Below are 214,749 nucleotides of genomic sequence, written 5' to 3'. Positions count from 1 at the left end.
TGAGACAGTCTCACTCTGTCACCCTGGCTAGAGTGCGGTGGCGTCATCGTAGCTCACAGCAACCTCAGACTCCTGGGCTAAAGCCGCCCGAGTAGCAGGCACTACAGGTGTGCGCCAGCACACCCTGCTAATTTTTTCTATTTTTGGCAGAGGCGGGGTTTCGCTCTTACTCAGGCTGTTCTGGAACTCCTGACTTCAAACGATCCTCCCGCCTCAGCTTCCCGGAGTGCTAGGATTACAGGTGTGAGCCACCGCGCCTGGCTAGGAGGCTATTTAATATACCTACATAATGAGTGCGATGCGCACTGTCTGGGGAATGGACACGCTTGAAGCTGTGACTCGGGGGGTGGGTGGGGGGGCATGGGCAATATACATAACCTAAACTTTTGTACCCCCATAATAAGCTGAAATAAAAAAAATGCAGATTCCAGGTCTCACCTCCACAGATTGTACAAGTATGTGTACGCGGGAGCCCAGGAATCTGCATTTTAATTAACAATTGTGATTCTGAGGTGGGACTCAGGAACCACTTTCCTACAGTGGACAACATGCGTGGTTCTCTCAGCTACTCCCAGCATATGGAGTTTCTCCTGGAGTTTTTCTGGGGGGAATTTCAGAATACTGAAGGAGAATCTGAGGGCATGGTTTTATTCAAACCTCAGATCCATTCTATTATACCTGGCCTCCTAGTTTTCCTTATCAGTTCACAACCTTCTAGCAGCTTCCCATTATGTGCTTAGAGGAAAATATGAATATCTTCCTGTGGCCTGTCTGGTCCCTGTCTACCTTTCAACTTCATATTCTGCCACTCCCTACTCATGCTGCTCTAGCCACCATGGTCTTCTTTTTGTGCTTTAAATACACCAACCTCATTTCCATCTCAGTAGAGCCTCTACAGTTGCTGTTCTCGCTGCATGAAACACTCTTCCCCCAGATTTACTGGTGGTTGGCTTGGTCTCATCATCTGCGTCTATGCTCAAGAGTTACCTCCTCATGGAAGTCTTTTTCTGAGCATCATTCCTGAAGTAGCTGCCCCTTCCTTCTCTCCTCACCCCCTTCTCTGCTTGGTTTTCTTCATAGTTCTCATTGTTTTCTCAGATATTGTTTGTTTCAGCTCTGTCTCTCCCTATAGAGTGCAAGCTCCATGGGGGTAGAGGCTTTATCTGTACTATCTAGAACAGTGCCTGGTAATATTTGTTGAATTATCGAATGAATACATAGGGGTTTTGTGAGAAGGAAATGAGAAAATGAATTTAGCTGATTATCCTGGACATATAAAGAAGCACTCAATAAATGTTAGCATAACTAACATCACTAGTAAATTGTAATGTGTTCTAAAATATAAGGGGAGATGTATTTTTGCTGAATTGCTTGTGTCTTTTTTTTTTTTTTGCTGTGGGCCCACAGGCCATCTGCTGCAGCCTCTCTCTTGTGTCAGAGTTTAATCATCTTTCCCATATTTTGGCCCAGATGTCCCTGCCTACTCCAGATGGAGAAGGATTTGGAGTGTCCTGTCTCATTGTCAGTAGTAGGTCCCTGGGCTTGGGTGGGAGATTGTGCCTCTGCTCCCCTCCTCCCCACCGACACCCCTGCTGTCTCTTTTTCTGCCTGTCCCACTGCCCGTTCTCCACACAGCAGCTGGCATGACCTTCCTTTATGTGAAATCAAAGTATGCCCAACCAACTCCTCCCCTGACCTTACAACCCTCAGTGGCCTGCAAAGCCCTAAATTGCAGCTTCCCACTGGCAGCCTCTTTTTTCTGGATCGCACCCAAACTTATTCCTGCCCCAAGATCCCCCCGTGCAGTGCCTGGACTGCATGTGCCTTTGTCCTTGTCAAACAGGATTTCTGAGTAGCCTCATCTTGCCCTCACTCACTCTCTTGCCCACTTAGAACTAGCTTGCCATGTGTCTGGTACTATTCCAAGGACTTATATTAAGTTATTTAATTCCCACTTCAGCTCTGTGAGGTAGGGCCTCTTATTCCTCGCATTTTACAGATGAGGATATGGAGGTACAGAGAGATGCTCTGGGTGCAACAGTGTATAGGAAACTGGGGTTCCAAACTCAGGAGGCAGTGTATGTAGTTCCTGAGTCCTCCGTTATTCCATTAGTGTTTTGTTTGGTTCCTAACTTTCATTCCTATTGAGAATTATCTTGTTTATTTATTTACTTATTTCTTGTCTCCTCATGAAAGGCAGGATCTTACATGTCTTGTTCACTCTTGTATCCTCAGCACCTGGAATGGTGACTATCACGCAGTTGGCGCTCAGAAAATGTTTGTTGGTGCATGAATGACCTCTGAGGACAGGCCCCTCCTCCGTGTGTCTGTAACACTTGGCAGAACTTACCACGTGCCTTACCCTGTCACCAGTGTCCCCTACCTCCCCTACCCTGGACCCTGGGTTCCTCCAGCGTGTGGCTACATTATTCCTGGATGAATTATCATGGCCCAGCATGGTGTCTGGCACACAGAGTGTGCCCAAGACATGCTTGGTGCACCCAGGGCCTTCAGACACTGCTTTTAGAACTGTAGAACAAAACAAAACAAACACAAAAAACTTAACATTCTTGCCAAGAAAGTGTAGGTTTGGGGGCAAGTGCCCTTTTCTCTAAAGGAGCTTGTATAGCCTCTTTCTAGTTTGGAGAGGCACGAACACTGTCTTTGGGCAATTGAGTAACATTATTATTGCTAATAATGACTAATGTTAGCATAGCAATTACTAAATGAGAAAGTCCTGAATTTCATTTAAGCCTCATGATGATAATATTTTAATACCAATTTTCAAATGGTAAAATGAGGCTCAGAAAGGTCATTAATCCAAGGTCACACAGCTAGTGAGAGACAGAACTGGAATTTCATTTGTTTACTCATTCAACCAGCATTCATGGAGCACCTTCTATATGCCTTGTAAGAGAGACCGAGATGTGGAGGAGGCAGCAGGGAGCAAAGTGAGTGAGGGTCTTGCCCTCAAGGAGAGTGCGTTTTGGTGGGGGCAGGTAGAAAATGGGCAAGGGCACAGAGATGTGAGAAGTAGGTGAAGACATTATAACAGGGCTGTGCATTAGAGAACGATTTGGGGTACAGTGCTTTTGGGGTGAGAGTTCAAGGAGGCTACTTCATGAGATCAGAGCAAGCATTTGATGGCAAACTTGATGGATGGGAGGTTATTTATAGACTTTATTTAATCCTACTTAGTGTGAATATTTATATATTTGCTGCAGAAGAAATAAAGGCTTTATGGAATACTGCCCCAGAGCTCCCTGGACATATTACCTAATGTGCAGTAGACCCCGTGTAAAACCTTTCTGACATCCAAAGAACTCTAAGTTATGAAGCGTGTTGAGTTGCAAGGGTTTCAGATGAGAATTGTGGACCTGTACTGGACTTTTCTGTCTCGATGGAGCAGATGTTATTACCTTCATTTTACTGATGAGAGAGACTGCGGGTGAGGACACGGTACCTTGTAGCATTTTATCATCCTGTGGGAATGTGTGCTGGTAGGAGGGGAAGCTTTTGAGTCTTGTCATCCCAGTGAAATTTTAAGAGAAAACCTGGAAGGATTGAAGCCCCAAAGAATGCTCCAAGTCCCCCGGAAGAAAGGAAGGCTTGCTATACATTCCAATGGTCAGCATTCAAAATTATTTTTTATTTCAGCTGGATGTACACTCACCCATCACAGGACCAGTTCTCAGAATAGAGAGGTACCTGTTGAATCATCCACCCCACTTCCTGCCTCGTGTGGGCATCTCTCCAAGTGCTGAGCCATCCGCTTCTCTGCTGTAGCCTGAGATATATCAGGATTTGCAGCCCTGGCGACAGGAGACAAAATAGATTCCCATTTCCTTCAGAGCCATTTAGCTAGTTTGGAGAGTGTTTGACTGTTTCGATGGGATGAGCAATAACCATGCCTCTCCTTGGCTTCTTCTCTCTGCCCCATGTTTTCTTCTGTTGGGGTTTGGTGTCCTGGGGCCAAAGGTGAACACTGATTTTGGCTTGATCTGGCTGTACTGTCGTGGGTGAGTGGGTGCCCCTTTCTGAACCTCGGGCCTGCTTTCTGTAGCACAGCCTTTTTCTCATCTCTGTTCATACCACAGGCCCTGGTTCCCACTGTCCTGGCAGATCCAGGTGACTGCAAGGTGACATTTAAGGGGGTCTCACAGGGCAGTGTGACCTCACCGCAATGCAAGCAGACATCTGTGGAGTCAGACTGCCTGAGTTTGAATCCCAGGTTTACCAGTAGCTGTGTGACCTTGGGCAAGTTGCGTGACCATCTGAGCCCTGGCTTCCTCATCTGTAAAACAGATGGAATTATAGTGTATAGTACTGATTAGGGAGGGAGGTAGAATTAGGTCAGATAATGTATGTAATGTGCTTAAGGCAGTGCCTGGCATGCAGTAGACCCTTAATGAATGTCAATTGAATTAATATGGTCACCAGAAACTCAGGAGGTGGGAGGCTTTGAGTGGGGCAAGATCTTGCCACATTTCAAAAGCCATCACTGGTCACTTGTGAGGATCCAGGCCCTGGGTTGGTCACTCAGCATTGAGAGAGAGACCCAGTCGTTCTCAAGTATGACTTTTTCCCCACAGTCTAGCGGGGAAAGCAGATGTGGCTGATCCAGGGTCTGCAATATCTATGAAGTACTTAATTAAATATATTTTGAGTCTATATTTAAAAAGCAAATTTCACATAAAAATCCAGATTTTTGGCTTCTCTTAAGATCTAGCAACACTGAGCTGCTTTCCTGCGTGCTGATAAGAAGCAGGAACTGAATAGGAGCTGCTCCCCTGGCCAGGGGCTCTCCACTTTGCCATAGTCCTCACTACTCCCTATTGCACCACACCCAGCCTTCTTCATGTTCATGTATGTTTGCTGTCTGGCCCTGCGGAAATTTGCAGATAAATCGCAATGCGATGCTGTGGGTGCAGTGAGAAGGAAAAGCTTCCCAAGGGAGGCGAAGTCACAGCTGCTTCTCTGTAAAACCTGCAGATGCTGCTGAACACCCTCATCTTTATGGCTCAAGGACATGAATAAAGGACACGAAGTCAGAGCTGGCAGGGAATCTCTGCCATAAAGCAGCTGAGGCTCAGTGCCTTGTCTGGGGTCACACAGCCAGCTGATGGCAGAAGTAGGGCTCAAACCAGGATTATCAACCTGAAACAGTTCTGGGCCACTCTGCCTCCCCTGTTTCCGGATTCCTCGGGAGTCAGACGGATTTGTATTCTGGAGTCTTGGACTTGAGTCCCGTCTCTGCCACTTACATGCAGTGTAACCTTGGATAAGTCACTTCTCCTCGTTGAACCCCAGTTTCCTTCTGTATAAGGTGGGGCTAAGGATTCTGACCTCAAAGGAGTATTCTGAGGGCCAAAGACTGAGAAAATGGATAGGGGACAACTCATTAGATCAAGAGGACGCTAGACATGTGAGGATCAGTATGATTGTTGGCAAATATCCACCTTCCCCCAACAGATTTTGGCACCATCTGTCCGACAGTGACCTTGAAGGGGACCGGACCCCCATTCTACCCTTGCCAGTCCCTTGTGGCAGCACACGTGGCCTTTTGTCAGGCTTGGACCCCGGAAAGGAGTGTTTCGGGATTCTCTGGCCTTGGCTGTGAGCAGGGCCCTGGGTGCAGAGCCCATGGGCTCCCCTCTTCCAGGAGGCTCCAAGGTCAAAGCCTCCAAAGGCGCTGGGGTGGAAATGGAAGGAGGCAGAATTTCCTGGGCAAAGGGGAGGAATTTCAATAATTCTTTCATTTTTTTCAAGGCACCTACCTGCGTATCAGGGGCTCCCTTCAAATCCCATTTCAGGGGCTGGAACTACCCAGACAGCATAGCACTGTGGGTGACTACCCTGCTTTGGGGACCCCACTGTCCTGAGTACAAATCCTGACTTTGTTCCTTACTGGTTGAGTGTGACTTTGGGTGACATTTCAAATTTCTCTAAACCTCAATGTCCTCATGTACAAAATGGGCTTCTTAACATACCTATTTTATGGGAACGAAATGAGATTATGTGCTGCAGGGTTTAGCACAGTGAGGAGCTTGATAAATGGCAGTTGCTATTGCTGGAAATCGTAACAATAACCGTCCACTGTGTTTGTGTAGCACGTTACCATTTACAAACCAGCTGTTTTATTATCCCACTGATCTTCACAATAACTCCTCGACGTGGCCAGTGCAGGGGTCATTGCACAGATGAGGCAACGGGAGCCCAGAGAGGGCAGCGGTCTGCTCAAGGTCACACAGCTTGTGAGTGGCAGAGCCAGGTTCAAGTCTTCTTAGATGAAGAATGAGCAGCACCTTCCGCAAGGCCTGGCCAGACCAGACCCTGAACACGTGGTTGGGCTGCTCCCTGACTGCTCCGCTTCCCCCAGAGACTCCTTTATAGAAAAATAATCCGGAATGTGGTTTCTAAGCCTTGTTTGTACTTTGAGCCTGTGCTACCTCCAGGAGGGAAGAAAGCCTTGTTCTGTGGTGTCGGACTGGCTTTCCTCGCATTTGTTCTCAAGGGACCTCGGTGGCTCCCTCCCGATGTGGACCCCTGGAGCTGCTTCCCAGAGGGTCGGTATGTTTGGCATCTGGCCACAGGGTGGCGCTGCTCCCCAAGCCATGAGAAGTCACGCCTGGCCCTGGGGCTGCATTTCAAGGCATCAAATATCCGTTAAACACCTACTATGTGCAAGTCACCGTGACTGCTGAGGGGAGGGCTTCAGCCATTCATTTCTGTCATATTAAGGTCTATCAGTAATAGCAACAGTAATAACTTGGACACAGGACTTCATAGTTTATTGAGCAATTTACATAGATTTTCTGGTTCCGTCTGCCAAACAATCTTGATATATTAGATGGGGTGGGCCTTGTCACGCCCATTTGAGGAGGAAATTGAGGCCCAGAGAGCAATGGACTGTTGAACAGGCACAGAGCAGAGAGCGCAGGTCGGCATTCAATGAATTATAGGTGGCGCATGGAACGGGCAGACCCAGGCATCTGTCTCCTCCAAGCTGTTACTCGCCCACGGGGGCAGGGACTGTATCTTATTTGTCTTTCTCTCCTCACTCCTAGCGCAGCTCCTGCTGGAGGGCTTCAGCAGCCCTCTGCAGCAGGGAGAGGGGAGACAGGGGACTCCCTGCAGGCTGTGCAGACGGGAGCTGCAGTGCCGGGAAGGCTCTCGGGTGCACTCAGGCTGAGAGAGGCTCTGGGCTGGAGCTGGCTGAAGAGACTGCAAAGAGAGGAGGTCACTACCTTCACCATGCAGCGTTTGCAGGGCATGAGTGATGCACCATCATTTGGTCCCTGAAGGCTGCTGGGTGGCCGAGTGGTCAGAAATGATTGATACATCCATTCATTCTTTCACTCATTCATTCATTCAACAAACATTTTCTGGGTACCTGCTACATGCTGAGCACTAGGAATACAGATATGCAAACACAGCCCCTGTGCCCTGGAGCTTCCAGAGCACTGGGGACACGGAGGGCAAAGAGCTAGCAATACGGCTTGGTGTGAGTTGCTCAGAAGGCTGTACTAAGTGCCAGGGGGGTGGCTGAATCTACCAGGGATGGGGGAAGGCTACACAGAGGAGAGGACCTTTTGCAGGATCTTGGAAAAGGAGATGACTTTGCAGATTACCAGGCACAGAAAGGCTCGCGAGGGTTGGGGGAAGGAAAGTGTCAGGGGCAGTGGTGTGTGCACAGGCCAGAGCTGGCCAAGGGTGTCGGTCATGCATTTGAGGACAGGTAAGAGGTGCAGCCAGAAAGAGAGTGGGGGGCCAGCCAGGGAGGGGCCTTGAAAGCTATCCTGAGGACTGTGAATTGTGTCCTGAATTGGTCCGGGAACCATCATGCTGGGGGCTGTGCACGGAGCTTGGATTTGCAGGGAGAAGGTGGGCAAAGAAAGGACCGTTATTCATGTTGGCTGAGCCCCGGCTATTTGCCGGTCACGATGCCAAGTGCTTCCGGAGCACTGGCTTATTGTCCGTCTTGCGAGGCAGGTTCTCTTCTTATCCTCATTTTACAGACGAGTAAACTGAGGCTTGGAGTGCTGACGTAAGTTGTCCAAGGTCACAGAACTAGTACTGGTGGAGTCAGGACTTGTCTTTTTGGTTTTTGATGGTCACCTTTACAAAAGCTAAAGTGTATAGATTTTCATGCACATGGTACAAAATTCTAAAGGCCCATTGCTGCTGCCAAGAATGTTTAAAAACAAAAAAAGGCCCAAAATGTGCCCAGAGAGGTTGCTGTCCCTAACATCCCGTCTGTGCACGTGTGTGATGGGTAGGCCTGGACTGGGGGCAGGTGATCTGATAGAGACGGGGAGCAGGGACCTGAGGGGCCTGGCGGGGGACTGAGTGGGGACAAGGTGGAGGAGAGAGGCTGCGGTGGCACTATCTGACAGGCAGGCGTTCGGCAGGGCTGGAGGCACACTAAGAGGGAGAGACCAGCCTGTGGGTTTGGGACCGTACCTGTCTGAGGCCACTCGCTGATTTCAGAGCAGTTCCAGCCTGCAGGGCCACACTGAGCCATTGAGGCTGGGCCAGGAGGGAGGCCATGGGCTCAGGAGCCCGGGAGGTCTGGCCTCAGTGCCCCACGGGAGATTCTGGGTGACTCATTTTTCTTCTTCAGGAGTCAGGGAGTCAGTGCCACACGGAGGCCCATCACCCTGTCATTGTCGTTGTGCTTCACTTTGGAGGCAAGGGCAGGGTGGTGGGGGTGGAAGGGCTGGAATGGGCTGGGGCCTTGGAATCCCTCCCCAGATGCTTCCAGCGCTGCCTCTGGACAAGGGTCCACAGTGTGCAGAGCTCTCCCAGGCAGGATGGGGCGCCCGTGCACACGCACACGCACACACACATATGTATTACACGTTATAACACACGCAATGCAACGTAATATATATATTATTTTACTTGAATCTCACTTCCCCAGGTTTTTTACAACTCGTTTTGAAAATAATGAGTTGACTTCCTGCCCTTCTTTCTGATGTGTGAACAGCCCCTTGGAGTTGGACCCTGAGCCTGTGACCCAGCCCCCATAGTCTTTCTGGAGTAAGCAGATGCTCCAGCCTGGTCTTGGCCTCTCCTGCCCCAGTCCTGGGATCAGCCGTTTCTCCACGGCGCCCCGGTTTTCTTCCCTGAGAAACACTACTTGGGTGGGGGTGGGAGGAAGCAGCAGGCTGTGGGGAAGAGCCCCGATCTGGGCAGCCCCTCAGCGCTGGTGACCTTGAGCAAGTCCCTTTGCCTTCTCTGGGGGTGGGGCATTAGAGGACCAGTTAAGTCCTTTCCGGACTCATCTGAAGTCAAGAAGAAGATGAGGGAAACGTTCGTGCTGTGTGCCTGGGCGCTGAATGGCACAGCGGAAGCCTGGATTCAAGCACCAGCTCTGCCACCGCATGGCTGTGTGACGCTGGGCACAATACTTAACCTCTCTGAGCCTCAGGGTCCTCATCCATGAGATGGGGATAACAGCACCTCCCTCGCAGGACGTCCATGAGGAATATCTCACCTGGGACAGGTGCTCAATGGATGCCGATTCCCTTCCTCCTGCTCCTCCTCCTCCTTCTCCTCCTCCTCACTCGTCTGCCTTCAGCACCCCGGAGGAGAGGATTGGTTACTGGGTGGTTGGGGAAAAGAGAAGAGAGGTGGCCAGGGATGAGGAAGAAATTGGGCAATAGATGGCCATGGGCAAATAAAAGATGAGGGGTTAACTCAAAATAAGGAAGGTGATTTTAGTCACCAGAGCTGTCCAATGAGGAAAAGCTCTCACTGCTTTGGGGAGGTGGAGAGTTTCCCATTGCTGGAGCTATGCAAGTAGAGACTGAGGGTTTGTGTGCCATACAGATGTTTTTGTGGGGACTTCTGCATTGGCCAGGAGGTTGATTCCTTCACTCAGCAAACTTTTGGAGAGGGCTGTCCTTGCCCGGCTCTATGATGGGACAGGAGGTGACAAGGTGAAGGGACACCATCCCTGGCCCCAAGGAGCGCTCAGTCCAGGAAGTAGGCTGAGGACTGAGGTCCCTTCTACCCTGCAGTTCTGTGCTTTGATGCGTCCAAGCCCTGGAGGGAGTTGGCTGAGGGTTTTCAGTGTGTGCCTTTGGTATCGATCCGCTCGGGTTGGAGCTGGCTGGGGAGCGGCAGGAAGAGGACGCCGCAGTGTTATTAGTGCGGAGGACATGCTATAATCTGTCAGTGTCACCCTGGTCGCAGCTGGCTGGTGACCATCCTGCTGTTAACACCTCCCTTCCCAGCAGCCTGCAAGCACGCAGCTTGCACAGCAGCCCCCGGGCCTCCACCTCTCCCCACAGGAGGGAGAATGTGGGTGCTTACTCTTTTCTACTTCTCCCTGACACGAGCCCTCTCCTCCAATCAAACTGGCTTAGTCAGTGTTTTCCAAACACAGCCGGGCAATCCTACCTCTGTGTCTTCAGTTACCAGAATTGCCTACCAGCTATGGTCACCAAATTCATCCATCCATCCATCCATCCACTCATCCATCTAATCATCCATCCATCCATCCATCCACCCATCCATCTATTCATCCATCCATCCATCCACTCATCCATCTAATCATCCATCCATCCATCCATCCATCCACCCACCCATCCATCTAATCATCCATCCATCCATCCATCCATCCACCCACTCATCCGTCTAATCATCCATCCATCCATCCACCCATCCATCTAATCATCCATACATTCATTTGTTTTTCCATACATCTTTCCATCTACTCATCCATTCATCCATCTACCCTCTGTCCATTCAATTTTGCCATTCGGTTCCGTCCAATTTGATTCAACTCGATTTAATTCAGTCCACAAGATTACTAGGCTTTGCCATGTGCCAAGCACACGTGGACAGTGAGGCATGTCTCTGCGCTCAAGGAGCCCATGGTGGAATCCTCCCCGTTCGTCATGGCCGGCTTTGAGTCTGACCTGTTAATCCTTTGCCAGCCCCTTCGGCAGAAGTGATGGACTCTACACAGCTGTCCTGGGGAGGAGGGTTTAGTCTGACTTTTCTGAACTCATGAATGAAAACTCATCCCTGACCCCAAGGAGCACCCACCCTGACCACTGAGGTCCCTTCTACTCTGCAGTTCTGTGCTTTGAAGCATCCAAGCCTTGGAGGCAGTTGTCTGCGCTAAGACAGAGATGAGGCCAGGGCAGAGCTAAGGCAAGGAGCGAGGCAGAGGGTGGGAAGAAGGTGAGGGTGAGATGACCCAGTGGGACAGGGATTTGGCTCCGCAGAGGGAGGCGCGTCCATGCAGCAGTGAGTACCCCAGCAGAGGCTGAGTGTGGGTACTGGGGAGGAAGGAGAAGAGAAGGGGGCAAGGGGACCACTGCTGGAGAAGTGGGTTAGTGTGGCAGTGAAGGTGTGAGCTCTAGAGCAAATGAACTGCCTGGCTCATTGTGCCCACTCCACCATATTCCTGCTGTGTGACCTTGGGCACATATCTTAATCTCTCTGAGCCTCGATCTCCTCATTTGTAAAAATGGGGATAATGAGATCCATCTCGTAATGTTGCCATTAGCATTAACACATGAAGTGCTTCAATCAATGCCTGGCGCCGAGAGAGCTCAGTAGGTTCTTGCTCTGATTAGTTTGAGTCTTTGCTGAGCATCTGTGCTGCATCCCAGCTCTGCGCCAGGAGCTTTCGCTCTCAGTGTCCTCCGAGCATCTCAACTGCTAACGCTGTGCAGGGATTAGTGAACCCATTTTACAGATGAGGAAATGAAGGCCCAGGGAGGCTATCTGTTGCTCACTTCACACGGCTGGTGAAGGGTGGAGCTGGGCTTTAGATGCAGACCTATCTAATTCCACTGCCCCTGCTGTCCTGCCTGCCCTTTCCTGCTGCTTCTCAAGGAGTGAGTGCTCTGGGATGCCAAGATTCTAAAACTTCCATCCCAGCTTCTGTCTGGGGCACTGTTTTGGCCTCCTTTATTTTTAACTCTGAGTTGTTAATTATTGTTTCATATGCGTTTTCTCTGTTTCCCAGAGATCATGAGATCAAGAAAAGAAATTTTCTTCTCCACAGCAACTGAAGTGTTGACTTTGACAATGAAAGCTACAGAATTCATGTTTCCCTTTTTGCCTTGCTTGCCAGGAAGCTTGTACTTTTTGGTCATACTGCTTCCTTTTCCTGTCCATGGTTTTGGTTTTTCACCTTTAACAGCCTTTTTATTTATGTGTCTTTCACTGTAAACTTTTCTACTCATAGAATAAGCTGAATAAATAGAGGGTGAATTGAATGGGAAAGGGCATATTGCAGATTATAAGTAAATAGTTAAAATAAAACTGTACAGTTCTGTGTTAGTTCACCCTCCTCTCCTTGTGGTGGCATTGTCACATTTCTTGGCAAGTCTATGTTTGCCTGTCCACGTTTCTGCCTCTACTGAGGGCTTCCTGCAGGAAAGTCCACGTCCTTGTCCTGTCTGTGTTCCTGGGAGTGAGATCAGGGCTTAGGGAGGGGAGGTGGCCGATAAATGCTGACAGACTGGATGGGTATGTTTGCGTGAGTGGATCTAATTTCAGAAGTGTGTGAGGGTGTGTGTGCGCATATGCGTATACATATATACACACACACGTGCACACGTGCCGTGGGGGGCATGGATGTGTCCCTGAGATGTCCGCGGGTGAACCTACGTGTGCCCCCACCTACAGATTTGTGCAATGGCATGCTGACCATGTTTAACAACTGGCTCTTCATTTAAAAATCATCCCTGATTTGTAACACTTGCCCATTTCTGTGGTGTAAACATTCCCACTGTGGCCAATTTCAAGCCACCAACGTGGCATCACTGCACGCGGAGTTGGGAAGAGGTGCACGTGAGTGGCTCATGCTGAGCTGGTAGGAGCCAGCTCCAGCACTGGCAGGATGTGCGTTTGTGGCAGCCCACGGCGGGGAGGGCAGGCAGGGCAAAGTTCCTCCTGAGACGCTCCTTTCCAGAGCCCGTGAGCTGGGGCACACAGGTGGCTCTCTCAGCCACGGGCTTGGGAGCCAGGCCACACCGACCTTGTTAGGCAGGTCCAGATACTCACCAAGACAGCGCCTTCCCTCACTCCCTGCAGGCGCTCTCAGAGTTCTTAGAGTTTGGGGAGGTCAGCACACTGCGAGGAGGAATGTCTCAGTCTGGAGCATGGATGGAGGAGGAAGAAGGAATCAATGCTTCAAACCTCCATCATCCCCACGGGGGTGGCTGGAGTGGTGCAGGGGCCAAGAGACTGTGGCCTCAAGCCTGCTTGAAGCTAATCCCCTGAGCAAGTCTGGACTCATCATGTGCCCTCTCTAGCCTCCAGTTGTGACTTTCTTCCAGGAGGAGATGGGTCTTCTGAACTCTATGGCCTCTATCTGACCCTCTGAGAGTCAGTCCTTAGGCTGGGCTCTGAACGTCAAACTCTACACTCAAAACCCAGAAAGAGGCTGTGTGACCTTAGCATAGGCAAGAGGGGCCCCTGCCTCGGGCACTGGGCTTTCGGGGGCCCTGCTCTGGCCCTCCTCAGACCACACTGTTTCCCATGGGGGAAGAGTCCACAGGCCGAGGGCCCAGGCCAAGGGGATGCGCTCCCCTCGAGCCCCACCTGCTTCTGCACCTCTCTCTGGTGCCTGCTACCCTAGAATTTGTGCCCCAAGGATCCCCCTGCACCGGCTTCCAAGCCGGGCCACCATCTGTCCTCCTGAGGAGGGGTTGTGTTGGGAGATGGCCAAGGAGTAGCAGTTTTGGGAGACTCTGATGCGAAGGCCGGGATGTGCACCCCCTTTGCAGGAGACGCCCACAAGTGCTGAGAGGAGCTGGGGGTGGGAAGGGAAGGGGGCGGGCTGGGGGTGGAGGGCTGGGGTCCAGGCCTGCCCCGTGCTGCCACTTTCAGGTGCAGAATTCAGAGAAGGTTGAGAATTCTAAATTCAAAGCTAGCATTTAAGGTCGTCACAAAGATATATTTGTCAGGACAGAAGAATAGACCGTATTTTTAAATTTGTTAGTTTCATGTGTAGCTATTAAATCTTTAGACTCATGATTTGTGGGCCTCCCTTTGTACTCTTGCCCTGGGCCCCAAAAATGTTAGGGGTGAGCCTGGAGAGAGAGAGGCTTGAGATTCGTGGGGGACTTGGTAGTGTGGCCCCAGGGGATTGGGGCTGAATTGAGCAGGGAGCTCTGAATGTTGGTCAATTCTGGAGCGACTTTTCCGGGCCTGTGGCATTCTACTTACCTTCTCTTAGGTCTGTGTGTCGTGCAGGTCTCATTTGCATGCCATCTTCTTTCTCTTGAGCCCCAGGAGAGCTGTGCAGTGACTAAGCTCCCTCCCTCCATCTCAGGCAGCATCTTCCCTCCCCAAGACTCCCACCTCCCAGAGCTCACGAAGAAGCCCGGTCTGTGTCGGGACTGAGACCGTGGCGTTTGGTACTCTCCCGGTCCCCGCGCTGCGGCAGCATGGCTGTTTCTTGGATGCTCCCCACAGACGTTCCCTCTGGCCCTCCAAATGAAAATATGAAAATAACCAGGCCAGTGAATCCCAACCATTTGAATTAATGAGACCTCCATGCTTTTCTGTATGTGACAATAGATGTCAGTAGCGGAATGAAGCTTTCCTCCCTTTTCAGAGCCCCGTGTCGTGCGGTTTCCAGTTTAAACAAGCGTTGGTCAGCTTTCCTTCCTCTGGTTTGTCGTGGCATCAGTTTTGAGTTCCTGCCCGACCTTCTGGGTCAAGGATAATAAATTCAGTGTGGTGGCGGGAAGGTGAGCAAAGGGAGACACTGGGGGGAGAGGAAGAAGCGTTTTACAATTTGCCAACAGATGAGTGTTTTTTTGTTCGTTTGTTTGCTCCTTAAGTCTTGATTTGATTTTGAAATACCTTCTATCCTCCCATCCTATTTGTTATGACAGCTTTTTAAAGTTAAAATGAACTAACTTGAATGTATTTCATGTATTTTTAGAGGCATGTACAGCCCTCCATTTTTTTTTTTTTGGAGACAGAGTCCCGCTCTGTCGCCCAGGCTAGAGTGCTGTGGCGTCAGCCCAGCTCACAGCAACCTCCAACTCCTGGGTCAAGCTATTCTCTTGCCTCAGCCTCCCAAGTAGCTGGGACTACTTGCCACCACACCTGGCTAAGCTTTTCTATTTTTAGTAGAGACAGGGTCTTGCCCTTGCTCAGGCTGGTCTGGAACTCCTGAGCTCCTCCTGCCTCAGCCTCCCAGACTGCTAGGATTATAGGCTTCAGCCACCGGGCCCGGCCCAGCCCTCCTTCAAAAAGCCAACCCTGGCAGTTTGACCAGCCCATGCTGGACAGTGGCGGGTTAGTTCTTTAGCTACCTTCAAATGGGGCCTTTCTCCAATGTCAGGAGTCAAATCTTCCTCGTAGCATCCCTTCTTGTCTTTCTCATCTCTTCGAGTTAGGAGAGTTCCAGGGGCCCCGCAAGACCCTCCCCATTCTTCTGCCACTCCAGGGCCCCCTCTGAGGAGCACCCCTTTGCAGGGAGCTCTCAGAGTAAACTGGCAGGGTCATGTCCATTTCAGGCTGCGCACTTCCATGGGGAAAACTGAAGCCCTGCAGTGTGTTTGGGATGCTGAGTGGGACTGGTTTATTCCAAAAGAGAAAACTCAAGGACGTCATGTTCTCTGTCTTCAAATATCTGAGGGGCTGTCATGCTGAAAAGGGAAGTGTTGTTGGAGTGTGAAGGAAGAGGTGGATTGAAATTCAGTATGCAGAGAAGACTTCTGCCAACGAGTCCTGCCTGGCACTGGCCAGGGCTATCTTTGGAGGGGGTGAGCCCCCTGTCACTGGAGGCGTACGAGTAGCAGGAAGGGATATTTAAGAGGAGACTCCTGACTTAGAGAGTGGGACATCCTACTATATGATGTCTAAGCCTCCCATCCCCCAACTCTGAGACTCTGTGGCTTTAGGACTGTTTTAACTGGGATGCCAGGAGTTGGGAAAGCAATTAAAGAAATCCACTGAAGTGAGGACCAAGCTATAAAAAAAAATCTTTATTTCATGTACCAGGATTTTTTTTTTTTAGTTTTCTGCTTTTTAAAATTTTTTCTGTTAACAGTCTGAAAAAAAAAAGGACCCACCAAGAAAATAAAATGGAGGTTAGTTTCTTGAACTGGTCTGAGCTGGACATGAGCAATCGTCACCCTGGGAAGCGATGCCCTTGCAGTCCTGGTCCCGGCTCCCTCCCTCCTGGCCCCCTAGCCCTTTCTTGGCCATGCTGGTGTCATCCCCCCCACCCGCCATGGCTTTCTCCAAGCAGACCTAGGACCCAGGCCTTGCAGCCTGGAGAGGAGCACTGATCACCTTCCCAGGTGCTCGGGCGGAACTCAGAGAGATGGGACCAGTTTTCCTCTTTGGACAGCGCCTGCATGGCTGCAGTTTTTGTGGGGCCTCTCCCTTCTCTCTAGTCCTTGATTGGTTCAGGTGTGGAATCTGGTGGGGTGGTGGGCAAGGTGGGGGCGGGATAGATGGCGCTTTGTGAGACTGAGAACTACCGGGCTGCCACCATACTTTGGATTGCTTCCCTTTGCTGGGCCGCCTTGCCCACCTCTGGGCTGGGATGGCAGATGTTCCGCCTTGTGCCTCAGGCTGAGTTGCAGAGCTCCAGCTGCTGCTGACCTGGGAAAAGAACTTTCCTTTCCCAGAGGAAAGACAGGAAGCGCAGCTGCGAATGTGCAAACTCAAAAAGGCTTGCTAGCCTCTCCCTCGAACTCCCCAGAGAGCTCAACCTCGGGGCAGGCCGGCGTCAAGAAAGATGCAAACCAAGGGAGACTCGAGGATGCTGACAGAGGCAGGGCCTTTCCCCTTCAGTGCACAGACTCACAGCCTGGTCTGAAGTTTCCAGCTCGGGAAGGCTGTTGGATTTCTCTCAGTCTGAACTGGCCCTTGTCGCTCTGGGCAAGAAAGAGGAGGAACCCAGAATGTTCCCAGACTTTAGTCTATAGGCAAGTTTAACTTTTGGGGTTGGTCCTCACACTTGGACCACACTTTGTTAAAATTCTTCTCCCATCCCCTCACCCTTAACCCCTCCCAGCAAACCTTGGTAGATCCTCTTTTTCCCGGACCCCCAAAGACAGTGGGGACCCTGGTGGCTGATATCTTCTCCCAAGAAAGCCTCCTTCATTCTCCATGACCAGGTTATGGCATTAAAGCACGGGGACATGAAATGAAGCGTGGCTTTGGGGACCTCTGTCTTTCCCCTCTTTATCGGAATGGCAGGATACGTTTGCTCATGTGTGTGTATTTTTGCTTTGACATTGGATATGGGGACAGGGGGTTGGGGAGCACAGTGAGGAGGCATATGGGTTGTGTGTGTGTGTGTGTGTGTGTGTGTGTGTGTGTGTGTGTGTGTGCATGTGTCTGAGAGGCTGACTGGCGATTTTGGAATGTTCTCAATGTCTGGGGGCTTGGTGGCAGCTCTTTTGGTCATCCCTGGCACATCCTCTGGGCAGGTGGCAGGTCTTAAAAGTCACAGATACGTAGAATAAGAATGGGCCTTTGGAGCTCATCTAAGTCATACACATGCTTATGCAGAGGGAAACCGAGGCCCAGGGAGGCCGCACAGCAAAAAATTCCAGAATCCAGCCCTGGATTCTAGTCTGGTACCCTTCCCACACATGCAAGCACTGTGTGTGTGTGTGTGTGTGTGTGTGTGTGTGTGTGTGTGTGTGTGTGTGTGTGTGTGTGTGTGTGGTGTTGGGAGGGCTCATGTAAGCATAAGGGCCAATGTGAAGTTGTCCATGGCTTTGGAGGGGCATTAGCCGGTTTTTTGGAGCCAAGCCCCTGGCTGTGTGTGCGATGGAAAGGTTTAGACTGAGTGTGTCCCTGTGAGTGATTGCAGCGCTGGGCTTAGAGGACTGTGTGTGTGTGTGTGTGTGTGTGTGTGTGCACACGAGTGGGGCGTGTGGGCTCCTTCTCTATGGGATTCTGTCTGAGGAAGCCATCTTCCCAACGCAGAGACCCCCTGTGGCTCGCTGGGGCCCTCCTCCTCTTCCTCCACCTTCAAGCCCAGCTCCAATCTCTCACAAAGGTTTTGTTTTCTTGTAAATGGATTTGTATATTTGTTTTCTGTTTTTTTCTTTACAAGTTCCCTGCTAAATTGTAAGACCCCCATCCCACCCCATTTTTTGTTTTCACAGTTTAAAGCTGGAAAAGAATTAAAAGAAAAATACTATCTGATTTTCTTGCAAGTAAATCCACTTATTATATATTTACATTTATTTATAGTCTGTGGTTTTTTTATTTAAAAAAAAAATCACCACTTGTTTTTCTTTTTTCTTTTGTAAAAAGAAACCTTTTTGCAGTGTCATTGTTGGACCCGCTGGGCCCTGAGGGGGCGTCAGTGAGTCCAAGGACCCCCGAAGGGTCAGTGAACCCCCTTCCCAGGGGACTGGGGGCCTATGAGTCTTGGGGTCACCATCGCCCCAGGGTCATCAGGTGGCCCTGAGGTGAGGGGTGAGGAGGGAGAGCTGCTTTATTTCCCCCGGGGGGTGGGCTTCTCCTGACCCCAAGGACAGGAGCTTGGGGATGGTGACCCCAAGAGGCTCACCCTGAGGATTCCGGGGTTTCCCGCATCTTGGTAAGCCACCGGCAGCCATCCCCTCTCCTTTCCTTTCCTCAAGGCCTAGGAAGTCATCACAGTGGGTTAAGGACCATTAAGGACTGGGAACCCGGGGCTGGGCGAGCCCCGGTGCACCCCCCTCCAGGCACCTAACGGACAGGAGGGACCAAGGACTCGGGTCACCTGGAGGCCTACAGTTGCCCCATCAGTGCCAGGCGGAGCCGGCCTTTGAGCCGCTGAGCCCTTCCCAGTGTTGTGGGGACACTCCCCCCGGGGCTCCAGGGACCTGGCAGTGACCACAGGCTCACCTGGCCCTGGGGCCGCTGAGTCTCCACCCCCAACCCTCCCAGGGAGGCAGGGCCCGCTGGGGTCAAAGGGAACAGAAAAGTAACTCTCCCCACATTAAAAAAAAAAAAGAAAGGAAAAGCAAAGAACAAAGTAACATAACCCCTGATAGATACAAAGGACTGTCCCTTTCCTTTCTGTCCCTTCTCATTTTTTGCTTTAATGTTATCTTGGTTCCCTTTTATTTTTTCATTTAAATTGGTTTTTATTAAATGTTAAAATAATGGTACATGGGAAATCATGCATTTTCTTTTAGATTTATTTTCTATTTTTAATTTTTTATCCCTCTCGCTTTTTTTTAAAGTTTGTTTTTCTTCCCTCGTTTATATTTTGTCACATTTCCTGTTGTTTTGCTTCTTTGTTCCTCTTATATTTTGTTCTCTCTCTTTTTTTTAAATTTACTTGTTATGTTTTTCTCTTTTTTTGTTTTCTGTTTTTTTGTTTTTTTGTTTTTTTGCTTTTGGAAGGTCTCCCCGGGGATGGTGTGGGCTCCCTCCCGCGCCCCGCGCCGCCCCTGCCCCTCGGCGGCCGCGCCCTGCTCCCGGCCGTGCCCGGCGCTGGCGAGGCCCCCCGTCTTCATACGGGGGTGGTCCGGCGGTTGGCTGTGTTGGAGTGGAGAGAGTCCTTGTTCTCCTTCTGGATACAGTTGTGAACTTGGAGGAAGCTGTTATCCCTGTCGGAGTTGTAGGTGGCGGTGGGCGTGGTGGCGGCCTTCAGGGGGTCCCTGCTGAGGGTGTACATGGAGATCTCCGTGGACGGCAGGGTGTTGAAGCCCTTGATGCCCACGGGGGAGGCGTCCCTGGAGTGTGGGGGCTCCGTGGAGCGCGAGCTGGAGCGGCTGCGGCGCTGGTAGCGGTAGCGGTAGCTGGGGATGCGGGTGATGGCGGAGGCCTGGAGGTAGTCCGTGGCGCGGGCCGTGGCCCGCAGCTGTTTGTGCCGGTCGATAAACATGTGCACGGCCAGCACCCCGACCATCTCGGCGATGATGAAGGACAGGGCCCCGAAGTAGAAGGACCAGCCGTATGAGTAACTATTCTTTTTGGAGTCGCTCTTGGAGGGGTCTCCGGCATTGGCAGATATGTACACGATGATGCCAATGATGTTACTCAGACCTGCGGGGCACAGCGGGGTGGGGAGTCGGAGAGAAGGATGTTAGTTTCTCAGGGGGATGTCAGCCACTGGACAGGAAGAAAGGATGGGCCTTCCCGGGACCTGCGTTTTCATGGGGGACAGGTGGGCCCATGCAGAGGGACACTGGCAAGCTTCCCCTTAACTCGGTAACATTCCCCTGGGAGAGGGCCACAGGGAAGAGCTGATGGCAACAGACGTGGCAAGGGCAGGGAGGAGAAAGGGGCATTCTACAACATAGTGAGTAAAAGTAATAATGATAGGTACTGTTCATGGAGCATCTACTATCTGCCTGCACTGCTTAGTGCTTCACAAGCCTGTCACAGGTGCGAAACAAGCAGAGAGAGGTTAAGTGAGGGAGGAGAGGGCGGCTGCACAGGGAGCCGAGGCCAGTGTAGCAGGGGCTTGAGACTGGCTCCACGAGCCAGACTGCCCGGGTTCAGAGCCTTGGCAAGTTAACTCAGTCTGAGTTCCCGGATCTGTAAAGTGGGGGTAATGACAGGCCCGCTCCTCTGGGGCCCTGGAGAGGGTTACGTGGGTGAACACCTGTGAGTGCTCCTTAGATGTTGGTCATTCTTATTAAATGGGTCATGCTACTCCCAGGTTCTTTTTCTGACATCTGAAGCAGGTGTGACTCATCTGTCATGAACCGGGCTCAGAACTGTGGTTGTGGGTGCCTGCCTGCTCCCACCTGGGTGGCATGGTGAGGGGAGCATCCTCCCTCGGTTTCCATGGAGATGGGCATCAGGCAGGGGTTCAGGGAATGGGGAGGCAACTTGGTTGTCCTGCCTCCGGCCTCCTTGTCACTATTTGTACCAGGAAGGGAGAGGGTAAGTGGAGAGAGGCCCAGTGCCCTGAGAGGGACCCAGGATTTTGGCCCTTTTCCAAGTGGTGGTAGGAAAATGGGCCATTGGGCTAAGGGTTGGGGTCTGGAGATGCTCCCGGAGGACTTGGTGGGGGGGTTGGGGTTTGCTACAGGGCAGCGGCCCCTGCACAACCTTCCATCCCTGCAACACGACATGTCGCAAGGCCTGGTGATTCCTGTCCTTCCTCCTCTCTCTGCCAGGTCCTCCTGGTCCCCCGGCACCCAAACCTTAGCCTTCTCCCCACTGAGGGCCCGGACTCCAGCCTGCTCGGTGGGGTGACCGTTACCTGCAGACACGAAGAAGATGCCGGCACTCAGGATGATGTTGTGTCGAGTCTTGTAGAACTCGCTGGCGGCGATGCACAGTCCACCCATGAACAGCAGAATCACACTCAGGATCGGGAAAATGCTCGAGGCCCTCACGGCCCCTGCGGAACACGGAGGGGTGGGGAGAAAGAGAGCGGCGTGACTGTGAGACCGAGGGGTGCAGGAGGGAGGCAAGAGAGCAGCCCCTAGAGCCGAGGGTTTATGGACATAGCCCCGGAGTTGAGGTTGCTCGGCACTACCAGGGAGGGAGAGCGAGTGAGCTCTCCACTGCCTCAGGATCAAACTGCAGCACCTCTTCAACACATGGAGCCCTGTGTGACTTGGCCTTCGTCTACCTCCAGCCTCATGCCTCCTGGTCCTCATGTTCTCTCTTGTCCAGCCGCAGCAAACTTCCCAGGGCATGTCATTTTACGCTGCCGACTTTTGATATACTGAGCTTTCTTACCGTAATGTCTTTCCTGGTCTTCACTTTGCAAACTCCTGTTCATCCATCAAAACCCAGCTCAAAGTCCCCTCTTCTATGAAGCCTTCCTTGACTTCCTTAGGCAAAGTTATGAGCTCCCTTTGGGACACTTGGGCACATTGAGAGGCAGCGTTGTATAGTGGTTAGGTGGAACCACATGGCCTCAATTTGAATCTGGCTCTAGCATTTATTAGCTATGTAAGTTTGGGAAAGTTATCTCACCTCTCTGTGCCTCAGTTTGCTCATCTGTAAAACAGGGATGGTAATAGTCCCTGCCTCCCAAGATTGTTGTGAGGATTAAATGAGTTGAATCAGGTAATGCACGTAGGTAAGTTTCTGGGGCATGTAGTAAACATTCAATAAATGACAGCGATTGTTATAACTACTTATTTATACGTATGCCTCCCCCATGAACCACGGGGCATGAGGCAAGGACTGCGGCTTGTTACAAATAGTTTCTCCTCTCTGTTGGAGGACACAGCGGTTGCCAATACAAGCTCACTGAGTGAATAAACGTGGTGAGGTGGTCCAGAAAAAGGAAGAAGCAGGCGCATTGCAATGGAAAGAGAAAGTGAAAATGAAAACCCTTCAGGATGAGGTAAGAAGGAAGGACTGACAAACAGGACAGGAAAGGAGAAGAGCATGTTAATGAAAAGGGAGAAATGGACAGAGGGTGAGCTTCCACGTGTGGTGGGGGCAGGGGGAGAGGGGCACGGGCAGCCGAGGGCATGGGGGGCCGGGGCTGGGGGAGCAGCGGCTGGTGGGGCTGCGTGTTTGTGGGGTGAGTGGCTCCTGGATGAGGACCCAGAGGTGTGGCGTCCTCCACAAAGTGTCTCTGCAAAGTACAAAATTGTTTTCTATCCAAATTCAAATAGGCAGCGTGTGACCACAGGACTTGACTCCCTGTCCTGGGAACGGTGGGTCGGGCAGGAGGCAGAGCCGTCTTGAGGCTGGCGTGAGGGAAAAAGATGTCTAAATGTTTTGGCTACTTAAGTGGCTTCTAAGGAAGTTGAGCCCTGCAGCCACAGGGCCCTTTGGCCAAGCCCAGGGATTGGTCAGGGAGGTGCGTTTGGAAGGGAAGGTGCGAGGAGTAGAGCCTCCCCTAGCCCCTGTCCATGTCCCTTTGGGTGGCAGTGTGGCCCAGAAGGATCTATACAGAAATTCAGGAATATTTTTTAGAGGATTTTAGGCAGTTTGCTGGGACACGTGTGATGTAAAAACCCTTCCTCTGTCCCCCATGGGTCTGCAGTGCAGTCTACACTGCTTACAAATGTGAGTGGGTGAGTGGGTTATTTGGGGGACTTGAAAAAGGGCGGTGCTCTGTACCTAGGCGGGCATGTGTGGGCCAAAGCCGAGCTGCACGTGAGGACACTGGGGCCAGAGGAGGAGGCCAGGCAGCCAGGTCCCTCTTCAGTGTCAGCACCCTCTTCCTCCCCGGGCAGTGGCAGGATCCTCCAGCTACTGAGTGGGATCCACATTTTAAGGAAAGCCCTATATCAAGATTTGCACGCGTGTGCAAGTTTGATTGAGCAGTGCCGTTTTTTTTTTTTTTTTTTTTTTTTTGAGATAGAGTCTCACTCTGTTGCCTGGGCTAGAGTGCCGTGGCGTCAGCCTAGCTCACAGCAACCTCAAACTCCTGGGCTCAGGTGATCCTTCTGCCTCAGCCTCCTGAGTAGTTGGGACCACAGGCATGCACCACCATGCCTGGCTAACTTTTTCTATATATTTTCAGTTGCCCAGATAATTTCTTTCTATTTTTTTAGTAGAGACGGGGTCTCACTGTTGCTCAGGCTGGTCTCAAACTCCTGAGCCCAAATGATCTGCTCGCCTCGGCCTCCCAGAGTGCTAGGATCACAGGCGTGAGCCACCACGCCCGGCCGAGCAGTGCTGTTATAAGGATGAAATTGGGTAATATCTGTACTGTGTCTCACGCTAGAAGGTATACAGTAAAAGGCAGCAATCTTTATTTCTGAGGTCTTTCCTCCTTCAGTCCAGATACAACTTCCCTATAAATTGTCCTGACTTCCCACAAAGCCTGGTACAGTCTTGGTGCCAAAATCTATCACAAGGAACAGAAAGTGTCTGATTTATTCAATGAGTAAACATTTATTTGTCTCCTATGAGTAAGCAGATGGCACTTCACAATACCTGCTAACATTTGTGGAGACCTCCTGGGTGCCAGGCCTGTTCTAAGTGCCTTATGTGCATTAACCCATGCAGGCCTCACACCAGCCCCGTGAAGCAACGGGCCTTGACTTCAGGGAGATTACAGATCCCTAAAGCAGGCATTGGGACACTTTTTTTGTAAAGGGACAGACAGTAAATACTTCTGGCTTCGCTGGCCATATGGTCTCTGTCGCAACATCTCAACTCTGCCGTTGTAGCAAGTAAACAGCCATACATCATGTGTAAACAAATGAGTGTGGTTGTGTTCCAATAAAACTTTATTTACAGAATCAGTTGGTGGGCTGGATCTGGCCTGCTGGTCGTAGCTGGTCACCTCTGGCTGGGAGCATAGGCTGTACTGGGAAAAAGCCGTGTGGTCCAAAGCAGGGAGGTCCTTTGCTCCTGACTAGCTGGAAGTCTGGGAAAAAAACATGGACTGAGCGCCTGCCACTGTGCCAGGTTCTGGGCTGGGCACGGGAGACATACAGGGTGCAAAATCAGCCCTGGCCCATGTCTTTATAGGGCTCACGTTCTCACGAGGGAGATGTGCGTCTTCAGATAATAACACACCGGGGACAAAGTGCTAGGAGAGAAAGGTGCCTATGTGGCACCATGAGGGTGTGTGACAGCTAATGTCCATCGGAAGCTTAGTGTGTGCTGGGGACTGTTTTAAGCACGGTGCAGACGCTAACTCATCAGTTCTCATTACAACTCTATGAAATACGCATTATAGACTAAAACTGAGGGATGGAGAAGTTAGCATTTGTCCAGGTTTGTGAAGGCAGGCAGGCTGACTGTGGGGTCCGTGTGTCTAACCACTGCACTCCCCGCTTTCAGGCTCTATACTCACTGCCTCTAAGAGCGCCCTCTGAGCTCCTGGGGGATCAGGAAGTGCTCCCCAAGGGACTGATGGTGCCGCTGACTCTGACGGGTAAGCAGACGCTCACCCGGAGGAGTGGAGGCAGGGCCGTGGGAGAGGACACAGCACCAGCCAGGGCTGGAAGAGGCATGGCTGGTCCAGGGACCCGGAGCAAGTCCAGGGCAGCCAGTGGAAAGGCTTGGGGAGCACTGAGGCAGAGGAGGCGGGCGGGGCCAGGCCACGCAGGGCCCCGTGGGTTGTGCTAAAGAGCTTACCTTTATCCTAAGCGCGATGGGAAATATTAAAGGGCTTAAGACAGGCAGGGCTGTCATGATCTGATTTGCATCTTAAGCAAATGGATTATGAAGGGGTCAGGGTGGCTGCGGGGAACTAGTGAGAAGGCTACTGCAGTTGACCAGACAGGAGAGACGGTGTTTGGCCCAGGGTGGGTGCCAGGGGTGTGGACAGAGGTGAAGGGTTTGACAGATGGTTCGGAGGTGAAGTGAGGCTGGCTGGATGGATACAGGTAGAGAGGAGGGTGAAATTGAGGATAACTTCTAGGTTTCAGATTTGCAAGCTGGTTGGAAAAAAACATTTATGGAGGTTGGGAGAGGACAAAGCCTAGGAGTGAAGGGAGAGGTGGGGGAGGAGGCGGGAGAAATCAAGGTTTGTTTTGGGACATGCCGAGTTTGAGATGCTTTGGGGACAAGCACGTGCAGTGTGGAAGGGACAGTGGGTGGGCAGGTGTGGGGCACGGCGGTGCGTACGGTGGGAGCCACAGACACACAGGTGAGCACAGGGAAGCTTGCCCACGGACGAGAGGAGGCTCAGGCTGAGGCTTGGAGAGCCCCATTGTTTAGTGACTGGCTCAAGAAGACCCTGGGCAAATCATGTAGCATCCCTTGCCTTTCCTTTTCTGTAAAATGAAGATGAAAATCCTAACTCAGTCTACCTTACAGTATTACAGCAATTAAATAGGAAAAAGAATGTGGAAGCTTTTGAAAATGCAGAATGTTGGTAAGCGATGAACAATTTATTATTTTCTATGCTGACGACTGAAATGAAAAGCCTCCTAATTGCCCAGGAGGGAAGTGACATCTTGCCTTCTGGAGGGGATGGCCTGAGCTATAAATTCTTTGCTAATCCTCTTGCTGGCGCAACTCCCTAGACAAGTCATTTTGCGATCTGGTGCCTCAGTGGGCCCAGCCCCTCTGGCTGTCATGCTGCGAAACGGCTCTTCATGGTGGGCACAGATGGAGGATGGGGCAGAGGCTGCACGCGGGGTCCCTGCTGTTACCTTGCTCCGTCTGGGAGAGGAAGGGGGCTGGTGGCTGGTGTGGATGGGGACGTGGGGGCAGGGGGAGGTCAGGAGACCTGGGTCTGCTGCTGGCTCCTTGCCTGGCTCCCCGTGGGACCTTCCTCTGGCCTCAGATCTGCACTCTGATGGGGCTGGAGGAAAAGATCCCTAAGGTCCTGTCCCTCTTTGACAGTCCTGTGCCCCCCAGACCTCTCCTCAGGGCCCACCCAGCCAGGCCCTGCTGCCATCCCACCTGCTCCCTGTGCTTTAGTCAAGATAGTCACCATAATCAGGTACATGGAGGGCAGCTCCCGGTTTTCTGGGCATGGGGTTAAGCTCTTTATGTATGTTATCCCATCTGGGGTTTGATCCATTCTAATGGGGTCGAATCATGTGCAGGGTTGGGAGGAACTTTCTAGGCTCCTGGGCATCTCTCTCCCTCTTCTCCTTCCACGCTGTGCTGGATGGGATAGCTATGGACCGTGAAAAGGGAAGGGTTGCAAAAAATGCCTGTGTGAATGTGTGTGTGTGTGTGTGTGTGTGTGTGTGAGAGAGAGGGGGGGGGAGAGACACCTGCAAAAAGAAAGAAGAAGAGGAGAAAAAAGATGGTGGGCAAGAGGAAGAAAGAGAAGTCAGAGCAGAGGTCAGGAGCGTGGGCTCCAGGTGCAGACTGTGTGGGGTCTCACCCCGGCCCTCCCACTGGCTATGTGGCCACTGTGCCTCACCTTTCCCATCTGTATAATGGGGACAGTGACCATCTCTACCTCCTAGGGTGGTTGTGAAGATGAATTAGTGTCTGGCCTGGCACCTAGTCAAGTGTTGAACAAACGTTTGCTATATATAATAATGTATGAAAAGCATCTCGGGAGCCCTGTGAGCTAACTTTGGGAGCACCATCTGTGCAGGATGCCGGATGTGTTCCCATTTCCCACTGTCTGTAGAGACTGGTGACCAGTTGCACAAGCACAGGAGAGAGGCTGCCTGAGTTCACCCTTCTAGCTCTGTCACCGGGCCACCCGTGCCTCAGTTGTCCCATCTGCCACATGGACATCGTAAGCACACCTGGCTCGTAGGGTTGCTATGAGGAGTAACTGAGCAAACACATCTGAAGCAACGAGGACAGTGTCCGGTACCTGGGGCGCACAGCACGCGTTAGCTACCGTGACAGCAGAGCGCCCTGTTGCTGCCTCTCCCGGGGCTTCGGGTTGCCGGGCGGGTGTTTATGAAGGTGCAGGTTGTGACTCATTACTAGGTCATGGAACCAGTGTCGTGGCTTTGAGCAGCACGGAAGTCAATGAACTAGGACAGGACAGAAACTGCCGGCGCGTGCGTGCACGAAGGCCGGCCACCGTCTGGGGGCGTTTGCTCTGGTTCTGTGGGTGCGAGTGAGTGCGGGGCGCGGCTCGGGGTGCCGCCTCGCTACGGGACGTGGCAGTTTCAGCCCTGCTGACTGCGGCGGCCTCTGGGGAGAGTGTCTCTCCGAGTCCCCCTCACAACAATTCCTGCTCGCAGGGGCTGCTGGGCTGGGCTGTGGGCAGACGGCCGGGTGACGGGCCTGGACAACGCTCCCAGGGTGCAGGTGCTGCCCCAGAGAGTGTGTCGGCCGTGGGTAGGTCACTCCTCCTCTCAGGCCTCGTGTGCCCCTCATCTGTAAAACGGGAGGGTGGAGCTGGGTGGCCCTAAGGGCGTGTCGAACTCCAGCGTCTCAGGAGCTGGGATGAGGCGTCATTGTACTTCTAAAACTCTGGGGGGGGGTGTCCCTCATGCTGTCTCCCTGGGACAGCTGGGAGAGCCAGCAAAGCACCATTCAGGGAGACTCAGAGAAGGTGTGGAACTTGCCGAAGGCTGCAGAGCGCAGCACACCTTGAATTCAGGCCCTTTTATTCTACATCCCAGATTGGACCTTGACCCCTGGTCTGCCCACACCTCCTGTGCTCGGGTCCCTGGGAATCGCCTAGAAGCCTGGTGGGCCTGCAGAGGTGGGCATGGGGATGGGGGCAGTGGGGAGGAGGGGCATTCTCCGAGGCCGGGAAAGGTGGCTTTGGCCCAGTTTGAGACCCAATATCCACCTCTGTCCTCATTCTGGGAGGAGGGTGAACGTGCCAGGTGCCCTAGGGAGGTGGCACCTCATTATTCACTCAGCAGGCGCCTCCTGGGCCTGACCCCAGGCCGGGCCCTGTGCTGGGTGGGGACGGGGGAGGGGTGGGTGGGAGGCGGGTGCTCTATTTGCAGCGGCTCCACTTGGTGTCCTCAAGCTGTTCACAGTCCGGGGGGAGAAGAATCCTTAACAGACACCAAGACAAAACAGATCGGTAAACAGAGCGGTCGTCTCCGCACACACCAGCCCCGTCCTACATTCCCGGCTGCGGAGGAGGTGGCACTGTTCACCCCGTCTCTCCAGCCGGGACTCCTAGACTTCTGCAAGTCCTCTCTCTCTCTCATCTCCCGCATCCAGGCTGCCAGTAAATTCTTCCGGCTCTGCCTCCAAATACATCTAGAGTCTGACCCCTTCCCAGCCACGTCTCCACTCCTGGGCCAAGCACCTGCTTTTCTAGCGTGGATTACGGCCCTGGTGTCCTACCTGGCCTTCTCCCGCCCAGACTCTACAGTAATGGATATGGGACTGTAGTCGGCTCTCCCGCAGAGGCCTGGACGGCAGACCACATCTGTCCTGTGCTCAGAACCCTCCTGTGGTCCCGTCTCAGAGGAGAGCCGAGGCCCACAAGTCCTGCCTCCCACCTGCCCCCTTATGCCACGTAGCCATATGGCCTCCTGGCTGTGCCCGAGCCTGCCAGCCCCAGACACTTCGCACTGGCTGTTCCCTCTGCCTGAATGCTCCCCGGGATGTCTGCACCACCCCACCGCTCCCTCACCTCCTTCAGGTCTCTGCTCGGACGTCACCTCTGCCCTCAGGACCTTCTGACCACCTTCTTGCAAACTGGAGGCCCCCTCTTGGCCCCCTTCCTGCTACTATCTGTCCCTTGCACTTATCGCTGTGTCACCTACGATGTGAGCACCTAGAATAGCAAATGCTACTGAGTGGGCACCTTGCTCCGGGCTGGAGCAAAGAGCTGTCTGCTTCTAACTCACTCAGTCCTCATCGCAACTCTGGGAAGAGACCAGCGAGTCGTCCACATTGCGAGGAGACTGAGGCCCAGGGAGGCCAGCCGGGAGGCTGCAGAGCTGGGTTTGGGCCCCTCAGTGCGTGGCAAAGCCTGCTGTTAGGTTCTCCGGCCTCCCACCAGTGGCCACATTCTGTAAATGCATCCCCCAAATGCCCCTTGCGCTGGTCCTGCCTGCCTTGCCTGCCTCCTGCCCCCCGGTAGCTTCTGCTCCTGGCTGTGGCTTCCAGGGAACCCCTGGGAGGGTGTCGACTCCAAGTGCGGTCAGGTGCATCTCTCCTGTGGGGCGGGGGGTGAGTGGCGCATAGGCTTTGCCCAGGGACCTGCCTCCCCTGGCCCCGTGTCCACTTCTGGCTCTGGGGAGAGTGTGGCCTGGTGATCGGCATGTTGAGCCCTGATACGGCTGCTCTGCTGTATGAGTGTGTGTGTGTCAGGGCGGCCTGTGGGCAGCAGCCCTCTCCCCTCCCCCTGGAGGGACTATGTCAGGACAGCAGCCAGCCCTGGGCCCCTCACTCCAGCCCGAGGCTCTGAGTGTGGAGTGGGGAGACCCGACCCCACTCTGCAGTCCCAGACTACAAGCGGCAATAATAGAGTGGACTTTGGGGTCCAGCACACAGTCAGTGCTTAATACATGCCTGTGGAATGGAGCCAACTTCCTGTGAATCTTCTTCCCCCACTCCAAATCACAACGGGACAGCAAGGAGACACCAACCCCCCTCTCCTGGGCACAACACACACACACACACACACACACAACACACAGGGACCCACATACACACAGACAGACACGTGCAAACACAGATGCTTCCACGTTCAGACAGACAGACACTCAGATGCACAGATACACAGGCGCCAAAGAGACAGGACATAGCACAGACTCGTGCCATTGTGCGCAAAGACAGACACACTGACGCACGCCGACACTCATGCGAAGTCACACCCGGTCACCACCACCTCCGTTCTTCACCAAGCTCCTCAGATCTGTGGATAACGAGGGAAGAGGATGCGGAGGCCAGGACAGCAGACGCATCCGATGGGCCCAGGCGCTGGTCGGGAAAGACAGTCTGGTCACCATTTGTTACCACGTAAGCCAGGGAGAGGTGGGCATGCTGGCCACACCTTCATGGGGCCCAGATGTCAAGGGGCTGGCGTGGTGACCAGGGGCTCCTACAGCCGTCTCCCCCATCACTAGGGAGCCCCAACTCTGTGATTTGGGAGAGGCTGTGGGACTCCTCTGATACTCCTGGGCACTGAGGAATACGCGTGTCTGTTCCTTCTTTCATTTGTCCCATCAGATATTAATTGGGTACTTTCCTTCTGCCAGGCTCTCCAAGAGGGGCGGGACAGCTCCTGAAGCTTGGCCTGCTGGCTTGGGGATGAGGAAACCCCACCATCTCTGCTGCTCCCAGAGAGGAGCTCTGGCCTCCATCCAGCCAGGCCCTTCTGGCATTCTCTTTCCTCCCTTCTGCTCCACATCCTCAGTCCTGCGGCTGCTGAAACAAGGGTGGCGGCGTTACCCAGCCCACCTCAGCCTCCTTCCTGGGACCCCTCATCTCCTTGGCCTCTAAGCCTTGGTGTCCCGGGGCTCAGTGTCTGGCCCCTCCTCTCCTTTCTCCGTGCCACCCCCTTGGTGAGCTCATATAGTGCCACGGCTTTGAATGTCATCCACACGCTGACACCAGCAAACTCCTACCTCTGCCCAGGGGCTCCCTTATGAACCCCAGACTCCAGGCCCACACCGAGTGTCTGACATGGTCCCAGGAAGTCCCATGGGCATTTCTAGCTTAATGTGACCAACACTGAGCCTGTTCCCTGGCCATGGGCAAAAGCCTTGGAGTCACCCTTGACTTCTTCCTTCCCTCGAAATCACAGGCAGCCTTTGTGTCCTGTACTCGGGGCCCTAGAAGCATGATCAGTGTCTGGTCCTGCTTCAGCCTCTTCACTGCTGCCACCCTGGTTCGAGCTGCCATCACCTCTTGCCTCGATTGTCACAACAGGCTGCTAAGTCTTCTGCTGGCTTCTGCCCTGGTCCTCTTTCAGTCTCTTATGAGCAACCAGAGGATCCTGTTCAGAAGTGAGCTGGTGTCCCTCAATCAGAGAACCAAGTCTTTGCTGCACATCCAGGGTGTCTCTGGGGCCTCCCGGCACTTGCTCTTTCGTTATTCCTCCTTGCTCACTCCATTCTCACCCTGCTGGCCTCAGCCCTGCTCCTCAACATTCCAGCACACTCCCACCCCAGGGCCTTTGCACTTGCTGTCCTCTCTGCCCGGAACATTCTTCCCCCAGATACCCATGTGGCTCACTCTCTTACCTCCTTCGGGTCCTTATGCAAACTTCTCAGGGAGGACTTTCTTGGCCTCAACCCCACTCTGGAATTCCCTATCCCCCTTTCTTGCTTGATTTTTCTCCGTATCACTTATGGCAGTCTAAGATACTATATCATTAACCTGTTAATTTTGTTTATCACAGATTGCAAGTGCCCCCAAGGCCACATTCTTAGCACCTGGAAGAGCACCTGGCTTACAGGGGGCTGTTCTATGAAGATCTGTGGAATGTGTGAATTGCTCACACTTACAAGTGAAGGAAGAAGCTGCACTTGTTTCAGGGATCCCGTAACTTCGTAGGAAGTTTAAGGGGCCCCAGGCATGTGCATTCCTGGCGTGGCTCAGTCTGGCCCAGTTCTTCACTATACAGAGGCCTTGGGTTTAGGAATACTGTGGAGGCCAGAAACAGCAGGGACAAGGTACTGGGTTGTCTCCACCTGGTTCACACCTCTGCTTTTCTGGGAAAAATCAATTTAGGAGCCATTTGGGAATATGGATAATGGGGCCCAACTCCCCGGGCAGATGCTGTGTGTGGACTGGGCCCTGCTTTTGCGGGAGGGAGAGGAATTGCTTGACTGCTCCTTTCCTCTCCTCTCACCTCCGTGCCTACCCTGAAACCCAACCCCAGCCCCACGCTCCCCCATCACTGGCCACCCCTGCTCCTGTCAGCTCTGCACAGCTACACTCCTGTCCAAGGGGCCATTGCCAGTCACGTGGATGACTGCAGCAGTCCTGCATGGCCTCCCTGCCTCTAAATGACACGCCCTCCGTGCCCTCTGCCCCTTCCCCCCCACTGCCCACTCTCCGTCCTCCCAGACCTCTCTGGAACTCTCGGGGGCAGAAGGCAGGGAGGGGTGTTCGTGCACTTGCTTATTGCTGGTTCCCCCACTAGGATGTAACCTTCACCAAGGCTCTGGCTCCCTTGGTTTGGTCCCCTCTTGGATTCCCAGGACTGACAGTGGTGCCCGGTGCACAGTAAGTGCTTAGTAAATATCTCATGAGTAAAAGAATTTATGAATCCTTTCAGAGTCCAAGCCTCAGCTCTGGTGCCACCTTATCTAGGGGACCCTTCTGGAATGACCTCTTCTGGGCTGGGTTAGGGGGCAGTCTCCCTCAGCACAGCACGCTTCCTTCCATCCCTGCATGTGGCACAAGTATTAATATTAGGTCTATGGTCTGTCTCCAGATGGCTAACTCTCAGGACAGAGGCTGCTTCTGCCCTTCTCACAGCCTCCTCTGCAGGTGGGTTTGACAAAGCTGAACTCAGACCTGACTCAGGCCCCGCCCACCCAGGGTGCAGCCACGCCCCTTCCTGGGCCAAAGCCCCGCCCACCTCTGGGAGCCACTCTGCCCACCTCTCTGGCCCCAGCTCTCTTCCTCTGGAAGCCTGTGGCCTGCATGCGTTGTTCTCTGTGGCATTTGGCCATGATTTACTTGAGTGCTCACTTACTCAACCAGTCACTTCCTTGCTCACTCATCAAAGTGCATTATTGGGCAACTGTGCCCTGCCAGGCCCTGTGCTGGGTGCTTGGGGTACAGAAATGAATGGGTCACAGTTCTGCCTTCAAGAAGTTCTCAGTCTCGTGGGGGTGCACCCGTGAAATTGCAGCCAAGTGTGTTAATGGTGGAGATGTAGAAATTGCAGGGTGCTGGGGAGACCTCAGAAGGGCTTCGGAATCAAAAAGTGAGGATGGGGAGTGGGAGGGGGAATCCTAGAAACATGATTCCTGTTTCCGGCTTCTCTCACCAGCCAGATAAGAGCTTCACAGAGGATATAGAAACTCATGCCTTCCACCTTAAAAAATTATATATGTTGTCTAGCCCAAGACTAGCATTTTATAGATCAGGGGCCAGCAAACTATGCCAAATGCAGACTGCTGCTCGTTTTTGTAAATCAAGTTAAGTTTCACTGGGACACAGCCACACTCATTTGCTTCCATATCGTCAGCGGCTGCTTTTGTGCTACACGGGCCGAGTTGAGTAGTTGGGACAGAGACTCTGTGGCCCTCAAGGCCTAACTATTTCTTGTCTGATCCTTTACAAGGAAAGTTTACCAACTCCTGTTTTAGATGCTCCAAAAATATTGTCGGATTTATTCAACTCGAATCAGACCCCCGGAATCCTGCACGGCTAATGGGGTCCAAGTCTTTTGTCCAGTGACATCAAAATGAACCAAACACTCGAAGCTCTTCTCTCTTTAAAAAGAGGGAATTGAGGCATTGAGCTGTTAGGAATTGCCACTGAAGAGTTCTGTATCTTTCCTTTATTTGACCAAAAGCATTTGTTGAGTGCTTATTATGCTGCAGGAGCTGTTATAGGGGAGCAATGAATGAGGCATGTTTCCTGCCCCGGGTGCTCACAGCCCGGCTGACAAAGCATGACCTCATCACTGTGCTGCCAGGGGACCTGTGGCTCCTGGTGTGGGGCCTGGCTTTGCTCACACTTCCTCCTCTGTGGCCAGGCCTATCGCGGCCACTGCCTCTCCCCAGTGAGCTGCCTCTCCGAGGTCCCTCCCCGCCAGGCCAGTGGCTGTGTGTCCCTGATCCGTCCTGGCCTCCCCAGCACTGGGCACAGAAGGTGCTCAAGCCACGCTTACTGCACTGCCAGGCTCCTGTGGCCCTTAGCCCAGACCCAGTAACAGGTAACAGGTAACCACAACCAAACGGCCTTTAAGGAATTCCATTTAAGAGGAACAACTTGAGGGAATTCATAAAAGGAAATGATGAGCACAGTATGATATTTTTTCCTCTTAAAAAAAAAAATCTATAAATTGCATCGTGTTCCCTTCCTTTCTCTTCCCAGCTGCCTGGCCGACTTCATGTTCCATGGGCTCCTCAGCGAAGCCAGATTCCAGGCTGCCCTGAGAGCTGGGTTTGATGTGAGAAGGGATTATTGAAAGAGACAGGGGCAATCCACATAATAAAATGCCTCCTACGTGTTTCATACAAGTGATCTCAGGGTAATGCGAACTCCTCTGCTGTGGGGGGCGGGGCGGAGGAGGGGCACCTGGGGGGGGGAGGTGGGAGGGGGCGCTGCCCTGGGTGGAGAGCAAACCTCCGAAAGAGCCAAAGAGCCGTCCTGAGAGCCGCTGGCTTTGCTGTCCCCGGTGTCAAGGACTCTCAACCCCTCTCTGGGAAATCCTTTCTTGGGGAACAGGTAGCCTTGTTAGTTTTTGCTGATGCTTGAGAAATTTCCTTGGGGCCTCAAAATGCTTTCGCTTGATAATGTCTCAGGTGGATTTAAGATCGCAGCTGTTACAACAGGATTTAACTTTGACTTACTTGACTTGCGGGGGAAGAAAAAAAATCTCATATTTTTTTCATTAGAACTTCCAATATGGCACTGCCTGGTGGGTTTCTTCATTTAATTATTCAAGAAATATTTACTGAGCGCCTATTAAATGCCAAGCGCTGGGCTGGGAATATCACGGTGAGCAGTAGGGAGTCTGCCTGAGCGGAACTGGGAGATGGTCGCTCCGACAGACAGGGCCCCACAGCATAACAAAGTGCTGTGCTCTGGGAACCCCTGCAGGAGGCAGGAGGGACTTTCTGAAGGAGGTGACATTTCAGCTGAGACCTGGACGACAAGTAGGAGTTTGCCAGACAAAGGCAGGAGGGAAGGGTGTTGCAGGCAGAGGGATCAGCATGCGTGAGGGTTTGCACTCCAAAACTTAGGAGGAGAGGAAGGAGGCTCTGTGTTTTCCTTCCCTCTGCCGTGACAGGGCCTCTAGGTAGGCCTGGTGCTTGGCTCTGTGAAGGATGGAAGGGCAGGATCCAGCCCCAGGAAGGAGAATAAAAAATTGTGTGCACTCACGGAGGAAATATTCTGCTGTGTCAGCTTCGTAATCTGCATCCTCTGGGAAGTGATCGATTTGCTTGCACAGACCTTTGAAGTTCCCTGCAAAACAAGGGGAGAAGGAGCACATGACACATCTTAGCTTCTGGGGGTGGCGGGCCCAGGGCCCACCTGCTTCTTCCTCACTTCTCACTTTTCAGAAGCTGCCTGAGCCCTCTCCCTCACCCCTAAAGGAAGGTACGGCTTTGTCTGTTTGGACATCTGCCGGGTGAGTCAAAGCACACACGCCCGCAGTACTGCGGAGAGGATCTAAAGCCTAAGACTTCAAAACCCTGCCTTCCATCCCTGCACCGGGGCTTCTGAGGATTAGCTGAAGCTTGGCGGCGGTAAAGGTTTGATTCCGGGCTGGGGACTGCCACTAAGGAGGCCGATGAATGTTCAGCAGCTGGTCGCTGTGCCCCAGCTTGGCTGGGAGTCGCCCTGCATTTTGCGTGTGAGAAAGCAGCAGATCGCTTTCCAAAGAGGGCAGACCCCAGACCGAGGCCGACAGACTTTCCCACGGCCCTTTAGAGGAGCCTGTGAAACACTTTCCCATCTGCGATGGCGTGGAGTCCGCCATCCCCAGCCCCCAACAGCTCTGCAATAAATGCAGTTTGAGCCCCCTGGGAATGGGCCCTCAGCCAGGTTATTGAACTGCACCCCATTTTGGCTCTTCCACAAGCCTGTGTGATGGGTATTGTCATCCCCATTTTACAGATGAAGAAACTGAGGCTCAGGGAGGCCAAACCATCTGAATAAGTATGTGTGGCTAGGACATGATGGAATCAGGAATCAAATTAGGGCCTTTTAACTGTATATCTTTCCTGCGCGACTGCTGAGATGGTGAGAACTGGCCCAGGGAAAATCCTAGCCCAGTGCCACAGCGGGTCCTCACTGGGGTTCACCGAGTGAGCATATGAACTCTTGAATGCAAACCGATGCATGAGAATGGATGAATAGAATAGAATTTACGGTCACCAGAGTGTCAGCTTCATGACAGCAGAGACTTTTGTCTGTTTCATTCACCATCGTATCCCCAGCGCCAGCGTAGGTGCAACAAATGTCTGGTCACTTTCTCTGAATAGAAAAAGAATGGAACCTATGCCCACCGTGGGTGAGATGCAGGTTCTGTAGCTAGACTGCCTGGGGCCAGCTCGAGCCTCACGGAGTTGACTTGGTTTCCTCCTCTGAGAGTGGAGATAAGAATTCTTCCCTTGCAGACTGTCCTGGAGGTTAACTGAGCTGATCAGAACGTGTAGAGTACTCAGAACAGTGCTTGGCACCTCTAGTAAGTCTTTGGGGTCGTTGATGTGAGAGAGAAATGAACTTTGACTGTATTCAGCCACTGACATAGTAGCTGGTATTACCTAATTAATGCAGTCCTCAATACATGTTAGCAATGTATTTTCTTATAGAGTCCTAAGATTCCATATCTCATAAAGTAGGAGTAAATTCTATTATGTGCTGTAGATATTATTCAGGAATTTTAAGGCATTATTACACATACCTGTATATATAGTATATAGGTATACTATTATATATACTACGTATAAGCATTTTAGATATTTCTAGCTATTATATGCTACATATTACAGAGAAAATATTTAAATCCCCTCCCCTCAACTCATACACAAGCTTTCCCTGGACCAAATTCACCAACTTCCCTGACTTCTGCAAGAAAAACAATTTCCCCAGAGCACACTGGGACTTCTGGTAACTAGACTGAAGCTTTGTACGGCCACTCACAATGGTCCCCTTGGGCAGGTCTCTTCTCTGAGCGTTTTGGGCCCTCTCACCCCACCTCTGGTCACCCCTCTTCCCTCATGTGTCTCCTCTTCCTAGTAACGTATCCCCTGATCCAACCACACACCCTTCTCTGCCTTCCCTAGGAGCAAAGTCTTCATACAGCTGCTAAGAGGATAAAAAATTTCTCCCTATTGTTAAAATTACAAATCAGTGTGTTTGAAAAGCACTTTGCAAAGCACTTTCTTTCAATTCAATCTGACAAATATTTCAGCAGCTCGGCGCCTTTGTAAGGACTCTGTGCAGGAGGCAGGCTTGAGAGCAGTACTGACATGCCCCGAGGCTCCTAACAAATTGGGGACAAGCTCGACCCAGAGGGCCCCACGCTCCCTCCTGGTGGGCCACGCCTGCTCTGGTCCCTACACAGGGCTGTTGGCTCCTAGCACAGTGCCCGGCACAGAAGGCAGGCCCCGGAGATGCTCCTGGAGAGGACGAGGGACACAACCAGCAGCCCAGACCTCCCCTCTGAGGCCAGACCCGGGTACCCAACTGCCCAGTCGACATCTCCTGGTGGACGTTTTAAAGGCAGCGGACCTGAACTCATGACCTTTCCCTCAAGCCTGGTCCTCGAGAGGTACCGACCAGCTCAGGGAACACCCCTCCGCGGCTCCCTCGTGCCAGCCGAGCCCGCTATCGTTGCCAACACCTCTCCCTCCTCACTGCGGGCGCCATCCATCACGGCATCCTGTCCTGTGCTAGTGCCTCGTGTCTCTCAAACTTGCCAATGTCTCCGTTGACAGCCCCACCCACCACCAGCTGCCACCCTGTGCCCCTGGATGACTGCGTAGCCCCCCCACTTGTCATTTTGCACCCATGCTTATCCCTCCCCACAGAGTAATCACAGTGATCCTTTGAAAATCCAGACCTGGTCATGCCACCTCCAGCTGAAAACAGCCCACAGCTTCCCGGTGCTCTCAGGGAAAAGCACAACATCTTTTAACAGGGCCTGATCCCGACTCCAGCCTCACCTCCCACCCACCTCCTCCCTCTCTGGGTCTTCTTTCCTTCCATGCTCCTTCCTACCACAGGACCTTTGCACATGCTGGTCTTTCTGCCTGAGCCCCCACCACATCCTGTGTGGTCTCCTTCTCCCGACCTCCTCCTGCCCTCCCGCCCTGTGCTAGTGGGGCATCTACACCTAGCTGACTCATGCTGGCTGCTCTGTGGTGGGGGAGACGGGTTAAGGCATGTGTGATGCTGGTGGGAATGTTCCAGTAGAAAGGGAAGACGTGATGACCTGCAGCGAGCGGGGAGCAGCGTGAGAGGGATGAGGTCCAGGATCCAGGCGCAGAGGCGGATGATGGTGCACCAGGAGGGAGGGGGCACCTGAGGGTGCAGTGTGGGTGGGGGGGCAGGGTGGGAGCTTGTAACACTTCTCTTCTCCTTGCTTCTATTTTCCTGACGAGATGGGGAGCAGGATCATCAACTGAGAGTGGGGAGGGGAGGAAGGGAGGGTTGGAGATTTAAGGAAGGAAGAAGGGAAGTGAAATCTTTCCCATGAGAGTGGGACGGGGGGTGGACCAGGCTGTGAAGCGTGTGTCGGTGGCTTGAAAATCCCTCTTTCTCCGGCCACATCCGGGGTGCGGGTGCAGCAGAGCTGGGAACTTTCCTGAAGCTGCCGTCAGCCAGGAGGGGCTTGGGGAGGCGAGTGCAAGATGGGGAGAGGGTGGGGGATTAGGAAGGATCGCAGCCTCCAGGCCGCTAAAGAGGAAAACGAGGACCCAGGCAAGCAAGGCTGGCACCGGCGGTGGGGTTGGTGCGTTGGGAGCCTGGGCTGGGGGTGAAGAATTGGAGTCAGGGGTGCATGGGAGTGAGCTGGACGGTGGCACGTAGCTGTCAGAGAGTGGGTGTCCTCCAGATTGAGGAGGGAAGCGAAGGGTGAGACCGTGAACCTGGTGGCTCAGGTCGGGTGCAGGTAGGGATGATATTCAAAGTGTCTAGTAGCTGGGAAGGTCATACAAATCCACATATAAGACAAAAACTAAAACGTTCGCTCTTATTTTCAATATACATCAAGTATATATTAAGAAACTGCCTTAAAAGTTGAAGTGCAAATGACTCATCACATTATTCTAATAAGTCCCGAATCATTGGTTTTTAGAAATTAACGGTGTGATCTTATGATGATGACGAGCTGACTGATGGCCCTATTGGGCCATGCTTTGACCGGGGCACAACACCAGATGCCGCCCAAACTTCCGTTAGAGCGAGAGTCGTCGGGCTCAGCGAGTACAGACTCTTCTCCTAACTCGTCCCTGTGTCTAGCTGGGGGACCTGGCCGGGAAACCGGCCCTCGGTGCTCGGCAGTAGGGAGGGCAGACGCGCTCATGGGGGTGTCAGGGCTGGTAGGAAGATTCTGTTTCTCCCGCCTGCCCCCCTGTAGGGCCAGATGTGCCTGAGCTGGGCTCCGAGCTTGTAGAGCCTGGGGACAGAGCTGTGCCCCCGACCCATCTTTGGGGAGCGGCGGTGGGGGGGGCTCAGTCCCAGCCCCACCTCCTCTCTGCCTGGCCCAGCCTAGGAGCCACCCTCTGCCCCAGCCCTCTCCCCTGCACTTGGTGGGACTGATCTGAACAACAATATTTCAACACTTAACAACCAGAGTGGCAGCACCGGCATGTGCAGGCTGTGGAGGGAGGGCAAGGCCAGGTACAGGAGGGACCGTGTGCCTGACTGCGGTGTCTCTGGGGATGACCGCAGGGGTAGCCTTAGAGATGCAGCCTGCGAGCTGGTGCTGAACTCCTCAGTATCTCACACCAACTGCTGTCTTGTTTCTTTGGATGCAATAAGCTCCTCAAAAGCCTGGTCATTAGAGGCCGAACAGACGCTGTTTTATTTTCCACACGTTCATGAGACGCCCACAAGCCCAGGGGTTGTGACGGTTACAGGTGCAGATGGATCCAGGTGCTCCAAAATCTGGCATCTCTCTCCATCTCTGTTTGACTTTCCTCCCAGTTGGCTTCGTTTTTAGGCAGGCTGTCTCTCCATGGCAGAGACTGAGGGCTGACCAAGTGCCTGGCACTGGGATGGTGGTGGGAAATCTACCCTGACCTCTGCCCTTCGGGGGCTCACATGCTAGGGGGAAGGACAGAAAGTACAGAATCTACTAGAGTGCAATGTCTCACTATATTAGAAGGAAGTCAAGGCCTTATGGGAGCACAGTCATTCAGCTAACATTTATATAGCACCAACTGTATGCCATGCTCTGTGCAACCTGCAGAAGACACAGAGACAAGAATATAGGCTTTCTGTCCCCCAGGAACCTGCAGTCCATGGTGGCAGATGAGCAACAGATGCTGTGGTGCGGCAGGATGTGTGTGGCGACAGAGGAAAGCAGAGTGTGTCTGGGGCACGCAGAGTGGGTGTGTCGAGGCGTGGGAGTGTGAGGGTGATACGGGCCGTTGCGGGGGTGCTGAGTGGGTATGGAAGGTGGAGCGGTGTTAGCCAGGGGCAGCAGGCAGGGGTGTGTGTGTGCGGGTGGAGGTGTGAAGAGGAGGTCGTGGAGGGGTGAGGAGGGCTTCCCAGCAAGAGCAGTCAGGGAAGTGTCCGACACAGGAGGGAACAAAGTGTCCCAGGGTGAAGGTTAAGGTGGTGGTGTGTGGAGGGCAGGAGATGGCTAGAGAGGGGGGCAGGGGCCAGATCCCGCAGAGGCCAGGCTGAGCTGAGGAGGGACATCTCACTGCCTCCCCCTGCACCCACTGCAGGCACTGGCTTGAGCTCTGGAGGACAAGGGTGTAGGGGAGACTCTCCCACCAGGAGCCATGAGGGCCTTACAAGGGGCTCAGCAGCCTTGACTCTCCATCGAACCCGCACCCCGGAAGGGCACAGGGGCCAAAGCAGAGGGACTCTAGGCCAAGCCGAGGCGGAAAGGCCCAAGGCCGCGCCTTAGGCTGCCACAGCTCTGCCTCCGGGAGTTTACCGTTGCAGGCTGGGAATTGCAGCTCGCAGGTATTAAGCAGTTTAAAAAGGAGGTTTCATCAGCTTTGTAGAAAGCACATTAATATCTCATACCAACTGCCGTCTTGTTTCTTTAGATACAATAAGCTCCTCGTAAACCTGGTCATTAGGGGCTGAACAGACGCTGTTTTATTTTCCATATATTCATGAGCCGCCGCAAGAGCAGCCCGGGAGCCGGGAGGGCGCACGGCGGAGCCGGCCGGGGCGCGGGGAGGAGGTTGTCTCAGTAATTTTTTAAGTGAAGCAAATGAAGGGTTTGGTGGGAGCTGCTTTCTCTGCGTTTTGAACCTTTTCTGCTCCTGGCTTTTTGCTTTCCTGGCAGGGCTCTCCCTGACAGCAGGGGTTTGCGGGACCTCGGGAGGGTGGGCCGTGCCTGGCTCGTTTCCCACGGGAACCCCAGCCCCAGCACAGCGCGGCCACCAGCTGGGGACGGAGGGTTTGACACCACAGCGCGTGTGGCAGGCCATGGGTTTGCTCATTCTCTCATTCGATCGTTCATTTGTTCATTCATTCATTCAGTGGACGGTTCTGAGTGCCTACTGTGTGCCGGGTACTGGGTGGGCACTGTCAGGGTTGGAATAGAATAAGAAGTCTGTCCTGGTGACCTGCCTTCCTCGAATTGGCTCTTTCTGTGAGCGCTGAGCTCTCACCTCTCCGAAGTCCTCAGCACTCGGAGGTGACATGGACTCTTGCCCACACAGTCTCCAGTTGTCTCCTGTCCTGATTCCCATCTCTGCAGCTGCTTCTTCAGCTCTGTACTTGGGGTGCTGGGGGAAGAGGCTGGGTTCAGACAGCAAGATTGGGCTTCTGGGCCTGGTGCGGTGAGCTGCGTGGATGGGAACAAGTTATGCGACCTGTGTGTGGCTCAGTTTCCTTTACTGTAAGAAAGTGATGTTAATCCTTGCCTGGGGGGTAAGGGGATTGATTCTGAAGACTCAATGAGATAAAGAAGTGAAGGCCCCATTGTGGTTTCTAACCCAGAGCAGGCAACCAATAAATGTATTCTTCCTTCTCTTTCTTCTTCTTCAACGACACCTCTTTCAGGAGGCCTTTCTTGATTGCTCTCAGTTGGAAAAACTCTTTTCCTCGCCTGTGTTCCCGTGCAGTGCTCCTCAGATTTTAATGGGCATAGGAATCCCCTGGGATCACGAGAAGCCAGATTCTGGGTTGGTGGGTCTCCGCGCCCTGAGACTCTGCATTTCCTACTAACTCCCAGGTGACGTCCGTGCTGAAGGGTCCCTGCGGGACCACGCATTGGGCTGGGCAGTGAGGCTGTCGAGCACCTTTTATCTGTGTTCCTCATATTCTATTCCGGTATTGTTGTTTGGGAACAAATAGCTGCATGTCTGCAAGCTCCTCAAGGGCAGAATTTCTTCTAGAGAGTTCCCTGAATATACCATATTTTCCTTGACTCTAAGATGCTCACATGCACGTTTCAATGTTTCTGAAATTGAGATGTGTCTCATAATTGATGGGTTCATTTACTGCAGCGTGTCTTTTTTCTCCTGAAAAATCATTATTACATTGATGGTGTGCCTTTTAATTAGTGATAATGGCTACCTGACAAAAGTTTATTGAACAAATGAACAAATAAATGAATGAATTAGTGTGTGTATGTGCACGTACACACACGTGTGTGGCCAGGGAGTATGCCACACATTTCCACTCTCCTAAACAGATGAGTATCACGCCAAATATTAGAACCTGGGATATCAGGACCTTTTGTGCTTCTCTTATTAAATGCCTATTTGACAACATCAAAATGTATGTATACCCCACAACTCAGCAATTCCTCTTAGAAATGTGTGCTGGAGAAACCCTTGCATGTATGCACAAGGAGATGTACATGACAGTGTTCATAACTGGCTGCCTGTGACAACAAAAAACTGGGAAAAACCGACATTTCTATTGTCAGAAGAATGATAGTACCTTGTAGTGTATTGATAGAATGCGATATTACACAGCAGTGAAAGTGAATGGATTATAGCTACGCATGTCGACACAGACGAATTCCACAAACAAAAAGAAATCAAGCTGAAAAAATACATGTATGGCATGATCCCATTTTCACAAAGTTAAAGCATGTACAACTAGGTCATAGATAGGAGAGAAACATGTGTGTGCTGTAAAACTGCAAAATCAAGCAACAGAACGATAAACACCAAATGTAAGAGTTTTGCTTGAGGTGTGGGAGGGCACACAATTGCTTCAACGTACAGAGGATGCTCCATTTTAAGCTGGTGGTGACCACATAGGTGCTCATTTTACTGTTACTCTTTATACCTTACTGTGACAGAGCCTACTGTTTCCCAATGTCCTGTTCTCTCCGTCTTTCCAAGTTTTGCCTGGCTTCCCAGAATATAGATTTAGTTCCCAGCCTCCCTTGCAGCTAGAAGTGGCTATGTGACTGAGTTCTGACCAATGAGAGGTTAAGCAGACATGGTGGGAGCAACTTGGGAAGAATGTCCTTCAGGGCATGGGACGTGTCCTTCTTAGCCCTCTCTTCTTGGCATGTGGACTATGGGGCCATCATCTTGGACCATGAGACAACCTTGAGAATGGAGTGCTGCATGATTATAGAATAAGATGGAGGGTACCCGAGCCACACCACCATGGAGTGTTATACCAGCCCTGGCCAACTTATCTCCAGGGCTGTGCAATGAGAGAGAAATAAACTGTCTTTTTAATTTCAGTTAAAAAGACCGTCATAGCCAAATCTAATCCTAATAAATACAGTCATATAAGTTAAAAAAGTTTAAAAAAAATCTTGTTTAAAACATTTTTAAAAATAAGTTTTATTCTGTGCATTAACGGTACACAACATGATGTTGTAAGATATTTATATAGTAAAATGGTTGCTATAGTGGAACAAATTAATATAGCCATCATCTCACGTAGTTACCCATTTTACCCCCTGTGGCAACTGCAGCTGCAATGTACTCATTTAGCAAAAATCCTGAACACAATACACTATTATTAGCTCTAGTCCTCACGTTGTACATTAGATCTCTGGACTTGTTCATCCCACATATTTGCTACTTTGTATCCTTTGACCTTCATCTCTATTTCCTCCCTGCCACCCCTGACCTTGGTAACCACTGTTTTATTCTCTGGCTCTATGTATTTGACTGATTTCATTTCCTTTGGGTATATACCCAGAAGAGGGATTGCTGGGTTGTACAGGAGTTCTATTTTTAGTCTTTTGAGGGCCCTCCATACTGTTTTTCCATAAAAGCTGCACCGATCTACACTCCACCAACTGCGTGCAAGTATCCCTTTTGTCCACATCTCACCAACACTTGTTATCTCTTGTTGCTTTGACAATAGCCTAACAGGTGTGAGGTGGTATCTCACAGTGGTTTTGATTTGCATTTCCTTGATGATTAATGATGTTGAACACCTTTTTCTGTACCTGTTGGCCATTTTTTAAATCATCTTTGGAGAAATACCTATTCAAATCCTTTGCCCATTTTTAAATTGAATTATATGTTTTCTTGCTATGAAGTTGTATGAGTTCCTTATAAATCTTGGATATTAACCCGTCATTTGATATATGCTTTGCAAATATTTTTTCCCAATCCGTAGGTTGCCTTTTCATTTTGCTAATTGTTAGTCTTTTATATGCATTCAATATTAAACACATGTTTAAAAATCACATTTTTACAAAGGCAATCTGTCGAACCCTCCGTGCTTGGCATATATTAATAGTAGGTGCTCATTAAATACCTATTGAATAATGGAATGAATGAATGAATTAAAGGTGTCTCAGTGTTCCTCACACCTCTGTGTTGAGGATAAACTCTACTGCTGCTCAGTGCCAGCTGTTGCCATGCATAGGCAGAAGGGGTAGGTGGGGCATTACGGAGAATGAGTGTGTGCCAGGGAGTCAGTCCGGGACAAAGGGAGCCAGGAAGGGAGTGTCAGATGCTGGGTTGGACCTCAGACACAGGAAGAACCTCATAGATACCAGTGAAGATAAATGAATCAAGATCTGTGGGTGCTTAGAGATTGTGGAAGAGGCCCGTGGGGATGGCAGTTAGGACCATGCACTGGGGGCTGGGCTGGACTGAGGGTTCTGGGGGTGCACGAGGAGCAGGTGTCGGCCTGGCAGGAGTGAACTCAGCTCTTCTATAACTGGTTGGTGGGTTGAGATGGGCCTGTTGTCACCAAGGATGAGAACTTGGAAGGATCTGGGTTCTGAACTTTGTCACAGCTTTGCAGCTCTGCCCCTAGGGGTACTGCTGACACTAGAGTTGGCTCCCAAGGGACAGAAACGAACACACACCTGGCAGCTTCCACAGTGCCCAGGAAAACCTGAGACCCAATTCACACTACAATGTGATTGAAAGCCTGTTCCTGACGAGGTTAAGGCCTCCACACAGGTATAGGGCCACCCTACAGTGTAATCCATGGTTTGGGAGTTGTCATGGGCTATGAAGGGACACTAGGTCAACCTTCTCAAATACAGTTCACTTCAGTTCAACTCCCCCTACAGGCACACCTTGTTTTATCGCACTTCTCCTTATTGGGCTTCTCCGACATTGGATTATTTACAAATTGAAGGTTTGTGGTAACCCTGAGTAAGTCTATTGGCACCATTTTTCCAATGGCATATGCTCACTTTGTGCCACATTTGGGTAATTCTTACAATATTTCAAACTTTTTCATTATCATTATATCTGTTATGCTGATCTGTGATCAGTGGTCTTTGATGTTACCATTGCAATTATTTTGGGGCATCACGAACCATGCCCATGTAAGACGGTGAACTTAATCGGTGAATGTCATGGGTTCTGACTGCTCCACTGACTGGCCATTGCCCTGTCTCTCTCGCTCTCCTCGGGCCTCCCTATTCCTTGAGACCCAACAATGTTGGAATTAGGCCAATGAATAACACTAGAACGGCGCTAAGTGTACAAGTGAAAGGGAGAGTTGCACATCTTTCACTTTAAATCAAAAGCTAGAAATGATTATGCTTAGCGACGAAGGCATGTTGAAAGCTGAGACAGGCTGAAAGCTAGGCCTCTTGTGCCAAAAAGTTAACCAAGTTGTGAATGCAAAGAAAAAGTTCTTGGAGGAATTTAGATGTGCTCCTCCAGTGAACACAGAAATGACAAGTAGCCAAAACAGCCTTGTCGCTGATATGGAGAAAGTTTGAGTGACCTGGATAGACTGAACCAGCCACAACATTTCCTAAAGCCAAAGCCTAATCCGGACAAAGGCCCTACCTGGCTTTAGTTTCAAGAAGGCTGAGAGGGGTGAGGAAGCTGCAGAAGGAAATTTCGACAGTGGCAGAGGTTGGTTCATGAGGTTTAAGGAGAGAAGCCGTCTCCATAACATAAAAGTACAAGGTGTAGCAGCAAGTGCTGATGGAGAAGCTGCAGCAAGTTATCCAGAAGACCTAGCTAAGATCACTGATGAAGGTGGCTACACTAAGCAACAGATTTCTGTTGGAAGAAGATGCCATCTAGGACTTTCTTAGCTAGAGAGGAGAAGTCAATGCCTGGCTGCAAAGCTTCAAAGAATAGGCTGACTCTCTTGTCAGGGCGAGTGCAGCTGGTGACTTTAAGTTGAAGCCAGTGCTCATTCATCATTCTGAAAGCCCCAGAGGCCTTAAGAATTGTGCTACATGTATTCCCCGTGAGCTCTATAAATGGAACAAAAAAACCTGATGACAGAACATCTGTTTACAGCATGGTTTATTGAGTATTTTAAGTCCACTGTTGAGATCTACTGCTCAGAAAAAAGATTTCTTTCAGAATATTATTCATACTGCTCATTGACAGTGCGCCTGGTCACCCAAGAGCTCTGGTGGAGATGTACAGGGACTTGAATGTTGTTTTCATGCCTGCTAACACAACATCCATTCTGCAGCCCGTGGATCAAGAAGGAATTTTGACTTTCAAATCTTGTTAGGAAATACGTTTTCTAAGGTTATTGCTGCCATAGATAGTGATTCCTCTGATGGATCTGGGCAAAGTAAATTGAAAACCTTCTGGAAAGGATTCACCCTTCTAGAAGCCATTAAGAACATTCATGATTCATGAGGAGAGGCCAAGATATCATCATCCACAGGAGTTTAGAAGAAGTTGGTTTAAACGTCATGGATGACTTTGAGGAGTTCAGAACTTCAGTGGAAGAAGCACCTGCAGATGTGGTAGAAATAGCAAGAATTCGACTTAGAAGTGGAGCCTGAAGATGGGACCGAAGTACTGCACTCTCATGATAAAACCTTCCCAGGCGAGAAGTTGCTTCTTATGGGTGAGCAAAGAAAGTAAGTTTTTGGGATAGAATCTACCCCTGGTGCAGATGCTGTGAACGTTGTTGCAATGAAGACAAAGGATTTGGAATATGACGGTAACTTAGTTGATAAAGCAGTGGGAGGGCTTGAGGGGACTCACTCCGACTTTGAAAGAAGTTCTACCGTGGGTCGAATGCTACCAAACAGTGTCACATGCTACAGAGAAATCTTTCATGACAAGAAGTCAACTGATGTGGCAAACTTCATTGCTGACTTATTTTAAGAAATTTCCACAGCCACCCCAACCTTCGGCAACGACCATCCTCATCAGTCAGCAGCCAGCGACACGACGCAAGACCCTCCACCAGCAAAAAGATCACAGCTCGCTGAAGGCTCAGATGATCATTAGCCTTTTTTTGTTATAAAGTATTTCAAAATTAGGGTATGTACATTTTTTAGACATAATGTTATTTCATACTTAATAGGTTACAGTATAGTGTAAACATAACTTTTATATGCACTAGGAACCCAAAAAATCTGTGTCACTTGCTGTATTATGATATTTGCTTTATTGTGATGGCCTAGATGGTCTAGAACCGAACCCGTGACATCTCCGAGGGGCGCCTGCACTGAAGAGGCAGTGAGCTCAGCGGTTGGCCTTGCAGGGCCTGGAGGCTGGCTCTGGGGTTCGTGTCCCTGTCATACTGCTGAACCTCTCTGAGCCCCAGCTCCCCAACTGTAAAATAATGAGACAGAGGGACCTATCTCATAGGGTTGTGAGAATTGCATAAAATACCGTATTGAAAGGGCTTCTCACAATGCCTGTCACCTAGGAGATGCTCAGTAAGTGATCGGTGTCATTGCCCTTTGCTGGCCCTCATAGTTGGGGGGACACAGATAGATGACACACAGCCCCTGCCTTCAAGAAGCTCACAGACCAGTAGGGGAGAGACAGGTGATTACATTCGGATGTGTCAAGAGAGCATGCCCAGGGAGTTATGGGAACCATATATGCTTAGATCCTATGAAACAGGACTGTTCAAGTGACTCTGTCAACCCCAGAGTCCCAGGAGTAGGCAGGTAATGAACAAACCCCATCATGTGTCAGCAGCCCTAAATCCATCTTATGAGGCCCTGTGGCGCGGTGGCTGTGCCTCTCGTGAGAGAGCTTGAGTCTGAGTCCTCTTTCTGCAGCATTTTAGCCATGGCGTCCTGGACAAGTGGTTCATCTTTAATCCAGTATTGCGGATTAAAGCCTGTTGAGGCGGGTACTGTAACTTTTTCTACTTCCGAGCTGTGGAGGGGAGGTCTGGAATGGTGAAGGAATGCTCCTAAGGCTTCATTGCTGGTGCGCGGGAGGGAGCTGGGATGTGACACTGGGCAGGGGGTCCTAGGTGACCACTATGCCACACTGTTACAGCAGAGCCCAGGATGCTGGGTGGGTGGTGGGGGCTTGTCAGGAAGGCTTCCTGGGAGAAGCGCCATCTCAGATGAGCCGTGAGAGATACACAGAAATTGGCAGATGAAAGGGAGGGCAGGGAGGTACTAGCCAGAAAACCAAAGGTCAACCAGAGAGAGAGAGGGCAGGATGCTGAGGCCAGGGCGTCGATCTGCTTGAAAGATGGAAACCAGATGGTTGGGCTCTGTGTGCGTGTGTGCAGGTGTGTCTACCAGTCAGGAGAGACAACAGCAGTGGCTGGATTATTTAGGGCCTAAGACGTCACTCAGTGTATGGATTTAGGAGCAGTGGAGAGCCACTGAGGGGTTTGAAGCAGGAGGTTGACGAGACCAGATTTGTGCTTCAGGACGACAGCCCTGGTGGCCGAGTGGGGAATGGATTGGCGAGGCAGGAGCAGAAGCCACGAGCCCAGGTTCCTCCATGGAGTGAGAAAATGCCAGTGGCCTTCCTTGCTTTGCAAAATCCACCTCGATTTCCTGACCACAGATTCCCCAACTCCCCACTGGTTCATTTTCATTGCTTAGGCACTTCCAGTTTTGTGGCACAGAGCCAGGCCACAGTGGTCAAATGTCACCACTGGCTCACGAGGGCGGAAGCAGCTTGTGCAACAAGGATCCGTGGACCTGGGGACACCCGTCTTACCACACTCTCATTTTCAAGCCAAAGACTCTCTCCTGCTCCAAAATCTTTACGATTCCCATTGCCTGCCGCATGGACCCAGACATTCCCAGCTACCTTCAGGCCCAAAACTTTCACCCTCTCATCTCCGACTCTTCCACCATGCTTTCCCTCCCAGTGAATTAATCTCTCTCCTCTTCTCCACCTAGAGCAACATCCGTTTTACTCTGGAGGGCAGAGCTAGAAGCCACAGGTGGGAATGCACAGGTAGGGCCAGGACCAGGTGAGGTGCCTAGGGTGTGAAGTTTAAGGAGTGCAGTGAGCCCCTCCTATTCTGCACCTTGCTGGCCTCACCCTAGCATGGCCCTGTGTAGCGGAGGGGACATCAGATCAGTACCTGGGTTTTGTGGTTTTCAGAACTGCCTCCCAAGGTAGTGAGCTACCTGTCACTGGAGGAATTCAAGAGGAAGGTTGTTGGCTGCCTCTTAGGGATGCTGAAGAGGGAATTTCTATAGAACCTGGGATTCTGAGGTTCTATCCATCCCTTAGAAGCTGGGATTCTAGGGTGCCTTCTCTGGTCCTCACAGCCCAGAGCTGTCCCTTTCTCCTTTCATCTCTGCATTTACCTCCAAGATCATTCATCTGGCAATTAACCACAGGCTACCTCAAGACAGCTCTTGCATTACTGTCTTGTCTTATTTCAAATTTCACAAGCTTACATGTCATTTTCCTAATAGAATTGCATCGAGGACAGGGATGGAACTGTATGCCTTCTGTTCTCTCTCTCAGTGGGTGTGGGAGACTCTAATATTTATTAAAAATCCTCTCTGTCCCAATTCTTCACATGCCACATGATTTACTTATCATACCAATCCCTTGGTAGGTTCTATGAATGAGCCCATTGTACAGGCGAGGAACTGGAGGCTCACAGAGGTTGAGAGATGTTAGCTACAATTTTTGATAGAGCCTTGGGGTGCAAGCTATGAGACTACCTGGGTGTGCAGCCTTGGGCAACTTGCTTAATTTCTTTGAGGCTCAGTTTCCTCATTGTAAAATAGGATAACATTATTCTACAGCTTCCTGTGGGGGTGAACTAAGGTAATACAGCCCTGTGGATGGTGCATGCGGGGGGCTCTCAGAACGTGTTAGCTACTGTTAATTACCATTGCTGCTACTGCTAGAATGGTGGGTCTTGTCACGTCTAGAAGAAAGAAGGAACAGAATCTGAGTCTTAGCGTTTCCAGATGTTTAAAAGACCTAGACGGGTCATCCAGGGGGAGAAAGAGCACTCGGCTGTGGCGCTGTCCCTCCCCCTCGGACAGAGGGTTCTGCCCCAGAAGCCGCTGGTATAAATGGAAATGTGGGTCTCTTAGGAGTCTAATCAGCAGGAATCAGCCACCCACAACTTGATCCTCTCAGGGGCAAGTGCAAAGAGAGGTCTCGAAACTACAAGGCTGAGGGCAAGACTTGGTCTTTAATTAGTGACTGATTAGTTGATTAGAAACTCCTTGGCAGCCTTCTCTGTGCCAGGCGCTGTGCCGGGGAGGTGGAGGAGGATGAGAAAGTCAGAATCTTTGCTCTGAAGGCTTCACAACCGAGGGGTGGGGGAGAAGAGAGAGGAGAGGACCCCCAAAGCCAGCCTGTACACAGAGAGGAGAGACGGCTGGGCCACCTCCAGCCACAGTCCCTGGGAGGAAGGGGGCTCCTGAGGACAAGAATTACTAAGAGAAGTTGCAGCTGACCCAGACAGCTCAGCGAGGACAAAGATCGGGGGGGCTGAGCTGGTTGCACCAGTCGCTGCGTTTGTGCGGAAGGGGTGGAGGCAAGCTCTGGTGGGGACCACCACAGCCTCTGCCCCCCTTGCTGAGCAAGAGGGGGCTCTGCCCCCCTGCTGTGTCTCTGGCCTGCAGTTGGCTCCTCTGGTTGCTGTTGGGAAGGCAAACACTATTTGCATTTCTGTCATTTAAAACAATGTGGTGTTGTGACACTCTGGAATCTGAAGATAAATGTTTAATAAAAGGATTCAATTTGATATGATGTCGGAACTTAATTAGATCCACAAGGCACAGAGGGCTTTGCAAGCCCTTCAATTAGGAGCTACTTAAGGGTCTTGTGTGTGGGGAGCTGCCGCGCTGTGGAGGGGCTGGGGGCTGGGATGGCGCCTCCTGGCCTTGCGGCCTGCCCTCTACGGATGCTGGCTCAAGGGCACTGCTTTTCGGCAGTTCTGGTGGAGGTGATGGAGGGTCCCGGACCATTCTGTGATTGGAAGTCTGCATTTGCTAGGATTGGGGCTGTGGCAGGTGACCACTGAATGATGCAGATGAACCTGACCTACTTGAGGGTCAATGCTATGACCTCAGGTCAGGTGAAGACTCCTCAGGGCCTAACCGTGGACAGGGGGACCGTCTTTAAGCCCACTTGGCCTAGAGCTCAGGGGTATTGAAGGTCAAGACTGCTAGAAACTGGTAAACTGCGTTTGTGATCCCAGCCAAGACTGACACTATGCAGGTAAGTACTGACATGGCTACACTGATTGTCAAATATGAGTTAATAAAATATGCCCACTCTCCAAGCACCCCCAAATGCCAGCTTTCCCCCACTGCTCTGGCCCCTCCGGCCCCTCCTCTGGTATCTCTTAGATTTCCCCAGCCACTAACCTGTGTCTCCAGGCTGCTGTTCCGGCACCATGGCCAGCGTCTGTTCTGCCTGGGCAGGGCCCAGGCCTCAACAGTTGGGAAGGATGCTGTTTATCCACCGAATTCCAGTTTGCAAAAATGACAGCAGTCTGGGTGGCAAGAGAGTATAGACTGGGGAGCATGAGTTTCAGAGTAAGAGCCCCTTGAATTCAGGAGTCTCAGCGCTGCCTGCTATGAGTTATGTTAATACTCTGAGCCTCCTCTGTAAACAGAGTTAATAACACCCACATCAAAACGTTGTTGTGAAGATTAAATAACATAAATAATGTGGGTGGTTCCAGGGTGTAATAGTTGGCACTTTAGATTTAGACTCCAGCCATCCAAGTTCAAGTATCAGTCTGACATTTTTAATGGGTATAGAATGCAATGTTTAAGAGTATAATATCTGGAGGAACCAGGCCATGTTGGTTCAGTCTGAGCTGTGCCACACGCTAGTCATGACCTCGGGCAAGAAATGTCACCTCTTAATGCCTCGCTTTTATTACTGGAGAATGCAATGGTAAGTATCTACCGGGTTGTTGGAAGGATAAATAAGCTGATATTTGTATATGACTTAGAAGAGTACCTGATGCATAACAGGAATTCAGTAAGTGTTAGCCATTACTATATTATTATTATTATGTAAAGTGCCTGGAACGTAGTAGTTGCTTAATAAATGGTAGCAACTGTAACCGCATCGAGACTGGTCTTCCACTCTGCCTGGGGTAGGAGCCCCCAGTTTCCCGGGTCCCTGGGACCCTTGCCCCTATTTTTCATTGCTTATCACCCAATATTTTCCATAGTGCTCACAGTGCTCCCAAATCTCCTAACCTCTCGGAGGACAGAAGGCGCCCAATGGTGATGTTTCTTCCCGCATCCCTCCCCAGTGGCCGGGATCTGCCTGGTTGTTTGGCTGACCAAGTTCTCCAGCACAAGCACATAGCACATGGCCAGAGAACGCCCTCCCCAGGGCTCCTCAGTCCTCATTCCCCCAAACATCACCTTCGCCACCTTCCAGGCTATGCTACTACTTAGTAGGCACCTGATAAATTTTAAATTAATGAATGAATGATAGAACCCAGACCAAAAATGTCTTTTGTTCTAAGCTTGGGAGAGGATGTATTTACCAGTGGTTTACCAGCCACAGACATTTTGTCCATTAGACACATGCCCTTTCCCACCGATACTGTCATTTCTGAAGTGTGTTCTGCTGGTGGCAGCCCTGGGAGGTGCTAGTAGGAGGTACAACAGAAAGGGGTTCCATTGCCAAATAAGTTTGGGAAATGCTGGCTAAATGAGGTTAAACAGGTTTCCTTACCGCAGGGCTTTTCTGAGCCTTTACTGTGTTAATTGCACTGTCAGACTCTAATGTGGGAATATAGTGCACAATCTTTCCAAAAATTCATTTCACTACAGACTGTGTGTGTGTGTGTGTGTCTTTCATCTCATGGGGCTAGACTTTGGCTCACCCTTTGGGAAACACTGCCCTAAATGAAGCTTGCATTTCACACCTGTACTTCATGTAGAGCAGAGCGTAATGAAAAAGTAGGGTACAAAGCTTTCCAACACCTTTTTCCCCCAGAGTGCTAGCACGGCATTTCTACACATGCCCCTACAACCAGCGTCACCTGCCTTTGCCGTGCCCTGTTGGCATCATTTGAATCTTCTGATCACCTGACTTCTTGATGTGCCCTCTTCCCTTGGCACCTGGGACCCCACGGTCACCAAGTTTTCTTCCTGCTCACTTTTGGACTCCTTTGTAAGCTCCTTTTCCTCTGTACGTTTCGTGTTCTTGGGGCTCTCCCCTCACCTCTCTTCTTTTCACACTATATTTGCTCTTTGGAGAGTCTCATCTCATGGCTTCGATTTTCATCTACATACTGATGTCCAGTTTAGCCCTGTCTTCTTCCTGCTGACTTCTTGGTGCACTGGCTGTCCCCACATGAATATTGCACACGTATCTGAACCTTGGGAAACCTGAAAGGCTGGCGGAGGGAAGGGATTGCACCTGTTGACTCACATGAGGGTTGAGGATTTTCTGTGGTTTGTAATGATCCACTGCCCATTACCGGCTGTGGTCTGGAATTGGCAGCACTGACAGACTGAACTTAGTGTCTCTCTCCCTCGAACCCTCTTCCTGAAGGGTCTCTCTTAATGAATCACATCCTCATCCAGCCTGTTTCCCAAGCTGCACACCTGGGGTCATCGTTTATTTCTACCTCTCCATTCCCACGCCCACCAAATCGCCAATTACTTAACATGTCTGGAATCATCCATGCCTTAGTCCAGACCACTTTCCTGCGTTGTCATAACACCCTCCAACCCACAACCAGCTTTCCTGCTTCCCTCTTGCCCACTGCAGTCATCGTGATTTACAAAAGGTGAAATCTGAGCTGCGCCTCCCCAGACCTGTCCCCATTCCTGCAGGATCGGGTCCAAACTCTTTGACAAGGCCAACCGGACCAGCACATTTTGACAGCTGCTTCATGCTTCGGAAGCTGCACACTGTCCTACGTCCCAGGGCCACCTCGCTTCTCCTATCTCTGGACGTGTCCATGTGCTTCCTGCCTGTCCTTTCCTTCCCACTTCCCTACCACCCTGTCCTCTATGTCCAACCCCGTGGACACCCCTTATTGATGCTTTTGTGCTCAGTTAACACATCATTTCCTCTAGGAAGCCTTCCTTGAAGACAGCTTCTCCCACACTCAGCCGTTTGGTGACACTTGGTGCGCTACACTGAAATGCCTGTTGCCCTGTCAATGCCCCCGCATGCCTCCTTGCCCGTCTCCTCCGCTGCAGCGAAAGCCCCTTGAAGAGCTGTTGTGTTTATCTTTGCTTCCTTTGGCAGAAGGCAGCCTGCCGCCTGCTGTTGTTTCCAGGGTGCCCAGCACCATCCCAGCCCTCAGCCAGCACGTCGGCAGAGGGCAGGTGGGTGGCGCGAGCAACAAGTTCTGGGGACAGAGATCAATTTTGCTGGGCTTAGCACCGCTAGCGAAAGGCTGGTGGAGGGAAGGGATCGCACCTATTGACTCAAGTGCAGGTTGGGAATTTTCTGGGGTGTGCAGTGACCCATTGCCCATTACCAGCTGTGATCTGGAATTGAGAGCACTGGCGTACGGCTTGGACCTACTGCACAGGGAGGAGGAAGCTCCGGAGGCTGGAGGCAGAACCAATCTCTCCTTTTCCAGCTACGCTTGTCCTTGCCTCACCTCTTGAGTGGTGTCAAAAGGACACAAGGGCCTCCACCACCGGGCTCCGTGACTCGGTTCACTTCGTATCTCCCTGTCTAAGGGATGTGCACCCTTGGAGCAGGGACTGTGTGTGTTTGGTTCACAATACACCTCCTCTCCCCCACCGCCCAGCCAGGGCACCTGGGGTCAGTAAATGCCTGGGAAATGAATGAATTGATGAATGTATTCGCAGCCGTATGCCCACCACAGCATATGAGGCTGCCTGTGACTGTGGAGGAGGGCGAGTGTGGGCACAAGGTCTGTGGAAACTGGCTGGAGTCTCACTCAGGGGCGACCGGCGGGCTAATGGTGTGAACTGCTGCCAGTGCACGCACGTGCTTGGGGGCTCATGGGGACCACCCCGCAGGGCCTACCTGGTTTAGTCTGCAATGACCACTATACTCAACTCTGCTCCCCCCAAGCCTCTGCTCGCCACACTGGCTTCCTCGTTCTTCCTCCCGCACACCAACCATGCTGCCCGCAGGGCCTATGCCTGGTGGCCCCCTGCCTGGAACGCTCTTGCCCTGCGGCCATGGCTGTCTTCCTCACTGCATCCAGGTCTCCACTCTGCCCTGACACCCTCTGCCTGCCATCCTCTGTCCCCTCTGCTGGGTTTATCTTCTCATCACTTCTCACTGGCGGATGTCCAATCACACTTTCATTTGCTTCTGTGCTTGCTGTTTGTCGCTCCCTCCCTCCCCCCATCAGAACAACAACCCACAAGGGCAGGGGCTTCACTTTGCTCGCTGCAGCCTGGTGTTTAAAACAGTGCCTGGCACATAGCAGGTGCTCAGGAAATACTTGTGGAAGGTACGAATAAATCTTTGAACACTCTGTCTGATTTTGCCCTCTGTTTCCAAAGAAATAATGTCACAATAGTGTTAGTTAAAAAAAAAAAGGAACTCACTGATGTGCTGCATTTCAAGGTCAGAGCATATGTTTATGTTCGTTCCTTATGTATCCCTCACAAGTACATATGTGAGAGATGGGACCTCCATCTCCCCCGATTTTCAAACCCAAGGCTCAGAAAAATAAAATCATTTGCCCCAAAGACCCCCAACTCAGAAACTTAGGTCATCTGACTCTAAATCTTATGTCCCTTGGTGACAATGTCCTTGAATTATTTAACCTCTTGTTGCCTTGATTCCTACATCTGTGGCATGGAGATAAGAAGAGTATACTCCCCACAGCGTTGTGGTGAAGGTCAAGTGAGTTAATTTGGTGAAATGCTCAGAGAAGTGCCTGGTGCACACTGAGAACTCCGAAAATGTTAGCTATTATTGTTGACTCATTTCAACATTGACTTATTATTGAAATCCCCCCTTAGTAGAATCTCATCTTTGAATTTCTGGTGCATTTTTCATGCCATTGCATTTTAGGTGAGACTCATACTGAATGTCTATCTTCATTGTTGATATTTTTCCTGGTGAGTCTGCACCATACAGTCCAGGGCCTGACGAGTCACTGGCTTTTACTGTGTCCAGTTGCTCATGTGGCTCTGTCTCTCCAGCAAGTGTGTAAGTCCCTGGAGACTAGAGATAGTATTGCTAACAGAGGTCTGGCCAAAGCTTTATTGTTTCCCTCTCTCATTGGGATCTGCAATCCAGCAGGAATTGTTGTTTTTCTGTATGGCGTGAGGCAGGGGTTGAGACACATTTTGCTCCCCATGTGGATACCCGTTGGGGTAACACCACTTTGTCCTGCTCTCTGCCTCAACTGCCAACGCCCTTCTCCTGACCTGGCTGAATGTCCCATGTTCCTCAAGGCACAACTTCCTCCTTTATAAAGTCTTTCCGGACTCATTCCTTATTCACTTATTCGGTCACGATCTATGTATTTTCTGCTCTGTGTCAGGCATTGTGCTAGGCATTGGGATGCTGGGCCCTGAGGAGACAGTGGTGAATGAATCAGAGACCGTCCTTGCCTGCAGGGACCACACAGGCCAGGAGGGGCACGCAGACATCGGCCAAGGTCTGGTGCACGTGCTGGGTCCTGGGAAGGGGAAGTGTGGCTCCTGGAGACACGTAACTAGGATGTAACCTGCTCTGGGTGTTCAGTGATGTCCTCTCTGAGGAATCCATGTTGAAGCTGAGACCTCAAGGACGACTGGCAATTCTCCATCTTCCAGTCTCTTAGAGTGCTGATATATTTAGTATTCTTTCTTGGTGTTTTTGTCACTTATGTACCTATCTGGATGGATGCTCTTTGGGGGCTAGGAGCAGAAGCTATTTTTAAGAAATCCACCACAGAGCCTAGTACAGGGCTGAAAGCAAAGTAGGTGCTCTGTGCGTGAGCGTTGATGGCAGGTGGAAAGATTGCATTGATGCAGACCTGCTGGAAAACTGCAATGCGGCCACCACAGAGGACAGAGCTGGGAGAGGGGACGTGCACCAGCTTTTGGAAGTAGACAGACCCAGCGTGAACTTTGGCACTGTCACTCACCAGCTAGTTCAGGTTGAGCCAATTACCCAATCCATTTCACTCTCTGTTTCCTCATCTGAAAAAGATGCATGATCACATTGTCTAGCTCCTAGGCTTATTATGAAGATAAAAGGAAGAAATCTGGTGAAATCCCTATCCCTGGCACCTAGTAGGTATTCAGTAGAACATTAGTCTCTTTTTCCCATCCTAATTTCAAAGGACAGTGTGGTGCAGTGGGATGGGTATGGGCTTTAGAACCAGACAGCCCAAGGACTGAACTCGGACTCCATCACTCTCTGCTTAACTCCTCTGAGACTGTTTGTTCACCTGTAGCATGGGGTAATAATGCCTGCTTTTGAGGATTTCTGGAAATATTAGTTGAGACAATTTATGCTGAGCACCTGCCACATTCTAGGGGCTGGTAACTGTGCCCATCAATCCCAAACTTAGAAGTCCTACATGTTCTAGCTGCGTGCCAAGAGTGCAAGCATGAGGGCCATGCAGTGTCTACTTGGCTGTAGTAGCTGATCAATAAACATGTGCTGAATGACTATTTGATTTTATGTGGCTCAATGCCATCCTAAGTGGAGGGGGAGGGCAGGGGGCAGGGACAGGTAGTGAATTCTGAGTTGTGTGTTGGTGACACTAGGTGCCTTTTGGAGAGGTTCCAGGATTCTGGGTCCAGGATGCCTCCAGCCTCTCCTCTAAGACTCTGCTCCCTTTGGGCCTTGGTAGGACCAACCTCCCTTTCTTCCCAAAGAGGAGATTGCTGCCATATGGCCGTGTCTTCAGCTGGACTAGAACCTGGGTGAAGCCCAGAGGAAAGCAGCCAAGTGTGCCTGCAGGGCCCCTCAGAGGCAGCTGCTCCTCTGCCACAACCCGGGCTGCAGAGGCTGCCCCGATCTGCTGCCAGGGCTGCTTGCTGCCCTCACACGAGCGGCCGGCTCTCCCTTCCCGGGGAGGCGGGTGGCAGCTGCATGTACCAAGCACCTCCGCTACCTGTCTGCCTTCCTGCCGCCTGTCTGGGCTCGCCTCCCGCTGCTCCTGACAACCAGAAAGAACGAAACGGACACAGGCAAGAGTCGTTGATCCTGGATGTGGCTCCATCCCTGGCCCATCCGCCACTTTTGAAAGGAGGGGGTGAGGAGACAACAGAACAGCCTGCAGATGGGATGAAGCGCAGAGAAAAGGGCAGGAAACGAACCTCCAGGCAGCGCCTGCTATTGCCCGGCTCTTGCCATAAAAGATCTTCATTCCTGCGGCCAACCTGTGCGGCCAGTGCTGCTGTTTCCTTTCAGATGAGGAAACTGACACCCAGAAAGCTAAGGGGTTGCCCAGGATCACATAGTGTCTATGTGGCAGAGGCAGGATTTCAACTCATTTCTGCCACGTCCCCAATGCTGTGCTCATCCCACTGCATTAGGGTTTCTCAAACTCGAGTAGAATTAGGACGTATTAAATGAATAGAATCCTCATGGCACTGCAGCATGACAGATTTTTAAAAACTCTGATACTTAAAATGTAAAAACATATCACTAAGTGCAAATTTCTTACGCTCACGCTTACAGCTCTTATACAATTGTCAAATATAAACAAGATTACCAAGGAAATGCAGAGTTGGGATACTAATAGAATTCAAATGAACAACATTGATTTAACGGAACGGATGTTGTTTCGCAGGAGAGTCTTTTGAGCACGCTATGCTTTGGTCAATACGCTCAGGTGTGGCTCTGTCTACCAAAGTTTTCACTTTGAATGACCTCAAGACGCTTATAAATAAAGACTACTACTATGTCATTTGACCTCAGTTGATGGTAGCCTACCACCCACATTTACTTCTGAGCTTTTCTCATCAGTCTGTGATAATTAAGGCAGTAAATTCCTGCCCAATGATGCTAATGCTGCTTTTCTTTTTTTTTTTTTTTTTGAGATGAGGTCTCATTCTGTTGCCCCAGGCTAGAGTGCAGTGGCCTCATCATAGCTCACTGCAACCTCAAACTCCTGGGCTCAAGCGATCCTCCTGCCTCAGCCTCCTGAGCAGCAGGGACAATAGGCATGCACCACCATGCCTGACTAATTTTTTAAAATTACTTTTTGTAGACACAGGAGTCTATGTTGCCCAGGCTGGTCTCGAACTCCTGTCCTCAAGCGATCCTCCCCGCTTGGCCTCTCAAAGTGCTAGGATGACAGGCATGAACCACCACACTCAGCTCTGATGCTGCTTTTGTGATGTAAAATCAAAGTCTCAATTCATCAAATAATTCCAGGAGTGAAAGTGTTATTCTGTGAGTCTGACTTTCCATTGAGACAGACTGCAAGAGAGAAGTGTAGCCTTTGTAAGGTAAGAGATTTCAATCTGAGGGCCGATTGTTGTCGCTTGAAATTTGGACATACATGCCACTCTAGTGGCAGCTGGACATGTTTATCAATCTGTTAAAAGTTAAATGCTGTCACTTGGGGTCATTGCTCTGTGCAAACACAAAGACAAACTCCGGCAGTGAAATGGCGCAGCTGTGCTGGGTTAGAAGGCGCCTCTCCAGATCCTTATAAGCCAGTTATGCTTAAGTGGATTTTAAAAGATTATCATCAACCAGAAAACACATACAAGTGTGTGCATACACATATGCAGTGCCTGGACCTCTGAGTCCAGGAAGGACTAATAGACTCTGGGAAATCCCACCTCATCTTCTGTGACTTTGCTCAGATTACAACAGAGCAGGCCAGCAAAGACAAGTAATTGGACACCTCACCTTTCAGTACAAATCTTCCAAATCTGTTTGCAGAGGGAAAGTGGCTCAGAGAAGCATTCCTTTCCTGGCATGAGAACTTAAGGCAGGCGGTCCTCTGGGATGCAATTGAATGACTCTCGACTAAGTGATAGCAAAACCATGCCCCAGCGTGATGCTTGCCGGGTGGAGAGAAATGTGTTCAGCTGGATGCATTTGGAGAAAAAGGATGCTCATGTTTTATCTCCCTTTTCCTTCAAATAAATAATCGCCACATGGAAAATCTCTTCTGGCCCCTTCTGTCAGTTTACTTATTCTATGATATGGGGGAGTGTTTAAGAGCACAGAGTTAAGACTCCCTAGATTTGAATCCCAGCAACATCATTTCCTGGCTGTGTGACCTTGGCCAAGTTATTTCACCTCTCTGTGTCTTTTTTTTTTTTTTTTTTAACTTATCTGTAACATAGTAGTGGTGGCAATGTATGGCTGCCTCTTGGGTTTGTTATGGAGCTCACATGAGACATGCGCGTTAAACACTCAGCGTGGGGCTCGCATCAGAGTCCACAGCCCGTGCGCGATCACACTGGCATCATTCACCAGCTTCTTGCTCGCACTTGGCCTGGGGCCAGCACAGGCTCAGGAAGGAATGAAGACTCGCTATTCCAGCCCCATCCTTCAAGGCCGACGTGGGTTGCACCTCTTCTGGAAAGCCTGCCTCACGCCTGGAACTCCAGCGTCAGAGCTGCGTTCATCCAGGCAGCCTGCTCCCGCTGTTGGATTGCCCACCCAGTCCAAACCTGTCCATTCTGGTGACAGATTTTGTCTTTGGGGATCTTACGTCTTATGAGATGGGAGCAATCTGAGGGCAAAATGGTTTGTTTTAGATTAAGCTGGTGCCTGGATGAATAATAGATATCTAATAGGTATGGAGCTCATTCTTAAAACTGATAAGGGACAGGTCAGGAGAACAGAGTGAATTCCATCCCTATGTCCATACATGCTTGTTATTAAAAAAATCAAAGATTAAGGAGAGTATGTGTGTGCATGCTCATGGACACACAGGGTAACACACACAAACACTGCTGGAGCCTTCCCTGTCTGCTCCATGTGCACACAGGTACCGTGATACACACCCTCTGCCCCCACCTGTGCAGTGTGGTAGCACTTGTCTCCTGGGACAGTGTCTTAGCCACTCTGGCCTCACAGAATCGAACAGGTGCTGGCCAACAGTAGATGCTCAGTAAAAATTTCTTGAGTGGAGCTGCATTAAAAAGACCATGGGGGCTTCAGCCACTTTAGACAAACTTGCAGGTATGCAAGGCAAGCTACACCGTTTTCCAGCACGTTGAGTGTGTACGTTGGTTCATGTATTTGTCAACGACAACAACAATTAAACAGCAGGTGACATTTACCGAGTGCTTGCTATCTGCTGCTCACTCTGCTCAATTCTTTCTATTTATGATCTCATTTAACCCTCCAAATACCGTTACAAAGTAGGCACTACTATCGTTCCCTATGTACAGATGAGGAAACTGAAACACAGAGAAGTTAAGCGACTTGCCCAGGGTTGCTTAGCAAGTCAGTGGCAGGTGCAGAATTCAGACCTGGACAGTTGGTTCAACCAGCATTTCCTGGGTCCCCGCTATGTGCTAGGCACATGCCAGGTGTGGCACAGTATACTACATCAGCAGCTCTCAACTGTTTGTGTGCATCAGAATGGAGGGCTTGTCAAAACAGATTATTGGACTTTACCCCCAGAGTTTCTGATTCACTGGGTTTGGGGTGAAGCCAAACAAGCTGCCTTCCTACCGGCTTCCCAAGTGCTAATGATCTGGGGACTGCAGTTGGCGATCCACTGGTTTAAATTTCACTTCTTCACCTTTAGAATAGGAAAGGAGAGTTCAGGAATGTGTATAGACACAAGATATCATCTATGGCCATACCACCCTGAACGTACATGATCTTATCTGATCTTAGAAGCTAAGCAGGGTCGGGCCTGGTTAGTACTTGGATGGGAGACACAAGCCATCGATGGGTGGGAACCAGAGCCAAAAAATGCCCAGTGAAAACATAGATTCAGCTCTGAAACTCCAGGGGGAGGGAGTGAACGATTTTTAGGCCCCTGCTGTATGTCAGCCCTGCTCGGACACTAAATTATTTAAAAGGTAAGGCAAATCATCTTTCTCCTCCAGTCTTCAGATTTGGATTATTACTGGAGGCATAACTTTGGAGAAGATTTTGAAGTGTTACGAGACAGTATAGCATTTGGCCTACAAACACGGGGACAAGACTGCCTGGATAAAAATCACAGCTCTGCCCTTTCCTGGTGGTGTCATCGCGGACATGTGACTTAATTGTCCTGCACTCAGTTTCCCTCTTTGGGAAACGGGACTACAGGAATATCTACCCTATGGCGTTCATTGTGAGGACTGAGCTAGGACAGCAGTGCCTGGCCAGGGTTTGCCCCCAGTGACTTTGTTAGCTGGTAGTTAACACAGAAGGACTAGGCTGGAAGAGTGAGTTTTAAGCCACTGAAAAGGACCAGACTGAGAGTCTCGGAAATTGCTTAAAAACTGATGACAGTGATGATGACGATGATGGTGGTGATAATAACCACTATTAGTATCATTCACAAAGGCGTTGGGGGCCAGTCACTGTGCAAAATGCTCTGCTGCAGAATTTCACTGACTCCTCTTGGTAACCCCAATGATCGTCTTTGCTGTCAGGATGAGACGGAGGCTCCACCCAGGCAACGCCCATAATGCTCTGTGTGACCTTGGGCCAGTTGCCTGACCTCTCTGGCAGCTCCAAGCGGGGGTTGGTCTCAATGTTCTCTAAAGGCCTGTCTGTTTGCAGATTCCGGACTATGCTGCTCCCACAGGAGACCCCTCACTCTGCATGATTAAGACTCAACCATTCTTAAAGCCTTGGGGATCACCAGAGCGGGGAACCTCTTGCTCTTGGGGCTCAGATGTCAAGGGACCAGGCTCCCCGGAATTCGTGATTTGGAATTCTGGACACCTCCAGAATCATTTCCAAACCACGCAGCACCTGCAGACGCAGGGAGTCTGCGGGGGAGGCGGCGGGGATGGCCTGAGGCGAAGCCATGAACCGGGAGGAGGTTTCTTGTACCTTCCCAGCCCACTCCTGGCCATGAGAGCAATGGCTCTCCTCGACACAGCACTGACTGCATGCCGGGCACCCCACGTCTTCCCGAGCCCTGTAGCAAACCTATGAGGTAGGGGGACGAGAAAACAGGCCCAGGGAGGCCAGGCTGCTCCCCCATAGCACCCGGCCTGAGCGTCAGCGCTGGGAGTTGAGCCTAGGTCTGTCTGCCTCCCAAACCTGTGTCGGCAAAGACCACCCTAAACTGTGTCGCTGCAGCTCTTTCCTCCTCTTTCTGAATTCCCGGTTTCCCCTGCTGGCCCCTCTCTGAATCTGCTCCCAGCACCTTGGGAAGGGTCTGATAAACGCCTTCAAGGCGGCTAAGAAGCAGTTAAGAGCGCCCCCCCAGACTGATTCTGTGGCTCTGGGGTGATGTACCCTCTTGATTCAGAACCACAGAGCCAGGTGATCCTTGGGGTCCCTTCCAGATGTAACGTTTTTGAGGCTAGATCTCCGCAGCTCTCCTAGGCTTTGCACAATCCCAGGCAAGGGACTATGGCGCACTTCAAAAATTAAAATTAAGGTTAATTCTTTATACAGAGGAAAGGGCACTGAATATGGAGTCTGAAAACTCAGTGCACATGAACTCGCTGTGTGACCTCGGGCAAGTTCCATCCTCTCTCTGTGCCGCATTTTAAATGATGGTTGGATGAGACAATCTTTCTTGGCTCTATAATTTGGAGATAATGTCCAGCCTTGAGGTTGCTTGTATGCCTTCCTGTCCCCTTGCTGGAGGGTAGGGTCCTTTAGGGCAGGGCACTAGTACCCCTCATTTGCCTTAGTGGTGTCCCCAGGGTCTAGACAGCACCTCCTACCAACTCTGTGTCAGTAAGTACTGTCGAATGAATGGACAATGCTTCCGAGAATGTAATAGGCTGCCGCATTCTGCAAACTGTAATGTATTACATCAGATAATCACCAATGATAGTGGCTAATCTAGGTTTTTAAAAAGAAATTGTATTATGTTTTGTCTGACTTGATAAAATAGCTCAGCTTCGGAGAAATCTTGTTTATCTTTAACTGCAGTTAAAAGAATAATTTTTAGTAAAACCTTCTGAAAGTAATTTGGCTCTATGGGTTTTTCTACCTCTAGTCATTTTCTTGGAAAAAAGAAAAAAAAAAAAAAGAGAATAAGTGCTACTCAGTAACTGGTAATGCTGCTTGGGAATTTAAAGGCACAGGCACGAAAAGTGTGGCACATTGAGCCAGCTACCTTAAAACCTGGTTATAAATTTGCCTTGACACCTTTAAAATTAGTAGCAGCAGTTGCACACTAACTATAACCTCCAAATTCTAATCCTATTTCCGATGCTGACTTGTTTTAGCTTCTGAGAGAGTCACTTAAATGCTTGACCCAAGCTTGCTTCTCTGGCAAAGGATGACAGCATCGACCTACTTCATTCCTGACTATTCTCTCTCTCTCTCTCTCCTTTTGCCTTTTAAAAAAATCATCTGATCCGTACCACTCTTTCTCATCTTTTTCCTCTTCTACTTCCTTCCTCTTCCTCCTTCTTTCCCTCTCCTCCTCTTTCATCTTATGTTTTAATTGGAGGAAATGTAGGATCAGAAAATAGAAATTGTCAGGGTTTCGTTGGTCTGTTCCCTTCTATATCAATGACGACAATGTTTATGGAAGATCTTTGTGAATTTCATTGCAAAGGCAAGCTGAGAATTTTCAACAACCAGGGGAGAGCTTTCTTAAGAGTTAAGTAATATTTTGGCACTTGCCTGTTCAATGGTTTGCTTTTGAAACCAGATTCCCAGCCCTTTGCGAGGGATTCTGGCTCCAATGTTAAAAGGTACCTCTTTATCCAGCAGAAAAGTCCCAGCTGGTTAAGAGTCTGTAGCTATAGCCAAGGAGGTCTTGGCCTTAGTCTTGGCCAGAGGAAAGACTGATGGTTGTAGAGTAAAGCTAAGGCCCCAAAGATGGTCAGTACAGTAGGTGGTGACAGGCACTTATGTGGTGCAAGCTGACGTCATTTAATCATGGTATAATCCTGCAAGCTGGGTATCCATACCTTTATTTTATAGATAAGGAAACTGAGGTTCAGAGAGGTTAAGTGACTTGGCCAGGGCCATACAGATAGGAAGTAACACAGTTTTTCTGACCCCAAACCCTGTTTCTGTCCAAGTTTGTCTCCTTTCTGCTGAGCAATGCTGCCTCCTGGCATCCGGTTTGAGACAGGTGGGCTAGAGCCAGACAGGGAGAGACTGGGGACCAGGTGAAAGCCTCCACCCAGGGCCCGAGGAAGGAGGGAGGTATGTACAGGGGTGGAGGCCGTGTGCCTGGCGCAGTGGGAGGTGGGAATGGGAGATGGACTTGGGGTTGGGGACGTTTCTCAGAGAATGAGAAAATCAGGGCAAATATATAATTAGGTGTTGTTTGCTTCCAAAATGAAAATAGCAGTATGATTTATTTCTGATTTTAAAAGCAGGCATGCTCATGGCAACACATTTAGTCTGTATAGAAGGGAATAATAAAGGAAGTGAAAACTGCCTGTGTTCCCATAATCTAGAGACAACAGTGACCCACAGCTGGGCTTTGGGTTCTGCATTCTCAGGCTTAGTCACCTTAAATTCACCTCAGTCCTGCCTGTTGGGAAGTTACCATGGAGACCACTAGGTTAATATGAGTGACACCGATTTCTGAATTTTGGACTCACTTGACACTTTGGGGTAGCTGGGTTGTTGTCACCTGATAACTTTGATTTTCTTTTATCTAAAATGGATTTTCAGGCTAACAAAATAGGATCATGTTTTCAAAGCCATGTTTCAAAGATTGAGGACATGGAAAAATTTTGATATGATGTCAAAGAAAAAGAGACCATACAATTGTGTATCTAATATGATCTGAGTCTTAAGATATATATCTATATCCAAGGAAAAAGACAAAGAACTTTCAGTATTTCTCCTAAAATGTTACCAATGCTTATTTGGGTGAGAATGAATTATTTTAACTGTCTTCTTTATACTTTTCTGTATTTACTAAAGTTTTTATAATGAACATATTTTCCTTACACAATCAGAGAATAATATATGCTATTTATAAAACAAGGTAGATATTTGGGAACCAGATGTTTTTGAAAGATGCACAGTGACTAGTGTGTGCAGAGACAAAATAAAGCAGGGCATTAAGCAATTTCCCACTGACCTTAATCAATGCTCTAGCTGGGATGGATATTACAGAGGGGGTGGGGCTAACTGGAGGAGGGAATGGTCGTTTGAGTTTCTGAAATATTCATTTCCCAAAAATGCCTCAGCTCTGCACCATCTCTTATGAATGGAAACACCAGTTAAAATGAGCAAGGGAAAGTTTCTCTCAGTAGGAGCCCCAGAAGTCCTCTCTTATTTATATTTAGGGTTCTGCTTTCCCAGTGGAAATTGGTGGTTTTATCCCTGGACATCTGCCAGAAAACAAATGAAAGGGACAGGTAGGAGAAAATGGCCTGTAATTTCAGCCCTGTGGATGTGTGCCATATAATAATGTCCTCAGCTCTGTGTGTGTGTCTCATATGAAACTGTCAGGAACTCCCTGGAAAGCTCCGATTGTTTGGGTCCATTGGCAGGAAAGTGCGAATCCTATGGGTCTTCCAGTGGAGCAAATAAGCCGCTCCTGTCCCCCACTGCTCTGTCCTTTTGAAATGAGGGGTAAAGACAACAATAAAAACCAAGAATCCTTAAATCTCAGGAGAGAGTGGAGAGGTGAAAGGAGATCTGTTTTATAGCATACCTTCAATAAAAAAGATTTACAGGCAAGTCATTTTCTCTTCCTTCTAGGTGTTAGATTGAGAGGATCCAGTAAACTAAACCCCAGGGAGAGCTTGGTATAAATAAAAAATATCTGACAACTGTCAAAACAAATAGCAACCAATCAGAAATACAATGTCGAGGGAGGCTCCAGTTCCGAAATGATTCAGAGGAGTGTCAGCCTGTTACAGCAAGAGCAAAGACTTAAAGGGACATTGGGACAGGATCAGGATGCCCCCAAAATCTCAAACTTGGAAACTGATTAAAGTGGGTAACACAGGTCTAATTTAATCTCTTAAGGAGTAACCAAAGCCTTAAATATCAGTGAAGAATATATTCATTCATTCATTCATTCATTGGGCAGCCAGCCAGTGCCCTCCCTGGGCAGGCTGTGAGCTGGGGATGGAGATGCACAGTGGAAGGACACAGCCCATCCATGGGGGGCTCAGAGCACGGGGCAGGGGCTGTAGCTACAATGCAGAGAGTCACCTACAGTGGTAGAAGCAAATGTTGGGTGTTACTGCGGGAGATGGGGAAGCGGGAACCAATCGCATGTGTGCGCCTGCATGGCAGAGCTGAGTTTGAAGGACACAAAGGAGTTATGCCGGTCAAGGGGGGCAGGTTATGAGAGGTGTTCAAGCCGGACAGGTAGAATAGTCATTTGCTCATTCATTCATTCAACACATGTATTGAGCTCCTGCTGGATTCCAGGCACAAGTTCCAAAGTTCCCAAGGATCTGTGAATAGGATAGAGCATGTCCTGCCTTCAGAGAGCTTGTGTTCTAGGGAACTGACAGGGAGCAAACAAGTCAGCGAACAAGAGGCCCCCAAAGGGTGAGGTGTCATGAAGACGGTAAGAAAGTATAATGTGATCTGAGGGCATGGTGGGCATAAAGGTGGCCAGAGAAGCCATCTAAGAGAGATGACCTTCCATGCTGCACGCTGCGTTGGCGATGCTACGACCTGGGGAAGTACATTCCAGGGGGAGGGAACAGCAAGGGTAAGGGCTTTTGGGGGGAACAAGCTTCGTGTCTGCAAGCATCAGAAGGAGGCAGTGAGGGAGGGGGACGGTGGGAGGGGGCAATGTGGTTAGAGAGGTGGGCAGAGGCCAGATGATGTAGCGCTGTGGGCTCCGGTGAGGACTCTAAGAATTGTTTGCAAGGGGCAGTGTGAGTGGGTAGACCAGTTGATCAGCTGTCATGGCAGACCCCGGGGGAATCTGTGGTGGCCTGGGTGGAGGTGGGGGTGGTGGGTTTGAACAGAGGACAGCAGTTTGGGGTCACCTTCTGGAGGCAGATTCAGTGTCACCCACGGAAGGATTAGCTGTGATGGGAGAAGAAAAGAGGCATCAAGGATAACTCTTAGGATTTTTGCCTGAGCAGCAGGTAGATGGTGGTCATTTATTGACATGAGGGAAAGGAGGTTTGTTTTCTTTTTTTTTTTTTTAGGCAGAGTCTCGCTCTTTTGCCTGGGCTAGAGTGCCGTGGCATCAGCCTAGCTCACAGCAACCTCAAACTCCTGGGCTCAAGCGATCCTCCTGCCTCAGCCTCCCGAGTAGCTGGGACTACAGGCATGTGCCATCACGACTGGCTAATTTTTCTTTTTTTTCTGTTTTTAGTAAAGATGGGGTCTTGCTCTTGCTCAGGCTGGTCTTGAACTCCTGAGCTCAAGCGATCCTCCTGCCTTGGCCTCCCAGAGTGCTAGGATTACAGGTGTGAGCCAGTGGGAAGTGGAGTTTTGTTTGGAGTTGGGGATAGCAAGCTTTTGGGAATCTAGGGTGGTTCAGTATGGCTTAAACCCAGGTTCATGGGAGGGGCAGGAGATGGCTGGAGGGACAGGCAAAGGTCATGAGGAATCCTATTGGTCTGTGAGAGAGCCAGACCCAAACCTTGAAGCCTCAGGTAGCCAGTGAAGGCCTTTACAAAGTGGAACAACACTGTCAGGTGTTTTTTTGTTTTGTTTTGTTTTGAGACATGAGCGTCCAGGGTAGATGCTTGTTTGGAAGGATGTGGTGGGAAGCAGATGTTGTTCTGGCCCAGGCAGAGTTGGTTATAGCCTGAAGTCAGGTGGGAGTGACAGAAGTGGACAGATCCTTGAGCTGTGTAATGGAGGAAGAGGCAGGACACAGAGACTCAGTACGCGTGTGAGATGAGGGAGGTGGTGAGGAGGGAACTCAGGTTTTCTGGGTTCTGTAAGTTCAGGGTGGGGTTTGCATTCGTGGCACTGCAGCGGGAGCAGGGGGAAGGTTAGGGAGGTGAGTGCCATTATGGACTCAGATTAGTAGATATGGTGTGTCGCTTCCCTTGTGTCCATTTGGCCCTTCCTCCCTCCTCACAGCATGCTGCCCCCTCCTCTGTGTGGTCCACATCCTTCAGGGGAAGCTGACCCCACCCTGGCTTTGGATGGTCTCCCGTGTAGGCAGGTAACCTACCCCTGGCTAATGATTAGTAATGACAGCAGTCATGTGACCAACTCGGGCCAATGAGATAGGAGGAGGGGTTTTCTGGGGGCTTCTGGGAAAGCAGCTTCCTTACTTTCATCTGAGAACATCTAGAAGTGGCCCTCTGGTCCTCTGGGTGTTGTCCCAGGGGGACGTGCAGCCCCAAAGCAGCGTATCTGTTTCACTGCCAGCCTGCGGACAATGAGAGAGACAGGCACACTCGCTGGAGCAGCCCGATTCCTTGTTGGGAGGCCAGTCTGGGTTGTGTTTCTCTCACTTGCAGCCCCAAGCATCTCAGCAGATACAAGCGCCAGTGGGACCACGGGCGGGTGTTTCCAGCAGGCACACGGCCTTCTGGCGAGGGCTGGAGCCCACGCTGGGGTCTGAGATGGAAAAGGAACTCTAATGGGCACACTCTTCTGAGAGTTGGTATCAACAGGGTCGTTTTCTTATTCAAATAAAAGTTTTACTTCTAATGAGGAAGGAGTGGAGTCATGGCAGGAAGAACTTCTTGCAGAACACACTATAGTGCGCGGTCATGTACAGGGGCAGATTATGGAACCTCTGGAATTAAAAATCGAAAGGAGAGATGCTAATCATTGGAATGATTCACACACTGTTGAAAGAGAAGCTGAATAACCTATTTTCCGAGATTTTTTGGAAGTGGGAATTCATTTTGTGTTGGTTGCCCCAGGTGACCTCTAAGACGCATAGACTGGCCCAGAGGAAGGAGGGTGGGAGCTGCTTCGGGGTCCGGCCCACGCGAAGGCCGAGTCCAGCCTTCACACCTATGAGCTGCCTGAACCTCACTGGCAAAATGGCGGAAACAACTGCCCCGCACGGTAGTCCCGTGAATGAAATTGGGAAACTCACGTAAGGAGCCTGTACTGTGCCCGGCAAATACTAGGAGATTATATATATATATATATATATATATATATATATATAGAGAGAGAGAGAGAGAGAGAGAGAGAGAGAGAGAGAGAGAGAGAGAGAGAGACAGAGAGAGAGAGAGATCCCTTTTCTCTCCTCCCTTTCTCTCTCGCTCTCTCCTGAGAGCTCTTCCATCAGTCTTTCACCTCCAGCATCCGTTCCTCACGATACGGCTATAACTGACCTCTGCTCGTCAGACCTGTCAGTCAGTTCCTTGTCCTCTTTGTACTTGAGCAATCGGTGGCATTTGATTGGTTGCTCACTCCCTCCTTGAACTCCTTCTTTACTTGCCTTTGGGCCCCCCTTGCTTGGCTGTCTTCCTGCTTCCCTGGCTCCTCCTCATCTTCTAGACGCTGAATGGTGCAGTGCCCAGGACTCAATCATCTCTTCTCTAGCTATACTCACCCCGCAGCCTCCTTCTCTCAGTCCAGAGAAAGCCCAGCACCCTTTTCACGGGCCACAAGACCCTACGCAATCTGCCCCCTTCCCAGTCGGCCACCTCTCCTACCCTCGCCCCCAGATCACCTGGTCCACTTGTTGTTTCTGGAAAACGCCAAGCATATCCTCCCTCCAAGCCTCTTTGCTAGCTGTTCCCTGAACCTGGAGCCTCACTACCTCACTTCCTCAGGTCTTTGCTCAAGCGGCCGAGGGATCTCCCTAGCCACCCCGCATAACCTCACAACTTCCTACCTCCCCACTCTGCATCCTTTCACCTTACTTTATCCGTCTTCAAAGCACTCATCACCACCTGATGCATTATTTATTTATTCGTGCATTCACTCTTTCCCCCATTGGAACGCCAGCTCCGTGAGGTCAGGGACCTTGTTTTGTGCACAGTTATATCTTCAGATTGTATCACAGCGTTTGGCACAAAGTGGGCTCTCCATAAATATTTGTTGAATGAATGCATTCATCGTGGCTACCTGCTACTGTTATTACTAATGTCATTATTATTATTATTATTTTTTTACCAACTTTAAGATTCTATGGTTCATGCTTGCAAAGCAAGAGGTGGAGCCAATGATCTCCCAAGATCTCTTTCGGTTTTCCAAGCCCCAGATCTGTAACACAGTGGATGTAAATTGCTTACATGGATCCAAACAGAATTACTGATTCTCACGGGCCCCACAATCACCACACTCCTGGACATCCTGGACTTCCTAAGAAGCCATTCTGAGCGATACGGTTAGACAGCCATTTAGACATGTCTGCTTTGGAGGCAGTTTGACCTATGGTGAGAATGTCAAATGAAACAAAAACATTCTGACATTTTAAGAGCTTTAATTTACTCACGATAAAAGCCATAGCATCTGAATATGTCAAGTTTATAAGGCATAGACTTTAGAACAGGAATATGTGCCTACCTAATGCAAGGGCACGTCAGTGAGTTGATTGACTTGTTAAAGGAGTACGCCAGTAATATATTTGGAAGAAACAGAGGATGCATCTGCAAAATACATCTGCAATTTGGTTTAGGGTGAATCTGTCACTTTCACTGCAGTTTGAAGTTGAATTATATGTGAAATTAAACAATTGCCAAGGTAATTCAAATAGATGTATATCAGAGACCCCAGAAGGACAGGACTGCGATGATTAGTGCCAATAAGTAGGCTGTAGTGGAAGAAGCACAGACTTTGGAGTTATACAGACTTGGGAGAGAATCCGAGCTCTTCTGTGTATAAGCTGAGCAATGTCAGGTCAGTTACTATACATCTCTGGGCTTTGGTTTCTACCTTCATGTGGCAGAGACTGCTATGAATCACCCAGACCTGTTTCCCCTGGAGTTTGGCACTCAGCCTGACTGCATTTCCCAACCTTTCTTGCAGTTAGGCATGACCACGTGCCTGAGCTCTGGCCAGTGGCTGTGATGAATGGGATATCGGTCACTTCCAAGCCTAGCCAGTAAGAGCCTCTCCTAGGTGATCACTGTGCTCTTTCCCCTTCTGGGTTGAGGCAGAGGATTGTGGTGACTCCAGAAGCTATGTGCAGAGATGGTGGAGCCACACATTGAAAGGCACACATCCCTGAATCGATACTTGGAGGAGAGCTGCCTGTTTCGGACTTGGAGAAAGTGAGAAACAAGTTTCTATGTATCGAGCCACTGGGATTTGGGGATTTAGTTGTTATATCAGATACCATTATCCTGATATCTTTGCGAAATAGAGCTAAATTTTTTCCCCCAAAGGTTTGAAATATACTTTGTGTTTGAAGCTCCCGGAACAGGTTTTGGTATGTAACAGGGGTTTAATAGATATTAGTTCTTAGTATCCTCTTGCCTAGTTAATCTACAATAATCATTACACTTAGATTTTGTGCAAGGTCTTAGTAGGCTATGAGGAAGGTTCAAGAAGTATAAAACATAGTCCCAGCTCTCAAGTTCCACGTCCTTACAGTGGGGAAGGCAATTATCTTTCCGGTGTGCATGCATCCTAAATATCAGGCTTCCAAAGGACATGAATGGAGTGAATGTCTCTGAGATTAGCTATTAGAATTCAGAGGAAGGTCTCTTCGGTCAGGCTCGTTAGGGAAGACTTAATAAATCACCCAGATATTGCAAGAGAGTGGTACATAGGCCACTATGAATAATGGCCAATCGAAAAAGAATTTCTATTTCATTTTAGGGAGAATAAACACAATATATTCATTCTGTTAGCAGATATTTATTGCTAACCATGTTAGCAATGGAAGCTACTTAGAAAACTAACCTAGTATATGGAAAAAGCTATAAGTTGGGACAAGGATGCTTGTTAATGGGCCATTTATAATGTCAAAAGACAAAAACAATCCAAATGTCCAATAGTGGGAGACTGCTTAATTAAATCATGGTACATCCCTTTGATGTAGTCCATCCCTAAGAAATCCCACTGAAGTCCACAACTTCGGTTACCACCCTCATGTCAATGACTCTCACATTTATAACTCTGGCCCTGACATCTCTGAAATCCACACTCATGTCTCCAATTCCCTACAAGATGTCTCTGCTTAGACGTCTCCAAGGCATATCACACGCAGGCTCACCCCGAGCTCATGGTTCACCCTGCTTCCCAAGGCGGTCACCTCCCATCCCTGCAACATGGTCCTCTCCACGCATCTCCTGCTTCGCCTGTGGTTGTAAGAGTCAGGATTCTGGGAGCCATCCTTCATCGTCCCCTTTCCCTCATCCTCATATCCAATCCATTAGGCCCTAAATATCTTTTAAATCCATCCTCTTCACTTCATCTCCGCTGCTACCTCCTTGGTCTAAGGCACCATCTTCCTTCACCTAGACTCCGGCATAGCTTCCCACCGGGGCTTTCCGCATGCATCCTGGCCTCTCTCCAGTCTGTTCAAGGTCACATCCAATTTGTCACCCCTGCTGTTCCTTGCCTCCAAAACTCTTCAATGGCTTCCCACTGCTTTTAGAATAAAGACCAGAATTCTTAACATGGCCCACTGAGTACCTCATTGTCTGAGCCGTGCTTCTCTCTGCCCCCTCATCTCTTTCTACTCGTCTCCCCGTCTTTCTCCACAGTCCAGCCGCAGGGTGCTGCATGAGCTGTGCCCTCTGCTCAGAACGCACCTTCTAGACCCGCTCCTCCCCAACCCAAATGCACCAGTGCGAGCTTTGCATCTACGCACCCTCTGTTTCTCACAGACTCAGACACTGCAAGGAAGCCCTCCACGAGTTTGCACCTAGGTCAGGTTTCTTTGGAACCTGCCTCTGGAGCGTACACACAGCCCGGACAGAGGGAAGGGTGATTCAGGTGTGTTCTAGATGGTGAGGAGACAGGTGTTAAAAAAATCTGTCACTGATAATGCAGAAGGGTGGATATTTTACCTTTAGACAACTGGGTGTCAACTATAGATCACAGATCTGATATTTTTTACTTATTTATTTATTTTTTGAGACAGAGTCTCATTTTGTTGCTTTGGCTAGCGTGAGTGCCGTGGCATCAGCCTAGCTCACAGCAACCTCAAACTCCTGGGCTCAAGTGATCCTCCTACCTCAGTCTCCCAAGTAGCTGGGACTACAGGCACACACCACCACGCCCGGCTAATTTTTCTATGTATTTTTTAGTAGAGATGGTGTCTCACTCTTGCTCAGGCTGGTCTCGAACTCCTGACCACCTCAGCCTCCCAGAGTGCTAGGATTACAGGCGTGAGCCACCGTGCCCGGCCCACAGATCTGATATTGACTTTGAATCAGGACTAGTCACTTGTGTCAAAAATATTTACTCTGTGCCAGACCCTGTGCTGTTTCCCCTACTCTTGTGGGGCTTACCATTCATTTAACCAGTTTCAAAGGCCTGGGTATCAGGAAAGCAAATTTGTATTCAAGGAGCTCCCGTGAATGTGTTTTATTTCCTTGAGTAAGACATTTAATTTTCTGCATCTCAGTTGCAATAACAATCCTTACTGACTGCCCCGTGGTGACATGAGCAGGCGTGCACACTGCTAAAATACTCGGAGATCTCAGGCCTTGAACGTGATGCAGAGAAGTTGCACTTTGAATCTGACCAGATAAAAGGGTGGCATTGCCAAGACCCTTCTTTGATTCCCCCAGAGGACTCGTGTTATTAAACCAGAGAACAGAGCAGGTTCTGGTTGGCAAGGACCCAGGGATTAACGTCCCAGGTGTTAACATCATAATCGGGCCACACGAAAGCAGCAACATCTGCTGTGTGAGGCTCTGGTGCCAGAGCCCAGGTTGCACCTCCCGGGTGGCCAGGACCTCCGTCTTGGGAGGCAGCCTGGGTGGCCTTAAGGCTGCACTTAGCTCAGTAGCTACTGTCAGGTGGTGAAAAGCTCTCATTAGGGCCAAGAAATTGACTTGTGTTCTGGGCTTCTCAGGAAAACAGTGGGGACCCACGGGAGAGGCTTTGTGCCTGAAGGTGCCCAGGGACTGGTAATTGAGTTACAGCCGAAGTGATGAGAGGCTGTGGTCACCGACAGGTGTTAGCGGAACGAGGTTGGCAGGCTGTGGCAAGGCTGCTAGCAAGGCCGTTCTGCATTTTCTCTTTGGCACGGAGAATATGGGAATTCATTTTTTTAAAAATGTTCACTGAGGCAGGAGAGTCCAGCGGTCAGGAGGGCAGCTCAGAAGTCAGGCTGCTCGTATCTGGGGATGGCAAAGAGATACTGGCTTGCTGGGAGAGGGCCACCATACTCCACACTGTCACATGCATTGTCTCATTTCATGACAGTGTTCCCGGGGAGGCCGGTTCTCTTATACTTATTTTCCGGATGAGGAAACCAAGGCTCCAGGAGGTTGGATGACCTGCCTAAACCACACAGCCTTGAAAGATCGATGGTGGATTAGAATCTTGTCTGTTTCCAAAGTCCACACTGCCTCTGCTCCACTGTGAGTCCATCTGAGGGTGTGCACGGGTTATGTCCATATCACCTTCTGTGCCCAGTGTCCTATTTCCAAAAGAGATCTCAACTCCATCCATTTTTGTCACCTCCCATGGTTCAAGTGGCTCCCACCTGGATGACTACACTGGCCAGTCCCTCTGCCTCTGTCTTGCTTCCTTCTCTGCTCCCCGTTGGTGCAGGGCCAGACTGAACCGTGTGCCCTCCCTGCAACACGCCCTGCAGTCACGGCCTTCAGAGGTTTCCCGTGGCCACTTGGCTGGAATCCAGAACATCTAATGAGGCCCACCAGGCTTTGGGTCTTCTGACCCCTGCCTGTGTCTCTAGCTCTGTCTCCTTCCATCTTTCCTGCACTGTTCTGTATCCACGCTGGTCTTCTGGTACTTTCTGGAAGGCTCTAAGCTCTTAGTCTTGCTTTAGGGGCTTTGCATATGCCATTCCCTCTGCCCAGAACACCTTCCCCCAATTATTGCCTGCATGACTTCTGTTCAGCCTCATGTGTTTCTTACCGGAAAACTGTTCTGAACCTCTCTGTTGAACCCCACTCTTCTCTTTAGTATCCTGCACTTTCTCTTCAACATTTTTTAATCATTTGCAAGTATCTTTTCATTTGTGACATACTGACTGTCTCTGTTTTCTTCCCTCCTCTATTTTGTGAGCTCCTCTAGGGTAGGGACCAAGATAGCTCTATTCCCAAGACACCCCTGTGTTGCACGCACACCCAGCACACACTGGATTTCCAATAAACTATTTTTACATTTGTCATATGAATAAACAGTTCTCAAGAACTGTTAGCAGTGTCTCTTACAATGTAAGTGCATGTGAGCATATTTATAGACTCCTGTTCATTATAACTCAGTTTTCGTCCATTTATTCATCCATGAGTCATTTCCATCAATATTTACTAAGCACCCAGTGGCTGCTGAGGATGCAGAAGTGATTGAGAAGATGTGCCAGCCCTCCAGTAACTCGGTGGGGCTGGGGTAGGGATCTAAGGGCACAGCCCGAGCTTCTGAGCCTGGTGTTCCAGGTTTGGATCACAGATCCTCCACATACTCAGCTGTGTGGCCTTGGGCAAGTCACTCCACTTCTCTGAGCTCTAGATGTCTCATCTATAAAATGGAGATAACAACACCCATCTTGCAGGGCCATTTTGATACTAAATTGAATGGAAATGTACATAAAATCAAAGCTCAATAAAAAGAAGATGTTTCTGTTGTTTATTTTCATTACTTGAATGGGGCATAAAGAGATGTTAGGTCATTTCTTTCTAAGGGGAGGAGGGTATTAAGGAAGCTCTTATAACTGAATAAATACCACTGAGGCAAGTGGATGGGAAGGAGAAGGCTTTTTGGGTAGAGGAAGGGGTGAGAGAGCAAAGAGGGACTTTCGGGGGATTTGAGACGATGGTACTTTGAGAGTTTGTGTTCCGCACTTCTCTCTCTCCCCAGATTGGTTCAGTTTGCCTTTGTGAATCCCACCCCTCCATCCACTCCGCCCCCCACCTCTGTTCCATCTTGTCCTCATCATGTAAGCTGTGCCTGTGGCTGTGTAAACCTGTACCCTTAAAACCGGAAAGGATGGAAGTTTGGGAACATCTCTGCCATCCATCAGGTAAGACTGGGAGTTGGCAGCTTTGCTTTTATTGGTAATGACTCAACTTTTCTTTCCTCACATCTGGGGGACTTGTGCCCATGAGATATAGTGAGACACTTATCAGCTTCTTCAAGATGAATGGGGACTCCAAGGCCATCTCATCTGCCTGCCACCCTGGGCAGGAAGCCCCCATCAGGGGCCCCTTCAGCCCCCTCATGGACATTCTCCCACGTCCCCCAGGTTCATGTTGATGGGGGTCTGTTTAAATGTGCACCAGTAGTGTGAGCCTCAGTCTCCAAGACCAAAATTCAGCACAGTATCAACAATAAACAGCTCTTCAAAGAAGAATTAGTATGATGGCCCAGAGTGGGAACTCCGGGAGCCAGACTGCCAGGGTTCACGTCCCAGCCCCTCACCGTGGCCAGTTACAGCTGTGCCTCAGTTTCCTCCTGCAAGGGATGAGAATGAGGATGGCTGCTCCTTCATGGGGACGGTTGTGGGGAATTGTTGCGATGACAATGGGAATGACTCAGAAGACTGCTGGGCCCAGAGACAGCCTGACAACTGGTGACTATTATTATTTACTCCTGGTGGGACATTTTCAATGCAAGGGCTGGAGCGAGGTCACAAGAGCCCAGAACAATCTCTGGCCTCCCCAAATCCCTCTTCTTCCTGCTCTCTGAGGAGTCAGACTCCTTCACCAAGGAGCAGTGTCTTCCAGCACGTGGTAATGGAGAAGCTCGTGCCAGGGTGTGGGCGCCAGGACTCTGCGGCCGGGCAGCCTGCAGGACTCGTCGGGCCACTTATTAACCCACTGGCCTTGAGCAATTGCGTCCCCTTTCCATATCTCGGCTTCCCTGAGGGTCGGGGCTGACCATTCAGCGTCACCTTCCCTGGTTCATTCCACTCAGGTCACCTTCATTTCTGCCCCGGGTCACTGCAGCCATTTCCTGACAGGCCTCTGTGCTTCCACACTTGTTCCCATACAGCCTGTTCCCACCCAGCAGCCAGAGCCAAGGCAAAACAAAGTCAACAAAGGTCGCTCCTTTGCTTAGACCCTCCAATGGCTCCTACGTCCCTTTGTAAATTCGAGTCGTCATCCCAGCCCACAAGCACTGTTGGGTCTGCCCTCCACTTCTCCATTCTCATCTCATGCGTTTCTCTCCTTCATTCACTCTGCTCCCTCCCGCTTGCCTCCTTCTTGGAACACACCAGGCGCTCGCAGGACCTTTGCACATGCCGTCCCCTCCATACACAATGCTTTCGCTGATACCAACATGGCTCCTGTGCTCATTTCCTTCGGGGGCTCTGTTCAGCTACCACTTGTTCTGAGAAGCCCTCCATAGCCACCCTATCTTATATAACATCCTTTTCTGTCACTTTCTGTCCCCTCCCCTTGCTTTATTTTTCTGCAGAGCACTTGTCCCTACCTGATAAACATTTATGTATGTTTGTTTATTGCATCTTACTTCTCACTAGTCTGCAGAGGTCACTTGGGGTGGGTGTTTGCCTTTTTGATCTCTGCTGTGTCTCTGATACCTAGAACAGGGCCTGGCTCGGTGTAGATCGTCAGCAAACATTTTCTGAATGAGTGAACCACTACACGGTATGCAGTGAGGATTAACAGTGCTTGTGAAAATGTGCCGGGCCCATTGTAGGTGTTTGATAAATGGGAGTGTTTAATCCCCTCATCATCTAACTAGGGAGTGCATTTACAGAGCACATGCCCCCGGGAGGGGCAGCACGTTGGCTTTAATTCACAATGGAGTCCCATAAAAGAGGGGACAGGCTGGGAGGTCAAAGGCAAGCAAGCCAGGGCCCTGTGGACAAACTTCACTTGCTAAGCAATTTTGCCTGTGGCCAGCCCTGTGTGTGTCTGTGTGTATGATGATTCTCCAGGCAATTGAATTGCATTACCCTTTTCATTCTAATCATATGAACAGGATTCAGACGTGGTATTTGATGATGTCTTGTCTATTGAACGACTTCGGGACTGCCTGGCAGTACTGCAGCAGATCCCTGTCACCCGAGGGCCACTGTGCCTCTCGCCAAAGTGACAATGTTTCCGTGGAAAATCCCGGTCGTTTACGGTTTGTGTCTCAAAAGTGAATTTTTATTTCATTGGCTTAATCTTTAGAGTTCTCAGAAACGTGTGTTTATTCCCAGGGAGACTTCCAGGGCAAGATTCTCACAGCGAGCCCAGAGCTGGAAGATTTCCTGAAGGGAGAGACAGACAAGTGATCCCGCCTGGGTGGAACTGCTGTTTGTGTGACAGCCACTGGGAGAGAGAAGAGGGGAGACTGGACTCCTTCCAGAAATCAGGCGGGAGGCTGATTCCAGCTTGGGAGGGTATGAAAGTCTGAAGACCAATGCTGACAGGGACTGAGGGGAGGGGGCAAGGAGAGAGGGGCAGGAAGGAATATATTTTTCAGTTCTGCTTTCTTTAAAACCAAATGCCTGGAAATCTGATGTGTCCAGCAATTCTCTGGCCCTGGCACATTGTAAGCACTCAATAAATGGCAGTTGATCCATTTCAACTAAATGGTTAGTTGATTCAGCTGGTGAGGGTTTGGAGGCTGCATTGGCTGCTGTGCTCTGGATGGGGACTCGACCAAGTCTCTCCCCTCCAGCCCCAATGCATTCATATTGCCTAACAATCTGTCACAAATACCCAGCAGTGTCGAAGCCTTAGCTGTGACGAAGAGAAGGATCCAGCCCTTCCCAGGGGAATCTCCACGTTAGACACATGGCACAGCTCCACCCACACACTGGGTCTCTGAGTCAGAAGGGCATGTTTTTGCTGCGACTAATTTTACTACTGTTGTTTCTATTGCATCAGTACAATCCTGTTAGCTTTTAGGGAAGGGGCCTGCACCAGCTGAGATCTCGAGACTGGTTATCTTGACAATGAGCCTCCTACTCTGCTTCCTCATCTTCCGTCCTTAGGCAACAGGGGGAAGACAGACTGCACTGTGGGAGCAGCATCGTGGAAACTTCTGTTGCTCGTCTGCCTGGCACGGCTTGTGTCATCATGGATAATCAGTGAAGTGGTAGCAGCCAGCTAACCCAGCACCAATGCAAAGCTACCAGGTTAGTGACTGTAGTAAATCCAAGTAAAAGGATTATTCTGAGCATCAGCTATAGGCAGATGTGACAAGTGAGAATGGGTGTCCAGTGATCTTTGTAAAGCAAGACATGAGACAGTTTTGAAGTCAGAAGATAGAAAGGAATTAGCAAAAGAGATCCATCCATCCATCCGTCCTTCCTTCCTTCCCTCCCTCCCTCCTTCCTTCCATCTTCTTTTTCTTTCTTTTCTGCCTATCTGTTTTTTGGTCTGTCTACCTATCTATCTTTTAAACTATATAATAAATATTTTCCAAGCCCTTACAATATGCCTTGTACTGTTTTAGTCCTTTGGGGTATAAGCAACGAAGAAAGTAGACAAAGCTCTTTGCTCATTGGGACTTATATTCTAATGATCTACATCCATCTATCATGCAGTGATGTGAAATGACACAGACAATAAAACCACAAAAAGAGCCAGGATCAAAGAATATGTCAATCAGAAGGGAAGATCAGGACCAGAGAAGAAGTAAAGCAACACCAATGGGCAGGCCATAGTGTCCCATAGAGTTGCTAGTGCTGAGTGGGAACTTTGGCCCAAACTCCCTGACAGCGAAAGCAGAGAGGGAATGTATGTCAGTCACATGACTCTTGTTGTTCAGAAAGGGACATCACTACTTTCCCTATTTCTTTCTTCTCATGATAAAATCTGTTTCCTAATCATATTACCTTACTTAAACCTTAGAACCATCTCATCACTCAGTTGCCATTATTATCCCCATTTTACAGATGAAAAAACCGGGGCTTAAAGCCATGGACATCACTGCCTCCCTCACAGGCAAACTAAAAAAGTACATCAGTGGTCCCTGGGTGAAAGCCTAATTGCTCTGGAAGATAGTCTCCTAGCGGGGAGGTGGGGAAAAAATGATAAGAGAGAGGCACATCCATATTCAGTGGGAAAACTAAATATTAAGTAGAAAATTCATTATCTTTGAGGCCCAAGACATCCCAATAGCCCAAGAATGGGAAAACCAGAGCTGTCAGGTCCCAGGCTTGAGCTGAACTGGATTAACCTGGCTTGAAAATCCTACCCCCACTTCTGCTGTCAGAAGGGCTTGGTCTTAGTAAGAGAAGGGAGGCACAATCCTGGCTGGCTTGGCTCTGGCCTGTTCCCAGCCTCACCCCTTCACCGTGGAACCTCATTAGGTCTCCAAGGGCTGCTGCCTTGCCCATGCCTGGAGCCGGAAGATGCTCTCCAAGGTGCTGAATCGAGTGGCGCTTACTTTTCTTTTTTTCAGAGTGGCTTCTCTGACTGACTTACTACTCCTGGTAACCACAGTGGTGTTCTAGCAGGTTGAATTGGAGAAAACCTGCATGACCAAGTTGAGAAAATGTGTCAATCTGTAAGTGTTCAAGTTTATTAACAGGTAATGCTAACACTGAGGTAGCATCACTGAGTGATCTTGGGCAAATTTCTTAAGCTTTCTATGCCTCAGTTTTCTTACCTATAAAATAGAATAAAAATAATAACAACCCTAAAAAGAGTTGCTGTGGGAATCAAAGGGTTTAAAATGGTGCCTGGTGAATAATAAGTCATATATATATATATATATATATATATATATGCTTGTTTTAAAAAAATTGGCTACACTCCTTAAGGCAAAATTGCCTGGTAATGGGGTCATCTCTAGGATTATGAACCTGGCAGAGTCACTTCATACCATGGGATAAATTGAGCCCGAGGGGATGCAGTGATGGCAGATGACATGGAAAACAGTATCTTGTTTTCATCCCTCTATCACATTTACACGACAAGACCAAAGCCTGCACCACATCTAATTCTTTGTTGCATCTCAGAATTCTAAGTCCTCCATTAATGTTCAAAATGTTGAATTCTGTGTGCTACACAGTTTTTAAACAACAGCTGTTCACCAACCCCAGAGGTGACAGCGAGTCAGTGTTGGGGGTTGTTCAATGCATACCTACATCTCTTGGCTTCCTAGCAGGGATGTTAGGGGGTCTAATTAATTACTGTTTGCCAAGCAACTGAGAAATCCTCCAGTGCAAGTTGCTATAGAAATGCAAGTTGTTGTATTATTATTACATGTGTTTGTAACTGTTTTCAAAGTTTACTTATTGGGCAGGGAAAGAGGGAGAATATATTTTCTTCCTTGATGGCAATGGATAATGCTTTGTAAATTGGCATTTATGGATGCTAAATCACTTTATGGAGACATTGTCTCTCTAGAGCTACAGGAATCTCATAATGGGAAATGAACATGAAGGGTTTCTTCCTTCACTCTTTCACTCTCCCCTTCATTCAATTCCTATTTCCAGAAACAAATGTGAAAAGAAACATGGTAAGAAACAACCATGTATATCCAAAATTAAAAGGCCCCAATACATATTTGAATATAAAATTTCCTGCATAGAGTCAGACTTTTTTTGGAAAGAACACACCTCTCATTAATGTATGTTAAATATTTAGCCAACATTAGGTTGACATCAAAGCTTGAAAAGCAGAAATGAAGGCAGAAACAGACTTAAACTCCAACAATTAAAATAATCTGTTAGGGTCTTCCACCTAAAACACTATCAAAAATATTGGCGTGGTTTGATTTTGTAAAAATTTGTGCAAAATGTCTAATAGCTTGCCTACATCTGGGAAATATCTTTCCATGGTTATATATGCATTTCTTTTTTTCCTCACTATTTTCTCCTATTTCATAGAGAAATACCTGTTTTATGGGCATGATGAAACTTACTCCCTTTCCTCTAATGTGTCTGCTGTTTCCTAGCTCAAGTTTGAGATAATGTCTTCATTTCTGGCATGCTGAAAAAGAAGCTCAATGGCATTAAAATTTAGCACCACACAGAGGAAGAGCACCAGGCCTTGTTTGCGAGCTGCTCAAGTGGCGATGAAATCCGAATTAGATAAGAATGCTATCATTGCTTCTATCAGCAGCTCCTCCGCCAAGTTTTATCTATAGCTTCACAAAATTGATTTGCAATCAGTTCTATTTGTTTTTTAAAATCCCATCAAATCCAAGAAGCCTATTTTAGTCTGTAAAATTGAGCAGATAATTGCCTCCTTTATATGAATAAAACGTAAAACCCATACCTGAAATGATGGCGATTTTCTTATTCCCCAACAGGGTCTTTGGGCTCTTTAACACCATGCACCTCCTAGATTTTCTAGTTTCATGCCCTTTTATTCAGCTTGGGATTCTCATCAGCTCCCTCTCCACCCTTTTCTTCCCCCTGCACCCCCCTTCCCAGCTGCAGACACTGATGTTCCCCCTCCAGGCTCCCATGGCATCTTGTACGTTATGAGATTTCTCACATTATGATAAATAAAGGAAAGAAGGAATGAATGATCTGGGTCTTGCTTACTTCATGAGGGTGGGGCCCCTTATTTTATATTTCCTTATAGCCTGTAGGGTGGTGGTCCGATCGCGGGGCAGGCAGTGACACTCTTTATTCAAATCACCCAGTCACTGCCAGCTCACAACAGCTCTGGAGGGCTTTTGTTCCCAGTGGATTAGCCACATTGCAAATGATCAATAAGTCAAATGATTCTATCATAGCTTGATTTTAAATTCTCACGGGTGCTGTCACTTACACAGCTGCGTTCAGTCCTATTGGTCTTCCTCTCAGTGCCTTCTACTGCTCTGTCTCTCTGCTCCCCATCGTCATCCAGGCCACTGTCAACTTTCCAGTTTCTTCTCTAGCCACTCTGCCTTCCTTCCTGATCCTTCATTATCTCAGTTTGCTCTCCTGTCTCAGGACCTTTGCACATGCTATTACCTCTGCCTAGAACACTCTTTCCTGACTCACCTTTTACCTAGTTACCATGTCATCCCTCTTCCTCCAGGCTAGTTAAGCCTCCAATGACCCACTCTTCTAACTCCTTGTGATTTTCCTTCACAACACTTGGTACGGTTTGTAGTGTGTGTGTGTGTGTGTGTGTGTGTGTGTGTGTGTGTGTGTGTGTGTGTGTGTGTCTGAGCTCCATAAAGCAGGAACTGGGTCTGTTGTTTGCTCTTCTCTCTATCCCCAGAGCTTAGGCTTTCCAGGCACAAATAAGGGATTTAAAAGAATATTGTTGGGTGAATGAATGACTCTGGGATAAAAGTTCTTTGTCTAATAAAGCAAGATCCAGAGGAGAAACATCTGTGCTCAAATGTCTATGTTCTGAGCCCTGGGAAGGTGTGCACCAGCAAGTTAGCAGCACTGTCCACTACCAGCAAGCCTTGGTATCAACCTGAGAAATGATGTGATTTTTTTACCCGATATAAGTTTAGCCCTTTATAAACTGATTCCATCAAGTCATGGCAAGTGTCCAAGAGGCCCATAATGAAATGCAAATAAAACATTTAAAAAGAGCGTATGATTTGCAATCAAGCAACAGGAAAAGTAATACCGCACACTGCCAGTTCTTTATCAGCGAAATAAATAACCCAGAATTCGTCAGCGAGGTAGGTCCTGGACACCTATTGCTCTTGGTACCATGAAACAAACGATCCTCCCTCACTAAGTTCCTGCAGGCATTTCTAGCCTGTTCTGCCATCCGGCCATCAGATCTTCTATTCCAGCACAAGCGCACTGAGAGTGCCCCGGACAAATCTGCGTGGGAACACGTGGTTCTCTCCGCCTTGAACTGCTGCCCTCTCCCGCCCGCCCTCCTCACCTTTCTCTCTCCGGGGCCCCTGGTGAACACCCCATTCATCATTTCCCTGCTCAGGGAGCTGTAGCCAGCAATGCTTCTTTATCTGACTGAAAGTTTGATTTTCCCTTTGCCATCTCGGTAAATGACCCTGCCGTACCCTCCGTTTGCCCAAGACAGAAACCTGGGAATCATCTTTGCTTTCTTCGCTCTCCAGTACTTGTCATGTCCCATCCATCAGCACGTCTTGTTCCAGCTCTGGCCCTTGCCCCAGCTCCACCTTCTTAATCTTGACCCCTACCCCTGCAAAGTCTTCTCCGCAGGTCTTCCCGCCTTCAGCCCTCCCGTCCATTCTTCCCTCAGTGGTCTGAGTAACCTTCTGAAAGTAAATTAGTTCATACCTAAAACTCTTCTATGATTCCCCACGTCACCGAGAAAAATATTCAAATTCCCTTCCATGACCCACAAAGCCCTCCATGGGTCGGCTCTTGCCTTTCTCATTTTAATGCTGCCCTCACCTCGGGTCTCTCCAGCTCAGACCTCTTCACATCAGTTGCCTCAAATGTAACATGTCCTCACTTGAACTCCAGTGTCCCCCTACCCCAACGCTCCACCTGTCAGGAAGTGGCAGCTCCATCCTTCTGGTGGCTCAGGAGTCACCCTCAACTCTTCTCTCTAATTCACAGCCTGTTTCCCACCAGCCAGCAAACCCTGACAGCTCCACCCTCAGAATATGCCCCGAGCCCGGCCGGCTCTCATGACTTCTGCCACCACCCTGGTCTGAGCCACCACCAGCTTCTGCTGGGACAATGGCACTAACCTCCTACCTTGTCTTTCATTTTTCCCCTTGTCCTCTCCCCCTTTGCCACCAACCTCTCTTCATTCAGTTCTCAACCCAGCATCTGGAATAGCGATGCTAAAATGTGGGCCAGGCTAAGTCACTCATCTGCTCCCACCTTCATCAGACCTACTGTCCTCACAGTGGCTTGTAAGGCCCTGTCTGATATGTGTCCCTTCACCCTGGGCTCATTGCCCATTCTTTTTTTCTGCTTGCTTTGCTTCACTCCAGCCACGTAGGCCTCTTTGCCACTCTGAAACACAACAGTCATGCTTCTGCCTCAGGACCTTTGCACTAGCCGTTTCCTCTACCTGGGGCTCCTTTCCCAGGTGTTTATCATTTATTTATTACTCCTTAGACATTATTCACTCCTTCATCTTCTTCAGGTATTTATCCAAATGTTACCTTCTCACTAAGGTCTTCCCTGTCCACCCTATAACAAATTGTAAACTTCTCCTCCCCAGAAACACTCCAGCCCACTTTCCTGGTTTGTTGTTCTCCTTGGCACTTGTCTCTATGTAGCGTGCAGAGCCAGTAACCCCCAGGCCTAGAATCGAGCCTGGCAGGTGCTAGGTGCTCAGTGTTTGCGGAGCATATTAGTCCTCCCAATTAAACTATCCAGAAATCTGGGAGTCATCCCTGGCACTTACCAACCTCCCCTGAACCCCAATATTCAAGTTCTATCCATTTTGTTTCTTATACAGATGCTGAATCTGTCCACTTCCCTCTGCTTTCTTTGCACCACCCTCCGCCAAGCTACCAGATGCCTCCTCATAACTCGCTTCCCTGCTGGTCTCTAGGCATCCCCATGTGTTCCCCAGCTATTCCCTATAGTTGCTGCCTTTTACCCGTGAGTCCAGGGTAAGAGAAGGTCAAGGTCCTTAGGATGGCCTTGTCACCTCTGCTGCCACATCTGGCCCTGCCTCTCTGCAGTGCAGTCTCTCTGGCCTTCTTTGGACCCTGCAAGCATGTTTTCTGTTTTTCGCATGCAAACCTGTCTGTCCCGTATTTCCAGACACCCTCACTGCCTCTAGGTCTTGTTCACCCTCAGGCCTCAGCCTATTTCTGGGTCCCTGAAGGAAATCTCCCCATCATTCACTGTCACAGCAGCCCCCACATGCCTCTTTGCTGTGAACCCTATGATAGTAGCGACTGTATGGTTATCAACGCACTGTTTTGACTGAGGTTTCTTTTGCCCATGGCACCCTAAGGTCAGAAAGGCAGGGACCACACTTCTGAGATCCTTGTGTCTCTGCTGCCCAGCAAGCTGCCACCAAGCACATCACAGGTGCTCAGGAAGGCTGCTTGGTCGAGCGAATGTGTGGCAGGGTACCCTGCTGGGCAGTTCATTTAGGTTGGGTCTTGGCTGCTGGAGTTATTTTTTCACACCCCTCCCATGGAGGCAGACAAGCCCCAAGAGCATGTTGATGGCCTTAGGGCTGCAGGGCCAAGATGCAAAATTGCCTGGGAAGACCGTCCCCATGGTGGAGGGCCTGGGCCATATGCACCCACAGGGATGTTTTGTTTGGCAAGCACAGAGTTGGCCCATAGGTTTAAAAAAAAAATTTTTTTTTTGGTTGAGTTGCTAACATTGAAAAATTAGGAGGTTTCACATAAAACTTTGAACATTTGGCTTCTTTTGAAAAATTGAAAGATCTAGCAACCTCGGCCCTGCAGCGTGTCAGCTGGCTGGAGCTGACCCCGGGGCTGCATGGGCTGCCCGCAGTCACACGTGCAACGCTTCCTCCTTGTCATGGAGACGACAGAGCTGGGTGATCTGAAACGACAAGGGCTCTGAGGCTGGGAGGAGGTCAAGGAGAGCCAGGCTGGAGAGGCCAGAGGTGTCTGCAGAGTCTAAAGGCTCTGGGCTCTCTGGGGACCCTAGCACTGGGCTCCCAGCCTGGGCCACCCTCCTGTGCCCGAGCTTGTGGAAGCAGGGAACTCGCAACCTTCAAGAGCAGGGGGCGTGGATGGGAGAGGCAGCCCCTTTCCTGGAGGTTCTTGATGGTGTAAGACCTCCGGGATTCTTACAGCATAATAGGGAGAGAAAGAGGCCTCCCCCAAACACGACAGATGTTAGATTTTTTTTGCCATTCCAATAAGAACGGTGTGTGTGTGTGTTTGGGGGGGTTACTTTCAGAGTTAGATTTAATTGATTTTAGAATAAAGTAACGCATCTCTCTTACATGCAAGCACTATGGACATAGTTCATCCCTGCCTCAAATAAGTAATGTTTCTTATATTCTCAAAAGAGTCAGTGTTTCTCTTTGAAGGACATTTTTCATTCCTTCTTCAACCTGTGTACTGAGTCTGGGGATACTTTATTCCACGTTTCCTTTTCTTCTTGTAGTTTTAAAACCCATACTCATAAGAAGTCCATTATAACACTGCTCATTGTTGTATGCATTTGGAGAGACTGCGGAAAAAGCCATGTGTCTCGAAAATCAATATTCACAAGCCAGACAAACAGCCCATTAAGAAGTGCTGTCCTAGCTTCAGCTTTACAGAAACGTGACAGTTTGATTCCGACTTGTTGTGGTGTCAGAGTGATGTTCATCCACAAGAATCTTGTAAGGCTCTTTTAGAGCTTCAGGTTATTGAGTTTCTTTTCCATGCTGGTCCAGGTGCAGGGTCTTAGGGCTTTTAAGCGAATGTTATGGGACATGCTCCTGCTGTTCCTCATCCTAACTTAGGTTTGCTACTCTGGTGCCTGAATCCTTGTGCAGAATCGGGAAAAGTGAGCAGAAAGGAAGAAAGAAAGGGGGAAGGAGGAGACCAAGCCCTTCTTGACCCAGGGGACTGTGACTGGGGAGGGGGAGAGCAGAATGCTGGAACCTGGCTGGAGAATTTTGGCATTTGGTGGAGGAGGCTCTAGAAGCGAGAAGTGTTTCCATGAGCTATGAATTGGGTCCTTTTAAATTTTCTTAGGGATCATATGTACAGCTGGGATTGGGATTCCTTTTTAATTACTCTTTGACTGGCTTTTTCATATGTGCTGCTTTGCAGAACTGAGCCACTTGGAACTCTATTATTTGTTAGGGTTACACAAGTTTAGCCAACTGGGCTTATGGCAAAATAATTCCTGTAAGGAGAATATCAACTCTTCTTCCTGAGGTCTTGGGTAAGTAACTGAAGCTTAGGTCAAGTGCCACCTCCTTGTACGAAACCGTCCTCTACTCCTCCAGCCATCAGCTGACTTTTTGATGTCCTCACTGCAGTTTGTCTATAGTTCTATTTAGTACTTACCCCTGTGCATGGCAGTTTGTCAGTTCACATGTTTGTCTCCCTTCCTTGGCCACAAGGCTCTGCAGAATAGGGACCAACTACATGTCATTGCTCTGCAGATTTAGCCCGTAACTACAACCATAGTGGCTGCACATATCAGGAACTCAGTTAACGTTTCTTGAGAGAATGAATGAGGCCACCAATTTATTTAAGACTTTCAAATTTCTTTAGCTAGGTTCTTACCAAGGGTTACTGAAGACATTCAGGCATCCTGGAATGGAAAAGCCCAATAGATAGACTCTATTTTATTACTTGTGGGAACTGATTTAAGTTAGAAAATGAATGTGCCCAGGAAATGGTGTTGGGCCCTGTAATTCTCATTCTTACAAATGATGCAGGGAAGGGAATGAGGATGCACTGGCAGGTTTGCAGATGATATCAAGCTGGCCCACAAACCTAGACTCATCTTTGACTCCTGTCTCTCGCTAATGACCCATGTCCAATCCATGAGCAAATCCCGTTGGCTTTACCTTCAACACGTAGCCTGGATCTGGACACTTCTCACCACCTGCTCCTCCCTCATCCAAGCCACAGCCTCTCGCACCTGGACTGTTGCAGTGGCCTCCTCACTGGTCTCCCTGCTCCCACCACAGCCCCTGTGCTGTGCTTTTCACCGGCCAGCCAGACAATGGCCCTCCTTGGCTCAGAGCCCTCCAGTGGCTCCCACCATGCACAGAGCAAAAGCCAAAGTCCCCTCAGTCTGGCCCCTGCTGCCTCCTCCAATGCACCCAGCACACTCCTCTTCCTCTGGCCTCGAGGCTCTGCCTCTTTCCCTCACTTTCTTTGGGTTCTTCCTGGTAAGGCCTTCCCTGGCCTCCCCATTTACAATGGCAACTTTCCTGGCCAGCGTGTCCTGGCCCCCTTCCTGCCCAATCTTTCTCCATAGCGCTTATCTCCGGCTGACCTATATTTTGCTTTATTGATTGATTGTCTGCCTATCTCCAGTGGAATGGGGGCCCTTCATGGGGGCCAGGACTTTTGTTTGCTCTGTCAATTATTATACTGAGTGCCCGGAACAGCAGCTGGCACATGGAAAGTGCTCAACAGCAATTTGGGGAAATAAATGTCAAGAGCTCGCCCAGGCAGTGGGTGGGTTGCTTCCATGTGGCACCTGACTCGGTTTCTGATGTTTGCTGTGACCGTGCTGAGATGATTGTGCATATGTGCTAAATGTCTGCGGCCTAATTGTGGAGGATTAGTGTCGGCTTCTTCAGGAGAGATCAAGTGGCTCTGGGCATAAAAGGACAGCTGAACACAAGAGAAGCCGGGAGTCAAGGCTGCTCTGGAAGCCAGGCTGGGGGGCGCGGGGGCTGGAATCGCCTTTGCCTGGCTGGGTGTGCCCTGGATTGAGGAGTGCATCTTCGGAAGCTTTCATTTACTAAATAGGATGGGGCTGGGCGCTGGACTTACACTCTGTGCCTATAATTTTTTTTAGCCTGTACAGAGTTTTCATTTTTATAAATCTTAAAACTTTTTTCTTTATTGGACACAATAAATTGGCCTGTACATGGACAGTGGTATGGTGAGCAAGAATGTCCTGAGGTTTGTGTGTTTCTCTGCCATGACCCCGGGAGCAGAAGCTTCTGGTGCCAGGATATGGAGAGAATGCAGGGCCCCAGGGAGCCAGGCAGGTGGTGAATCCCGGCGGTTCTGGCGCTGGGCCCAAAGCAAATCCCAAATCCATGTCTGTGTCTAAGCCCCCCTGAGTGTCTGAGGCCCAGAGAGGCTCACTGAGACCATGGGATGTGCGTTGACTTTGTGTTTGGGGACTGAGCCCATGCACTTGTCATTTCTAGGGGGCTGTCCAGTCTGTCTCCCTAGGGTTGTCATAATAAGTGTATTATTATAATAAATAACGTATCACAGCATATGCTGGTCTGCATTAGGGCTGCAGGGCTGTGGGAATCCTTAAGAAACCAAACCAGGAAACAAGTATGAGGAAAGACCTCAGAAGGCCACAGGAATGAACCAAAAAGTGGCCCATGAACTTGAGTGTGGGCAGTATAGAGGGAACTACTCTAACCTTTATTTGGAGGAAGATGGCCCTGAACTGTGATTTCAAACCAGGACAAAAGCCCAAGATCAGGGTAGATTCTACTGTAATATTAAGGGGATGCTTCCTTCGCCAAAAAGGGCAGGGCAGTGACAGGTGCCGACGGACAGACTTGGACGGTTGTGGGATCTGGGAGAGGGAAGAGGAGCAGAGAGGAGCAGGCCATACCCACCAGGCATTCCGCTCAGGAGAGCGCCTTGGAAACAACCCTCAAGTAGATATTAGCATTCCCATTTTCTAGATGAGGAAAATAAAGCCTAGAAACTAGATGGTAATTTACTGACTGCCTCAGGGCTTCTAAGTGCTGGGCTGAGATTCAGCCCTAAGCTTGCCTTCCTCACCCGTCTCTTCTCTAATTCCTTCCTTCTTTCCTGCACCCCATACACCAAAGCCAGGCCCTGCTCAGGCACCGGGTACCAGGAATCTTCCTGCCCTCAGGGAGCTTCCAATCCATGGGGCATGTCATGATCGCAGGTTGCACAGGTGCTCTGGAGGCATAGGCAGGGTGCAGGGATGGGCACAAGAGCGGGACAGGGAGTCCACAGGTGAGCCCCCAGTGGGGGACAGCCACGCTGGGGAGGGCAGGGGCGTGCTGGTTATAGGAGCCGGGGGAGTGCCAGACGGTTCTCCAAAGCACATGCCCTTTCGCTCCAGCACGTGGCTTGGCAAGAGAAGCGCTGGCGTCAGAAGAGGAAATACCACTTTGCACAGTGGGCAGGAAGGCGATGGCCCTTAGAAGTCTAAGATGCTGTGGGCTGAAAATACCAAGCGCTTCCCACGAGGTGTAGGCTGGTCCTGCTGGGAGATTTCTGTTGCTTTGTTAAGGCAAAGCCGAAGGGTGGGGGCTCCGTCCTTTTGTGGGTGAGGCCAGGGCAGCAACCTGCCTTCCCAGGGCACAAGCTCGGACCCTGCCCAGGCAAAAGAGCAGCTGGGATGGAGCCACGTGGGAAGGGGGGTATGTGTGGGGAGGGGCTGGCCCCCAGGTCATTCCTGAAGGAGAAAAGGAGAGAAAGGAGGGAGGTGACCCCCGTCAAAGGCCGTCTCTGTGGCAAGCACTGTGTTGTTCTCATGCCTCCTTACAAATGGGGAAACAGAGGCTCAGAGAGGCAAAGTTACTGCCAAGATCACTCAGCTAGTAAGGGTGTGCCGTGTCTTCCTGACTCCAGCACCCGAGATCCTTCCTGTGACCCTGGCTGAGCAGCAGTGGACCACTGGGACTCAGGAAGGAATGGGGCCACAGAGGCAGGACCTGGGGTGATTCTGGGGGAGGGAGGGGAAGACAGGAGCAGGATGATGGGGCACATAGGTGTGCAGGTGACGTGCAGCTGTCCTAGACGGGCTTTGCTTTGGGGATCAGAAAGACCTGGGTTCAAAGGCCAGCATGTGCCCACTGCTGGAATCTAGCAGCCAGATGGAACACCTTGAATATCCCAACTCCCCACACCACCCTCCCCCCGCCTGCCACCCGAGAGGAGGCCCCACAGCCCTCTTGCCTCTGGCTGCCTGAGTAAGCAGTCCCCCAGAAGGGCCTGACTCATTTGCCTTGGCTCCCTGCCACCGGAGCTGCAGGGAGGACAGTGGCCCAGTGGCCCGGTACCTCCCAGCTCGGTCTGACTGCCCAGCCTCCTCTGGGGAACAGATGGGGACAATCCCATCACCACTCTGCTCCTGGTTCCTCTGCCCGCCGCCCCCTCCCGCCCCCCGAGGTCACTGCTCATTCCTCAGCACCGTCCTGTCCCGCTTTCCTGCGTGTGGTTGTGTGTTTATGTGTCATTGTCCCTCACTAGGCTGTGAGTTCCCACAGGGCAGGGACACCTGAGTCATCTCCCATCCCCAGTGCTCATGACAGGACTTGGCACCATGTAGGGGCAGCTCAGCAAATATTTGTTGAATTCCCTTCCAGATCAAACAGGAAATCCCCCCACCCTTGCCTGGGGATGATCCCCCGTGGAGCGGGGCCCTGGCCATGGCTCCTGTTCGCTGCGCTCACCCTGCTGCTGCGGCCGCAGACGCCAGCACGCACAGGCAGCTGTCACTTTTCAGCATTGTTTTCCTTCCGATGCTTTCGATTGCTGGTTTTATTCCAGCCCATTCTCACTTTCTGTCTTGGAAAATCACAAGGAAACTCCACGCTGCTCCTGGAATTCTTGCCAACGTGATTCAAGCGGAATTGAGCACATGGCACTGAGTCCCCACACAAACAAAGATGCTGCTACTTTCATTGCGGTGGCCTCTTTCCTCCCCTGTCCAGGTGAGGGGGCCGCACGTGTGCCTGGCCGCCCTGCATGGGAGCAGGACCGGCTGCTCGCCCGGTTCTCACCCCCAAGCTGCCCTGTGCTGCATGAGCCTGGGGTTGGGTGGTGCAGTCTGCTAAATAAACAAGGAAGGGAGCTTGCCCAGTGGGAATAACCTGCCCTGTCCCCGTCCCAATCCCAGCTCACTCGCTGCTCATCTGCAGTTTTCTAAATCATGGCTTCTTTCCAGTTTCTCACTAGCTACGTAACTCGGGACAAATGACTTTCTCTGTGCCTCAGTTTCCTCATCTGGCAAATGGAGATGACAGTAGCAGCAGGTCATCACAAGGATTCAATGAGATATAATTAAAGTGTGGTGTGTGATGAGCAAGCAGTAACAGCCCACCGAGGTGCTGGTGACCTGCGTCGTGTTAGCGCATGCTCTCTCAGCGCAGGCCCTCTCCGGGCAGTGTGATCCTCGGTCACAGGCCCCATGACCGTGAAATCAGTGACCTCTGTGCTTGGACCCTTGTGGGTGCGCTGCCTGGGAGCAGGCTTGGATTCAGTCTCCTACCCACCTCCACCACGGTCAGGGAGTGGAACGGGGGCGCAGAGGCTGCTGTGCCCACCAGACACATTCCTGGCCCAGTGTGGGGCTCTGCAGTCCCCCCACGCAGGTTGGTGAGCAAAATTCAAATCCTGGGTTCCTGAGAACACAGTTCAGACCGAAACCTGTTGCCTCCTTAGTTGGAGATTATATGGAGAAGAGGAAAAGTGTGGAGTTGGCCTCCCGTCTCTGCCACTTCTGAGCTGAGTGACATGGGACAAATCACTCGACTTCCCTATGCCTATGTCCTGGTCTGTGATTGGGGTCTCAGGAGGACTCAGTGCCGGCGTGTGTTTGGGCCTGCGTGCAGCTGGGGGTGCAGGTGAAAACACAGGTCTGCTCCTGAGAGCTGCTGTCTGACCCGGTGCTCCCGTCATCCTTGAATCCCTGCGTTTTGGTCAAAGGTCCCCTTTGTGAAGGGCCGCAGTGTTCGAGGTGGAAGGCAGAGTTGTTTTCATAACTAGTGCCACTGTGTGTCACCAAATGAAAGGGACACCAAGACCAACACTCTCCCAGCTGCAGGGGACCTGGTCTGGAACTTGTCACGGAACAAAACCTTTAGGATTGAAGGCAGGGAGGCCTCATGGGCCTGGGACCGACCGGGTTTGAACAGTGTTTCCAGCCTCACTCCTGTGGGACCTCAGGTAAACTTTTTTAAGCCTCAGTTTCTTCACCTGGAAAATGGGGACAACAGTATTCTCTTGCAGGTGTCTTTGTGAAGCTAGAGAATTAGTAACAGGTTCTGCCTCCCGTGGGCCAGGGGCTATTCTAAGTGGTGACAACAGTCACATCCTCACTTGACAGACGGGGAAACTGAGGTGCAGAGAGGTCAGTGACTTGCCCGTTCATTCTCTCACTCAGCCCACTTCGTTCTCTTCTCCCACCTCCTACCCACCTGAGCAGTGGCCGCAGGACATGAACTGAACACGTTTCCCCAAACCCACAGCCGAATTCGAGCCTCTGCCTTTGAGTTTTCTCTGCCCGGGACATCTGTGTCCTCATCTCTGCCTCACTCGGTCCTACGTGTCCTTCAGACCCAGCTCAGGTGTCTCCTGCTCCAGGAACCGTCCCTCCAGCCACCAGCGGTGGGCTCTCCCTTAGCCTGGACAGTGGCCATACAACAAACCGACTCTTCGCCTTCTGTCCCCTGGGCCACCGTGCTACGTCCTTTACACGCTCTCATTCAGGCCACCCCACAACTATTCCACACAGATGTTATTTTATTTTTTTCTATGTCGTGGTTGAGGAGCCAGGATTTGAACTCAGATAAATCCTACCACAGAACTTTCTAGCTTTGTGTGAGGCACCTGGCTGTGTATTTCTTCTTACTTGTCTCTTTTACTGGACCTTGGCATATTTATCTCTGTGTCCCTGGGGCCCTGTGCCACGTAGGGGTCCAAACATAGTTGCTATGTGAATGCTGAGCACTCACGATGTGTTTCTAGAATAATAATAGTTAAAAAAAAAATAACGAAGTATCCCAGGTTCCCAGCCTCCCCCATGGTTTAATCCAAACCCTTTGAGAGAAGACCCTTGCCAGTTGCTCAATGGGCGCCCAGGCCAGCGCCGGGCACGGGGACGCGCTCGGCAAATGTGGAGTTGGCAGGTAGGTGCCTTTCCTCGTGGAGGGTGATAACTTCGTTCTGTTCTTTGTGAACCAAGACTCCTCTGGGCACCCCCCCCGTGAGAGGTCTCTGGTTTACGCCAAGGGGTACTTAGAGGAAAGGGCCACCCTCCCCTCCACACTCAGGGAAACTGGATTTCTGATGACGGCTGCACTCACAAGCAAGAACCGACATGACAAAGCAGAATTAAAGTTAAAGCACTCAGAATACCCATCTTCTCCAAAATCCTGAGTTTTTTCTTTTTAGAGCAAAACCCTAATAATAATAAATGACAGAGAGAAGGACAGAAAAACGACTCTTTCCCTTTGACATGGTGAAGATCACAGGGACTAGAGGGCCCTTTCATCTTTATTAATGCGTCGCGAGGGGGCCTCTCCCACCAGCTGCGGGAAGCAGACATCCAAAGAGGTTGCATCGCTCGCAGTGCTCAGCGTCCCCGGGCGCCTCAGATGACTGCCTGATACTGTTCAGAGTCTGGCAGGACCACGTCATGGGGCCCCGCTGTGTCCTGGGCAAGAACAAGGCAGCCCTAACCCAGCTCCCATCTGTGGGGGGCTGGAAGACAGGGAAATTCAGGACACAGGCCTTGGTCACATGGCCCGTTTCTAACCAAGGGCACCGATGCCCTGAAGAGGCTCAGAAGGAAGCAGGCTGTGGGTTGCGGGGACAAGCGCACATCATGCCTGGGGGGGGTCACACCTGAGTTCATTAAGCAGCATCCAATAACTAGAACCCTCGTGTCTATGCGTCGCAGCTCCTCTCTGTGGCCTGGCTAAATGCTTCTCCCCGCCCCTCCTCCCCTAAGGCTGGGCACGGTTTAAGAATGGCCAGAAAGATCTGTAACTCCATATTATGCAAGACTAATTCCACCGCCTCGGTGAGTCAGGGATCGCCAGGACTGTTCAGGAGAGGGAGACAGAATTGGGAAGTTTTATAGTAAGGATTTAAGAGCCAAGAAAGTTGCAGGGTCAGACACACACACAGACTCAGAGACTGAGAAATGGGGAGGCATACTTTGACATTCATTCATTCATTTAAAAATGCTTATTGGTCACCTACTCCATGCTGAGCACTGAGTTCTAGGCACTGGGGACCCAGCTACGAACAGGACAGCCGAGGTTCTTGTTCCCCGAAAGCTTATACTCATTCCGGTGCAGAGCTGCTCTGGTGCCAGGCCCAGCACAGGGTTAACTCGCTAACACCGTGCTGCAATGCAACGGGGGTGGACACCGCCCACACCCCCACTTTCTGGGCGTGGGATCTAAGGTTCGGGGAGGCCAGCCTGTCCAAGACCTCACACTGGGCTGTGGACCTGGAATCGGAACCTAGATTTGAGGCTGATTCTCTCTCTAGCCACTGCTCAAAGCTGACTAGCAAACCGGAGCCGAGAGGGATGGTGCAACCGGGGCGGAAGAACCCAGCTGAAGTGCGCTCAAATAAGGCGGCGTCTAATTCGATTACGTCTGCTAGACTGCAATGTAATAAAACAGAGTTTTCTTATAAGCATCGTCTCCTAATGCTTACAGAACAAGAAAGCAAAATTAAGATAGGAATTTCCAGGGAGAAATGCATGTGCTTTAGGCTGAAATGTAAAGAGAACAGACCCAGAAGAAATCGATTCCTGATTTTACAACTCAGCCTGGCGCCCTTGGAAGGGTGGGACCCAGCGAAGGTGCCCGGAGGGAGAGGGTGGGAGGGGAGGTCCCACTGGAGGGACACCAGGATAGCGGGCAGAGAGGCTGCTGGGAAGAGGCGTGCCAAAAGGAAGGAGAGGTGCAGGCAGGCCATAGTGAAGGCTCGGGGGCCCGTGGGTTGATTTCCAACATCTTGCTCCTCTCAGAGCCTCTGGCTTCTCCCTGTAGTGTCCACCCTTCACATGCAGCCAGAGTCATTTTTCTAGCAAAGTAGAACCTGGTGATTAGTGTGTGGGCCCTGGAGCCACTCTGTCTGGGTTCAAAGCCTGGTCTGCCCTTTTCTATGCTGTGTGACCCTGGGCAGGTTACTCAACCATTCTGGACTTCCATTTCCTCATCTCTAAGGGAGGACTGAAGTAGTGACAGACTCATAGGGCTGTCATGATCATTGACGAGCCAATGTGCACGAAGCACTTACACAGTGCCTGGCACGTAGTAAACGCTCGAGAAATGCGATCTGCTGTCATGGTTTCATATCTGCTCATACCACTCCTCCTTTTAAAATCCATGAGTAATAAAACAACTCGATTCAAAAATGAGCAAAGGACTTGAACAGACATTCCTCTAAGGAATATACAGATGGCCAAGAAGCAAATGAAGATTTTCAACATCTCTAATCATTAGGAAAATGCAAATCAAAACCGCAGTGAAACACCACCTCACGCCCATGAGGATGGCTGCTATCAAAGAAACAGAAACTAGCGAGTGCTGGTGAGGATGTGGAGAAACTTGTGCGCTGTTGGTGGGAATGTAACATGGTGCAGCTGTTGTGGAAACCAGTATGGTGGCTCCTCAGGAAGTTAAAAATAGAATCGCCATATGATCTGGCAACCCCACTTCTGGGTGTGCACCCAAAGGAACTGAAAGCAGGGTCACAAAGAGTTATTTGTACACCCGCGTTTATAGCAACATTATGCACATTAGCTGAAACCCAGTAGCGACCAAATGTCTGTGGAGGGATGAATGGATAAGCGAAATGTGGATATACATGCAGCGGAGTATGGTTTAGCCTTAAAAAGGAAGGAAATCCTGTTACGTGCTGCATCATGGATGAACCTTGAGGATATTATGCTAAGTGAATAAGCCAGACACAGAAAGAGAAATGCTGCATGATGCCACTTATACGAGGTAGCTAGAGAAGTCAAAATCATACAAACAGAAAGTAGAACAGTGGTTGCCAGAGGCTGGGGACAGCAGGGAATGGGGAGTCATTGTTTAACGGGGACAGAGTTTCCGTTTTACGGGACGGAAAGAATTATGGAGCTGCTGGTGCTGACAGTTGCACACGAATGCCTGTAATACCCCTGACCGTACACTTAACAGTGGTCGCAGTGGTATGTTATGTGTATTTTACCACAATGGAAAAATAGAAAATAATCCCCCCACCAAGAATCCCATGAGTGGGGGCTCTTCATTGCCCTCAGAGGAAACCACTTTTCCTAGCCTGGCATCAAAGCCTCTGTGGGCTCTTCTACGTGCCACATCGCGGCTCCCTCTCTCCATCCCTGCCTTCCCACTGGGCCAAATGACCAGCAGCCCCTGCCAGCACCTTGCTCATTCACACCTCTGGGCCTTGCTGGTCCTTGTTCCTCTGCAAGGACTGCTCCCCTCCACCCAGCTCGACCTCTGTGCAGCAGGAATCAGCTTTCGGACTCAGCTCCCAGCTGTGCGTGGTGGCTCACGCCTGTAATCCCATCGCTTTGGGAGGCCAAGGCAGGAGGAGCCCTTGAAGCCAGGCGTTTGAGACCAGACTGGGCAACATATCGAGACTTGGTCTCATCTCTACAAAAAATGACAAAAGATTAGCTGAGCGCAGTGGCACGTGCCTGTAGTCCCAGCTACTCAGGAGGCTGAGACGGGAAGATCACTTGAGCCCAGGAGTTTGAGGTTGCAGTGAACTATGATCACGCGTCTGCCCTCCAGCCGACAGAGTAAGACCCTGTCTCTAAAACACAAAAAAGACTCAGCTCCCACCTTGAAGAGAACCTTCCACACCTGTTGTCCTCCCCAGAATTCCCCACTCCCTGTTTTGTGGCACCACTGAGCCTCTCTCTGGATGTTGGTCCTACTCCCCTGCTTTTATGCTCCGAGCTGTCTACGTGACAGTTCCACCCACGAAACACCAGGCCCCCTGGGCCAGCCCAGTGCTCGCACCGTGTCTCAGTCAGTGGCTGCTGAATGGATTCGGCCCCTCAGGAAGGGAGGCAGAGCTGGCCTGAAGGGACACTCGTGACCTGTTATTAGTATAAAGCCAGCGGACGCCGAGGCGATGGGGAAATATCGAGTCCACGAGGAACCTTGAAAGGCTGTTCGGTTTATTTCCCTGGTGAAAACCCTTTGAGACAAGAGCCGGGGAGGGAGCACTGCATTCACCTTAACGTTGCCTCCGAACAAGGAGGTATAAAGCAAGGGTTCGCGTTTCTCCTTCGAGAAATTAGGTCACTGGGTGTCGTTAAGTGTGCCTTACAGAGCTATGCTAATCAGTTCTCTTCTGGCCTAAATATCTGGTAATTATCTTGGTTTTTTGCTTTGCCAGACTTGGCTTCCTAAAACAGTTCATCCACGCGGCTACTCCTGGGCTCCAGATCTGCAAGGATGACATTAACCAGCACCACTGCACGGCAAGCACGCCCTGCTCTTGCCCCGTGCCGGCACTGCTCTGCGCATTTTACCTGCATGGACTCTGGATCTTTCCACGGTCTCTGAGGCAGAAGATACTATCAGCCCCAAGGTAGAGGAGAGGGGACTGAGGCCCCCTCTCCCCCCTCACCCTTGCTTCTCACTCCCTGCTCTTAGACCCCAGTCTGCACGGCGTCTGAGCACAAGCCAGGGCTCCTGGGTGGTCCTGGGTCCGTCCTCCTGTGCACCTGCCCGCCTGCATTAGTCCAGGTTCCACAAAGAAACAGAACTAACAGGATGTATGGAGAGATAAGAGGAGATTTGTTATGGGAATTGGCTCATGGAGGGGCTGAGAAGGCCCACAATGTGCCGTCTGCAAGCTGGAGAGCCAGGAAGGCCAAGGGTGCGATTCAGCCTGAGTTCCAGGGCTGAGAACCAGGGAGCCAGTGGTGTGAGTCTTGGTCTGAGTCCAAAGTCCCAAGAACCAGGAGCACCCGTGTCCAAGGGCAGGAGAAGATGTCTGTCTCAGCTCAGAGAGAGCAAGTCTGCCCTTCCTCCACCTTCCGTTCTATCTGGGCCCTCAGTGGATTGGGTGGTGCCTGCCCGCATGGTGCGGGCAGGTCCTCTCTACTCAGTCTGCTGATACCAAGGCCGAGCTCCTCCAGAAATGCCCTCACAGACATACCCAGCTATCTGGGTATCCTTTAGCCCGGTCAAGCTGATGCACAGAATTAACTCTCATACCCCAAATGCCTTCCTGCCTCACACATCCTTGAAGGTGTGGTTTGTGTCTAGACCCTCCTAGAAATTTCTCCATGAACTCCTGTTGCACTTGGAGTCCAAACCACCTGCTTTAATGTTTGGTTTCCCAGTGGTTGTGTTTGTGCATGTGCATGCATGAGTCTCTGTGTGTGTGTGTGCGTGTGCATGTGCATGCATGAGTCTCTGTGCACGTGCATGCATGAGTCTCTGTGCACGTGCATGCATGAGTTTGTGTGTGCATGTGCATGTATGAGTCTCTGTGTGTGTGCATGTGCATGCGTGAGTCTGTGTGTGCATGTGCATGCGTGAGTCTGTGTGTGCATGTGCATGCATGAGTCTCTGTGTGTGTGCATGTGCATGCATGAGTCTGTGTGTACATGTGCATGTGCATGCATGAGTCTGTGTGTGTGTATGTGTGCAAGTGCTCATGAGATTGCTTTTTTCCCATATTTAGATGATAAACTATTAATACTTGAATGCAGGGATCCACTCTTTTTCTTTCTTTGTCCGTCTCTGAGCTTCCGATCTAACTATAAAATTCTCCTCACAAACATTTATTAAACACCTACTGTGTGCCAGATACCGTGACCAGCACTGGGTACTGGTCTAGGTGCTGAGGGACTGTTCTTTGAAGGGCAAATGTGAGAAGAGAATTAAGAAAAAACTGATAGATTAAGGCCAGTTCATCTTCTGAAACCCAAACCTCCACCATCCTAGCTTTTGGCCTAACAATGTATGCTGTTAATTACAAATAAAAAATATAAATATAGAATATAGCCTAGCATCATCTGGCTAGTTGGTTTGTTTGGAGGCATCTACTTTTAAGTTTGTATCTTTATAACCTGACAGTCTCACTGGGCTGTTAAGAAAGTCATGATTATTATGATGGTCAAATAATTGAGCTTTTGTCATAGGCTTTACTTACAACGTGTTTAATGTCCTGCACCCCCCCTCAGGGCAGGCCGCACTGTACCTCGCTGTCTGATGGGCAAACCAAGGCCAGGAGAATTTGTGTCATTTGTCCAAAGGGCACAGTGGCCAGGATTGCAGGCCAGGCCCGAAGTCTATATTCTTTACTCAACTAATTTCTGTCTCTCTATTTCTGAAGTTCTAAAATTATATATGTAGAGAGAAATGCTTTGACCTTGTGGTAATACATTTTCTGTAAGGTCAGAAATAAATAAGTAAAAATTAATCTGACAATTTCCAAGCAGGCTGAAAAATACCACTCTGCGCTCCCCTTGGATTTGACTTCCATAATTGTTCCACTCATTGACAGCTGATCGGTTTAAATAATTCATACCCTTTCGTGAGGCCTATTGCTTCAAATTGGCATTTGCTTGAGGAGGGCTGTGACTGATGGGTGATTACGGGCTGAAATGTTCCACGGCACATTCAGAGAGAGGCTTGAAACTATGACCTCCCCCAGCGTCTTGAGACCAATCTGTGCGTTAGGATCTCATTCTTCCGTAAAGCACTGAATCACGAACAAACAACTTTTTGGATGCTCTGAACACTTGTGCACTCCCAACCTTCCTGCTGACCAGAGAGGGAGAGTTGACTGTTTCCTGGGACTCCCAGAGGCACCTGCATTCCGGGTCTCAGCCTGGTCTGAAGCTGTGTGCTCAAGAATCCGCGTGGAGCCCCTGCCTCCTCCCTCCCTGTGACGGAGCTTCCTTCACCTTCTCAGGCCTCCCGGGGACCCAGACCTTCTGCTGGCAAAGGGGGACTCCAGTTTGTCCCAGCCCCTTGCCCAGGAAAGAAACTTCTGCCGGTGGGCAAAGTGGCCAGCCTTTTTGAAGAGAAGAGGGAAGAGGCCTATTCCCGGGGATAGAAGTTAGGGCTGGGGATAGGACAGAAGGGGATAAGACAGTGGTAACTTCAGCAAGAGGCATAAAGAGGGGAGATAAGAAAGAGCAAAGGGAAGAAACAGATCACATTCTCAGACGGGGAGAAAACATTCCCTCGGACCCATGGCAAGAACGAGAAGGTACACACAGCCCTTGGTGTGCCTGGGTTGCTGCAGCTACGCAGTTGGGGAAGCCGGGAGAGGCTCGGGTGGGGCTGCTTTTTGAACAGAGGTGGGAGGGAAGGCCCGGACCGGGAGGGGACTGAGAGACCACAGGCGCTGAGGTTTCTCGCCCAGGCTGGCTTCAGTGGGCTTCTGCAGAGAGCAGCGTCTCTGATTAGCTGGGTCTTAGGATGTCAGATTTCCTGGCTTGTTGGCATGAACTTGAGCCTGGGAGCACTTTCAGTTCTCTTCCGGTTCTCGGTTTGCAGGGTAAGCCGTCCTCCACCAGGCTCCCTGCAAACCGGTTCTTCCCAGGGTTCACACCACTGTATGTCACGGGAGTCCCTTTCACGTGCAGGTCACAGCAATGCCACACCCAGACTTACTGAATCCCAACCTGAGCTTTAACTAGGCGCCAGCTGATTTGTGCACACCAAAGTCTGAGAAGCAAACTGGAGGACTGAAAGCTTCCTGGGCTAAGGACGGCAACCACCTTGCTAACTGCTTTTGTCCCTAGGCACAGGGCTGGACCCATAGTGGGACCTTCACAGACAAGTGTCGAAGGAGGAAACGGACGAATCTCCGAGCATGCAGAGGCAGCAGGACAGGGAAGGGGGCCAAGGAAAGGAGAGAAAGCAATTGATCAGTCCGAGCAGCAGCAAGGATTAGGAGAAGATGGAAAAGACTGCAAATCAAGTTCTCCGAACCCTAATAATGTCAGAACCATCCGTAAAACTTTTATGTGGATGGTAGCTGCCTATGAAAAAAACATCTTGCAGAACACACACTGATCTCTTTTATGAATTCTTAAATGCCGTGGAAACGGTGTCTTGGTGGGGGGAGCCATTCCAGTGGATGGCACCGTAGCAGGAGAGGCAGGCGCGAGGGAGGCCAGGAGGAGGCTGTGTGTGCCGGAGAGAGCGAGTGAGGCCGGCGCCCTCCCCACACTCCCTGTTGCTGAGAGAGGCAGAGGAAGGTGACCACGGGCCAAGGAGAGGGGCTTTGGCCTCTTTATTCAGAGGTTCCAACCTCCATGCAAGGCCCTGTGCGAGGGCAGAGCACTTTACAGCTTACGGAGCACTTTACAGTTTATGAAGCACAAGCTTTCACATATGTCGTCTCTACTTGTCACTTCCAGGAAGTGAAAATGCCCAGGCTGGAGGGAGAGGCTGCAGTGTGCGCCGGGAGTAGGGAACTGCCTGCTAGGGGGATGGGGCATCTTGGTACGAGGTCCTGTACGGATCTCTCGTGATTGCATGTGATCGTTGGCGGGCCATGGCAGCCATCCTCCTTCGTGATCAAGGAAGACACAGGCCTGGCGGTGCCCATGCTTGGCCAAGTCAGCCCTGGCCACTGAAGGTGTTGCCTGGTTGGCACTCCCCCTGCCCCCGCGGTGATAGCTGCAGGCTGACGTCTGTCCTGGCTGATGGCACCAGTGGTGGGCTCAGACCCAGTGGCCACCTTGGCTCCACCACCTCTGAGCAGGGGGTGGGGGTGACCACGGGCAAGCTACGTGACCTCTCCCAGCTCCCACCTCCTCAGCATGGAGTGGGGGATACACTCATTTCCTTCTCATCGAATTTTTAAACCATGCCCACGGTAGGGACTCTTTTTATCTCCATTTTACAGATGAGGAAACTGAGGCCTAATGCAGACCACTGAAGGGTGGATTCAGCACAGGCAGTTTGAGTCCCAGGACCGCGTTCTTCCCCACTGTGCTGTGCTGTGGGGGAGAGGAAGGCAAGGGCACAAGGTGGGCACTTGAGCCAGACTTAAATCCCAGCTTTCTGCTCATTGGCTGTGTGCCCTTGAGTAAGTAACTTAATCTCCCTGGGCCTCAGTTTCCTCATCTGTAAAACAAGTTTGATTATAATACCTGCCTCAAAGGGTTGTCGTAAGGATTAAAATGAGATAATACACACAAGTCATTTAGGACAGTGCCCGGCATATAGTAAGTGCCCAGTAAATTCTGCCCCTTACTATGCATGGGGTTGGCGAGAGGATTAAATAAGGTAATTTATGAGGTGGGTGATCCATCCAAAAAATGAGTCCCGTCCCCTCCTTGTCTTCCTCGACACAACAGGTAAGCTCTGATCGGTGTCTAAAGCCAAGCGGGCGTCAGTTCCACCCTATGACACACATAGTCCTCCTCTTATACTGACTTTTCTCAAAGGAGTGGGGGTACTTCCGAGATGGCAAGTCTCACCGCATGGATGACAGCCCTGGGAATTGTGTCCTATCACACAACCGCTGGGCTGGGCTGCGTCAAATTTCCAATTTAAACCCAGTCTGGTGAAGGCAGAAGGGCCCAGCCACCCACCGTGCCTCTCTCCTGCCTTCAGACCGTCCCCTTGTCATTGTGGCATCCTGCTCTTGTCCCTTCTCACTTTCTGCAGGGAGATATTTGAGAAAGAGAAAGGAGGAAGAAAAGAGAGCCTGCTTTCCTATGCTACTGCTACGCAACAGTGACTATGAACGGTAGCAAGTGCTGGCAGCAGCCGCTGTCCATCCGGGCTCCGCCCTGAGTGCGCTCTCTGCACCGTGGTACCGAACCCTCACCAAGACCTGTCTACCCTCCTGAGTTTGCAGGAGGCACAGAGTGGGGAAGTGGATTTGTGTCCATGGTGCTGGCGAGTGGTGACGCCTGCCTTGCCATCACACCAGAGCCCTCTGTGCGTCCCACCCCAACAGCAGGGAGTTTGCAGCCCCGACATGAGTTCTCACAGACACTTTTGATCTTGCCCCCCCTGTAGCTGTGACCACACACCAGCAGTTTGCACTTTGACCTTTCTTTAATTACTCCCGTCTTAGAAGTCCCTCCCAACCTGAATCCTGTTGGCAGCAGCAGATCCTTCTCTGGTTGGGACCACGGCCCTCTCTTTAGGACAGTAGTATCTGCCACTGTGACCAGTGCACATGACTCCGATTATGGCAAACCCAGGACGCAGCAAGTGCATATCCCGCTTCGGGAGCTCATTTGAATGACAACATTACTCATTTTGCAAATGACAAATGTGGGGCTCAGAGGGGCTGAACAGCTGGCTTAAGGTCACCAGCTGACGCCTGTTTCAACCCCATTCTCACAGCCACCCTGGGAAGCACAGGCCTTGGAGCATCAAGCCGCCGCTCCGTCCCCCGTGGAGCTGCTATGAGGCTGGACTTGCTATTGAACTGTGAGGTACGGTCTGCTCCCTCTATTCTGCAGAGGAGGAGAAGGAGGCTCAGAGAGGTTAAGAGCCTTGCCAAGGTCGCAATGCTCAGATGTGGAAGACACAGCCCGCAGCCCAGATTCTCTGCCTTCACATCCGGTGCTGTTCCCTCTACCCCACTGCCTGGGAACATCTGCTGGAGCAACCTCAGCGAATGGCCTGGAAAAATGGCAGGGACCTAATTTCCCCGAGCTGCCTGATGGAGCTTGTCTCTCTTTCTATTCCTTCTAATATGAAGCGTGTGTGTGTGTGTGTGTGTGTGTGTGTGTGTGTGTTTTAAAAATCTTTTGTCAGCAGCAAATTCATCTGAAATTGCAGCAAGAATAATACTTCAGTGTCCTCTTTCCTCTGTCTGGTTCTAACAATCTTACAATATCAAACAGCCTCTGCTTCAGAAGAAAAATAATAATGAATGACTTAAAATAACTCCGCCGAAGAAAATGAAGGTTTGATTTGAATTGCAGAGGGAACGACTCCCTTTTAGGTCTCTCACTCTTCATTTCCTGGAGAAGGCTTTCAGGATCTGTGAGATCCTTCTGCATTCAAACATTCTAAGAGTCGAGAAAAACCAGAGCCAAACTCTTTGATCTAAAAGTATATTTATCAGGTATCTATCCCCGTAATTCCAAAATACCACCAGCTATCACCTGAAGGATAGGAAGCATTGATGTTTAGGTCTCTCTTCTCCAAGGAGCCTTAAGCATCCTCCGGTCCATGGAAGATGACATAGTTTCCCTACCACTGTACTGTCTATGTGTGCGTTTCCCTCTGGGGTGGGTCAGACAGGTCCACCTGCTGCAGGAGCCACTACAAGCTTATCTCATTAACCACTGTGATTCACGTCAACAGAAGGGCATTCTTAGAAGAAGCCGAGATGCAGATTTAACCAACGTGGCCTTATCTGATCAGATTCATTATAACTCCATACGTAGGTCCCAAGAGGAGACAGCAGGTCATGAATGTGCGGTTCAACAGAAACCCTTACTTAACCCACATGTGCATAAATGAGGCCTGAAATTACCAGAAAATATATACTGGTATGTTCTGACCCTGCGGTGCTGTTCAGTCCTAATAAAGTTCTGTGGATTTAATACGTTTCTCTGCAGAGTGTCACAGCAGACAGGGTTGTGAATTGCACATTCCATTTTTGCTTTGAGACTAGTTCTATTCAACCAAGTAGCCAATAGGAGTTCAGTTGATTAATAAAAGTACATTCCTTTGAAGTATAATTTTGAGTATTGTTGTGGTTTGACTGCCTCATGATTGCAAGGATTTGAACAAAGCCAGTTTGGAAGCCGCTAAAATGAACTTATTACTCAGCTTTTATTTGCAAAATGTATTTTGAGGCCCCGAGTCATGCAGTGATGCCAATGGTTGGAAAGAAGGGAGAGTTAGTATTGAATTTGTTGATGTGCTGAAACCCAAGGTGTGGGCAGCTGCTCACCGCCTTGCATCCTAGGTAAAATGAGGCCACGTGAAGCGATAGCATTGTTGCCTCCCCACATGCCAATTTGGGTTAGCTTGCAAAGTGCTGAAGAATGAATTACACCTGTCCTGGCTGAGATTTATGTCACACAACCCGGGGTAGGAGGAGGAAAGCGCATTAAGTCTAACGCTACAAGGGAAGACAGCAAGTCAATGGGATTTGGAGGAAACGACCAGAACCTAGTTGCTCAATTTTTAACCCCTGTGTGGATGAAGGCTGTTTCCTCATCCCCCTGCCCTGTGATCTGAGAGCATCAGCCCACTCTCCACATCACCTTCTACTACCCTCTTTCCACACACATGCACATTTGACCCAATTCCCCCTTCTATTCAAAGACTCGACCCAATTCTCAAGCCTTCTCCCCCACAGTTCTGACCCAATTCTCTCATCATTTCCACAAAGACGTGACCCAATTTGCCTCCATCCTTCCCCCTGCACATGCAATGACATTCCCCCCACAGCTCCACACTACAGATATGACCTCATTTCCACCTCCATGCTAGTCATTCACACCTGTTCCCCTCCGTGTCCCTATAGTGGACTGGAGCCAGACCGCTTACCTCCTCCTCCCGCCGCCGCCGCGACGCCACCCACTTCTCTGAAAACACTGACGACGCAGCCTCGCTTCTGCGCAGCAAGCTCTCTCCCCAGGTGCGCTCCCAGGTATCCGACCTGATTCTCCCACTTCTCAACCCTACTCGGAGCATCGATCTCATCGCACCCCCTCTTGCCAAGGACACACGGTTTGAGTCGTTGTTGGAACGTCAAGCCCTCTGACACAGCCAACGCTCCCAATTACAGTTTGCAGCACAACACAGAGCAGGCAATTACTGCGGCACCTGGCATGGCCAGAGGAACCTGCACAGCTGGCCATGCCTTGATCTGGTGTTCAGTTATTAGGTTATTTTTAAAGAAATCATTTTGTTGGCAGCCTATCTGTCAGCATTTTGGATTCTCTTTTTTAAAAGAAGGATGTGTGATGTGTTCAGGCAAAGTGTGGAAGACTGACAGGCAGGGGCTAAAGTCCTTCATAGGAAAATGCGGAAAAGAGCAAATGCACCTGCCACTAACACCCCCCTCACTACGTCAGGGCTCCTTAAGGGGTTCTAGGAGGCGGCTCTCCGTGGACTTTTCATTCTCAGCTGCTACCTAATTAAAACATAAATATGTTTCAATTATCACAAATGATTTTTATTTATCCACTAGGAAGCAGACTACAATCCTTTATGCATCTTATGAAAGCTACTAAATAATTGTCAGGTGGCAGGGGCATTGAGTACTATCAATTTTGGGGGACTGATTTGGGTGAATAACCTTGGGCTGGGGGCAATTGGTTGAGGGAAGTCTGGGGAGGGCTTTTGTCACCTTAGTTTCCATAGCTGTCCTTTCCTCCCTAGATCACTGTCCACTTACGTGGCATGGAGACAGAACCCACTCCAGCTGTCCCTTTTTCTATGAACTTGGCTGAGTTGGGGTGACACTCAGGATGGAACTCAGAAATAGTTGTTGTTTTGAAAAATCCAGAATTTTTCTCCTCAAATGAGGTAATGCAAGTTAAAGGTCTTCCATAGTAGGAAGAATTTTTAGGTGGTAGTTATTATTAGGATAAAAATGCCTGTGATCATCACAATTACCATCTTCATCACCATCACCTTCATCATCATCATTAACTATCCCCACCGTCAGCACCACCTCCAGCACCATCACGTGGGCCACAGTCACAACTACCACCAGCTTTATCACCACCACACCTGAACCACTCTGATCCTGACCTTCACCTCTCAAGTTCTTTTCTTCTCCTGTCAACATTTTTTTTTTTTTTTTGAGACAGAGTCTCACTCTGTTGCCCAGGCTAGAGTGCGGTGGTGTCACCATAGCTCACTGCAACCTCGGACTCCTGGGCTCAAGTGATCCTCCTGCCTCAGCCCCTGAGTAGCTGAGACTACAGGTGCATGCCACAAAGCCCAGCTAATTTTTTCTATTTTTAGTAGAGAGAGGGTTTTGATCTTCCTCAGGCTGGTCTTGAACCTCTGAGCTCAAGCGATCCTCCCACCTCAGCCTCCCAGAGTGCTAGGATTACAGGCATGAGCCACTGTGCCCGGCCCTGTCATCATCTTTGTTTATAAATTTATCCTTTCTAAAGAATAGGAATGGAAAATAGAAAAATTATTCCCTATTTTTTATTATTTTATTTAAGAATTTGTGTCTGTTTTCTTCATGAATAAGTTAGAAGCTAAAGATCTGTCTATTGTTTTCTTTCAATTTTGGGTTACATTTCAGTGGCTCCTCCCTTTTAGTTTTTCTTCATCCCCCTCCCTCTCTCTCAGGTAGTTTAGGTCTCAGGCCCTAAAGGCAACTGATGCGGCACCTTAGAATCCAGAGAACACCCCTGGGTGCCCTAGCAGAGAGACCAGACCTTTCCCACTTGGAAACAGCATAGGAAAGAGCAACTGCTTCATTTAATCCCTTTGTGGCAAACGGAGTACATCTCTTTACTCAGAGTCAAAAGTTTTTAAAAAGGAAGAAAGCAGTAAATCGGAATCTTTGGTCAGCACCTGGTGCTTTGGCACAATGATCTGCACATCGTTGACATCAGGAAATGTTTGCGGAATTAAATTTACGTGTCAGCTCTTGGGCAGGAAAGGAATTAAATCCATAGTCCTCTGGGCAGCCACCTTTATTCTAAATCTCTTTTTGGATCACATCCCTAATCTCTCCCACTCCTTTCTTTTGTCTTTTTTTCAAAATTTATACCACTGATGCTGAAGTTGTTTGGAATCTATTAGCTAGACTTAAATCCAACAGGGTTTAAATACCAACACCATCAATGACTAACCCGAAAAAAATCATTTAACTTCTTTTGGCCTTAGTTCTCTCATTTGTGCAGTGGGAATTATTGCCGTGGGGGTTGCTGTGGGAATTGGATGAACTCAAGTCTCTACAGGAGATCCCAGGGTAGCTGTGCATATGCGGCAGGTGTGCGCACGGCACACGTGTGTTTCCTGTGGGTAATTACTTCCCCCTCTCTCGATGGGGTCCATTTCTGGGGTAGCAAAGGATGCCGAGGCTGCATGCTCTTGGGGACCAACCCTCCCTCTACCATCAGCTCGTCTTTACAATGCTCAGCCATTAGGAGAATCTGATAATTGAATTAGGGAAGTGTAACAGACAGACCAGGAGGCAGAATTCCCGTGTGAGTTTCTGCCCTTGTACGCACTGCAGGAATGCTATGAAACGGCATGTCTCCACAGATGGGGATGGTTCCCACAGCGTGGCTGAGACTTGGGAAGGTGCAGGGCTTGAAGCCCTGTGCAGGAGTGAGAGAGTGGAGAGAGGGAGTCCTGAGCCCGACTGCCACCTCTGCCCCTGTTAGCTGTGTGACTCCGGGCAAACCGCTTGATCTCTCAGCTCCCTGGCTTCCTCCGTTGCAGAACAGGGATCCTGAAACAGCTTGTATGGTTGTTGTGAGGACAAAATATAACCTTTAGCCTACAGGAGGGTGCTCAGTAGACATTGTTTTTCTCCTCTTCCTTCCCTTTCCAGCCTCCCTTCTTTCTGGAGACTTCCTTTCCTTCGTATTTCCCCCTCCGCCCCAGCTTTCTGGATTCAGATTTTCAGACATATTGGCTGCTCAAGGATGGGCTGTGCCCAACCTCAGCTTTTAGGAGATGGACACTAAAGAATCCAGTAAGTGATAAATGTTTCCATAAATGAGATCAACAACAATACAATTATTTGGGATCATTATTAAACTATGAAATCGAACGAAGCCAAAATAATAATAATAATTGCATCGAAAGTCAGTGGACAGTTACACCCTCTCATATGTTTGAAGATCCTGCCCTAGTTTATTACTGATGCTCTATCACGCAGTTATTAAAAAGCAGACGTCTGAGCTGACAATACTAATAATGGTGATGAATCTCTCCAGCACGGACGGCTCTCACTTTGTTTTAATTGAAGGGAAGCTATGGAAGTGTTTTCCCTCATTTTCAAAAAATCTTCCTTTTTTTCTCAGGCCATCTGTCTGGCTATTAAAATCCCATCAGCTTCATTGCGAGAACGCTTACTTCCCCCACGCCTGCCATCCCAAAGGGGGTCCTTACAGCCAACTAACTCACGATCGCTCGGATCCCTCCAAAGGGAAAGCACAGTTGTTTTCAACGCTTCCTTCCGGGCGGCCTGTCTGTCTTTCCGGGCCTGTCCCTGCTGTGCAGACAAGAGACTCTTTCGTTCAGTTCCGGCCCCCACATTAATACCCAGAAATTAGTTTATATCCTTAATCATGTGTTGATTCATTCAACTGTAAGAAACGACTATGTCTCTTCTCAGCAGTCCAGGGTCTAACAAGACAGTGTTGGATCTTCCAAGTAAACACTCTCGGGGTGAAGTTCACCTCCAGGTTCAGCGCCTACTTTATGGAGATGATGGCGGACGAAGCCCACGGAGCTAAGGGCGCGTCAGGACTGAGAGTAGGGAGGGAAACGCCTGTGTTCTTCCTGACTTGTCACCTGGGTTCCTGCCACCCGACACTATGTCTCTTAGGTTTGTGTGTCACGTGATTCCAGACCCTCCCTGTAGTCCCCCAGTCCTTCCGGTCATTATTGTCATGCAAGACAGCCGTTACTGTGATGACAAAGCGGCCTTTCCTCTCCCACCCCGGGGAAAACCGTTCCCGGGAGATCTCGTAGCTTCTCCAGCAAGCACCGTGTGAGAGGTAAATCCTGTGTCTGAAAGATTCGAGGGGGCGAATACTCCCTCTTGCTCTGATGGAGTCTTGGGTGGGGACATCTCCTGAAGACTCTGCTAGGAAAACCCTGCAGCACAGACCAGCGTGTGAACCAGGGAGGCAGGATCTCTCTCTCCCAGGGCTGTTGTCCACCTACCGCCCTTCTAGGTGGAAGAATGGGTCAAATTTAACTAAGAGCCGATTGCTTCGGCGCCTCAGAACGGCTCTTGGAGTCCAGGCGATTTCTGTGGATTGGCCTCTGACCTTCTTTTCACTTTCTACGCCAGCGCCTCTTTTATCACCTAAAGAAAAAGGCTGATGAGTAACGAGGACGAAGGGCCACCAGTCCCGCCACGTCTTCCGGACCCAGCAGATGCGTTATTAGTCAGCACGGCGCTTTCTCGAAGGGGCTGGTGGGCCCACGGTGGCATCTGAGATGGATTCAGGTGGTACAGGGACGAACACTGCAACAGATTCGAGCTGAATATTTTTAATGTGTGTTAAAAATATAACTAGTGTGTTGAATCAGTGATTTCTTGGATACTATTGCTCAGGATGAGGCTCAAACAGGATTAATTTAAAGATAAGTGTTTGGTTGATAACAGCATGGGGGGTGTCTGGATATAGCAAAACAGCGCGCGTGGTACCCAGATGATGGAAGGGCGGGGAGTCCTGGTTTAAAACATCACCATCTTTTGAGCTTCTACTCTGTGTGCGAGGCCTTTATATAGATGATTTTAATTTGTACAGCATGCTGCTTGAGAAGCAGTGTCCCTGTTTTCTGTGGCAGGCAGGAAACGGGGGTTCAGAGAGATTGAGCACCTGCCTGCGGTCGCGGGGCCAGTCGGGATTCAAACCCAGGCCTGTCTGATGCCCAGACCGGGCTCCTTCTGCCGGCTCGTGCTGCCCAATCAATCCGGGAAGAAACTAGGCCAGGAAGTGGTTGGGTTCTAGGGAAAATCTATCGGTCCCGGGCTGCTGTGGCGTGTGGTCCTGCAGTCGGAGGCCTGGCCTGTAACTCGAGCCTGAGTCTCGGCCACGGGCTCTGAGGCTTCCTTGGGTCACTCAGTCCACGATACCCACCCTGGCCTGGTGCTCCTCTGTGCTGTTCTCAGTGGGCTCCCCCGGGCAGTGTTTCTGGGGGCAGCAGGGGGTGTCTCTCCCTGCCTGGGGGGAGGCAGGCCCCTCCCTGCAGTCTGCTGCTGTTCCCCTTTGCTCCGGCCAACTGTCACGGACCTCTGGGCTCGAGCGTCCCATCTGCTCCGAGAGGGCCCGGCCGGTGCCCCGGCATCTTCCGTCTCTCCGGGCGGCCTCTGCCAGCCTTCATGGGCTCTTCCCCGCCCCCGCCGCCTCGCATCATCCTTCATGCCACCTCTGGCCCCTGTTCTCCCGTGGCCTGGAAAGCCACCGGCTTGGACACGGGGTGGGGCCGCCCCACCTGTTCTGCCTCTGGCCACGCTCTTGTAACCCTGGCGGCCAGAGGCCCACTGGGACGCCCCAAAGGCACATGTCCTCATGCCGGAGGGGAGCCTCTTTGAAACAGGCCTTTCGGGCCAGGCTCTCGTGTTCTCCTGTGAACTCGGGCCCGGGCAGGGAGTCTGCTGTTTGCTGTTCGGGGACCGGGGCCGGGAGAGCCCCCCCTTCCCTGAGCTGCTGCTCCCCGGGCAAACCAAGGCGCAGAGCAATTTGTTCCTTCCTTCCCTCCTCCATCTTTCCATCCTTTCTCCCTTTCCTGCCGCTTCTTTCATTAACAGTTTTCGCTGAGAGCCTACTATGTGCCAGACACCACCTTAGCTATTAAACTCCAACGCATCGGCCAACCCCTTTTATTCAGCAAGTGCCACCGTGTGCCAGGCAGAGGGGCACAGGGGCAGATCTGACGCCGTCCCTGTCTCAAGGGCTGTACTGTCTGGCTGGGGAGAGAAAGCCTGGACAACGGAGACTGTAAGAAAATACAAAGATCTTCGCGCACGTCTGACCTGGCGCAGGTGGCAAATGCCTGAGGGTGGCGCTCCTGGGCTTTCCAGCCCCCCGGGAGACAGGTGAGCGCTGCCACCCCCTCTCCTGGCTTCCCTCAGCCCCCTCACCCTGTCAGAACAGGCCACACCGAGGGATGCCAGGACAACAGCGACAGTACCCCCCACAACGTGCCCCAGAAATAAAGCCTCCTCTGTAAGGAGATGTCCCTGTCACAGAGCAACCTGGAAGAGGGAAACTCCATTTCTCAGTGTGACTTCAGGCTTCTTGCTAAATCCTGCCGCTCCATCTTTCAATCTTTCGTGTGGAAGGGCCCTGGATTCAGACTTTGTGGGACAGATAGAGGAGCCCGGAGCTCCCCCAGGGGTACAGAGATGACAGGCGGGAGGAAGGGGGCAAGGAGACTCAGGGGTGCGGTGGGCCAGGCCTCCCCACGCTGGGGGCTTCGTCTACCCTGGGAGAGGCAGCAGCGGAGTGCGTGGCCCAGAGGGACGGTCGGGTGTGCTGCAGTGGCCGGGTCCCTTTCGTCCCACAGCATTACTGAGCAGCTACCATGTGCCAGTCACCATGCTAGGGGCTGGAGGCCCGTGCTACTTGCTGCCTGGGACTGGGACACATGGGTTCTAGCCCCCACACAGCCACTTGCTGGCTCCGTGACAGGGACAAGTCCCTTCTCTCTCTGGGCCTCACGTTCTTCCATGACAAGGTGAGGGTTTGGACTAGGTGAGCCCTGTGGCATCACCGCTAGTCGCCTGCTCTCTTTCCTTTTCCTGTAGCGACAGAACCTCTACTTTTTCACCAGGCATGTGGCCACCTGGAATAAAGGTTATCTTTTCCAGACTTCCTTAGAGTTAATTTATGGTCATATAACATATTTCTGGCCAGTGAGATTAAAGCAAAATTATTGTGTGATATCTTTCAGGAAATCTCCTTAGGATCCAGGTGAAGGTTCCCTTTGCCCTGTCTTTTTGTGCCATCCTTCACCATGCTATGTGGAATGTGAAGGCAGTGGCTGGAGCTCTGGCAGCCCTGCTGGACTGTGAGGTTGAAGGGCACCCTGGAGGGACGGTGGAGCAGGGAGCTGGTAGGAGCCCGTGTTGCTAACCAGTTTGTGCAGCCTCCAGACCAGCCTTGTATTTCATGCCTCCAGATTCATTTATTTGAAAAAGAATAAACTTTTTGTCTTATTTAAGCCACTGTTAATTTTATTTTTCTGTTACTTGTAGTCAGATCTAATCCTTTCTGATTAAACTCTAAAATCCCTTCCAGGTGTTCCATTCTGAGGCTGTGACATTAGGAGAGTTCTTTAAGTATTCACTCCCCGAGGTAGGCAGAATAATGGCCTCCCATAAGGTGCCCAGGTCCCAGTCCCTGTAACCTGTGAATGTGTTACGTTGCCTGGCAAAGGGGATTAAGGTTGCAGGTGGAATTAAACCTGCTAATCAGCTGACCCTGGGATGGGGAGATTATCCCGGATTATGTGGGTGGGCCCACTATAACTACAGGTGCTTAGGTGTGGCAGAAGGAGGCAGGAGAGTTATGACAAGGACTCTGTCCAGCGTTGCTGGTTTTGAAGATGGAGGGAGTGACCACAGGCCAAGGAATGTGGCAGCCTCTAGCAGCTAGAAAAAGCAAGCAGGTTCTCCCAGGAGCCTCCAGAAGGAACCAGCCCTCCTGACACCTTGGCCCAGCGAGACCCGTTTCAGACTTCTGACCTCCAGAACTGTCAGGTAATAAGTGTGTACTGTTTTAAGCCACTGCATTTGTGGCAATTTGTTACAGCAGCAATAGGAAACAATACACTCCCTCTGTTTCCTCCCGGGTAAAATGAGAATCATAACACCCATGTTACAGTGCTGTGTGGCTTAGGGAAGGTGACATACATGAGGTCCTTAGGACAGGGCCCAGCACATAGAAGACGCTCAAACCTTAGCTCTCAGGGAAAATCAGCCCTCTTCTCATACCTCTGGTCACCTGCTTTAACCATAAATTATAATATTGGCTGAAATGGACTTACAGAAAGTGCTGGGACTGAACTAATGGCTTTCCCAGACTCATGCACTCTGAATTCGCTCGGTGCCTGGGAGGAAGGTCATTACCCTCACGGTAGAGGCGGAGAAGCAGGCCCAGCCCACCAGCAGCAGAGGTGGGATTTAGACCCACGTCTGCCAAAACGCCCGGCCGTGCTCCAAAGCGCTGCTTCTCCACGTGTGGTCTGCAGGCCTGTGGCATCAGCCTCACCTGGGAGCTCGAAAGGCAGAGTCTCAGCCCCCACCTGCACCCCAGGATCAGCATTCCCATTTCAACAAGATCCCGGGTGGGATCTCGCCTACAAGTTGAAGACTGAGAGGGGCTGCTCCAGACCAAGTGCTCTGCTCTCTCCTTGACCGCGCTGTTTTGGGCCTCAGGTGATTTCACTTCCTTCAGGTGCTTTGGGCTTACCCTCTCTGTTCCACCAGGCAAATTCCTGTTCATCCTGCAGAGCCCACTGCAGAGGGCACTGCCTTTATGTCCCCTTTCTGACCTCCTCGTAGAGTTGCTCTCTTTTCTAGACTTTGCATGTGCCTGTATCAGTGCCCTGAGCTTGCTGGTAATGGTCCTGGTCTAGGACTTGATCTCCTTCAGAGCAGGGGCAGCCTCACGGCACCCAGCACACATTTACCAGGCACCTACCGTGTGCCAGGTGCTGACCTCAGCCCTGGGGCTACGGCAGTAAATAACACAGGCCAAGGACCCTGGTCTCCCAGAGCTTATGCTCTGGGTGGAGAGAAATAACATGCACTGTAGACAAACAAACAAAGACAGCATACTACATGACGAAGAAAATAAAATAGGCGAGAAAGACGGAGGACAGAGCACCCCCAGCCCCCTGCTGACTTGTTTCTGTGGCCTGTGTGAACTCTCACAGAGCCTGACTTATATTAAACATTCAAAAGTTATCGAATTGGATCAGATCTGACCATTCTCCCAGATCAAACTACGTATCTTTAAGTTCATATCCTTTCTGGGCATTTGCTGGGCAATCTTTCCTACCCAGAAGGATCCTACGATTTCCCTCTTCTCCACGAAGTCTTCCAAGATGAAAATGAGGAGTGTACACTCCCCGGGCCCTGCAGCCAGCCTGCTCCCCTCTCTCTGCAGCCGGCACCGCCAGCGTGGCCTGGCTCCCCGGCACCTGGCATTTAGTTATTGAATAAAGCACGCCACGTGGTTGGTCAGCACAACAGGGTGTGCTTCCCCAACTGGGGTCAAGGTCGGAAAATGTCAGCCTCTGAAAGGAAAGCTGGGAGGGTGGCCTAAAACGGGTGAGAGTCTCTCTCTTTAAAAGCAGCAACTCACCCTAGGGATGCTCTTTAAAAGGGAGTAGATGAGGCTAGCCTTCTACCTGAATCTTATCAGCAAGCACCGCTCAGGGCTGTGGGATATTTATGTGTTTATTTACAGATGCCTGGCTTCGGTCCCTCTGCTTCTGTGAGCTGCTCTACCCTGTCTGCGCTGGTGTCGTTTTAGTTATGTTTTCAGCTGTCAAAAGACAAAGGCTCTGCCTGTAATCCACCATAGGCCTAGAGGAGGATTTGCAAACTTAGATGCCTACAGAGGCCAGGCAAAGGCCACTAAAGGAGCGAAGCAGCCACCTGAGCCACGTAAGCCGCTTGGGAGCAGTGGGGACTTGGGGGAAGTACAGAGCACCTGCCACACTGAAGAGACATCTGCTGCCCAGCTCCTGCGGATGGTTGCCAAGCAGGGATGGGACCCAGGGTTACAAAACTCTTCTGGTTTTTTTCAAGGGAAGCCAAAAATGTGCACTTTTATAAGAAAGTTCTCAATTTGTGGAACATTCGAGGGCCAATCACAAGCACTTGCAGATCACCCTTCGCAACTGCTAGTATAATAGATAGTAGACACGCGACTCACAAGCACCTGGCATTCACCAAGTGCTTACTATGCGCTGGCACCTTGGTGAGCACCTTATGCGGAGCATCTTCCCAAAATTTCACAACCAACTCATGAGGAGATGCAATTATTTCCCCCATTTTGCACATGAAAAATTAACTAAGAAAGGTTAAATTCTGCATCCAAGCTCACACGGCTGGGAAGCGATAAGGTTGGGATTCGAACCCAGGCTGGTAGGTGCCAGAGCTGACATGAACTTCAGGCCTGGCAGGAATAAACACATACTCTGATTATGATGGTGCCTGGAAAACTCTGAGACCAAACGTGCTTTGTAATGTCAGATTCAAAGCTTTGCGCTATGTCTTGTATTCATTCCTTCTTTCCTGCCTCCAACAAACACTGAGCAGCCGCAGTCTAACCATTCCCCTGAGGGGGTCTCTGTCCAATCTCATCCCTCCTTACTAACACCTCCCCTCCCCCACACCCGGCCCTCCAGCAATGGCATTGACCTCACAGGGTCCCCTAAACACCCCGTGCTCTCTCACACCTCTGCGTAGGATGGCACCTGGCACGTGGTAGTACCTTAGTAAATCTTGGTGAAGAAACGGCTGGGGGAACTCACGGTCTAGAGGTGGAGACAGCAATGGAAACAAGCGACACGGCAGACGGCAGGTGCTGTGGCAGAGGTGCGCACGGATGCCGTGGGAGGAAAGAGAGAGGGAACCTAACCCTGGTGGGAGCAGGGCGGGAGGCAGCGGAGATACCGGGGAAAGTGACAACCTCTCCATGTCCTGAAGACAAAGTAGGATGTGGCTGGGAAAGGGTCCTCTAGGAAAAAGGCAGGGGAGAGGCAGTCTTTGCAGTCACCTCTTCCGTCTCCACACACTGCAAGGGAGGGACGTCCTCGCACTCTGAGCCACGCTTCTGTTTTCAAAGCAATGAGCAACTCTGTCCGCACCTCTCCCTTCCCCCCACTCTGCCCTGGGTAAGGAGCTTATCCCAAGTTAAACTTCAAAATGTTGAAGACTTCGTTGTGCAAGGGAGTACAAACAGCAAGTTCCACTCAGCATTGCCTGCAACTTCTCAAAGAAATTTACTTGCAGATTTGGAGGCCAAGGGAAATTTGTCAATATAATTAGCGTAACAGAAAGCTGTACACAGGTTTTTGGGCATCCCAGCTCTGCCACTTTCTGTGCAACCTCGGGCAAGTTACTTAACTTCTCTGAGCCTCTTTAGATGGAGAAAATGGGTATCATGGTACATATCTTCAGAATTGTGAAAATTAAATAAGAGATCACCTCTGGAAAGCACTAACAGTGCTTAGCACAGAGGACGCACTCTGTGAATGACTGGCTATTATTCTTATTACGTTGTGACGGCAGAATAGTTGTTTTGCAAACAACTATTTTGTTCTGCAAGAAATATGCTGGAGGAAAATTGGGGAGGAGAATTGTCAATGTCAGGGAAAATTCAGGAAAGATAAAGGATAAGCCTTGTCCTTTATGGGAGATAAAGACGGAGCTGCAGGTTGGGGGAATGTGACAGAAGAGCGTGACCACCTGTATGCAGAGTGAGAGGAGAGCGGAGAGCAAGGCTGGGGGAAGGAAGATCCAGGGGTCAATACCAGCCGTCTCTGGTGGGTTTTGCCCAGTGCCAGGCCGGAGAGGCTGCACTGGGGCGTTTAAGTCGCACAGTGGACGGTGTGGCAAAGCAAGGGGTGGGCTCTCCGTGCAACGAGGCTACAGCAGCCACACACCTGGGATTGTGTACCTAATCCTTGGCATTCTTGTGAGTGGCTGGAAGACTACCCAAGGTCAACGGAGTCCGGGGAAGACTTATAAATAGAGTGTCAATCAGCAAACAGGGTGGCGGCTCCTCAGGCGCAAACGCAGGGCTGCCGAGTCGGTACCTCTGGGCCGGGCGATACCTAACAAGGATTTCCACAGAGAGCAAAGGCGACCGCCGCCCCGCAGGCAGAGGCTTATCAGCTTCCTGAAGCTTTAAGGCAAAGCCGCGGCCCAGGAGGGCCCCAGAGACGGCTGGGTGCCAGGGAGACACCTGCCTGCTCTCAAGGGTTTGGGAGAGTATGGTTCCAGCCAAGCCTAGGAGAAGAGACTGCCTGGCGATTTTGCTTAAAAGCCAGTCTCCTTCCCTGGGTGGGGAGCTCCTCGAGGCCAGGCACCAAATCTCTGCTCATTCATTCAGCACGCGGCGCCTGAGCCCCTGTGCGCCAGGCAGCAGGCGAGGCTCTGGGGAGATGGCGGTGGACAGGCAGACATGGGCCCTGCTGCCCTCGTGGAGCTCACAGTCGTATGGGGGACCCAGGTCAGAAACAAGTAAATGCTAAAAAAATAAAACTAAAAAGTTAAAGAAGGCAATAAAAGAGGGTAACACGACCGGGGGGCCACGTTGGACAGGGTGGTCAGGAAGACAGCTTGAGAAGCGACACTGGAGTAGACACTCGCTGTAATTGCCCGTTTGTAACGCGGGGCCTGGCACGCAGTGTGCTCAGCAACGCTCGTTATCCCCGGAAGTGGGGCGAGGAGGCCCTGGATGTACTGCCGAGGCACATCCCTCACGGTCTCCCTTCTCGCCTCACTCCCCATTGACCACGACCGACTTAGCGCAAGTCACCTGGTTACTGCAACCACCTTCTCACTGTGCCTCTCACCACTCAGCAACTCTCACCACCACCCGAACCATCCATCCGTCAGGCCCTCAACGGCCGGTGATCTGGAGGGTGGGAGACCCTCCCTGGCTTACCACCTTTTGCCACCCCTCCTTTTTATCGTGCTGACAAACTGCTCGGTGAGCCATTTCTGTCCCATTGGGATCACATGTCCTCGGCCTCCCGGCCTCACCCTTCCCTGCCTTCCACCTTGCAGCCACACGGGACCATTGGCACTCCCGCGTGGGCATCTGCATTTCTGCACATGCCATCCCTCCTGCCTGAAGTGCTCTTCCCTGCTTTAGTTTGCTCACCCGTCCTCGCATCCTTCAGAACGCAGGCTTCCCTGGCATGCCCTCCTCCCCAGTCTCCGTGCCCCCACGATCCCTTGTGCTTGTATTCACTCTGTGCCATCATCATCCTCTGTTTGCTGGCGTGTCTTCTCTACCAGACTGAGCTCCTCGCGGGTGGAGAAGGAGCCTTTCAACTCCACCCTGGAGTCTAGCACATCCCTGGCAGGTGCTCGGGGAACAGTTGTTGAACTAAGAGCAACGATCACCCTTTTCCTCGTCAAGAAAGTTGCTGGTAGCACCACATTCTTCTGCTCTATGCTGATTCCTGAGTCACAGGGCAGGCACGAGCTGCAAGCTGGAAAAATCCCTCCGGCTCTCTCAGCACCCTGCCTGCATTTCTCCCTGCCAGCAAGATAGCGCACCTCTTCCTTCGCTTCTAAGGCACGTATTTTAAGTGTCAAGGTTTCTGAAATTACAGTGCATTTTATAATTAATGTGGAACGTTGAATTTGTTTCCCCCTTCCCTGAAGGCAATTTTTTGGTAGCTAGTTCATTTTGCAATTGGTGGTGTCTTAGAACTGAGAGGAGATGGAACTGGGAGAAGAAAGACTTTTGTGCACCCAGAAGAAATGACCAGGGTGCTGCCCAGGCCATGGTGGCTCACGAACAGCCCCATGGCAGGTGACATGCGTGTCTGGCACTGGGGAGCACAGTTAACATCTCTCTACTCTCATTCCTATTTTCTAAAAAGTCTAGTGGTTATAACTGAGCCTCATTCAAATTCCAGCTCAAATCCTCGATGATCCTAACTGATTGTAAAAGATGCCAGGAATCTCTCTGAATTTGCGGGAGGGTAATAAGGAGAGGCGATGCCAGAGGCTGTCTCAAACATCTAGGATGAAATGAAGCTGTTTTGTGAGATGCCTGTTCCTTAAGGTCCCCTGCTCAGACGCCCCGGAGGGTCTCGGGGGCAGGCCTGGGGGCTTGTTCACCATGGCCTATGTTTCACACAGGGCGGCCCCCATCGTCAACACCTCCACTAGTATTTTTTGAACTGAGTCCATCTGAATTTAGCTGAGTCTATTTCCTCCCTTCTCTGCACTGTCATGGGACATTGTGAGGCCCAAGAGACCCCCGCACTCAGGCTGGGGTGCAAGCGGCAGGAGCAAGGCAAAGACGCGAAGGGAACGGGCTGCTCTAAGCCTCACAACAGCCTTAGGGACAGGCATTATCATCTCCGCTCAGCAGATGGTAACAGTGAGGCACAGAGACAGAACTGACTAGCCCTAGGTCACACAGCTTATAAGCAAGAAGCCTGAAGACCAAAAGGAGCAAAACTCTTGAACAAAACTAACAAGGCCCTTGGGGTCCTGACCACCCTGCTTCCCCTTCCTACACCATCCAGCATCACCTCTCTCGCTACACATCCCCTCCCTCTCGGTTTTCTAGCCTCCCTGGCCTTCACCCCATACTTGTCTCACTTTTATTCTCCTCCATCTCTGCATTTGCTGCCCTCTGACCTACGAGAATGTTCTTTCTTCCTCTCTTTGCCCAGTTAACTCCTATTCATCCTTCAGAGCCCCATTGCCATCTTACCTCCTCAGGGAAGGCTTCCTTGGTTAGATACAATCCCAGTATTATAAGCTCACAGTGTCACGCATCTCTCTGGATGGCGTTTATCAGAGTTGTAATGTATATGTAATATATATGTAATGTATGTGTGAGATTCTTTGAATTTGGATCTGCCTCTTCCATGAAGCTCTCAGCACCCTGAGGGCAGTGACTCTGAAGGATGCTGCTTCCTATTGTGTCCCCAAGCCCTAGCCTAGCTAGCGTTTGGCACCTCGTAGGGGCTCATCAAATATTTAACCAAGAAAATACATGAGCGGAGGAATTGCCTGATCCATGGCTGTAAACTAACCTGGAAACTTGAAATTCATATTTCATCTGAATATGAGGTTTTGGCCAAAATACTTATATTTGAGGCCAAAAGGAGCCATTGAGTTTTGATAAATTAAAAAGTCTCTTGTATTATCAGTCTGGAGGTATATCTTCTCCCCCGACCTGAAAGCAAACACTCATGGGAAGCTGCCTGTGGTCAGATTGCGTGACAGACACTTTGGATGGCACAGAGGGATCCAAATTGTGGCCGGGATCTATTTAAGGGACTTGCATCCCCAGAGCTTCCTTCTCAGGCGTTTATTTCTCTCTAAGCACTACTTCCCATTCTCTTTCTTCACTATCGTCCCTTGTGTGTTGAAACTCTCTCCCTTTCTCCCCATCTCTCTCTCCCTCTCTCCTCTGCGTTGAGTTCATTATTTATTTTTCAGAATATCATAAAAAATGATGCTTTGGCCACCACTGCTCACTGTATATAAAGAATAATCCTTTGGCGATATGAAGGGATCACTATTGCTGAACATCCCCCCCGCCCCATGGCAGGCAGTGGTCATTTGTTTATCATCAAGGGCAGGGTGACATCGTGCACTGTCATGGTTGCTGTGGGTACAGAAGGGAGCAGAACCGACGAAAATCCCTGCCCTCATGGAGCTGGCAGTCTAGTGGCAGGCAGACAAGGAACACAATGAGAAGTAGTGCAGTGTGCTAGAAGGGGGTAGGCACCTGCAAACACAAAAATAAATAAAATGACTTAAGGGGGCCGGGCGTGGTGGCTCAAGCCTGTAATCCTGGCACTCTGGGAGACCAAGGAGGGAGGAAAAGGGAGCAAAAGCGAGACCCATCTCTACTAAAAAAATAGAAAAATATTAGCAGGACAACTGAAAATATATAGAGAGAAAATTGGCCAGGCATGGTGGTGCATGCCTGTAGTCCCAGCTACTCGGGAGGATGAGGCAGGAGGATCGCTTGAGCCCAGGAGTTTGAGGTTGCTGTGAGCTAGGCTGATGCCACGGCACTCTAGCCCAGGCAATGGAGTGAAACTCTGTCTCAAAAAAACAAAAAACAAACAAAAAAAATGACTAAGGAGGTATATGAGGAGTGTGGGATGGAGGATGTTGGTTGCAATTCCAAATGAGGTGGTCAGGGAAAAGCAGGTGACAGACATCCATTCATTTAATCCCTAAACCACCAGCTACCCTTTTAGGAGGATATTATATTTCCTTTTTTACAGAGAAGAGGCTTGGAGAGGTTAAATAACTTGCCCCAAATAACACACAAGGCTGCAGTGCAGGAAGTGAACCCGGGTCTGCGTGGCTGCAAAATTCTTTCAATTACACCACAAAGCTACATCTGAAAACTTAACAAGTTACAGGTGATGTAAATATGCTATTTTTCTGAAAATGCTTGAAATCATAAAGCAATGGATCATTTACATCGAGGACACTTCCAAAATGAAAGGACAAAAATAAAGAGGTGCGTGGTGAGTTTGGTCTGCAGTTTAGGGTTGGAAATTGAACGTTGCACTTCCTCAGCCTTAGCTACTCGGTTCACAGGAGCGAGGGGGTCGGGGAGAGTCACTGCCACTTTGCAAGGTGCAGGGCAGCTCAAGACAGCAGCTAGAAGGGGGTGGTATGTTGGGGGAGTTGGGTGGCTCAGAACTCAGGTTTCTTGGGTGCTCCGTGGGGGACACAGTGGGACAGAGACAGAGTAGAATCCCGTGCACGCAGTGAATGTGAAAGGCGGCCACAGAAGCTCGGGTCCACTGCACAGAGCTCTCGGGAGGCTTTCAGGGTGCACGTGGCAGGGGGAAAATGTAGCTCGATGAGTCGTAAGAGGCCTGGATTCAAGTTCTAGCTCTGCCACTTTCTGCCCACATGACCTTGGTGTGTCGTCTGGCTCCTAGGAGCCTCATTCTGCTCACCTGAACCAGGCAAGCAAGGGCAGGGAGTGCAATGGGAAGGGCTGGGACTCACGGGTGGAGGAGTCAGGTTTGGCTAACAAGCGGGACTGACTGGCTAGCAACACTGGGCCGGCTCTACAGAGACTGCTGATTAGAACCCAAGCCTTGGGGAAAGCTGTCAGGGTACTGTGAATTGGATGGGAGGTTTGCCAAACAGTAGAAGGTTCTGGGGGAAGTAAACAGGTATGGTCCATTCTGATGCCAGCTCTCTGCTCAGAGGTGTCTATGCTGGTGAATACCGAGATGGAACGGGGAGGGGTGGATGCCGGGAGGGTGCTTGGGCGGTACAGTGTGTGTTGGTTCAGTGGCGGCTGCACTTCACCAGTGGTTAAGGCCCTGACTTCACCACGGTGCAGTATGTCAATGCAGCAAAGTTGCACTGATGCCCCATGAATATATACACAGAAAATATAAGTGGGGGGAAAAAAGAAAGGAAAAAAAATAAATCAAACTGAACTTTGGTATACTTTAAAAGAAAAGGGAAGAAAATCAACTGGTTGCTTTTTCCTTCCCTATAGAGGCTGTGTGGACCAATCATTTTTCTTCACCTTTCTTTGAATAATTTGCCTTCACTTTAGCCAATCAGGAGCCGTGCAGCCCCAATGACGGACTCCTTTTGAATTCACTGATTTTATAATAATGGATTCATGATTCATTATTATTCTTTTAAAAAAGAGGTTTCAGGAAGAACAAACAAGTCATTTTAATTTCCTCACCCCATTTCTCTCCCTCCCTTCCTCTTTCTCTCTGTCTCTCTCCCCCTTTCTTCCTCTCTTGATTACTGGATTGTCACGTGTCCTTACGATGTTTGCATTCATTTCTCAGTAATTTTAAGAATTTCTGCATCAATCCATTGGTGAATATTTCTTATGCACCAACTATGTGCAAAGTGCCTAAAGAAAGTCAAATTAACTTGGCAATTACAGAGAAGTCCATTAGTACCTTCCACACTCGGCCTATCCACGCTGAAAGGCGAGAGTGTCTGAAAGGCTGTTGGTTTTCCTAAAATAAACGATGTACCCTTTCTTTCTGCAGAACTAGAGAGCCATGGCTGAACCAAGCATGGGGCACTCCACTACCTCACAGGCCAAGCCAGGGCTGTGCAGTTATGAACCTGGAAAAGACAATTTGGGACAATTGAGACACTGCTTGCTCAAAGATGTAGAATTGCTGGCAGAGCCAACAGCCTGGGGAGGGGACGACAGGAGAAGCCACTGATGGAAGAGGAGCTCAAACATTCAGCAAAAGGAATGTGACAGCCTGATCAGAGAGAGAGAGAGAGAATTCTGCTCTGCCTCCCAGAAAGGCAACAGGGGCGAGAGAGGGAGAGAAGGAGGGACCGTGGAGGGTTTGTTTCTGCCACGGGCCACACTGTACCAGCTGCTGGCTCCTCCTCTGCAGGGCTGGAAATCCTTTGAGGGAGCCGGGAGCTGGGACAGAGGGGAGGAAGGAAGGAGCAGGAGAGAATAAACACAAAGACTGAATTTCTTGCTGTCCCTGGAGACAATGTTTCCTTTAGGTGACAACAGAGGTTAATATCGTGAGCAGCGAGCCAATGAGCCCAGAGACACCTCGCTTGGAACAAGGTGCTGGAGATTTATTGAACTCTTCTCTAAAAGGGCCAATTCATCTCTCCATTCAGAGACCTTGATGCAGCATTCCTGAAACGTTCATTAATTTCTATCATTCTCTACCTACCTGCATCCATGTGCACACTGTCCCCCAAGCCCAGCCCCTGCTCCTCAAATCCCACTAAGAACACCAGCCTGCTGGGGTTTCAAGTTCACACACACAGTTTCCAGGGAATTACGCTGCAGAGGGAAAAAACAAGGGCGGTAGTTTCTTCTCGATCCCTCTCCCCCTCCCGCTGTGTCTGTCCCTAACAGGTGGTCATGTCTCTTCTCATTCTTCAGCAGACTAGTTAATTTCAAAAGCAGCAAGAGAGGCAAGGGCATTTTTTTTTTTTGATTTTGATTTTCATCAAGAGGGGAATGAAAAGAATCATCTCAGGAGACAAAAAAGCCTAATGAAAACCAGAGAGCAAAAGAGATCAGAGGAAGACAGGGCTGTTTTTCATCTGGAGTCATTAGCAGCATCTTAGAGAAATTTGAAATCTGTTCACAACTTCGTGGTTATGGGCGAAAACACATACAAAGTGGTGATGGGGGAGAGCTTTTTTGAAAGTCCAATTTCTCACAAAAAACACAAGTTGGGGGAGCTGAATCCCTGACAACTTGATCTCCACAAAGGCTGACCCTTTTCTGAATGCTCATAAAAGCCAACACATCAACACCCCCCCAGAACTGTCTATGCCAACTTTCAGAAATAAGTGAAACACACACACACACCCATTTAATTAAACCTATCACAACCCTTAGAAATCAGTGCAGTTAAACAAGCAGCTTAAAATCTCCAAACCACTTCCTAAGTAGCTAAGGCTGAACTTCTAAGGTGGCCCCAGGCCTGCAACGCCCTATATTGACAGAGGCTTTGGAAATGAAAGGCCAGGTCAAAATAGGGCCCTCAGTACCAGCCCTTCCTGCCTGGTCCATGGCTACAAGTGGACAGGGAATATCAACCCCGAAGAGAGCCTGGCTCAGCCTTTCCTCGCCGCCCGGAGGCTAATGCAGGGCTGGACCACTGAGGCAGCTCCTAAGCCCATCACACAATCCTTGGGAAGTGGTGCAATCTAACCCTTCACAGATGATTCAGGAAGAGGGAGGGCGTGTAGCTTGGAGAGAAAGTTAAAGGGTGGGCAGCACATTTGGGGATGTGGGCATCAAACAGATGGAATTTTAATGAAAATACTTAAGCCTTTTAATGCACAAGTGATCCAAAGCTACCCCCGGTCTTCTTACCTTCTGGGAATTATGTTTAAAATATCACGGTATTAAGAATGTGCAAATAAAACCCTGATAAAAAAAAGTATATTTATACCAACCCACCGATTGCCGGGTGTATGTACCCTAAAATAATGTGCTGTCTTTCCTCTAATCTCCTGGCTACATATCTCCCTCCATCCATCTAACTAAAATCTGAGGAAGGCAAACTGCCTCTGTGATCATTTCCCTAAAGCAGTCCTCATTCACTTTGCTTTTCTTCTCTTTTGGAACAGAAGTCTGTCATAAATGTTTAATTAAATGGAAGTCTTTCCACCGTTAATGACTAGCTATATGAAAAGCTTTTCATTTTTTTAAGGAGGGGTGTGTGTGTGTGTGTGTGTGTGTGTGTGTGTTTAAAACAGTCCCTGTTAATTTCCTGATATTGATTCCCTGGCTGGGGAAGAGCATATAGTATTCAGCATAGAGCTCCTCTGCAGAATATGTTAAAGGCAGCAGTTTGGATTGAGAAAGGGCACCAAATGCAGTATGCGTCAAATAGACCATCGCTCAATGAAGTCACTTAGCTATTCAAAACATGTTCAGCCATCACTCAACCGTTTGTACCAAGAATGTTTGGAGGGGGGCATGGAATCTGTGCTTTCCCAGACGTAACCGTTTCCCCAAGAGCGGCTTTTGCTCAGTTTGGGTTAGACCCCCGGGGCCACATCCGTTTCTCCCTCACCCATCCGTTTCCCTCTTTTCTCCCCCATATCCTGGTCTCAACTCCCTGCATCACCATCCCATGTTGAGCTTAACAAACAGTCCTGCAGTCCCCGCTTCCCGAGGCTGCCTCAAACGGCCTCCAGTGTTGGTTCATATCAGAAGCAAAGCACATAAGCCTTTCTTTCCACATGGAAACATATGTATCACTCTGTGCATGTCCTTCTATGGGTGGCTGTAGCTTGCACACACAGACGTGTAGCCATTCAAATGCAGTCTCTCGCATTAAAGTCTGTTGCTAAATGCAGGTTGTATGACCTGCAGGAGTTTTTTTTCTGTGCTTATTAATGTGTCCCCAAAGCACACGCCTTCATCCGTACCCTGATCTCACAGCTTTTACACCGTGGGGGCCCCTGTTCTCACAGCACAGGCACACACGCCTCAGCAGCCCTGCAAGACCAAGGCAGACAGCTGACACCCCTGCCCCACTGCTTCCCCAGTTTCCCCCTCAACCTCTCCGTGCCCTCGCCTCCCTCCCTCCCTGGCTGCCTGCACAATGTCTGATTCCCAAACCGGCTGCAGTGCTGACTCTACTCGCTCTGGCTAACAGACATGTCACTCTGTGTGGAAGCGAATCGGTTCTCAGCCTAACCTGCAAGTGAATTGCTGTTTATTAGAACTTGGGCTTGTTTCCTGTGAGAGACGTATGTATTTTTAGACTTTGAAAACGTTAAAACACACACATACACGCAGCCAGCCGCCTTGAATGATACGTGTGGCTCATAGACATTACGAAATGCTCTTGAACTCAGCCTGAGATCCTGGAATAATTAGGATTTACCAAATAAGGATTCTTTGAAAAAACAGATTTTTTTTTTTTTAAAAAAGGAGATTTGCAGATGATGATGCGTCTGGGACTTTTGGGGAGTAAGAGGAAGAGGAGGGAAAAAGGAAGAACATTTTTGAATTCTTCATTGCGAAAAGAGGGGCAGCATTAGAGAAACAATTACTTTCCCTTCCCACTGACAGCAACGCGAAATCCAACGGCAAATCCTAATGGTTCCAAAGCAGGCAGAGAGCACCTTTGACTTTTAAAGACAATCTCTTGTTGTTTTCACCATATCATAGATTATTCCAACGAAGAGGTTTGGGGGAAGAGGGTGGAGGAGGCGAGGGAGTGGAGTATGGGTTTTTGCTTATTGATTTTCTTTCCCCTGGAACTAACCCAACCAACCTTGATCTGTGGTGGAAGAAGTGAAGTAAGAAAATGGTGGAATGTGAAGGGGACTTATTTGGAGGAGGGTGGGGAGGGGGAGCGGGGAGGGGAGGGGTGGGGTGGAGAGGGGGGAGGAGATGGAAAATCAAATACCTTCTAGGCAGCAGGTTCTCCATAATCCAGAATGGGTCATAACTTCCTCGTTCTTTTTGCTGGTTTCATTCTCACTGACACTTTTGGTCTTGCAAACCCCTCTGGAGTAGAGCCAATAGTCGGTTCCCACAGCTATGGTCATCAGGCTGAAGGCAGCGAAAGCACCAACGGTGGTTAAAAGCATTTGAACACCTCGATCAAACAGCCCCATAATTCTTCATTATATAAACACCCAACCGACTTCTGGTTCTCGGGAGAGTGTGTGTGAGGGTGCGAGTACTAAAGCAAAAAAATAAAAATAAAAATAAAAATCATTCCACTACTAATATAATGGATAATATGTGTGAATAGAGAATGTGGAGTTATAAAAAAAAAGGGAGGTAAGAAAGCTCACGGAAAAGAGTGTAAATTATAAAGATCACACGGGAAGAGAGGCTTGCCTTTTGAGATCACAAACTGTTCCAGTTGCAGTGATTTTTTTTTTTAAAAAAAGGAAAAAAAAATAAAAAGACACCCCCCACCCCCCCAAGTGAGATGCCTTAATCTCTTTTTCTAAAATTCTGGTCTCCAGTTTCCATATGTGATAGCTAATTTGGAGATGGCTTCCACAGTGAACCAGGGAACGGCCGAATTCTCAACACCATCTCTCATGGTCGGGACCTAGACAGTTAGAGACCGCAAGAGCCGCGATGCAACCTTCGCTCTTCGTGCTCGGCTCTGCGGCCTGCGCCATGAAAATCCTTGGCTCCGCCAGCTCTCTTGCTTGGGGGGTCTCGGCGCCTTCTTTTCAGACCAGACTTCCCAGTACTCTGCGAGCCCTTGAGCTCAGCTGCACAGGTGCGGGGGTCTCGCCTCCCATGGTCCTGCCCCGGCGGCGGCGGCGGCGGCGGCGGGGCGGGCGCGGCGGGGCGGCAGGACGAGCAGCGGCGGCGGTTATTGTTGTTGGCGGCGGGGGTAGCGCTGGCGAAGTGGGGGAGGGAGGGGGTTTCTCCCGGAGACTCGAGGCGGGTTTCCCTCCCCCTATCCGCAAAGCTCCTGGAAGCAAGGCGGCCGGCGTCCTGCTGCAGGATGGGCCGCCCGCCTGCCCCCCACGCGCCGGCGGCCCGCGCTCCCACCTACTGCATTCCCGGCGGTGCTGAACTGGACAGCTCCCCGCGCCGCCCGCGCCGCGCTCCGGGCCGCCGGCCGCCCGCCAGGAGGGGGGCGCGGGCCACCGTCCGCCCGCTCCCGGGGGCAGCGAGGCCGGCGCAGGGCGGGGGCGCCTTCCCGCTCTTCGCCCCTCGCCCGGATCCTAAAATGAGCGCTCGCCCGGGCTCCCGGAGCTCAGAGGAAGGCGTAGCTAGCGACAGCCCTCTCCCTCTCCCCCCACTCTCCCTGCCCTCCCCCCGGTGTTTCTCCCGGCTCAGCCTCCTTCTCATTCCATCTCTACGTGCCCAGAGCTTCAAATACAACCCTCCCATCACAATCAGACGGGCACAAAACTTCAACCAGCCGTTTCCCTGCCTGGAAGCAGTGAAAGTATAACCTGGATGGGTAATTACAAACACCGTCTCTGTCTGTTTTTTGGATAATCGTGTCACTTTGCTTTTCGGGGGGATTTGTTTTGTTTTACTGGCTCGGGAGCTACATCTCCTTTGGGTTGATCCTCTCTGGTCTCTTTGTCTCTCTCTGGCTACGAAGGGGTGTGCGTTGCACTGTCTGTGTCTCTCTGTAGTTTTCCGTGAAATTCCAAATCTTGCTTCTACAAGCAGACATTTTGGAAAGATTATTCATGAAAAAGGATGCGAAAGGGTGACGAGGAGCCGGGGCTCGGGCAATGATTTTCACCTCAAGGATGAACATGTTTTCAGGGGATGTGGGTGAAACGTGAATCCTTCTAAGTTTCCTATGTCATTCATAATTGGTTTGGAAGAGATAAAAAAATCTCCCAGCTGTGAACACCGAAATGCAGAACCGTTCCCTCTTCCTCAGCAGTCGTTATCATGGGTTAATTACAGCGTCACCTCTTGTTTCTATATGTGCAACTTTTCCTTAATGTGACCTCTGGAGAAAAAACAGCAAGCACATCGGTTCCTGCTGCTACTGATTACATTTTTTTCCTGATCAGTTTTCTAGTTAAGTGAGTGGGAGCACATGAGGCATGACGTGGGTGCATGTTTTTGATTTTTGGGGAGGAGGGGGGAGCCTGAAGAGGGCTGTGAGTCTGATAGGTCAGTTGGAGGGATTAGAGATGCTTCAGTCTCATAACTCAATTATTCCATACTTTCCTCTCTCTCCCCTCTCTTTTTTTCTTGCGATTGTTGGCTTGACAATTTCTCAATGATTTGGTGGTTATCAGAGAGTCCATAAGAGATGACTGGATTAAAAAGTCTTTGTTTGGTGTAAGCCCATTGCCTAACTCCCTTCCCTCAGCTCAGAGCTGGCCCGTAGGTACGGCCAGTACATTCTTTTTCGCATAGGAAAACTACCTGTTTCTCCACCCTGCACTGAACTTCCCTTGACCCACTCTCCTTTCCCTTCTCAGAAGGGCCAGAGTCCTACCAGGGGCAATTGCTGTGCTTCTCCTATCTGGGAGAGGGTCCTGGTGTCTGGAGAATAGAACCAAGATTCCCACAACCTCTGTTAACGTACTTTTAGGGTACAGCAAGAGCTATATGTTTGCAAGCTGGGGATTTCTCCACTTTGGTTTCCTGTCCTGTGAGGATGGGGTGGGAATGGGGGTGGGGAGGGGCTGATCTGCTGATCCCCTGTGGCACGGGCACTCGCAGGTTCAGCCAGTGGCTCAGGTGGGTAATTTTCTTGGCTTTCGTCCTTGAGGAAAAAGTGAGGGGCAGGCACCAAGGCCTCTTAGGCTGGGCCTTTTGGGGGAGTGGAGAGAAGCTGGGGTGTAGTCACATGAACCTGAGGGGCTTGCCCTCACTTATGCTTGTCACCTTGGTTGCCTTTGACCCGTCTAAGAAGTTCATTCAGACTGCAGAAAGAGCCCTTCTTCTCATCCCCCTACCCCTTTCAGACCAAGCCCTGAACATTTGACTCAAAAGAAATAACTCACAGAGGCTCAGAAGCTTCTGTGTCCACAGGACCTGCTAACGTCTCAGCCACCGGCAGCAGCTGCAGCTTTAGCAGCATTTGATTAATCTTCTGGCCAGATGATCATTGAGAAAAAGAAAGGGGGTGGGGGAGGAGAGCAACAGCTTCTAGGCTGCCAGCCCGGAGAGAGCAGAGACTTCTGGAGACTGAGCGGGCCTGGGGCACAGCTTGACTCTGCTGCTTGGGAACTGCCTGGCTCCAAACAAGTTGGCTTCCTAGAACCTCAGTTTTACCCTGTGTGAAATGGACACCTCAGTACCTGCCTATCCCTTTCCGAAGCTGTTCCCATCTACTCATTGCTTTTCACTGCTCACCACCCCGTTCAGACCTCTGTCGTCATATTTACAGCACTTTATTTATTGTGCACGCGTTGTCTCCCTCACTGACTTGCAAGCCCTTTCAGGTCGACAGCCATGGCTTGTTCACTATTATATCTTTGGGACCTCGTGCAAGGCTTGATACATAGTAGATGCTTGATAAACAATGGCTGAGTGATTACAATGAGGATTAAATTGTGTAAGATGAGTGAAGTGCCTGGCACACAGTAGGCACTCAATAAGTGTGGGTTCCCTCTTATTTCTCCTCCCCCTTTGTATATCCAGAGTGGTCTCGAGCTTCTTCTTCTATATGACTCAGTACCACTCTCCTCCCCCTTCCCGATATAGCTCTATTCCTTAGGTCCCTCCCGCAGACCAGGCAAGGCTGCCTGGGAAGAGCTGGCTTGGTGCAAGCCCCATTCGCTGGTCGGGACCCACCAGGCACTCATACTAAGTAGCTGCTAAACGGATGCTCTTAGAGAAGCAGCTCTGTTGCCTGTGGTTGGTTACTTGGGAAGGGCTTAGAGGAAATTAGCTGAAATGCCACCGGCCTATTTTGAGCTGCTTCTTTGATGTAGTGGAAATAATATGGGATTTGGGTGCAGCAGACCTGGCCTTGAAGCACAAGGTTGCCATTTCCTCGTTGTTTGACCTTGGACACTCATTTAATTTCTCTGGAAATTTGTCTCTTCATCTGTCAGGAAGGACCATGGATATGAGCCTTAGGGGGTGGTTGTCAGTGTTACGTGATAATAGCAATGACAATAGCTAATGTTTACTGGGCATTGCTGCATGCCAGACACAGACCTAAGCTGAATCCCACAGTGATCCTGTGAAGGAGATGCCACCATAATTTCCATTTTATGGATAAGGAAACTGAGTCACATAATGGTTTAAGTGTATGGCCTAAGGTTGCCCAGGTAGTGAGTGGCAGAGCCGGGCCTCTAATCCAGCAACCTGGTCTGAGAGCCCATGTCTTAGCCATCTGTGTCTTGACCCAAGGTAGGAACTTTCTGAATGAAGGTATTACACCAAGGCTACGTACTTCATCCACAGAGCTGGTAAGAATTTAGGGAGCAACTTCTAGGTGTCAGGCATTTTCACACAGATTCTCACACGTAACTCTCCAATAATCCCACAAACGCATATTAATAACTTTTCCTATAAGTGAGTAAACAGAGGCTCAGAGAGGTCATATCAAGTCCCAAGGTCATACAGCAAGTAAATGGAACCGCAGAGATTTGAACACTTTGTACTGCTTCAAGTTCTGCTAGCTACAGTTATTTATTCGTGGAAAGAATTGAGCACCTACTATGTGTCAAGTACCATGCTAATTCCTGGGGATGGAAAGCTGGGCAGACATGGTCCCTGCCTCCAAGGACCTGCAGGCGAGCAGGAGAGCAGACAGCTAAGGAACAGCCACACTGAGGTGAGGAGAATGAGTGAGGGATGCTGTGGGGCCATGGGGCAGGGAGACCAAACCCCGCGTGGGGGCTGAGGGGCATCTGCCCCGAGCACACGACATTTAAACTGAGGTGTAGGGAGGGGAAAAGGTACCTAGGCCAAGATGGGGGTGGGTAGGTGGGTGGGAGGTGTGCTAAGAAGAGGAAGAACACTTCAGGCTGGGAGAATAGCTCGTGCAAAGGTTCAGAAGTGTGAGAAAAGATGATTGGTCAGTTGTAGAGAAAAAATACTATATATGGCTGAGCCTAAGAAGATGATAGGAAATGCTTTAGGCCCAGCGCCTGGAGACCACGGAGAGGAGACTGGCACATAAGAAATCACCTGGAGGAGGCTGGTGGGATGTGGAACGTGAGATCCAGATCTAGAGGCAGAGAGACAGGAAGACGGCTGTTGCCTGGCTCCAGGCAAGAGATGGTGGTGGCCTGGGCCAGCACAGTGGCAGTGGGGCTGGGGGAAAGTGGAGGGAATCTGGGGCGCTTGGGAAGAAATTGATGATTATTGGTGTACATTAGTGTGATGGGCACCGTGAGGGGGGAACAGGTGGGAGTGTGTAGGGTGCGGGGAGGCTGGGGAAGCGGAGGATCTGCTTTGGTCACGTGTCCAGCTGGGCTACATCCGACTGGCTCTCCACTCCCGGCTCCCATTCCAGCTCTCCTCAGCTTGTGAATTAATTAACCAGGAATGTGAAGAATTTGTGCAATTACATTCCAGTACCACTTGCATTCCCACTGGAATGTAAGCCCCATGAAGGCAGAGATTTTGATCTTTTGTTCACATTGTATTTCTAACATTTAGAACACAGCCTAGCACAGAGCAATGCTCGATAAAAATGAATTACTGGCCTGGCGCGGTGGCTCACGCCTGTAATCCTAGCACTCTGGGAGGCCGAGGCGGGTGGATCACTCGAGGTCAGAAGTTCGAGATCAGCCTGAGCGAGACCCCGTCTCTACTAAAAATAGAAATAAATTATCTGGACAACTAAAAATATATATAGAAAAAATTAGCCGGGCATGGTGGCGCGTGCCTATAGTCCCAGCTACTCGGGAGGCTGAGGCAGGAGGATCGCTTAAGCCCAGGAGTTTGAGGTTGCTGTGAGCTAGGCTGACGCCACGGCACTCACTCTAGCACGGGCAACAAAGCGACACTCTGTCTCAAAAAAAAAAGAAAAAAAAAAGAATTACTTTATTGATATAAAAATCCAAATGCATGTCTGCTGTGTGCCAGGCATTGTGCTGAAGTACCAGGGGTGCAGATGAGATTAAGATACCAAAGTCAGGGAGATTAACAAGTAGACAGCTAATCCAGGGCACTGTGACCAGTCTGGGAGAGAGCTGTGAGTGGCTGGCATTCCCCACCGTGTGTGCCCACAGGCCCTGTGCTTCTCCTCTCGCTGCCCTTCTTCCTGTGTGTCAGAATTGCTATTTAGTGTCTGAGCTTGGCCGGCACATTGTAGGTCCTCAATACATAGTTAATGAATGAATGAACGAACAAAATGAAGATGTGCTATGGAAGTCCAGGGCAGGAAGTGTTCATTTCTGTCTTAAAGTGTCTCAGAAGGCCTTGTTTGGTGACAAGCTGACCCTCAAAGGCCAGAGGAAAAGGTCACACGTGGTCAAGGAAGAGAGGATGGCATTCCATGCAGAGCCAGAGCTCGTGCAAATGCAAAGAAGCAGTGTGAGGAACCTTGAGGGGGTCAGTGTGGCTGATGGGGGTGCAGAGAGAGACTGCTGTGTCGGGGGCTGGGGAGCATCCACTGGCATTACTGTCCCGTGGCCCTTGCCCGGGCAGGGGTAGTGAAGTGGGAAGACAACAGGCTGAGGTGTCAGATGGACCTGGATTTGAATCTCAGCTCTGCCGCCTACTCTCCGTGTGACCTTAGGCAGTGACTTAACCCTTCTGAGCCACAGCTTCCTCATCTGTACATGGGTTTAGCAGGTGCCTAGTGTTTTCCTTTGCACTTGCTGCTCCTGCTGTTGGAATGATTTCCTCCTAGCTCATCATTCAGGTCTTAGCGTCGCATCACCTCCACAACGGCACTGCCGGTCACGCAACTTAAAACGGCCACTCTGTATGACATCGGCCTGTTTTGTTTTCATCGTAGTGCTTGTGGCAGCCTGACATTCTCTCGTTTATTATCTGAAATCTCTCCCCACCCACTCACCTCCCCCAGGGTGATGTCAGACCTATCTGTCTTGTTCAGTGCAGTATCCCCAATGCCTGGAAAGTGCCTGGAATAGCGTAGGTGCTCAGGATATGCTTTTGGATGTATGAATAAGGTCATCGTTGTTGGGATTAAACAAGGGGAACCAACTTAGCATTCGGAAACAGAAGGAGCATGTCTCTAGAAACAAACTCCTGACCCTCAGTGGGTGGGTAGGTGGGGTTGGGAAATGTGAGGATACCCCAGGATGCTGGTGGGAGGATGTGGTGTGTGCAGGGGTGAGGCAGAGCAGGGGTCAGACTTGGGGAGGCAGCACTGGCCTGGTGCTGCCCTCGCTACTCCCCCAACCCTGCTCTGCTCTCTTGGGCCCACAGTGGATGACCACAGGCTTCTAGCCTCAGAGCTGCTCAGCCCATGCTGGGGCGTCCGCTGCAGAGAGGCCCAGGTGGGGCTGTGGTCTGGGGCTGGGAGGGAAGAGATGCCGGGAGAGGGCAGGTTTTACTCCTGCCAAAGGGGGCTGGGCAGTGGGGCAGGGCTGGCCCAGCTCAGAAACGGGGGTGTGTTGGGGAGTGGTGAGTTCTGAGTCTGACAAGAGCAGGAAGCAGCAACTCCACGTGTAGCGGTGCCCATAACACGAATTCCCACCCAGGACTGCCACCCGCAGCCAGGCACGTGACCCTCCCACCCCTCCGCCTCCCAGTTGGTGTGGGATTTCCTCAGGAACTGAGCTACAGCAAAGAAAATTCTGACATACAACGAATAATAAAGTTGCGGAGTCAAAAAAAAAATAAAATAAAAAAGGTCACGTAAAAGTGCGGAGGACTAGCAAGAAGGAGAATGTGCAAGGGCAGACGGGGCTGGAAGAAAAGGTCATTTCCAGTGACTTTTAGGGGAGACGGAATCCAGCAGCGGATGGAGAACGTGAGATGCGGGCAATATACTGGGGCGAGCAAGGTTGGGAGAGGATAGAGTCCGGTCCCGAATGGCCTGGTGACCAGCTCAGCCCCCTCGCAGCCCCTCCTTACCACACTCTCCTGCCCCTTCCCTTCCGGCCAAACCAGCCTCCTTCTGTCCCTGGATCCTGGTGCCACGCCCACCTCAGGGCCTTTGCCTCACGGCTCCTCTGCCTGGGCGACCGTCAGCAGGCTCATCCCCTCGTTCCTGCAGGTGTCTGCTCAGAGAGGCCCACCTGGCCCCCCAGCCAAAGCCGCCCCACTCCCCATCACTGCACATTCTTTACCTGCTGAACTTTTCTCCTCAGCCCTCAGCAACAGCCCTCACCTCCCACAGGTATTTATTTTCTTACTTATCATGCGAGGGCAGGGGCTTGGCTGTGTTACTACTATAATCCCTGCCTCCCACACAGTGTCTGGCACATAGTAGGTGCTCAAAAATATGTGCAGACTGATTGCTAAAACCCCTGGGTCAGTAGGGAGAGAAGGGAAAGCTCAAGCAGGGAAGAGGAGGAAGGAAATTCCTCTGGTTGGAATATCCCAGAAAGGTTGGCCTGGAGCTCTGCACGGGGAGGGCACCCGTATCTTCAGAAGATGCTGGAGGGCTTCAGAGGGCCCTGGGCAGAGTGGAACCTGAAGAGGGACAGTGAGAAAGAAAAGGAGGGCTCCTTTCCACGCGGATGTCAGCGGGTCAGGTGATTGCTGGGTGCCATGCAGGCTGGGGAGCAGGCCCCGGGATCAGTCCCAGTCCGATGCCTCCCAGCAGTGCAGCTCCAGGCAAGTGACAACAGCCTGAAGTCTCAGCTGCCCTGTCTGGAAAATGGGGGCAGCATCACCTGCTTCAAGATGCTGTTCTGATAATTAAATAAAATAATGTAGAAAAAGTACTTCCAGTGCCTACTCCATAATAAGCCCTAAATAAATATTAGCTACATGTTGAGCTCCTATTGGGTGTTATGTGCTTTGAATAAAATGCAAAAATGAAGAAGATATTGCCCTGCTCAGAAGCAATTCTAGTCGGGTGGAGAGAGACCTGCAAGCAGAGCTCGAGATAATGTGGGAAATAAGGGGGTGGCAGCGAAGGGAGGCACATGGCGTGCACCCTGTAGAGGGCAGGTAATGCCACCCAGGTGTTCTGGAAGGGTTTTGAGGAGCTGGTGACAGCTGATCTGGGTCTTGAAGGATGGGTGGAAGATATATGGCAGGGAAGGGTTTTCTAGGCAGAGGAAATAGGCGATCCAAAGATATGGGGTGTGAAACAGTCATTCAGCGAAAGTTTGTTGAGCACCTGCTATGTGCTCAGGGCACATCAGTGAACAAGACTGGTGTGCTCCCTGCCCCCGGGGGTGTACCTTTTCAGGAGACAGACACTGCATAGTTGACTACACAACTGATTAATTGCAATCATGATGAATGTACGGTGCGTTTGCAGGAGCTACAGGTGGTTCTGTTTCACTGAGGTGCTAGGAGGGCCTGGAAGGGATGAGCTGGAAAGGGAGGTGGGGCCAGGTCAGGGGGTTTGAATTCAGCCCAGTGCCTTCTGTGTGCCAAGCTCTGAGTGCTGGATACAAAGAGGAGCAAAACTAAGTCTGCCATAACAGCATATTCTCTTTAAAGTCAGGAGACCCCATTGACCACCCAGTTACCATGACATCTGCAGAGCATGGGCTGTGTGCCAGGTATGCTTTGCATCATATAAGCTCATTTAATCTTTACAGCAAGCCCTTGAGGGAAATTCTGTCATGTCTCTTATTTTACAGCTGGGCGACCCAAGGCACAGAGAGGTTAAGCAATTTTCCCAAGGTCACACAGCTAATATGTGATAGAATCAAGATTCCAGGCTGAGGCTATTGCACTGTAGAGCCTCATATTAATGGATCACCTACTACATGCTGGGCACTTTCCCCTTTAGTGCTGTAAGAACCTTGGGGAAACTCAGGCCTAAGGGGGTGACCATGCCAAGCCAAACAGCCAGCAAATGGCGGAGCCACAATTTGCACACAGCTCTGCCTGTTTGCAAAGTCCTGCCCAGTACACAGTGGGGGCCCCAGGTGGGGAGAAGCTCTGCAGGTCAGCTGCCTCCTCCCTTCCACTTGGCTCAGAGCGGCAAGTAGGTGTCGACCGAGCCCTCTCCTTCTTCCCACTCCTTGCTGGGCTGTAGGGCTTTATGCCCAGGCCTGCCCTTGATGCTGAGGGGGTTATGTTATATTTACCCCTGGAGGCCAGACTGAGTTGAGTAGTGGACAGAACATGGGGTCTAGAGTCAGAAGACTGGGTTAGAATCCCAGTGGTTAGAGTCCCAGTGACCTTGGGGAAGGTGTTTCCCCATCTCCGATCCTCAATTTCTTCATCTGGCAAGTGGAAAAAATAATAATGACTCCTCAGTATAGAATGGACTAATTTATATCAAGGACCTAGGACTCTGTGGTGGATAGAGAGTGCTCAGGAAAGGTGTGAGATCGTAGCATTTCCCTGCTCAGAACTGCGATGATGTCTACACACAGCTCGTGAGGTCTGGCCCGTCTCCTTCCATCCCCCCCATTGTCCCTCCCCCTCTGTGCAGCTGCCCCCACTTGCCCCTTATGCTGAGTTCCAGCTACAGTCCCCTCGTTCTCTGAACAAGCCGGGCCCCTTCGTGCTGTTCACTCTCTCACACCTCACTGGGTCTTTACACGTAGACACATGTGCAGACAATCTGCAAAAGAGCATAAACAGGATAAAGTCACACTTGTTAGTCCTTTTTCAGTCTTTTTTCCTCTTTTTCTTGTCTCCCTCCTCTCTACATACACATCATTCTTCCATCTCCTTCATACCCGTGTTAACCTGTGTATTTCTATGTGTTCATATCGTCATAAACAAAACAGACATGCAAATCATGGTCACACGCAAACATGCTTGCACATACCCATATGCACGCTCACATGCAGGGGCTTGGGGCGTTCTTTTACAAAACGGGATTATAGGAGGCAACCTTTCTGCATTTGGCTTCACTCATTCAAACACCACCACCCGTGGGAATCTCTCCAAGTCAGCCTCAGTAGCTCTAATTCATTGCTTTAATGGCGGCATCATATTGCATAGTGAGGAGGTACTGTATTTTTTTCATCTGGTCTTCTATTGATGGGCATTCACTTTATTTCTGGTTTTTGTTTTTGTTTGGTTTTGTTTTACCCCCTGCTATAAACATCCTTGTATATACATCCTTCCAACTGGAGCTTTTATTTTGATGGAATAGATTCCCAAGAGTGGCGTTGCTCAATTGAAGGGCATATGTCTTTTTTATTTTATTTGATGTTGCCAGATTGCTCGTCAAAAATGCTGTAATACTTTGCGTATTTTCCGACAACTCACAAGCCTACCATTTCCCTCCATCCACTCTAGCAATAAGTATTAGCATTATTTTAAATTTTTGCCTGTCTGATGGGGGCAAAATCAGATCTCATAGTTTAAGTTAAATTGCCTGTACAACTAGTGAATTTGTGCATCTCGTCGTATGTTTGTTGGGCGATTTGGATTTGTGCTATGTTTTGCCTGTTCTTATCTTTGCCCATCCAATCCTCTTTGTTCATTTCTTACCAGTTTGCAACAGCTCTTTGCATATATAGATATTAACATTTTGCTAGACATCTGTGTTGCAAAGAGTTTTGTGCTCAAATCCTTTGTTTTATATTGACTTTGTGAATATCTGTTGCCATAAAAGTAATTTTTATGTAGTAAAATGTCTTTTTGTATGACTTCCTAATTTTTTTAATGCTCCAATGGACTAATTTATGGACTAATTTATATCAAGGACCTTGTCATCTCTGACATTTTCTTCTAAGATATTTATTATTTTAAATTTTTTTGGCTGTTAACTCTTTCATCCATCTAGGGTTTATTTCAACTCTCTTACAAAAGATAGCAGGTTGTGCTAGCATCATTAATAAAACAGTTTCTCCTTTTCCAACTGAGTCGAAATACCATCTCTGCCACATATTAAATTCTCATGAACACTTTGATCTGTTCTGAGCTCTCTGTTCTGCTCACTGATCTCCGTATCGCTTCCTCACCAGCACCATTTGGATTTGATTATAGGGACCTTAATGTGTTCTGATCTCTAATAAGCCACGTTCTTCCCCCATATTCTTCTCTTTCACAGAATCTGGTTGTTCCTGGGTCTTTGTTCTTCTACAACTTTGAGCTCATTGTATTCAGTGGTGTCACATATCGCCCCTGCCAGGGTTCTCAGCAGGGGAGCAGAGGATGTTTGTCAATGGCATTGCAGGTCTTATCCTTCCCCAAGGCCTTCTGACCCCCTACTCCCAGGACTGTAAGATATTAAATAGGATTTACACCAAAACCAGTAAACATGAAAATGTATATCAAGCAGATGGATCTGGGTGGAGAAAGCTTTAGAGGTGCTGAGTCCCTTGCAGAGTGGTCACATTTGAGGCCCTTGAAGCAAAGAGACAAATCATTCACTTATTCCACACCTATTTATTGAACATCTGCCACATGCTAGACCTTATTCTAGGGTCTGGGGATATAGTGGTGGCCAAGGGAGACAGAGGCTCAGTTTCAAATTGTGACAATGGTATCGTGTTAATTATTTTTTGATGTGATGATGATATTGTGGTTTTGTTTAAAATGAAGAATCCCTATCTTTTAGAGATACTTACTGAAATATTTACAGATAAAATTATATAAAGTCTGTGATTTGTTTCTAAATAACCTGGATGAAAGTCTGGATGAAACAAGATTGGCCATTAATTGGCAATTACGGAAGCTCAGCGATGGGTTAATAGGGATTTATTATACAAGTTGAGTGTCCCTTATCCAAAATGCTGGGGATCAGAAGTGTTTCAAATTTCAGATTTTTTTTTTTGTATTTTGGAATATTTGCATATACATGATGAGATACCTTGGGGATGAAACCCACGTCTAAACATGAAATTCATTTATGTTTCATGTAGACTCTATGCACATAGCCTGAAGGTAATTTTATATAATATTTTAAATAATTTTGTGTATGAAACAAAGTTTGTGTACATGAGGTCAGGTATGGAATTTTCCACCTGTGGCGTCATGTTGATGCTCAAAAAGTTTCGGATTTGGGAGCATTTCAGATTTCAGAATTTTGGATTAGGGATGCTCAAACTATTTTCCCTACTTTTGTTTATATTTGAAATATTCCGTGATAAAAACGTTTTGAAAATGCATGCAGAGCTTATTATGTTCCAGGCATTATTCTAACTGCCTTACATCCCTTTGTCCATCAAATCCTCAGAATAGCTCTCTGAAGTGGGTATTATCGTTCCAGTTTTACGGAGGAGAAAAGTGAGTCCCTGGTCACTTGCCCAGGGCCGGCCACAATAATTGGCAGAGCTCTCTGGCTCCATGATCTTACTCTCAAACACCGCGTCCTACTGTCTTGTACATCTCTGGTTATTCCAGCAGGCCTATACATGCAGAGCTGTGTATGGTAGGATTATTTCCTATGGCAGGGAGGGCTATGAAAGATACAAAACAGGATTATGAGAGAGAGAAAGCCCGGTGGTGGGAGAAGGTGGGACTGTGGGTGAAGGGGTGGGGTGATCAGAGAAGGCCGCTGCGAGGAGCTGAGATGTCCAGGAAGATGTGGAGGCTGCGTGGGAACCTGGGTGTTCATGCAGAGGGCTGGGCCGGCGCAAAGTCTCCGAGACAGAGACAGAAAGAAGCCAGGTGGGGTCTGAGCACAGTGGACAAGGACCAGAGCTCTAGAAGCAAAGTGTCCGGCACCAGATCTCCCTACAGACCGTCGTTAAGGTATGTTTAGGTTCAAAAGAAGTGAACTAAGACATCTTAGTAAGCTCATAATGATTTATTGGATTTATAAGCTCAATGATCATTGAGATACATTCACCTACATTTTGCAGTGCCGAATTCATCTGCGACAGAGGAGTAATTTAATTCTGAAGCCAAATTAACTGCTCTTTGCCTTCTCGCAAAGTCACCCGCTTTTGATTTTTTTTTTTTTTTGCATAACTTAATTCAATTTTTTTGCCCTTGCTACATTTTCTCCAGCTCCTACATATTTTTGGGGGTGGTTATAACATTATTATCTTATTATTAGTCACTAAGCAGAGATAATTCACTTTTCCAATTGATCTATGCTGCTTATAAAATGCCACAGAAGCAGTCATCTGGTTAGTGAATTCTGAGAGCTGGTGTAGACAGGCAACTGCGTGTGTGACAGGGGGACCACTCAGTGGTGACCTCTGATGAGTGGAATTTACCTGTGGTCAAACAGTTGTGATGTGAGAAGAGCATCTACAGGGCAGATTCTCAGGGGCACAGGTTGTGGTAACTGCTTGCATCCAACTCCTGTTGCGTGTGCTTAATATTTTACACGGTTTCTGCTAGTTTGTATTTGTTCTAAGTAAATTTCTGACAGTGTCAAGTTCAAAGGATTCTGTAGATAAAATGTCTCTAAGTGCCATGTCTCCCTTGAAAAAACGGCTGGCTGTACAAACACATTTGTAGCATAGCCTTCCACAAACCACATTCACTTGGGTAAAGTAGAAATGTGTACGTAGGGCCAATAGACCCTCTGCCATTTCGCATAAGCCTGGACAATGTCAACCATGGATGAGAGAGGTTTGGGGCATAAACAGCCTCTTGGTTCATTTTGTGGTAGAATCGCCCACCCTTGAAGCTGCATGTTGGCAGAAGAGAATGAGGACAGAACATTCAACGGACTAAAAGGAGAGGCTATAAAATAAAACTTACTCTTTGGGTAAGAACAAGTCAGTAGAAAGGACAAATTTATTCATAAATGAGTATTCCTGGTCTTTCCTGCTGTCAACTAATCAGGTTTTGCTGATTCTTGGCTAGCTTTTTGGGGGAGCTTTGGGATATATAATCAGGAAGAAAGGGGGAGAAAGAAATGGAGAAGAATCCCTCTATTTAGGCCTCAGGAAGAATTTGTCAGGGTGTTGGAGGAAAGCATTTGGGAAGAACCACAGGGATGGGGGAGGCAGATGGGAATAGAAAGACGAATTTTTAGCAATGTTGCTGCAGACTGTGTGTCCCTGTGAGGTGTTTGAGGAACATAAGTACGGTGCCTGAGTTCTCAGGAATCTTTTGGTTGCAGATTGCGATTCTCGGCCACACCTCTCTGTGGGCTGGACCACATGGATCACAGCTTCCACAGGGTTACAGGGGCCAAGGAGCTGGGTGCCAGAGGAAGCTGCTCCGATGAGCTGGTAGATTGGCCAAAGATTTGGTCAAAGTTCATGCCAAAATATACAATTTCGACGTGAGAATTTGTCGTTTGGTTTTAGGTGTAGGTCAAAAAGCCGGAAGAAATAAACAGCTCCAGATAGATTGTCCAGAGACCTGCGTACTTGTCCTTGGTTCTCTAGATGGTCCCTTCGTTCACCCAATAGACTAAGTGAGCAGCCCTATGTGCAGGCTTGAGCGAGGTGCTGGACATATAAATCGTTCACTTTTCCAGGGCAATGTTGAGCTGTGCATTGAAGGGTGAGTAGGAACTTATAGCCAGACAATGGAAAGAAGGGAATGTTAGACAGAGGGGCCAGTATGTGCAAAGATGTAGAGGCTTAAAATGGCAAAGAGTCTTCCAAAAGCAGAGAGCAATTCAGTGGACCTCAAATCTAGGGTATGTGTGGGGGAAAATGTGACTAATTTCTCTATAATCGGCATTAAGGTGCTGGCCCTGTTGTGCCCTGACCTCCCTCTACAGCAGCCACTCCCCAGAGCCTGCCTGTGTCCTCTGGGAAGAGCCCTGGAGGCTCTGACCAGGGCAAACCCTTCCTTCAGCGCACGTCAGTCTTGGGTCTTCCCAGCACGTCCAGACCCTGCCTTGGAGGCCCGATCCACTGTTGGCTTTGAACACAAACCAAACCGTTATTTGCCTCTCTTGGTTTGTTTTGTTAACAAGCTTTTAGGACTTGTTCTTCAAGATTCCCAGCCCCACTCTATGAATGCAGGTGCTGCAACTAGACTATTGGGTTCACAGTTTTGCTCGGTCACCCACCAGCCATGTGAACACGTGTGAGTCACTAAACCTCCCTGTGTCTCAGTCTTGTACGTAAAATTGGGATTTATAGTATAGTTATACTTTTTTGCCTTAATCAGTTATTGCTGTAAAACAAACCACCCCCAAACTTAGCAACACCAGCAACAAGCCTTGTGTTCTCATGCACGCGGCTAGAGGGAGGTTGGCGAGGAGGGGCTTGGGTTTGGTTTATCTGGACTTTGCCCCGAGTGATGATTAAGCACAGGTCTTTCAGACCATCTAGGCTGGGCTTTGGGACATCTGAGGTTTGAAGAGCCCGTGGGGACTCTCACAAACCACACAGATATCAAAAGCATGGGAATGTGACTATCAAATAATTTTTTAAATGTCCCAGTTGTCCTGAGACCCTCAGTGTCACCCTTGTTCCCAGTTCGGCCCAAATATGGCACGAGGAATGCCTGCCTCTGGACGCAGGTGTCTGGCAGGCGTCTGCCAGCCCAGAATCCAGTGTGGACGGCTCCTTGAGCCCTGGGCCCGGCCCTCTTGGCCACGTGTGGTGGTGGAGGGAAGTGCGGAGAAGCCACAGTCCCTGGGCCCTTCCTCTGGGCTGGACCTGGCACTCCGTGCTTCCCCCCACACCAGCTCCCTTGGGGTCTGAGTCCTGGGGCCACCATGCCCCAGCTGTGTGTGTGACCTCGGGAAAGTCACCTCACTCCCAGGTCTCAGTTTGCTCATCTGTCAAATGGGAGGGACGATGGTATCTCCGTCAGAGTGGTGTTGCAGGGACAGAACAAGATAAAGCATGTGGGGCACTTAGCAGAGCAAATGGAAACCGCAGTCATTTAGTATCTCATTTAATAGCAACCCCTAAAATTGGGGAACCAGGGAAACGCAGGGACACCTCCTGATGTCTTTGACCTCAAACTGGGAATGGCCTGCTACTCCTTTCTCTCAGCCTTGCCGGTCCAACAGCTCGTTCCCTGAGGGCTTTCCCCTGGCATTGACTGGCATTTGCAAAAATACCTGGCATGGGTGTGGCATTTCAGAGTTTACAAAGCCCCTCATTCTATACAATATGTAACTACTCCCACACGCCTCTAGCACTTTACAGTTTGTACATTACACAGCATCTGCTGGGGTTTAGTTTGCTGGCCCTTGGCTTAGAGATGAGAACACAGAGGCAAGGGAGCCCCACGTGGGCCCCTGGCCCCGCCTCTGGGCAGCTCGTGGGGAGTGGCAGTTCCCACCCTGTGCCAATCCTCTTGGGCTCTGCCTCCTGCCCTCTGTGTCCTGCGGAAGATGGAGCCCTCCTGCTCGGGCTTGGGAACGCTGCCACTGCTGGATGAGCTAATGGCGAAATTGGAAACTCGAGGCCTGGAGGCAGAGGGAAAAAAAAAGACAAGCTTTGATTCATGGGCAGGAGGGTGAGTGAATGGGGACGACGCATCCTGCTGTCACCGGAGGAAACGCCTGGGTGGCACGTCCGTCCTTCCAGCAAAGTCTCTCCTGGAGAGGTGAAGGTCGTGAGAGTGGAGAGCTCAGCCTGCCCTTAGCTCGGGGCAACCTTGTTGGGCCACGCTGCCAGCGCCGGTGGCAAGACCTTTGATCTCGGGGCTTCCCTGAGCAGGTGGTGTAAAGCAGCTGGGAGGAGCCGGGCACAAAATAGGTGCTCACAAAACAAAAACACCTGGAAGCTTTTCTATTAGGCAGAGTGGAGACAATTTCTTGTGTCTTTAGAAGAGGAGATAAAATCTCTCAGCTGTCTCCACTGGTCCTGAATGAGCAAAGGAGTCATGTCCACAGCACGAGGTTTGCTTTCTGGGGTAGGGGCTAAGTAGCCAGAGCTGTGACAATGTTTTAAAGGCAATGACTCACATGCTAGTGGTTGCTGTGTGCTTTCTCTCGAGGTCTCTCTCGTGCCTTCATACAGACTCACTGAGCTGGGTGTGATCGCCGTGCAGGTGAGGGTGCAGGGATCTGAGAGGGACAGTGACTGGTCCCAGGTCACACGGTCAGCACACGGCAGAACTGGGCCTCCGATAGGGAGCTCCTGTCCCTACCCCCAGCTCCTTCTCATACTCCATCTTAATTTGGGAGGAAATGGAACCGCCTGGGATGAGGGCAGGAAGGAAATTAGAATGTAAGAAGGAGAGTGTTATTGTGCCTTGAGCAGTTTGAGGTTCTCTCTAGATCCTTCGGACGGTGAACTCACCTGCAGACGTATTTTGTGACATGAAGGCAATAGGCTGCGGCGAGAAAGCCTTCGATGCACCTATTTTTTTGTTTACACTTCAGATTCCCAAATTAATAGAGGCTTCCTCTGTGCCCTGGGAGGGCGCCAGGCAAGCTCCCAGCCTGGAACTGGGAGATAATGGTAATTAATGGAGCCGGTCCGCGTGCCGGGCCTCCGCCGGGCAAACAGAAAAGATTCTCTTCTAGTTTGGTTTTTTTCCCTAATAACTGCTCCAACTATGCTCTGCTGAGTTTGGTTTTCTTGCTGTGGAGCCGGTTTCCTCCAGGACACCTCAAGCTGATTCCATAACTTTCCAGTCACTTTTAGTTATTAAAAAGAACAGTCTTATTTTGGTTACTAAGACTCAATCCTATTCATTTTAAAATGGCAATCTCCTATGAAACTCGGTGTGCGTGTGCATGATTGTGCACATGTGTGTGCCTAGCATGTGCATTACATGTATACATGTGTGGCTAGCATGTACATGTGTGTGCATGTGTGCACACATGTGCATGCATGCCTGTGTGTGCGGTTCTTGGGGGCTTGGAAGATGCAGCTCTGGCTCAAATTCTCCCTCCTCCCAGTTCTCTCGGACAAGCGGGGACCAACCCCACAGCGCTGGCCCCTGAGAGTGGGGTGGATGTTGGCTTCAGTCCTTGCCACCTACCGTGATGTGTGCTCAAGCCACAGGAAACCTACACGTCCTCGCCACACCAGGCCGTGGGCATCCTCCTCTCTGCCCTGGCGTTTCCACGTTTCTTTCTCCTCACAACCCGGGATCGTCCAAACTGGGCAGCACCAGCTGCGCTGGCGTCTCAATGGCCGGGAGCCTGGCCTGGGTGGGCAGGCGGGTGGGCGGGGTTAGGGCACTCCTGGTGTCTCAGAGACACAGCTGGGCACCGACTCTGCATTCATCCCCCAAACCTGCCTCTCGCATCTCTCCCTGGTAAATGCCGCCCTGTCAGTTTGATGCCTCTTGTCCCTGGGGCTATGGGAAGTCCTAGGACTCCAAGAATCAGACCTGGGAGATGGCTCTGGGGAACTGAGTAAGTTTGCTCCCCCCAGTGAAACTGCGGGGCCCCTTTGGAGGGAGGTTGGGGTGGGAAAATCCCCCAGGACGTCCTGACGTCCTGTCGCACGCAGTGCTGTTTACAGAGCCCCTGGGCTGTCCCCGGCGCTGGTGGGCACTCCATACACATCATCTCATTGAAGCATCTCAAGACCCTCACAGCAGGTTTTATCATCCTCATTTTGCAGGTGAGGAAACCAAGGCTCAGAGACATTAAAGGACTTGTCCAAGGTTGCATGGGCGGTGAGCGGCAGAACTAAGATTTGGGTCCAGATCTGCCAGTCTTCAAAGCCCAGGAGTGATGGATGTTTGCTGTTTGCGGCCACCCAGAATCTGTTCCTCATTCTGCTTCCAGAGCCCGGTGTCTCTCGGAGCCATGGCCTCTTTCCCACTGGGTCCAGTCTCGGGGCACTGTCAGTTAAGACTTAGACATTTGACCCAGACTCAGCTGATCAGACCCTCTGTCCCTGACACTGAATCTAGAACAGAGAGACACGGTGACAGACCCCCTCCCCCCCCACACGTACAGGAAGAGAGACACAGCAGTCAGGAGCATCCTGCGCCGGCCTGACGAGCTGTCGGGGGCTCAGCGTCCCCCACTCCAGCACCGCTGCAGCTGCCGCCCTTTCCCGGTCCTGCTTCTCCTGCTCTCCCGTCGACCCAGTGGCGCCAGGATCCTCCCAGCAAATCCCCCACCTCCTATTTTATCGCTTCAGTCGGCCACAGTGTTTCCATTCTTTGCAATCAAATAATCCTGCCTGGGACCCTAAGCATGGTGGCAGGGGCAGGGCAGGGACTCCGTCTCTTCTCTGTGCACGGAGGAGTTGTGACACTTAACACTCAGAACAGGGCCTGGCACAGGCGGGCACTCAACAGATGACCCTTGTCATCGTTATTACCGTTCTCCTCTCGGGCTCTGGTTCACGTTGGGGTCCAGACCTGGGTGTGTGGCCGCGCCCGACCCTCCCAGGCCTCGGGGCTGTTGGGATCTCCACGAAGCCTGAGCTGGCAGGTCTTGGTTTGGTTCCTGCCAGGCAAATGCTCGTGTCACGTCGGATGGACGCTCACCACAGCTGGCACTAACCGTGGGCTGCGTGGCGGCGGCTCGGCTGGTGGGCGGGTGGGTGGTGTTTGTGGGTCCTGCGGCTGCCTGTGTCGTGTCCCCAGGCCCCAGCGTGGGGCTGACCATCGTGTCCAGAGTGCTGCAGACTCTCACCTGCAGGTGGGCGGGGCCCCACCAGCAAGGTCGGGACGGACCATCCTCCTCAACAATGTCATCCTCAGCATTGCTATTAAATGGCAATCATTACTGTTCTGAGAACCTACTATGTGCCCAGCCCTTTAATGATAGCGAGGACAATCCTAATGATAAAAGCAATAGCAACATATATTGTCACAGTTTGCTCTTCCCAGCACTCTCATGGGGAGGCTTGTGCCCATTTTATGGATGAGTAAGTTTAGGCCGAGGACATTGCTAGGAAAACGTAGGAGGTGCCTGGGTTCCACTTGGTGTCTCTCCTCCAGCAGCGGCTCTGGCTGGTTTTTCCTGATTTACCTCAAGGCAAACACAGAAGGATTTGATTCTTTCAGAGACAGCACTGTTTGATCTACATGAGAAACACACACACTCCTATTAATATGGCTTTGATCGGGTCCTTACAAAATAATCCTGGCTCTGTTATACTTCAGGGGCCTTCTCCTCCCCGGGCCATGTCTGGATCCTTGGGGACAAGTGGGGACATCCTTGTGAATGCTAACCATATATAGATGACTCCTAGATTTCTACCTCCAGTCTGACCCGCTCCTGCACTCTAGACTGGCAGCTCCAGCAGCCTTCCTGACAGCTCCACGTGGGTGTGTGACAGATGCCTCCAACTCGGTACATCCACACCCCTGGTCTCTGCCATTCCCTGACCCGCTTCTCCTGCAACTTCCTCCACCTCGATGCTGGCAGCCCCGTCCTCGTGCTCGGTCCAAAGCATGCAGGCGTCCTTGGCTCCCCCATCTCTTACCCACATGCCTAATCCACCAGGAAATCACAAATGGATCAGGAATCCATCACTTCTCTCCCCTTCTACCACTCAAAGCCTGGTTTGAGCCACCATCCTCTCTTGCCTGGATTACCGTGGCATCTTCCTAACTGGTCGCAGTACTGCTACCCTGGCCCCACCTTCGTCCATTCCCAACACAGTGGCTGGAGGATCCTTTGAAGAGTTAAGTCGGACCATGTCACCTCTCTGCTCGAGCCTGGGGCCTGACTCCCCCTTGTACTCCAAGTAAAAGCCAAAGGCTTAAGGGGGGCCCAGGGCCGTCCTGCTCTGGCCTCAGCTCCCACAGTCTCCTCTGCCTGCTCTGCTCAGCCACACCGGTCCCTCGCTGTCCCCACCACACCAGGCTGGCTCCTACCTCAGGGCCTTTGCACAGGCTGCTCCCCTCCCCCAATATGTGCAGGACTCACTTCCTCGCCTCCTGGGCATCTGCTCGAGGGGCTCCTCCTTCCCGACCACCCGCACCCCACGCCCCAAACCCCTCATCGCCCTCGCCCTGTTCTCCTTTCTCTTTATTTCATACCAAGTATCACCTTCTGACATCCTTACTTAAGTATTTACTTTAGGAGAATTTGCCTGCAGATTCACACTTGTTGTCTGTTGTCTGACTCATGCCAGCTCCCGCAGGGCCAAGTCCTTTACTTGTTTTGTTCCCTCACCTGTCACAAGTTTTTGGAGCACTGCCTTGCACACAATGGACACTCTAGGAATGGGGCCTCAGTAGCTCTCCTCTGACCCTCTCATTTCTTCCTGACGATGGGGACAGGAGAACATCAATTCATGCCACTGTACAGAGTATTGTTAACATTTCCAGGGAACAAAGTGATCCTAGGGGCGGGCTGCTGGCTTGGCTGCTGCCCTCTCCTTCCAGGCGCATCTCATTTTACTCTTGATCTCACCTTTAGGCTGACCAGTGCCAAAGCCCTTCTAGGCCCCTGCTCTGTTATACCTCAGGGCCTTTGCATGTGCTACGCATCTTTCTGCCCTGTGGACTCTTGGGTGTCATTCAAAGCCCTGGTTAGATGTCGCCCCTTCCCTGAGGCCCTACCTTATACTCCCACCCTCCTCAGTCCTGGGAAACACTGTCCTGGGAAACACTTAATCCCTCCTTCCCCTTAACGCCTTCTTACGGTGTTTCTCCGTGTGGGGCTCAGTCCCGTCCGTGGCATCGTCAGCCTGCGAGCTCCCCGAGGGCGGAGGCCGGGCTCCCGCTCTGTGTCCTGAGCTGGCAGTTGCCCAGGTGGTGTTGGGAACGACAGAGCAAATCTGACACAGGCCAGCAGAGAGCAGAGACTGTCCTGCAGACCCTTTCAAGGTCGCTGGCTAGTGGGGAATGAACACTGTCTTATTATTTGATCATTTATTTATACTCTATTTTCAAGTAGAATTTGAGTCAGTCAGCGATGAAAGGCACAGGTACGGCAAAAACAAGGCCCTGCGTCTTGAACGCTTCCTCCTCCTCCTGGCTGTGAACGTGCCGGAGTCTCTGTCCTCTAACACAAGTGCGCGACCCCTCCTGCAGCCCTTCGAGCCAGGCCCGCAGCCCCCGTCTATGCTCAGACGCCCTCAAGCTGGGGGCGCCTTATTTCTGCCCCGTCCCTCCACCAAATGGGCCTCCTTGGGGCACAGGCTACTTCTCCGTTATTAATACAACAGGCACATTCAGACCAAAGTCACTGGAGCTCTGGGCAGCCCAGTGCGTTCCCACCCCCGCCTTCCCCCAACCCCTTGCTTCCCTCGGCTTGTGCGACACCACACTCTTGGGGGTCCTGCTACCTCTCTGGTTTCTCCTCAGCCTCCGTCCTCTGCCCGTCCTCTGCCCATCCCGTAAACATCTGTGTGCCTCAGGCCCCTCCTTCCCCCCTCCCTACTCAGCCTACACGCTTTTCTGGAGCAATTCTCTATTCATCCCTGTGGCTACAGTTGCCACCGGGATTAGTTAGGGTGATTCTAGAAATATTTAAACCCCCAACGCTCAGTGGCTTAATATAGGGAAAGGTTCTCACCTACATGAAGTCCATGTAGCAGCGAGGGAGAGAAGGGGACTCAGCTCCCCCTGGTCACCCAGGGCTGCAGGGACGATTCACTTGGCTGTCACTGGCCCTGAGTCTGCGCTCACATAGGTGCCTTTGGACAAGAGCAGGGGGGTGGCAGCCTGTCCACTTACCATTCCTTCACCGGGGACCGTCGCCTGCCTGAGCTTCCTTTTCTTCATCTGTCCGGAGGGGAGGAGTCGCTGGGTGAATGGTGACACTGACGAGCACATTCTAGGTGGGCAGGGATGGGCTTCTTTCCCTCACTTTTCTCGAGCCCGGGAAAGACCCCCCAGTTGACTGAACCAGGAGTTGGGGCCGTGTCTGGAAGAAGATAGAATCAGCACTATCACTGGCCACGTTCTCAGGGTGGCCTTGCTGCCGGGGACCGTGCAGGGACATCCCAGCCGGAGGGCAGCTGTGTGACTGGATCCTCCTCTCTCAATTCGTGGCCAGGGCAGGGGAATCACTCAGAGAACTGGCTCAGCCTCTGGCTGGCTCTCCGGGCCTGGGCCGGGGCTGCAGCGCGGCTGGTTGTCAAATCCATTGTCCATGGTCAACTGAGTGACAGTGGGCATACGTCACCAGCTCCTGGACCCTCGGTCCTCTTCAAAGGAAGGGAGGGCTGACATTGATTGAGCACCTACTGTGTGCCAGGCATTCTCCTAAGTACTTTACATCCGCCATTGTTTAGGTATCACAATAGCCGTGGAAGGAGGGGTGGCCCACCATCCCCCATCCCACAGATTAACAGACCAAGACTTAGGAAACTCAAGATTTAAAAATTTTGATAAAAGCACAATGAAGGAGGATGCTCAAAGATTGCAGGTCTCAGACGCCCAATGGCTTACTTTTGAGCTGTCATGTGACCCACATCTTGTGCCTAAGACCATATGACAGAAAGGACCGAGGTAGAGGCCGGGAACTGGAACATCTGGGCTCGCAGGCTGGAGTCCAGCCCTTACTAGGTGAGTCCTGTCATACAAGCCATTGTAACCTCTTGAAGACTTGGTTTTCTCATCTGTCAAATGGGTGCAATCATGCTGACCTCCCGGGGCAAGTGAGAGGGCTTTGCAAAGTGCAAAGAGGCAAGCACCCTGCTCAGATTCTCCTTCGGGGTCAGCTGCTCACTTGGCTCTTCTGCAGCTTCTTCTCTGCACAGCAGCCAGAGAGATTTTTTGAAACAGAAATCAGATCATGTCACTTCCTTGTGTCAAACCTTTAAATGGGTTCACATACATTCCCGGCACCCTGTGTCACCAGGCTATGCCCCTTCCCATAGCTCTACTCTTCAGCCCCGGCCACCTTTCAGTCCCTTTATCACATTGTGCTCCTTCCTGCCCCAGGGCCTTTGCACATGTTCTCTCCTCTTCCTGGAACGTGCATTTCTCATGCTTTTCACCCGGGCAACACCTGCTCCTCCTTCAAATTGCAACAACAATTTCATTTTCTCAGAGATGATCTTTCTGCTCCTCTATCTAAATTAGGTTCCCTGGGTTTTCTGTCTTGTAGCACTTTGTTTCCTTCACCCTGCACGATTTGTCATTGCATTGTTTTTTAATGTCTGTCTTCTTCTTAGAATGAGAGCTCCATGAGGGCAGGCCTCACGTCTGCTCTGCTCACCATCCTGTCCCCGTCCCCAGTATGGCACCTGGCACAGAAGGGGCACTCGACACTTCCCAGTCCTGTGCTGGGAAGGGTGGTCCCAGGATCCTCCAGGTAGGAGAAGTGCCCTAGGGAAGGCCCCCCGTGCCCCCAGGCCCCCAGGAGGTGCAGGAGAAGGGAGGGCCTCTCACACCAGCCCTCTGGTTCCGGTAGGGCAGCAGCCCATCTCTGTCACCCACCGCTGTCCCCTAGACAGCATCACAGCCACCTCCGCAGAGCTGGGCCCCAGATGATGAGGTTCTCTCACGGGGACCACTGGGACACTGCGCGGCAACTGACCTATATTAATTGCAAGTGCGATTCGCTGTCTTGGTCCCCTCCCACCCAGCGCAAAACCCCACCCTGCACAAGCACCTTGATCCATGCAAGGACGTTGTAAAAATAAAACGATCACAACGCAGCCCTCCGGGAGCCTCGGCCTTACAGCGTGTCCTGCTCTGCGGCGGACGGGCGGCACCCACAACCCAGTTTGAGGAGCAGCAGCGGGGAGAGAGAAGAGAATGAGGGAGGTGTTTGCAGAGGGGAAGAGAGCGAGGCAGACACTCAAGAATTTGCAGGGGTGAGGGTGAGTGACATGAGAAAGACCAGGGACAAGGGCACAAAGAGGAGGACAGGGGCCAACTCAGAGAGGAGGAAAATTAGCAAAACAGCCCCTGGGGAGAGGTCAGGGACAGAGAGGCTAAAATGTTAACAGGAACAAAGGAAGCCTTATAAAAAACAATAGGCAGATGGAAACAGAGAAGAAAAGAGAGTCCTGGAGGGAAATTGGCCAAAAGGGGAAGAATGGGACGAAGGGACAAAACAAATGCAAAGCAAATGAAACAGACTAGCCGCCCCTGAATGGGATCGGGCTGTTTGTTGAAAATAGAAACAGAGAAAGAGAAATAACACAGGAACATGCCAACCCTGAAGGTGGGAGGGTTGGGAAGGAAGGGTTGGTTGGCAAGACAGAAAGAAAGTTGATGCAGGCCCAGGTGGCAGTTGGGGCCCTTAGACAATGGCTGGACGGGACTCTGGGACCTGGTGGTGTCCAGCCATGGGCCAGGAGTGTCCAGCCTGCAGAGCCTGGTCCCAGTGCACAGCCTTTCCCGGCCTGCCCTGTCCTGCCCTGCCCTGCTGGGAGCCATCAGTCCCAGGAGCCGTGGACCACTCGAGAGCAAACTGCCCCCAACAGCCTGCTCAAATCCATTGACTTAGTCGTCTTTCTTCTTCAGCCTTGCACACAGAGGATCTTGGGTAGCTAAGGGTTCTATCTGGAAATTCGTCGTCTCTCCCAGGTGCAGCCTGGATTCTGCCTCCAAATGTGCAATAAAGAGCTCAGTACTCTCAGAATTACCAACTATCCATCTCCTCTTCCTTCATTTATTCACTATTCACCAAGTGTTACTCCAGCACCTGCTATGCAGGACTATTTAGCGAACAGGACAGACACATTCCCTGCCCTGGGGCACGTAACAGTTTCCTCCTTCCTCCCACCTTTGCCTCCTCCCTTCTCTTTTGCTTTTATTCACCCCTCTGGGGTATCAGTTATTTTTGCTGTATTGCAAATCACCCGAAACTTAATGGGTGTAAAACAGCAATAATCACCTATGATTATATCTCTCGTGGTTCTGGGGGTTGGCTGAGCTCAGCTTCGCAGCTCTCCTTGGGGCCTCCAAGCCGCAGTTGGATGGTGGCTGGGGGTGGGACTAGAGCCAGTGGGAGCCTCCTCCCTCGTGTGTCTGCTGGTTGAAACCTCATCTGGACCTGGTAGCTGAAATACCTGCGCATGGCCTCACCGCGTGGTCTGGGCTTCCTTACCGCATGGTGTCTGGGTTCTGAGAAGCTGTGTCACCTTTTATGACCTACCTTCAGAAGTTGCATAGTGTCACTGCTATTGCACTTTATTGGCAATACTGCTATGCTCTAAGGCACCAAGGTCTACCCAGGTTTAAGAGGAGGGGACAGAGACCCCACCTCTTAACAGAAGAGTGGCAAGGTCACCTGTAGGATGAGTATGTGGGAATATCTTTGGAAAATACAATCTGCCACAATTTGCCCTCCGGTCTTAGTCATTCACAATGATTCACAATGATTCACACCTACCCGTGTCCAGGGGCTGAATTGTGTCCCTCCCAAAATTTATATGTTGAAGCCCTAACCCCCAGTACCTCAGAATGGGACTGGTTTTGGAGACAGGTCCATTCACATGGTGATTAAGTTTCAATGAGGTCATTAGGGTGGGCCCTGATCCAATATGGCTGGTGTCCTTGTAAGAAGAGGAGATTAGGACACAGACATGCACAGAGGGGCACCATGTGAAGACAGGGATAACATGGCCATCTAAAGCCAAGGAGAGAGGCCTCAGAAGAAACCAACCCTGCCGACACTGTGATCTTGCACTTCCAGCCTCCAGAACTGTGAGGGAATAAATTCCTGTTGTTTAAGTCCCCCAGTGTGTGGATCTTGTTATGGCAGCCCTAGAAGACTAATACATGTCCCCACATGCAAAATATATTCATTCCCTTCTCCCAGGATCTTTCTTTATGGCATCAGCTCCAAGTCCAGGGTCTTGTCATCTAAAATGTGCAGGTATGGATATGTCTGCTTAGGTGGGGTTCCTTGGGTACAGTTCCTTGAGTACCGTGCCATTCAGTAGGAAGATCTGTGAGCTACAGAAACAAGTTGTCTGCCCTTTCCTTTATATCCAATGGTGGTGGGATGGGCATAGGATAACAACCATAAGCAGCCCCAAACTAAAAGGGTCAGGGGTACAGGAGGCACACAGAAGTCACTGGTCCAGAGCAATTCTGAAATCCACCTGGGCACGTGTCACCAGTTCTGGATTAGTACTCAGTCCCACCACCAGGGAAAGTTCTCCTTGGCTCTTGACCCTTCTCTCTGGGCTCTTGGTTCCTTCCTTTGAACCACTCTTGGATTTCTATAAGAAATGCATAGTGTTTGCAGCTGAGTAGTTTTTCTTAACCTGCTTCCTGCTTATAAAGATTTTATCGTGCAAAGGTCTCTGTTTTCATCTGGTGCTCTCTCTGTCTCATTCATAAAGCCAAAACAGTTCCATTAAAAGTTGTGTGGGTTTCCAGTGAATCAATTTATAATCTGTTCCATTAGACAAAAGCCATACCCACAAATCTCTATTTTACCTTGTGCTCCTGGCAAGGCTGCCTTGTGATTCTTTTTTTTTTTTTTTTTTGAGACAGAGTCTCGCTTTGTTGCCCAGGCTAGAGTGAGTGCCGTGGCGTCAGCCTAGCTCACAGCAACCTCAAACTCCTGGGCTTAAGTGATCCTACTGCCTCAGCCTCCCGAGTAGCTGGGACTACAGGCATGTGCCACCATGCCCGGCTAATTTTTTCTATATAGATTTTTAGCTGTCTAAATCATTTCTTTCTATTTTTGGTAGAGACAGGGTCTCACTCTTGCTCAGGCTGGTCTCGAACTCCTGACCTTGAGCGATCCACCCGTCTCGGCCTCCCAGAGTGCTCGGATTACAGGTGTGAGCCACCGCGCCTGGCCTGCCTTGTGATTCTTAGAGGATCTATTATTTAACAGAAAGGGTCTTCAATATATCTGGTTAAGATCCTTAGAAAGGGTTTGAAAGGGTTTTTGGGAAAGCATCTTAAATCTTTCTGAGGTCTTGATGAAGGACTTTGTGGTTACACCCTTGGATTCATCTTTAAACTGTTTTCCTGATAGTAACCCTGGCTTTGATCTTTGCCTGGAAGTCACTTCTTATTTCAGGAGTTGTCATGTAGAGAGACTGCTAATGAAGAAAGTTTTCAAACAGAGCAAGTCTTGGCTTCTTTATATTTAATAGTTCATTCTTTAGTGTCTCTTACTGACAAAGTCAGGATTTGAACCCAGGACTATCTGGCCTCAAAGTCTGTAATCTTGCTAATAGGCCCTCTTGCCTCTCTGTACAGTAGAGCCAGCAGGGATTTCATTAAGTCCTGAAGGAAGTGTGGGACTTTGGCAGTTGGAAGAAGAGCAGGCATGCCAGGCAGGGGGTGCCACATGGATGAAGGTAGAGGCAGAAATGGAGGGAAATGCAAGGCGTGTTAGGGGAGAGCAAGGCAGCCAAGTGCACGGTACATCTCTATCCCTCTCTGCCTTGCTTTGTTCTTCAGACATTTAGTTTCTACTTTCCATTCCCTTGTGACCACATTTTACATCCCTTTTGCAGCATATGCTCTCCGATATCTTCCATACTACATTCCACTCTTCAATTGGTTGGCTCACGTGGGTTCCATCTTCCCTAAGAATGCCTTCCTCATCTTGCCCACCTGAAGCATGAATGTCAAGGCCCAAGATGAATGTCATTCCCTCTGTGTCATTCTATATTAGCTAGGATATTCTAATTGTTATAAAAACAACCGCCAAACCTCAGTGTCTTAACACAGCAAGAGTTTACTTCTCACTCAGTTGAATGAAAGTTGGCTGGGGTGAAGCAGGTGGGCTCTGCTCCACACAGTTACATGGGGACTCAGGTTCCTTTTGCTCAGTGGCTCCAGGATGGAGGTTTGCAAACTACAACTTGTTTTTGTAAATAAAGTTTCATTGAGACACAGCCATGCTCATTCAGTTACACTGGCAGCTTCAGCCCTGTAAGGGCAGAATTGAATAGCTACAATGGAGATTGCGCGGCCCGGAAAACTTAGAATATTTGCCCTCCGGCAATTACAGAAGTTTGCTGATGCTTGCTCTGGGGCTCTGCAGGCCTAGGAAGAGAATATGGAGGATGGTGGGGGAGGATTCTGTGGGCTGGACCAGGAAGTGCTTCACATCACTTCCTCTTACATTCCACTGGCCACAGCCGGTCACATGAGCCCCCATGCTGCAAGGAGGCTGGGAAATGTTGTCTTCCTGAGTGTTCAGGGGGGAAACGAAGCAGGTCTGGCTGACCCGCAGCCTAGTCTCTCCACACCTCTCCCCCTTCGCTTTACTTCTCTTCTCCCAGGTCCTCTTGGCCGTGCTCCCTGCTCCGGTGCCCTTGTGGGACGGAAAGCTTCATGCAGGCAGAGACTGTGTCTGTCTTGTTTGTCGCTGCCTGCCTGTGCTCTCAGAACAGGTATCCCAAAAATAGTTACCGAAGAAAAGGACTGAATCAGGCTTCCCTGGATGCCCTGAAGCTATCTACTTCCTAGATCGCTTTAATCTGGAATTCTCCTCATTGTGTCACTTTCAGTTTGTGCCTGTCCCCCCACTGACCCTTAGATTCCCTTCTCCGCACGCATGCGGACACTGGGCTCCGCCCTGGGCACGGCTTCCTGGACAAAACAGACCCAGCCTGTGCCCTGGCAGAGCTCACGTCCTGCAGGAGAGGAGGCAGTAAGCAAAGAATCACCATCATGCAAATGCATTTAAAGTGACAACAGCGATTAAATGCTCTGATAGAAAGGGGCAGAGCAAGTGCTCTGAGCACATCTAAGGGAGAGAGCCCTGATCCACTCCAGTGGGGCCAGGATGGCTTCCCTGAGGAGGTGACATCTGCGTTGTGATCTGAAGAATGAACAGACATTAACCAGGTGGAGCAGGGATGGGCAGAGGAGCGCCAGGCAGGGGAACAGCCTGGGCAAAGGCCCTGAGGTGGGAGGGAGCATAATGGCCTTATTATTAATAATGATATGACATTATTGTTATCATTAATAATATAGCTCAGACTCACTGAGTACTTGCCAGGTAGCAGACAATGTGGTGAGCACTTTGCATGCATTATGTCAGTTAATTTGCACCACACTGGGAGAGATACTAGCTGCAGCAGTGGCTGCTGATGTCCTGCCCGTATTCCTTCAGCCCACCCCAGAGGTCACCTGAGGACAGTTCTCATACTTGCTGGCAGCGTCCGGTGTCTCCCTGCAGCCCTGGAAGTTGCAGGCTGAAGTGCCTGGAGTTAATACTTCCCTTCACCCATGACCGATGGGACCTGGGGATCGATGGCCCCAGAGCCCCAGAGCCCCTTTGGATAAAGGGTCGGGGAGCAGCAGACTCAGCTCTGGAATTATCTAGAATGGGGCAATAACAGCAGCGGCAACAACAATACTAATAACATGAACTTGGCTGGCGCCACAGGGCTGAGTGTTCTACGAGTATCGCCATGTTTCGAGTCCTTGGCAAACATCGGAGGTAGGTGATGTTAGGGCCTGGAGAGGCGTCGTGACTTGCCCGAGGTCACCAGTGAGGAAGGGGCTGAGCACATGTTGCACCCAGAAGCTGTCTGACTCCAGAGCCCTGAACGCCGTGTGTGGGCAAAACAGCTCCACGCGCTGCTCCTCGGAGTCATTGCCACCTTCTGCCTGCAGGAAGCTGCTGCGGGGAGGCTGTGGGGGAGGACCCAAGCTCCCTCAGGGGGTTTTCTGAGGCTCACAGGTGCCTGACAGCGGCTGTGGGCATTCCTGGAGGTCTGCTCTCGGGTGCAGGCCACAGGCCCACTGTGTCCTCAGCGTTAACGGAAAAGTTGCCTCATCTTCCCTGGGGTGGTTATGGAGATTGAGTGAGAAGAAAATATTTAATACTTGAGGAGGACTTGGGGGAGATCCTGGCCCCCAAGGGGGCTCACAGGGGTTACCCCACTTACCCACGCCCTCCACGCGCCTCCTGGACCCCAAGGGAAACTGTTGGAATCCACCATGAGACAGAGGGTGGAGACGAAAAGGGCCGAGATGGCGAGGAGTCACTGGGTGGTGGTGGGAGACCTGTGTCAGAGGGAAGCCAGGTGAGTCACATCACCTGTGCTGCGGTGCACTTTCCTCTTTTGTGAAACTGGGTGCAAAACACCCACTTCAAAGAGCTGCCATATAAAATAAAATTGAGATACAATGTGTGAACTGCTGATGTACATTTCTTATAATAGGATACTTGTTCGTGAAACTTTCTTGATCTTTGCTTGAAAACATTCTTTTATACCAGCAAGAATCCTCCATGACCTGGATCCTGCATGCTCTTAATTTTAATATCATCTTGCAAATCACACGGTGCCTAAGGAATTTCTGGGCCTGGCACCGTGAACTCAGCGTAGTCCTTATGTCAGGATATTGGATGCTTACAGTTGCAATGGCTCGGGCCATTGAAGATTGGGTCATTTTTATCTGTGGACTAGTTCTTTTCTGGGCACTCGCACCCAGCGTACGCGCAAGCTGGAGAGGGTGCGTCAAAGGCAAGCAAAGCATCGTTGTGTCTGCCTTAGGAATGAACCTCCGACCTAATCCAGGCTGCCAGGGCCGGGCCAGCCTGTTCTCCATTTTTGTGTGTAGAGCCCAGGCTCAAATGTGTCTTAATTTTACTTACTATTCTCAAACCTGAAATTAATAAATAACTTTTTAAGCTATAGCAAAAACCAAAAAACAGCAGCAGCCGCAGCCGCTGTGGCGGCAAGGCCGGTGCGCCCAGGAGTGGGGCTCCTCCACCTCCCCTTAGCAAGTCCCCAGAGCGGAAGGCGCCGGCCTTGGGTGGTGAGATCCCCGCCCGAGCTGAATCCTCCAGCCCTCAGAACAGCAGCTCCTCCTGGATCGTCAACGCAGTGGACCAGCTTTCCTGGGATTTTAGGAAAACAGACAAGCTCCGAACACAGCTGGGCAGTGGCAGTTTTGTTTTTTTTTTTTTCCTCTTTTGCTTTCAGCCGTGGCAGCCTGCTCTTGATTTCTCTGGAAAGGCAGCTCCTAATTAGAATGGATCGAAGAGTCTTTGCTTCAGCTTTGTTCTCAGTCTCGATTGAATCGTTGCTTTAGGACTTAATCTGGTGCAATTGCTGGTCGGCTGGTACCCTTGGTCCTCCGAGCTCCTCGGGGGCTCAGGCAGGCTGGCGCCTGGGGTGGGGCGCACGGAGAACCCTTGGGGGCCACTTTGCACCCTCTCACTCCAGGCCTCTCTTCCTTTTCTCTGCCCCACCCCCCACCTGCTTTCTCTCCCTCTAATTTCCTTTCATTAATGACCCAGGGCTGTCCGGGGTGCCAGTCCCTGCTGGGGGGAGTGTAAATTGGTACAATTTCTCTGGAGGGCAATTTGTCGAGTGCTATTAAAAGCCTCAAAAAAGTACGTAGGCTTTGACTTGGAAAGTCCCTTCTCGGAATGTAGAAATAATTGGACAGGGGTCCTCTAATATGTGCAAAAGGATGTTGCCCTTGGCGCTCTTCATGAGTGGCCACCTGGAACCCTGGTGTCTGTCAGCAGGAAGTCGTTAGCGTGGTCCTGTAATGCAGCCACTGGAAAAGAGCCTTTGGAGGCAATGGGGAAATCTGAATGTGGACTGAATAGCAGATGCTCCTAAAGAATTACTGTTAATTTTATTAGGGTACGGCAGTGACCTTGTCATTGGTTTAGAGGCACATGACTGGAGGGCTGGTATCTGGTTTCAGCTATTATAACAACAATAACGGCAGCGGGTACAGGATGGAGCGAGTGTGGCAGGATCTTGAAAGTTCTGAATCTGGCCGTCTGGTAAATGAGTGTTCATCGTGCTGTTCTATTTTTGTGTAGGTTTAAAAATTTTCACGATTTCAAAAGAAATAAAATGACCAGATAAACTAGGTCAACAAGATATTGCTAAGTGAAAAGAAATAACTTCCAAATAGTATATATGGAATTATCACATTTTTTTGGTTTCTAACTATGTACCTATTTTTATATGCAGAGGAAAGAGGTGGAAGTACACGCACTCGCATGTTAATGGTGGCCGGCTCCGAGCGGCAGGATTTGAATAATTTCCACGTTCTTCTTTATACTTTCCAGGAGTTTCTGACTTTTTTTTGCTTTTGCAATAAGCATACATCACTTTCACACTCATTCAAAAAAGCAATAGTTAGCTGCAGAAAATTTGGAAATCACCTACTATGAACTGGGCATTTACTGTATCATGCCTTATAAAAGGTTTCACATATCCTAATCCATGCAAAAATTGGTAAGGCTGGTGGTGTTATTCCCATTGGATAAACAGGAAAGCTGAGGATCAGAGAGGGCAAGTGCCTTGCTCAAGGACACACAGCTGCAATTCTAATTTTACTCTTTTGATGTGAAGCCAGGGATCTTCCCACTGAACCCTGGCTGCATCTAGAGGAGCAAGGAGTATGAGAGGTAGTCCCTGGCCTCCAGAAATCCACCCTGTCTTTGCTCTCCTGGCTTCTTGTCCCCATGCTCTGCTCTGTCACTCCCCGAGATTTTAGAACCAGTTACATAATGGCTTTGGCAAAAATGTACTTTTTTCCCTTCACATGACAGGTGAAACTTGAAAACTGCCCGTTCAATATTTTCTCCTAATGAGCCTTCCCAGTCTTCTTGCCTTTTTAGGGTGGAAACGCACTCTCTGCCATCATCCTCTGCATATTATCAGCTCTGTTTACCGGCAGAGGGGAAGAGTGAACGGGCCTCGTATACACAAATATCAGACGATCCACAGAGGCCGGCAAGCCTGAGTTCTTAATCCTGGCTCCATCACCAACAATTTGCAACCAAAGAAGTCACTCTCTCTGTGTTTTCTCAGTCTCAGAAGTAAATAAAGGATAACACACTTTAAAAATCAATTGGTGTTCTGAGGAAAAAGAACAGGTGTGTGTGTGTGTGGGGGGTGAAGACAACTCTAAGTTGGGCTGAAAACGTGTCTTCCCAATTTTTGCTAATGCTGGAGATGGCCAAGACCTTGTCCCACCCTGCTCCCATCAGCTCTGGCTGGACCTGCCCCATCCTCCCACTCCTCCAGGCTGATCTTCCTAAAGCAGGAATCCAGGTGAGTCACTTCTGTGAAAACCCTTTAATGGCTCCCCACTCCCTTCTGGAAAAAGCCCAACTCCTCTGTTCTGAGTAGGAAGAGCTCCATGTTCTTGCTTTGTCCTTGTTTCCAACCTCTCACCTGCTGGGCACCCCTCCATGCCCCAACCCTGCACTGGATGCAGTCCCCCAAGAGGGCCCCCAGCTTCATGCCTCAGGGCCTTTGCACATGCTTTGCTTCTCTTTGTCTGGAATTCTCTTCCCAGGCTAGCACTAGCTATTTCCCTGCAAACCCTCCCGGCCCAGCAGACTTGGAGCTCCTTCAGGGCACCACCTCAGTCATCCTTGATCCCCAGTGTGCAGCAGGATCTGCACAGAGATGAAGGCTGGGATGGGAAGCACAAGTGCAAACCCACATCTCCAGCACGGGCAGGAATCCTGCAACAGAGGTGGCTTAGCGTAGTTTTCAGTTCCCACCCTGGGATAATTGAACCTGTGCTTACTCTCACCCCAGTTTGGGCCGGGAAGTTTTTAGTTTTCAATATTCCATTTTTAAAAACACAACATTTTAGCAAGAAAATGAATGTATTTTATTTATAGACACTGCAGCAGGCTGCCTCCTGCCCCCAAGTTTCCTCGCAGAAGACGGTCTAACCAATGCGCCTTCCCCAGCCATGGAAAACTACAGGGCTACTCTCACGGCAAACACGTCATGGCGAACCACTGGGTCCAGGGAGACCCACCGAGGGGCTGCCTCCCGTACCACCCACATCTGAAGGGGGGACCTTCTGTGGTGGCGGAACCCCAACAAAGGACTCAGCAGGAAAGGCATTGTTTCTGAACACCCACCCCCAAACACAGCCGGTCCCGCTGTGTACCCTCCTCACCTGGGCTTCCCCGCCCTCTCGGCAGGTGAACCACGTGAGGTCGAGAGGCAGCAGAGGACGCTGCAGAAGGGCCGGCTTCATGGAGCCTTGGAGGAGGACAACAGGCCAGGCCCCGGCCCCAGACCACCTGGAGGATAATCAACAGAACCCTCCTCCTCAATCCCGCAGGAGACAGAGGGGCGGCTCTTGCCCTCCCACGGCATTTGGGAGAGGCTGGCTGGGGCAATTTTGGGGTTCCACTGGAGTTTAGAAATCAGTGTTTAGAAAAATCAGAGTTTAGAAAAAAGTGTTTGCTCACCTTTCTCCTGCAATCCATGCGGTTCTCAGGCAGGGACCAAGTCCTGTCCCCTCTGCGACCCCAGTGTGCACACGCAGCCCAGTGCGAGGAAGAGGTCGAGCTCCACCCCTGGGGGCACTGAACCATGCATGCCTAGAGTGCCAGGTGCTCTGACCTCTTCCAAACCCTCGCAGTGAGGTCTTCCCTCACCTCCCCATTTAATACTTCACCCCCACCCCTGCCCTACTGCCACCAGACAGGCTGCAATGTTTACCTGTTCGATGGAACACCTCCCTCATCCCTCTAGAATGCAAGCCCCCTGAGGGTGGGGATTTTTGCGTTACTCACTGACAAATCATCAGCACCTAGAACAGGGATTGGCACACAGCAGGTGCTCAGCAAATGCTTGATTTACGCATTCGCTCAGCAAATACATTCATTTAAGACTGAAGCCTGCAGACACGGCATGCATTTCATAAATGTGTGTTCACTGAGAATGGGGTCTCCAGGCAAGTGAGGTAATTGACAGTCACTTGCTAGGTTCCCAAACAGTGCCAGCACTATGAGGATAAAAAGCTATGATGTCTGTCCCCTACTGGCTTGCTGTTGTCTTTGGAATAAAATCCCGGTTCCTCCCACTGTGGCCCCTGCCCTCCTCGCCTCTCTTTGCTTTTCTGGCACACAACGGATGATGGCTTCACTGGCCTTACGTTCCTTGACGTTCTAAGCTTGCTCGTACCTCAGGGCCTTTGCCCCTGCCGTCCTTGCTGCATGGCTCGTCCCCCAGACACTCATGTGGCCGTCATATCTCAGCTCAAATATCACTTGTTCTCAGGGTCCTTCCTGCCCACCCAACCCAGGTACCTCACAGATCACTCCCTATCACAGCTCCATTGGATTGTCTGCATTGTCTGCAATGATCTGGAACATTTCTTTACTTGTAGAACCAGCATCTCAACTCAGTGGGCTCCAAAGCTGACGCATGGTAACTGTCCCGACTGCTTCACTGAGTCGCACTCTGCTGAGGCCCCTCGGGCTGGGCTTTCACAACAGGTCTGGCCCAACACGCTTTAGGCACTTAGTCATTAAAACACAGACCAGGCCAGTTCAAAACTCCTAGTCTTTATTCAAACCTCTTTTCCAGAAGGGTGGGGAGAGGAGCAAGATCTTTTTCTCTTTCTCTCCTGGAGCAGAGGGCCCGGGGATGAGCCGCAGGTTCCCTCACAGGCCCGCCCCTCGCCTGGTTCCATCTGCCGCCACCTCTGTGGAGACGGTGCCTGGTTGTTCGCGGCTGAGCCTCCTCCTTTGCTGGGGTCTCTTCAGACGCGGGCGGCCACATCCGCCTTCAGGCCCCTGTCCTCTTCCAGGAGGGAGGCAGCTCCCTGCCCAGCGCCTGTGTGGCCGCACGACTCCTCCCACGTGTCCTGCAGGAGCCCCCTTGGGGAGCGTGTGCTTGCCACCCTTCCACATACAGCCCCTGCCTCCCGCTGCTAGTGCAGGCTCCTCCCCAAGCCTCTCCCCGCGGGATCACCCCAGAGGGAGCCAGGCACGACTCCAGGGATGTGTGCTGAGCACCCCAAGGACACCCTCACCACCCTGTGCCTGCAGTTGGCACCAGGTTCCTGCAGCTCAGCAAGCATCCGGCTGGGGTGTGCAGTGCCAGCCTCCTCTCCTTGGCAGCATCCTCGGTCCCAGGATTCTCTTGGGGCCTCCTTCGCTTGGTTCTGGGGGCAGGGGAAAGTGGGGCAGGGAGGGGCGCCCACTCACCAACACTGGCCACCCTCGGTCCTTTCTCTCTGCACCACTCCAGTCTTGCACAGAGGGAGGGGCAGGGAGCCGAGGGGCTGGGGTGGGCTCACGGCAGCCAGGCCAATGCTGCCGCTTCTGCCAGGCCACAGGGAAGGGCCTGGCCTTAACTTTTCGTGACCTCTTTAGGAAGTGGTTGAGTTAGCATCTCCTTGCCCACAGCTGTGGGCCGCAGTAACCAGTTCTGGGGCAACTGGAAATGCATCCCTCCATGTCCCCTTGGTTACGGTGGGCCTCCCTTCTGGAGCACGTGACACGAGGACAGCAGCTTGGTGTTGCCGGCGCATCGCAGGCCCTGTTTCCTGAAGGAGTGACGCAGCAGGAAGACTGCTGTGGCCATGCGGCTTCATGCTGAGTGACAGAAGAGGAAGGGGGACGCAAGGGCCCAACCTTGGCTGATGTCATGTGCCCGGATGCCCGAACACCCATTATTTCACTTTTCACGATGACCTTGAGAGGCAGGCTAGCGTCCACCTGCTCCTGGCCAAGCTCGGAAGGTGGTGGAAGCATCCATGATCCTGGCTCTGCCACCCCTTGGCTGCAGTTCTTAGAAACTCTCTGACTCCAGCTCCTCATTTATAAAAGTGGGATGACAACAGACTCTACATCGTAAGGACTAAATTAACTAATACATGTAATATGCTTAGCTCATGTAGAGACATGGCAGGTCACAAACAGGAACCAGAGTAATTTCCATCATTGTCATTATCATCGGGACAAATCTAGGTCTGTCCACCCTAAAGCCGGTAATCTCTGCACGACGTCCCCCCACCCCAGGGTGGTGAAGCCCTCTGGGCCCGGGGGCTGAAAGAAGCCAAGACCGCCCCCCGCGCCGGAGGTGACAGTCAGAGAAGGCCGTGGATGCCAGACTGCAGCGTAGGCTGATGTAAAAGGCAACGAGGAACCTCTGTGGTCTTTAATCAGGGGAGTGAGACGACGAGACTGGTGTTTTAGGAAGATTAATCTGGCAGCAGAGACAGGATGGAAAACAGTCCAGCTCAGTGCAGAGAAGGATGATGCTGCCCGGCTCCCTGAGAGGCGGCTCATTAAAGGGAAGTGGCCGGGCTCTGGCTCCCTGCACGCTCAGGTTCCCGGCAGCTGGGAGAGGCTGGCCCTCCACTGAGACAGGCGCCAGGGCAGGCCGGCAGAGGGCACTGTTTTGTCGGTGACAATAGCCACCTCAAGGGAGCTCTGGCATCTGGGTGCCCTGGAGCAGGCAGCAAAACTGAATGGTTAGAATAGGCGAGGCCATCCGCCCCATGTCAGCTCGGGGGCAAGTTCCAAGCTGAGCATTTTAACAGGAACTCACAAGCTGGTCCAAGCCCCTTCCAAACCCAGCGTGGGGTTTGCTTTCTCAGCGGAAGGCCCTTCAGGGAGCCCTGCACACTCAGTCGCTGGGGTGGGGGGTGGGCAGGAACACCGGCTCTAGCAAGGCGGGGAACTGAGGCACGAGCGCACCACAGGAGGGAGGACTGCCAGGGTTCCCAGAGGGGCTCCCGGGCTGCTCTGGAGCCCACGGCATCAGCGCAGCCAAAGTGCAAAACGGAACCAGGGCTGCCCTGGCCAAGAACGGAAGGAGCTGCTGCTTCTACATTTTCTCCTAATTTTATTTAAAGCCGTCATGATATATTGGAAGTACAGAGGCAATTCCATCTTCTCTCCCCTTCCAAGGAGACGGAGCCCACTGCCAGGATCGCGGCACTCGCTGCTCCATCGTGCGGAACAATCCACTCACCCCTCACACCAACGCGTGGAAAACCTCCACCTTCTCCCGGTACAGGTGGTGGAACTGCTTGGCCAGGCAGTGGAAAGGGGCTTCATAGTTCTCCATCTCCTTCTGTGGAGACGGTTTAGAAAGGCGGCTGTTATGTTCACGATCACCGGAGACAGCCGGCGCTCGCTCAGGCCTTACCCACGGCAGGCGCTGCCCACTCTCTGCCTCATTCCTCATCGCACCATTTGGGGTAGTACTGTCATTACGCCAATTTTACAAGAAAGGAACGGAGACGCGGACAGATTCAGGTAATTTACGGGAAGCCACACACCTAGTAAATGGTGGAGCCGGGGCCTGGACCTGGGTCTGTTTCTACAGAGCCTGCACCTTCAGCCACTCTCGCTGTATGTGTGACAGATGTTAAAACGAGACCTTTCTCACTCAGTTTTGATGGAGGCTCCAAATGGCAAAACAAAATAACAGATGGTGAGGAGCCCCCCTGCTCCCAAGGAAGAGCCAGACGGGAGGGGTCCCCCTCTACCTCCAGGTCAGGGCTGGAAGCCAGAGGAGAGAACTTCAAGAAAGTGGCGAGCACAGGAGCATTCCCCCTGCGGAGGGGCACCTCTGTCTCACCTCCAGCCAGCGGGAGGGTTTCAAGAGGAAGCTTGAGGTCTGGGGGGCCCAGGCTGCTGCTGGACCCAGGCCTGGAAAGAATCAAGGTGAGGCTGGGGCTGGCCAGGCCAGGAGAGGGCTGCCAGGGGACAGGCCCTCCAGGGTGAGCATGCACAGGCTGCAGAGGGAAGAAAACAGCTACTGCTCTCTCACTCTTTGTGTGTGTGCGTGCGTTTTTAATTTTCTTTTCTTTCTTTCTTTTTTTTTTTTTTTGAGAAATAATTTGGCAGAAGAAAGAACCCACTACTTTTAAGACAGCAGCTCCAGCTATGAATGCACAAGAACCTGTTTTGAAATGATCCCTGGCAGCTGGCAAAAGTACAGCCTTGATAAGAGGCAGTGAAATATCCAAATGAAACGGAAGAAATTCCAAAGTGAAGAATGTTCCAGAAGTCATCAAGCTCAGTGCCTTTGTTTCACAGATGAGTAGTCTGGGGCCCAGGGGGTGAAGTGGCCCAGCTGGTTGGTGCAGAGCCAGCCTAGCATCCAGATTCCCCGATCTGAGAAGAGCTGCCTGTCCACGAGGCCAGCCGGGATGAGAAACGTGCAAAGGAAACCACGTCCCATGGAGAAAGTCACCCGGACTTTCTAGCAAGGGAAATCCTAAGCAAAGGAAACAGCTGGCCAAGAGCAAGGACGGAGGTGGCAACACTAAGAGGGTGCTGAGGAAGGAGTGGGCAGTTTATAGCCAAGACGAGCATCTACACTAAGCTCCCAACTGCCGGGGACCTGAAAGCTGTCGCCCTTCAGTTGGACATAAGAAAGGATTCAGTTGAATCTCCCAGGCAGCTCTGGGTGTGCACAGCGTAAGGTCCTAGGCAACAGCAACGTTGAAGAATAAAACACTGTCTCTGTCAAAAGCAGAGGTAATATCGAACGGAAAGAGAATGAGGCCCACATAGCACACGCACAAGGACTTCTAAATGGATTCAAAAGCTCTCCAAAGCGCAGTCTTGGGAGAACCCAACATAAAAAGGAATCCAATGCAGGCGAGCCTCCGTAGACACCACAGAGTGCTGGGACACATGGAAACTGAACCATCTTCCACGTGCACTAAGAGGCTTGCCTTGACAGGAGCCCTTCTGTCAAATGACTAATCACACCCTCGCTCACACGGTGGGACACCTGTAGAGCCGGTCTGTTAGAGTGAAGCATCCTTAGAGCTGGCTCAGACTAGTGTTGGATCTGGCCTAGAATGCTGTCCCAGAGAGTCCCCAGGCAGGCTCTATGGGAGGCCAGAGTGCCCTTTCTGGAAAGCCCAAGTTTTTAAGCTGGAAAGGCCTGAGTCCTAGTCCTGGTTCTAGCCCTCATTAGCTATGCGGCCCAGGAATGCTGCACAACCTTTCTGAGGCTGTTGGCCACCTCACCACAGGGGCAGGAGTGCTGCCCGGTAGGGCTGTTGTGAAGCCTAAAGAGCTGATGTGTGCAAAACACCTAGCACACAGTAGGCCTTCAGTTGTCCCTATGGACCGTTCTTGCAGCAGTTGTTTGTATTTGATACTATCCAACTCCTTATAGTGACGAACACTTTTTAAAAAATTTTAACTTCTGTTTAAACAAACACTTTTTAATTTTTTTTGGCCTGAAAATTTCAAATATTGAGGGGGGTTAGAAAGTCAAAGAACCACACAGGGACCTCCTGTGGGTCAGCAGGAGGGTCACTGCTGCACTCAGGAAGGAGAGAGAGGAGGCGGGCTTGGCGTCGGGCCTCGGCTGCATCTCAGACTGCATTGGGTTATATTTCCTTTTTAATTACAGCTTTCTTAACCGAGTTGCCAGCGGTGCTTCTGTGAGCGCCAACTCAGGGGGGACTAGTTAACTTGCACGGTTAATACCAAGCGCTTAACTGCAGCCTCCTCCAGCATAATTTATACCTACTCGTTTCAACACCTGAACGGAGTTTAAACACGCAGCCCAGTGCCCTTTGGTGACTCATGTGTCGGGAGTGGGTTTTAATTTTTGAGTCCTATCAAGAGTTCTGGGGAATATGGGATATTGGGGTGAGGGGACAACTCACAAACGTGAACGGAGGAAGAGGGAATACTGAAATACTCCTTTCTATGGGTGTACAGCTTCCTGCCTTGCTCAAAGGCGGGCTGCGTAAAAGATGAGGAACCCTCTATGCAGTGGAAGCTCACTAATTCGAACTTTATTAATTTAGCATTTGTGATAATTGGACCAGAGGCAAGGGTGACATTTTTCTCTGTGTAAGTTATGAATACAAGGATTTAATAAGTAATAATAATATAAACAAGATCATTAGGGGGAACATTTATACTTAAAAAAACTAATATTTATTGAGCGTTTACTGTGCACCAGACTTTGTGCTAAGTGTTTTACATTCATCATCTTACTTCTCGTATTTATTACTCAGTGAGGGATGTGTTTTATTATACCCATTTTACAGGTGAGGAGCCCGAGGCACCAAGAGGTCCATGCTACCTGTACTGCTACTCTCCATCGGGGGTCAGAGCCCCTGTGTTTAACTGCCACACTTTCCTTAAGGAAGCACGCTGTGTGGGGGCTTTTGAAAGTTCCCACCCACACAGCAACTGAACAGCAGCACTGGTCAAGCACAGGCGTGCCTGAGTAGAAGATACCTCCAGGAGAATAACTAGCCCACTGACTCTTTTGGGCCAAAGAATCAGGGCAAAGTGAGGTCCAGGTTACAACCAGGGCTGTGCCAGGCCTAGTGGGTCTCCGCAGCCACTCTGGCGAGGGGCACAGCAGCCAGCACCTTGCCTCTGCTGGCTCTGAGACGGATGTTTCCGGGACACCTGCTCTTGCAGGATGAATCTTCACTTGACACCCATCCCAGTGAAGTCTCACACAAGGTGTCTGGGGCCACCTGGGTCACATGTCCACAGCGTTAGACGGCCAAAATCATGATATATGTGTACTAAAGATGCCAGTAACAAGTCACTCCTGGCTTCCCACTTAATGAGGTCTCCCGCTGATTTTTCTGGAGGACACTTTGTGGCCTGGAGTCACCCTGGGGCTGCAGCAAGGACAAGGAGTACTGGTGGGAATCAGAAACCACGAATCCTAGTCCTGGCTCAAGCCTTCACTAGTCACATGACCTCGGGCAAGTCACTTTACCTCCTCAACTCTGAAATGGGAACCGTGGGGCCAACTCCTGGTACACAGGACCGATGTGAGGGTTGAAGGCAATAATGTTCCAATTTCCCATGCAAACGTCAAGGGTCACGATAATTGGGCACAATACACTTGTATGTCTTACTCATTCGGACACCACTTTCCCGGGGTTGGCTGGCTGACCCGCCGCACCGTAATGCCTGCGTGACTGCTGCTGTACTGAGAAAGGTCTTGGGCTAAGAATGTACACATCGGTTCCAAATGAGACTCCACGTGAGGTGGAATCACAACTCCATGACATGAACATCGGTTCCAAATGAGACTCCACGTAAGGTGGAATCACAACTCCATGACATGAGGTCACGGGAAAACCGCGTCCAGCAGAGAGAGGCCCTGTCCAGACGCGGCCACCAAGCAAGCAGAGATACTCACCACGGAGGTTTCAAAATACTCCAGGCCTTGGCCCAGCGCCCACGCCTGGGCCTCAGCTGAGTCCACCGCTCGCCTGCCGGCCAGGTCTGCTTTGTTCCCCACTAAAACACCTGCTCGAAAGAAACAACCACAGTGTGGCACGTAACCGCGGGGGTCCGGGAGACTAGCAGAGCAAGCACGCTATTTTTGAGAGCCATGGAACTCCCGTGAGAGAGGCTGCCCGACACGAGGAGGTGAACCGCACAGGGCCGGCCAGGGGTCTCTTGCGCTGGCCCTCGAGGGCCACAGAGAGAACAGGTGGGCTTGGCTTTTCATGCACAGCTTTTGGTCGCCTGTTTTCCAGAACTCATGTGTATCTGTCTCCTTTGTCTCCTTAAGGCCGCAAGGTCCTGAAGGCGAGGGCCAAATTTATGTGAGTGTTTGTGATAATTCCTAGGACGTGGAGCAAACTTTAAAATGGTCATTAATACTAATCTGAGGACTCGGCTCACAGTCAGGGATGCAGAGGTAATTTAGTTCGGCTCCCAGCTGCATCAGCTGCAGCTAATTTTTGAGCCTGTCTCTGGAGATCACTTTCCCGGGTCTATAATGAGGAGAATTTGTTGATCTCACATAGGGATGAAAAATAAACTGATTTAAAGCATTCTGAAGTGACAACAGGACTTGAATGTTTACTTGGACCCCACATAAGGAGAAAACGAGGAACCCTTCCCTGGAGTTAGCTTTCTGGAAATAACAACTCAAGGCACGAGTCTCCCCGCGACCCTGCAAGGTGAGCGCCACTGTTCCCATTTGGCAGAGAGCTAACTCACTGAGGCTTACATGGCTGCTGAGAGCAGAGCCAGTGTACAATCTAGGCCATCAAACTCGAAGGCACCCACAGCTACCTCTGCAATGCCCTTGCCCTCTTGCAGTGAACGGCAGAGGTGCTGCTGGGAGTGTCCGCAGCTCCTACCTGGGAGGGAGGTACCTGGAAGCTGTGACCGTGCCTTCTCCAGCCACTTGCCGCAGTTGTTGAAGGACTGCTCACTGGTCACATCATAGACGAGACATAAGACATTGGGACTCTCCCACTGTGCAAGAGGGACAAGACGAGCATGTGTCAGTAACAGGGAAAGTAACTTCAAGGCTGGGGGAAAATTTGTCCTCCCAAGGGTAGGGATACGAGGGCGGAGGGAAGTGGAAAACTACAAAGGGGACATGAGGCAGAACACAGCCACACCCACAGAAGTCAAGCAGTTCCCCCAAAGGAATGACAAGGGGGGGCCACGCTCAGTGGCAGGGCAGGGCCAGGTTCTCTGCCAGGCGCTTCTGTGCATCACTGTGAAGCCTCCCAACTTGGCAGGGTCGGTCTGAATAGTCCCACTTTGGAGCTGGAGCCCAGGTCAGATATGCTTTAGAAACAATGATGGCAGAGACAGGAGGACTGTGCTTTCGCTGCCACTGGTCCCATTAATTATTCCTTCTTCCGCTCATTCTTACGAGGGCCGCTATCGTGTGAGTTGTTACGCTTTTGTGCTGGGCAGCCCTTCCTTTCATTAGCAGCCCCTGGAAGCCTGTTTGCTTGCATCTTCTTAATAAGAGCTGGCTTTTTAAAATGCAAAGGGCAGCTTTTGCTTCTCCTATGGTGTCTGCATCAGCCCTAATCCAAACCACATCAACAACTGGGCAGGGCTCGGCATCCCAATTAAGAGCCAGGGCTGCACTCTCAGGGGCTGTTGCCTTCAGGGGCTGCTCAGAGTCCAGGGATGTCCTAGCCTGCCGCTGGGATGAAGGATGGCCTGCACAGGCTGTGGATGCTCGCCCTGGTGCATGTGACTCTTGGCCATGCCCTGGTTTCTGGGCACTCCCAATCTGCACAATTGAAGGCTGGTTTATTTCTGGGGTGTCAGTAACCTCCAGGGTTTGGGGGGTATCCGTTTCCCTCCAGACTGGATTCCCATTGTTCTCCAATCCTTGGAAGGCCAGCCCAGGATGGGCTCTGGAGGGCTCACTCCCCACCCCACGAGGCTACTCCAGCTCCTGGTGGTGTCCAGGACGGGAGGGGCTTGGACCAACCTGATGATTCCTTCACACCAGACTAACTCTTGAACTCTTGCTGGAAGACACTGACCTCCCCTGTGTGCGTGTGGGAGACGCCCCAGCACGGTTTTAACTCAAGGAGCCTTCCTTCTTCCAGGCTTCAGCGAGGGGGCCCGGATAGGCCTGGGATTAAGCTGAAGCTGGAGCAGGAGAGCCCAGAGTCAGGGCTGGCCATGGTGTGCGTGTGCGTGTAAGAGAGAGAGAGAGAGAGAGAGAGAGAGAGAGAGAGAGAGAGAGAGAGAGAGAGAGAGAGAATGATGTGTGGCATGTAGCCCAGACCTGCCCAAACACATCTTCCCTTCTGCTGGGCAGGGCAGCCCCAGCGCCAGGATGAGCACATAGTAGGCACTTGGTAAACATCATACATCGTGCATGAAGCCAGCCTTGTGTAAAGTTATTGTCATTAGATCACTTCTGTGACACAACAAAAAAGGGGCAGAAAACAGTTTCCATTAAAATGTGGCTGTTCTTGGAAAGGCCAGGGAGGGCTCTGGAGAACTCAAACCCTCTAATTAGCTCGTGGCCCAGATGAGGGAAACTGTCACGCGGGGAGGTACAGCAAGCAGGGTCCTGACAGGATGGCTGGGCGGGGAGTGCAAGGGGCACACGCGCCCTGGGCGGCAGCAGGCGCATGTCTCAGAGCCCGCCCCAGTGGAACATCCCGTGGAAGCTCTGGTGCCGCCCCTCCAAGGGGTCAGCCTCATTACAGGGTCCCTAGGGCACGGCCCACAGGGGAAGGAAACATTCTGTGCCGTCCTGGGAGGCTGAGAAGGAGTGCAGAAAGGATACCACCAGGAGGGGCTGCTCAGGAGATGGCCTCGGGGTGGGGGGGCTGCAAGGGCCGAGCCACAGGCGCTGGCACATTGGAACTGGCCGCCCCAGAGCTGGGGCGCGGGCAACTATGCACACTAGCCACTCCTCCCACGTGGCCTCAAGTCCCTGGCTAGAGGAAGGCCCCATAAAGAATTTTGCCATGGTGGCTTCTCTTGATGGCCACGGTGCAGTGACATTTCCACGTGAACACTGTCAGGGGCAAACCTTTTGGCAGGAGGTAATGGTGGTTAGGAAACAGGCCGCATGCTACTTGCCAGTTTATGCAGCATTTCGGAAAACAGCTCCTTGCCGGCAGAGTCGAAAATGAAGAGCTCCTAAAATCAGAAAAGCATGTCCAGGAAGAAAGTCTCCATATGGGAAAACCACTGGCTACGAGGCACCGGTATCAGTCTCAACTCACTACGGACTTGTCTTAGTGGCAAAATACATGCACCCGCACGCATACACGTTTTCGTGCACGCTCTGGGGACGGGCACGAGAAAGATGCTGCCGAAAGGAATGAACCCCACAGGCTCAGACCGACAGTGCAACGGGTTCCCACACCAACCAGCACTTTCTGTGTGCGTCTCACCTCTTCTAACCCCGAGTGCAAAAATACCGGGAACAAGCTGACTTCCCACCTGGCAGAACAGAATGCTAAACAGGCCGGCAAGTGCTCCGGTTTCCAAAAGGTCATTCTGCACTTTGTTAACCAAATTGATTTTCAAATCTTAAAACAATTCTTCTTAAAGGAGGTCACTGAGTAGGCCTGGGGAAGGCGGTTAAAGTAGGACAGTCTGTCATCACTCTGGGATGGCTAAGGCGTGATTCAGACAGAGGGCAAGGGATGGCCCTTCCTGCCCCTGTCCGAACCTCCCCTGGCCCTCAAGAGGGGTCCCCAGTGCCACTGCTCTAGGAAGTCCCCCTCAGCGCCTCGTCAGGCTCCCCGCCGGCACCGGGTATGCCCTGGCTGGCCTCTGACCCCTGGCACACGGTCTGAGTGTCAGTAGCACCAGCTGCTTTGCACACTGGTTACCTGTGCACCCGTCTTACCCTTCATCACGGGTACTCAGAATTTTTTTTTCTCACGGACCTGTTTAAGAATCTGGTGAAAGCTACAAACCCCTCCAGGGAAGCACAGACAAATATAACATCTTGCCATTCAATTTCAAGAGTCCTAGGTCCCCATAAAGGAACCCAGGTTAGGAACCTTGATACTAGACAACAAGGTCTTTGAGGGCCAGGCCTATGTCCCAGTCTTCCTGCCTTCCTCCTCCTCAGTCCCTCCCTTGTGTGCTTCCCACATGCTCCGATTCTGTTTCTAAACGCTCAGACAAGTCTAGGCCACATTCTCGCACTGCATCTTCCTTAGGGAGGATGGCAGTTACCGTGGAGACCCTGGGCCCAGCTGGGGTAGCCCCGAGTTTCCTTGGAGTAAGGCACCACTCACCACACTGTCGCCCGTGTCAGGAACTGGCACCGTCTTCACCACCAAATCCACCCCTGTTGTCTGCCGAGGAACACCAAGAACGTGAGGGCCCCAAAGGGAGGGGCATGTTACAGGAGGACACAACGAGCACCCAAATCCCTGGGGGGACATCCCCAGCCAAAGGGTTTGTATTCTGGACTCATTCTGGTGACAAGTGGCTCATACTGCAGAAGTCAGAGAGGGCCTACTAGTCCTTCCCCCCGCCCCTGAGTAAGCTGCTACTCATGACAGCCAAGCTGCTCAGGGCGTCTGCTCTGCAGACAGCCCCTCACCCCGGGCCGGTGGAAAAACGATCTCCACGTGGTCACCGGAGCAGCCTCTCATCGGCCTCTGAGGGCTTGTGCAGGGAATTTTGCAAAGTCACTCAGGGTTAACTGCGCCCTTCTCTTTAACCCAGGCCTCGACTCCCACAGCTCACCAGGGTGTAGTTCTTCTGGAAATGGGCCCCGTCGCTGCGGAAGATCTGTGCCAGGGCGGTCTTGCCCACCGTTGGGTCTCCTGTGGGGTCAGAGAAGAAAAACAGCACTGATTTGAGAATCTCCCGCTGCGCAACACTAGTCTGGAAGCCAGAAACTTCAATGAGTTTTCAGGGAAAATGTACGTGGCTCTCACGAGGACGTGTTCTGAAGCCGCAGGCAGGACGCGAGGTCTGAGCCGCATCTGCAAAGCTCACGACGGCCGGAGCACATTTCTGCACGGCTCAGCCTTTCATCCAGAGGAACTGACCCAGAAGGGAACAGCGCTTGCGGAGGGCTCCAGAGCCCTGGAAACAGCACTGACACTCTTCCACTGAAACACACCCTAGGGGGAAAGCCTGCCACTTCCAAACGTGAATTTACTTTGGAGTCTTGAAGGTAAAGAAGTGTGACCAGTCCAGACGTGGAGACTCACCTGACAATGGAACCAGTCTGAGTTTAGAGCTTCTACCTGATACTTTATTTTGGGGGGAGGTGGGTGGGGGGTGTGTGGGAGTTGAGAGTGTTCCTGCATTTATGGGACGGAAGAAGTCAGATGCTACGGTCACCATCCTGAAGCCCATTTCCAGGTGATAGATTCTATCTCCATCTCTGCATGCCCAGTGGTGACCACTGAGGATCCAACTTCCTAGGGCCTCTCCACAGTTCTATTTGCGACAGCAATCACTTCCTCTAAGCTCGTCTTACATCTACTGGGTTTATCTCCTGGACTTCCTTTTTGGTCAATAGTCCCAGAACAGGTACCCTAAAACTAAAGGTTTATGTTAGTTTTCAGTCTTATCTCTGAGCCTTTCACAAGACTCTCGGGGGTAACTGAATTGGAGTCCCTCCTGTGCCCGTTGAGATGCCGGAAGCTCTCTCTGCCCACCTTCAAGTCCCCTTCACCCTCCCCATTTTTCCAATGTGGCTGTGCTCGGCCTCCTTTGATGCCAGTTGTTTTCCTTTGAGAGTCTTACGTTGATGCTCACGCCATCATCCAGCCCCCTCACAGAGCACCATTTTCTGCTTTCTCACCCTCTGGATTCTTAGCAAAGTCACCTCTGCACTCCTTGTCTCCTGGCGAGCATCGTTCAGTACAACCTCTTCACCTGCACTCCCATTCGACAGTTGGCTCCAGCACTTCCTCCCTCCACTTCTCAACAGTCTGCCACTCTGTTCACTGCTCAGCTTTGACTTTTCCCACCTATAATTTTCTCTTGTGAGACAATTGCTTGACTACTTGTGGCATTTCCTTTTCTGTGAACTCCCCCAGGTTTGAGTGAGCTATTCAGGTCTGGCTTTTCTATTTGCTACCCCTTCTCAGAAGGGAGCCAACACGTGTTGAGCCCTCCTTACGAACCTGCTCACACAAGCTCATTCATGCCTTCCCTGCCACGCTGCGTACCATTACCTCACCTGCCAGATGGAGATGGGGCCCAGAGAGGCTGGGTAGCCTGCCCAGGATTCCACCCTCCTGCTCTTTCCACCAGGCCTGCTCCTCTCCTAGAGCTCAAGGGCCACTTCTGACCCATTTTGAATGCTGCCCTACAGGCCCTCATTACTACAGCCTTCCATGACATCTGCAGTGATCACAGCCCGGACTGTCATCGGCACCCATCCATCTCAGGGCAAACAGAGCGCATCATGTTGCCTCTGTGGGCCTCAACAACGTCACCCTCCCAACTCCAATGTGGCTCCTGAGTCCAGTTGGAAATTGGCCCCTCCTGCTTGTGAAAGCCCCCCAGATTTGTTCTGGTTAATTTCGTAAACCTTTCTTCTGACTGTCAGTCAGAGTCACCAACGCTTATAGAAAACTTCCCGTGTTGGCTATGAGGAGGGATCCGAGCACAGGGAGGCGAAATAGCTGATAAACACATTTGCAGAGCAACAAGATGACAAGTGCAGATTCAAATAGCAGAAGCTGAGAACCAAAGTGTCTGAGGGAGCATCGAGGAAAAAGAAATGAACGAGAGGGTTCGTTAGTGTGCGAGGCTTCCCTAGAGGCAAGGGCTGGGCCTCAGGGTGACAGCAGGGAGGGGTCTGCGGGACAGAAGAGGATGGCATCTGCAAAGGCACGATGTGAGGTCACTGTGACATGACTGCCAAGTCCAGCAGTCTCTTCTCAGTTCTCAGCCTCCTTGACAACTCTGAAGGATGTGAGTCAGCCTGAAGCTGCCCCTCCTTCCCGAGCCCTGTCCCTGTGGCCTTGGCGACCCTGCACCGGCCTGGTTCTCCTGCCACTCTGCCCTCGGAGGGCTCTCTGCTCCCAGTCGACTCTGTCTCGTTCAGTCTCACCTTGACTGTCACTTCTCAAGGCAGGATCTCCCTCCCAAACCCTTCTGTATTTCCAACAACCTGTGGACGTTTCACTAGAATGACAGGCCTTCAGCCGGTCTCAGTTCATCACAGCCAGGCTCATGTCATGCCCCAGTCCTGAGTTGTTTGCCCACCTAGCCCATTCTTTCTGTTCATGATGCCACCACGCATTTTCACTGTCCCAGATTCAACCTAGCACCTCTGACTGCTCCTCCTCCTTCTTCCCAATCTCCAGTTGGTCTCCCTTGCACCCCTTACATCCTTTGCTGTGTCTCAAGCCAAAGCTCCTTGCTCTGATTGCTGACACTGCCCTGGGTAGCTCCTACCTGGGTTTGTCTTAGCCCCAAGCCCTCTTCCATCCTCTGCTGGGGTAGAGACTCTGCAGATACATTTCTCCTGTGCCAACAGGAGTTCTAGAGAGAGTGGAAGGCTGGAGTGGGGAGGACGGAATTGTTCCTTCCCTTTGCTTCTCCTTCATCTTGGCATTACCCTGGCAGTGACCTTCAGCCCGGCAGCAGGAACTGCTTCCTGTCTCCGGTCCGGTTTGGTTTTTTGCACTCCCAGACCAGGCTTATTGTGGCCCCTCAGAGGTATGAGCAGTGTGGGCAGTGCCCCCTTCTCAGAGGTCTGCACCTCAGCCCCCAGGGCCCCTGCTCCGAGCTGCTAGGCTCTGCTAACCCACCCTCTTCCCCCAGCTCGCCAAGCCCTGGAGGAAATGCTCCTTTCTGCAGTTACTGCCCCTGCTGCCTTAGTGTCCCCTTTTGTCTCTCCAGTTGTCCAATACCTGTTTAATTAACATCACAGGTGAAATTCACACTGTTGAGATACCCACTTTCTGTTTTTTGCCTGGACTCTGATTTATGGAGTCCTCGGTACCAGAAGTGGTCTCAAAATACAGGCCCTCCAGGATGGTTTGGAACTGGTTTGCTCTTGTCTTGCCCTGAACACAGGGCTGAGCTCCTTCCAGTGGGAAATGAATCCTAGTGATCCCTGGCACGTGGTGGCGTCACGTGCAGGTGACTGAATTCACCAGGTGACTGCCAGCACCAGTAGGGCAGTGCCTCTTCCTCAGAGGTCTGGATCTCAGCTCTCTGGGGCTCTTTTTCAAGCTTGTGACACCCCTAACCTCTGTCCGCCACTCTGTGTTGCCTCAGTGCTGCCTTCTTGCTTTTTCAATTCTCCAACACCTGATGAACCAATTCCATATATTAAAATTCCTCTGTTGAAATGACGAATGCATTTTCTGCTTTCTCGACTGGTCCTTGACTGAAAATACTTCCCAGGCGGCTTTCTCTCCTCTTCTCCCTGCTCTAACCCACCCTGAGCTTGACATCAGCAGACGGACCTTCATGTTAATAAAACAGTGCTTTCATCCTATCAAACGCTCGCACAAAACCTGCCGAGAGTTCTCCTGCTGCCAGCATCTCTTCCCAGTCAGCCCCAACCCACCTCCCAACTCACTCTCCAGCAATCCCTCATACAAAATCTGGGTGCTACATACTCCTGTTTGCTCAGTCCCTAAAAATTCCTCAGGGACACCTCCTTGCAGCTCTCCCCAGTCCCAGGGCAAATCCTGCCCATTCTCTGCCAGGTACAGCTCAAAGAGTGTCCTTCCTGCACAGCCTCTGAAGGTCATCCCTCCCCTTTCATCTTTACCTGAGTGGCTAACATGGACCTTGCTGCTAATGTGAGATTTGATAGCAAAGCCACCCTCCAGCGAGGCACTATCGTCATCCCCATGTATGTCGGGAGGCTGTATATCACAGCACCCAAGGGCACAGACGCTGGAGTGTTTGCGGCTTCATCACTTACTGTGTGACTGTCAGTCAATTACTTAATCTCTCTGTGCCTGAGTTGCTACTCCTGTAAAATAGGATAATAATAGCTCCTACTTCATAGAACTGTTATGAGGATTTAATGAGTTAATACATGCAGTACCTGGCATACAGTACTAACTAAGTGTTTTTTAAGTAAATAAAATATAGATAAATGTCAAGTGTTGTGTTCTGTCTTCATCTCGGTCAGAACAAGTAACAGCTGTCTGTGCCTTGAGGTATTTCTCCCATACCTGGCACACAAAGGGCATTCAATGCGCGTGTGCTGCCCTCTAACTCACTGTGCACATTTTAGTTCTTCCTTGAGTGTAGGGGCTGGGCTGACTCATCTTTGTATTCCCACTGCACCTTGCATGGTGACTCACACATAGTAGGTGCTCAATAAATATCTATTAAATGAATAAACACTTGAGCTGAATATTGGGTTATGACTAGTTATAAGAGAAAAGCCAGTCACAGGAATTCAGCTTAACTAGTAGGGGTATGCATGGCAGGGCTGCTGTGGAGAAAGAATTTGGCAAAGGGGGCTGAGGTCTTTTGGTCCCTGGAAAGTTTCAGAAGGAAATGCCCTTGCAGCCTTGAAAAGAGTCTATAGACTGAGGGGCAGGCTGGAGTTCAGGACCCCTTACTCAGGCAATGGCTGAAATCAGCTGAAACAAGTGCCCAGGGAGTGTGGACAGAGAAGGGCAAAAAGGAGCACAGCTTGAGGACAGTGTAGCCTGGGCTAAGAACAAAGCTCTGGAAATCTGATCCCCTGGGTCAGGACACAGGGTCTGGACCACATAGCTCTGCTGTATCCAGCTGTGTGACCCAGGGCAAGTGTCTTCACCTCTCTGGGCCTAGCTGCCTCATCTGTGGATGAGGATGACAATAACACTGACCCCATAGGGTTGTTGTGAGGATGATTCAGTGAGGTGACCTGCATTAACAGTCTGGCACAATGACACATAGAAAATGCTTAGTGAGTTAGCTCCACTATGGAAGTGGAATCAAAAAAGAATTAAGAGAAAGAACAGTCAGAAAGAGAAGCCCATTTGTAAAGAATCTAACTTTAGAAAATAAAAATGTTCCCACTTTATCTGTGAGGAAACTGAAGCTCAAAAAAGCGCTTTGTTCAAGTGACACAGCCAGTAAGAGGAACAGGCAGAATTACTTTTGTTACACAATACTGCCCCCCCTGGTGCTCTGGAAACTAGACACTCTCTTGAGAACCATTAATTTCTTTTGCTCCAGTATGATTTAGGTACTGTTGTCAGTCATCTTTCTGTGTGACCCTTTTATTTTCAAATTAGAAGTCATTAAAATATTATGATTTATTTTCAGTCTGGAAGAGAGGAATAAAAAAAAGGAATCTCTTTTACTCTATATAATTTCTCACTGCTTCTTTCCTGAGCTGGTCAGGGAAGCCTCGGAAGGTCATAGGTTTCAACAGCACCACAAGTTAAGAGTTTTGGAGTCGGACAGATCTGGAGGTTAAAATCCTGTATACGACCTTCACTATGGGTTGACCTTAGCCAACACCTCTCATTGCCTCAGTAAGATGAGAACAATATAGTTCTTCCGACAGTGTGCTACAGTGAGACGATTAAATATTAATACATGTGCCTGGCATGTAGTAAGGGCTCAGTAAAATACACACATGTTGTGTAGTCATATGTATCTAATCTAAGCTATTGTTTTCCTAAATGTGCAGACTGATACAAGGGGAACACTACAAATGTGTATGCCATATATTCATTCATTCTGCAAATATTTATTGAGTACCTGCTATGTTTCAAGCATTGTTCTGGGTGCGTGGGATGTATCAGTCAACAAAACAAGGATTCCTGCCTTTTGGACTCAACGTTTATATCCTCTTGAGATTGAGTGAGCACAGTAACTTGGGTCTTAAAGACAACACACAGGTGGTGCCTTTTGCAAACTCTGGTCACTATACATTACTCTCTCCTATCCCTGTTATCAGGGGGACGGGGTCAGAAAAAAAAATCCCATAGTAAAGACCACCGAAGTCATTGATGCTTATTCAACTGAAGCACTTATGGTTCGCTTAAGTTGATTTTTTAACGAGTAATTTTTTTACTGAGTCAGCTCAACTGGTAAAGGTGGTCTCAGAGTATGACAGGGAGCAGGGGAAATCAGCTGAAGCTACAAATGTGCTCTGGAAGAGAATTCTTCCTCGCCTAATGTAATTTACTCTATCAGTAACTGCAGCAACTCGCCTTTGGGATAGAGAAAGGGAAAGACGGTAGACAATTTACGCGAACAAAAGCTCTTGATAAATTACGAAGGCTCTGGACTCCGGAGACCACTGTATCGAAGCGCAAGTTTTCGGACTCACCTGCCAGGATGCACTTGGCCGCCAGCTTCACCATGGTAACCAACACTACCACGGACCAGAGGGCAAGCGCGGCTGCCACAGGCGTTGGTGGGTGGGCTTCGGGCCCCAGGGCCGGCCTGGGCCGAGAAAGTGGGGAGGGCTGATCTCAAGGGCCTGTGGCCGCGGTGGGGATGGGGACAGACGGGGGGCCTGGCCCTCCTGGGCTGGGCTGAGGGCGAGTATCGGGCGCTGAGGGTGGAAAGAGCAGGAAGGCTTCAGACTGCCCGGCACAAGGCCCCAGACGGCAGTCCCGCAAGGTGCACGCGAAGAAACGCGGCTCGCGCTCCCTATCCAGCCCCTCAGCCCACCCAGGGTCCGGAGGAAACAACCCGGCGCCCCTAGCATCCCAAGCACGGGGCCAAACGCGCTAGCCAGGCAACCGTGGTCCACCGGCCCCGCCTCCTCTACCTCGGCGGCCCTCGATTGGTTCCCACTAAAAGCTCCCACCCTCGAAGGCTCTCGGAGACCCAGTGGGGGGAGGGGGCGGGGCTAGGAACTCTCTTTGCAATACAATTCGTAAGAAGATCTGCTCTTCAACATTATCCAACTTGACGAATGGTTGCAAATGATGTCAATCACTTCCATCTCCAGACCCCGCCCCCGCTCCGCCGGAGAGTCCCGGGATGAAGAAGCTCTAATATCAAGTAACCAGAGAGATGATAAAAGAAGTTTTCTGATTGGCCAGAGCCTGGCTTGGCCCATCCTCCCGATTCGCCACACCCCCTCCCCTTCTGGAAGTGGGTTTGCCCACAAGGGGCGTGGGCGGGCTTACGGCAGTCTGGCGCCTGCGCAGTGGCCCAGGCCGCAGTTGCGGAGGCCGTCTCCGCCGGTTTGACATCCCGGGCAGGTTCCTGCCGCTTCCCCAGTTCCCGGGTTCCGGGGAGCGCGGCTATGAGGTGCACCCAGAAATCCGGTCCTTGCTCCGCATCCCGTAGGGAAATCTAATTTTAAAGCTCAAGAACGGGATGCGCTTTAAAACCTAAAACATGAAAGTGTTTAAAGTGACGTCTGTGAACAAAAGGGAAAACAAGTAAACTTTTATGAGGCTGAGCAGTTGGACTCAGGAATTTGAGGTTATACTTTACTCTTAGTACATTTGCTCTCCTGCAAAATAGAGAATGCCTCACATGCTACACTGCCCTTCACAAAGGGAAGCTCCATAAATATCGGTTGACTTGGGGCGGGGGTGGGTCCGTCCTGCTTCCTGGTCAGGTGGTCAGAGACTTAAATCCCTGACAACCTTCCCTGCCTGGGCAAGTCACCTCATCCCTGAGCCTCTAAAGATGGGCTTAGTTGAAGCCACCTCCAAAGAGAGAGCATGTGAGTGCTTGGGACAAAGTAGGTGCTCAGCAAGTGATTGTGGAATGAATGAATGAGAGGAAGCTTACTCGAACAGATTCGGTTTATCATCACCCTCCTAGGCTGGCCAAATACACCCCCTGTTCTCACTCTCACTGAGCCCCTGGGATCTTTGATGGCTGATGTTTAAAGGGAAGAGCATCCCCTCAGCAACGATGCCTGCGCTAAGGATTTTCGTGCCCTTCAGACACTGGAACATTCTGCCCTCTTGAGGCTGCTCTGTGTCTTAGGGTGGCCACCAGCCTTGTGCAGGAGAGTGAACACACACACACACACACACACACACACACACACACACACACACACTCTACAAATGACTCTGATGGTTTCAGCCCTGAATCTGGAGTAAAACAATGCAAGTTGTCTGGAATTTTCTTTCCTTGGGATTGATTCCTGGTATTAGGGTAAAGGCCCATCTCTCCTTCATTCCCTTTAACCACTTTTCTTCTTTGGTGATGTCATGTGAGTCTGTCTCAGACACCCCAGGCTGGGTGAGCAGAAAGCCTCTGTCTGTTTCCCTCTTGCCGGCCCTCATCCAGGCCAACCTGTTCACCACGAGTGGCCCCGTTACTCCCTTAAAGGACCCCTCTAGTGACCACCCTCCCAGGGCAGCCCTATGTAGTTGAGATGCTGAGATACACCTGGGGCAGCCTCCAAAGCCTCAGTTCCCTCATCTGCAAGGGGGGTGATAATAGCACCTCCCTCACAGGGCTATTCTTCGTACCACACTCACTCTCTCCCTTCTGTTGCTGCTACTCGGTGTGATTTTAGTCGGCACCATCATAAGAGCATTTTGGAACTTTCCAGAAAGAAGGTAAACACTTGTATGGTGAATTCCATTCCCTGCACTCCACTGCCCCATGGGCCTTCTATACATTCTTGATGACTAGAGGGCAGCTGAATGACTGAGAGTCACCGGGCTAAAGGTGCTCAGAGAATTTCTGAGCCATGAGAGTTCCTGAGAAATTCTAGTCTAATCCCCCTCTGAGCGGCTGTAGCAGCCGTGGCTGGTCTACGGTGAGCACATACTGCATGCTGGCCTTGTTCTAAGTGCTTTTAGGGATGAATTAAGTTAATATTCATGTGCATATTTTATATCCACAATAACCCTTGTGAGGCTTGTATCATCTCCATTAGGGGAAACTAAGGCCCAAATGAGGTTAACTCAAGCGCTTAAGGTTGCAAAGCTAGTGAGTAGCAGAGCTGGGATTTGAACTCCCTCCCACTCTTCCTGTCATCCTAGAGAGCAAATGTTTATTGAGTTCCTTGAAGTAATAGCACACAGATTGAGCTTTATTTACCAGGTATGTGCTAAGCACTTCACATCCTCTCTCTTATTTGATGCCATGACTCTGGGAAGAGGAAACTATTATTATGTTAAGGAAAGGAAACTGAGGTCCAGAAAAAGGCCAAGGTCACACAACGAGACAGCTTGATCCAGAACCAACCCCGGATCTCTTGACTCTTGGAACTGATCTTTTTTTCTAATACCTAGTATGGTCTCTCCAGTTTCATAAATAAGCTTTTCTTCAGTGCCTACCGTGGGCCAGGCACTGTGCTGGGGGTTGGAGCTACAGAAGTGAAGGTGACAGAGTCCCAGTCCTCACTGCTGGCATGTCATGGCCATGTGGGAATGCAGGCCCAATGCTGCAGGTCCCTGACTTTTCTAGAGGAGCCAAGAATCTGGGTTTTTATGTGAAATCCTTTGAACTCTGGCAATGAACTTAAATTTAAAACACTGCAGCTACAGCTGTTAATGGTTCAACCTGGAGCTGCCTATCTGTGACCTCTGGTCAAGACAGGAACCCAAAGGTGTAGACAAATCATTGTGACACAAGTGGGTACACCTTGAGGAGCATTCCTAACCCTGCATAGATGGTTAGAGAGGGAGTGGGGAAGAATATTCTGGAAGGAGGGCCTTGTAGGAATTTGTGAGATGGACGTAGAGGAAAGGCCACGCTGGGCATATGAGACAGCACCTGCAAAGGTGCGGATTTGTGGGGGTGCGTCGAATCAAACACACATCCAGACGGCAAAAGAAAGTGAGGCAAGGCCTGGCATGGGACCCTACTTTGAGAAATTTATTCAACAAATATTTGTTGAGTGCTTACTAAGCACTAGGATGTAGAGGGGGACAGAATGATTCAGCCTAGTGGAGACGCAGATGACCAGGCAATGGTGATCTGTGACTGTGTGTAGTAAGCATGAGTAGGAGAGGACCAGGCACAGGGAGAACAAATGCCCTACACTGCAACCCCAGGACCAAAGCATCATCACCCAGGGGACTTTTTTAGAAATGCAAATTCCCAGGCCCCACTCCAGACCAACTGAACATGGGGGATGAGGCCCACAATCTGTGTTTCCATTGGCCCTCCTGGTGATTGAGATGTATGCTCATGTTGAGAGTGACTCCTCATAGGTAATGCTGGGACCTACCTTGATCTACTATATCTGGTCATTTTACTGTTTCTCAAACTGCTCAAGAACACTCTTACCTCAGGGCCTTTGCACATACTGTCCCCAGCATGGAGACATAGCTCTTTCCCTCATGATCTTCAGATCTCTGCTCAAATGTCATGTCCTTAGGGAACCTTCCCAAGCACCCAATTTAAGAATTGCTCCCAATCTGTCAGTCTCAATTTCCTTGACTTGCTTTACTTTCTTCATAGCATTCACCACTATCCGATATGATACAGTCTGTCCCTCTGTGCCCACGGGGGATTGGTCCCAGGACCCCACAGATACCAAAATCCATGGACGCTCAAGTCCCTGTATAAAATGGTATAGTATTTGCATATAACTTACACACATCCTCATGCATACTTTAAATCATCTCTAGAGTACTTATAATACCTAGTACAATGTAAACGCTACACAAATGTTATACTGTATTTTAAAATTTGTGTATCTTTTATTGTTGTATTGTTATTTTAAAAATTTTCCCCCCAAATATTTTCAGTCTGTGGTTGGTTGGATGCAGGATGTAGAATCCATGATGTGGAATCTGCGGATATGGAGGGCTGAGTGTGTTCCATTTTTATTTGTTTATTTGCATAGTATCTGTCTCCCCACACCAGAAGGTAAACTTCGTACGGACAGGGACTTGGCCTCTTTTGCTAACCCAGCATCTAAGACAGTGCCCAGCATGGTGAGACACTCAGTAAATACTGTGGAGTTAATCAATGAATCTTGTAGGGTTTACCCTTCCGGTCATTCATTCATTCAATAAGGACCAATTCTTGAACACCAGTTCTTGTGCAGGTAATACGCTTGTTATCATATCTGCACAAGAACTAGGAGGGGTGCGATGACCATTCAGATGGGGGCAGCCTCATCATGGGTCCTCTCCTTCCCTCTGCCTGCACCACTAGCTAGACCCAGATGCTCTGTGGAAGAGAAGGGGTTAACAGTGCTGCTTCCCGAAGCCAGGGACTGGGCCTTTTAGGCTGATTACAGGGGCTTTGGGTAAGAGGGGCATGGAGGGGCAGCTGCTGACGAGTTGTTCGTAGGAACTGTTCAGTCGTCCTGGGTTCGAATGCCTCCCAATGTCGCTGATGAGCTGCATGCGCATGAGCTGTGGCTCCTTGCCAGGGGCAGCCACAATATTCCACGCATGGCGCCGGGGCTGATCGTGCCCACTGCAGGGCCCAAGTCCCTTTGCCATCGCACTGTGACAGCCAGGGGGTTCTCCCTCTGCCTGGGCCCCATCACAGCCCCATCAGTTATAGGGTGTAGTAGCAGGATTGTTGGATGCAAAACAATCCCTTTGGGTAAATAAGAGGTTTTATATGAAATTTGTAGGGAAAAGTCTTCTTGAGAGAGATTCTGCACGAATGCTCAAGAAGGATGTCTTTCATACGTTAAAGCAGATTTGCTCGAATGCCCTCATGTCAGAGGGCAATGCCAAAAAGAGAGGGCTAGGAGGTGCATAGAATTTTATGTACTTAGATCAGGGTTTTCCCACCTTGGCACTATTGATATTTTGGGATGGGTAATTCTTTATTGTAGGGGCTGTCCTGAGCACTGCAGGATGTTTGGCAGCATCCCATCCTCTACCCACTAGATGCCAGAATCATCTCCCTCAGGGAACAACCAAAACTGTCTGCAGACATCACCAAATGTCCCCTGGGGGCAAAATCTTCCGTGGGTGAGAACTACTGATGTCGATGCCTGAACTCAATGAGTAAAGGATACTGACTTTAACGCTGAAATCCACAAGGACTTGCCACTCAGGCTGCCTGGGCTTGAGTCCCGGCTTTGCCACCCCCCCTTTGTGTCTCAGTCGCCTCTCACCTGCCCCCGTGGGCGCCGTGAGGCTCAGATGAATGGCCACAGGTAAGGGGTCTAGCTAACGCCTGACAGGTGGTAAGACTGATTAACAGCCACTGGGGTGACGAGGACTCCCCTGCCAGGGGGGTTTATGATGCGGCGATGGAGTTCTGTCTTACAATTTCGTACCATGCACTGTGTCGCATCTGGCACACCGCCTTCCCGCGGGAATGACCTTTGCTGTTCCTTCTCCCACTGTCCACGTGGGCCTGGTTGTTTATGGCTCCGCTGATGCAGGGCTTGGCAGCGCCATCTCGGTAAAGGGCAGAGGAAATGGACTGACTCACCTTCGGTGCGCCCGGAATGCAAAGCGGAGCCCTGAGCGGGGCCCGGGCAACGGCGCGGAGGCCGCGATGTGCCGGATCTGTCAGCAGGGGGCAGCAGCCGCCGGGAAAACGCCTGCTGCAGGAGGGCGCCGGGCCGCCCGCACTTTGCATTTGCTCTGCAGCTGCTTTGGTTTAAAGTTGAGCAAATCATCCATCCAGAGCCACCCGGAGGCCTCCTTTAAGAGCCCGAGATGCTTCATCTGTGGAAGCCAAGAGCTGCTTTTCCAGAATGTTCCACGTATGTGCTGGCCAATGGAGAACGAGAGGCTGGTAACTCACCTGGCACCTCTCTGCCTTGTAGATGCAGAGCTCTGGGCTCGGAGTCCTGCTGCAGGTGTCACCTGCACCTACTGCTGTTCCCTGCTGTTCCCTTTCCACACTCCACGCCTCAAGCTGTGTGGCTGTGTTTAAGGAGGGGACAGATGTTTCCGGATGGCGCAGCCTGCACCTAGGCCGAAGTCAGCTACAGGCGACGTTAGCCGGTCCCTGCCCTTCCTTCCCCTTCTCCAGCCCCCACCCCGCATCATGCCCAGGAGCTGAGTGACACAGAAGCCGTCCCAGACCCGCCCTCCCCAGGCAGCTGCGGAGCTCTGGCCCAGTCTTAGCGGGTCCCCATCCCCCATAGGAACTTGACTGCCAGGGGTGTCATTCTCTCCTGGTGCCCTGGGAGTCACTGTTGACCCTTTCCACTCGGTGGCCAGCATCACCTTGTAAAAATTTTAATTTCAAATCCACAATCTCTTCCCAAGGTTTAAAATTGCAAAGACAGACAAGAATCTACAGAGAACACCCCCTCATGCCCCGGCCCCACCCCCGGGGCTGCACCCTCAAGTTGCCCGGACGCCCTTTCAGAGAGACTGTGCTACGTTCCAGCACAGACGTGCATACATGTTCTTTCTAGCTCTTTCTCTCCTCTCCCCCGCACTCGAGAGCCGACACCACACTGTCTGCACTTGGCTTTTCTGTCCAATGTCCTTAGGAGGGCCCCTGTCGGATCCAACGTGCCCCTCAGTCTTTTTCAGTGGCTGAGAGTGATCTTTCTAAATCTTGTCACGTTTCCACTGAAAGTCCCCCCAGGGGCTTCCTGCTGTCCTCGGGGTGAAGTCCGCCTTCCCTGTAAGGCTGTCAGGCCCGGTGGGCAGCCCAGTGGGCGGGCAGTGCCCCCTCTCTGGCCTCCCTCACCTCGGGGCACCTGGCTCTCCCAATCCTCAGCCTCCACCTGCCTGTCCTGCCCAGGGCCTTTGCCCTGCTGTCCCCTCTTAACCTAGTTAACTCCTGCTGTGTGTCTCTCCGCTCGCTTGCCTGGACACCATGTGCAGTCGTGGGCAGTGCCCATGATCACAGGATCGAGAGCCAGACCCCCGGGGTTCAACCCCAGCCTGGCCGCTTCGGAGCTGTGTGCCCTTGGGCAGCTTGCCACCCCTCTCTGCCCGACTCCTCCCGTGTGGCATGGGAGCGATCATAGGTCCTTCATCGGGGGTTTGGGGTCAGTATTACGTGACTGGCCAGAGCAAGCCTCAGTCCGAGTTATATGAGGGTAGCGACTGGAGCACGTCTCTGCCACCTGCCGGGTGCACACCCTGAGGGCAGGAACACGTTTCCCTTGCAGCCAGCATATCCTAGTGCCTGGTAGAGAGCGGGAATTCTGTGAATGTGGGTCAGAATCACTGCACTTTAGTATAGGTCTCTGGAGGAATCGTTGTCTTAACCCAGTAGTTTTCACACTGGGCCCCTTGTGACACCAGTTAACAATAACAGCCCACAGAAATGGACTCAGGCCAGGCTCTCTCCGCGGATTGTGTCATTTCACTCTCACAACCATCTGGACAGGTAGGTAGCGTCATGCTCTCATGACCCATATTTTACAAGTAAGAAAACTGAGGCACAGAGAGGTTAAGTAACTTGCCAGAGGTCACACAGTAGCCGAGCTAGACGTCAAATCTACGAAGCCTTCTAGAAAACAACATTGTCTTAACCCAAAGACAGTTATCTCTATGAGGGGGAAGGGGGTTCTGCTCAGGGGCACGCTTCCCGTCTGTCCCTGACTGATTCAATTCTGGGCAGGTTCGAGACCCAGCTCTCTCTTCTCCTGCCCTCAGACCCACAGCCCATGTCCTGATCTACCCCTGGACTCTCAGAAGGGGGTCCGCTCTGCCCACACCAGTCCATCCCCTGGATGGCTAGCAGGGCACCCTGCTATCACCTCTGGGCCGTGCTCTGACATTTATCCCCTCTGGGCCTTCCGTGTCCACTGCCCACTTGCCACCTCTGCTGCCCACACGAGCTCAAGCCCTTCCCAGCTCTCTAAGGGAGACCACCCTCGGTCCTGCGTTCCCCATACCCTTCTTCAGAGCGTGGCTCCTCCAAGGACTCTCCCAGCCCTCTTTCAAGCCTTCACTTCTCACTTATTTCATAATCTGCCGCAAACTGTCTTCCCCTGAGCCTGTGTCGAAGGTCACTCCTGGCTGAATGGTCAAGTCCAAACCCAGGCTTCGGGAATAGAGGACATCGTGCACTTACTACATGCCAGGCCTGTGACAAGCACTGCAGCCTCGGGGTAACCCCATGAAGTGGGGACTATTGTTATCCCATTCTACAGAGAGGAAAACTGAGACACAAGAAGGTTTAGCAATGTGCTAGCTACTAACCCAGGCAGGCTGGCTCCTTGGGCCACACTCTTGGCCACACCTCTGCACTGTCCCTGAAGGGGCATCTCTGCAGAGTTGACACGGCCTCTCCTCCCTACACATTCTCTCTGCCTTGCTTGGAGACACCCCTCCCCCTGCCCCCTCCCCGCTGCCTGTCTTTCTCCCATGCTGGAGGCTTCTCTGCTCCCTGCTCCTGAAATGGCTCCCCCAGGGCTCCGTCCTGGCCCCTCCTTCCTTCCAGGGCCTCCCTGGTGTTCACACTCCTGTGGTGACATGATAGACAATGGGCCATTTGACCTGGCTGGGCTCCTGAATGACAATACCCCCAACCTCCCCCCTCTCTCAGAGTTGCCACGAGGGTCAAAACTGACACCACCTATTGCCTGAGATATGCCTTGCAAACTGTAAAGTGCTGGACAGAGGTAAGCGCTGTCACTATTACCGTGATCAGCTGCATTCAGAGGTCACGTCCCTTGTCCTCTCCTCTAAATATTCTTGGAGCAAGTTGTCAGCCCCAAATGTGGCATCTGTGAGTGGGAATTGTTACCGAAAGCTCTGCACTTGTCCAGAGGGTCTCATCAGAAGAACGAGGACAAGCGGATGAGGAGAAGGAAAAAGAAGTTTATTACTTCGCCAGCAAAAGAAGAAAAAAGGCAGACTATTGTCCCCAAATCCAATTTTCCTCCCCCAAGAGAGGAAAATACAGAGCTTTTAAGGGGAGGGCTCTCAGGTTGAGGGTATTGTCGTCAACCACAGCTGATGGTTCTGATCCTACGTCTGCTGCAGGCGCTAATCGCAACGCCTTAACCAAGTAGGGGCCTGTGTTCCTCCTACCACGGTCATCCTTCTAGGCCAGCACAAGGGCTTCAAGGAGCCATTGGGGACCCAGGCTCCTCCTGGCTTTTTGGTGGCACTGTCATTAGCTTTGTCTTTAGTCCCCGTGGTTGTAGGAAGGCCACTCTGTGTCTGGGCCCCAGGCTGTGTCCTAGACATGGAGAAGAAGGAAGGCCACGGCTTCTCCAGAAGCTTCCCTGCAAGCCCCACCTAGAGACGTCTGCTGACATGTCATAGACCAAAACTGTCGGGGGAGTGCTTTTCACAGGCTACCTTGCTGCCGTGTCCCCAACAGGGGTTCTGGTAGAAAGAGGTGAGAATTCGTGCCGATGGTAACAATAGTGAGTAGTAGGCAGTAACGTGCTATGATATATAGTGTGTCACCTATAAAACGTTAAACTTCACATCACTGGTATTTCCCCATGTTATTATGGAATATCCACAGTGACTGCTTTAAAGGACACCCGATAGTTTATTTGTGGATGCCCCATAACTTTTCTCAACCTTGTCCCTTCCTGCATTGCAGCAGCATCGTTTCTGCACACAGCTGCCTGGCCCTGAGGGAGGCTGGGGCCAGGACGTGGGCATTAATGTGTGCCCAGAGGGGGGCACCAGGAGCAGCAGCTAGTGGTGATGCCACCAGCAGGAGTCAGCACTGGAGCCAGAGGTGGTGAACGCACTGCAGGGACAGCTGTCTAGGCAGAGCAAAAGGCAAGAGGGATGTTAACTGCAAACTCATCTCCTCTGAACCCAGTGACGTCAGCACATCACAGCCTTCTCTCAGCTGGAGTTCTGAACGCTGGGTCAGGTGGGAGGGAGAAAATAGAACAGCCTGGAAACTTCTCTGCCTCTTTAGGAAGCAGCACCCTCTTTGGATCCATCCACGTGACACCTGTGCTCAATAAATATCTGATGAATGGTTGATTCAACAGGGTAGCAAGATGCCAGCAGGAGGCTAAGTGGATTTTTAATGGCCTGTGATCACAGCATCTTGGAGTTGGGAGGAACTCTCCCACGGATGCATGAGTTCTTTCAACAAGTTCCCTCATCTCCCTTTGCACACCTCTCATGACAGGGTGCTCACCACCTTGAAGGAAAGCCTGTCTTACTGCTCAGCAGCTCCAAGGGTAGACAAGGCTTCCTCAGGTTTAGTCAAGAGCTGTTGCCCTGTGCATCCCTGCAGTTGGTCCTGATTTTGTGCCTGCAGAATCACACAAAATAAACCCAGTTCCTCTTCACACTAAACTCAATATTCTCCATATGCAGGTGCTTTGTTTTCCTTTTTGCTTGTGAATATTTTTCTTTGTTTTGTGCATTTATTTACCCAACAAACGTGTTAATTTCCTCCTTTGTGGCAGGGACTGTATTCGGTGCTGAGATTATGGTGGTGAACAATTTCAGCTCTCAGGAAACCTGACGACCAATTGGGGAAGACAGGTGGTAGTGATGACAACTGAGCTGAAATTCACATAACATACAATTAACCATTTCAAAGCGTACAATTCTGTGGCGTGCAGTGCATTCCGTCTTGCGTAACCACTACCTCTCTCTAGTTTCAAAACTTTCCATCACCCCCAAATTCCCTGTACCCCTGTACCCATTAAGAACCATCCCCGTTCTCCTCTTCCCTTTCCCCTGGAAACCACCCATCTACTTCCTGTCTCTATGGATTTACCTATTCTCGATATTTCACATAAAAGGAATCATATAATACATCACCTTTTGTGATTGACTTCTTTCATTTACCATAATGTTTTTGAGGTTTGTCCAAGTCGTAACATGTATCAATACTTAATTCTTTTTATGGCTAAATAATATTCCATGATATGGCTATGCCACATTTTGATTATTCATTCATCCATTAATGGACATTTGGGTTGTTTTCACCTTTCGGCTATTTTGAATAATAGCTGCTATAAACATTTGTATGCAACTTTCTGTGTGAACGTATTTTCATTTCTCTTGGATATACATGGGCTGTCTGGAAAGTGCCCAGCCGTTATTCACATAATGAGAAAGGTTTACATGCCTGGATACTTCCCAGACAGCCCTTCTATGCTGGAGAATGAAATTTCTGGAGCATAGGGTAATTCTGTTTAACTTTTTGAGGAGCTACCAAGCTGTTTTTCATATCGACTGCACCTTTTTATGCACCATTTTATGCTCTCAGTAGCAATACGTGAGGGTACCAAATTCTCCACATCCCTCAGGACTTCTTATTTTCCTTTTTCTGATTATAGCTATTCTAGTAGGTATGAAGTGGCATCTCATTGTGGTTTTGATTCGTATCTCCTTAATGACAAATGATGTTGAGCATCTTTTCATATACTTTTTGGCCATTTATATATTTTCTTTGGAAAAATGTCTGTTCAAGTCCTTTGCCCACTTTTTTTTTTTTTTTTTTTTTGAGACAGAGCCTCACTCTGTTGCCCCAGCTAGAGTGCCGTGGTGCTCACTGCAGCCTCCAACTCCTGGGCTCTAATGATCCTCCTGCCTCAGCCTCCTGAGTAGCTGGGACTACAGGTGTGTGCCACCACATTTGGCTAATTTTTTCTATTTTTGGTACAAGTAGGTACTCAGAAATTATTTGTCAAATGAGTGAATAAATGTTTGCTGAGTGGTTTGGGCAAGTTACCCAGCCTCTCAGAACCTGAGTTTTGTTAACGTGTAGAGAGACTATCTTTGCTTGGATGGTTATGGTGTGGATTAAGAGGTGGTGTCTTAGTCTTTTCAGGCTGCTATAGCAAAATACCTTAGAAAGGGTAATTTCTAAACAACAGAAATGTATTGCTCACAGTTCTGGAGGCTGGGAAGTCCAAGGTCAAGGCACCAGCAGACCTGCTTCATAGACGGCTCCCTGTTGCTGTGTCCTCAACATGGCAGAAGGGCAAAGGGCTAATGGCCTCCCACAGGCCTCTCGCACAAGGGCACTAATCCCACCCATGGGGGCTCTACTCCCATGCCCTCATCACCTCCCAAGGGCCTCGCCTTCTGAGGCCATCCTTTTGGTGATTAGAATCAAGAGGACACAAACCTTCAGATCACAGCAGACGGTATATGCAAAGTGTCTGCACCAAGGAGGAAGAGGCAGATTTGGAAACCCCCTTGTCCAGCCCCAAAGCTGCAGCCTGGCACAGTCATGTTCTCCAAGGCCATGGCTGATGGAGGAGAGAGTCCCAGCCCTGACTTTCCCACCCATCCTTCCCCGCCACTGATCCTTCTAGTTCTCAGACAGTCCAGCTGGGGCACCAGTGATCGTCCCATAGTCGGCGTGGCTGCTCTTACTGAAACCACTCAGGGACCGCTTTGTGTCCCCTTCTCCCAGGCCAAGTTCCCTCTACCTGCTGCTCGCCGCCCCGGGACAAAAGGGTAGGGTGGTAAGGAGTGAGCCTCCTCTAAGCACAGCAACGAGAAAAAGGAGTCACTTACAGTGGATGAGAAAACCCAGAGCAGGTGGCAACACAGGTGTCAGGATTGGGTGGCTGGAAACTAGGGACATTGAAACCCAGTGACACCAGGCCACAGAGGGCTGTGCCAGGCAGGGAGGGCTCCCCAGCTTCCTGCCAGACCTGCATTCCTCACTGGGTTAGCAGGTCCCTCTGCACAAGGCCCTGTAGCAGGGGTGGGGCAGGGGCCTGGGGCCAAGCCCCTTTCTGCTCTGCACTTCCGTATGGCCTTGAGGGAGTCACCAGCCATGCTGGAACCCTGTGGCCACATCTGCATCATGATGAGTGGGCCCCAGCACCTTCTGGGGTGCGAGGCCCTGGGATCCAGCCGGGAGCCCCACAGACATGCTCACCTCTCAGGCATCCATCCCATGGTCTCTGGGAGGGATGGATAGGAATCAGACGGTCATACTTATTTTTTTCCATTTCACTTGCAGGAGAAGTTCAGGGCCTCTAACCCCAGCTGGGGGTGACCCTCCAGGGTGGTTTTCCTGAGCATGACTAGAACTGAGCCAGGGACAGGGGAGCTGGGGAGGATGGGGAGAGCAGAATGGCCCAGTCTGAGGGAACAGCCTGCACGGACTGAGGGAGAAGGGCTGAGACGGAGGTCATGCCTGCAGGAGGGAAGGCTGTGCTTGGGTTTGGGATTTTATTCTACAGACTGGGCAGTCCCTGGACGGTTTTAAGCAGGAGAACAATGTGACCTGATCTACATTTTGGAAAGAGCCCTTGGGCTCTAGGTGGAGAGTGGTTTGGGGAGGGGGTGGGGAGGACAGGGGACAGGCCAGGAGCTCACTGTGGTGGTCCAGGGACCCAGGACGGTTCCCACCCATGTCTCTCAGAGACTGGGAGAAGCCAGGCAGCCTCCACATGGTGAAGGTTCCAGTATATAAAAACACCAACCTGAGTTACAAACAGAGACTGGAGTACAGCCTTGTTCGAACGGAGGTCCAATGTGCAAATTGGAGACTCTGCAAATGTGCGACCCAGGCCCCTGGCTCTACGGAATCGTGCCCCCACCCTGACCTGTGATGGGGCCGGATTCCAGTGGTGGCAGAGAGGGCGAGAGGAACCGGCTGAGTTGAGCATGACGTAGGCGGCAGGAGGAAGAGGGCCTGGCCAGTGACTGCGGGGGTCGGGGTCCTGGCTCCACCACTCACACACTGTGTGACATTGGGCAAACATTTAAATTCATTGTGCTCAGTTTCTTCATCTTTACAGGGAGACAGTACCAGCACGTTTCACAGGTGCCTGTGCAGAGGGAATCCTTGATAAACCGTAGCTACTGGTGTTAATGGGACTACATTTGGGGCCTTCTGAGGGAGTGATCAGGAAAGAGAAGCTCTTTTCTCGCTGGTATTGCTGAGTGTACACCTCGAGCAGCTGGAGAAGTCTTGCCATCATGAGGGGATAGCCTGCCTGAGGACAAATGAGCACAAAGGACAGCAGTGCTCAGAGGCAGGGCAAGAGGGACTTAGTTGCGTTCATATCACTTGAGCCTCTTGATCCAGCTGTTACTGAAGATCTACCCCTGTCTATTCAGGCACATAAGCCAATCAAGTCCTTTGTTTTCTTCCTTTCTTGCTTAAGTTACTTTGAGTTGGGTTTCTGTCATTTGTAACAAAAAGAGTTTTAATGGGTATCTACCCACCTACCCACCCATCCATCCACATACCCACCCATCCAACCACATACCCACTCATCCACCCACCTATCCACCCACTCGTCCATCCATCCACCTGCCCATGCACCATCCATCCATCCATCCATCCATCCACCTGCCCATGCACCCATCCATCCATCCATCCACCTGCCCATGCACCCATCCATCCATCCATCCATCCACCTGCCCACGCACCCATCCATTCATCCACCCATCCATCCACCCACCTGCTCATCCACCATCCATCCATCCATCCATCCACAGACCTGCATTCAAACAGCAGCATCAACACACCCTAGCTGGGTGGGCTGAGACACATCACTTCCTCTCTCTGAGATTTAGTTTCTGCATCTGTAAATGGGAGATTCATCACCCTTTATGGGGCAGTTGCAAGGATTACCTGGGTAACCCCTGGAGAGTACCATGCTTCATACCATGTGCAGAGGAAGGGCTCAGTAAGTTTTCTCTCCATTGTGTCATTTCTGTCTGTCAAGACCGGCCCCTCTCCCTCCCCAGGTGTCTGGAAGGCCAACGGCCCACTAGGTGGGATCCCTGAGCAGGCAGAGTCTGGTTGGTACAGCCTTTATTGTTTCTCCAGCATTTTCCAGAAGAACGGTGGTGTCATTCCAGGGCCACAGGGGATGGGAGGAGTAAAAAATAACATAAACAAACTGAATAGAAACGCAGGAGGGTGGCGAGAGGGGCTGAGATCGGGTGTTTGGGGCAGGAAGACCTGGGACAGTCAGAGCCTCTTAGCTTTCAGCCACCAGGGTGGAGAATTCTGCAAAAGCAAATGACAAAGGGAAGTGAGTACAGGCGGATTTGCAAGAGAGACTGTCCACGGCCTGACCGTGGGCCGGCACAGCAGTTCCTGTTGGCTTTGCATCTGCTACAGGACTCCTGGAGAGAGAGTGTGGGAATGAATGGGCGAATGAATGAAGTGAGATGGGTAGTGATGAGCCTACCATATCTCTTGTTTCATGATGTCATGTCACACACAAGACTATTATTAATAGCTACAATAATAATAGCAATAATAAGTTTCTGTTTGTCATATGCCAGGTACCACTGTAAACACTCTATACACAGTATCTCATTGGCCTTTGACAATAATCCTCTATGGTGCATAGCATTATTACTATGCTACAGATGAGGAAACTGAGGCTCAGAGTCCAGCATTGGACTTCTCTGCTGTTCTTCTCCCCAGGAGACAAGAGAGGACAAGGAGTTGCCACCATGTGCTACCATGTGTCTTTGAGATGCCATGTCTCAGGCCCAGCAGGGAGCAGAGAATCTCAGGTAAGCCCCCATCGCCCCAGAAAATGAGTGTTGGGATGTGGGGAGAGAACAGGTGGGGGACCCAGAGGCAGGGGCTCCAGGCCGAGCTGAGCCCTGTTTGCTGGAAGGGGACCTCTCTGGGTTTCGGTTCCCTTGTCTGACCGTGGGGCGACCAGAGGGGCAGTCATAATTCCTAGTGAGAGACAAATGAAAAACTAGGTGTGCAATGGCTTCCAAAAGGCCACAAAAAGTATCTGGTCCTCCCCTGAGCAAAGCTCCACCCTCTCCATATTTGTATGGAACATACGTGAAAACTTCGCTGTGTAATTTCTTAGTTCTCACCATTGGACCATGGTTACGTAGAGCATTAACATGTGGGGAAGCTGGGTGGAGGGTGTATGGGGTTCTCTGTGCCATCGTGGTGCTTCTGCAAGTCTACAATTGTTTCCAAATAAAAAAGCGAAAAAACAAAAACCAACCAAACCAACACGTTATATCACGGGATGACCTGGCCCCGGCCCAGCCAGGTGAAGGGACTCCTCGCCTTCCGGGGGTTTGGCGTGGGAAACAGACACCACCCTCTCCTGTCGGTGTGAGGGGCACCAACGAAGGACTCTCCAGGGATGCAGGGTCGGCATTTTGGAGGATTCTGGAGCTCTGGGGTTTCCTATGTCTCTTAACTCAGACCCTCTGCCCACCCTGCTGTCTACTCGGAAGCAGCTGGGACGTCACCACTGCCACATGTCCTGGCTTTTTGCAGAGAACACAGGATTCTCATTCTGTCCCCTCAGAACCTTGAACAGGGCACGTCGTAGACAAACCGAGGGCAGGGACCCCTCTTCTGTGCCTCTGTACGTGCCTCCGGGCAGAGCTCTTAGGAGCCAGCCAATTAACTAACACCTCCTACCAACACGCCTCCTCCAAAATGCCCAGGTCTCTCCTTAGAGGAAAACAAGTGACCAAACAAGGACCCTGCAAAGTCTAGGTCACCTGATTCGGCAGTAGGTAGGGTCCTGGGTAGGGAACTGGTGCTGGAGGACAGGGCTCTAGTCTTGGTTCTGCCATCCACTCGTGTCCTTGGACAAGATGCCTCACCCTCTCTGGTCTTGGTTTTCTTATCAGTGAGATGTCAGGTCGAGAAGATGCCCTTTCAGCCCTCACGCGGTGTTTAAGCGAACAAGCCGGGCGGCAACTCCCAGCTCCCACTTCTTGCTCCTGTGACCTTTGACTAGATACGTCATCTCATCGTGCCTCAGTTTCCTCATCTGTAAAATGAAGCTCACGATGGTACTACTTCCTAGCGTCGCTCAGAGGAGCCAGCAGCAACACTTGCATGGGCTGGTTGCACAGCAAGCTCTCGGCATCTGTCTGGTAGCTGCTGCAATCAAGCTGCTCTGACACCAAGCCAGGGAGACGCCTGGGACTGCCTGCCTCGGGGGCGGGGCCCTGCAAACAGTAGCGCAACCTTTGTTTGTTAGCGTCATTGTCCCGGTTGCTATCGCTTGTCTCCATTCGACCCCGCTATTTCCTGTCTCCACCTTGGCACCTGTCCACAACCTTCCAGCAACCCCGGAGCTGGGTCTCCATCTCCTTCCCTCACTCCCTGGCTGGGTGGCCATAGGTCACTATTTTACCTCTCTGAGCCTCAGTTTTCTCATTTGTAAAGTGGGCATAATAATGCTTACTCACATGGCTGTTGGAAAGACCAGATAAGAACATACAGAAAGATGCTTGGCACATAGTTGGTGGCTTATATGTGTTATTTCCACCTCCCCTGGCTCTTCCTACCACACCTGACACGGGTTGGAACTTTGAAAAAAACAACAGTCACCACAAAAATCCTGAAACTAACAAGGACAAGGAAGATATAAACAGAGGACATGGGAAGCCTAACTAGTAACCAGCTGACCGGGTACCAATTTCCAACACTATCTACCCCATGGAGTGAGAATCCCATCTCTCGCCCCTCCGTCCATGGAAACGCTGTCTCTGAGCCTCAGTTTCTTCATCTTTAAAATGGGGACACTGAGAATATCTCCTCTTGGGGTTACGGTAAGGACTACACAAGCTGATGGACGAGGAGTGCCTAGCACAGTGTCTGGCACACAGTGGGAACAGAATTCAATGAACTCATAATGTTGAGGTATGAGGGAGAGTGTTCCTTTGAAGGGATCCAGAACATTCTTCCTTCTGTAAGGCATGTGAGTACGGCATTACCTTTGCAGTCGGAAACTCGCTCAAGGCCCCCTGGGGCCGGCTTGCTGACGTCTTCATTGTCCCATCAGAAAGAGACAGGGAAGGCAGAGATGGGGGTGGGAGGGAGGCTCAGAGGACCAGAGGATTCTGTTCTTTTCTTTCCCTTAGGAAACTGAAATTAGCCTAATTAGGTCTGTGCCTGTCCGGGCTGCTCTGGGGATTGGACAAATTTAGAAGCTATTGACAGGTGAGCCCGGCACACACTGGTAGCCCACAGCGAGACCGAGCCGGCCATTGAGTCAGCGGCTGGAAGGCTCCTTCCTTCCCTCTGTCGTGAGGACTGGGATGAAGGACCCAGCCTCCTGGTTTATCACCTCGCCTCGAAATAGCTCCAGGGCTCGGTTTCTTATAAATTGGTATTGCAGACAGGGATCACCTTCCCATCTCGAGAACGGGGAGGCGGGGTCATTCGGGGGCAAGCCAGACAGCCGCAAGGAGGCGGCGTAGACAGTCCTGGGTGCTCACTCTGTGCCAGGCACTGCCCGGTGTGCCGTCCCATTGGCTTTCTAATCTTTGTTTTATTTACAGGGAAACTGAGGCTGAGAGTCACCCAGCAAGGAAGATTCTAACTTGGGCATGGCTCGTGCCGGCCTGCACCTCCTTCTCGAAGGCTGGAGTCTAAGGGCTCTGTGCTCCGCTCAAGCTGTAACCCCCAGAGGAGAAGGAGAGGGACGGGTGGAGAGTGACCGTCTTCAGCTGCTCCCTTTTAGGCCGGTTACGTAAGGAGGGCTGCTTCCTCTCCCCTTGCTAAATCTTATCTAGCGCAGCATAAGGCCAGCGCTCGGGAAAGTCCACGCGGGAATCAAAAGGAGCAGATTGCCAAGCACAGAAGCCATTTATAACTCCAGCGTCTCAGCTCAGCTCGGGGGAGGAGCTGGCGGAGTCAGGAGACCCAGGTCCCATCCGGCCAAGGACTTGCTGTGTGACTTTGTCACTTAACTGCGCCTCAGTTTCTCATCTCTCAGTAGGAATAACAGTGTCCCCTTGACCTCATTAGGCTGGTGCGAGGGCACAATGAGATGGGACAAAGGATCGTACACCTTAGGGCTCTGCCATCAGGATTGTGGGCTGGCCCCATGTGCACAGCCTGTCCGGCTTGGAAATCCAATCCCATAGGGGCTGAAGGGCTGGAATTACTGGGAGGCAGGGGCGTCTCCTCCATCCCTCTCACTTTTCTCCCATTTTAGACTCATTTTCACTTCCATGGAGGACTTGGGTTCCACCACTTCCAAAGGGTTTCAAGGTAACTTACAAGTAAAAGCATTCACATAAAACAAGAGGAAAGGAATCATTTCCAGAACATTCACTTCATTGGAGCAGTAATCCTGGCAGGTTGGGATTTTTCTCCCTGCCTTCCAGATGGGGACATGGGTGTCCTCGGAGAGGAAAACTCACAGCCATTCGCACAGCTGGTACCATGCGTTTGGCATTTGGCAGGTTCTGTTTTCCGAGGCACTCAGGTGTGCCGCCGCAGCCCGAGGGCTTCCTCCACCCCTGGATGCTCTGACGGTTAATAGGCTACTTAAGGATAAAAGAGAACAGATTTTGCCAGAGGGAAGCAGAAAAGGCAATGCCTTCAGGCATGTGAGTGGCTGGGCTGCCACGGTGAGGCAATAATTATGACTACATTTTTCAACAACAGAAGCAAGAAGCAAACCACAGGCTTTCAAGTCGGAATAGGCTTAAAGCCTACGAAAGCCGATGGGCCACCAGGAATGGGTTTCAGGGACACTGTAACTAAGATCACGTGCGTGCATGTGTGCATGTGGGCTGGGCGGATCTTTTCTCCAGCATTGGGGGCAATAGTGAGATATTACAGGTCAGGGTTGAAACGGGCCCCAATGGTTAGTAGCAAGTTGCTCTGCTCCCCCAGGCCTCAGTTTCCTTGTCTGTACAGGTAATAAAGGTGGAGCTGTTGTGAGGTTTGAATGGCTGAAAAGAAGCAAGACCTGTGTTCAGTATTTAGCAGGACGTGGGCATGGAAGGTGACCTTGATTCCTGCCGGGCTGTACACACTGAATTTGGAGAGCCTGGGCCGGGGACACACAGTCCTGGCTAGATCATGGAGCCTCACTCTCGGCTCTGCAAAGGAGTGTCCCTGGGCATGTTACTTAAACTCTTGGTGCCTCAGTTTCCTCCCTTGTAGAACAGGGATAGTGATGGCTACTGCTTCCTAGGATTATTTATTATTGTAAGGCAGTGGTTCTCAAAGCATGGTTCCCGAGACCACCAGCACCACCTGCTAACTTGATAGAACTATGCAAAAGCCTGGGCTCCACCTAAGGAATCAGGGGTGCGGGCAGCCATCTGTGTTGCAAAAGGCCCTCCAGGGATTCTGACAGCTGCCCCAGTTTGAGACCATTGTGGTGAAGGTGAAGTGCCTGGACAGGCACCTGCTACTCAGCATCCTGCCTGCTTTTGTTCCAAGGCTTTGTAACTGCAGCTGAGCTTTTTGGCACCTTTCTCCCCTTTCCAGCTTCTTTCTCCTTTTCTGCCTTAAAATCCCCCCCTTTACCAGCTCTGCAGCAGCCTTTCAGGGTGGCCTTTGAGAATCAATCGACCACATCTATAAAAGTCTTCAAGCTTCCTGGAAGTAGTTGCCCCAGAGACAGGAATGTAAAGGGTTATTATTAGAACTTTGTCTTCCTACCCCCTCCCTTCAGTACAGGATCTTAAAGCACCTGGTAAGTGTTATTCACCTTCAAAAGGACAAACAGAGCTGGGAATAGTGGCAGTCCCTGGTCCTGGGCTCCCCCAGCACGTGCTGCATGCAAGTCCCCAGCCCGCACGTGTCTGCAGCCTTGGCCAGCAGACCGCTCTCCCTACACACGGGTGCTGTGCTACCTCGCCATTGCATCCCCAGAGCTGGACGCACGTTCATTCATTCATTCAATAACAGACTTTTCTTGTTCTCCCACTCTGTGCCCAGCTCTCTCCTAGGCTGTGGGGCAAAGTTCCTGCTCTGTGGGGCTGACAGCCTAATGGACAGAGAGAAACAAGCAATAAGTCAAAAAATAAAATCCCTTTATGGCAGATGCTCACCAAACTTCGAATGAATGAATGAATGAATGAATGACACAGGCAGCTCAGGTCACAGACTTTGGAACCCATATCAGGCTTGCCCTCAGATCCTGACCTGTTCTCTCCCCAGCCTGGGGGGTTTGGGCAAAGCCTCAGCCTCTCTGAGCCTTGGTGTCCTCATCTACAAAGAGGGAATAGTCACAGTATCCATCTCAAAGACAGCTAGGAGGATTGGCATGCACTGAATGCCCCACAAAGTTAGACGCTGTTGCTGTCAACATTCACGGTCGCACAGCTGAGCCTAAGTACTCAACTGGTCCTCTGCGGAGAGATTTATCCACTGGGACATCTGCGAAATCCCAGAGCTGGAATGGACCCCAGTGATCGGCTAGTGATCTGACCCCTGGTTTTAAAGACTGGGCACCTAAAGGTCAGAGGGGTCCCGTGACTTGCCCCAGGTCCCCTGGGCGTTGAAGGCATCCTCCTGCTGGAAGGTGGGGCGCAGACCCTCTGGCCTTTATGGAGCCGGCAGCAAAGCAGAGCATCTGGAGCAGAAGCTCCTGGGTCCTGCGAGAGGCCCTGCCTCCTATGTCGCCAGCCCCTGGGCACCACCACACCTGCCCCTCCCGTGCTTGGGGTGGAAGTGGGGGAGGGGTGTCCGCACTCATTGTCTATTTCATCTCTTGCCCACGAGCTTGATGGAGGCCTGCACTGTGCTGTCAGGCGGATCTGGGCTTAAATCCTGGCCCTGGCGCTTGCTGGCAGTGTGACCTTGGGCCCCCTGAGCTGCTCTTTCTGCACCTGCACCTGTGTCCTCCGTCATCCCAAGGTCAAATGAGGTGACACTTGTACAGAGCCCAGCGCTGGGCTGTACACACATTATAGGCCTAGTAATAATTCTCCCCTCTCGCCCTCTGCAAACCAGTCATCTTGCCCGTTTCCGAACACAACCCGAACTTTCCAACCTTTGCTGGTGCCCACGCCTTGCCTGGACCTCCCTCTCTCTGTCCCTCCCAGCCTGTGGCATTCCTGCCCACAGCCTCCAAATCTGCACAGTGCCCACTGTCTGCGCTCTCTGCCCCTGCCTGGCAGGGTCATTTGTTTTCTTATATATACATAGAACTGCAAGCAGTGTGCAGATAGAATAAAAATAGTATCACAGCTGCCATTTATTGAGCACTTACTATGTGCCGGGTGCTGCACTCAGCACTCCCATGTTACCATGCCAGTTTACAGGTGAGGAAGCCAGGGCTCAGGGTCACGGAGCTGCTGACCAGGGCACCCAGCCAGAAAATCGGCCTGATTCATCTCAGAAAACATCTGCTGGCTCTGCTGGAAGAGTTTACTTGTCGCTTTAAGATCTGAGTGCAGTGGGTGGGGGTGAGGGGGTGGGGAGGCAGGGAACCGGGCCAGGGTCTGGCTGGTTTCTCGTGGTCATTTAGGTTGTCTGGAGCAGCCAGCCATGAAGACCCTGCCAGGGCTTCTGAGCTGGGGCATACTGGCTGCACATGAAAATGGGAGGCAGGTCTGGAGGCCTGGGTGGGGGTCACGGTGGGAGCCAGGGCTTGGGGTGGAGAGGTCTGATGAGTGGTTTGGTGAGGACAGGGGCACTGGGGGAGGATCTGCCACTCACTGGAACACAGGAGCAGCCAAGCCACCAATGCCCCCCAGACCCTCCGCTCCACTCCTTTAAAACCGCCTCCCTCCTTCCCAAACAAGAAGGGCAGCTGGCATCACATGGCTGGGGGACTCCCTGCATCAGACCTTGGTAGAGATTCTCCATTCTTGTTTCTGGCAGAAAATAAAATTTTAATAAACTCATACTCACTTTCAGAATCCTTGTACCTTTCCCAAAGCAATTTTGTGTCTACAAACACTAAATTTTCACCACGAGCCCAAATGGGCCTCAGGAAAAGTTTGTGCAACCATTTCCCAGGCAAGGGAACCTCTGTGTGGAGGGATGGTGCATTCAAGGTCACGGCTGGCGAGGGGCAGAGAGCATGAGGGTCTGGACTTTATGCTCAGGTGGCTGACATTGATTAAGTACCTGCTTTGGGTCAGCTCTCAGCTGGATACTGGGGATAAAAGGATGAATGCAACCCTGTCTCTTTTAAAAAAATTAGCTAACAGACACGTATATAGCATTTACTCTGTGCCAGACACTGCTGTAAGCATTTTACATATTAACACATCTAATCCTCATAACCACCCTCTGAGATAAGAACTGTCATTATCCTTAGTTCAGAGATGAGAAAACTGAGGCCCAGAGTAGTTATGTAAATGGCCCAAGGTCTCACAGCTAGAAAGTGGCAGGACTGGGATTTGAACCCAGGCAGTCTAGGCCCAGAGGCCAAGCACCTACACAGTTTTCCCTGAGATTGGCAGAAAGGACCGTCAGGAGGACAGAGGGTGGCAGAGCATGCTGCAAAGGACTCATTCAGACCTGGTTCTAAACCCCTGCTCCACCACTGCCTCCTCTCTCTCTGAACTAGGCTAAGCACCTTCGATGTCCACGTGCCCACCTGCCGAGTGGCAATGACTGCCAAGCATGTCACGATGCTAAGGGAGATCACAATGCTGGGATGTGCTCCACGGATGCCAGGCAGAGCCCAGTGGAGAAGGACGTGGGACGGTGTGCCACCCGCCCCTTGCCTATGCTAAGAGCGAAGCTTGAAAGGCAAGGTAGGACCAGGTATTCTCTTTCCAAATTCCCAGCTGATTGCTGGCTCGCCTGCGACGCTGGAATGGTATACTTGAGTGAAGCCAAAATAGGTTTTGAGACTTGAGGTTATGGGACACCAGGGCACGATGCCAAGAAGGACAGGAGATAAGGAATTTCCATCCTGGGATCTGAGAACATGAGAGGCAGAGGGTCCTTGGGGATCAGCTGGCCTCATCTTCTCAGGTTACAGATGGGAGACAGAGGCCCAGAGGATGGGAAACACTGGCCACGGTCACACAGCCAGCGTGGGCAGGGCCCAGACCAGAGCTACACAAAGATGCAGGCAAGGCTCAGGGAAAACCTCAAATTCTCCTGCGTCCATACCCAGAGGAGGAAAAAAAGAGAACTAGTTCCTTTTGGGTTGTTCAAATCTAGAAAAATGTATCAGTTTTTCTTTGCCTGGTATATGTGACAGAGCTCTCAGACCTAACGGATGGCCTTTCTTCTTCTCATCTTGGATGGTGAGGGGCCCTTTATCTCCCCGTCCTTGTGACAGACACGGCTTGAAACTCTCAGCATCCAAATATCCCAAGACCCACGATATGCCCAGACCCTGGGTCACGGCTACCTACCATCAACCCCGATTTTGCCGTCCCCGTCCTTGTCTCCAGCAGCCATCAGCGTCTTGGTTTCTTTAGCAGACAGGTCTCTGGCATCTGGAGAGAAGCCCTTTAGGATGAATCTGGAGGAGGAAAGGGAGAGAGTCGGCTGAGATTACTCGCAGGGCCACCACACACAGTGGTGGGCTGGCATCTGCACAGGGGAAGGGGGCAGCAGGGACAGGCAGCAAGTGTGGCACGCATGCAGCTGCGCTGCGCCAGGCAGCCTGGTCGGTGGCTGTGCCTTCGTGGGTGCGTGTGCAGGGAAGGACAGGCTGTCCACAGAGAAGGGTCAGTCCCACCTCAGGCAGTGCACCTGCGTTTGTTAATCTTTTCAACAAATATCTACTAAGTGTCTTCTCTGTGTCAAGGCTCTGCTGGAAACTGGGGGCATGGAGGTGACCTTAGGAAGGAACTGAGAAAGTGGGGAGGAGGTCAAGTGCTCCAAGAGAGACCTCACGGTGTGATGGACACAGTGAAGGAGGACACAGAGAGGGGTGCAGCCACCCACTTGGGTGAGCGAGGGGTCAGGGGGAGGCTTCCTGGATGGGGTGATGTCTGGAGACCAGGGGCAGCCAGCCTCTGTGCACACGTGAGTGGGTAGAAGGAGAAGGTTCAGAGGGTACCCGAGTGATATGGTTTGGGGGAGACACAGAATGGGCATGGCGCCCTCTCTCCGCACCCTCCCCCTTCTCTTATTGACAAAATCCAAGGCAGTCTTGGCCAGAGGGTGACAGAAGGCACAGCTGGGTCGGCAGACGTGCCAGGTGGCCAAGGGGTGATACGATGATGAGAGGTGTCTTTGCTGATGCGGTTTGCACTTTCCTAGCCATAGCCTCCTCCTCTGCTTCACTCTAAGAATCCCTGAAAACCCAGAGCTAGCTCTGTGTCCCGAGCTGGCCCAGAAATTGCTCCAAACTGCGCTGGTACCGAAGGGGTGGGGTCTGCAGGATGCTGGAAGGTGCCTTTTAGACAAATGAAAATCAATGAAATACTCAAGTGAATGTTTTCTTCCTTGCCTGTGGTGTTAGGCAGCAAGAAAAACTGTCTCTTCATCTGTATTAAATTATTAAGTAGCATCTTTCCATTAGCAATATTAAGTGGCTATAATTTAACCTAGTTAGTTGCACTTTCAAATGAGGCTTTTGCTCTTCAGAAGCAGCAGTGCTGGGAAGGGTCCCCCCACCGCTGGCTTCCTGGGTGTGAGCCCTGGGGTCACTACGGTTACTCTCTGTGAAGGTTGCAGAGAGAAGGCCAGGTGTGATGGGAACTTAGAACAAGAGTCCCAACCCCCAGTCCCCTCCCCGCAGCTTACCCCAGCTCCTCCTCCTCAATGAAGCCGCTCTTGTCTTTATCCAGGATGTGGAACACCTTCCTCACGTCGTCTGCACTTTTTTTCTTCAGGCCAACCATTTGGAAGAACTTTTTGTGGTCGAAGGAGTCGGTGGCTGTGGGGGGAGGAGCAGAGTCAAATGAGGACCAAGAAGGGACAGTAGAGAAGGACGGGGAGTGGGGGTGTCTGGGCATTTAGTGATGGACTCCCACGTGCCAGTGCTGGGAATGGGAGCAACGCTCCTCCATCCTGGCCAGGGGAGGATGCTCTGTCCAAGGTCACCAGCCGGAGGTGGAAGAGGTGGGCTCACACCCAGACCTCCCTGGCTCTCGAGCCTGCTCCCCGTTTCCCCTGCACCTTTCCCTAGTGGGGGGCAGCACCTAAGCCCCAACCAGAGACTTCTGTTCTCTTGAGAAACTTTGTGTCCACAAAGCCTTTTGGGTGTGGCTGGGTGGGAGTGGGCCGGGGAGTTGAAGGTGCTGTGACCATGGAGTCGTAGGGAGGAGGGTCAACCTTCTTTCCTGATCACAGACTGTTGCCAGAAAAAGTGACATAGAAAGGACAAGTTTCTCTCAAGGTCACACAGTGGGAGGAGGGGAGGACCCAGAAGTCCTGGCTTTGCCACAGAAATCCATTCCAGTGGCAGTGTGTCTGTCTGGAGGGGGGTCGGAAGGCTCCCCAGGAATTTCCAGTTAAGTTTCTTCTCATGGGTAGCCAGGTGGGCTCGAGGGGAAGGGGGTCGGTTATCACAGCACCCTGAGCAGGGGGCTTCCCAGAGGTTCTTGTGCACAGGGGAGGGGCGCCAAGCAGAAAGGAAATGGGGGGATCCTTCCCTCCTCCCATTTTTTATGTCTGGAGCTCATTCTTCAGAACACCTGGGAAAGGGTACAATGTAAGATTGTGTACCTTATGTATGTGTGTGTGTGGTGGTGGGGTCTCTTGGAAAGGAAAATTGTCCTGTCTGCCGCTGACACTAGGGTGGGAGTCCAAGACCTGGAGGCGACCCCAGTTCTAACACCCCTTCTGCCGTGCTAAGTGACCTTGGGACAGTCTCTCATCCTCTCTGCGCGGGTCCCCTAGTTTCCCATCTGGGCAATGGAAAGGAGGAAGGCCGGCAGCTAAGCCCTGTAGTCCCGGGCAGCCCCGGAGAAGTAAGACTGGCATTCCCCTCCCTTGGCCCGCCTAAGAGGCTGGAAGGCGCTGAGGATGCTCCGTGCAGGGTTGGGCAGAGCCGATCGCCGGCTCCAGAAGGTCACCTCGCCCGCAAGTCCGTCAGGGGAGAGGCGCTCTGAGCCCTGGGAGGGAATTCAGACAGTCGGGGGCCAACAACTGCCACGGCGGGCCAGGAAAAGTCCCGTCCAGAATGGGGGTCCAGGAAAGCGATTGCTTGGAGAGGAGTGCGCGCCTGCATCCCCTCCGCGCGCCTTAAAGGAAAAGTCCGCGCGAGCACAAGGACCCCGGAGGTCCCTCCCCCGACCCTGGTCTTTGCCCTTGGTCTCGGACCCTGAGTCCTCCCAGGGTGGCCACCCAGCTTTTGGCGCCGGCAAGTTTCTGTTGCTCCGGCAGGGCGCTAGCCTCCCCGCCCGCTGCCTGTGCCAAGTCCCGCCCGGACGGAGTTTGGGGACTGCTGAGGACACCTCCGCCCGGACCCCGCAGGCCTGGGCAGAAAAGCGCTGGGAAGGAGCCGGTGGCCGCAGACCTGCAAGGTGCAGGGGCGAGGGCGGTGGACGAGGGGAGAGGGGTGGGGAGGGCAGCGTGCTGCTCACCCGTAAAGGCTCCCACTGCCTTCTTGATGTCCTCAGCGCTGAGCAAGTCTGTCATCGCCATCCTGCAACTGTTTGAGCGGGCAGAGCAAGTGCGAAAAGATTAAAAAGTGCTTTTCTCATCATTTCTGCTCATATGACCAGCGCTGCAGTGCTGCGCGCCGCCTGCCCGGCCTGGCACCGCGCCAGGGTCGCCCGGCTTTGCGCGCTGCCGGGACGGCTCAGTCCAGCCGCGCCGCCCAGGAGCGCGGGCCGCGGGCGGGAGGGCGCCCGCCTGCTCCCGCTCCGGCTCGGCTCCCGTTTCCGCCCAGTCCCGCCAGGGGCCCTCGGGATCCTGGGGCTTCGGCCGGGGCAGGAGGGGAAGGGGCCACCTCTGGAATTTAGGGAGCGCCCGCGTCACCGCTGGGTCTGGAGAGTCCGCCTGCGTCAAGGGCACGCAGGAGGCGCGGGGTCTCCTACCTGGGCACCTCGGAGGCTGTCCTGCCGCGTGGGGAGGATACTGGACCGGCAGGCGCCAGCCCGCACCCCCGTGGGCTCCTCAGCCCTGCTCCCTTTTTCTCTCCACTCCCACCTCTGCCTTTGCTCTGGTCTGTCCTGGATGCAAATTTATGCTGCAAAATCTGAGCGCTGAGGTCATGAAACCTGACCCACTGGACCCAGGGAGAGGGTGGCAGGGACAGGGACAGGCAGGAGCTGCTGGGGCCCTTTGCGGGTACCCTTTCCCACATCTGGCCAGAGATGTGCATTCGGAAACCTGACTTTAGTTATTTATTTACTTATTTAATTTTTTTTTTGCTGACTTAGCTCTCTACTAACTACTCACTTTACTGGTCTCCTGGGTCCCAGGGGAGGGAGGGTGCAGACTCTCCTCATTCCCATAAACCGACTGTGGGAGGGAAGGATGGAGAACTACTGGGAATCTCTACGCACCCTCCTAGAAGGCCCCGGGCATGTTTGGGGTGAGGGTGGCACCATCCCACCACACTTTCTAGACCAATTACGCAGGCTTGGGGGTCTGTACTGCACTTCTGGGAAATGTGACACTCCTGTCTTTATGGAGCTGGAGACTGGTTACATCTTCCCCATGGGGCCACAAGGATCCAGCTGCAACAAGCTACCTCTGGAGCATGTGAGCGCTGGTCAGGGAGGCAGGAGGCCTGGGTCCTAGATCTTGGGCTGCACTAAGTCCCTGCATGACCTTGGCTTGTGACCTTCCTTTCTGGGCTTCTGTCTCCCTCTATTGTGTTAGACGGGCGGTCCCTTCTAGTGGGACCTAGGGACTCCAACCTAAGGTATGGCAGGTAGGCAGCGGCTGGGATGGTGGTGGCCCTTGTGGTGGGGACCAGAGAGAGCTGCTTAGCTGCCCAGTCAGTCGCTCAAGTTCCCTGGCGCTCGCTGTCAACACTGTCTCTCCCGCTCAGCCTTGGATGGCTGCCCTTCCTGGAAACCTTAGGTCGCTGCTGCTGGCTCCAGCTGCCCCCTGCCTGTGAGTCAGCTCCTTTGGGCAGCAGCCCGCCAGCTGGCTTCCAAGGCCCCGAGCCGGCAGCTCCCGACCTGCTATCTCTCAGCCCGGGCCCTTCCCAGGAGCCCCTGGCTGCCCTGGTCCCTGCTGCCTCTGCCCCTTGCCCCCAGCCAGGCCACTGACTCCGACATGCTGAGCTTCTGTGCTGTCATTTTAGCTCCCAGGCTCAGCTCACTCCAGCGGCCTAGGTGGAGAGTCCGTTCCCCCAGCTGAGGGACCCTTATGCTACATTGGTAGGGAAACTGAGTCCGGATGGTCATGACTGGCCTAGGGACACACAGTGAGACAGTGGCAGAGGAGGGCCCACTTCCGGCTCTACTAACTTGGAGTTCAGTGACCCTCTTGGTGGTCCTCCCTGGTGCCCGGGACCCAGCTCTAAGTCTCATGCATCTGAGCCACATGGTGGCTCCTGGAGAGTCCCCAAACACGGAGCCCATGGCAAAGTCTGGAGCCTCAACAGAGGCCCACTCTTCTCTCTCCTCCCTGCAGCCCTCCCTGCTGCTGAGCCCTCCCATCAACCTGACACCCTCTCTGGGCCCGAGCCCCGCGGCTGGAGCATCAGA

The 214,749-nt window shown here is 50.9% G+C and overlaps 3 protein-coding genes and 2 long non-coding RNA genes across 5 annotated transcripts; 2 read left to right on the top strand and 3 right to left on the bottom strand.

Annotated features, from left to right (window-relative positions):
- Positions 1–19,344: 19,344 nt before the first annotated feature.
- CACNG2 (calcium voltage-gated channel auxiliary subunit gamma 2) lies at positions 19,345–130,394 on the bottom strand. Its single transcript, XM_045555121.1, has 4 exons — positions 130,115–130,394; positions 35,251–35,334; positions 21,167–21,307; positions 19,345–19,998 (listed from the first exon to the last, which is right to left on the bottom strand). Exons 1-4 carry the CDS (start codon positions 130,323–130,325, stop codon positions 19,463–19,465), a joined length of 972 nt encoding a protein of 323 aa, XP_045411077.1. The 5' UTR covers positions 130,326–130,394; the 3' UTR covers positions 19,345–19,462.
- Positions 31,522–32,682, top strand: LOC123640484. Its single transcript, XR_006735995.1, has 3 exons — positions 31,522–31,856; positions 32,330–32,412; positions 32,624–32,682. It is a non-coding gene; the product is annotated as an uncharacterized LOC123640484 (long non-coding RNA).
- LOC123640485 lies at positions 80,636–83,519 on the top strand. Its single transcript, XR_006735996.1, has 3 exons — positions 80,636–80,721; positions 81,993–82,097; positions 83,493–83,519. It is a non-coding gene; the product is annotated as an uncharacterized LOC123640485 (long non-coding RNA).
- Positions 130,395–167,106: 36,712 nt separating the features above from the next.
- IFT27 (intraflagellar transport 27) lies at positions 167,107–185,289 on the bottom strand. The gene is made up of 7 exons (XM_045552964.1): positions 185,049–185,289; positions 178,523–178,602; positions 178,066–178,125; positions 176,891–176,950; positions 174,676–174,793; positions 173,721–173,830; positions 167,107–169,643 (listed from the first exon to the last, which is right to left on the bottom strand). Exons 1-7 carry the CDS (start codon positions 185,080–185,082, stop codon positions 169,545–169,547), a joined length of 561 nt encoding a protein of 186 aa, XP_045408920.1. The 5' UTR covers positions 185,083–185,289; the 3' UTR covers positions 167,107–169,544.
- Positions 185,290–200,264: 14,975 nt separating this feature from the next.
- PVALB (parvalbumin) lies at positions 200,265–213,362 on the bottom strand. The gene is made up of 5 exons (XM_045555120.1): positions 213,124–213,362; positions 212,668–212,735; positions 210,884–211,016; positions 209,542–209,651; positions 200,265–200,473 (listed from the first exon to the last, which is right to left on the bottom strand). Exons 2-5 carry the CDS (start codon positions 212,726–212,728, stop codon positions 200,445–200,447), a joined length of 333 nt encoding a protein of 110 aa, XP_045411076.1. The 5' UTR covers positions 212,729–212,735; positions 213,124–213,362; the 3' UTR covers positions 200,265–200,444.
- Between the last annotated feature and the right edge of the window lie 1,387 nt (positions 213,363–214,749).

The sequence above is a fragment of the Lemur catta genome, chromosome 6, assembly GCF_020740605.2.
Source record: "Lemur catta isolate mLemCat1 chromosome 6, mLemCat1.pri, whole genome shotgun sequence".
Taxonomy (NCBI): domain Eukaryota; kingdom Metazoa; phylum Chordata; class Mammalia; order Primates; family Lemuridae; genus Lemur; species Lemur catta.
This window is presented reverse-complemented; position numbering and strand designations above follow the sequence as displayed.

Coding starts and splice junctions, on each gene's coding strand:
- CACNG2 (XM_045555121.1), bottom strand. CDS start 130,325: ATGGGGCTGTTTGATCGAGGTGTTCAAATGCTTTTAACCACCGTTGGT. Junction 21,308..35,250: donor CACAGCAGAATATTTCCTCC/GTGAGTGCACAC, acceptor CGTGTTCCGCAG/GGGCCGTGAGGGCCTCGAGC. Junction 19,999..21,166: donor CATCTTCTTCGTGTCTGCAG/GTAACGGTCACC, acceptor TGTGCCCCGCAG/GTCTGAGTAACATCATTGGC.
- IFT27 (XM_045552964.1), bottom strand. CDS start 185,082: ATGGTGAAGCTGGCGGCCAAGTGCATCCTGGCAG. Junction 176,951..178,065: donor CTGACACGGGCGACAGTGTG/GTGAGTGGTGCC, acceptor TTCTGATTTTAG/GAGCTCTTCATTTTCGACTC. Junction 174,794..176,890: donor CCGAAATGCTGCATAAACTG/GCAAGTAGCATG, acceptor CCTCTTGCACAG/TGGGAGAGTCCCAATGTCTT.
- PVALB (XM_045555120.1), bottom strand. CDS start 212,728: ATGGCGATGACAGACTTGCTCAGCGCTGAGGACATCAAGAAGGCAGTG. Junction 211,017..212,667: donor GGCAGTGGGAGCCTTTACGG/GTGAGCAGCACG, acceptor CTCCCCCCACAG/CCACCGACTCCTTCGACCAC. Junction 200,474..209,541: donor CGGCAAAATCGGGGTTGATG/GTAGGTAGCCGT, acceptor TTGCTTTTGCAG/AATTCTCCACCCTGGTGGCT.